The following is a 288,358-nucleotide window of genomic DNA, read 5'->3' on the forward strand; positions in this document are numbered from 1 at the left end:
AAATCTATTTATCCAGCCCTAACTTCTCTTCTGACCTCCAGGCTCATAACACCAACTGTCTAATGTAAGTCTCAAACTGAATGTCTTGTTGATGTCTTAAATTCAGCATGTCCAAAACCAAACTATCTTTCCTAAAAAAATGCTTCCCTCTTACTATCAAGGATATCACCATCTTTCTAGTTACCCAGCTTCTCAGTGTAGGTATCATCCTTGACTTCTTCCTCTCTCTCTCTCTCTCTCTCTCTCTCTCTCTCTCTCTCTCTCTCTCTCTCTCTCTCTCTCTCTCTCTCTCTTTCTCTCTCTTTCTCTCTCTCCCTCCCTCCCTCTCTCCCTCTCTCCCTCCTTCCTCCCTCCCTGCCTCCTTTCTTCTTCCTTTCCCTCTCCCCTATACTTTCCTTCTTCCATTTACCCTCCAATTACCAAGTCCTGTCGATTCGACCTTTACAACATCTCTTATATACTCCTTCTGCACTGCCACCACCATGTTCCAGGACCTCATCACCTCACGTCTATATTATTGCAATAGCCAGCTGCTGGTTCTCCCAGCCTCAAGTCTTTTCCCTATTCCAGGCAATGCTAAACTCAGCTGTCCAGTTGATCTTCCTCAAGCATGGTTCTGACCATGACACCCATGCTCCCATTCAATGAATTCAAACGACTCCCTACTAGTTCCAGGATCAAATATAAAATTCTCTTTGGGGCATTTAAAGCCCTTCATAATCCTTCCTTTTCTTCTTACACATGACTCTTCCCCCAGTCCTCTTTCCCATATTTTGTGATTCTGTGACTCTAGCCTCCTGGATGTTCTTCACATGAGACACTCCATCTCCTGACTCCATGTATTTTCATTGACTGTCCTCCATGCCTGGAATTTTCATCTCCACTTCCTGGCTTCCTTCAAGTACCAGTTAAAGTCTCCCTTAATACTGGTACCTTTCCTTCATTGACTATCCCCAGTTTATCTTGTATCTATCTTGTTTGCACGTAGTTGTTTACATATTTTCTCTCTCATTAGACCACAAGTGTCTTAAAGAACAGGGACTGGATTTTTTTGCCTTTCTTTGTATCCTTGTTGCTTAGAACTGTGTCTGGTACTTAGCAGACGTTTTACGAATAATTGACAGAAATGGAATACTGAATATAGGATTTATTGATATCACTTATTGGACTACAAGTTCTATGAAGGCAGAAATGGACTTTATCTAAATTTTACTCTCCGTAAAGAAGGTATTTATAAAAATAGATTAAAATTGAATTGCATCTCATCAACTTCATTAGTAATAAATGAAATTTAGAGAGGCCTGGAAAGACGTATATGATCTGATGCTGAGCGAAAGGAGCAGAACCAGGAGAACTTTGTACACAGTAACAATTACAATGTGCGAGGACTTTTTCTGGTAGACTTAGAACTTCATTGCCATTCAAGGACTTAAAAAATTCCCAATGGTCTTTTAAGGCAAAGTGCTTTCCACATCCAGAGAAAGAACTATGGAATTCAATCGCAGATTGTAGCAGATCATTTTCTTGTGTATTACATTTTGGTTTGTTATATGATTTCTTCCATTCTTTTTAATTCTTCTATATAACATGATTTTGGTGAAAATGTATTTAATAGGAAATGTGTAGAACCTATATAAAATTGTATGCCATCTCAGGAGGGGAAAGTGGGTGGGGAAGTGGGGGGAGGAAGGGAAAGAAAAAATCTAGGTTGTATGGTAGTGATAGTGGAAGACTGAAAATAAATAAATTTAAAAAATAAATAAGTAAATGAAATTTGTTGAAGATTATTTTATTGAAGACTATACTCTTTAAATATGACCCTAACCTGGGAGATTTCAAAATTATTCACGAAATTTGACATTCAGGATCTCACATTTGTTCAATTTAGTTTCTGTGGAGCTAATGGACAGGTATTCTCTGTCCAAATAATAGAGTCAAGGCAGAGTTCTCTGACAGATTATTTTATCAAACAGATTATTTTCACCAGTTTTTCATTTTACTAAAGCAAAGAAAAGAGAGGGACCTTTTTTCATGATGTCCCTATGAGGAGAAAGTGGAGGTCTTTGTAAACCACCCCTCCCTCAGGTCTGAGCAAACCTCTGTGGCCAAGTCAGGTCACAGAAAACCAGTTTGTTCAACTCTCCAAATCCCATCTTACTCTGACTTGAAGGAAAAATGAATGAGACCAATTGCCTGCTTCTTAATACAAGAAGTTTGAGCACAGGAGCCCAATGGCCAAAGGACTGCTCTATGATGGACTTTCTGCAGCTGCCTCGGCTACCATCGTGCCAACTTTGTTTCTTACATTCAATATAGGTCCTCATGGGAAGCAACTTAGCAGATACTTTCATTCTAAACCATCATTTCTTTATTTCTAAGTTTTCTTCTTCTATGTTTGTTTCTCAGTATTACCTTATGGGTCAAGGGCTTGGATGTTCCCAAGTAATGCCTCCATTATGCTCTTGACCACCAAGTTTTAATTAATCAGATAGATGGACCTCATTAAAGTTTTATCCAGCACTACTGGTGATATGTTGTTGTTTAGTTATGAGAACGCCCAAGGCAGTCTAACATTTGAAAAGAGTAGTTATGAAAATATTAATCATATTCTAATGGATCACAAAAAAAGGTAAGAATACCAGAACAAAAACTTTGTCTACACAAGACCAACCCAGCCAACCACAAGTGAGAAATGCAAGCAATTATCTTGTTCTTTAAGGTTGCGCAAGGCCAACCCCAGTGTGTCTGATTTCTTTAATCAAAATAAGCATCTGTTTAAGCTGACTTGGCCAAGGCTATGTCTACAAACACAATGAAAACTTTGACTTTCAGACAGTGAGTAGTAGTTTAATAATATTGTGTTTTCTCTGTAATTTTCATGTCAGTGAGATCCTGTGTGACAAATATTTGTGAGACTTACTCTGCTGTAGGCTGATGACAAAAGCAATCCTATATGAAACATGACTGGAATCAGTCCTGTGCCTTCACACCATGGCCTGAAGTAATCAAAATGATGTTTAATGTTATAGGGATACAGTCCAGTAGCCATGATCCTAACAAACCTAGCTGAAATCAGTCATTGCTCTATGAATCCAAAAGTCAGAATCTGAACTCTGTTCTCATCTGCCCTCAGTAGAAATAATAGTGTTTTCAGTCAAGACAGACAGCCTCTCTACATGTGCCCGGATGAAAGATCTGGTCACCATAAAGTGTCTTGTCTCATCAATACAACCCTGAGTGGGCAACGCCTCCCCACCGGCTCCTCCAGATGCCATAAAATCCACCACCTCTTGTCTAAATTCTACCTCCATACATATGTGAACACCTCAGCTGCACTGATGATTTTGAAAACTTGGTGTATTGTGAAGAATACGTTAATGGTGTTAAACCTCCTTCAGTAAAACAAAAATCAATAGCATGCCTTCATATTTGAGTGAATATCTCAGGGTAGGCTTAAAAAAATAAACCTCTTCCATGATAAAATATTTTGTTGATTTCTGTTTGATTTTTGTTGTTTTTAGAAATAATGGACAACAACTTACTATCTGGTGCTGATTGTGCTGTTTCCTTTGTGTGTCTCCAGGCAAATGGACACAGCTTCGTGCATATGGAACATGAGAAAGCGGTCTTACTCCTGAAGAGTTTCCAGAACACAGTAGACCTAGTTATTCAGCGTGAGCTTACTGTCTAAGTATTTTTTTATAAATAGTGAAGATTCGTCTAATCAGACCTAATGTTCAAAGATAAATTTATACATAGGAAAACATTTTTGCCAATTGCTGGACCAATGGCAAACATTAGTGCCAAATGTATAATACTGTATGTCAGTACTGATCCTCCTTAAAAATGTTCACTCTATAAATATGACGTTCACATGGTGATGTATTAGTTCTCATTGTCAGCCTCTGGCTGGGCATTGGTGCGGGGTTTATGTTTCATTTCATTTTTTTTTTTTTATCAAATTAGTTTCTTCTCAAAGTGGATTTCCTATAATTTCAGAGCACGGAAGCACACACAAGCTCTTTAAGAATTCCGCTCTCCATCAGAAACACTGCCTCAAAATTGTATATGCCTTTCTATAGAAAATACAGATATAAAGAATTGTAATTCCCATAAAATATTTCTAGCACAAGTTATATGTTGGCATATATTCAAAAAAGAATATAGATAAAATGATATTTTCATAAACTAAACACCTCGGATTGAGAAAGAAAATATATCTTAAAATAAGACTTTACTATGTTGAATCTTTTTCAATAAAATACATGATAATGCCTTATGAAAGTAACTGTACATATGGTATACAGTGTTTATATTTGGTTCCATATTCATTGCTAAATTCTCACCATACAGAGTGAAATGTTTCATAAATTAGCCTTTCATCTCTGGGACCTGAATATAAAGAGTCAGTACAAAATTAATTGAACTTGCTCAATGCCTTCCGCTGATTACAATACGTGCAAAGTTGGGAAATGGACAAAAGGCCATTGGCGGGAACCTTGATTCTCCACAAATATAAGCAGTGAGTGATGGGTGGCAGGAAAGTCGCTTTTTTTTTCAGGTTTCTCTAATTATAAACAGTAGCCCCTGTAATTCATTTGCTGTTGGTGTGAAATATCCTGGCGTGACGCATCAGCGGATTTGCTGCTTTTCAGTCATTTCCATGCGCTTTGGAGATTGATAAGCTTTACCCCTGAGAAGGATTGTTTAGCCAAAAGCCATTGGTGGGAGCTCTATTTGAACTCTAACACGAAATATAAGCTTCAAATATGTTATCCCAGAGCTGTGGTCTGCTGTAAGATTCATCTCAGAGCTTGTTTTTTGACCAGGACTAGAGACGATCCCAAATTTATCTCAACTGCTACTGGTCCAAATGTTTAAGCGTTTCATTTTCTTCCTCCAGAAGTAATGATACGGAACACTGGCATTCCTCTGCCACTGGACAGAGAGAAGGGCAGGCTGATCGGGGAGTTTGGGGATTTTTAAAGTATAGATGTTTGGTAGTACAAGTGATGGAAAAACGACTCATTTTGTAACCCTTTTAAATATTGCTTTGTGTTTTTACTCACCCACTTATTTAAGATGCCCCGTTGGAAATTCCAGGACAAGCCTACAGAGCTTGTCTTGTCCATATTCCTTCTTGTGTTAGCATGGCTCTTTAGGAGCAACCTGAGATCCCCGTTGACTTTCCAAGCTGCTGTTTCACGCAGCATGTGCATTCTCACAGGCGCATCGCATACTGTCACCACAGCTCTGAGGACGCTATTTGTAAATGAACTGTTTTCCTACGTCCAATGAGAATATGTATTTTTGTAGGGTCTATTAAAATAAGTTACTCTCCCAAGAGCTGAAATGGTATTTCTTGGCAAGAGAAGCTGTCACCTGGTCTAACTGTAAGGAGTCAGTACTAAAACAGTCCTCCTGCAGTGGTAAATGGGCATTCTGTCTCTGGCCAATGCCATCTGAGCTACAGTGTCACAGGGACGTGGCACACGGTGTATTTGGTTAGTAAGGACAACAAAATTAATATGGCAGCCTATTAGAGGAGTTTCCCATGAGGAACTAACTAGATCTGCATCACAATCAAGTGGTAGTTTCTGATATGCCCTCCAGAGTTTAATTTTCTTTGCTACCATGACCCCCCCTACAACCCAGAACCAAATGAAATGAACTGTCGCTATTTTGTAGAATTTCTACAATCATGTTATCAGTGACCCTTGTCGATCTCATAGAATCCTTTCTACCAAAAAAAAAAAAAAATGAACTCACAAATATGGCCTCATTGGCAGGCAACCTGAGTCTGAGAGAGAAAGGTAGAGTGGAGGAAAGGGTCAGAAAGGGACCTTATGGCCTTCTCACATGGCTCTCTGGAGCATCTTATTAATATCACTGACAGATACCACCACTGGTCCCAGGCCTGCAAGAGGGCCCCAAAAGGCCCCTGCTCAGTCCTCACCAGCACTGTGTCATTCCGGCCAACACCTCTACTATTGCTAGTATACCAACATTCAAGCCTTTGGCCAGTGCCTTGAGTTAATCTTCTGTGTTTGAGGTAGGAAGAAAGAGAAAAAGGAAGCATAAACCCAGCTGAAAATAATTTACCAAGTTCTTACAAAGTTCATTAAACAGCCTCTTAGTGAATGCTGCACACTGGAAAAGGCAACCAAGAAGAAAAGAGTGACAAGGTGGTTCAGCTGGGATTGGTGAAGGCAACTTATGCATTAAGAAAAATTAGATTGACTGCTTAGCTGAGCACTACCCATGGAGTTGTGTGTCAGTTTTTCAGGGAGTATCTGATAAGCAGCCATGAGAGTAAGCTCTGGAATATTCCAAGATCCAAAAATATAATAATCAAGGACGGCCTAGTTTAAAGCAGGACATGGGAATACTCAAGAATCCAGTAGATTCTACCTCTTTTGAATTGGTTTTCATTTGAATCCAGGCCTCTGAGGGGGTTCTGATAGTGTCTGTGGCTGACAGATTCTGCATTTTATTAGACTAGTAAATTCAGGAGGAATAGAGTGAGAACGGTATGGAGGAGGTGGGAAGGAGAAGGAAGGAGAAGAGACACCCTAGTGTATGGGGGTGGGGATTGTGTAGATTTAACAAGCCATTTTTGAAGCTGAGTACAAGGCGGCTTATAGAACACATTTTAATTTTTTTTTAATCACAGTAGAGTCCCTCCTTTTGCACACTAATCACTACACACTTTGTCATTTTAATCACCTGGACTAAGATATTAATGCACACCTACCTACATGAATCCATACACCTATAGGTGGGAGAGTTGGTCATAAACTATTCACTCTGTTGAGCATCGCTCTCATGTGTATTTTATTATGATTTTTTTAAGCATTTAATTCATTATTGCCTTGGAAAATTTGTGTCAGAGGATGTGGTTAAAGATCCCCAACATCTTCATTACTCAGAATTGATGTAATGACATCAATGAGGTGATCTCTGTATTCCAGATGGAAGCACCAGTCTTCCAGAAGGAATGGTCACTTCAGAAGGAGGCAGACAGAAGAACTAGAGCAGAATACAACACTTCATCATTCCCACCACTGCCCTAAAGAGTAGAGAACAGAAAAAAAAATTATTTCTAGGAAAGCGGGAAGAGAAAGCAATCCACTATGGACAGCACTTTGGGTGGCGACTTTAATGTACTTATCATGTCATAGTTAGAGAGGTTAGGGGGGGCCATGGTTCATAGAGTGCAGGGCCTAGAGTCAGGAAGACTCTTCTCCATGAGTTCAAATCCAGCCTCAGGTTCTTAGTAGCTGTGTGACCCTTGTCAAGTCACTTCACCCTGTTTGCCTCAGTTTCCTCATCTGTAAAATGAGCTGGGAAGGAAATGGCAAACCATTCCAGTATCTTTGCCAAGAAAACCCTAAATGGGGTCGCAAAGAGTCAGACATGACTAAAACATGACTCAACAACAGAGATAGCTGAATGCACTTTTGCCTGGATCCCTTCCCAGATGGTGAGATCCCTAAGGGTGAGGACCTGTTTTATTTTAGTTCTGTGTCACCTCCAGCAGTACTATAGGGCTCTCTATACATCATGGGAATTTAGTCAACAAGCATCTCATAGGCATGTCCTTTCTAAGCTCTGAGTCCTCAACCTTATGGAGTTCACATTCTGAAGGGAACACTGTGGAAACGACTGTGTGCATACGAGATACAGACAGAGGAGTTAGAAAGAACTCCAGAGGGAAGCCACTGGTGCAGATCAGGGAGGGACTGGGGAAGGCCTCTTGCCAAAGAAGCCAGGGTGACCACGAGAGAGAACACTCCAGAAATGGGGGACAGCTGGGGAAAATGAGGACTTGGGAGATGGGGTGTCTTGTGGGAAAACAGACAGGAGGCCAGTATACCTGGATCAGAGACAATGTGGGGAGAAGGGGCAAGATCTCCAAGGCTTTCAAAGCTAAATAGAGGCTTTTCTATTTAATCCTGGAAGTTTGCTCCAGTGAAGCCACTGAAATTAATTGTTAGAGGGGATGGAGGGGGGGGTGAAATGAATCATTAAATGAATGACATAAAGATGTCATTGACAGCTACCCTGTGGGTTCTCCTTATTGGCTAAAAATTTGCAAAGAATTTACCTTCAGAGGCTACAGACTCTGCTGAAGACTCCCAGTTCTCCTCTCCATTGCTGACCAAATTTCCCTCTTATATATTAAGAAGCAACCACGCTTTGTATACATTTCTTGAAATTCATGGGCAGAATTTCTTTGGTGTAGACCTAGGCTTTTGTCTAGGAAGCTGCTTGTACACAGTTGGTGCTTTAGTTCAGGAATTAATCCTGTCCAAAGCAGTAAATGCCTCTCCCTCTGGTCCTGTAGGAAAGAAGTAGGAATCCACTTTGGCTCACATAGACACTTTGTTCAACTTGTTCTAAGCATTCTCTAAGTGAGCTCCAACTTCCTGTTGGAGTCTAGTTTTCAGGGCAGGAGTGGGGGCAGGAATAAGAAAGCTAGAATAGTATGTTCTACCCATAGCCCCACATGGATTTCCTCCCAACTGTACCTCTAATGAGTGTGTCATATTACGATGGTGGATAACAGTTCCAAAATAAGGAAGAGGTTAGCCTCTAGGTTCACTTCCTTTTAAGCATGCTTGTTCCTGCCCCACTGGTGGGACTTTCCAAAGATTCCTAGCTGACTGCTAGGGTACTAGACTGAACTCATTTTACTAGTATTTCCTGTAACCACTTGCAATATTCAATAGTATTTTTGGAAACATTAGGACTATAGGTCTTCAAGCTGGAAAGAACCTTTAGGAAGGCTCAACCTGACTATATGGTGTGTACAAAGTTCACTCACAAACATTTTCAAAGATTTTAGGAAAGGAATAAATTTCAGAAAAAGGATAAATTTGGAGACTCCAGAGACTTCTGGAAAAAGTTTAGGCAAATATCTGAGCCTTGGGTCAACCTTATCTTGATTCCATTCCCCATCATTTGCACTGGGAGCAATTCTGCTGGAGGGATGCGAGCAAAGCTCTGGAGAGAGAAAGACATTGTCTGGGTCCAACTTTGAGGGGTTTTTGTACATTTCATACAGCCCAAGGAGTAGGACCCTCAGACCACACAAATCATGGTAGTTCCTTGAGAGCTGAACTGGGTCCTGGGCAGTTGAAAATATGGGTGTTATCTCTGAAGTGATGCATGTCTTCACAAGCCCCAATCTGCCTTGTGCTACAGACCATTTTTTGAGCTTGTTGCCTTATTCTGATAGTGACAGTAACTCAATAGTTATAGATGATGAAAGTAGCTTGTGGGTCATTCTTTTCATCAGCTAGGAGTTGTGGGTGGTATAAACCAGGTATGAACCAGGAAAAATGTCATCATCCCCACCCCACATAGATCAGAATTGTACAGATTTTTTTTAACTTGGTATTGTTTTTGACAGGGGCAGCATGGTGGGATGGATAGAATGCTGTGCTGAAAGTCAGGAAGTCCTGAGTTCAAATACTGCCTTCTGTGTTTGCAAACAAGTCACTGAAACTCTCAGGGCATCAGGCAATTCATCTGGCTCATCTCCAAGGTCACAGACTAGTTTTGTGGTAGGAACTGCCCAGGCTGACGAAATCACAGAATCCCCAGGCTGCTTCTCAGTGGACAAACTGAGTCAATCATGTTTGGGCAAAATGACCACCCCTCCCCCACCCATAAATACCTGGCAAGGGCATTTGCAGAAAAAAATCCATAAACATTTGTACTACAATAATAATAGTAACAATTACTGGCACTTCTATAGCACTTTAAGGTTTGCAAAGCACTTTACAAATATTGTCGAATTTGATCCTCAGAACCACCTTGGGAGATAAGAGAGACTATTACACCCATTTTACAGTTAAAGGAAACTGAGCCAAACCAAGTTGAAATGACTTTCCCAGAGTCACCTAGCTGCTAAATATTTAAGGTCAGATTTGAATTCAAGTCTACCTGGCTCCAGGTCCCACATTTTGCACCACCTAGCTACCACACACACACACACACACACACACACACACACACACACACACATTAACAGTTGTTTAATTAAGAACATGGTATTCATATGCATATGCCATGATTATTAATATTCCTCTGAAACTTGCCCCAGCCATATTCTCTTTTCAGGAGAACAACTGTCAACTCCAGTTCAATATAGTTTTTTCTTCCTTCCTTCCTTCTATCCTTTCTTCCTTCCTTCCTTTCCTTCACTTTCCTCCCTCCTTCTCTCCTTCCTTTATTCCTTCCTTCCTCCCTCTTTGTCCTTTCTTTACAAATATTTGTGTGCCTATTATGCTAGGTACTGTGAGAGACAAAAGTTTAACAAGACAGTCTTTGACTTTATAATCTACTAGCTTCCTATCAAATAGGGGATATAAGATATATGCATAATTCGAATACAGGGGAATATATAAGACAACCCTAAGCCCCTTTTCTTGATCAAAGTTCATGTCACTCTGCCAGAAACAGCATTTCTGAGGTGATTTTTTTTCCAGTCAGATCTCACTAGGTTTGGATATGGTCACCATAGAAATCCCTCAGTCTCAATGTCCTCTTGGAGACCAAGCTAATTCTGGCTATGCCCTGAGAGTTGAGCCATGGTTTAGTGAGGAGAATGGGTGATGACCTTAGTCCTAATGAAAAGAAATCTAAACTCCCTGAGAGCCCTGGGCTGATACTATATCCTGGAATCTCTGAAATATGGACCAAAATCTGTCCTGTTGATTCATTTCAAAGTGAAATGTAAAATGAAGAGGCACATTCTTCTCACAACAGCATAAGGTCTGATTGCCCCTTACCTGTCATGACAACAAAGATGGATCCTAGCACCTACAAGGACATATGAAGTTTGAAAGGAGATAGTTCCTACAGTTGAGTGTCCCAGAGAAGGTCCCCAGGATCACTAACTCCTAGAGGAGAAAGACCCTACTGTTGTCCAGTCACATTCATCCATCCTATTCTCCTTGCACCCCACTCAGGGATTTAATGAGTTAAACAGTCTTTTAAAGGGCTGCCTTTGGCAGGTTGGGGTGTGTCCCCTATGTGCTCCCTCTTCCTCACTTACTGTCATCATATGCTGTGTTGGTATCTTTCTTCTTCTTATGCTGTCTGTACCCCATTCAAATATCCTCATTTCTAAATGACATATAACTGTCATTTAGACAAGGCCTCACATGTACTGACCTAGCCATGAGAAACCAAATTACTTCTAATTCCCAAAATCAACCTTCACTTTCTATAATCGCACACTGTAGACCACATACCTTTTCAGATTTCGAGCCTCATCTCAAAGTAGGAACCTCCCTGCTGAGCTATCATCTAAATATTCACCAAACCCAAAAGAAAACCCATTCTCCCCTGTAATTTTATCTCCTTCTCCCTTCTGGATTGCTTCAGAGATCCTTGATTTCTCAGAACTGGAATTAGAGCAGATAATATAATTTGTATCTACTACAGCACAAACATCTGGATAAATTATATTGGCTGTTTCTCACTGGGGACCAAAGAACAAAAGGTCTTTTTTAATGACTTGAATTTAGTTCATCTGTTGTATTTAATTTTCTACACCTGGATTTTATGAAAAAAAAGCTGCTCGATCAAACCACATGGAAGGTGAGCCCCTTAAATCTCTACTTGGTATTTATTGCATCCATTCATTGGGCTCATTTAGATTTCACTTTATATCTGTAAAGTAGCTGATTCTCAGTTAACTAAAATAAACATTTATTAATTGCTTTCCAGGTACAGTCATTATAGACTTAAATTCAATCACTGAGTCTTTATTAAGCCCCTACTATGAGCCAGGCTCTGAGCTAACTACTAGAGATTGAGCTATACTGAATTACTTTTGACAAAGAAATTACCTTCCCCCCCTCTTTTAAAGACATAGAAGGACCAGGGACATTTAAAAGATAACTTTCCTTCAAGCCCATTTCAACATGTACTTTTATTCAAATGTGTTTCTTGGTGGCTAATTTTACCAAATATAAGAAAGATCTAATCTTCACAAAAATACATGTTTTTGGCTGTACTTGGGAATAGCCCCTGGGGCACAGTCCATTTGGAACTGACTTGGCTAACAAAGCTAGCAAATTCCACTCTATGTGTTCTTCTAGTCAAGACAGTCAATATGGCCAGCCCCTTGACGGACACAGAACCTCAGGGGGCAACAGATAGTCAGAACTGGTTTGTTTAGATCTTTCCTCCACATTCTCTCTGAGACTTTGAGTCAGGATGTGACTTGTTCATTTTCAAACATGAAGGGAATTTATCATCTACTAAGGAGTAAGCTTTCCCCTTAAACAAACACAACCCAACATCCATCACATACACGTCTTTCCCCGTGGTTGGAGAGCCAAATGATTCAGCACTCTGGACAGTGAAGGGCATCGGCTTGCTCACACACATCCCCTTAGAGAGAATTCTTGACTTCAGGTCTAAGGTGGACTTATGGGCCATGATCACCTTAACATACTTTCCTCTTCTCTGTCTCAATAAGAGTTCCCCTATTTTTCTAATTGGGTTTCCAAGCAAACTGTCCCCAGAATTGACTAAGATGTTTCCATAAATCAAATCTATTTGTTTTCCATAAAGTCAATTGTTCTGTTCTGGTTCTATCATTTCTTCCCTGGTCATGGAGGAGGGTTTGATCATTTCCAACCTTATGGACTGATTGCCAAAGCTTTCTCTGAAAGCTATTGTTGAATTAGAAACAATGAGACTTCTTCCTATTTTAAATGAAAAATTTGTTGTGACTTCCCCTCCTTTTCATTGGTGAGCATGATAGGTGATGGTTTGTCCTCTTGGAAGCCAAGGCTTTGTTGTGGTGGTGCTGGTAGCGGTTGAATGAAGTGATTACTCCCACAATTACTGAGATTTTTGTGAGATTATCATTTTTCACTAATTGTGGTAGACTTTAGACAGTCAAGGAGGGATGTTGTTAAGGGGAATATACACAGGAAATGTCCAGCATGTGAATACACATGTGGCAATTGTGAAGACTTCGTTGTTTCAGTCATAACAATCATTTATTAAACACTTTGTATATACCAGGTGCTTTGCTGACCCCTGGGATTAAATAAACAAAATTCTTTCTCTTAAGGATCCTACATTCTGTTGAGGGTAGAGAACAATTTATACGTAGAAAAGTAAATACAAAATAATCTCCAGGAGGAATAATTGAGGGATGGGGATGAGGATCAGGAAGGCTACCTGTAGGAGTTTGCATGTGAGTTGAGCTTTGATGAAAGCTGGGAATCCTAGAAATCAGAAGTGAGGAAGAAATAACATTCCAAACAATGAGGAACAACCCATGCGAAAACTCCATGATAGGAGATGGAATTTCATGTACGGTAAACAGGAAGCTAGTCAGTTTATCTAGAAAGCAAAGTGTGTGGGCAAGAGTAATGTTTAATGAGCCTTGAAAGGGCTGACCAGAGCCAGATTGTGAAGGTCAAAAGCCAAAACTTAAGAGTTTGTATTTTATCCTCATCTGTAACAGATGGATGATAATAATAGTGCCTATTTCATGGGACTACTGAGGATCAAATGGGATAGTATGTGTAGCATTTTGTTCCATGTGAGCGTTGACTAGAGTCAAGGGTAGGAGGGTGCTGTGGGAACTTGGGGAGTCCATGAGGGACAGGATCGGACTGAGGCTTTGGCAGGATCACTTTGGCAAATGAATGGAAATTAGATTGCAGTGGCGCAAGACAATGAAGAGATCCCATTTTGGAGGCTGTTCCAGTACTTCAGGCAAGCAGTGATGGGGTCTAAACCACTGTGGTGCCCACAAAAAAGGAGAGAAGGGGGCAGCCAAGAGAGTTAGGCAAGGGATGCTGAGAAGCCCAGCTCCTGGAGGATCTCATGCCAGGCTCCTAGAGTGTAGACGGGCATTTATTTCCTATCTCAATAGGAATAACCTGAGCACTGAATACAGTCTTCTCTCCTAGACCTTCAGTCTAGGCCACCCACCAATTCTTTACTCCAAATCAGTACACTCTTCTCAAAGGTCAAACAAACTCAAAACTCATTTTTCCCCTACACTTCGTACCCCTTCACTGGTTTTGTGCATTCCCTTGGGTTTCTCTGCCTGGCTGACTGACTGCCCTGCAGAAACATCCACATACCATACCCAAAAGGATGATTTGTGAAAATGTTCACTTTACTCCACTGATATTCAGATTCATATGGATAAAGAAAAGCAACCATTTGCAAAGGAGTTTGATTTTGATTTTTTTAAAAAAATAGAAAGAAGCTACTTGGTATAAATAGAACAAGAAGAGACATCATTAAGCTACAAAGACCCTCACAAGAAGCCTCACTATTGACTGCTGTACTCCGTACTTCAGTTCACAAACTGAGTGATGGACATGAGAACCATTAGAGAGAAAGCCTCACCAGACAGCTGATCTTCTGAGGATAAATAGCACCCTAACTTTTTACTTTTAAACATCTGGGGGCTTGGAGACCCGTCTTAACCCTCTAGGGCAGCTGAGTCTAGGGAATGGTCTAGTCCCTTTATTTCCACATAACATCAGGAAAACAATATGTTGCTTAGGCATGAAGCCGCCAGTATCTTCTCCCATCAAATTTGACCACCATCACAGGTCCAAGAAAGACCAAAGAGGTGAGGCAAGGCTAAGGTGAAGGTGGGGAGAAGGGACAGATGCAGAGTATAAAGGGGGAAAAAGTGAGATGAAAAGAAGAAAAAAGAGGAGAGAGGAAAAGGTAGAAGAGATTTTCCCCAACCAATTTATATGGGCCCTGGAAACCAGCAGCCTTGCTGAATGATCCTCTTATCTCCTGACCAATCTAGGAGTAGATTAGGAAAGCTTTAACAATCAGCTCTCTAAAAAAATATGGAACACACTTTTAAGTTTAATGTTCGTTGTTAACATTTTCTCTATTACTATCTTAGGTTTAGAATATCAACAAAATAATAAATTAAACCCTGATTTGTAGTTTGCTGATTCCCACCAAGGCATAAACTTTCATGCTGAAAATTTAACAATAGCCTCTTGGGAAGCACCCCCTTGTGTACAGACCACACATGAAATATCTGCAAACCTTCCTTTTCTTGTTTTTCCTTCAGCCAAATAAACGTTGCCTGCACACTGGCTGATTAGATCCTTTGATCTCATCGTCTTCTTTCTCTGAATTCCTAGTGACCTCTGGCTTCCTTCCTGATCTTCTGAAGGGAAACAGAATTTCCCATCCATAGTCAAATAGCTTCTTTCAGGAACTGGAATTTAATTTCGACCTAGAGTCAAGGTAGATGGCTGCTTGGGACAGGAAGATGACAGATGATACTGGCCTGGACGGATTAGCCAGCTCCTGAAATACTGGTCAATTTGTGAACAAATCAACTAAGAGGGAAAATCAGTATGTGCAGGGCCCTGATATAAAGAGTGCACACAGTGACTGAAGGATATCATTCTTTCTTTTTTTCAATTGTTTTCACACAGTATAAAGCTAACATAATTACAATAAAGCCTTTGGTGGTTGCTTTCATCCCTATAAGGTGTCAGCCCTCCAAGGCCCTACATCCATTTCACTAAGATAACCAATTGAGGTCAGAAAGTGTGTCCCACTACTTAAGAATCACCTCACTCACTTATGTGGGGATAATCATACCTTAATGCTTCAAAGATTTGCAATTTCATTAGGAATTAATTTAATCACACAAATCACAAAGCAGGGGCAATCTGGTGGAGGTGCCCTGCCGGAAAAGGAATCCACCAGCCTCTCAAATGATCAGGAACTGCCACAGACCATTCCCATGTGTGAACCTGCCTGTAATTTTCATCAGCACAGAGCAGGCAGAGTTACTTCCTCTGTCCTTTAGTCTTGGAGGGTTTCTTGGGTCCCTGGGAAGTTAAAGTGACGTTCTCAGAGTCATTCAGCCAGGATGGGTCAGAGATGCCCTGAGAACTCCACAGCTCCCTGATCCCAAGGTCAACCCTTTGGCTGCTGTGCTCCCAGTAGGGTGTGCACCTAAGGAATTTTACTTCTTTTTAAAGTTTTTTTTTATTCAGTCATGAAGGACTTAAAACAACTAGCCCTAATTTTTCTAAAGAAAAACTATTTTCCAAGTATTTATAACCTGTCCCTCCCACTACTCCCCTAATTGAGAAAAAGGAAAGAAAGAAAGCTCTCATTGCAAACCTGAATAGCCCAGAAAATGTGTGTGTCTCTTTGCATTTTAAGTTCATCCCCTCTCTGGCAGGGGTGAATAGAATATTTCATCTTCATTCATCTGGATTTGTGATAACCTTAATTTTAAAAAATCACAATAATGCTTTACTTTCAAAATACAAACTTTAAAAAAGGAAAAGTAAAATCCCAATTTTTGGAGACAGGAAAGTGTACCCAGCACACCGTGTAAGCACATTTAGAATTAAAGAGAGAAGAGAAAAGAATTTAAATGAAGACCAGACACGTGTTTACGTCAGGAAGATGCTAAAAGTATAAGAACAAGATAGCTAGCCGATAGTTTAAGAATATAGATATTTTAAGAATATAGATATTTTTCCATTTAAGATATGAGATATCTCACAATATCAAACCAAATACTGAAACTTTTATGAACTTCAAAATGAGCACCAGGATTGTGGAGCCAAAGATTAAAATGGTGCTTTAAAGGAGGAAACCCATTTCTGCCTGGCCCGGGACGATGGGGCCCGAGGCGGGCCTTCAGAGGTCGCTGAGTCCATCTGCCCACTTGCACTCTGGACCACTCTGGAGGCTATTTTTAAAACCTTCTCCAGCACACTCTGTCTTTTCCCTCAGTGACCCATTCTACAATGCCAGCAGATTCATTCTTACAGCTTCAGATGCAGCCTGGGTCCTTTCTTCTTGCTCTCCTATCAAAGCAGAGGGTAAACTGACTGGGCACCTAGTGTGAGTCTGGTCTGAGTGCATCTAACCGGGTGACAGAAAGCTATCTCTGCATCTTGGAGTTGATCTCATTTCAGAGATTCCCTTAAGAGTTTTTTTTTCCAGAGCTCTGGCACCCGTATTTGGGAGGCAGCACCACCAGCACCACAGGGGACCTGTCCGGTGGCTAACAGCTGCCGTCCAAACCTCTCTCCAGCAAGAAGGTGAACTGTGAAGCCCACCTGCTACTTTCATAGAAAATCAGCTGTTTGTCAGCATCATATTAGGACAAGAGGTGGTAGATCTGATCATTTCTGAAAAACCCTTCCGTCTAAAATTCTAAGATTCTACCAAACAGTAGCCATTATAGAAAGCAGCACGAAACAAGTGTTGCTCATAACTTGGCTTCAAACCAGCCTGATGCTGTCCTCACTTGGGTTCACACTGGCCTGCAGTCACTGGTTCAGTTCCAGGACTTCTGAGTGGGCCGCATTTTTGAAAAGTTCTTTGTGTTCCTGCCAACCCTCTCTAAGAGGAGAGTCTTTAATTAGGTGCTTACCCTGATGCCTGAGGCCATTTTTATCCAGCACCATCTTCTATTAATTAGGCCCAGCAGTGCCAACACCAAGCCTACTGCCATCTTGGAATCACAGACTCTCAGCTGGGAAGGACCTCTGAGATGACCTGGTCCTTCCTATAATGGGGAGAAAAAATCCCCATTGTAGCCTACATGACAGGAGGAAACTCTGCCTCCCCTTGAAGACTTGCCAAGGCAGCCAATTTCACCTGAGGTTCACTTTGAAAGTTAGGGAGCTTGTCTTAACATCAAGCCACTTTATGACTCCCACCACTCTTGCCCTTCCCAGTCTCTATCTCCTGACCTTTCCTTTTTCCTGGTCAGAGCTGGAAAAAAAAGGTGAAATGAGTCAGTCTCGACACATCTCTCCCATAGCTTGTGAAAGCCTGGTCCAACCCAATGGAATTTTCCTCCCCCTCTGAATCACAGATTATCTTTATTACCAGAGCCATTAGCTCCTGAGCTTTCAGCAGACTCCCTTCTCTCCCTCCCCTCGGTCCAGGAAATGCATTTACAACCCTTCCTGTACCTCAGGTCTTCGTGGGGACCAGCACATGGTAGAGCAGCAAATGTTGTAGCTTGATCTGGAAACAGGAGTCTGGGGTCAAAGCCTGATTCTGTCCCCTACTGTCTTCTGACCTTGGGTAAGCAGGGCTCAGTTTCCTTATCTGTAAAATGAGGGAGCAGTGACTTCAGACACCCCTTACAGCTCTAAATCTGTGAACCTGTTTCTTTTTTTGTTTTTAAAGGAGCTAAAATTACTTTTGGACAATTTAAAACTTCATCTTTATGCAATCTCACAGAAAAAGTTTTTAAAATATCCCCTTTTACAGCCACACATCACCTTGAAGAAATCCTTTCTATAAACTCATCCAGTTCTTCCTTGGTAGTAAGCCTGTTCACACCCATGTTTTGTCTCACCATTGCCTTTTAGGCCTCTTTAATTCTTCCCAGATTGCGGTATCCCATGGTTCATAGCTACATAGCATCCTTAGTAGAATATTAGTATGAACAAGAAAAACCTCTGTTTGAAGGAGAAATTTGGGGTCATTCAAAACATTCCACTATTTCTCCAGTACAAGTCAACCCACTGGTCTTTCTCTTTTTTTCAGTTCTGGTCTTAACTCATTGTCCATGTGCTGTCCTTGCCCAAGACTAATGGAGCAGTTCTATGGAACACCCACCCAACTATATGTCATATTTGGGAAGGGTGGGGTGATGAAGGAACTAGAGCTACCATTCATAGTAAGTAGCCAATTAAAGGCAATGTAATTTAGCATACCGTCAGATCCCCATGGTTGGATGGTTCTTGTCATGGTACCTCTTCCATCAGGAGAACAGCAAGCACTCAGAAACATCCAGTAGGACACAGTGGAAAGAACACTGGTCCTAAAGTCAGGAAGACTTGAATTCAAATCCAGCCTTATGAGCTATGTGGCCCTGAGAAAGTCACTTCACATCTGTTTGCCTCAGTTTCCTCAACTGTAAAGTGGTGATAATGACAGCACTGACCTCCCAAGGTTGTTGTGAGGATCAGATGAGATGATAATTGTAAAGTGCTTATCTCAATGCCTCTTCTCTCCCCCTTCCCAGAGCAGTGTCCTTTGTTGTGAGGTGTTGAGGCAGGTGGGTGGCTCATGCCAATTGGTTGGTGTTCCAATGGGGCATCTTGGGAGATGTCACTCAGTCCCTAATGAGAGTTTTAATCTGAGTCAATCATTACGGCATGGAGCCAATGAGATTTCCCCATGGGTCTCATTTTCTAACTGTTCTCATCCTTGTAATTCTTCTCTGACTGTGCTCCAAGTTTTTCACATGAATCTCTGCCACCCAGAACCAGACGTTAGAAGAGTTTAGCTCACAGAGGATGATGGGAGAAATTCCTCAATGTTTCTCCATGCCATCCTTCAATGTATAAAGTCCTCCTCTGTCATGGTCTTCTAGTGCCACCTAAGCCTCTGTCCGCTTTGGCCATTTGATCATCATTCTTTGCAGAGTTTGAATAATGCCATTTGCTCATCTGTCTTCATCAACTTTGACTGAAAATAAGGGAGATCAGTCCTGGCTATTTTGGTGGGAGGAGGGCAGGGGCAGGGAGTTCTTGAAGGGCTCAACAATCAATTAACAACCATTTAAGTATCTCCTATATGCTATACAGAGAAAAGGTGAAATAGCCCTGGCCTCATGCAGCTTCTATGCTACTGGGCACACTCATTCACAAATAAATAAGAATAAGAGATATGAAATAAATATCCCGTCAATGAAGGGGGTGGGACTAACAGCTAGGGGAATGAGGGAAGATGTGGATCCAGAGTTTGGGGTAAGGAAGAGGGTAGTTAAAGCAAAGGGCACAACATCCAAGAAGGGATGGAGGGAGAAAGAGAAGGTCCTTACAGGGAGCAGATGGGAATAATGTCTAGTCAGCCTAGGAAGAAAGCCTGGAACCACAATGAGAAAGGCTCTAGATGCCAAATAGAGGCTTCCGGAGCAGGCGAGTGACTTGGTTGAACCTGGGCATTAGGAAAGCAATGGGAGAAGGGAAGGGAAGAATGGCAACTCCTAGCTATTCTTTAAAACACCCAGGAGTCAGCCTGCAGCATCTCCAAACTTCATGGTGCATACCTTCCTCTCCCCTCCTCAGGCTTCTGTTTATTGACCATCAGCATTCACTAGGATCAAATATATGCAAGTAACAAAAAGTCTACTTTCCAACCACTACCACCCCACCACACCTCTGGTCCTAAGCACAGAAGCATAAATCTGACAGAGGGTCATACATTTAGTGTTGGAAGAGGCCTGGGGCTCATTGAAGCCAAAGCCTCATCATTTTACAGATGAACCTGAGTTTAGAAAAGGGCGACAGTAGGAAAAGTGGGATTCAGACTCAGGACCTTTGACTTCAAATCTAGGATTCATCCCTCCCCCGCTCCCATCCCACTGAGGACCTAAATTAAGGGATTAAAAATTATTCCTGTTTATTTTAAGCAGGCATTTTAAGCAGGCATTTTAATGCCTATTTAATGCCTATTAAGAAAAATGAAAGGTTGGGGGAAAGTGCCCAAAGTTTTGTTGTTTTTTTCCCCCTATCCCTAGCCTTGTCATTCTCTCTCTGTTCTGACTGATTTTCTGCTCATTTTCTGCTTTTTAAATTAGGCTGCTGTAAATAACGATCTGCATGCTAAGTGCCAGACATATGGGGCTTCCTCCTACTTCCTTCTTCCCACTTTCCAGTCTTCTTCCTTTATAGTTGCTGATTGCATAACATTTTATGGAGAGATGATAGATACATAGATGGATGGATGAATGATAGTGATAAATAGAGATGTTTTATTTTTAATAATATTTTATTTCCCCCAATTAAACAATGTAAAAACAATTTTTAACATTTTTGTTTGATTTTGAGTTCCAAATTCTATCCACCCCTCCTTCCCTACCACCTTCCCTGAGACAGTAAGCAATCCATATAGGTTTTACATATTAATTATCTAAAACATGTCCATATTAATCATTTCTGGAAGAAAACTCAAAAGTAAAGAAAGAAGGAGAAAGAAAAAGAGAGAGGGAAAAGGAAAAAAAAAGATGAAAGGAAGGAAGAAAGAAAGGAAGACAGTCTGCCTCAGTCTGTATTCAGACTCCACCAGTTCTTTCTCTGGAGGTGGACAGCCTTTCTCATCACGAGTCTTTTGGAATTGTCTTGGATCATTGTATCTCCAAGAATAGCTTGTTCATCATATGATATTACTGTTACTGTGTACAATACTCTTCTGTTCTGCTTGCTTTACTTTAAATCAGTTCATGTAAGTCTTTCCAAGTTCTTCAGAAATTGTCCTGCTCACAGTTCCTTATAGCCAAATAGTATTCCCTCACAATCACATACCACAAATTGTTCAGCAGTTCCCCAATTGATGGGCATCCCCTCTATTTCCAATTCTTTGCCACCGCAAAAAGAGCTGCTATAAATACTCTTGTACAAATAGGTCTTTTTCCCTTTTTAAAAAAATCTCTTTGAGATACAGACATAGAAGTGTTATTGCTGGCTCAAAGCATATGCACAGTTTTCCAGCCCCTTGGGAATAGTTTCAAATTGCTCTCTAGAATGGATGGATCAGTTCACAACTTCACCAATTTTCCCTTATCCACTCCCAACATTTTAGATACTTTAGTAAGTGCTCACTGAGTGCAAGCCATTGTGCTAAGCACTAGGGATACAAGAAAGACAGGTGTCCCTGTCCCCCAAAAGTTCACATTCTGGTGGGAGAAGATAACCCAAAGGGGAAGTGGAAGAGGGCGGGGTTAGGGGAGGGTACCCAGGCAGAGACAAGAGCGAATTTAGGATGAGAAGTCTGGAGAGTGAGCTGGGGCAAAAGTGAGGTGAAGTGGGGCTCAAATCCTGAAGCAAGAGTCACCAATCAGGAAAATAGGGCCTCACGGCTGAGGTTCTCCCCTAGACGCCCAACATACACACAACTGATAACCCCTACCCCCAGATGCTCCCACTCCCACACCCCCATACACACACAAACCACTTGGTCTATAGCTCTGCTCAATAAATATTGACTGTCTCGGTTGAAATTAGATTCCCTCAGCGTCAAAGACAATATATCAGGTCTACCTTCATGTTTGTAGGGCCATCTACCACAGAGCAGTAGAAATGTGGAAAGAATTCTGGATTTGGAGTCAGAAGACTTGGGTCCAAATCCTGGCTCACTTAGCTCCTCCTGGCTTCAGTGTCTGGTAATTTGTAAGATGGGATGCTTAGGTAGATATATGTGTGTGTATGTGTGTGTGTGTGTATATGTACATGTACACACATATGTATATATACATATGTGTGTATGGATATGCAGATATATATGGGGAAAGAGGAAAGGAGGGGAGAGAGAGAATCAGGAAGAGAAGAGAAAAGTAAGGCAGCTAATTAAACCTTTGGGATCATCTCCCTCTGCTCCAATAAAATGGTCATTTTTCTAGTACTCTTTGTTTTATCCTAATATGTGGAAGGCACATCTGTCCCTTCCTTCTGAGGCTCTAGCTGGGCATCTCAAAGGATTGCGACACACTTTAGTGGTTCCTGCCTAGCAGGGAATCCTTCCTCCTACCAGGCAGGGTGTCAGGTTTCACCAGTGGAAGGAAAGAACTCAAGCCTCCACCACCCAAGACCTTCCCTCAGAACTGCTCCCCTCAAGCTGGGCCACCCAAGAGCCTGACTTGGCACACAGTGGGCCAGCACCTCTCTGGGCTGGGGTACTGGAAGTGTTCCAGGCAGTCCTCAGACATCCCAATTCTAACCCACTTTTTCAGTTAGGGGGTGGGAGGCCCCTGAGATGGGGGATGACATAACTGGATGGTGTCTAACAGTTTAACTGAAATTCTCCCTCTAAGAAATGTGGGATTCAACAAGGACTGGGGTCAGAGTCCATGGTGGGGCTTGAGATGCATGAGAGTTATTTATGTACCTCATGTGTTACTCTGGGTCCTGATTGGTAATGGAGAACCGCAAAGGAATTGTTTGTGACACACATAGGAAGGGAACTGTCACTCTCTTCCAGCAGGAAGGGAAAATCACCCCACCCCCACCCCAGAACCAGAGCCTCAGGTCTGTGACAGCCAGAGAAGGGCCCCTGTCACAGCCTCCCTGCCTCAGCCTCTGCCGATGCTCTGGGCACCAGCCAAGCCTTTCCTGCTAGGCTTGGCGTCTTCACAGGCTCCACTAGTGAAAGCAAAAGTGGCTCCAGAAGTGGGTGACTAGCTGCCCTTTTGTCCATTAAAACAATGAGTTGAAATCAAGGCACTTAAGAGGCTCCATGGGATGTGATGTAGACAGTCACCCCCTAGGTTAGGGAGGTTTCCTGGTTAGGCTCAGGCCAAAATCAAGTCAAGAAGGTAAGCAGGATGTGGACAGAGGAGGGGGACCAGGCAAAGAAGAAGGGACTGGAGGCCAGCTGAAGGAACTGAGAATGTTTGACCTAGAGCAGAGAAGGCTTAGTGAAGGCAGGCTCTGGGAGTACAAATTGGGACCAGAGATTAGACCTGTTCTAAATAGCCACAGGAGGTAGAAGAGCAGTAATCAATCCATCAGTCCACAAGGATTCTTATTAAGTTAAATACTAAGGCTACAAAAACAGATGGGAACTGTCCCTGCCCTCAAGGAGCTTATATTCTACTGGGAGAAGTGATGAGTAACCCTGGAGGGGGAGTCGCCCACAGCTAGGAGGGACAGGAAAGCCCTCCAGTAGATGATGAGATTTGGGTTGAGTGTCCAAGGAAGCCCTGGTCTAAGGGCTGGAGGTGAGGAAGCTGGTCAGCCAGTGCAAAGTCTCAGAGGTGGGAGATGTGTTCAAGGAATATCAGTGTTGGTGTGGTGGGACCATAATGTAGGGAGTTTTAGATTGGTTGGGCCAAGGAAGGGCCAAGCAGCTGACAGTTTTAAATGTGAAAGGAGTTTCAACTCCATCTACCCAGAAAACAAAACAAAACAAGTGGGCTGTCCTCTACAGGATGGGATGTCTGGGGATCTTGCTCCTTTTCCCTGAAGGCATTTTTGAAGAGGCTACATGCCTGCTGACCCCGCCTGTTGTAGAGAGAATTCCTGAGGTGTGGAGGGAGGTGATTCCAACTTGGGCAGTCAGGGCATCAGCCACCATTTCCATCGTCTCCCGAGGACATGGATTAGGTCTGTGCTGGCAACAGTTCATTGCTTTTGTTTGTACAAAGTATTGACTCCAGCAGAGTCAACAGTGTGAGATACGACTATTCACACAGCTTTTTTTTTTTTTTTTTGGTGTGAAAAGTTACTTTTGTGCTACCTTCCTCCACCCATGAATGCCACTGATTCCTCTGCTGCCTGGAGCACAGAGAGGTTGGAGAGAAAGGGAGAGGAGAGGAGAGGAATGGAGGGAAATGAGGGGAGGAAGGGGGCAGTGTAAGGAAAAGAGGAGAGGGGAGGGGACAGCGGAGGAAAGTAGAATGGGAGCTGCCCAGGATGACACATCTAGTGTGTGTCAGAGGCAGGATGTGAACCCAGGCCTTCCTCACTGTCAGGTGGGTCCTCCATCCCTGGGCCCTACCACCTCTCTATTTGGATGCTTAAGTAATTGTTACCCAAGAGGACCATTGCTTATCATGACTTCCAGTGCATCTTTGTAAAATAGTAGAACATGGAAGGTATCATGTTTTTCATCTAAAAACAGGCTAAGAAAATAATAAGGCCAAACTAGCGATTACATTCATGAGCCAGTATTTCGTTCTCTCCAGACCTGGTAACAGCTTGAATGTTCTGCCGATAGAGGGATAAAATGAGAAAGACCTCCAGCACCCATCAGCCAGTTACTTCATCGTGGCAGTGCACTGGGACATGCCACCCGTACATGAGCCACAGCAGAAAGGCAATCAGATTTGGGAGAACCTGGGTGGGAGAATAGTAGCCTAGACGTCGAGGATGTTGGCGTGCGCGGCTTTGTCTATGGACCCGCAAGGATCTCATCTGTAAGAAAAAGGAAGAGATGACCTATCTCTAAGGTGCCTTTCAGCGTAAGTGTGCCATGCTGTGGCGGCGGACATTTGAAAGGATGAGGAAAAGGTTAAGAAAGGCTTTAAAGAACATCAGTGATGTTCTAAAGAAATAGGAGCAAACCGAGGGAGCTGAAACATCTCGTCGCAAGAGTTGGTCAGGCAGTCAGTCAGTAAGCATTTATTCAGCTACTACTATGTGCCAGACCCTGCGCAGATTTCCTTCTCTCCAGGAGCTCACACGCAGTGGAGACTACAAGCGAAGGTACAAACGAGCTGTTAGAAATAATCGATGGCGGGAAGGCACAAGATTGAAGAAAGGTGGGTTGGAGAAAGGCTCCCTGCAGAAGGTAGGATTTTAGCGGGGGCTTGAAGGAAGCGGCCAGGAGATGGGGCTCAGAAGGGGGCAGCCAGCTCTGCAGAGCCACTCAGTCCATGTGCAGTCCTTAATGGGAGCATCTGGGAAGGAGCAGCCACACTCTAGCTGAGCCTTCACCGGCCAACACTCTCCTCATGGATTTTAAGGGCTCTTGTAAAAAATGAAAAAGATGCCCATCACACGACCCTTTATGCAATCCTTGTGATATATAATTATTATAAAATATAATTATTTTAATGCTCCTGCTCCTCCTGAATCCGGTGAAAACCCCAACTTCCGAAACTAGCCAGGTGTTGCAGCCTCTGGAGCAGGTCCTAGTCAAATGGTCCATTTCCAAAGACAAGTTGACAGCATCCCCCAACTTCGGGTCCCTTGGTATCTAAGTTGGCTCTTCTCGAGCAGAACTCTGCCTCTGTGCCCGTGGGTGGACTAGTTGACGGTGTTTTTTGGAGATTCCTGTGCTGGTGAACTTTGTAACTATTAAAAAGAGCTTGTGCTAATTTAGTGTGAGTAGGGAAAGAAATCAGGATTTCTAGCAGAATTTCTGTCTCACCTATGTGAAAGTCTTCTGTTATTGGAGAATTGTGAACCTAGGGCTGCTTCCAGGCCAAATTTTGAGGTGGGGAAACGTAGCACCTCCAGTCTCAGCTTAATCTTTCCATTTTCCATCCCAATCACTGCTCATCAAAATTTGTTCTCAGGAAACCCAAGGTGATGAAGTCATTCTCATTAAAGCAAATAGCCCACGTGGCTGGATGTGGGTAAATTTACATTTTAATGAAGTCTTAAGTCAAAAGAATGAAGTTCTAATTGTGAAATTTCAGGCATCACCTCTCTCAGACGTAGACGGCATGTGCGATAACTTGCCGGTGCCCCTAAAAATCATAAGGTACAGGTGGCTATCTCCTATGTGTAGGCTTAACCCAGCCCTACCTAAGCCCCTGTGATCAGGCAGAACAAGACCCCTGGAAATCTGGTTTCTCCAGGCGTAAGTGAACCAGAGGGTATCTGGGAGTATTTGGGTCTTTCTCGCTGAGTAATTTACCCAGTTACATCGCAGGTTACTTTTGAATGCTGCAAGGGATATGAAAGATGTATATAAGCAATAATATGTCCCTAGGTGTGCATTAGTTGGGCTCAGCAGTGACTGTGGACTTGGAATGGAGGGGAGAGGGCAGGTTTGGCAGTCAGTCTGCCCCCAGCTCAGCAGTGCCTCCTTGGTAGGCATTTTGGCCTGTGCGGCTAATCTGATGGTTGAGTTAAGAGTTCTCTGTGCCAGGAGATGGGCTGAATCATTCAGAGCTCCTTCTCTGTTTGGCATTTACTCTTCTCCCCAGACAGCCCAGGCCACACCCTCCATGACCAGGGATACTGACAAGTCTCTCTGTCCACTCATTGACTGGGGGCCCTAACTGGATAATCCTGGCTTCTCAAAACTGGAAACACCCAAATCCCAAGGTAGAGAGTTGCCCTCATATTTAATTCCGTTTTCTGACATATTTTAGTATCTCTTGTGCCAGTTCCCATGGCAACATATCTGTTGGCAAAGGAAGTCGATCTTGTTTAACTTTCTGCGCAATGAAGACAGAGCCTTCGTGATCCAAATGCAAAAGCTGCAGGAAACTGGCAAGGAGAGACCAATAATGGTCCATTGGTTTAGTACCATCTTCCCCACACCAGCTATTTCTGCCCCTCCAGATTAGCTCAGAACATCCATGCATAGACACAGTCACAAAACATCTGCCACCAATCCTAGAGAGCTTCCTCTTATGTCCTACATACTGATGTGGCCACCGGCCATGGAATCTGGCTTTAGGACAGCCCCAAAGGTCAGACTTCCTCCTACAAGCAAACTCCTGACCTGACCTGGGAAAACAACTAGGAGTCTCACCCAGTGCTTGGCTGTGCCCTGGACCACCATGTGGGTTGTCATCTTAGATAACTCTCCATTGTAATTCATTCCAGCAGATACATAGGGACCACGTAACATATGCAAGGCAAAGTTGGCTTCTGGGGATCTAAAATAGAAATGAAAATTTGTCCCTGTCCCCAACAAGCTTATAATCTACTGGGCGTTGAAACGTTTGAATGTGTAAGTAAATGCCAGAGGATGAGAGGAGGGAAAGAATCGTGCTCCTGGTGCTAGAAAGGACTGATCATTGGAGGATTTGTGCTGCACAAAGATTGGAATATCTGAGTAGATCTTCTCCTGATGTATAATTAAGTGGTAAATCATCATGAGAGGAGGGCAGGGAGACATGTGAGTTCCCAGGATAGGAAGAGACAGAGGAGAAGATTTGAAGAAGGCAAGGGGTTTGGAGGCTGCTAGGTTTCAGAAGTGGCACTGGGGTGTGCAGCAGGCCCAGGGCTAGAAGAAAGAATGCTGTAGTGTTTTTTTTTGGCGGGGGGGGATGTTGGGGAGGGGGAACAAGGTGCTTCCTAAGATCTGAGGTGGAGGGGGGAAAGAACTAGAAAAATGTACCTGGGAGCTAAGGAAATGAGGATTCAAGGAAAAGGGAGACAAAATTTAGAGGAAAACTGTTTCTGCAGAAGACAAGCCTAGAAATGAGTGTGGTTTCTTCTACCCCTTCTTCTACCTAATGCTTCACACCAGGCTTTATCCTCTTCCATGATATTTATTTTTGGAAGAGTCTATGAATTCCCTTCCAAAGTTTTTCCCCTTGTGACTTGGTAGTGGTCAGTCGGCTTCACAACCTAACCTTGCAATTTGATCTCATCAGATTAAGGAAACACAGGAAATGCCCACCAGTTATAAGATAGAAATCTCATACTTGAATATGTTTTCTAAAACCTTAATGAATTCAGGGGAATGAAAACAGAATCAGCGCTAGCAATGAATTACAATTTTCTTGACTAGCTAGGAAAGTCATCATATGCAGATGCTCATTATTTTGCTGGTTCTTTATAGAATGTATAAGCTTATGAATATTCTTGTCTGAATTTTAAATGTTAGCTGCTTATATTGCACAAAGGTATTTTTGGCCCTTTAAAGCTTATTTTCATATATTAAATAGATTTTATTATGACTCAGGTTTGTATATATGTGTATATATACATACACACACATATATGGGTATTTTCTTTTACGTTGCTGCATTTATCTCGTGCAGTTAAGATCATGGGGATTAGTAATGGCCCTTGATGAACAGCCAGATAGGAACTAATGAATTTATGACAAAGGGACATGGAACTTTTACTTCCCATCCTTCGCAGCAAGCTCTGGGCTTCATTATCTCCCCCTTCCCACCAGCCAAGCTACTTGCTACTTAGACAGGAAAGCTGGAGCGGTTTTTGTTATTTAATGGAAGCCCTTAGGCTAACCAAGAAAACCCATCTGTCAAAGACTGTTGAAACTTTCCCATAGTGGGAACACAAAACCATTTATGATCATGTTTACTAGTGATGAATTTTATTTTCAATAACTGAACAATTTTGCCCTGCCGCTCATGGGCAAGCATCACAAGCAGTAAGACTGGGAAATGTGGCGTGCCCTTAGTGAGCCCTCAGAAGTCAGTCTGGGTTCCCTTAAGCTGACCTCTCTTCCCTTGTCTACTTTACGAACTCATAGGCATCTCCTCCTATTCCTAAGTCCCATTTCTGGTCTCTAGGAAGCCTAGCTTTACATCTAGTTTAGGTTTCCGAAAAGAGATCCGAAAATCCACATAGAACCCCACATTGTAGGTGTTAGAAGAAACCATTGATCCTTCATAGAGACAAGCTGGGGGACCAAAGGCAACATAGAATTCATTATCTTTTTTGTTTTTTAGTGTGACAGGGAACTTTTTTTAAAGTAGAAAACTGCATTGTGAATCTTTTGAGATTCTTTGTTTGGATCACAATAACCTACAAGAGTAAAGCTCCTAAGTTATTTCTTTTCTGCCCTTCTCATCTCCCAAGGGCAACCCCCCTGTATTAGTAAACCAGTGTTGAGCCCTGGGAGCTCCTCCTAGCCAGACCAAAATCACAAAACTAGAAGCAATTTTTGGTCCAACAACTACAGGCAAGAAGGAGGCTGTTTCCCCTTCTTCAGTACAGGGTAAGTTTCCAAATTCAGTGTTGGAAAAAGTTTCATGGAGATCATCCCTCTTCTCCTAGTTTATGTCCTGTGACCATCGTTGGCCTCCCCCGCATCCCATGGTCAACACTTCACGTTTCACCTCTGCTTTCCCATGGCCAGCGATCACATTTTGTAAATCGGGGACGAAGCATATGACTGATTGGGTAAAATACTTTGCTACATTCAGGGGTGAGACAAGGCTACCTTCAGACAGTGGTTTCTAGCTGGTGTTCTAGGCATGGGGCTCAGGGTCACAGCTGTGGCCTCTCAGCAGCCGGAGCCCCGCTGCTGCTGTTAGGGTGTCAAGGCAATGTGGGAGCAGAGGAATTGAGGAAGTTCAAGATCGGATTTTACGACTGCTTCCTTATTTAAGGCTTCTTTTTGTCATCTCTGTGAACATTTCTATGTGCACGATAGTCTCTAGAGACTTATTCTGACATCCTGTGTATTAGTGCATGTCATTTCACTTGCAGAGACTCCAGCCGGACACACCCCTTGTAAAGCTTTTACTGACCAGTTCCCCCAAAGCCCAAGAGGCCAGATCTTTATAAATCGGGGCCTTTTTGGTCTCTTGGCTTTACATGGGTGGCTTTATCCATCAATTCTGCGAGAAAAACAAAACTCAACAGTTTTCTACTTGGGAGTAAGTACTGTAGCCAATTCAAAACAAATAGCTTACTTTAATAAAAATTTTACCATTTTATAAAAAAAGTTATTTGAGGACATGTTTAACTATGATGGAAATGGCTGTATTGTAACTAATATTTTGAGATAATTGTGATTTTGAGCTTAAATTATATATAAATACCTGTCATTTTTGTATGTGTTACAGATTGCTATATTAAAACTAACTGTACTTTTCAGTTGAACTCCATCTTGTAAATAAAGCTGGATAAAGAACTATTTACTACTTTATTAACATAGATTGTGAATGTATTTAATGGTTTTTTTTTGCAGTTATACTGATCTTGAGAACTGCTTCATTTTATGTGCAAAAAGGTCCTTTAAAACTCAATTTTAAATAGACAGATTTGGTGATCTCACTGATCTTGTTAGTTAATTTGCACAGTGGAGTTGTATTATTCCAGTTTGACTTTCTGTAATGACACTAACTGGTGAGGGTGTACATTGTGACTATAATGCATTTTGAAGATGCTTTGTACATATACAAAATACAGGGACTCAGACGATGCTGTGCAGTGTACAGCAGAGCCTTTTTTTGGCTTTGGTGTACTCAACTTTTTCAGTATTTAAAAAAAGTGTTTTGAATAACATAAAGTCTCTTTATTGTACAAATAATAAAATTTCACCTTATTGTAAAGTGTCTTTTGTTTAATATAACAACAGACTTGTGAGCTGACGACAGGGGTGGTACGAACAGTCATGTTTCCCCTTGGTAAGAGAAAAATTCTAACTTGTATTTGAAAATTGCATTACCCATAAATAGCAAGTATTTTCATCTTCATTTTTCTCTCAAAAAAAGTTCTGAAATCTACAATGAGATCCTGTTTTAAATGTGTCAAGAGCTGAACAGACCGGGAATCTTCTTTTCAAATTTAACTTCCTTAAATCAAGCTCTTTTGCAAGAAGATATTCTGTATTAGTCCAATGTGGGTCTTAATTCTATCAACAAGTTGGATGCTATAATGACGTCTCTAAGACATGCAAAGCTGCATGCCAGACGTCACCAAGCACTCTCTCAGCTAGTTTCTGAGGGTGCATGTCGACGAAGGAAGACATTGTGTGTGCTGAGTTTTTATCTAAGTCCCAGGACATCTGGAAGTAACCAAAACTGAATGCTGGTACAAATGAGGGCACCCACAGATTAGAGGAAACAGTGAGCTGTTCAGATGTGACCAAAACTTTAATTTGCAGTGGGCATGATACAGACACTTTAGTAGTAAGAGGGCATAAAGAAGTACAAAAAAGCCAAGTTGGGTTCACTTAGAGCTCTTTCCCTATGGGATATACCATATGTTTCTTCTTCAGCAAACACTTCAATCAAAATGAGTTATACACAACAGGGAAATTTGGATTCTCAACATCAGAAAATAAATGTGAACAGAATTATTTTTAAAAACCACCCACTGAACACCAAAGTGAATCTTCTCCTGAAAGTTTGCTGTTGTACAGATCTCCACCTGCTGAGCCAGTGCTGATGCGTCACTTGTCTAGAACCTCCAGTCTTCAGAAAGCTGCCTGGGGCTCTGAGAAGCCAATTGACTTGCCTGGCGTTGGCATCAGAACCAGGGCTCTGCATGTCCTTGGAACTTTATATCACAAATTCTTAGTATTATCAACCAATGTTGTTATAACTTTTCCCACACAACACAAAGAAAGATGACAAAATACTCCCACATAAAAGTCCAAACAGCACACACCTAATAAAAACAAAAATGCTAAAACAAAACAAAACCCACCCCTCAGTTTTTACAAAAATTCTCTGTCATTATAAAAGAAATGAACTTTAAATAGGAATGATATTTGCTTTATAGAAACCACTATTACCTTTTTAAAATTTCAGAACTTTTAAGAATGAACGTATAAACGCACAAGAAAGCTGTAATAATCACCATAAAGTTGTTACAGATTATTTCAACGTAAAAATAATATTTAGTGGTAATAGGATTGTAAGAACATTTGCTTCCTGCCCCAGATAAATCGCAGCAATCATAACTGATACACCATTTGAAGAAGCCATCGGAGGAATGCCAGTGAATCAGGCCTCAGACAAGACTTTAACGCTCCCCGCCTCTGAAGCACGCAAATCCATCAGCTGGCCAAAGATGACCAAATTCCAATTAAGTAGGAATCCGATCTCTTAAATACTCCAGGAGAGCATCTGTTCCTTTAGCTAAAATGGCTGCTCGAGGAATTCGGAATGGATTCCCCTCCAGCAGAAGGGTCCTGGAGAAAGGGGAGAAAGCAGGGATTGTTTACTTTCAGTGAGATGGATTTCCCTCTCCAAAATCTAAATCAAACATTTTTAAAATAATATTTTTCTCTCCCCTGCCCCCCAGACCACATTTTGAAACTGGGCATCTGACCAAAATCTAACTAGACTAGAGGTCTACTGTCTGTGTCACAGGTGATCTATTGATGAGCACAAACTCAATTTGGCTCAATTTACCCAAAATCTGGAATGACTGAGGGCCTATTTCTCTCTAGCCACTTGTACATAGTATTAAATTGTCTTTAATTAAGATAATGTTTGTCTCCCCCTCCAACCTTCACTGTCTACATGCATCCCCACTAATTCATATACATACTGCTACCACCTGCTCCTTATATTGTTAAAGATGTGTTACACCTAATGAGAGCATATGGAAAACTTTTCTATATGAAGTTCCAGTTTTTCACTGATTCACTGATTTTCATAGTTCATTTTAGGTCAGATAGAGTGTTCAGAGGCCATCTAAAACCCTCATCCTGTTTTTGAGTGACATGCCGAAGGTCATACAGGTGGTAAAGCTGGGATCACCACTGCTACCATCTTCTGGCCTATTTCCTTGCTAACAGAGTTAAGGGGCTCATGGGCCTCTGGCGTTCCCCAAAACGAAAAGTGTACGTCCTGGTTCTGACCCATGTGTGTGCTTTGTGGAATACCATCAAATATCTGGTCCTAAGCAAAGGATCAACTAAAGGACTGAAGATACCCCAAACTGTCTATAATCATCTGGGAGTGTGGGGAGGGGACACAAGACTCATGAACTCCAAGTCACTACAGTCATGACACTAAGCAACAGCGCAGCCTCCAAGAAATGGATCTCCTCTACACACGAATCAATTCCACTGAGAACCAGGGCAGTGCCATTTCAGCTGATGCTCTGTGACGAGGTGGGAGAGGCAGGAGCAGCAGGAGGTGCCATGGGGAAGCTTGGGACCTGGCAGGACCGAGAACCTCCAAAGTCCCCTTCTCATAATATGAATTTATTATGTAGTATCAAGTAAACTCCTAGAAAGTTTAAACTCTCATCCTATTCAAATCGAAGCTCCGGATCATTCTCCTACACAGAGCTGCATCTGGAATCAGACAAACTGGATTCTAATCCTCGCTCTGACATCTGTGTAGCAGCAGGCACCCTGGCACACACAGGAGGGCCCGCTGCATGGGTCCTTAGATCTGCTTTTCTACTTTTGAGAGGTCAACAATCAGCTTTAATTACATTCAGCAACAGAGAAATAAAGACCAACAGACAGGGCTTCTAATTGTTTGGTCATAAGGAATACATACATCACAGATCCAACTGTCTGACTACTACATACGGACATGGTGACCAGAGAGAGAAGCACTGACATCTGGGTTTTCCAAGCTGGGGGGCTCCTTCAAGGCTACCCAGAGTCTAGTCTGGTACACGAACCTTCTTCTAAAGACTAAGGGCCAAAGCAAACCCTCCCCTCAGAGCATATGTACACTTTCCAGAGCCGGACCCAGGGCTTTCCTACAAAACAAGCCTCCCTTCATGGGCTTCAGGTGAGGCCTATTAATGGGAAGGGAAGATCTTTCATTCTAATTAACATCACAACTTGCTACTTGGGGATGAGGAAGGTGCTTAACACCTACTTCAGGACCTGATTTGGGCCTTTTCTTGAAGCACAGGTATGTTGCTTTTAGTATCAATTAGAAGAAAGTGTACATTTTTTATGACATGCAAGTCAGATTACTAAACTTGGGAAGGTGTCTTAACTACTCTCAGCTTCAGTTTCCTTAAATGTAAAATGAAGAGGCTGGACCAAATAGGCTCTCAAGGTCCCTTCCAGTTATAAAGACACAAACTTCTGATGCATGTGCTAAGTTGTAAATGTATGAGTACAATGAAGATGCAATGAGCAACAGTCTAAGCATGTATGAGCAGCTGAAAGCCATGTCTAGCTAATCTGGCGCCTGGTGAGAGGCGTAAGGAGTCCTGGAGGATACTTCATTGACCAATTTCAAAGCTGCTGCTTGGACAAGCATGCTGTTCAGGGGAAAGGGCTCCGGCCTCCTTGTGGATCCTTTGGAAATGACCCCACTCAGATCCCTCTGCGCTAAGTGATGGGAGATGTTCCCTGACTGACGGGCAGAGATGTGCCCTCTTCTTCACAGGCCGGAGCTAATGAGTGAGAGTGAGGCCAACCCAAGCATCTTGATCCCCTGAATCTATTTGTAAGACAGAGATGATACCTCATCAAGGCAACAACAGCAAAAATGAATTTGTTGCCACCAGAACACACCTGACCGGTCTCCTTTCCTTAAACTAGTAAGAAGAAATACACATCCACACAGTGGGGAAAGAGGAAAATGCTTCAAAATGCTCTGATTTTAAACTCCACCTGGAAAGTCAAAATGACAGTGTCTCTCCATCTTAAGAAATAGAAAACTACCCCACTGTTATTTCAAAAAATTTCTTTAGACCAAAACCCATCCCTAAGCCTTCCTCAAATAGGGCATCAAACCCAATAAACAGGAACCTCCAGAAAATACTGGTGTGTTACATAAGTTTCCAGGTTGTCATTTGTTTTCAGTCCAGAATCAAATGTTTAGAATCGCTCTTACTGTTGACAACAGTGGGGGGTTACAGCTCAATTCCAACTCAAAATTGGAGAGGAGGAAGAAAAATAAAGAGAATAAAAACAGCTCACATTTATCTGGTGCGCTGTGGGCCCAGCACAGTACTAAGCGCTTCCCAATGATTGCTTCCTTTGATCCTCACAATCACCCTGGGAGGGAGGTGCTGCTATCATCCCCATTTTACAGATGCAGAAACTGAGGCAAACAGGTGAAGCAACTTGCCCAGAATCAAGCAGCTACCTAGTGTCTGAACCTGATTTTGAACTCAGCAGCTCCGGACGGACCTGGTGTGCTGGGCCCTCAGCTGCCCTAGAGTTCAAGTAAAATGGGATAATTTGGACCAAAGAAAGACCCAGTAAGATTTAATTGGAAACTTGAGGCTTTTCTCTTGACTATGAAAAGATGAAGTAGGAAATAAGACAGTAAGCAGACACTGACTGAACAATGCTCTGGAGGGGCTGGCCCTTCTGCCAAGCTGACGAGGCTCTGAGGAGGCTCCACTGCTAGTCTTTCAAACCCACAGCTTCATTCTGAACTCTGGTTTCTAAAACCTTAATTAATGCCCTAATCCCTGAGGTTCGTTATGATGTTCTTTAACAAAAAAAAAAAAAAAAAAAAAAAAAAGGCCATGGTTAGCCTATAGGCCCAAGCTTCTGCCCAAACCCACTGGTAAAACTCTGGCCCAGAACGCTGCTCCCCAGGGATGCCCCTCCACTATCACCTCTCCTTTGACAGGAAATCTGCCCCAAAGAAGCATGCTTTTATTTCAATCAACAAGGTCATCCAATCACCTCCAGAAGTGGGCTGGTCTTACCTGAGACTCACGCAGTTGCCCAGTTCGGGTGGGATGTGGAGGAGGTCATTGTTCTGCAGATCCAGAGTGGCCAGCTTGCCCATCTGCTTCAGCTGCAGAGGGTCCACAGATCCAACCTGATTGTTACTGAGGAGGATCGTTTCAAGAGTCTGCAATCGATACAGAATACTGGGGAACGTTCTGAACCTGTGAAGAAACTCAACTTAGTCATTCCAGAGGCCAAAATAAATTCTCAAGATGGACAAATGAAAAGGTAAGACATTATCTTTAAACTTAAAAACCCTTTCTTTCAAAAGCTCTTTTATTTTTGTTTAACAAAACAAATAAGTATTACTTTTTCAGTATTATGCGTTAGGAACATTGAGAAGAGCCCCCCACCCTCAAGGAGTGTGTACTCTGGAGGAGACGTGGGTGTTTCACCCTCCTGTCCCTGCCCACTCTCCTCTGGCTCCTGGGCCCAGCTCCAGTCTATTCACTTCACAAAGCCATCCTAGAGCTCAGGAATTCCTCCCCCCATTGCAAGGCAGATCTCTCACTGCCTGTATGATTTCATACATGGGAACGGATCAAGAAGGCAGAGAATAGAGATGAGTGTCTGTTGAAAAGTGAGCATTCACTAAACAGAGTGGCAGGAGAGAAAGTCCCATGGGTCTTAAATGCCAGGCTAAATAGCTGGGCCTACGGCCAGAACTGGCTATTGATGGAAGACTTGGACACCGATCCCAGCAAATTCTGGCTGCGCGAACCATGGGCAAGTGCATAAGCTCTCCAGGCTTGAGGCAGGAGATAATCACTGGGCCACCTCCCTATCTGCATTGGTGCAGTTTCTGCACAGGGAGTTCCTTCCACTAATGAACCCTAAGTCTCAAAAAACAAAAAGATTGCTCTAAATCACTACTGATAAAGAGAAATGCAAATGAAAACATCTCTGAAGTATCACCTCATACTTGTCAGATTGGCTAATATGACCAAAAAGGAAAATGGCAAATGTAAGAGGAGATATGGGAAAACTGGAACACCAATACATTGCCGGTGAGTTGTGAACTGATCTAAGCATTATAAAGAGCAACTTGGAACTATGCTGAAAGGGCTATCAAACTGTGCTTACCCTTTGATCCAGTAATAAACATCACTACTAGGTTTGTATCCCAAAGAGATCATAAAAAGGGAAGTTTCAACCCACATGTACAAAAATATTTATAGCAGCTCTTTTTGTGGTGGCCAAGAACTGGCAATTGAGGGGATGGCCATCAGTTGGGGAATGGCTGAACAAGTTGTAGTATATGAATGTAATGGAATACTCTTGTGCTGTAAGAAATGCTGAGCAGACAGACTTCAGAAAAACCTGGGAAGACTCACATGAACTGACACTGAGCGAAATGGGCAGAGCCAGAACATCACATATAATAGCAGCAATGCTGTGTGACAACCGACTTAGCTTTTCTCAGCGATGCAATTATCCAAGACAATTACAAAAATTACAATTACAAAAGATTCATGATGGAAAATGCTATCCAGAGAAAGAACGACGGAGTCTGAATGCCGATCAAAGCAGACTATTTTCTCTTTTGTTTCTTTCTTGTGAGTTTTCCCTTTTGTTCTGATGATTCTTCCACAACATGACTAATGTGGAAATACTTTTTCTTTGTGTTTTGGTTTTTTTTATTTTTTGTCCTCTACTTTTTTTAATATATTTTTTTATTTTATTTTCAGCGTTCTACAATCACTACCATATAACTTAGATGTTTTTCTCCTTCCTTCTCCGAGATGGCATACAATTTTGTGTGGGGTCTACACATACATTCCTATTAACTACATTTTCACCATAGTTATGTTGCAAAGAAGAATTAAAATGAATGGGAGAAACCATAAAACAAACCAAAACGTAATACAAAAGAAAATGATCTGCTACATTCTGCAATCGAATTTCATAGTTCTTTCTCTGGATGTGGAAGGCATTCTGCCTTAAGAGACAATTGGGAATTTTTTAAGTCCTTGCATTGCAATGAAGTTCTAAGTCTACCAGCAAAAATCCTTACACACTGTGGTTGTTGCTGTGTATAAAGTTCTCCTGGTTCCGCTCCTTTCACTCGGCATCAGTTCATATAAGTCTTTCCAGGCCTCTCTGAAGTCTTCCTGTTCATCATTTCTTACAGCACAACAGTATTCCATTACATTCATATACAATTTATTCAGTCATTCCCCAATTGATGGGCATCCCCTTGATTTCCAGTTTTTGGCAACTACAAAGAATGCTGCCATAAATATTTTTGTACATATGGGACCCTTTCCCATTTTTATGATCTCTTGAGGATACAGTCCTAGAAGCAATATTGCTGGGTCAAAAGGTATGCACATTTTTATAGGCCCTTTGGGCATACTTCCAAATTGTTCTCCAGAATAGTTGGATCAGCTCACAGCTCCACCAACAATGAATTAGTGTTTCAACTCTCCCCACGTCTTTTCCGACATTTATCATCTTCCTGTTCTGTCATGTTAGCCAATCTGATAGGTGTGATGTGGTACCTCAGAGCTGTTTTGATTTGCATCTCTGTAATCAATAAAGATTTAGAGCATTTTTTCATATGACTACAGACAGCTTTAATTTCTTCCTCTGAAAACTGCCTGTTCATATCTTTTGACCATTTATCAACTGGGGAATGACTTGTATTCTTGTAAATTTGACTCAGTTCTCTATACATTCTAGAAATGAGGCCTTTATCACAGACACTAGTGCAAAAATTCTTTCCCAGTTTTCTGCTTCCCTCCTAATCCTGGTTGCAATGGGTTTGGTTGTGCAAAAACTTTTCAGTTTAATATAATCAATATTATCCATTTTGCATTTCGTGGAAATATTTTTAATATGATTATACATGTATAACCTATATCAGATTGCTTGCTTTATTGGGGAGGGAGGAAAGGAGGAGGGAGAAAAAGATTTGGAACTCAAAATCTTGTAAAACTGAATGCTGAAAACTATCTTTGCATGTAATTTGAAAAATAAAATAATATTAAGTGGGGAAAAAAATAAAAAACAAAAAAGACTATTGACAAGATTATATGAGGAACAGATTGGCATCAAAGAGAAACTGGTTACTCCATGCTCCAGATGATAATTATTGGGAACAAAAAAGTCAGAGACTGATGTGACTGCTGTTGTCCTTCCTTCCTTCTCAGAGGACCAGAATGACATCACTGTGCCAGCCGAATGGATCTGAGCGAGGCTGATCAGGACAGTAGGAGCTCACAAGGCTCCACCACAGGTCAGGCACAAACAGTCCATGTGAACATCGGGGTGGATTCTCTGAACGTGCACATCTCAAATTTCTTCTGAGCTACTTCAATTCTACTTTGCTCACAGAGCACAGCAACTCTGTAAATTACGTAATGAAGGAAAAATTGAGAAAATCTATTTACTGGATATACACAGGGATCCAGAATAAGAGACAACTAAAAAGAATTTTGGACCTGGGTGACTGGAAACATGCAATACCACTGCAAGAGGTGGGGCTGGTTTGGGAAAATAAAAATTATTCAACACAATATTCAAAATATGCAACTGCTCCAGATTATGTTTAGCTAAAAGAGAGGGGGAAAAATGGGGTCAAGATGGAAAGAGATCAGGAAAAAGGAAGAGAGGCCGGTAGGGGCAATCAGCATGAAAGACAGAAGGGAGGTGGAACAAAAACCCAAGCATGAAAGACCAGCCCCTTCAGTGCCTGACCCCAGCCTCTGCTGAGACAGCAACCTTCCCAACCACTTAGCACGGCAGCTGCCCACCTCTCATTCCTCCACCTGCCCTTCGTTTTTAAGCCTTTAGGAAGGAGCTGGGCCTTGAGAGCACCTCCATTGGGGGTGCAGCATTGGCCCTTGGCCCTATATCGACAGAGAGATGACAGACTGTGGTCAAAAATGATCAGCATTTTTTTAAAAAAGAGGTTATAAAGAATTTGGATCATGCTGAAATTTCTGGATCTCTCCTTTAAATCTGAAGGAATTTGTACTTTCTGAACAGGTAAGAACAAGAGAATGAAAGGAAAACCAAAGAAATGCACTTCTGATGCCTGCTCTCAAACAGCGCACTGGAACAGAAAAAGAAACACTATTTTTAACTAGTGTGAAAAGCACTTTAAAAAACCCTGCCAACTATCAGTTAAGAACACAGGATAAGTGAGGAAAAGGAAGAAGCATTTATAAAGTAACTACTGTGTGCCAGGCACTGTGCAAAGTACTTTTCTGATGTTACCTCATGTAAGTGGAAAAAAAAATAAAATATTAAGTGGGAGAAAAAAATTAAAAAACAGAGCACTTATGAGAATAAAACAGCAAGATATCGGCAACAAGAAGCTGGCTGCTCCATGCCCCCAATGATCAAAGTTACAGGCTGATGGAGCTGGTTGTTGTCCTTTGTCCTTGAAGAGGACCACAATGGGAACCCCTATTTTACAGCTGAGGAACCCAAGGTCACACAGTTAGTCCACATCTGAGGCTGGATTTGAAGTTAGGTCCTCCTAACTCCAGGCCCAATGCTCTGTACTTTGTAATATCCCACAGCTACTCCTAAAGAGATGGAAGAGATGGATTTGAAACCAACAAGACCAGGTTTCTAAGGGTGGCTCTGATCCTTCCTGGTTGTGTGCCTGTTTCTCCGTTCTGTCCTCTGCCAAATGGGCTGACGCATACTCTCCACACCCCACCATGTGGTTGTGAGGAACAGAGGGCTCTAAAGGGGGTAAGCTGTTGGGTAACCCCATAAGTCTTTCTAAGCTGCTCTGAGGTCACAGGGAGAACAGAATGGAGTCTGTCCATGGGGAGATAGAACCCACTTCTTTCTACTCGCTGGCACTACAGCCTGGAGACGGTCACCTGTCAGGAGACTCACCTATTAAAGGAAAGATTGATAGTCTGCAGTTTCATCAAGGATTCCATCTCTTCAGGCAAAGAAGTCAAAAGATTATTTCTGTGCATAGAAATAAGGAGGAGGGGGAAGGGGAGGAGAGAGAAGGGGAGGGGAAGGGGAGGAAAGAGAGGGGGAGGGACAGAGATTTACTTAGTTTTACAGCTTGAACTATTTCAACAGAAAAATAATGCAAATTGACTTGTCCATCCCCAAGTGTTCCAAGTGTCAGCTCGGCCAGTCACCAAACAGTAACACAAATGTGGCCCCAGCGTGAGATCCCTGGGGGGTGGGGGGCGGGGGGGGGAAGGGCGGCCCTCAGGTCTCCTTCAGAAAGGGGAGAGTCTAGAGTGGCTGTCTCACATACTTAGACTCTGCTTGATTCCTTCTGAGGTCACTCTTTCAGAGTTAATTAGAAGTTCACTTTTGTAGCAGTTTGTCAAGGTTCACTGGTCTAACCACCCAGGACTTTAGGGAAAATAAGAGGTTCTAGGTCAGCTGGGAATCATACCTCAAGGTGGCAGGGACCAGAAAACACTGCAGGAGCAGAGTGTGAGGGCTCTGGAAGAACTTACCTGGGACAGTGGGAAATGCTGACGGGTGAGAAAGTTCATCCAGTACACACAGTATCCCATTCACACAGGAATAATTCCCAGGAGTCTACTGGCATGGGGCCAGAGTCCAGCCCTATGGCTACTAGTGGGGATGGAGGAGAATTGTTCCCTACTCATCCATCTCCAGTCACCAGTAGAGAGGAGCTTTCCATTTTTGTTTCTGAAAACAGACTCAGAACCTAGGACAATCTCTCTAGCCCCTCGGCAGATACATCCTGCACTCTTTCATCTCAGCTGGGGTCGATAACGACAGGGCCCACTACGGATTAATGAAGGAAGGAATGCCTCTTCCATGGTCTATGGTCCCTCCTTAGCTTCCTCCTCCTGTCTCTTTAAAGCACCTTACCAAAGTGGGCTGCCCCATAGCACACAGCACGGAAGAATGACCCCAAAAGGAAGGGAGCCACTGTTTGCTCTGTGCCACGCCTCTGCCTTCCAAACTTCCCTGGGCACACACCAGCTGCCTTTACCAGAAACTTGGGCTCAAAGCTGCAGCTACAAGTAACAATGTGGGCCTTCACAGGACCAGAGCCTCTTTGGTCAAGGAAAGAATCCTTTGTTAATGTAACCCCAGCTCCTCCCAGGTATTTTTTGCCACAGACAGGTTTTCTCTAAGTGACATACATGGACCAACAGGAAATTAGCATGTGGCTGTCTCCACTTCCAAGGTTCTTTTAGCAAAAAGCTGAATGGTTTGTAAACTCAGCTCAGCTCTACTACTCCTAATGCATGTTCAATGAACAAAGCTCCCAACAAGAGCCTTTAAGGTCTAAAGCAGGGGTGGGGATCCAGCAGCCTCCAGGCCCTTTGACTGAATCCAAACTTAATCCCTTTAATAAAAGGATTTGTTCTGTAAAACTTGGACTCAGTCAAAAGGCTGTAGTCCAGGACCTAGAAGGCCACATATGGCCTAGAGGCCACTGATTCTCTACCCCTGTAAAGCTAGCCTACCCACAATTCAAAGATTAGCTTCAATATCTGAAAAATGTGAATATGAAAGGAACTGCAAAAACCTCCCAGGGCAATCAAACCCTAACAAGACAAACCTGATGTCCAGATGGGTCAGTTTTTGAAGCATGCACAATTCTACAGAAATACAGGAAAGCTTGTTAAAGCTGAGATTGACATCACACACAGCGGCCTTCAGCTCCACAACCCTGAAACAAAAGCACACACACCCATGTGGCAACCTCAGAACTTGAATGCTGTCTGTGTCTCTCTTAAGAGTCATTTCAGCTAAGTGACGTGCTTCTATGATTCTCCCCAAACATTTAAACAATTCACATTTTTTTAATTTTCCAAAAATACAACACATCATCCTGGACTCACAAGTGCCCGGTCAGCACGGAGAGCGCTGGGCTTGGGATGGAGTTAATGCAGGTTTGAATTCCTTAGTTACTTCATGTATGAAGTGACCACATTCCACAATGATCCCCAAATCTGAAATCCTCTCATCAACTTGGCTTTGAGGGAAAGTTCATTTAAAATTTTTTTTTTAGCATGCAAGGAATATTTTCATCTCCCAAGTTGGGAGAGATCTGAAACCGTCTGGAGTGAACCTGGAGTTTACCATACTTCCCATGACCATTGTGCCAGAAGAAGTTGCACCAGGGACAGTTCCAGGCCCTCCCAAGCCACCTGTAACTTTCCATATCCAATATGGTGCCAAGGCCTGTGGATTTTCAATCTGCATTGTGTGAATACCCCCTTCCTCTCCTTCTGCGCCAACACTGGCCCCTGCAGGGGACGGTTGGAGCCAGAGAGTGAGACTGTGACCTAGGACCCTACACTTAACGTAAACTACATTAAATGAAGGGAGATGGCAGAAGGAGCTTTAAGTATCCCATGGGAAAATCTGCACTAACCCTGGACTGCTCCTGGCACTTGGCTTTCTTTGGGGATCCACCATTCAGTCCTCATGCCACCGAGGACCAGTCTCAGAAATAAACTCCCCCAATAAATCTATACTTAATATACTTCTATCTTCTCAGTATTCTCTCAGAGGGTCTGCCACCCTATGATAGGGCCTCAGCACAGAAGAGATACTGCCCCCTTCCAACTGGCACAGCTGGCAGGATCCTCTACCCCCCTACACATCTTGTGTCCTTACATTCAGACCCTACTCACCTCACACCTGGGGGGAGGGCAGTCTGCCTACCTCGTCTCTCTGCCCTATCCTCCACCTTCCATTCAGCCACCAAAGTGGATTTTCCCGAAGCCCAGGTCCAACCATGTCACCCCCGCCTCAATAAACTCCAGTGACTCCCTCTTGCCTCCAGGAGCAAATAAAAAATGCTGTTTGGCATTCAAAGCCCTTCACAACCCAGCCCCCTCCTGCCTTTCCAGTCTTTTCATACCTTACTAGGCACTATCCATCCAGGGACATTGGTATCCTGGCCATTCCATGAACACTGCCTCCTTTTGTATCCACAGAGGCTAGCACAGAGCTGGGCATATAGTATGTGCTTAAATGTTTACTGATTGACTGATTGATAGTCTGGTCAAGGACACCGAACCCAACATGGCATCAGCCCAAATGTCCTCTGAAAATGGAAATGGGAAGTAACCTAAGATTTGCTCTAATTCTTCTCGGATCTCTATACTAAAGGAATCTGACTAACCTTTGCAATCAGATGTCATACGTGCCATTTTCCTGACACACAGCTGTCTGAACACTGAGTTACATGTATCATCATCAATGAAAGTTTACTGAGCACTACAAGAGAGTACAGAAAATCATATGATGTCTGGGAAATCTGGAAATGAAGATGAAGATTCTAGGCATAAAAACAATAACAAGGATCGATCTATCCCATGCTGTCAGCAGCTTCAGACAATCTCTCTAGGGTGGCAGTTCTCTGAAATTTTACAAACCCAATGGAAATAGGAACATTGCCCATGCATTAACATGGACTGATCACTGGTTAAGTCCTTGGACCTGTCTTATAACACTGTGTCTGAAAAAAGGACACGAAACACTTAGTTAATAATTGTAATAAGCATTTTCAAAGTAAAATGTGTGGAAAGTAAACAGCTTCTGTTGATGAAAAGCACTTGTTACCACTTCTCTAGGCGACACTTCATAAGAGAAAGCCAAATTCCACTTAAAACAGATGACAGCAAGGACGAAAACATGTCAGCCAGGTAACAAGAGTGTTATTCAGCCCTCCTTTTTGCCAGGCAACACACTATGCTCTGAGAATACCCAGCAAGGCAAAAAGTCAATTCAGTGGGAGAGAAGATGAAAAAGAATCATCCTGGTGCCCAGGTTCAGAAAGTGCGCATTCAGTTCTGTGCACAAACTCAACAGAAATGGTCTCTGGAGCCCAGTTCTTACCTTTTTGGTATTTCAGTTAGGTGATTCTTGCTGAAGTTTATGGAAGTGATAATGTTGCTTCCCACAGCGTCAAATAATTCATCAGGAATCACAGCTGTCTGTTTCTCACTAAAAAATAAAAAGCAAGATCATTTTAGTAAGTGAGACTTTGTCAGTTGCCAAGCGTCTCTTTGCCACTACTGTTCAACTGGGATGAATAAACATTTGAGGACTGAGTCCCTGCAGTAAACTGGGTCAGGTGCTCATCCAGGGCAGTGTCTGTCCTCCTGCAGCTTACCAAGGAGAGAGGGAAGAGCAAACATCTATATATAATGAATAAAAAAGACTAACATGCTGAGGGCAGCAGCAGAAGTGGGGAACACAAACAAATTCTACCTGAGATCACCTGCCGGGAGGTTCTAGGGTGGGCTTTCTGAGAGGGGGCCTTTGGGCTGGATTGTCCAGGGTGGGTCAGGATAGAAGAGTGGGTAAAAGGAGGGTCCAAGAAGAGGGACAAACTTGGGCTCATATTGTTCTGCTCCACCCTCTTCATCCTGATGTAGAATCCCCCAACTCCAGCTTCCTCCAAAGCACAGCTGGGAGACACCTTCCTCCCCACCTCCACCTATCTAAGAGGTCTTTCCCTCTCAAAGTTACTTTGCGACTCTGTATACTGCTTTAGCTTTACTCACTTCCAGACATGTTGCTCCCCCACACAAAATGTAAGCTCTTTGAAAACATGGTTCATTTTTGTCTTTGTAGAGGGTCTTTCACAAAGAAGTGCTTAAAGTTTGTTGTAGTAATAATTCCACATTTATCGAGTGTCTATTGTGTACAAAGAATGCTATTCTAAAAGAGATCCTAAGTGGGGGGATGGGACCATAGCCAGATCATCACAATACACAAGAATGCTGGAAAAGTGCAAAAAGGAAAAAAGGATGGGTGAAGTCAGAAGAAATTAGAAAAGCGCAGCTCTATGGAAAGATCCACTACTGACCACTGGGCTCTGACATGTTTTAACAGTCCTCCCCAGTTGGAAAAGCTAAAGCTCCCTGGAAGACTTTGTCTGCTGTCTAGGCTAAGTCTGGACACACTCATCACCAGCCTGGCTGCAGGCCGAACTCCTGGCCACAACTCTCAAAATCCAGTGTAGGGAGCTTGGGTTGTAATCTGTGGGTCAGAGAAAAAGCAGGGCATTGTTGGAGAAGTATGGAAATTAAGTACACAAATTTCTAATTGCTGATGCATATCCTTGGTTCAGCCCTCCTTTCTGGCATCTTTGTCATAAGAATAGTATTGAGGGAATTCTGAGGGTGCCTTTCTCTGATACCCAGGTCATAGCTCCTCTTGAGCTCACTATCCTGGAGGCTAAGTCACTAAGGAAGTCAAAAATGTTAGCTCAGAAGGGTTGTTCAGTGAGTACAGAATCAGAAAAAAATTCAAAGGCTTTTTTCTCAAGAGGCCTTGCCATCAAGCCTAGAGAGCACCCCATAACAGATCCAGAGCTAGAAAAAACCTCAAGGGACATCCAGAGCCACAGCCTTGTTTGACAGATGAGGAGACTGAGGCCCAGGGAGGTTGGGTGAACTGCCAAGGTTGTACAATTACAAGCTGTCAGGCATAAAATCTGAACCCAGCTCTTCTGGTTCTAAAAGCTAATTTTTTTCCACTGAACTGCTTGATATGGATTATTCTTTTCTAATATTCATGTCAGAAGACTTGGCAATAATTATCTGGAAGAAAATGGTCACAATGGCAAGGGCCTCAAGATCACACCATCTAAGAAATGGATGAAGAATGTTTGCCCCAAACAGACCAGACTTGAGTGAGGACGTAAGACCTGTCTGGAGAGCTCCTGACTGATGAAAACCATCCCCAAGGGAAGTCTGCTGCCTGGAGATGCTGCAGCCTCCCCCTCAGCGGACACTGTCAGCTACAAGATAGAGAAACCCCCTCTGCCATTCTTAAGTGAGTCTCCGTTGCATCCCTTCTACCTGTGAAAAGGTAGGATATATCAAAAAACAACTTTTAAATCAATACAGAACCTTCTATCTTTGTAATTACATTTCAGCTTAGGTGCTTCACAGTGACATCCCCAAAAAAGCACCTTAATATCACATTTATGATTTCCTCAAGTCATACTGTAGGATGAGTTATTCCTGAAAAGGATTCTTATAACCAGCAATCTGTATTCAAAGAATACAAAATCACAAGATCTGAGATTTACAAGTGGAAGAGATATCCAAAGGCATCCCTTCTAAACTTACAAAGGAAGAGACTGGCCTTAAGCACACCTCTTGGAAGGTAGATCTGAACTCAGCTCTGCTGACTCAGAGTCCAGGGGGTTTGCCACTCTGCCAACCTGGCTCTTCTTAACAGATTTTTTTTTCTATCATACAACAAATTAAGAAAAAATAAATTTGAGAATATTGGAACAGGGAGGGCAACCTTAAATCCCTGAATGTGTCTCTTTTCTGACTTGAATATTCTATCTCTGCCTCCATTATCTCTTGGAATCTATCCTAGAGGGCCCATAAGCTCAGTCCTTCACTCTGCATGACAATTGGAAGATCCCTTTCAATATTTGGAAGCAACAAAACCATGACCACTGCTTACCTGTAGTCTAAGAGCTTCAATGTTGTGATGGTGTGCGTGTTGACTCTGGCCTGACTTGGCAGGGTCATGGCTGTCTCAACAGGAGTACCATTTTGGTTTCCTGTGTCACCTGGGAAGAAAAAAGTTAGAGGCACATAAACAGAGGTTACTAAACTCAACAGCCTAAACATCTCACTCCTGAGATATAAAATTGGGCCACAATCTACTGCACCCCAGGAAGGACTTTTTATTTATGCACTTGTTCAGTGATGCCTCAGAAACCCCTGAGAACAGATTCTAATGCGCTACCAAGAGAGGGATGGTCAGGCAGCTATGAGAAACCTCGGCTGCAAAGTCTTACAATCAGTGTTATTTCAGAAGAACTGCCAAGACAAAGCTATAAGGAATAATGAGTCTCTTAGAAGAAATCGTGGTAACCAGCCCTCTCTCATAAACAAAATATTAGGGTACATTTTAAAGAAACTGCTGACGAAAGATACAACATTATTCCCAAAGGATGTCTATGGAACAGGCATTAAATCAGATCACAACGAATCTGGTTACTGCCATGAACACTGAATGTCTGACATCTTTGCATAACTTAATCTAGTGAGTTTTGTTACATGACATATGTGGAGGTTATTTCTTCTGACAACTGTAAGAATTTAGGGAAAGTGCTTCAAACACAGTACACAGGCCCTTTAACGCTGTCATCCTGTAGTACAAAGAATCACACAGGTTAAGGAGCGTAGGGCTTTTTTTTTTTAAGGCTTTATAAACATAGGTAAGTCAACCCTTGGTCTTCCAAAATACTTACTCCTTAGAGTGAAAGGCCCTCGTTTCTCTCATAAGAATACAAGTCCTACTGTATCCCAAAGAGGTCATAAAAATGTTCAAAAATATTTACAGCAGCTCTCTTTGTGGTGGCCAAAAACTGGAAATCAAGGGGATGCCCATCCATTGGGGAATGGCTGAACAAGTTGTGGTATATGAATGTAATCGAATACTATTGTGCTCTAAGAAATGATGAGCAGGAAGACTTCAGAGAGGCCTGGAAGGACTTGTATGAACTGATGCTGAGGGAAAGGAGCAGAACCAGGAGAGCTTTGTAAACAGCAACAACCCCAGTGTGCGAGGAATTTTTCTGGTAGACTTAGCCCTTCATAGCAATGCAAGGACCTAAAAAATACCCAATGAACTCTTGAGGCAAAACACCTTCCACATCCAGAGAAACAACTATGGAACTGGATCGCAGAATGAAGCAGATCATTTTCTCTTGTGTAATGTTTTGTTTTATGGTTTTTCCCATGCATTTTAATTCTTCTATGCAACATGACTAAGGTGAAAATGTATTTAATAAGAATGTATGTGTAGAACCCATATAAGATTGCATGTTGTCTCAGGGAGGGAGTAGAGAGGGAGGGAGGGGGGAAGGAAGGGGAAAAAATTAAAAATACAAAAATACAAGTCCTATACTAATGCCTTGCATGACATGAAGGTGAGCCGGGAGCGTCACAGACCAAGCCTGCCTCACAACACACTGGCTCTGCATGTCCTCTGGATGATGAATCTCTTTGGCAAATACAAAATCTGTTTACATAGTCATAGTGGCAGAGGGTGTTGATAACTTAGGCTAGCTATAAAAATAAGCTTAGCTGTTGGTATCAACTGTAAATGTATGTTATCTTTGTCCAGTGACTGAAAGACAGGCATACTACTGGGGGAAGTGAATCACAGTGATCTCAAAATTCTCACTATAAATAAAACTAGGCAACAAAAGTTGGAGCTCAGTTGAAGGATGGCTCCCAGACACTTTTTGGAGAGGGAAAACATGGGAGCTGGCAGAGCTGATTATGCAGTGTATACAAAGACAACCAAAAGCATTCCACAGAACATTTAGCTGGCGTGGCAGTGTTCAAAACAATCTTTCCAAAAACACCATCCCAAGGATCTGAGGTAGAGAAGACAGAGCTTGAAATGTTTTTAAGAGGCAAAGAAACCTCTGAAAAGTAACTGAACATATACCAAGATAGGAGGTGACAGAAGCGCAAGCGTGGGCGTAAGGGAGGGTAGGAAAAGGGTGGTGAAACGTATCAGTCATAAGAAAAGCAGGAATCTGCAGGCCTGAACGCAGACTGTCCATTGACACATTTCCTCTGAGAAAACGGGAAGGCAGGTGGGAACTTCTGGGACTTTTCCTATAAAAACTAACTTGTGAAGAAGGGACATTCTTCTTGTGGCTGCTATTTGTATTCAGTTAATTTTCTGTGGATTGGACTTACTGTCCAGTCTAGGGGATCTGAGCCTACTTCTTCCTCTGCCACTGCATCATCACAGACACTCCCTGCTAAGGGCAAGGGCAGAGTCCCTCCCACCCCCTCCCAAGACTTCTTGAGCTTGAAAGCAAGAAAAGAGGCAGAAAAAGTCACCTGGCCCTTCTCATGAAGGAGCCAAAACACCAGGTCAGTTTTTCACACGCAGAGGTTAGTTAGCAGAAATGCTAGCTGCCAGAGGGTCGGAGGCCGGAGGCCATAGTCAGGTCAAAAGCAAGAGGATGACAGCATGAGAGAAAAGATGAAAATATGTGTTCTGAATGAGGCTGAAGATAATGGACCTGGATGAAGTAGAGGAATCTAAATTCCAGGGTTACAAAAAAGGCCTCCTGGCCACTTGTGTGTTTGTATGTTAGGGGACAAAAAGTATGCTTCACCCTTCTTATGTCCACTTCAGCATCCAACCATTCCTCCCCCACAATCGCACCATCAGCATCCAGGAAATGGCTTGTCAAGCATCAGGAGACAGGGATACTTTTAAATGGTGTCATTGTAAACTAAGCATGAAGCAATCAATCAATCAGCAAACATTTACTGAGCACTCATTGTGTCCTGTACTGTGTTAAGAGTTAGAGGTATAAACAACAATAAAAAAAAGGAAAACAGCGCCTGTCTTTATGGAATCTGTATTCTAATGGAGGAGAAAACATGAACAAAGACAGACACCAGGATACATCCAAAGTGGATGGAAGGGAGAGAGTGAATGGCATCTTGATGGAATCGAGACTGTTAGAGGCAAAGTTTAGGACACAGAAGATTTCAGGAGTGGGGAGAACCAGGGCAAAGGCACTGAGATAAGAGATGAAGGGTGCGTGCATGTGTGCGTGCGTGCATGTGTGTGTGCGTGTAAGGAAGAGCAAGAAGGCCAGTATGACTGAACCATAAAACTTTGAAGAGGGCTGATCTGTAAGAATACTTGAATGGTAGGAAAAGACAGCTTGTGAGGAGCTTTAAATGCCATAAGGGAGTGGCTAGGTGGTGCAGTGGATGGCGTGCCAAGCCTGGAATCAAGAACACCCGACTTCAAATCCAGCCTCATAGACGAGCTGTGTCTGCCTCAGTTTTCCCATCTGTAAAATTGGGATCATAACAGCCCCTTCCTCCCAGGGTTGTTAGCACAATGCCATTCACACAGTAAGCACTACATAAGCGTTGTTGTTACTGTCATTACTATTCATATCATTACGTGGAGTACAGGGCTAATAGCGTCACACAGCCTTCTAGGCAAATCTCCCCGTTAGCTGGGCAGAGAACAGATTAATGTAAGGAGACATCTGAGAAAGGTAATTAGAAGTGATGAGAGACTGAGTGCATGGGATAGCTGGGTGAGTGGAGAAGAGGCATGTGATGATGGTACAGAGAAAGAAATGACAAGACTAACAAAATGACTGGATACGTGGGGTGAGTAAAGTCAGCAGTCAGATGACCTGGAAGCTACATGCCTGGGTGCCTGGGAACATGGGGGTGTTTTTGAGCAAAATGGGAGAGCTAAGAATAAACAAGGCTGGAGGAAAGGGAAAGACACTTAGGTCTGCTTCGGCATGAAGTTTGAGACATCCTTGGAATACTTATTTCAGGATGTCCAAAAGGCAGTTAGTGATGAGAGACTGGAGCTCAAGGGAGAGATGCGGGCAGGCTACAAAAGCCAGAATTACCAACATATAGATAACCACTGAATCCATGGGAGCTAGTGAGATCACCAAGTGAACACAGTGAGAGAAGGAAGAGGGCTCAGTTAAAAGTCCTGGAGAGCACATGACACAGATGGAGATGCAGCAAAGGAGAGGGGAGAGAATTGAGGAAAAGACGGGGGAACAACGAAGTCAAAGGCTGCACAAGGACCAGAAACGGTCACCATACCTGGCACTTAAGGGATTGCTGGTGACAGCGGAGAGTACAGTCAAGGCTTAGAAGAGTAGGAACACCTGGCACAGACAGCTGTTTCTGAGATATGTAATGCCAGTAAGTGGTAGCGAGACAGCAACATCCAATGAGAACACTACCTGGGGCTCTATTATTGACCATTAATCCCAAGCATTTGAGGGAGGAGGATATAGTGGAACAAGCTGAGTTTAGAGTCAGATGACCTGATTTCAAATCTAGGATATGTCCCTACTAGCTCCATGACTCTAGGCAAGGGATTTCATTTCTCCAGCAGTCCTCAGTTTCCTCAGCTATAAAATGAAGGGGCTGCAATACATGACCTCTGAAGTAAGGCCCTCTTAGGGCCCAGTCCCAGTAGATGAGTCAGTGTCTGAAAGACACTGATGAGACAGTCCCAGTCCTAGTCCTCAAGGAAACCAAACTCTTCCATCTTGGGCAGGAGCCCACTCCTGTTTAGAGTATAAACAGTCTGGGTGAGTTGTTGGAGGAAATGAGCCCAGTCCTAGGAACTCTCCACCAGAATTTAGGGTGGCCCAGCCCATGAGGGAGAAAACCACCCAGCAGTCTGGATGGAAATGGATTTCCCCACCTCCTAATCAAGTTCAGAGTTGAAGCCTCCTTAGCCCAGCTCTTCATTAAATGCTCACGAATGAGGGCTGATTTTCACTTGCCAGGGGCATTTTCTTTTGCAAAGGTAGTTTAAGCATTCATTATCTCCACTGGGGGATCTCTAGTTTTCCAAGAGAAACCACTGACCACCAATTTATTATTGGCTAACCTAATTAAAAAACTGATCCTCAGGAACTCTGTCTCTTGGATTTCTCATTTGTCATAGCAGGAATCCTAACTCTTATAAGGCGAGCTTCCAAACATACTGCTCTTGGTGAATTTAACTTGTCCTGATGGAGTACGGTGCTCTTGATTGTTACACAATCTTATTTCGGTGGGGAAGTTTCAGATTCATTAAACCAAGACGTCAAAATCACCCAGTAAGTCACAGTTAGGCACTGGAAGGGATCACTTTAGCTAAACATCTTGCTTCTATCAGTCTAAAGATAAGGATCCCAAGTCAATATAACAATATTGTTATCACAAGTCAATATAAGCTTAAATTATATAAATCAATCAGGAAATTTAAATTATATAAATCAATTAGGATTTAGCCAAGTCCTGCACAAAATTAAATGTTTCAAAACAATGTTGTAAGCAAGAAAAAATGAGCAATATCTTATAATCTCTAATACTTCTTTAGATTAGTCATGCTTATCTCTATAATACATATATGTACGCAATGACCTAAAGAATAGGTCTCCAAGTCTGGGAAACTCCCTTGGCCACAACTTCTTCCACTCCACTCCTTCCACTCTTCATTAGGTTAAATTAGTTTAATTTGGGGCCCTCCTGGCTCCAGAGTGATTATCAACAGTAACTGTTGCTCTTTCCCACCTCAGCTGGTTTTACTTATTTTTTCTTTTGCTCATTAAAGGGGCCATTCCCTGTTTACTTCTTAAAGAGGCCCATTCACTAAATGGGCATTACCTCACTCTAAGTGAGTACCTGAAAAGGCCAAGGTCTCCCAATGCATCCTGGGCCTTCTCCTGTCATCCTGATGAATATCTGGTCACTGGATCCACATGGCCCAGGAGGGGAAGTGAGGCTGGTGACCTGCACAGCCCTCCCTCACTCTAAGCAAAGTCAAGTGCAAGTCATGTCATCATTTCTCTGATGTCAGGGTCTTCTTTGAAAAACGAAGGACAAACACAGACAGACAGGTAAAATTAAGGAGAAGTGCTGGACAATGTGGACCTAAAATTTACGGAGCTTCTTGTAACTTCAACCTGCTTGTTCCACCTGTCTTCTCAAGCCACATAAAACATAAAAACCTTTTCCATGTGACTCTTCAAATATGTGAAAATCGCAATCTTGTCCTCCTAAATCTTTTCTTCTGCTCAACATACTCAGTGCCCTCACATGGCATGGTATTCAAACCCTTTAACTACCTGCCGGCCTTTTTCTCAAAGCAGTCCAGTCTGCCAACTCTCTGAAATGGGCCATGTAAAGCTGGCCACTGTTCTCCAGAACTGTCTAGTCTGGACAAAACGAAGGGCAAATACTCCCCAACTTCTTGTGAACGGGGTAGCTGCATTTATGAGCACGGTCACTGCTGACTGCCTCATGACACCATGTGCTCACACACACGTGGGGTTTCTATACATCCATCGTTGTCTCACTACATTCCCCCATCTTACACCTGGAAGCAACTGGTGCAGGACCTAACGTCTGTCTCTGTTCAAATTGACCTTAGTGGTTTCTCCTCATTATTCTAGACCGCGGAGACAGTACCAGGTCGTGACTCTGTAATCCAGTGTTTAGCTACTTCTACCAGGCTCCTAACACTTACAAATTTGGTGACCTTGTCAGCAACGTCTTCACTGAAGCGGATGATAAAAATACTGACCACAAGAGGGCCACCAAGAGCTGAGACGTGAGAAAAAGCCTCTGGCTAAACTACAGAGCACACAAAGGGGAGTTAAGGCAGAACGGAGGGGAAAGGTAGGCTGAGAAGCATGTTTCATGATGGGCTTTCCATGTCAAACAGAGGAGTTTATATCGGACTCTACAGGGTAAAAAGGTAACAATGTAGCTGAGTGATGTCAGGACTGTGTTTTAGGTCAACACTGGCAACTGCGGAAAGCGATTGGGGACAGTTAAATTTGAGTGAGAGATACCAATTAAGAGGGTATGACAATGCGACAGGTGGGAGAACGTGACGAGGACACGGAGAAGGTTACAAAACGAAGCGATGCTGTGAAGGCAGAATAGATGACACTTGAGGAGTGCCTGGCTATGCAGGATGCACAGCTCAAAGTGACTATGAGATCAGGAGCCTGGCTGATGGAAGGACGGCGGTACCCTCAATCGACACGTAGAAATTCACCAGATGCGGGAGTTGGGGGGGAGAGAATGAGCTGTTTCAGACATGTTGAGATTGAAATGGTTATGGGACACAAAAGCCAACTGGAAATTCATGATAAAGGACTAGTGTTTAGAAGAGCCCACATACGCAGGTGTAGGAGTCATCATTAAACCCCAGGGAGTTGATGCAGCCACAAAAAGGGAATGGAGATCTGAGCAGCCAGGACAGAGATGTGGGGGATGACACAGATGATGCTCCAAGAGCAGACTGACAGGTACAGAAAGAACCAAGAAGACAGAAGAATCACAAAAACTCAGAGAACAGAGGATGTTGGGGGGGCAGAGGGCAGGCCAACAGTGAAAAATGCTGCAGGCAGGCCAAGAAGGGTGACAACTGAGAAAAAGGCCACTGGACTTGGCATTTAAGAGATAACTGGTAACTGTGGAGAAGGCAGTTTCAGTTAAATGGTAAGACTGGAAGTCAGACTGCAAAGGGCTGAAGATGGGAGGAGAAGTAGAGTCACAAGAGTGGGCAGACTGCGTTTGGAGTCATTACTTATTTCCCAGGAGTCTTACAACAAGAGATGGAAGAACAAATATTCCCATTTTACAGATGGGAAACTGGGAGCTGGAGAAGCCAAGGGTCTTTCCCAAGACTGTAACATCAGTTACGTGGCCTCGTCAAGATCAGAACTCTTCCTGATCGACTCTCATTCTGGCACATGTCCTAGAACACATCTTAGCACACTGCCAGGCTGGGGTCTTACAGCAAACTCAGCTGTGTTGTGTTACTTCTGTATTTTAAACAAAGAACAAGGAATACTTGTATAGAAAGCATCGTGAATGAATGTCCAACGTAATTATTTTCACAATATACTTTGTAGGAGAAAATGGAAAACAACCAATTACTTTTAAAAACAAATTTCATCCCATGAATATAACTAAATAAAATTGTAATGAAAAATATTCAATATGATATAAAGGTTGTCTTTCTAGAAAATGAGTAGGAAAAAAATGTACCAAGGGGAAGGAAAAAATGTGACTCTTTCCTGTAAAAATATTATAAACTGATGTGATATGAAAAAGATTAATTTTAAAGAGCAGCAAACTGCAAAAAGGCCCATTTAAAAATATGCACCACCTAAAAGGGAGGCTACTTATTCATAATACCATAAGTAATAGTGGTGGTATGTAGCACCAGACATAATATCATGTACTTTTTATTTTTTAAAAAGGCTTTCTCCAGACATTCCAAAGGTCTTCAAAGCAAAACGGTGAGGAATATTTCTGCTAAAAAGAACATATTTGCTGCTTATTGTATTGCAAATAGCCTCGCAAATGAATCTAATTTCAAAAGGGCAAAACTAAAGGAAGTTTGCACTTGTCCAGCAGGACAGACCAATTCAGCCCTGCCCTTCATCAGTTTCTACAATATCACATTTCCTTTCCTCTACCTCCACAGAAATAGAGATGGCTATTAATAAGTATGCTGCTCAAATCTAAAATTGTTCTGGATGAAGTTTAACAGCATCCAGTCTGAGGTAACATATCCCAGCACTGCACTGCTGACCAGATCTTGCCTAAAGGGAAATAACTAGCCAAGTTCTAGTCTCTACTTGATAATTTTCAGAGAACTGGAGAGCTGGAAATGATCTTAGAAATCACCTAGGTCAGCCTCCTCCTGTCTGAAGCCACAGAGGAGGAGGTGTGGTCAGAGTAGGCAAAGGACCTGCTGGAGCTCCCCCAGACAGCAGGCATAAGAGTCCAGGAGAGCCTGGCATGGGGTGCCCAGCATGGGGAGCCTAGCACTTCAAAGGACAGAATGTTGCTGAAAAGGACAATACCTTGGTTGAATTCAATGGTTTTAATAAAATATTTTTGAAATAATTAGGCTTGGATATAAACACAAAGGACATTAAATGTCCTTTTCAGAGCATGTTTCAAATTATCTCATTCCTCAGTATCACAACATCCTGTCCCCAGTAGAGAGGTTCTCATTTTATCAGTATTATAAAGCCAGGTGGGACAGTGCCTAAAGGGCAGGGCCTGGAATCAGGAGGATCTGAGTTCAAATTCAGCCTCAGACACTTTCGAGTTGTGTGACCCTGAGCAAGTCACTTCACCCTTTTTGCCTCAGTTTCCTCATCTGTAAAATGAGACAGAGAAGAAATGGTAAATTACTCCTGTATCTTTGCCAAGAAAACTCCAAATGGGGTCATGCAGAATCAGACATGACTGAAACAACTGACTACCACCACCACCAACAACAAAAACATAAATGAAAGTCAGAGAGCTAAGAAAGTGTCAAGGTGCCTGCAGGGCTTGAATCAAAGTGTGCCACCCACCATAATTTTCTGAATTATGTTTGTCCAGTCTGGAAAAAATTTTGAACCCAAACTTAACTTGGGAAGTATCTGTACAACAGCAGAACAACTAGTCAATTCAAACAAAGGCACAAGTGAAAAAATTTGAAGAGACAATTATTCTAAGGACCCCCATTTAAATATAAGATTTGGGGGCAGGGGAGAGCTAAGATGGCAAAGTAAAAGCAGGAATTCCTGAGCTCTCCCCTAAAGACCTCCAAATACCTGTAAAAAATGACTAAACAAATTCTAGAGCTACAGAGCCCACAAAATGACAGAGTGAAACAAATCCCCAGCCCAAGACAGCCTGTAAAGTTGACAGAAGGGTCTTTGGCACCCAGCAGGGAGCGGAGCACAATTCAGTGTGGACTCCGCTGGCATAGATCAGCCGGAGCAGACCTCAGAGAACTGAATCATTGGCAGCTGTGGCAGTTTCCAGACTTCTCAAACCACTAATACCAAAAAGGTCAGTGGGAAAACTCTGCAAGGCGTGGATGAAAGGGGAGAGCAGACTCGGGCCTGTCCAGTCCGTCCCAGGGTGGTGGGGGTGATGGCAGTAGTAGCGGCTGCTTCTGGAACTCTGGGCCCACAGACGGTGAGTGATCTAGCATCTGAAGCCTGGGATAGTACACCCACCCCCACCCCCACACTCCCACCCCCATTCCTACCCCCACTGGAAGCAGAGGTCTACCCTGACAAACAGTTAGAAAGTCAAGTGTTTGGCTGAGAAGATGAGTAAACAGCGTAAAAGAACTCAGACAATCGAATCTTACTTTGGTGACAAAGAAGATCAAGACGTAAAACCAGAAAGAGACAACAAAGTCAAAGCTCCTACATCAAAAGCCTCCAAGAGGAATATGAATTGGTCTCAGGCTATGGAAGAGCTCAAAAAGGATTTTGAAACTCAGGTAAGAGAAGTAGACAAAAAATGGGCAAGAGAAATGATAGTGATGCAAGAAAATCATGAAAATCAAGTCAGCTGCTTGCTAAAGGAGACCCAAAAAATACTGAAGAAAATAACCTTAAAAAATAGACTAACCCAAATGGCAAAAGAAGTCCAAAAAACCAATGAGGAGAAGAATGCTTTAAAAAGCAGAATGCACCAATGGAAAAGGAGGTCCAAAAGCTCACTGAAGAAAACAATTCCTTCAAAATCAGAATGGAGCAAATGAAAGCTAATAACTTTATGAGAAATCAAGAAATTATAAAACAGAACCAAAAGAACGAAAAAATAGAAGACTAAGAAATATCTCATTGGATAAACCACTGACCTGGAAAAGAGATCCAGGAGAGAGAATTTAAAAATTATTGGACTAACTGAAAGCCATAATCAAAAAAAGAGCCAAGAAATTATCAAGGAAAACTTATCCTGATATTCTAGAACCAGAGGGTAAAACAGAAATGGAAAGAGACTTTAAAAGGAAAACTCGTAGTAACATTGTAGTAAAATTTAAGAGTTCCCAGATCAAGGAAAAAAAAATTTCAACAGAAAGAAACAATTCAAGTGCTGTGGAAATACAATCAGGATAACACAAGATCTGGCAGTTTCTACATTTGAGGACTTAGAATATAAAATTCCAGAGGTCAGAGGGGCTAGGATTAAAACCAAGAATCACCTACTCAGCAAAACCGAGTATAACCCCTCAGGGGGGAAAATGGACATTCAATGAAATAGAGAACTTTCAAGCATTCTTGAAGAAAAGACCAGACTTGAATAGAAAATGTGACCTTCAAATACAAAAATCAAGAAAAGCATGAAAAGGTAAACAAGAAGGAAAAATCATAAGAGACCTATTAAAACTGAACTGTTTACATTCCTACATGGAAAAATGATATTTGTAATTTATGATCCCTTTCTCAGTATTAGGGTAGTTGGAGGAAACAGACATATGGATAGATGGATAGATAGATAGACAGATAGAAAGACAGACAGACAGACAATCAGACAAAGGGCACAGGCTAAGTTGAATATGAAGAGATGATATCGAAAAAACAAAATTAAGGGGTGAGAGGGGAAAAAATTGGGAGGAGAAAGGGAGAGACAGAATAGGGTAAATTATCTCACATAAAAGAGGCAAGAACAAGGTCTTACAATGGAGGGGAAGAGGGGAGAGGTGAGAACGAATGAATGAACCTTACTCTCACTGGATCTGGCTTAAGGGGGGAATAATATATACACTCAACTGCATATCTTACCCTACGGACAAGTAGGGGAAGAAGGGGATAAGAGGGAGGATGACAGAAGAAAGGGCAGATTGGGGGAGGGGATAGTCAGAAGCAAACACTTTAGAAAAGGGAGAGAGTTAAAGGAGAAAATAGAAAACAGAATGATTGGGGGGCAGGACAGGATGGAGGGAAACACAGTCAGTCTTTCACAGCACAACTGCCATGGAGGTGTTCTGCATAACTACACATGTACAACCTATGTTGAATTGCTTATCTTCTCAATGGAGGTGGGTGAGGAGGGAAGAAGAGAGAGAAGTTGGAATTCAAAGTTTTAAAACCAAATGTTAAAAAATTGTTTTTACATGTAACTGGGAAATAAGATATACAGGCAATAGGGTATAGAAATCTAGCTTCCCCTTCAAGAAAGTAAAAGGGAAAACATAAGGGGGAAGATGATAAAAGGGAGGGCAGACTGGGGGAAGGGATCATCAGAATGTATGCCACCTTGGGTGGGAGGGAGGAGAAAAATGGGGAGAAAATTTGGAACTCAAAATATTGTGGAAATGAATGCTGAAAGTTAAAAAAGAAATAAATTTAAATCTAAAGAGATTAAAAATGTAAATTCCTAGAGTGAGTCTAACCATGGTCTGCAACACAGCTTCTTTGTCCTTCTTCTGTCGTGGAAACCAAGGGCAAGCTGGTGAAGAATGTTTTCAAATGTATAACATGAAATACATAAGATTAGGAAGGATAACGATCATATTAAAAAGCAGTTATGAAAGCATTAGAAAACAAAAAAGTTCACCAACCCAGGTTAAGGACCCCTGGCCTAAGATAACAGCATACTTCCTCTAGTGATTTAGGACTAGATTCTGGTTTTCCAGAGGTTTAATTCCAATTAATTATGATTACAAGTAGTACAATTAAGTTAATTTAATCTTAGAGCTTTGGCTGCTACTTCCTTTGCATGAAAATACAGAAGGAAAAAAGATGATACCTTTAATTTTGCTTCTTAGATACTTGAGGACTTCTTGGGTCCCTTTCTAAATGAAAAAAAACAAAACCATCATTGAGAGAGATCACTGCAATTTTATAAAAGATCTACATGAATGGCTAAAGGTAAAATAAATAAAACACAAATCTGAATTCAAAATACACTTACATTGAGGAGTTCTCGCCGAATAGTTCTCAAAGGGTTTCCTTCTAATGCCAAAAACTGCAAACGAGGAAGGTTTCCTAACGCATGGGGCAGACTACCAAAAACAAGATAAAACCCCTTAAATATACACATACATACATACACACACATGAATACATACATACATACACACACATATACATATATACACATAAAAAAGCCTGGCCTATTCTACTTTCTCATCAAATGAAAGTTTAACTTTAGAAAAGCAAACATCTGCTTAAGAGTTTTGAATGATAAAAAGAAAGAACTTTGAAAATTTTCAATACTGTTAATTAATATTTACTGAATTGCAAAAGTAAAATAAGCTTTTTTGAAAAGCCAGTTTTGAAGAATCTGTCACTCCTCTACGGTCCTATCTCCGGCTCATACCTCAGACACCAAAAAAGGTCCCACAGTCCCTCTATGTGAAAAAGCATTTGTAGCAGAAGGTACATTACAGATTAAACACAAAGACTTCTCTGACACCCCTCTCACTTCAATAAAAAGGATTTCTCTCAAAAACTGACAGTGTTAACAGGAATATTTACTAAGTACTTGCAGCCTCTTCACATGCTTTGGTTTCTATTCTCTGGGAACAACATTTGGAGAGGAGCCACGACACCTGAGGATGCACCACTGAGTCTGCCTAGGGGGTGGGCTTTCTTCATTGTTTTATATTTTTGTTTTAATTAAATAACTTTGACGTGTCTATGGAAGGGGGGGGAAGAGGGGCAGGGAGGGAGAAATGATCCACAGGAAACTTTGGAGCAGACCAGAAAACTATAAAGTCCATCCATTTTTACAAGCAAATAGCCAGCTGATCTTCAAGACAGTTTTGAGTAAGAGGTGGGAAAACGAGTTTCATTGCTATTCAACAAAGCCATACGCATATAGCAAGACTATAACACAGAACATGATTTTTCTTTTTAAGTCAATACATAATTGTATGAATTAAGTCCTTTTCTAGGAGTTTTGGAGGAAAGTAGACTATCTGCTAGTAGATTAGATAAAGTGGCTAATGCCCATTTCTTCTCCTCCCCTCATGCAGGGCTGGGCATTGAACCTGTCACTTCATTAGGCTAGGGAACTCCCTGCCAGGGCAGAGCGTCACTCCTCTGGGTACTGGAACACCCTGTGCTTGCGGGGTGGCCTAACCAGCTGAGAGGCAGACGGGCCTGCCGAGGGGTCCGGTGCCAGCGGGTGTCAGAGGCCAAACCTGAACCAAGCTTTCTGGGGTTGGAACCCAGTCCTTTACCCTCTAGCCTACCAGTGTCTCTGGTATGGACCTCAATCACAAAGATACTTTAAAAGACAATCTAGTTCTCACATCTCTCTAAAACACAAATAAACAGAATAAAGAAGTAGCATCACAAGTCACTTCAGAAGCTTAAGAATGATTTTAGATTTAACTATAATGCCCTATACAATTTAAATCACTGTGAAAAAATCTTTATTAGTGGATTTTGCACTGCTTTGGTTTTAAGTCTCTGAACAGCACAGACGCTGTTTTCTACGCTTAACATCCTGTATCACTTGAAGGTTTGGGCTCTTCTCAGCTCACCTACTGAGGTCATTGTTAGTTAGATCAAGTCTTTCCAAGGCCTGGAGCAGGGTGATTTCATTAGGAATAGATTTTAACTTGTTATCTCTTAGGTCCAGCACATGGAGAGACTGAAGATGCTTCAGATGTTCTGCCTCTAACATTTCGATCTGATTCTCACCAACATGCAACTCCTACAAGAAAAAATTAAAGCCATTCAGAGTTCTCTTATTCATCACCTACAGGATGAAATATCAAGTAGATGCAAACAAATTCAAATCATTCAAAGAATAAAATTCAAATTACTGATAAGAAACACAGCTTTTCTGCTGCCTTGTTTGAATTTTCAGCAACATGAAAACAAGCTCTTTTTTTCCCCACAACTGAACAAAAATCTCCAGAGGAAAACTTTTCAGAGATTTTGTTATTTTGAAACTATTACAAAGCTTCTACTAGGGGATTATTTCAAACCCTGAGGGATAAAACAAAACAATTTAGACAAGATATGTAAAATCGGAGGTGGCAGAGCAGCAGTTAATCCAACCAGCTAGATCCATAGATCTAGGGAGTGTTAGAAGGGAGACAAGAAAGGTGAAGGTTTTGCACAATATTTAAAAAACACAAACTCTAGTGGCAGAGCCTGGCCTCAAATCAGCACCTACAGCTTAGCAAGTGTTGACTCACTAGTCATTCTGAATGAAGAATGGGTAACTCTTGGGCATAATCTCCCCTAAACTGGAGCCTGAGGTTTCACCAACATGCCTGGGACCTTCCTCACGTTCTCCTGGCATCTTTAAGACATCCGTAGTGTAAATTAAACCATGAAGGCCACAAGAAAATGGGTTCTTTAATGAAAGAAGTATTTCATGATAGGATATCAAAACACAAGATGATTTTTTTAGTGACTAGGATTTGAGATTGCCAGTTTCCCTCTAAGTTCATTAACATTTAAATGATCTATGTTGTTCAGTGATTCTTGTCAGTGTTATTATTGACATTACAACCCACTTAAAGAAATTAGATTTCCTGTGACTTGGTTGCAGAGCACAGAGCTAGAAGCCAAAGAGAAGCAGACTTTAGATCCACACAGGACACGGTGAGTTCCTCACTGTTAACAGAGTTAAAGAAAACTTAGATTCCTACTTCTTTACAGTACTGTAGAAGGGGTACCCACTTAAGTCTGGGTTGGACAAAATTTCTCAAAGTCCTTTCAACTCTGAGCTTCCATGACTGGACATAATTAATATAACCTCATAATCAGAAAGCAAAATATTACAAATTATAAAGTGATTTTAACACTAGTTATTAAAAAATTACAATATTTCTTAAGAGACCTACTTATCAGTGGATGAATATGAGTAACGATGAGATCAAACAAGATAGTTCATTACTTTAAAAACTATTTTCTACTTAAAACTACTTACCAACACTAATATTTGTGACACTGATTTGAACAGCTCTTAGAAAAATCTCCTTCGAAAGGTCACTGTAAAGCTATACATATGCTATTATTTAAACAGTATTTTTAAAAGTAATATACTTTATATTAAACAGCGAATGGTACCTTCAATAAAATACAAGAAGGAAATTCCGGCAGAAAACGCAGTTTATTCCTCCGTAAATAGAGCAGCTCCAGTGACTCCATGCTAGCTAATTCAGAAGGTATAGTTTCCAAGCAGTTTGCAGTGCAATCCAAATGCTTTAATCCTACAGAAATGATTTGGTGAAAAACATTTATTTCTTCAAAGATCAAATCTTGCCAGATAACACACTCTTGTTAATAATGGATAACAAATTCACCATAAAGATAGTCTTATAATGAAGTACACCACCACTCTCCCAAAAACCAATGGACCTTTACAAATTTAGGTGGCCTATCAAAATAGTTTTTAACACATTATCTACTAAAACTTTCAAGTTAAATACCAAGTACAAAATGCTACACACATGTAAGGGATTCTTTTTGCTCACTATCCTTTACCTTTTGCTTAAATATACTGAAGGAAATAAACACGTGAATGGGGAAAAGAAAAGACCTTTCAACTTTTCCCCCAGTGGACAAGTGTGGTTAATAAAGGAAACATTATTTCTATGGTTCATGTTGCTCTAAATTCTTCATTCAGGAATTCTGAAGAGCCCCTAAAACTTTGTGCAGCTTGTAGAAGTATTAGTGTGGATAAGTAACATCTCTAGGGGAGTGACAGCATCTCCTCATTACATATAATGACAGCTGAGCCCGTAGGGAAATGAACCGACAACTTCGGCATCATTACTGGGCTCTAACCAACCCAGACTGTTATTATTTAAAAAGTCAGGGGAAAAAACCCTCAGAAAATGATTCCTTTTCTGGAAGATTTAGTATGCCCTGAATGTCTCATTACTTAGGAGTTGATTACCCAGCTTTTCTTACTTTCATTAGCATTCAAAGATTTTTGTGGAGGAGAAAGTTGAAACTACTGTCACCCTTTCAAGCAAATAGCTTTGGGAATCTGTTTCTAAGACCCAGTTCACAATCAAGTTGTACCCAAGTAAATTCCTGCATGTCATATATTTTATACAAGCTCCCAGCTACAGAGTAAATGAGAAAAGTAACTATGAAGAGCAAATTTTCAAAAAATACGAAAACGGAGAGGTAGACTAGCAGAGAAATCTGTAATTGGAGCTGATGGGAATGGGGTGAGGTAAAGAGGCAAACCGTCAAAATAATTTAAACAATTTTATTTTTCTCTTCTGCCTCATCCTTCCCTGAGTGATGAGTTCAAAAGTAGGCAAGGTAAAGCACAGCCTGTGGCAGAGTCAGTAGCCAAGAGATATACCAAATCACTGACATTCGAGGTCAAGTCAGGTGTAAAGTTAAGGACCACCCACTGGAAAGGCTTTTTATTCCAATTTTTAAATTCTGGGTGAAATTATAAAATATAAAGATTAGAGAAAAAGGTATCAAATTAAACTTGTTTGTCTTTAGAAACTGACTCTAAAATACAGTTTTAAAAATATTTCCCTCAAGGATCTGTGATTTAGCTGATGTAGAAACTCTACCAACACAGACTGGTTTGCAACCCTTCTTTGTCTTAGAAAATAGTTTCTGAGAGTTGCTGTGGCTAAAATAATTCAACCCCCAGTAGCCTTACTTGAAGTCCTTGATGACAGCAGAGCACATGCCCAGGCCTGGACTCAACTGCTAGCAGAGCTTTCAATAGCCCCATGGTGCCTACAACAATGTCAGCACAAGGCCATTTTCATGCTTATGCTGGCTGGGTATTTAACTATTTTATTAAAAAGCTATTGTTTATCTTTTGAAGTGTAAAAATTAGATTGTTTATCATTTTAGATGTAAACACTTTTAAGTGTGAAAATCTGGGCTCAAGCAGAAGGCCAACTTCTGGAATTCCAGCCAAAGACGCTTGTTCCTTGAGCCTTCTGCAGGGAAGGCTGCAGGGCAGCAGTGATGGTTCCCTGCCTCCCACCTCGAGAAGGTGGAGACATGAGGTCCTAGCAAACATCACAGAACTAATCGGCTGCTCGACTCTACACATGTACTAAGCCCATAATTTTAGTTTGCTTTTTTTAGTTTTGCAAAGCTGACTTCTTGACAGTTTTCCATTTTCTACCTCAAGCTACCAAATACCAAAGTGCATTATACTCATTATTATACCTGTCCATGTCCAACTGCAACAAAATATTTTATTTTAAACATATGCAATACATTAAATTTTAGATATCTGAACACTGAGTATGTTTACTTTTCATCCTAGTGATTTCTGCTGGCAAGTGTTTCATACGATTGCTGGCAAGGTTGAGTCGCATCAGGTTAGAGAGAGAAGAAAAGCTAGCAGGAACAGCAGTAAGGCAGTTGTTGGAAAGATCCTTTTGAAAAAGTAAAAACAAAATTAAGAAATGACACTTTCACATGCAGTTCTGAGATCCTTGTGGGCAGTGCAACGTGGTGAAGAACAATTTCACTCGGCAAGGGCTTTCTTCTCTGATTTCATCTCTCCAACTATCACCTCTCAGTTGGGATTATAAAAACGAATCATTCTCAGTTTTTACCAGGTGTTTATACAAATCCAGCCTTAACAATTAATTCTGCCTTTTGGGATCATCAAGGATTTCACCGTAATAGGAAATGGACTGAAATCCAGACATGCTGTATCACTTTACCCTGACAGTCTAGAGATTCCTTTTTGGAAATGTTAAATGCCTCCATTGTACTATAAGCTCTTAAATCTCGATGTACCCTAAAAGAACCCTTTTCGGCCGTACTGGGAGAGTTCCATGAATCGATTAAGTGTTTGGCTTTAGACTTTCACAATTGAAAGTGGGAAGGTGAAAGAATAGCCCATACACTGCATGAAGAAAAACTGCTCTTCCTTCTCCCCTTTTGGAAAAAATGGATCAGCCAACCCTTGGTAATTCTCTAGGGTCTGATTGACCAGTATGGCCAATTCTCACTTTCCATGGAGCCAAGACTGCCTAATTCATTTACATGTCCTTCCTCCTAGATGCCCACATCAGTTCAGGGCCAGGTGGTTAGCAATCTTGGGAGAGATGTTTTAATGCTTGTAAATTTTTAGGGCCCATGTGCTCGTCATTATTTTTACTACTTTTTCAATTCAGTCCTACATTAATAACCAAGTACTGAATGGTTGGTGGAACTGAAGGATGAGAACAAGGAGATTTAGCAGCACTTTCCTCACAAGTTTTCCTTAATTTCTTAATTCAAAGCTACATTTGGAAGAAGTAGAAGGGGCTGTCAGTGACAGATACTGGCTAAGTCTTGTCATTTCAAAAAATGGTTTGCAGCAAGAGAAATACCACAATTAACATGCCAAAACTATTCCTTACAAAGAGTTTTTCTCACCATTTCTCAATCCTTCCAACACAAAGAGTGACTCTTATCCTCAGGAAGCAAACACAATGATGGTTAAACTCAAAATGATGGTCTGAGATTTTACCTAATGCCTCAAGATAGTTCAAATGTCTACAAGATGGAGTTGCCCTTTTTATGTGCAATAAAAAGACCTGCCACCATAAAGGGAACTCTGATCAGCCAACTAATAGGATTGGAGCCTATCTGTTACTTATTTCAAGTTAGTACGATGTTTTTTAATTGGTGTACCTTTTTCCTTGCTTAAGTATTATTGATCATTTCAGATTTTTTTTCCCCAATATTGGGTCCTTAATAAGACTGATTCTCCAAGAATTAAACATCATTCCTTTGGGAATTATGGGACTGACAGTCCCCTTAGTGGCATGATTTCCAAATGCAATGCAGTGTAAATGCTAAGGATACCTACAAACCTAGGATCATGACCTGGGAGTTAGAAGGCCCTAGAATCTATGGAAGCATAATGGATGATGTCATGTGACATGGAAAGCAAGCATCTGAGACAGATCTGGACCCGGGTCTAGCCTTTGTTCTACTGCTAAGGACTCCTGCTCTCCTTGTGCCTCAGGTGCTACCTGCAGATGCTAAGAGAGAACCTCCACTGGATTTTGTGAGTCAGCTGTTTTCTTCTCTCCCAATCATTCCTCCTATATCTCACCTAACATCCAGAGGGCTCTTAACCCTGGTTCAGAACTTTAGTCTGAAACAAGGATCAAAGAGAACAGCTCTGCAGGACCCTCAAGGCTGAGCAACTTTTTAAATAAAAAGCCCAAAAGGATTAGAAAAGTCCAACTCACTAACTCCTCTAATTTGTGCAACTGGCCAAATTCTTCAGGGACACCAGTCAGTTCGTTGTACTGCAGAAACAGGCTCTTCAGGTTTTTTAGTTTTGTAAGTTCTTCAGGCAGTATTTTCAGTTTGTTATGACTATTGAGAAAGAAAAAAAAAAGCTAAACAATTCAAAGAAAAAACATTAGAAAATATAGTCAAGTTTTGTAGCCATTCTGTTAACAAAGTACATGGCCTCGTTAAAACTTTATTAGTTACTACTTTAAATGTAATTCTATTTTCTCTGACAACACCAGGCACTTAAAAAAAGATCATAAGTGACCTCTTAGACATTTCAAAGGAGAAAAAGAAATCCTTTCACAAAAGTAATTTGTGAACTATCTTTCAGTATCTTTTGTCATTAACTCTTAATACTATGGACTAGAGAAAAGGAGTTTTTATTTTTAAATGCAAATCATCTCAAATGTACGGCTGTCCAGCTTACAGAATGGCAAATGCTTGGCTTCTTTATGCCCCCTCATCCTCCCATCATTCCAGCTCAGTCCCCTGCAGCAGCCCCAGAGCCAAGTGACTGTTTACAGGGAAAAGCTGCAGCTTACTTTGGATGGTCCATTCACAGACAATCTATGATCTATAAAGGGAAGAAGAGAGGTGCAATACAAGCTCTAATGCCACGAAATGCATAGAAAATGCACAGCAGAGCAACCTAAAGGATCCAAGGTCAGGACAGTGAGTTTGGAATCTAGAGAAGAGTTAGTCTAACAAAGGCAGAGAGGCAATAGGACAACACCAAAGAAAAGGTTGGAGTCTAATTTCCTAAAAGCAGATGCATGAAGGGAAATAGTATGCAATACACTGGAACGTTGAATGAACAAAAGAATTTGGAGGGCTGAGAATCTTCAGTTAAGGAGTATGTTTTACATGGGGATGCTGGGGAGCCCCTTCAGGTCAGGGGCCGGCTGCATGGGGGACAGGCTGTGTGCACGAGGAGCTCTTCTGTGAAGGGCAGAGAGAGAAGCCAGATCAGCCTGAACCTGGACCTCCTTCTCCATCTTTCCAATGGACTCTTCTCTTTCCCTCACCAATCGTATCCAGTAAACGATCAACTCCTGGCAATTCCCCTGCTTAAAATCTCTCACATCAGTTCCTCTTCTGTACTGCTGCCAGTGAGGGAAGTTTGGAGAGAGGCAGAAGATCTGTGTTCAAATCCTGCCTAGGACCCTGGGCAAGTCACTTAACTTCTCTGAGCCTCAGTTTCCTCATCTGTAAGATGGGAATAATAGCACCTCCCTCCCAGGGTAATTGTGAGGACCAAATGAGATCAGACATGTAAAGTGCTTCACAAATCTTTAAGAGATGTACAAAACTAGCTGCTGTTATTATTGCAACTGTCTCCTTACGGGTCACCTTGTCCACTCTTTCCCCGCCACCTAGCCTTCAAACTTGGGTTAGAATAAGGTTTCTTAAGCAGAGAACTTGTGATAGTACCCTCTCCTCTGTTCAAAAATCCTAATCGCTCCCTGTTCTTTACAGCAAAGTTCAGGCTCTGCTGTGTCTAGCCTGTAAGGCATTTCACATTTGGCAACCCACTTATTTTTCCTGCTTTCATCCTACTGCTCCCTTCCATGAAGGGTATGCCAGAAAAGCCTCTGCTCAGACAGTTCCCTGTGGGAGGGGGCTGACCATCCCTGCCCCTCCCAACCTGCTGAATGCTCCCCTGCCTTTCAAAGGCCAACTCAAAGACCCCCTAGCCTCTCACTGGCAGAGAACACCTTCCTCCCCAGGATCTCCCTCAGTGTGTGGCATCCATCCTATAACGTTATAATTACCTGATCTGTTCTCCTGGTCACAGGTTGCTTGACAGACCTTGAGAAGATTCACAAAGCACAGCTGTCAGCCCACGACAGCTGGGCCCTCGATGTGGCATGGCAATCTTTTAAAACAGCCCTGCTCTGCAGTCCCACTCACCACAGCAGCTCTTCCTTCAAGATTCCAACAGCCACCCTTTCTCTGCCCCCTGAGCTGAGGCTCTTATCTCATTCTTCAATAAAGACACCGAGGGCATTCACTGAGAACTTCCCCTGTGCTGCCTGTGTGGCACAGGAAGAGGTGGGTTTTTCCTTCCTGTCTTCTTCACTCTCCATCTCTTATGCACTGGCTCCTTACTAAGGTGTGTTTTCTATTTTCACAACATCTCCTCTGTGTGTCTCCTCTGCTTTGACATGTCCTCCCTCCTGGTTCAGGCCCTGGCAACCTCACATGTGAACTACTGCAACAGCTGCTGGGGGTCTGGCTGCCTCAAATCTATCCTTTCTCCAGCTACCAAAGTGACTCGTCTAAAATTCAGGTCAGATCATGCCATACAGATCCCCTCTGATCAGCTCTAGTGTAGGCTCACTACTGCCAGCAGGACCAAAGAGAAAATGCTCTGTTTGCTATTCCAGCCCTTCACGGCCTCGCCCCGTGACCTGTCCATGTACTTGAGCATCCAGACACACTGGCCTGTGCGCTACTACCTACACACACACACAGACACACACAGACACACACAGACACACACACACACACTCTATCTCCCCACACTGTGCCTTAGCCCTGGCCATCCCTTCTACCTCCTGGCCTTTCTTTAACACTTTGCTCAGATTCCACCCTCCACAGAAACCTTTCCTACTTCCCTGTACAGCTAGTGCCTTGGGAGATTATCTTCCATTTATACTGTAGGTGTGTGTGTGTGTGTGTGTGTATGAGTGCATGTGTGTATCTTGTATGGACAGTGTTATTTTGTATAGGGTATCTACAATCAGAATGGGAAATCCTTGAGGGCAGTATCCTAAGCCCTTAGCATGATGCCAATCACACATAAACACTTAATAACAGATTTCTATTTTGTCATCTTATGAGACCATCTATTCCACAAGGGCAGGAATCTTCTATCTCCTTTGATACCCAGCAAAATAGACAAATAGCTGGTGTTTCTTGAATGAATTGCCCTGAGAAGAGTTACTAAAGATTTGAATAGAGGAAAAAGGACAGGGGGCTAGAAGGGAGGTTCCAGTGGGAAACAGAACAGAAAGGACAGACATAAAGAACATTGTGAAGGGAGAATTAACAGGACTTGAAAAGGAATTTCGATGTCTGAACAAAATCAAATCAAGCCAGAACAGAGTAGAGTGACTAAATTATGGTCAGCAATTTTAGTATTCAACCAAACAAAACAGTATCTAAATAAGATAATAGTTTAGCAACAATAAAATCACCTTCATGATGAGGCTAAATTTATAATCAGCCAAGAAAGAATTCAGGTAATTTGAATAGTGGGAAACAATTATTCTTGGATTTTCCAAACTGAAATTGTTCTACATTCACATAAATGTCATTAAACTATTATTGTTACTGCTTTCAGAGCATCCAGAAAAGAGCAGGCAGTGCTTAATAAACGTAAGTTTGTTGTTAATTAATAAATGATGAATTAAATGATGGGACTTCATAGGATCAAAGATTTCAAACTGGACACAGCCTCAGTTCAACACCTTAAACTTTAAAGACAGAAAAGAGACAGAAAAAATGTCTATGAACTGCCCCAAATCACAGAGGTTTTAAGTGGCAGCAGAGGCAGACACTCAATCCAGATGCCTTCTGTCTGTCTATATGCTTATATGTACGTGGATTATTTTGTTTTGCCAACCAGAAAATGGAGGGTTCGGTACCTTCCCCATGATCAGAGCAGGAACCCCAGGTTTCCTCAAGCTAACACCAGCCCTGTTTCCACGATACCACCCACTCTCCCATTCTCTATAAAAAAGCAATAAAAAGTAACAGCCTTCTGGCTTTACCTGACATTAAGCTTCTGAAGATTCTCCAGCTCGCCTATGGCACAAGGAAGGGATGTCAGCTGATTATCGTGCATCTAGAACAAGTCCACAGACTCAGTCTCAGACAAACAACATTTGTTCCTTCTTCCATCCCCCACAATGTCCCCCACCAATCCCTCTTCTCCCACTTTTCACCCTGAGTCCCTCAATCCCCTTGTCAACTTAGTAAATGAGGCTCTGTTGGTCAGAAATCATATGTGGAGGCTGAAGGCTCCTTGAAGTTGACCAAACCTCTGCAGCAAGGCCAGACAGGAGGAGGCTGCTGACCAAACCTCTGCAGCAAGGCCAGACAGGAGGAGGCTGCTGACCAAACCTCTGCAGCAAGGCCAGACAGGAGGAGGCTGCTGACCAAACCTCTGCAGCAAGGCCAGACAGGAGGAGGCTGCTGACCAAACCTCTGCAGCAAGGCCAGACAGGAGGAGGTCTGTTTCCAGCCTCAGTTCAGCTTCAAAGCAAAAGCGGAGATGAGAGGAGTGGACTTGCAATCTACAAACTTTCTCTTCTGGCAGAAGCAATGAGCTGATCAACTGCAAACATGGCAGAAAAGGAGAGGACACTCTTCTCTCAACTTCTCTTCTACTTTAACCACAGAATCACTGACTACCACAGTTTCTCATGCAAATCCCTACACATTTGTTCCAGATTTTCTTAAAATTTTCAGTGCTACAGAACAAATGTGCAAGGAAAAGAATGGGCTGATGATACTCTTACGGATTCAATGAGCTCAAAAATATGGTATCTCAAAATTTAAAACCTGATCTCAGAAAGAACAGTACAATTCAGTTAACTTTAATTTTAATTTAGGAGCAAAGCAAAAGTAAAAACATTCTTTTGTCACGTTGTAGAAATGGTCAGTTCTAAATGTCAAATGGATGTCGACGCCTAAAATATTATGCCGCATAAAAATAAATCCAGAACATACATATAGTAAGAAAAGCCATTACCTCTGAGGTTACTATATAATTAGAGTCTCTAAAAGGAAGTCTCTATCATGATGGCTGGATGCTCTAAAGAGGAGGAACAAGAACAAGTGTGACCAAGTAGAAGATGAGGCCAAGCTGCAGTTTGCATTCCTAAGGGAGTAGCCCTGTCCGTGAAGTTCCAGTGAGCTGGGAGGTTCAAGTCTGCTTAAAATACAGAACTTTAACCTCCCACTCCCTCCTTGCATTCTGCTGACAGGATATGGAGAACTCTTCCTTTCCAACTTCACTGTCAGGATCTAAGGAGCTCCACTTTCTCTCTACAGCATCAGATCATATTTCAATCAAGTACAGTCAATCAACTTACATCAAGTATCGTCAGTGCTGGAAGAAGCCTGAGGTCATCTGAAACTGACTGAAGTTTATTGTTGGATATGATGAGTTTAGTCAAATCTGTCTGCTCCCACCATCGTTCAGAAGAATTAAAGGAATGATTCTGGTTCGCTTCCTCCGGCAGATCCAAATTTATTCGCCACACTGTCTGAGGGACTATTTTCCCCCAAAACAAGAAGAAAAAAAAGTAACTACATTAATATATTCTCATTAATATTAAAGTTTATGAAAATGAAAATCACAGACTAATACAAAGTATCAACAAAAAAATTTTTCAAACCTGTGCTTATAACTAAATTTAAAAAAAAGGACTAGGAGTAAACAGGCAGTATTGTACAGTGGAGAAAACAACAGCGACAATGGATTTGAAGGCCCAGGGGCTGAGTTTTTAAATCCTCAGCACAGAGACTGGTTATTGTGCGAGCGTGAGCTCTGTCATCTCCCCTTTCTGGTAAGTACTGATTTACTACCACTGACATATAAACTGGGGAAGGTTGGCCTAGATGAGCTTGGGTCATCCTTTCTAGCTCTCCATGTGATTCTGTGCCTCTAAAAAAGAAACTAGCAAAAAACAATTGTTTCTCTTCTAGCAAAAATCAGTTTTATTTTAAACAGTCTTGTTGAACTCTATTATACATTCAAAGAACAATTAATTTCAGTACTACACAAATTGTTTACAATAAAATGAGAAGAAGGCACCCATCCATCTCTTTCTACAATACAAATATGGTTTTGCAACCTAAGCCAGGAAGAAACAAAACAGAAACAAATTGTGCCTAATGAAAAGAGAGGTGAATATCTTAAAGTAAAATACAAGTAAGCTACAACACATATGAGAAAGATTATATACCATGACCAGGATGGGTTCATGCCAGGAATATAGAATTAACTCAACAAGGAAGACTATAAATATATAATTCAGCAACTAATATAAATAATAAAAGCCATATGATTACATCAGTAGATGCTGAAAAAGTGTTTTGACAAAATCCAACACTCCTTCTGACATTAAACACTCCAGAAATCATAAGAAGTGGACCATTTCTTTAAAACAGCATTTCTCTAAATCCAAGAGTAAACATTATGAGTAATGGAGAAAAATTAGAGACTTTTTCAACAAGATGAAGGGTAAAACAAGGATTCCTTTATCACCAAAATTATTTGCCACAGTGGCCAAAATACTAGCTATATTGGTGATTGTCCTCCGTGCTCGTAGAGGACCAAAATGATAGTTCTGTGTCAGGGTCAAGGCACAGCTCTGACTGTGGCTGATAAAACAAAAAGGAGTTTGGGAAACTCTCCCACAGGTTGGGCACCAAAGTCCCTATGAATGTTGAGAGTGGAGATGCCTCTAAATTTGTGCATCTCAAGTTTCGTGGAGCACAGCGCCTTCTTTGAGGAGGGCATGCCATGCAGGACAGTCCTGTGCATGTCTCTCATGTGATGTAATCAATTCCAAAGTTCTTCAGAGATCTTGAGAGTGTCCTTGGGTCGCTTCTTCTGACCACCATGTGATCGCCTGCCCCATGTGAGTTCTCCATAAAATAGGCTTTTTCGCAAGCATATATTTTGCATTCGAACAACATGGACAGCCCGTTGGAGTTGCCCTCTCTGAAGTATATCTTGACTACTTGGCAGTTCAGCTCGAGCAAGGACATCAGTGTCCGGTATCTTATCCTGCCAAGTGATCTTCAGAAGCTTCCTAAGACATAATGGAAGCTATTCTGTTTCCTGGCATGGTGCTGGGAGGATGTCCAGGTTTCACAGGTACACAACAAGAAGATCAGCAGAACAGCTCTGAAGATCTTCAGTTTGGCAGATGGTCTAATACCTCTTCTTTCCCACACTTTCCTTCAGAGCCTCCCAAATACTGAGCTAGCTCTGGCAATGCATGCACCAGTCTCATCACTGATGTGGCCACCTCTGGAAAGTATACTGCCAAGTGAACTTATCCACGGTATTCAAAACTCTTCCAGTTGCTGTAACTGATGGTTCCACATATGGATGGTGTGGTGATGGCTGGTAAGGACCTGTGTTTTCTTGGTGTTAAATGTCAGGCCAAAATGAGCACAAGCAGCAGAGGACTAATTCATAATTTGTTGCATCTCGTACTCGGGCTGCACTGAGTGCACACCACACATGCAGACAAAATTTCATGCACCAATTCTCCCTCCACTTAGTCTTGGCTTGAGAAAACCAGTATACAGTGCTTTGAAAATCTTAAAGTGCTATACAAATTCTAGTACATTATTAATATATTTGATAACATTATTAACATGTAATCTAAGATATAAAACTTTCATATTGTTATTATCAAAATTATTATTGTTGACCTACAAACGGCACTAGGCATTTTGCCAACAGTCTCTTACTTAGGACTCAGGACTTAGAAATCTGTCCTGTCAAAAAGCAAGCACATACTGACTCTACACCAACCCCTACCATCCTGAGATAACACATAGAAACTGAAGCAGAATGAGTTCAGTTAGTCGCTAGTTACTTACCGATCTGAAAACTCAGGCTCAATCTCTTCTTTTTCCTGTTTGAGACAGAATTAACTGACCCTGCCTTCTGATCCTAAATGCCTCCGACTCCAACTCTTTGAGGTTGGAGCATATACCCAGTATGTTGCCAAACATGGTCATTTCTATCTTAACATTTCACATAGCCTTCAACCTGGGATGGGGCCCTCAACAACCTCACTAAAATCAACTGATCAGTAACCAATCAATAAGTGCCTACTATGAACCAGGCATCTTAGGATACAAAAAGAGGCAAAACACAATTCCTCCCCTCAGGGAGCTCACAATCTAATTGGGGAGACAACATGCAAGCAAATATAGACAAAGCAAGTGAAATATAAGATAAATGTGAAATAAGGAGAAGAGTCTGACAAGTACTCGAATTAAGAGGGCTTTAGGGAAGACTTCTGTAGGTGGTAGGATTGTAGCTGAGACTTAAGGGAAGCCAAAGAGGTCAATAGTCAGAGAAGAGGAAGGAGAACATACCAGGCTTGATGCCCAGAGCCAAAAGATGGAATTGTCTTCTTTATGGAACAGCCAGGTCGTGCCAACAGATCAAAGAGTATATGAAGAAGACAGAAGAAGATAGGAAAGATAGTAGGGGGCAGGTTAGGAAGGGTTCAGAATGCCAAGGAGCCACTGGAGTTTGAGTGGGGAATCACATTATTGGATCTGTGTTTTAGGAAAATCACTTTAGTGGTGGAGGATGGACTAGAGTGGAGAGAGTCTGAGGCAGGCAGACCCCACCCCCACTGTTACTGCAATAGTTCAGGAGTGAGATAATGAGGGCCTACACCAGGGTAGAGGCAATGTCAGAAGGGAGAAGGGGGCATACTAGAAAGGCAAAATTGGCAAGCCTGGCAACAGCTTGGATGTGGAGATGAGAGTGAAGGATCCAGGATGACTTTTAGGTTGCAAGCCTGAGGGACTGGGAGGACAATGCTACTCTCTACAGTAACAGAGAAGCAAAGAGTGGAAGAGGGCTTAGGGGGAAAGATAATGAGTTCTGGTTTGGACATGCTGAATATGTCTACCAAACAAGTTCATGTCCAAAAGAACAAGCCTAGAGGTCAGCAGAGAGAATGGAGCGGGAAATGTGGATAAGAGAAGCATCAGCATAGAGATGGTCACTAAACCCATAGCAGTTGATGCGATCACCAAATGAAACAGCATAGAGCAGGGCTTCTTAAACTTTTTCCATTCCGCAAGCCCTTTTCGAGTTTCTGCATTAGTTCACTGGCACTGCGGGGCCTGAGAGCATGCACAATGCAAAGAGTTTGCACATTGCGTTTAGATCCAAGGCTGCAGTGAAGCTGCACAATGCAACACGGGCAAGGGCTGCCAGAAACACCTCAGAGTCATTGCATATTTGATTTTGAATTTTCAGTCTTTATACACTCAAAAACCTTTTACTGCTGCCAAAATTTTTTTGACCCCATATGGGGTCTCAACTCACAGTTTAAGAAGTGCTGGGGGGAGAAGAGAAGAAGACCCAGGACAGAGCCCTAAGGGGCACCTACAGTTAGAGGGCATGATCTGGGAAGAGGAGACAGAAAGAGAAGGACCAGTCAGGTAGGAGGAAAACCCTGGGAGAGTAGCACCCCAAAAATCTAGAAGGGAAGAGTGATCAACAGTGTCATAGGCAGCAGAAAAATTGAGGAGAATGAGGACTGAAAAGGCCAATGGAGTTGGAGTAACTTTGGAGAGAGCAGTTTGGGTGGAACAGCAAGGTCAGAAGCCAGACTGCAAGGGGTCAAGAGGATGAAAGAAGAGAAAGTGGAGGCACCACTGTAGACAGCCTTTTGACGTTGAGCTACAGAAGGCAGAAGAGATATAGGATGACAATTAGCAGGGATGGAAGGAGAGAAGTGAGGGTTATTTCAGGATAGGGGAAACATGGGCATGTTTGTAGGCAGTGGGAAATGAGCCAGTACAGAGGGAAAGACTGAATATAAGTGAAAGAATGGGGGAGACAGAGAGGGAACAGTCTGTTGAAAAAGATGGATGCAACAGGCTCACTTGTGCAGGAAGAGGGGTTAGCCTTGGTAAGGAATAAGGCCATCTCATCAAGTGAGACAGGTGAAGGAGGAGACAGTGGCAGAAGGAATCCAGTGATAGGAGAGAAGGAAGCCAGAAGGAGAGGAAGGTCACAATGAACAGCCTTACTCTTTTTTCCATAAAATATGAGTCAAGTTTCTCAGCTGAGAGTGGGAAGTCTGAGGAGGGATCAGAATTGTATTAAAATTATATCTTATTCTGGTCTCCCTGACCACCCCTTCCCCTTCTAATTAGTACAGGAAGTTTTAGCAGGAAATTCAATTACAAAAGGGAACCTGGAAGTCACATAAAAACCATCCCAAAGACAGTTTACAGAGCATAATTTACAAATTGTATCCTATGTTAACCACAATTTACATCCTGATAATATGTGCCATCAGAGGAAAACACCTAAGGGCTACTTGTTAAAGTTCTGGTCCTAGGAGAGGTAGAAGTCCTAGGAGAGGAAGATCTTCACAGGTCCAGAACTGCAGAACACTCAAAAGAGGCTGATAACTTTGGGATGAAGACTTTGAAATTTTGCTATAACTTTGAGATGATTTGGATCTATTCATGAACTAATTCCCAGGTGACACAGATAGTCTGCTGTTTCCCCCCAAAAGACTATAAAAATGAGACCTCCTACCCTCTTCCACCTTCAACGGGTCCACACGGCTGCACACTCCCAACTCTAATGCATGGTTATGTGAGTGGCCCTCTCTGCCTCTCCCCCTCCCCATTCCATTCCCCTCCTTGCTTTCCTTCACCATGTTCAATTGTGGTCTTTCCTGGCGAGTATCAAAAGAACTGGGCATGCCTGCCCCGTTTCATAATTTCCTTATCAATACAAGGTTTGGAAAAGCCGCTGTGCAGAGTAGAAAAGTGAGTTGATGAGGTATGTATAATAGGATTGTCTCATTGAGGTAATGGAACACAAATCTGGAGTGGCCCCAGTCAGAGCAGTTGTGTGACTTTTTAGGAAGACAGGGTAGAGTTGAGTTGACTCACCAAGGAGTCAAGATGGGGAGGGGAGAATGGTTAGTGTTAGGGAGATGGCCTGGGAGAGAATTGAGGAGTCAAGGGATTAGAAGTCAGTGCAGAGTAAAAGCAAGGTTATGTGAGGGATGGCAGAGAGAAGTGAAAAAACAAAAGATGGTCAGATAAGGGAATTTCAGAATTCTTGACCATGGAGGTGGCATATATGTGGTCGACTGCAAGATCCCAGGTATGACCATCTTTGTGTGTGGCTGAGGTGGGGGAAGGGAGGAGGGTCTCAGAAGTTGAATGGTTAGGGTATCTGAGGGAGCAGCAAGGTGTATGCTGACCTCCCTTGATAGGAGTACAGGAGATGGGATAAGAGAGAACATTTTAAGTCAGGCATCAAGCTCACTGAAGAGGAGAGTGACCTGGGGGTCTGTAGATAACAGCTCCCCAAAGTCTCCCTAATTCCAATCACATCCAACACAGGATCCCTATTATCTCTAGGCCCACATGGCATTTCAATCTCTTCAGAACCTAACCCCTTCCCCTTTCAGAACGTCTCCAATATCATTCCTTTCCAATCGCTGGTTTATGGCAGCACCTACTACATGCCTGGCACTGCCAATCACCAAGGTAGAGAGAGGCAAGAATGCGGACTGTGGTGGGTGGGCCCGGGACGAGTGAGCGCCAGGCAGTGATGCCAGAGACCTGGGCCAACACCTGGAGGAGTGACTGGCACGAAGATCGATGGGGTTTTTAAATTCGTTGTTTTTAGGAGACTTCCAAATCAAGAAAAGAGGCATTTCACTGGCATTTACTGTGTGCTAACAAGGCAAAAGTGTGGTGGGGCTGGGGACAGGAGAGCACGGGGGCATGGAGGAGGCACGGGGGGCACAGAAGGGCACGGAGGGGGGTGGAGGAGGCAGGGGGGCACGGAGGAGCATGGAGAAAGCACGAGGGGCACGGAGGAGGCACGGGGGGCACGGAGGAGCATGGAGAAGGCACGAGGGGCACGGGGGGCACGGAGGAGCATGGAGGAGGCACGAGGGGGACGGGGGGGGCACAGAAGGGCACGGAGGGGGGTGGAGGAGGCAGGGGGGCACGGAGGAGCATGGAGAAGGCACGAGGGGGACGGGGACACAGAGGGGCAAGGAGGCACGGGGGGCACGGAGGAGGCACGGAGGAGCATGGAGGAGGCACGAGGGGCACGGGGGCACAGAAGGGCACGGAGGGGAGTGGAGGAGGCAGGGGGGCACGGAGGAGCATGGAGAAGGCACGAGGGGCACGGGGGGCACGGAGGGGCACGGAGGAGCATGGAGGAGGCACGAGGGGCACGGGGGCACAGAAGGGCACGGAGGGGAGTGGAGGAGGCAGGGGGGCACGGAGGAGCATGGAGAAGGCACGAGGGGCACGGGAGGCACGGGGGGCACGGAGGAGGCACGGGGGGCACCGAGGGCTGCCCAAGCTGGTTCTGAGGAGCCATGCGTACCAAGCCCTGCAGCCCGGTCCTGGAGACCGTTCTGCGAAGGAGGCGACACGCCCACTTTTCCCAGGACCCGGGAAAGCTCCTCCGGACACCCAGTGTCGCGGCCCCCCGCGCCTCCTCGCCGAGCAGCCCTCCGCCCTCAGGCCTCACACCTGCGCAGTCAGGCCGCGGGGCCCTCCCGGGTACACGCCCCACCGTAAGTCTCCGGGTCACCCCGCCCTTTCCGGCCGGACCGCCGCCCGAGGGCCTGGGCAGGCCCGCCCGCGGTGGTGGGGGGGAGACCCCAGCTCTCACCCTCGCTCAGCTCCCGGCCCGACAGGTTGAGCTGGCCGCTCTTCCGCGCCGCCTTCAGCAGGCCCTGCGGGACTGCGGCGCCGCCGTCGCCCCTCTCGTGGCGAAAGCCCGCCCGGAGGTCCCGGCCCTGGGCCGCTCCCGGCCTCTTGGGCCGCGACATGTCGGAGCTCCCGCCTTGCTCCCCGATCGCCCCGCCCCACTCCCCGATCGCCCCGCCCATCCAGCGACGCACAACGTCGCGCCGCCCCATCTGCGCAGTGACGTAAAAACGAAGTGCCGAGTCCCGCTCCGATCGCGCGCCACGGCCCCAAGCCACCGTCCCGCCAGTCTTGTGACGTAGGAAGCAGCGCGCCCCGCCCCGGCCAGCCGCGCTCGAGGGGAGGGGGAGTCACGTGGGGCCGACCCCGGTCGCGGTGTGCGCGGTGACGTGTAGGCCGGCGCGCCTATGACGTTGCTAGCGGCGTCTAGTGCCCGAGGGAGGGAGGCAGGAAGGAGGATCCTGGAGAGGCGCCGGGGCTGATTGCGTGTTCCTCAGAGCCAGCGTCCTCCTCAGGTAAGCGGGCGTCGAGGCCCGGACCAGGCCCCCTCAGCGCCTGCCGCGGGTCGGGGACCGGGGTTGTGGGCGGACGAGGGGTGTCCGGGCGCGCCGGGGGCCGGGGAAGGAGAGCAGACAGCTGGGGCGGCCCGTTGGCCGGGAAGGCCCCGCGAGAGCGCAGGCCGCAGGCCTCTCCGAGGGGCCGCCTGGGCCTGCACCGTGTGGGCCCCGGGGACGGACCGCCCGCTGCTGGGGGGCCCCCGGAACCCCAACGGGCTCGTGGGCGTCCGGAGCAAAGACCGGACTCGGGGCGGGAAGACCGAGGCCCGAAGGCCCGTGCGAATCGGGCGGGGCCCGGCCGGGAGCTCGCCTGGGAGCACCCCCCCGTCCTCCCCCGGCTCTGGCCGATGCCCCCGGGCCCCTGCGGCCCGCGCGGGCCGAGACTAAGGCGGGGCCGCTCGGGGCGGTTGGGCGCGCTCCCGAGGGGAGGCCCCGAGCTCCGGCCTGCTCCCTTGCCGACCGCTATGGGCCTCGTGGGGGGAGGAGGGTGGCCTCTGCCCACGCCCCGCCTTGGACCTGCCGCCTTGCCGCTGCACCCCCTCAGCCGTTGGCCGTCCGGCCCGCTTGTTAGGGGGCACCGTGATAGGTGTAGGCCCTCCTGGGGCTGACTTCCTGTTCTTCCTCATTTTAAATCAGTCCGTCCCTGCTGTCTGCCAGCCCCCTCTGCCCCCCCTGGGGGCACCAAAAGCCAAGTCCCGCCCCCCGGGAGCTTCGCTGGAGAAGGCCGGGGAGGTCAGGAAGGGGCTGAGAGGAGGGGGAGCTTGTAGAGACGGACAGACGGAGGCGGGTAGGAGGGGACTGACCTGGCTGGACATCTCCGGGTCTTCTGATCGCAATGTGCGCTTGTTTTCGCTACTTACCCAGGAACGTGATCGGAGCTGTAGCTTCCCGTTCCCTTTCAGAAAGAACTGCGAACACTCGCGTACAAACACAGCCAGAGCTCTCCCTCAGCTTGTCACCCGTTGAAATGTTAACTCCGAAAAAAAGGACCATTATTAGCCTCGTATGCTTTAACGTACCACATTTCCTTTACCTAATTCACTTCTAATTCTTAATGTACAAAAGGGGTTTGTGGCGGTTTCTAGATAGCATGAGGAGTTAACGTTTTCATTATTGATGTTAACTGACTGTAGTACTGAAAAAGCGGTCCGATTTGTAGAAAAAGAAAAAACATCAAGCAATAGTCTTTTTCAGAAGTATTAGAGTAATTATTTCTGCTCGTTCATTCATCTCTTCTCCCCCGTATTTCTCCCTCTAAAAATTATTGCATACTTAGATACACATGCATCACACTGTACTGCTTCAGTAGGTCTTGGTTAGCTTTTTGTCTGGAATCCCCTCCGAGTTCCTGCAAGGAGGCAGAAAAGTAGTGGCAGGGAGCATTGGCTGAGTCTGAGGGCCTGGGTTCAACTCCTGCCTCTGACTTTGGACAAATCACTTCTGAGTCTCGGTCTCATCCTGTGTACAAGTTGAACAAGATGGTCCCTGAGGTCCCTGCCAACTCTACATCTTTGCTCCTGCCACTGACACCCTGGCTGTGGGACCTCTGCATAAGGCGCTGAATGGCTCCCTACTCCAGGCAGCCTTCTCAGGCTCTTAAGTGGCAAAGGGATTCACCTACATTGTTAGAGAAGCAGTGAAGATTCTTGTCTGTACCAGTGAAATCCCTAAGCTTGGCACCTCCGCATGGTGCCTCACACCTTTGTAGGCATTTTTTAAAATGCTTGCTGATTGATGGCAGAAAATGGAAAATGTGGACTGATGGTTCTAAGTTTTTACTGGTTGTACTTTTTAAAGTAATGTTTTACCAGAATAATGGGTTGGGAATCAGGTATGCAGAGATCATTCGGCTAAATTAATAATAGAAAAACTACCACAATTTTTATGAGTTGATGGAAGTTTTTACAGCCAGTCAGCTTGCAGCTTTATTTAGTGAAACAGGTACACTGACAGCAGTTATCTCAGTGTCAGAGTGCTGTCAGTTTGCAGTCTTTTTTTAAATTATTATTCCAAATTTTGTTTAAAAGACTTCAACACAGTTGTAAATTTCATCATTATGTTCCTTCTGTGCCTTAACAGTTACTTGGCAAAATGATGATGATGATGATGATGATGATGATGATGATGATAATCATCTTGGTCTGACTTTTTTTTTTTTTAATGAAACTGAACTTAGGACAAAAAACTATCTCTGCCCAGCCTTATGTGAACTTTTTTTTCCAACTTTGCATACAATCTTCCTAGCACTGCGGTGTCAAACTCAAATAGGAAGGGGAGGGGGAGACAGGACAAAAGTTCTCCTGCTTTTTAAAATGTACTGTGCGTTTTGTTGTATTTATATTTCTTTTGTTAAATATTTCCCAAGTAACATCTTACTGTTTGGGGCTTCACTCTGGGAGTGTTGAAGCGGGACTGTGCGTTCGACACATTTCCTGGACCTCTCTTTTTTCTAACAACTAATAATGGAGGGAAGCACACGTGGATGTGGCATCTTGGTGCGTCATTAGTTGTTTAAAGGCATCTTTTCAATATAGACATTGTAGTTTCTGTTAACATTTAAAACCAAAACAGGTTTAAAATCCGTCATTAATAACAAAATTTCGAAACATTAATATTTGTGGGGAATAGAGACTTCACAGATTTCTTCAGCAATCACATTCGAATGTTTTGATTTTTGTGCTTTTGTTTTCTTTCTGCCAATAAATTAAAATTACTGTTCCATTTCACCATAGAAAAAATGTCAGAAGCATTCTAGATACAGCTCTTAACTGTAACACGTTAAAATGTAACTGTATTTGTCAGTAACCACATTTGGAGACATTTGTTAAAATAGTTTTACTGCTAACAACATTGTTAATATTTCCATTTAAAAAAAAGAAAAACCCTTTAATCCCCCTTGAACTAGTTTCCCACCCAAGCATATGCCATTGTTTCCAAAGTCTGGAGGACAAACTTGATTTGACTTGGAGGAGGAGGCAGTAAACACGAAAACTGGCATCATAACGTGAAATATTTCTTTACCTTTCTCAATTAACTTTTAAAAAGTAAATCATTTGGCACATTTTAACATTTTTTTGTAATAATGATCAGATATAATTCCCATCTTGATGAGGGTTGTTAATTTGTGTTTAATGATACATAATTATAATACATACGTATATAACATTAAAAGTTTTGTTTCACGTTCACATATACTTTTTAGGCTAAGGACTGGACTTGCTGTTTCCTTGGTATAGGAAGCTTCCAGATAAGGGCGTCTCTACCAAAGAAGACCCTCTCTTTCATTTTTCCATCATAACCAGTCTTGAGAGAGCTGCCTGGAGGATAGGTTAAATGATTTGCCTAGGGTCACCCAGTCTGTGGAAGCCAGGCCTTCCTCACTCCTGGGCTTTCTAATTGTGACATCCTGCCTCACTACTTAGTTTTAATTTTTGGCATGGTTTATAAATATTGTAGACAACCAACCCACCTAAACAAATTAAGATCATAAAGAGACCCTGATGAAAAAAAAAGTTTGAGAATCTTTGCTTTAAATGAACCCGAACTGAAAATGAAACCATGAAGAGAACAAATTTTTTTGTGTGTTTTCTTTTTCAAAAGTTATATTCGTAGCTGGGTCCCCAGTTTCTCATTTTACAAAAAAAGTTGTTCAGTAAAAATTCAGATTAAATCCCTCTTTTTTTTTTTGGTCTGTACAGATAATCTGCCTTTAAAAAAGCATCTGTTTAACTCCCTAAGTGTCTTATTTGTATCGTAGCAACAAGTATTGACACATTCTTACTTGCAGCCTCAAGGGGAGACTGTAGAGCTGCTACTTCTTCTATAGTTTTTCCCTGAAACACGCCCTTGCCAACAAAGCCAAATTCTTTTCTGTGGCCTTGTAAGAATACTAGTCCGCTTGTTGCATTTATACTTTTTCAGTTGATAAACAAGTCGGCTGCTCTGCAAGACTGTAGTTGTCCCTCAGACATTTCAGATGTTCTTCCAGGTCTGCTTAAGAGGCTCTATCCAAACTCTTTCCACCATAAAAAAGATGCGGTGGGGAAAAATCCCATCAGCCTTGGCATTTTCTGTTATCTGCTGCCCACTAATTCTTTTCCACTTGACTGAAGATGAAAAATAGAACTTAATAAAATGAAAATTATTTGAAGGTGAAAACAAGCTTTTGGTTAGAGAATCAAAAGTTTGTTGGGGTATTGTCCAGTTGAAAAAGAGTTGTTGGGGCAGCAAGGAAATTTAGTCTAGACATTTATTAAACACCCCATTACAACCATGGGGGCACTGTGCCAATGCAAAACCAAACTTACTTCGTGTTGAACACACGCAGGAACATATAACTAAGTACAAAGTGCACACAGGACATGAATATTTGGGCAATTTAATTGAAGGGATCAAGTTTTCAGGAACAGCGTCTTGGAGGAGATGGTCTTTTGAGAGTACCCAGAGATCTCTACCATTAGAATTTTGTGGGAGCATTTTAGGCAAGTGCCCTGAGGTGGGAGATAGAATGTCCTGCCTCAAGGAGAAAAAGTAGACTAGATTGGCCCCCCTGGGCAGCCCTGAAGGTGAAGGATGTGAGGTTGGGGCCACCTAGTGAAAAATTTATCTTTGAGGAAGCGGAGCCACACTCACCCCCCTACCCCCAGGAGTAATGGACCAGGCCTGGACTAAGGCAATTAGAATCAGCCCTGGCAGTCTGGCCAAGAGTTGATGAGGGCCTGGCCCTGGGTTGTGCCCTTGAGGGTGAGGAAGAGAAGGGAAGGATGGGAAGATTGTGGAGACAAAATGACTGACCTTGGCTTTGATTGACTGGCTACAAGGGATGAAAGAGAGGAGTGCACACCAGCCTGTGCATCAGGGCCTAAAAGGATAGTGGTTAGGATCCGCATGGGAGCCGGCATGGTAAATCCTGGGCCTGTGTAATTTGGGGGTTTTCATTACCCCCAAAAGATTTTATGATTAGGTTATTCACATAACCATATTTTTCATGGATGGTACTGTCTTAAAAAAATAAAAACTACTTCGTTTAGTCTTAAAAACTAGTCATTATGATATATTGCTGAAAATGTTTCCCCTTGAACTGTCCAACAGCCAATACTCATGTTTATATAGCGTTTTGTGGTCGTAATGCAGGTTTCTTATTTTCTAAGACTAAAAATGTAGTTCTCTTCAGAAAAGAGGTCTCACACAAATTTTAAAAATTTAAAGAGTTAAAAATTTAAATTTATTAAAAAATTAGACCACAAAACATGATTTGGGGATAGAGAAGTCACAGTACAGTTCCGCTGTTTTTTGGTCATGTTGATATCCACAAAACAAAATTAAGGGCAAAAATTTATAACACTGCCTCTAAACATAAAACTTTCTCTCTGGATTAAAAAGTTGTGGCATTATGCAGTATGACATAATATTAGCATTAGAATTTCTGTACTCTCTAATTTTACTTAGAAATTAATCTAAAGTGGTGGTGTCAAAGTCAGATAGAAACGGATCCCAGCAAGGTGAATATTGACTTAGAAAACCACAAATTAGCATTATTATCTATGTTGTATTGTAGTTTTTGTTATTTTGTTAAAACACGTCCCACTTACATTTTTTTATCTGGTTCTGGCTGCATTCCTGAGTTTGGCTGGCATGAGTTTGGCATCTGTGCTGTAAAGGATATCTGGATTTGGAGGGGGAATCCCTACAAGAGCTTTCTTTTATCCTGCAAATGATGAAAGTGATTTTTAAAAATTAAGCATTTTATTATTGGCCCTGGAGGAACATGCATAAAAACTAATTGACATCTGAATAAATTTTGGAATTCAAACCAAGTTGACGAGCTCAGGCTTTTCAAAAATGTATAGTTGACTTTTTCCTTAGCTGCCAGGGGCCTTTCTTTTTTGCTTTTAAGCACCCTCGTTTTCTTTTTCTTTATGTTGTTGTTGTTGTTCTTGTTGTTCTTGTTGTTGTTGTTCCCCACCCCCTCTGTTCCCTAGTTAGGACTTAGAGTAAACCTCTAATCAGAGTTAATTATTACTTGAAGCCAACCCTGAGCTACATTTCATGGGGACTAGAGGAGGTGAAAGCCCAAAGAAAACAAAGGGATATTAAGAGTTTCAAAATTCTCTGAAATGAGGATTTGCTTTGGTGGATAAAATTGTTATGTAAACTTTGGTTGTTTGGGCCTTGGACATTTTGAGAAATGCCCTTCTATTTTGATCATAAGGGCCAGTATTTTCTTTAGCAGTTAGTACTAGGTACTGAAGTAATAGATAGGCCCTAGTATTTTAACAGCTTCTTTGAATCAAGACCATGAAATATCCCCCTACTCTAAGCTAAATCACATTATACTTATTCTGAATGGTCACATGCACAAGTAGCATTCAGCGGAAGGTTTTGTTTTCATTAAACATGAAAATGAATATGTTGGTAGTAGTCTAAGCCTTTAAAGGTCAAAATGATAGCTAGTGAGAGCTTTTCATATTCTCAACATTTAACCTGATTGTATTCAAGCAATAATTCTTATCCTTGGTTCCATGAATTTGTTCTAAAAATATTGTAACTATGGTGCAATACAATTTGTTTTCCTTTGCGATCCTAATTATTTCATTTAGGTAACTAACATGCAGTTAACTAACCTTGAATTGTGAAGGGGTCCTTGAATAGCACTAAGGCTGCTTAAAAGGCCCATAACCAGAAGGGTTAAAGATTTTTCTGTTAGAGGCTTACTCAAAATACCATTCCATTCCATTTCCCATCAGTGAAAATTAATAAAATTATAAACCCCTCGTTACTTAGAGGAAATTGGCAGTATCTTAAGAGTCATATTAATTTGAAATGATTGGTTTTCATATTGACATTTAAAATAATTTGAGTGACTTAATTTTAAAACAAATTTGAGAAATTGTTAGGTTGCTTTATTCATTTTAGTATTGCAGTTCAAATGGTTTGAATATGTTCCTTTGGAATGCTCATTTGTATGAATGAGATGATAACTTGAAAAAATATTTTCTTTGGTAGTCAACCTTTCGAGCCTGCCATCTTAATGTTTACTCTTACATACATTTTAATTTTTTAATGGTAGGTTTAGACCAGAGTGCCCAATATGAAATGCCTATTCAGGCATATCGTTTTAGATTTTCAGACCATCATCTTGGAAACAAAAATGAAAAAAGCACATCATATTTTTCCGTCCAGGATTTCCATAAATCCTTTCAAGTCAGGCAGTACCTGAATATAAAACAGTAGGGAAGAGATTTCCTTACCTTTGCTTCTTTATAAGGGTAATTATTGCACATACATAGTAGATGTTTAATAGGTAATGGTTGAATGACTATTTGACTCTTCCTCCCCCCCCAAAAAAAAATTTATTCATAATAGAACAAAAAGCTAGCCCCCCAAGGTACCTGCTGTCTACTTTATGGTGCCACAATCACGTGGGATTGGCTTCGGAGCCCTTACCATCTCGGTGTTATATGTTTAAAAAAATTTCTTAAAATCATTTTCATCCTCCTAAAAGACATGAATTTTTTTAGAGAATAGAATAAAAGTTAAATGCATATAAGAATAGTATGGCATCTTTTTTTTTTTTTTACTCATAAAACTGTTTTCAGATGGTCCTGTTTAAACTCAGATTTCATCCAAGAAACATTTTAATTAGGGATATACATTTTTTTAAAGGTCACAGTATTAGTAAGGACTTGGGTCAAGGCTTCCTCCACTAACTTATTGTTACCCCTGGTACTCCATAGCCACAGATTGAAAACAAAATTGGAAGAGTTACATAGAAGATTAATTTCCAGAAAATTTTGGGTGTAATTCTACACGCTGGCTTAAAAATACCTTGGCAGTGAAAATAAGCCCATACTTATAGGGTGTGGGCAGAAATGACAACACCCAAATGAGTCCCATACTATTTTTTTACATTCTATGTTAGGTTCAAAATAAAGACCTCTTGCCCTTTGCACCTCATGTAGACACGTGGGGTAGAAGGGAGGAGGAAACCAAGAAGCAAAGGTTCGGCCATGTTGTTTTGGAACACAAACAAGTCCTGGTATTTGAAGAGGACTTCCGTAGCCATTGAGCTTTGGGTTCTGCTGGTGCTAAGTACCTCATTTAAATTTTGAGGGAATAAGGAAGGAAAACCTTAGCAGACTTCAAAATACAATTTTACGTCTGAGGAATCAAGAGAAATTTGTTTTATCGACAGGTCTGAAAAGAAGTGTTAGATACTTTCTCATTGCTCTGCATATTTCTACTAAAAACATGGCTAAAATGAAATACAGTCACTTCACAACACAGAACCCTCCATCTGCTTCTGTATCTCTGCTCTGGCTTCCCTACACCTGGAGTGCCTTTCAAACTTCCTTCACTCAGATTCTAGTTTGTGCAAGCCTTTCTTAGTCCAGTCTGCCTGGATTTGTAATTACGTTGCATTTACACTCCATATATCTTCTGTGTTGTGGTTTACCTGTCGTCTCCCTCATTAGAATGAGGGCTGCTTGAGATCCCAGGACTTTGTTTTCCCCCTGCCTAGTTCCTTATCACAGAACCTGATCTCTCCATAGTAAGTGCTTAATAAATGCTTGTTGATTGTTGCAATAACAGTGGACATCAAATAATAGACTTTCATCAGTTAAACATTATTAAAGGCTTACTGCTCATATAAAGCCTTCTTTCCGAGTACATCTTTGTGTGTAGACACCAGCCCAGAACTCTATATTCAGCTCCAGTTTCTTCCCCTGAATTCAGCCCCGCATAACCAATTGGTGATTGTATGTTTCAGACTGAGTATCCTGGAGTTAACCTTAAACTCAAATATCCCAAATGTGAAATCATTATGTTTCTCCCCCACAAAAACTCTCATTTCCAAACTTTTTGTCAAAGACACCACCAACCCTTCAGTCTCCCAGTTTCATAAGCTCACTCCCTCAACCCACACAATCAGTCTGTTGGCAGATCTTGTCAATGTTTCCTCCACATCTCTCCTGTCCAATCCAGCTCTCCTTTCCATCAATCATGTGGCTACTACCTTACTGCAGGCCTCAATCACCTCTCACCTAGATTATTGCATCAGCCTCCTCATTGGTCCCAGCTTCAGGCCTCTCACCAATACCACTCCAATCCATCCAGCTGCCAAAATACTTTTAGTTAAACATAGATCTGACCTTGTGACTCTTCTACTAGACTTAGCCCCAGTGGCTTCCTGTTGCCTCTAGGACAAAATATACATTCCTGTTTCCACTTTTAAAGTCCTACATAACCTGCCCCTGATCTTCTGCAGTCTTTTTGGATGAGGCTTTCTACCTGCCCTACTCCAAAATCTAATCTGCTTCTCCCTCAGGACACCAGTTCCCTCTTTTGTGCCTTTGCACTGACTGTGCCCACGTGTTTGGAACGTATTCCCTCTTTACTGCCACCTCCTAGATTCCTTCTCCTTTAACATGGCACTCAAAGAGCATCTTCTGCATGAAGACTTTCCCCATCCCCCCAGCTGGGAGTGTGCCCCCCCCTTTCCAATAACCTTGTATTTAACTGCTTCGCATATATTTGTATATTTCTATTTATGCCGTGTCTCCTTTTATGTGTTTGTTGTCTCTGCCGTTACATGTGATCTCTTTGTGCATAGGATTGTTTCATTCTTTGTACTTGTGTCCCTAGTGCTTAATTAGCACAGTGCCTGACAGGCAGCAGGTACTTACTAATGCCAACAATATATTATTCCATCACTAGTTGAAAGAGCAGGTACAACATGTAGATTTGCTTCAAATCCCTTTAGACAATTGTCTCCAATGTGGGTAAGCTGAAATCCATGACTGTCCTATCTGTGCCTGAATAGTTTGTATCTTTCATTTGTAGAGCACCCATATAAAGGCACAGGATTCTTCAAAAAAAACCCTGTATCTGATAGGAACTGCATATTAATTCCCTTGGATGAAAACTGTGTATTAGCAGGTGAGTTTGGCCTTTTTGTTTTTATAATGTCCAGATGCTGGCATTTTTTAGTATTTTCAAGTATCTGTCAAAATTCAGTGAATTTGTTATTAAATTTATCCTTCACTTGGCATTGTGCTAATAAATTCTAGGTAGAAATACAAAGACAAAAGCAAAACATTCCCACCTCTCCAGGTGTTTAGATTGCTTGTTAACTGGAGTTGTGTCCTTCAGTAATCCCAAAGAATATTTGTATGCCCCTGATGCTGTTGGATCACTAGGTAGTGTTCCAGGCTACTTGGTTATTTTAAGACAAATCTTGAAAGATTAATACTAAGTGGTTATAACGCAGATTCTGTTCTTTAAATTTACACGTTGAGGTTATTTAAGACAGATGTCAAATGGGCTTCCCAGTGGCCTGAACGAAATTAGAATGAGCTTGGGAACATGTCACCAAATAAACAAGCGCAGCAGAACCACGTGGCCCTGCAGGCCGAGGGGCCAAAGAACAAGGGAGCGCAGCCCGGCTGGGAAGGAGCGAGTCTTTGTGTAGCCGGGCTTGGGCCGCCTAATCGACAGCCCTGACCAGCAGCGAGGCCGGCGCTGGGGAGTGCAGGGCTCACCCGCCCCCTCCGAGCCCTCTGTGCTGACCAGCGCCCCAGAGAGGGGCCCCTGGGGTGGGCCGGGATCCGCGGACGGAGGGGAGCGGGCCCGGGAGGGGCGGCTGCTCCGTACTAGGGGTGATGGGCTGGAGGGTGGACGATGGCGGGGGGAGTCTCCTAGCCAGCGCCTCCGTCACTCCGGTCTGACGGATGGGGAAACCGAGGCAGGCCAGGTTTTCTGCCTGCGGGGCCCAGCGCCGCGAGAAGTGGCGCCCCCTGTCGGGTGGGGGAAGCCTCGGCCCTGCCCGGGCCCTGAGCCAGTTCTCCAGTGACGTCACTGCGATGACTCCGCCGGTGTAGCTGGGCGCGCATGCGCCGGCGCGGGGCATTGTGGGACGCCGCGGCCCAGCCCGAGCGAGGGGGGGCGGGGGCGGCCGTTTGTTCTGTGCGTGCCTGGGCCTGCGCGCGTTCCGCGGCCGGACCCCGCTCTCCGCGTCCGCCCTCGGCCCGCCGGCCCCTCGCTCTCCTCCTCCTCCTCGTTCCCCGGGCTCCCCTCCCCCTCCCCTCCCTCCTCTCACTGTTTGTTGTGTGTTTGATGTGTTAAAGCAGGAGCGAGCGAGGCCCGAGAGCGCCATGAGCACGCCCACCGTCGTCCCCAGCGCCGCGGGCCCGGGCCCGGGGCCCAGCGGCGGCGGAGGCCCGGGGGGCGGCGGCGGCGTCCCCGGGGGCGGCAGCGGCGGCGGCACCGAGGTCATCCAGGTGACGAACGTGTCTCCGAGCGCCAGCTCGGAGCAGATGCGGACCCTCTTCGGCTTCCTGGGCAAGATCGACGAGCTGCGCCTCTTCCCGCCCGAGTGAGTGGCCGTTGGGGGGGAGGGGGAGGGAAGAGGGGGCGGTGGCTCCGTCCCGGAAGTGGCCCGCGGTGGGGCGTCCGGCGGCGGAGCGGGGCCGGGGCGGGGGCGGCCTGCGGGGCCCGAGTGACGTGTACAATGGGCGTCCCTCCGTCGTTCTCCTGGGGGATCGCTGCGGAGGGAGCGGGGCGGGTTCTGGGGTGGCGGCGTTTGGTGACCGGGACTGAGAACAAAACCCTGGTGTCGGCTCGGCGTAGGGCCGCTCCTGGGCCGGGGCCTGTTAGAGCGGGGGGCAGGGGGGGGGTCTCGGGCCTGGTCCGTTTTCGGTCAGAGCCCCGTTACGCTATTGAAGAGTCACCGGGGGTCCCGGGGCCTCCTGCGCTAGAGCTAAGCTGGGAGAAGACCCCCAGCGGGTCAGTGACGGTTATAAAAAGTAGGACTTCCAGGCCAGGAGCAGCGAGAGAGCCTTTTTGACATGTTTAAACAAGTCTTGTGAAGCCTGCCGCGGTGGGGGGCGGCCCGGCTCGGCTGTGCTGACGGGGGTTCCGACCCCGGGAGATGAGGAGCCCGCCGCGGGGGAGGTCTGCAGAAGCCCCCCCGGACGCGGTGCTTGGAATGCGCCTGTCGCTGCGTGAGTGGCCGTGCTGTCCCACACCGGTCACTGCAGAGCACTGGCCTGTGCCGGTCTGAGACTTGACCGTTTCCCCAAGGACTGCAGTGACGCTGAAGGGCTGTCCCGGGGTTAAGCAGGGCATCCAGAAGCCTAGAGCTCTCTGAGCCGTCCTGAACGATTCGTTGGTGCCGGTACCGGACCCACAAGCAGAACAGGAGCCCAGCTCATTTGTCCGTCCGTAGATAAGATGCCAGCTCAGGGTCTCTGGGGCTCTCCGCCATGCACTGGTGAGAAACAGAAGTGGGGAGGGGTGGTTCTGACCCGAGGACCCCTGACCCCGGCCCGTCTGGAGACCCTGCGCTCCTAGCTGAGTTAGAGCAACGGGCTGCCTCGGGGTGGAGCTTCCCTTTATTTGACAAGATGATTACCGGCAGAGGCTGTACAACGATCGTCATTCTGCCTTTAAAAAAACAAGGTTTCTTGAGATGTTCAAGACACTTTCTTGGAACAGTTAAAATGTTAGTGGGATGAACAGTGAAATGAAGCACAAGCCACAGTCAGCATGAAAACGTTCCTCTGGAAAAGGCGAGAAGAGAACAGCTTGTCTCTCCTTCCCTTATAACGTCCCTGAAGAGTGAGGTTCTGTCTTGATGAACCATCTTTTCTTAAAAAATAGAAGCCGGGGCTTTGTCGCTGTTCACACCACTGCACGCCCCTTTTGTTCCAGCGGGATAGTATCCTAGAGAATTGTGCAGCTGGGAAATCCCATCAAAGTCTATACATCAGCGTTGGATTGGTTGGGAACACCATCCGTGGCGCTTTGTCCGTGGTGAACGCTAAGGAAATGTCTGGTGAATGATACTTCTTTATTCTGAAAACAAGTTCTGATGCTCTTTGACTACCAGATCGTTTTCCATTCCTTCCCCTCTTAACCAGCTGCTTTTTCCCTTTTTTTTCAGCTGTCATTAGGTGATGGTGGTTCAGTTGAGATTCTGAGAGAGTTCTTTTCCTAATTTAAAAATAAATATATGTTCCCATGACAACATCAAACACTATGATTGGACTCTCTACGTTTTAAGTTTTTGGATCTGACTCCTTGTTATCTTTATCTTTCCTGCCACTGCAAATAACACTGTATCTCTCGAGTTCTAGATGGAGGACTAATCAGATAAATGGGTGGAAATCTTACAACAATATAAAGTGATATGTAGCCCTTTACATTTTGCAAACCTCCTTACAGGAACTTGATTTGGGCCTTACACCAACTTTTGAAATGTAGGTATTAGGTACATGGTATTTTACCTTATTTTTACAGATGGAATAACTGAGGCCCAGAGTTCAAGTGACTTATCCATGGTCCCAATGATAGTAAAAGGGCCAGATACAGAATTTTTTGAACTCAGCTTTCCTGGTTCCCAAGTCCTGCACTCTTTACAAATACTTGGTTGTCTTAGTTTTGACTCTGGTGTCAATTTAAAAAAAAAAAATCCTCTTCCTCTAGATAGTCCTTAAAATATTCAAAGTATAACTCTTGACTGTCAGACGTGAGATCTCTCCCCTTATCTTCCTCCCTCCTCTGAGGCACAGTTTGTTTTCCTCTGTTCCCCAAGCTAAATACTCCTGTTCTGTCTAGTCATTTGATGGCATGGTGTCCGGGTCTTTTACAGCTGATTAGCATTCCATCATTTAGCTAAAAAGCAAGTGATTGAGATTGCATTTTTGAGAGAGGCTGAGTCTCCAACTCACCAGCTGTTTGAGTTCAGTAAATGCAGCAAAACTAAAAGCAGCCTCCTTGACCTGGTAAAGTTTTAAAGGTGGTGTTGTCATAAAGCGCATATGAGGGGGAAGGAGGAGGAGGACGCTCAGTTTCTCAGGTTGTATAAGTTTGTAATGGACTTCAGAATTCTCTCTTACAGCTTTGGAAATTATCATTCCTTCACTACACTAGAATAGGGGTGCAGTTGAAAATGCTCCCAAACTGGGATAAAACAAAAGAGTCTGAAGTGATCAGAGCAATGGACATTGGATATTTTAAATAGGAACGCGTGCAGATGGTATAGCCCTGTCCAGCAGATAGGTCCCCTGCTTTGAGCACTAATGGATAAGTACTTGATAAATTGTTCATCTCCAGATTTCCTTTTCCTGGTTGTACTTAACAGTGGTCATATTTTCTGTCATTTATGTTTGATAAAGGACATTTCTTTTGTAAAAATCATAAATGTGTTCTTGAAATTAGGAACATCCTATTGTATTTCTGTTCTGCATAGATCAGTCATGTCAAACTGTAATAGAATCATGGCCCCTAATTCATACGTAAGGATCCTTGCCAACCACATAACGACAGTGTAAAATGTAACATCTGTATTTTAATTTATTAAATATTCCCTAATTACATTTTAATACAGTTCAGACTGCTTGTTGTCACCTGCAGCAGCAGCACATTTTCTGATCATCTCTTAGGGTAGATTACATTTACAATTGATGTAAATATCACTTATTTTATATTGATTCTTAAGAGTTTTAATACCAGTTATTTTCATGTTGTCCCTAAATATGCTCTTAGGGATTTGTTTCCTTGTAATTATTAACTACAGGTGGAGGATTTGGGTAAAGTACTGGTGGTTTTTTATTATCTTGGATAGCATGAAGATAATTTTTAAAAATAGCTTTAGACTTTAGAATATTCATTTTATAGTTTGGGGTGGGGAACCTGCCACTATGATAGAGTGGAAAGAGCACTAGATTTAATATCACAGAACCTTGGCTCACATGCCAGCTATGTCAGTTTAGAATCTGAGTTATCTGGGGCAAATTCCTGTATCTCTGAAATGGATGATTTGGGTTTCATGATCTCCAGATCCTTTGGAGTTCCAAATCTGTTATCCTCGGAGGCATTTAGGGTCATGTGACTTCTTCACTCTCGTGGGCAATTTGAATCCAGTGCTTCTACATCCACCTGCCTTCTGGCTACACAGATTATCCTTAAAACAAGTTCTGTGGACCTTTATTAAGAGGAAGAGGGAATCTGAAGTGTATTCTAAGATGAAAACTATTAGCCGTCAGAATTATTTTAGGGGCTGTAGATCACTAACTTCATTGAAACATAAATATGAAAGTAATTTAGAGGGATTCTACTGAAGAAGTAGAGAACCCAGCCTGAAAACCTGGGTTTAAGTCCTACCATAATGTAACTCTGGGCAAGTGACCTCTTCCTGCCTCCAGGCAGCTCTCCCAACTTCTCTGAAGGTCCCAATAGAGGCACTTTCCTTCCCTGGGAGTTCCCTATACCAGTGCAATCTCAAGTCCAGTCCCTTCTCCTACCCAAGTTCTTTGACTTGTTATAACCTTTGAAGAGATTTACCGACTGCTGATTCACATCTTTCCCTTGTATATTCTGCTGTCCACCAAAAAAAGGATGAAAGCTTCTTCACACCACCACCTCCAGTCTGTTGACCCAGCATTTTTACAAATACATGAACATTCTTGCATCGCATTTAGATAGACTTATCACAGCAGCATTTATGTAGTTGATACCTACTGAATTACTTGCAAACTTAGTAGAAATTAAATAATTTTGACATTTTGGTTTATGATTAAATATGTACAATAAAGAGAGACAATGAAGAATGTCTAATGGCTTAGGGATCATGGCTTTCCCATTAATTCTAAAGTTTAGGATTTTTTTTTTTTTTAAAGTATCACAGAAAGAGCCAGCACAGCTGGAGTGGGAGTTTAGAAGAGACTCTTTTTTTATGTTACTCACATAACAGCTACACAATCATGTTTGAACATGGAGCACTCACCTACTGTCACCTTAAACTTGATAAAACCTCAGAGTTCTTGAGTATAAATGTGAATCACTTCAGGCTTTTTGCTCTGTTGGCTTGAAAGTCAAACGTAAAGCCTGTGGCTACCCTCCCTAAATTTTAAATAAGCTCCCTAGAGGAAAAGAAGCCACCCTTGCTGAAGTTTACCAAGATCAGCTTGATAAGCAGAGCTTTTCACTTTTCCTCCATCTCCAGCTCTCGCAGAAACCTCTATAACATTTGCTCTCAAGTTTATATTTAACTATAAATTTCTTTTGTTTTTTATCGTTGTGGTTTATACAGAAGATTGGGTAGGTATGTGAAGCCTAGAAGGTGCAGGCCAAGGGAATTAATTCAGTTCTCTTGTCAGGCAACCAGTTTTGTTGGAATGTTCATATCCTGCTGGAGCAAAACCATCCCAACTATTGGGAGCATGATCTTTGGTGCATTGAAAATGGAACGTTTCATTTGGAGCTTGTTTGTGTTGTCTGTCTTAATATTGGTTATTAATACTTATTAGACAGCTAAAGTTTCAACAAATACATAGTAAATTTTGGAAGATTGAATGACTTTTGGTTTGTTAAATCGTAAAGTAGAATCATGCTTGTTCTTTTGGAAATCCCTGTACGTGAATTTAGTGTTCTAGATTATGAACAGTATTTGGAAACTTTTGACTTGTAGCCCCCAATTGTGATTCCTTTGTAATAATGTAGTACTATGGTAGCTAATCTATTTTCTCTGTTGTGTCTCTCTCTCTTTCTTTTTTTTAGTGATTCACCTTTGCCAGTATCCTCACGTGTCTGTTTTGTTAAGTTCCATGATCCAGACTCAGCAGTTGTGGCCCAGCATCTGACAAACACTGTGTTCGTTGACAGAGCTTTGATAGTGGTTCCCTATGCAGAAGGTTTGTGCTTTGTTTCACTGCCTTGTGGCCATCCTCCCGATGACCGTCTACCTCAGTCTAGTTGTGTAGAGTGAGTAACGGTAGCATGTTCAAAACCGAAGCAATTAACATTTTGAGACCCTTGGTATACTGTGGTCCGTAGTTTTTGCTTACATTGTGGCCGATTTTTAGTCACTCTTCATTCTGAAAATTAGAATCAGCTCCAATTTTTCTAGGTTAGTTCTTTATTAGTAAAAATAAAATAACTGTCCTTAACTCCAGTTCCTAAAAGACATTTAGTAAGTGATTATCTTAATTGGTGTTGAGTTTAAATCCCTTTCCTCCCGCCCTTTAAAAAGGCCCTTAAACATCAGTAGTCTGATATGTGCACCTCATATAGATGCCTTTAAAACTGCATGACTTGGAATTTCACTTTCATAACACATGAGAACAGCAGTCATTTTCTGTCACTGATGTTTCAAGATTAAATTTACCAGATTGTAGATACCAGTATACCAAGGGTTGAATGATTGTGGTTTGTGTGAAAAGCCAAAAATTCCTTTAGGTTAGGTGCCAGAGGGGCACTGGGCATTTTATTTTATTCCAAGTTTTCTTGTTCAGCCTTGCTATACTTTATAGAATTTCACTAAATAATAAACTCTTCTCTCTGTTATTTGTGTGTGTGATTTTTGTAGTGGAGAAGGCAAATGCAAAGCCCTTCCAGATGACTGAAAAACAGTGGGTCCTCTGCCGCTACAGGGGATTCTAGACAATAACTAAAGGCCAGCAAGCCCTGCTCAAGCCCCCCAGGTGTTTTCCTGGTGTCACCAAATGTTAACCACATTTTCTCTCTTTTTACATTTTAGGCTGTTAAAGTAATTGGACAGGACAAAAGTGGGGTGGGTGGATCTTAACAGTGGGACAAGATAGCACTTTTACAGCCACTTTATGAAATTTAAGGCAGACTTTCGTTCAAATGTACCTTTACTGGATTTATTTCTCTATAAATGTAGCACATGGTTAAGAAAAATCAGTGAAATATAGGAGAATTACTGGGATTTAGGTAGATATGTATAATGGCTGCATTTATTGGCCGGGCATTTAAAATTCTGCCTTTGTTTCTTTCATGAACTCGTCAGGGCAAGTAGCTTCTTGATACTGCCTTTTCTAAAAGACAGATTCCATATAACTCTCAGTATCAGTCTGAAAATTTTCGCCATGTCTGATAATTGATTGGGTTTCAAGATATCTAGTCCAGAAAACCTGGAAAGGTTGATTTTGTTTTTCTGAAGAAATCCCTTTGGTTTTCTGCTCCTGGCACAGGCACGCTCTATCACTATAGCAGTTTCAAGTGCCAAAGAGGAAGAGCCTGGCCCTGAAGAAACTTCCCCGGGGTAGTGTGTGTTGGTTAAGCCATTTCCTTTTTGTCATTCTCCCTCTTAGAAAGGAAACATGGCACCCAAAGAAATCTGGAACATGAGCCTGACTGATGGATCTTGGTGCAGGCCTTTGGGGCAAATTGCCCGTAAAATAATTTGTAGGGAATTTGAGTGAGGCTTTTCTAGAAAAAGGAATCTTTTGTCGGATAAGCCTTCTATTCAAGTTTTTCCAGATGCTAAATAAAACAGCATACCATGGGATACCAGCAGTTTTTCATACGCAGTTTAGAAGGAAACATTGCTACTTTTTCAGATGAGTTTTTGAAAGTGAATTTTTTTTTAGTCTATTGGATTATGGATATTTTTCATTTCCGAAACCTGTTCTTGGTGTATTTCACTTAGGATGTGCAGTGTTAACGTTTCCTCACCCCAGGGGTCTCGCTGCACAGATGATCCTTCCCTCACACTTGCACTCCATTTTTAGCTCTTGCCCTTTGGTGTTGGCTCTTGCTCAGTGTGTTAGGGTTGTACACACGGAGTCCATGGGAAGGCATAGCCTTAAATTGGTAACATTGTGATAACAGTCAGATTTGGCAGAAACTCTTAATATTAATGGATTTGGGAATTATTTAGGTTTCTTGGTTAATGTTTGTTTCTTTTGTCTGTTTCTTTTTCTTTCATTTCTACACATTCATGCAGTATTTCATGGTTCTATCAAAGCAGCAGTAAAAAAAAAACTCTTGACGCATGAAAATTAACTGGTGAGGGGCCTCATTGCTATTTTCAAATTGTAGTTTTATTTTTAAATAGTTTTCTTTTTTTAATCAGAGGATCGGATGCATGATTTTTTTTAATGAATGCAGATCTTCTCTTAGGTGTCTCACAATAAGTTCAAGAGGATTTAGATTTAGATGTCCAGAAATGTTTCCGTTGCACTACTTTGAGATAGAGATGTTGCTATTTTATATATCCTCTTTCTGAGACATAATTTTGCATGCAAAATGATCCCTTAATCTCTGTAGGTATGTTAATATATTGATGCATTAATTAGTGCCCCATATCCAAATGATCTTCTCCCCCTTGTCCCTCCATAACTCTTGGTATCTAAATGGATGACAGCTCTGACACAAACAAGATAACAGTGCTGTGTATTATACATTTGTTTATATTATCGGCACTCTCAGTATAGGTGGAAGGAACCATTACCTTTATTTAACAGTGGTTTTTCTTTTTTGTTGTTGTGTTTTACAGTTCTTTTCCCTGGTTCAGCCTGAACTATATACCAGGCCCTGCTGAAAATACCACCCAACAGTTTTCTTCTGCAGCTTATCCAGTTTCTCTTAAGTGCCCTGTACATATTGTATGTTTTATGATGAGATGCAGTTTCTTAATATGTATTACAGAAATACTACTGGTATTTGCAAATATGTAGTTAAATTGTATTATTGAACTCTCATTTTGGGGGCTTGGGCACATTAACAGATTAATCCATCTATCTGTATAGGGCTTTTGCTGTTGGATAGGTTTAAAATTGTCTACTGAATATGTGTCTATAGGACTCATTAATGTTTATGCTGAATATGTAGACTGGGCATTTCAAATGGACATACTTGTCTTTTGGCTTCAAGAGTTTGGGCCAAAGTTTGCTTTTTAACTGGCAGTGTGTAGCAGCATTTTTGGTACAGTTAGCGTGGCACCTATGGGAGCATAAAGCATTTCACTGCGCAGGTAAGGAATGTGCCCAAGTCTGTGCCCTTCACACACCCAGTGAAGATGCAGAGATCCGCAGAGCCATTCAGATTCACTTTGAGTCAGCAAAAGCCCTACGCTTGATTCAACAGAAAATTTCCTTACATACCTTTCTTCTCTTTAATTTTGACAAGATTTGTATGGTAGGTGTAAAAAAAGATCATAGTGAACTGTGCCATATTATTAACCCCTAAATCACCCTTTTTTGTCTTGTGTATCTTGATTTTTCTGTGTGCTTTATAGTGAAGCAGCCGACACGAGTCGTGTTCATAAAACAGCTTTTGAAAGTTGAGAGCACACCCTGGACAGCCGACTGTGCTTGCTTACCTTTGGTTCATGACTTAAAAATCGAGTACAGGTGATGACATCTTGGCAGTGTTAACAAAAAAGTAGTGTGTATTGTGCTATTTTTTTTTACTCTAGAAACTTAACCATTTGTAGAGAAAAAGGAAGTCAATTTTTCACACATTGAAGTTTCATTCTGACATAAAATTAGTGATAAATATTAATAGAATTCAAGCTTTATATTTTAGCCAACATAAATACTTTCAACAAACTCAGGTGGTGTATCAGGGAGACATTTTCTGGGTGTTTTTGTGTGTTTTCTGTCTTGAAAAAGAATGTATTCTAATGCATGGCTATCTCTCTGCAGGAGTTATTCCTGATGAGACTAAGGCTTTGTCTCTGTTGGCACCAGCTAACGCAGTGGCAGGTCTTCTGCCTGGTGGTGGACTTCTGCCAACCCCCAACCCCCTTACCCAGGTACTGCTCCTCATTCTTTCTGAGAAAATGTCCATGACACTAGTGAAGGCTTTTTAACTGCACAGGCAGACAGTTAGGAGCCATCCATTCACTTACAGTGCTTCGTTACTGGCATCTGTGCTGTCTAGAAACGTTACTTCAAATCTTAATTACATCACGTACAACATTGCAAAAACAAAATTCCAGGTGCAGCTGTTTCCCAGCCCTGAAAAACGAGGCATTCACTGAAATTGGCTGGCTATCCCATGCCAGTTAGACCTGTAGGAACGAAACATCTGGCCATGCTTATTTCTACGAAAGTGGCTGCTGCCAGGTCTCATGCTTTCGTGAATTCAAAGTTAGGACCTTCCTCATTCTAATTGATTATGGGAATAATTTGATTGAATTTACAGTAAGGATCCTGGGGTCCATAATTCATAAGCATAAGGACTCTGAAGATTCTTAACTGTACTACACGCACAATACAATAATGTCAGTACTGTGCTGCATAGATTTAAAAGAAAATCTGTGTACCCATTTAAAAAGTCAAAATTTTCTTTTTCTCAAACCACTGTTTGACACGGTTCAAAGATAACAAAAAAGCAAAAAAATACATGCATTGTAAATTGTAAGAAGTCAGAATTACCCATTAATGGCTGGCATGATGGAATACTGACTGCAAAGAATCACTGAAGAAAATGAAGTTAACCACTTGGTAAAGTTAGCAGTCCAGGAGAATCACCAGCATTTCTGTGTCTAGAATGAACAAAAATTAAGAAACAATAAGAAATCATATTCTAGATAATTACAGAATGCTTGAACTATCTGAACGTTAACCTGCCAGGACATATGCATGGCTTCTATAACTACAACTCTGAAGCATTTTATAGGAAGAAAGGAGACTCTGATAACTGGAAAGGTGGATACATTGCTTATTGTGATAGCATTCACAAAGCTACCTGAATTTGCTTGTTGGTTTAGGGGTTTGTGATGGTTCACTGAGAACTTCTTTAGAACTCAACAAAATCCATTTGAAATCAAATATTAAGGGAAATGGGGAGATAAACAACTGAAAGAGTTGGGGCATTGCCATACTTTAAACAAGATTTTAAAACCGGAGGTGTTAGAATGGTTTGTTCTGGTTTTTTAAAATGTACAGTGATGGCACAGTGGATAAGCAAGAAACAGACTGATGTCTGCTAAGCCTGAGAATTGAAGGAAGTCCTTCTGTGGGGGAAAGAGTGGAGACAAAGACTGCTGGGAAAACTGGCAAGCAGCTTGGCAGAAATGAGGTTTCGACCGTCTTCTTAACTTTTACAGCATAATAGGTTCACAGTGGGGATGTGACATTAATGTACAATGTGATGTGAAAAATTGAGGAGAGAGAATCGAGTCCCTTTCCCACAACTGTTGGTTGACTAGTCATAGAATTCTTAACAAAGGATATGTCAAAAATGTTCAAGATGATTTTTACTTCCTAAAATTAGAGTTTTTGTTATTTTTAAAGTTAAAGACAGAACGTTTCCTTCAAATACCAGAATTAGAGTGGACTGCAAAGCCAAGAAGACTTGGTTACCTCCTGACACAGACTGACCTGAGCTAGTTACTTGAACTGTCTGCCTGCCCCAGGCAGCTCTCCTGAAGCCCTTTACATGTCAGAGAGCATGCTGGCTTCAGAAGTTTCTTCACCTGGAAGTTCCTAAACCAATAAAATTATACAGTTCCATTCCTCCTGCAAAATAATCAGCACAAAGCACAGAACAGCTCCATTCTTTAAAGAAGAATTCAAACTATCAGCAACGACCTGAGAAAATTCTACACATCGGTAGGAGAGAGAAATAAAACAATGAAGGCTTTACCATCAAACCATTCAGTATTTCAGAAGTGACAAAAAATGTTTCGGTACAGGGGAAATTGGAACCAAGAAGTGGTTTAGCATTTGCATCTAATTATGGTTGTCCTAGTGAACCCATGATGGATTCCAAGGAAGTCAGAAAAAAAGAAATGAACCCTGTACCTTTCATGGTCACGTTAAATTGAAGCAAAGTGAATTTCCATTGAATGAGGACATGGATGAACAAATTGGAAAGAAGGGTAATGAGTGGAATAGTGTTGGGCCGAAGGAAATCACAAAAAGGAGTTCAGAAAAGGGAAAGCAATCTGGGGTTTATATGGATGAATGTAGTGAAATAGAATCTGCAACTCCAGGTGAAGAGGGACTTGGTGCAAGATTGAAACACACACCCACCTATGACCACTGGGACAATTTGTTTTGTTTGTTCATAAGGTATTGTTTCTTTCTCAGTTGAGGTCAGGAAAGGATAGAGAGGAAGGAAGGAGAGGAAAGCAAATTTTGGGTTGATAAAAAAAAAATAAAATTGATTTTTAAAAAAATCACCCAGAAGGTGCTTGTAACTAAAGCGATGTAAATACAAAGATTACTGAAAGGCACTAGACTTCTGAGTAGCTACAAGGGTAAAGGACAGTGCTGTTCAGGGCAGAGATGGGGACTGTTAGAAGTGAGGTCATGTAAGAAAGGACATTAAAGTAACACAAGTTGTTTTTAAGTCCCAGAAAACATAAATGCGTGTGTTCTGAGAGGCAGGGGCAGTAAGACATTCTTCCGTATAGTTATTTGTTACGACTGGACTTGTGATTTCAGTAGTGTGGGAAATTCAAGGTGAGAAAATGCCCTCTACCAGGGGAGGTAGCTCTGCTTCAGAGTGGCCTGCCACCTGCCACCCTACAGTGGCCATCACATCATTTGTATCCTTTTCAGTGGATGGTGCTTCTACCCCTGGGTTCTTGGCAAATGTTAACCCAATGGTTCCTTTGCAGACTATCATTGGCCAAGATAGTATGAAGAAACTTAGTTGTTATGTCTGTGACCTCGGTTTTCCAGCCTTGTGTGTATCAGAAGCAGGACTTGAACCCAGGTCTTTAGGCCCCAAGGCCAGCTGTCTGTAATACTGTGTTTTCTGTCTGATGTTTTCAGCCAATTGATTTTCTTTTCTCAAGGGAGGGTGGAGCTTGAATGAATCACAAAAGGCATCAACATTTATTTGAGAATCTTTGGGTTATGCTGTGGCAAACCTCAGAAAACAACTGTGCTGTTGAAGTGTCCTTATAAAAAATAAGTTATAACAACCACCAGAAATTTTTGTTACAGTTTTTCACAATATTTTTGCCAGAAATCATATTTCCAGCCCATAGAAGGACCTCGATTAAAAAATACTCTTTTACAAATTAACAAGTAAAGAGAATTGAATTTCCTTTGGTTGTGGGGAAAGAACATAGCAAGCATTTTGACTTGTTGGTAGGTCTTGGGATATTCTTTCCCTTCAAATGATGTTCAGTAGTTACAGTAAGGATTCTTGGTAGGGCTCTTTGAGTTGAGGGAAGATCCAACTAAATCCACCATAAAGATGATGAAACACTTGATTGGCAGAAAGTCTGAAAATTTGGAGCTGGCTGGGGCCTGAGAAGTCAGTCTACTCAGAAGAGCTGAGGCCAAGAGAATGGACGCAACTTGGGAAAATCGGCCTGATTCCCTCTCAAGCGTGAATCCTCTTGATAACTGGACATAAACCACATGTATTTGGAGGAATGAAGTGACTTTTTGATCAGAATTTATCCTTATTTTCTGCTGCATAATCTCAGTTTTCTTTTTTAAACTTTACCACTGGGTACAGATATTCTCCAGCAGTGAATCTGAGACGAGTTGTTTTGGGCAAACGTTTGTACCCAGTTGTTCAGCTCACCGTAATTGACCAGCTGACACACTTGTGGTGCCACGGTTGGCTTGTGTATGTTGAAGTCTCTAGACTCCTTTTTCTCCTTCACAGATCGGTGCTGTTCCTCTGGCTGCTTTGGGGGCCCCTGCTCTGGACCCTGCCCTTGCTGCTCTCGGGCTTCCTGGAGCAAACTTGAACTCTCAGGTAGAGCTTCCTTTTTTACTTTCTCTTTGTCCTGAATAATATTCTTCATTTGTGAAGGCCACGTTTCTGTGCCTGTGATAATTGTTGTTTAAAGAATTATAATCATGTCTTTTTCTCTTGGTGTAGCTATAATTGTTTTCTTCATGTACATTTGATATGATGAGGCCCAAGTGGCATTTGGGGTTATTGGTGTTGCCCACTCAGTATTGCAATGTTTATAGCTGCCAGTTTTGTCTAAATTTGGATAAGTAGTCTATGTGTCAGCAATTTGGGCTAGTCACAGAAAGCATTCACATTTACCATTGTGAAGGATGGCTTATGTATCCTAAGAGTGTAAGTTAATTTGGGCATATTCTTTCCTCTTTCACATATTGTTTTCTAAGACTGGGATGGAGGGGATGCAGATCCATCAGTTATCTTATAGGACCATTACTATCATGGAACTCTTGCTTCTCATGTAACATTAGTTAATGAACTTTGGGCTTTTAAATATATAAAACCTGTCCTTTTGTTCCATCCCTACCAACCCTTAGAGGCCACGCCCAGGAAACACGAGAACTTTGTCAAGTCAGAATGGTGTGGGCAGTAGTGTGATGGCCACTTTACATCCACTGACCCCCCCCAGGGGATGGGTTGAGCCTACAGTTATTAAAGAGATAGTATGTTCTCTTTTTTAAATGTCCTTTTTTCTTTTTACAGTCTCTTGCAGCAGATCAGTTACTAAAGCTAATGAGTACGGTGGATCCAAAGTAAGTTTTCTTTAATACAAATCAAAGTGTTACAAATGAGGAATATGCATGTTTAGGACACAGCTCCTTTTTGAATAATTTATGTAGCAAGTTAATTGACTGTTACATGGATTTTTATTTGAACTTAGAACGTGTCCAAAGAGATTTCCTAATTTTACCTGTGTGAATTCTCACTTGTCAACTATCTGTGTGCCATATATGGTTTCACAAGTTAAATACAGTTATTTTTACCAGCCCTGTGGACTCCCAAAGCATTTTAGGGGTTGGGGTTATTCAATTTAGTTGGGTGGCTTGGCCTTCAAGAATGCAGATAAGGTTTTGTGGGTGTGTGGGTGAGGCAGTTGGGTCGGCATTTACTTTGATTTCTGAAAATACCTGAGTCCTAATATTTGAGCAGATGACTGAGACTTTTTTGGTTCTCTGAATCATATGCATCATTTTATGTACTTGTACTGTGGCCCATTTGTGAAATGGGTGCTGAGAGCTTATTTCCAAAGGGTTTTTTAAGCCTCAGAAACTTCTGTTTACTGTCTAATGCAATGTCCTATTTCCCACTAAGTATGTTAGCAGAGGGGCAGTGTGACCCTAGGAACATCACTAGCTAGTCTTGGAGTCAGGATCCAGAAGGTTGAGATACTCAAATCTTGTTTTCAGAATGTAACTGACATATCTGTACTCATAAGGAAATTTCTGCAGAGGGAATGAACATTGATCAAGGGGTCCCAAAAGTCAGTATCAGGCTGCACTAAGACTTTTGGGACACTTTGTGAGTCAGGTGTGGTCAAACTCCAAGGCATTATTCTTTAGTTTCCTTTTCAGTCTTTTGGATACCCTGATTCTCTCCCAGTGGTTTCAGGATGGCTATGGGTCCTGTCACCCACCATAAAAATATGGTAGCTTTCATCATTTCTTGGAACCTTAAATCATTTTAACACATTAATCAGTAAACATTAATTTATTAAATGCCTTTTATGTGCCTGGCAGCATACTAAAGCTCTGGGCTTACAAATGCAAAAAAGAAAGAAAGAAATGTCCCTGCTCTCTAATGGGGAAGCCAGCACACAAAAGGAAGCTTGAAGGTAGGAGAGCATCCTGATGGAGTCAGTCAGAAAAGTCGCCAGGGAGATAAGCCAGGTGAGAAAGGAGGAAGTGTCTAGTGAGGCCTGCTTAGCTGGTGCTGGGCACTGCTCTCAGGCTCCCCAGGGGTGTGGCATTTCTTTGAAGGCATTGGAGCCTTGCATGCTCCAGCTCTGTTCTTGAGTAGACTTTGTATCATTATAGATAATATAAAATATTATATAGACAAATAAATATTATTATGAATAATATAAAAGGAGGAGGATGGCTCTGATTTTTTAAAATACAAAGATCTGGTCTGAAATCCTATTTTTAAAGTGCACACTAGAACTGACCTCTTTGATTGATTTCAGGTTGAATCATGTAGCTGCAGGTCTCGTTTCACCAAGTCTAAAATCAGATACCTCTAGTAAAGAAATAGAGGAGGCAATGAAAAGAGTGAGAGAAGCGCAGTCACTAATTTCCGCTGCCATCGAGCCAGGTAAATCCTGATTTTTCATGTGTTCATGGTTATGTCTCCTCTTCTTAATCATTCTATCCGAGTGTCCAGTAGACTTAAATGCATTTGAAACAAGGAGTATTTGCGGTTTGGGGCAGCTTGGTGGCACCAAAGTGCACAGAGTTCTGTTCTGAGGTCTTTCTGAGTTCAAATCCAGTTTCAGACACTGGTGCTACTGGTTAAGCCAAAGCATCTAGCAGAGAACATTCTGAGTCTGCAAATTTGCAAATATTTTACTAATACGTGAAGAAATGAATAGTAGTAACCAGACATTTGGGTTTGTCCTTTCTGGCTTATGAGACATATATAACCCTGGCTTTAATCTGAGAAGGGAGTTAGGGATGTCCAGCATTACTGAGAAGCAATCATCTGGAATGTTCTTTGAGGCATCTTTTTTTTTGTAGACTATAATGCAGTGGAAAAACCAGTCTTTGCAGTATATTAACTTATTGAAAAGTGAAAAGATGAGTAAAAACTGAAGACTTGGCTGAGCCCATGGATGGAAAGGCCTTGGCAGGGCCATATAAGTTTGGAAGGATCCTTAGAGTTTTCTTGTGGGTACCTCTCATTTTAATGATAAAAATAGAACCTTAGAAAGGGGTGTGTTTCTAGAGTCCCAGGCCAAATCTTTGAGCTCCAACTTCAGGGCTCTCTCATGAAGAGGATTACCTTGAAAAAGGCCTCACACTTATTAGGTACCTCATAGCTATTTCTTGGATTGAACTAGAATTCTGCCATCATAGATGCTAAAGAGAAGGAGCCCACTGTAGCCATTTGGGATTAGACATGAGAAGGAGAAAGAGAGGCTTCTTTGAGCGTGAAAGTCTTTCTCAACCCCTTTGAGGGATCCCTTCCTGTAGGAAAGGATGTAAGAAGAAAAGATGATGGTTCTGAGATGGTGAACATTGTGAAGAGAAGACCTTGAAATCGGGGAGCTTGATGGGTAGTGGAATTTGTCCCTTGAACGGCCAGTCTCATAAAATGATACTTGTCCTGAGCTCAGGGGCTTATTACTAAAATTCTCTTTTATGAAGAGAAATCAATCCTGCTTCAGAAAACTGAATTCTAAGTGCCAGTAAGAGGGGAGATAGAGAAGTTACAATAAGAAAATGGCTGTTGTTAAAGATACTGTCTCCAAGGAGTTGATGTGTTATGATGCTGTCCAACATACTTGGAAACCCAGGCATTTTTTTTTCCCTTTTATTTTCAGATAAGAAAGAAGAAAAGCGGAGGCATTCAAGGTCACGGTCACGTTCCAGGAGGAGGAGGACTCCTTCGTCTTCCAGGCATAGGTTAGAGCACTATGTCCCATCTGTAACTGCCTTGTCCGAATGTTCTTTCGTGTGTCACACACTTTTTGGGTACCTTGCTGGGCATTGGTCAGTTTTGACCAGAAAAGTAATGCAGACTGGAGGCTGCTTATACAGACTGGAGGCAATGGTCTGTTTCACAAGAGTGAAAGCAGTATGAACATAACCTCACTGTCTCGTCTCTTGAGCCACCATAAGCATCTTAAACTTAGTAGGTTTGAAACTGAACTCACTGAGCACTAGTCCTTCCCATTTTGTTGGCTTCCCCCACTTACCATTTCATTGACATGTTTGCCTTTATGCATTTGTGTGCTATCTCCTCTTTTCTACTTGGAAGTCTTTAATCACCTTCATCATTGTTAAGCGTGGTGGACTCTTATTAGTGACCCTGTGCACCATATTGTCCATGGAGTTTTCTTGGCAGAGATACTGGAGTGGTTTGCCATCTTCTCCAGTGGGTTAAGGCAAACAGAGGTTAAGTGATTTGCCCCGAGTCACACAGCTACTAGGTGTCTGAGGCTGCATTTGAACTCCCGCTTTCCCTGATTCCAGACCCAGCAGTCTGTCCTCTGGGCTCCCTCCCCACTACATCCCACCTTCTGCACCGGTGGCAAAATGATTTTCCTAAACTTCACCCTTCTCAGTGGTCTCAAATGGCTCCCTGTCACAACTTCTCTCTTGGGTACTTTTCTAGTCCTGCCTTTTCTCTTTTAGTCTTGTTACCATTGACTCCCCACCATGGGCTTTATCTTCCCACCTCAATTGTGTGACCCATGATCCTCTGTTTTGATTTGTACCAGTTGTCCCTGGGCCGTTCTCATTCTGTCCTCCCCACCCAACCCCCCAGACAGACACCAAGCAGCCAACGCTGGAGCACATTGGCACTCGGCCTTCTTTTCAGAATCCCTGCAAGTGGACAGTGAACAGTTACTGACCACTCTTGTCTTTGTGTGGGATTCCCTTCATCTGCCATGAAACAAAGTCTAGTTTGCTTTTGCCTTTTATTGATGAGGTGCTGTTATTTATATAATTGCTTGCTTCCTTGGATATTTGAAAACTTTATTTAATAATAGATTCTAGAATTTTGCCAGGCTAACTCTAATCTTATGATGACTTTTTTCAAAGCTGAAAGAGTCCACCAACAAAGACTGAGCGGGAATGGCATGGTTAGACAAGAGTTGGATTTTAAAAACCAAGCCCAGTAAGATTTGAGCACACTTTGTACCTCAGTCAAATAGCTCTCTGGCTCCTTTACTAAGTGGCACAGTTCCTGACCTAGAATATTGAGCTCTGTTCTGGGAGGGACAGGGACAAGCTAGGGCTTGACTGGAGGCCATGCCCTCTCTGCTCCCTTTCCAGCTGCCTGCAGGCTTTGAAGTGCTGCAGACTCCGAGCTCTGGGCTGCGGAGAAGTGTATAGTTCAGGGAAGTTCCAAGGGATCACAGCTATCTGGAAGCAGAAGATAATTGCTTTCAGAGGGGAATTTTGTAAAGAAAGTTCCTGTTTTATAATGGGTGGGGCTAGGATGCCCCTGAACCTTTCTGTAAAGTCGCCTCTTGTTCAGTTACATTGATCTCCACATTCAGTATCTAGCCAGGTACTGAGCTGAATCCTTATCTGAGCACGTTGGAGTTGTCCTCATTTAAAAAAAGGTAGAATTCTCTGACCTAACCGCTCCTGTTTTAGCTAAGTACTGTATAAAATTTATATTTTTGTCATTATGTTGGCACTTAAATATAAACCCTGAGTGGGATTTCTTGAACTGATAGTAACTTTGTAGCTTCTTTCCTCTTAGACGATCGAGAAGCAGATCCAGAAGAAGATCACATTCTAAGTCAAGAAGTAGGCGACGATCCAAAAGTCCACGCCGGAGAAGATCTCATTCTAGAGAGCGAGGTCGAAGATCCAGGAGCACGTCAAAAACCAGGTATGGCACACACACCTCAAGGTCCCAGTGCCCAAGCTTTGTATCGCCTCATATGCTTCCCTGTGATAGAAGAAAAGACTGATAGCAAATCCACTTGTGCCTTGTTGGCATGGACTGGTGGAGATGAGATGGGAGGCATGGCCAGCAGCCTCCTGGGTAAAGGCACCTGTGGTTCTCTGCGTAAGAGGAAAGGCCATTTTCTTTATGTCTCTGAGGCCACCTCAGCGCTCTTGGCACCCTCTCCACTCTCATCCAGCCCTTCTGGGGTTAACAGGGCACGTTGAGGAATGAGCCAGCCCTCCCATTGGTAGCATAGAAGAAAGGGGGGCAGGCCCATAGACCACACAAGGATCAGTCCACTTCTGCCTGGTCCACTTGATTCCCCTCAGGTTTTTTGAAAGGGACCTGCATGATTGTGGTCTTTCATTGTTTTGAGATGATTTATAAATTCAGCGTAAATCGATAAAGAGCTGACTTGGAGCATCAGAGTGCCCCCCCCCCCCAGTGCTCGGCGCCTCATGGCTGCTTCATAAAGTTTGGAATGAGGGGGCAAAGCTTTGGCTTTGGGGTCCTGAGCGAAGAAGTCAGAGAAGCTTTAGCCTTTAGGTGCTCAAGTACCCAGCACACTGTGTTGGCTCTGAGTGTTCTCACAAACAGTTTTAGGTCATTGGGGGAGGGAAGCGATTTTGCTATGGAAACAAACATTCCCATCATCATGATAGAATACAATGAGAAGATGGATTTTTAAAGAAACCTCCCCTCCACCTGCAGGTGCTGTCGTCTCCTCACATGCCCCATAAAGAGAATGTTAGGGGGTTTTCTGTCTGATGTGCCTTAAGAGGCATGTGCACATTAGATTGATGGAAACTTTTAAAACGAATCTGTTTTATCCTCATTTTAGAGACAAAAAGAAAGAAGAAAAAGAAAAGAAGCGTTCTAAAACGCCCCCCAAAAGCTACAGTACGGCACGGCGGTCGCGGAGCACTAGCCGGTGAGTTGAACAGTGTTGGTGATCTCTCCCCAATCTGAGTAGCTCCTCACTGTGCGCAGTGCTGGCTAGACTAGTATCATGTAAGCAAGGCTGCATGGAAGTTGGATTCTTTTGGGTGAGTGTTGTTGCCTTGCCCTTGATTCCCTCCTTGGGCTCTTTGACCTCTGCAGTAGTAGGCCTGAATGCCTGCCCTTCGGCCCTTTACTCCTGGGCTTCCCTCCCCTGGCCCGGGACACTGTGTGTTCACTCCTCATCTTCCTCTGCTTCCATGGCCCAAGGATTAGGCAGGCTTTGTTATTTTGGGCCAGGCTCTTGACCTCACTGGGCCTTAGTTTTTTCATCTCTAACATGGCAGCATTGCAAATTCTGTGTGTCTAAAATAGAACTTATCCTCTTGACCTAGAACCTACCCCTCTGCTTTATATGAGGCTATTTGTTTCAAGGGTACATGGTCCTTCTCATCCCCTAGGTTCAAAGAAGCCTTTGCCAGCTTGGCCTCTCCCTAGGTCCTGCCCATTTTGGTTCCTAAGGATGCCCTTGGCACATGCGAATCCACTTGTCATTCTGCTGCCCAGAAGGCCTCTGTGGCTTCGGCCGAGTCCTGGCAGGCTGCCTGACTCTTTTTCTCACCTCCACTTCACAAGCCCCTGAGCCATGGCCTCAGGAATGCTTTTTTTCTCCCCAGTCCCCTCAGAAATGGTTGATTGTGGGCTGGCACTGTATTTGCCTTCATGGTTAGAAGCTCTTTTATGTCTCAGCACCTGCCAAGAGCCTGCGACTCAGTAGTTGCTGATGTGCTAGCTTCCCCTGCCATATCTTGGTAGACAGTTTGTTATAATACAAGGTTGGGGGAGGAGGGGTCTCAATGGGGGTGGCCCACTGATAGCCTCCTGGCCTGCCCTGTGTTGATGGACTTTCTTGGCTATTTTACGAACGTTGATCTGTCAGTTAGCTTTCCGCAAACTCCAAGACCCAATGTCTTTTGTGTAACCTGGACAACTCATCCAACCTCTCTGAGCCTCAGTTTCTTGATCTGTAAATTGTAATAATATCTGTAGTATCTTAATTTGGAGATGATCAAATGAAAATATCTGTGCTTTTCAAACCTTAAAGCATGGTATGTGGTGGAGTGTCGTATTGTTTTTTTTTATAATGAGATCATTTGATCTTATGGCATCAGTATATTGACCCTGCAGATAGTGGGCTTTTAGACTGGAGTAACTTGCCACTGCGGGCAGGAGTCACAGCAGGCAAACATTTGGGCTCCCTTCTTGGACGCACATGACAAGAATGGATGCTTGAAGTTGCCTTGCAAAAGTGGGTGGGTGGCAGCTCTGGGCAGACTGTGCTTGATGCTGGGATGTTGTCTTGAGTTCACCAGACAGCTGGGGGACAGGGAAGTAGGTGTCGTAATTGTCAGAGTGGTTCTGTACGAAGCGAGAAGTGTCATTAAAAATTAAAGCATTGAGGAGATCTAACTAGTCAAGGATGGACCTAGGACTGCAGAACCTGGGCACATGCCAGCTGGGCGTGTGTGCTCCATGGCAGATGAGAGCAGAGACCTGCATGCCTCATGCTTGGTTACATTTTGCAGACCTTTGGTGACCAAACATTTGGACAGTGACCAAAAAAAAAAAAAGTGTGGTCCCAGTCTGGCGCTGGGGAGAAGTGCTCCTGCCCTAGTTTTGTGACAGTGCTCAGGACCTGAATGCTGATTTAACTGAGGAAATGGTGCCCTGCCTCTTTGGTCCCAGCAGGTATATCTGGTGGCAACATGGCTCAGTAGCTTCTCTGTAATGGGACCAATCTGCCCCTGAATTGGAAATCTTTTGCCTTCAAGTCCCCCTGCCAGGTAATGGAGGATAAATTTATTCTACCACGACCTATGCCATTTTTTGATGATTTTTCTTGAGAGTATACATTCCTTAGGGCATCACTCTCTTCCCTACTTAAGTTCAGGTTTTGTATTGGGCACAAACATTTCAGGACTGAAGATGGATAGAAAGAGTATTAACAGGTGGAAGAATCCTGAAGGAGAGCGCACTTCTTGCAGCTGAGCCTTGAAACAATTGTATTCTAAGAGGTCATGGTCTTGAAGGCAAGAGATAAAATACGCATCCTTTGGAGACCAGCAGAGTTGGTATTTTATGCCAGTGTCAGAGTCATGCCTGGTTTTAGGAAGATCCCTATGTGGACAGTGGCTTAAAAGGTGAACAAGTGTAAAAATGAGGCCACAGATTTGCTCAACACTTGGACGTAGTTCAAGAACAGAAAGAAGTGATGGCTGAATTGGCACAGGGAACTACACATGGAGGGAAGGTGGAAGGGGATCTGAGGAAGAGACAAGTTCCATGTTGGATGTGTTGGTGTAAGATCCTGAAATGATGCACACTTGGTGGTGTCTGGCAGATAATGTGGGCCTAGAGTTCAAGAGAGAGCTGAGGAGTTAGGAACCTCCTGGGTAGAAGTGAACCCCAGGAGGTTGGTGAGGAGGAGTGGCCCACGGATGAGGACTCACCACAGGGAAGAAGACCTCTCAGTCAGGAGAGGTGTCGCCCTCTTCCACATGCTCATCTTTGGGGACACAGCTGTCGTGTGCCAGAGATCTTAGCTGATCGTTGAATCTCACCAGTGTCTTGGTTGCCTTGCTCTGAGTGTGTTCCCGATGGTCACTGTCTTCTCCAGATGTCCCCCTGTTGTCAGCACATCATCCCTACGTCACACTCCAGGATGCCATTGTTAACTCAGGGATCTTGCAAGCCACTGAAACCTACCACCCGCCATCCTGACTTAGGAAATGGAATGTTTCTCAAACCAAGCGTGAGATTTTGCCCTTATTGCCATTACTTAATAGAAATCAACCTGAAAACCAAATAAGTACTAATGACATTACACATTAGAGAAAAGGACTCATTTGAGAAATGATTTGTTCAGATATTGGCAAAATGGAATGGTTATTGAAGTTAATCAAAGGGCCCTAGCATTAGGGCATAAAGGGTCCCTTTAAAGGTCATCAAGTCCAACATTCCCATTTTACAGATGAGGAGACAAAGTCCCAGAGAGGTTGTGACTCACCCCAGATCACACAGGTAGTAAATAACACCTGGAGTCAAACCCCAGTTTTCTGTGGTTATCCTTTACCCCACCAGTTTTGTAAAGAGCTGTTGTGATCCACAACAAAAGCCAGAAGGGGGGGGGGGGAGTACATTGAGTTCAGTCCTCTTGGGTCCCATTGCATGAACTTAAGGGGAGGCCTTAGAGAAGCTGCTGGAACCACTTGAGGAACTCCTGCGGAGTGGGGAGGGGTTGGGTTCTGGCCTAGCCTGGCCTGGATGGGCGGGCAGGGAGCCACAAAGGGAGGCAGGCCCAGTAGCAGTTCTGGACCCTCCATCATTGGTCCTTGGGTCTGGCGAAGAGTTCAGAATGAATCCTGTCAGACTGGAAAAGTTGACTTTTTTTTTTCTGTCTTTAAAGGGAAATGATGCCCCCCTCACAGCTATGTCACATAATGACCCTTAATGACATGAAAGCTCCTTTAGATAGGTTGATATTTTTGAAGTGTTACTTTCACCTCTTTGGCCTAAGGTTCAAAGCTATTTCCAATTAAGCTCCATTTATGAATTCACATTCTGGCATTTTAATAGCTATCTGATCGCCTTCTGTTTGCCTCAGTTTCCTGTCTCCCAAGATGGTTGTGAGGATCAAATGAGAGAATTGCTGTAAAGGCATTTAGCCCAGATCCTGTAGAACTGTTACGAGAGGAGAGTTTCTCCTCGCCGTTAGTTCCTTGTGGTTTTCTTTAGACTGGCAGTGCCAGCGCTCAGTAACCATTTGGCTGTCGGTAGTAGTATTGATGTTGTGCTTCTAAATCTTTTCAGAATAAAGGATGATGAAGGATGTTTGGGGTCAAGAAGGAAAAGAGGGCAGTGGGCAGAGTGCCAAAAAGGAGACTTGGATAAGACACTGGAAACAGCTTTCATGTTTAGGAGACAAAGGAAAAAGAGAGGTTATCCTGGGTCAGTCGTGTGTCCTGGTGCCCAGGGTTTCCTAAAGGCCACCTATCCTTTTGTCCGTGCAGGGAGAGGCGGCGCAGGAGAAGCCGGAGTGCAACAAGGTCCCCCAAAAAGCCCCGCTCTCCGAAGAGGAAGCCGTCCAGGTCGCCCTCACCCAGAAGGTGAGAAAGTGCATATTGGGGGGGAGGGGAGGGTTACCCTGCCTGAGAGGCACAGCCTTAGAGCACATCCTTAGACGGGCATCAGCTGCTTTGTCATAACCCTTACTCTACCTGTCATTCTAGGCACAAAAAAGAGAAGAAGAAAGATAAGGACAAAGAGAGGCGAGATGAGCGAGAACGCTCAACCAGCAAGAAAAAGAAAAGCAAAGAGAAAGAGAAAGAACGGGAAAGAAAATCAGAGAGCGATAAAGACGTCAAAGTATGTCTAGGGTGTGGTTGGGGAGGGGGGCGGTGCACCCACACCTGGCGTGGGCAGGGCCTTCCTGTACAGAGTTTGACTTGGCTTGTCCTTCTCGGCAAAGCAGGTGACAAGAGATTACGATGAAGAAGAACAGGGCTACGACAGCGAGAAAGAGAAAAAGGAGGACAAGAGAGCCCCCGAAGCAGGCTCCCCCAGGGCCAAGGAGCCGCCTGTAGAGAAGGGCAGCGGGGATTCTCTGAGAGAGTCCAAGGTGAATGGGGATGACCACCATGAGGAAGACATGGACATGAGCGACTGAGGGGCTTTGGCGTCCTCCTCCCCTCCCCTGGCAAGCTCCTGATCCTCCTAGTTCACGGCCGCGGTGCCTCCGTGGGATTCGTAGCCGAGTGGCCTCACGGTGCGGGGCCGCCGGCGGCCACAAGAGTGACCAGCTGCATGCATCTCCAGCGGGCATGGATTGTGGGTGTTGTGTGATCTCCTCCTTTATTAAATAAGCTCACGTAGACGACTTGTAGAGTTTGATTCCTTACAGTCCTAGAGCCGTATAGGGAACGCACTGATTGCATGTTATTGTGGCAGGAATGTCCTCAACGTTTCTTCAAGTCTACATCATAGACTGGAGTCTGCTTAGGGCCTTCAGTGGGGGCGACATGACAAAATTAACATTCATCGGTAACATCGAGAATCTCCTAGGAGCCTTGTGGCTAATTTTTTTTTTTCCTGTGCGTTTGGTTTGGCTTTCAAAGGTTAAAGATGCACTAGACTTTTTTTTAATCATTAGGCTTTTTTTAAGTTTCTCCCTTTCATTCCCCTCTCTCCCCCAAAAAAATTAAAATGGAGTTCTACACTTTTCCATAACATCTACCTTGGGAGTTGAGATTTCTTGTAATATTAATTTATCAGTGCCCATCTTTGACACTTAGCTTGCACCGATTTCCATTCATAGCACTGTACAGTTTTTGTTTTTCTTCTGGTTCTTACGTTTTGAACTCGATGTTGTGGGGGGAAGGTAGTGCATTTTTAATTGACATTTGTATGCTTTTAAAACAATTATCCTTGATAATGTCCTTTTTCTTTGATCTCAAGTTGTATAAACTAATTTGTGTTAACTGTCCCTGCAGTAGTAAACTCACACACAGTGACTCCAGGTTATAATGCATAGTTAGGCAAGCTGTTTTCTTAGTTACCCAGTTCCAGAGCTTTTACTTTTGTGCAGATTAAAACAGAAGTAGGCGACATACAGTCTGTGCCATGTTGATGTACAGTTTCTGAAATTGTTTTACAAGACTTTGATAATAAAACCCTGAAACTTAAGCTCATGTTCCTGTAAAACTGTACTTGTATTTATTTACACTTTTGAATGTATGAAATTTTACCTCATCTACAGAATCTGCTTTTTCCCTCCATGTATTTAAGCAAGGTACCAACATGGCCATGTTTACGTCTATCAAGATTTAGAAGAAGGCATTGTAAAACTCAGTTCTTTTACATGAGGTTTTTCCTCCATTTTCTGGTCTTTTTTTTCCTGGTGGGAGGGGGTTGAAAGAATGGTGAGCTTTAATTGACTGTAGTCCATTAAGAAACAGCCCTATCCATGTGAGAACATTCTATATTTTCAACAAAATCTAAACATTTGCCTTTTCTGGAATGGTATTAACTGCTTAGTGTCCAGGGTGTGTATCTATTGAGTGGTTCCCTGCATTATTGTTTGTTCAGGTGGCTGGCAGGAGAATAGGAGAAAAGACTTGGTGCTTTTAGATTTTTAACCAAGTCAATCTCAAAATTGTTTTTAGCTGCCTTTTTATCACAGGCATTTTACAGTTTGCCATCTATAAAAGCAGTAGCATTTTTAGAGTTTACAGAATGTAACTTTTTAAAAAAATTTTGCCTATACAGTATAAAGTTAGTGAGTTGGTAAATGAAGGGGTCCTAAGTAATCACTGCTTTTAAAAACAGATAAAACTGTTAAATGGCTTTTTAAGGTGAAGATTTCAGTCTTATTAAATCCTTATTCCATATGGAAACAAGGTCCATCCAGAAACGTTGTTACAGCATCCAATGAAAGGAAGAAAAGGCTGTGACCAAGGAAGAACCTGCTTACAAACATGGCCAGCGGTTCTGACGTGTGCTGCAGCGACTGGCGGACTGGATAGTCACACAAGGGCAGGGCTGGGAGGGGCCTCCCTCCCTAGACACAGATTCAGATACCCAGGGGAAATCAAGTGAAACTGCCTCCACGCTGAGCTTTGTTCTGTATTTGGTAGTAAAAAGAAGAAATGATTTAATAATAAACTGGTTTTATTAGAAAAATGTTTGCGTTGTTACACGTTATTTAACCTTGCTGGTTAATGTGGCTGGAGCAACGGGGTCTGAAGTCAGCAAGACCCGAGTTCAAATCCAGCCCTAGACATACCACTGAACTGGCCTGCCTCAGTTTCCTCACTTATACAAAGGGATAAGAATAACAAGGACTCATTCCTGGGTTGTGAGATGAGTTTATAAACGAAGTAGTACAATGCCTGTCATACAACATGTTTAATCAAGTAATTTGATGATTAAGTAAAGCTGGCAGGGAGAACTGTCTGGAGTTCGGGTCAGCAAGATGCCTCAGTTTGCTTCCTCCCTGACTTCTTCTGGGCCTCTCTTACCCTCAATTTCAGTCCACATTAACAATGTTAAATCCAACACTAATATTTTTTACTCTCAATCATTGCATGGAGAGGATGGAGCTACTCCTTCAGGTTTTGTGATTATTTTTTTTTTAAATGCCAGTGAAGCTCTAATGGGTTCCACCAAGCTGGAAAGGCTTCAGATCCAGTCCAGTCTGGAGTTTAATTCTGGACACTTATGTTTGTGAGAAGAGCCGTGATTGATAAGAGATAGTTTACGGTGAGTCTACTAAGACTGCCTAGATCCTGGGTTGAAAACATCTTATGCTGTCCTTTGAGGGAAGCTGACCTAGGACTCTGAAATGGGCTTCTCTAGATAGGCCAATTATGAAGTTCAGACCATGTGACAACTTGAACTAGTACCTAATCCATATTGGTATGTATGCAGGGATCAATTTTTTTTAATGTGTTTGCTTTCAAAGTATTAATTATAGCTATCCCTACGTCTGCCTCTAGCTGACAATTAAGTATCTCTTTAGAAGAGCTGGTTTTCTTCCTTTGCTGCTCTGGCACCTATAATGGTTAGCATAGGCCTAGCTGAATATTCTGCTTATTCATCTGATGAGAGAGTAAAATAGAGAATATAAAAGAGCAAAATCTTCAGGATTCACAAGGGGAAAGGAACTGAAATCACTGGAAAATTTAGGATTTTATTTATAATAACCAAAAGAAATGTCCTTGTATAAATGCTGCAGAGGGAGAGTGAGACATGAGTCCTTTCCATAACATTTTTTCACTTTAAAAGAAACAAAAAGTGGCTGGGTCCCCCAGTGCACATTTTTCAAAATCACAGAATATTTGCATTTACAAAAAAACTGAAGATGACACCTTATTACCAGAACTAAATAGCTGCATTTCTTCATGCTGACAAGCTGAAAGGTAGGCTAGCACATGAGTAACATAAATGGTAAAAGGCCTTGAGGACTGCTAAGGATCTGGGGTCACTGGATGTTGGAAGCACAGGAAGAATATAAATCAGCATTAAAGGAAATTTAACAAACCTTAGGAACAAGGTAACAAGCTCTCTACATGAAGAGTGCAAACTTAAAGCAGGGAAAGCACTAGGGCTGGAAACGACACACCCGTGAGTCACAAATGACTTCAAAGCACTTCCCACCATGTGAAAAGTGCGCGAAGATGACCAACAGGAGGCTGGTTGAGAGCATTTTCTACTCTGGCTCCAAAGATTGCTTTCCCACATTTTATCGTCACTAATGTAGTTAGGGATGTACAATGGTGCGGCCAAAACCGATTACGCAAATTTGCTATAATGCTGGACAACGTATTGAAGTCTCAGCATATGTAAATGAATGAAGTCTGTTAGATTTCTACCTTGAAAACTGCAATGACATTTTCTAAAGAATTTTTTAAAAACTTTTAATAGTGACTTAGAATCTTAAAAATTTCATTTTACAAAAGATCATTTGTAGACTAGACTTGGCAGATTCCTAGTAGGTAGTTCTTCGGCAAAATCCTTTTATTGGGTTTTATTTTTATTATTGCCATGAAATCGGTGGGTGATGAAAAGATGTCCTAGCAGCCAAAGCCTCCCCACCTTTGCAAAGTTTGTGATCATCCTTAACAACAGCTTCAAAGGTCAAGGACGCTGGGGAGGGGGTGGGGAGAGGAGAGGTGGCCCAGGCTCAGGACAGGGAGACATTGAACAGGTGAGCTGATATGACAAGCACACACAGCAGGTGCGGACAGCTGCTTCTTTCCATCTCCCTCTCATGCAGACAAAGGATAGATATTTTCTTACCGTCCGTTTCTCCTCAGTTCATACCAAACCACAGCCACTGGCAAGAGAAAACTGAACTTGGCATTACCATGGGCGTAAAAGGCTACTACCCTGCCCAACAACTCATCACGTTAAGATCGTGCTGAGCAGTGTCCCATCTCCTGTCCTTTTTTTTTAAATCTGCAACATCACCGGATGCAAGACAGTGCGCTCCAGCAGAAGGCAATGAATCCACCGATTCGAACAGCGATCCCAGCGAGCTCTATCTATCTATCCTGACTGTCCTCGGGCTCTCTCTTCGCCTTCCCCAACGTCCTCCACCCAGACCGAATTTGTATGTAACCTACGTAGCTCAGAGGGAAAAGAAATAAGCTGGTATCTGTTATTCTTAATAACTGGTCTTGGAATCCTATCTCCAAGGGAAGATCCTAGCTGACCTCCCTGCTTTCTAGAAGGGTGCATCTCTGATGCCAGAAATGCTCCCTTGTACCAGTCCTGATGTGAGACTGCATTAAGGTCATGATTCCAGTGTAGGCTCGTTGCTGGTTAGTGTATCTGTGTATGCGTCACTAAGACTTCCACCCCCGATTCCTGTGGATACTGTCAGATGGAAGCACACCTTTAATACCTTGAAGAGGGTGACGATCAGTCAGCCCTTATTATTTCTACGAAATGCTGCACACAGTAGGGGCAGAATATTTTCTGGTAAAAAACAGCTTGTGAATATTCCCTTCCAGCATTATGTAAACAGCAAATCCTAGTTTTAAAATGCTCAGTAGCATTTTAAAAACAAACTGTCCTATGAGAAAAGAAATATAGTGTTTGGATAATTTCCCCTGAAACAATACTTATCTGATAAACTAATTTAAAAATCACATTCCTGAAAATCTGTGAAATACTGTGAAAAGTTTATTTGCATCAGAGTTGATTCCTAATAGTTGCCACTGGAAGAGGTATGGGGGCATCTGTTCGTCCTTTGTGACTGGGGAGATGACAACACAGTGGAGCAGAACATGTGTTTCTTAAAAAGTACAAATGTGTGCAAAAAAAAATTCTAAGTGCAAAAATATTCAGTAGTTTTTCTACCTCCAGTGCACCCCCATCAAATATTCCCAGCTTTCAGGAGACACTGACCAAGCCCACACTGTGATTGGATGACATGTGATTCCTCCCTCCCCCCAATAAATTATATGACTTACGTAAGACTCTACAAACTAAGCACGGGAAACTAAAATCGCCCACTTGCCTGCTCCCCCTCCCCGGTGGGGGACCTTGAAGAGACAAGATGATTCCCAGCACAAGTCAGTAAATGCTGAAAGGGAGACAAGCTGAGAAATCAGCTTTTCTTCCTTCAATAAAGCAGGACTACAATTAACGCCCATTCCCCAAGGTCTAAGAAGCCACGTACAACAATAATTATAATTTTAAAAATTTAACCATGAATACTTTTCTGCACTATAAAAATTATTTCCTTTCTTAATATTAAAACATGAACATATATGCAAAGTCATATACACTGATATGGAGAAAGCAGCCTTAGAGATCCTTTTAGAAACTTTCCTCGTAACAGTGTTGCTTCTGACTTCCTAATCAATGCCATAACCCTGCTCTGTAAACATCAGCTTCCTGTGGAACCCTGTGGATCGCTGCGGAAACAACAGAACACACTCAGCTTCTGCTTCGACACCTTCCACGCTAGCGGACTACGACACAGGCTCGCCAAGGCTGTGCAGCTGTTTTGGTCCAGTGTTTGGTTTTTGCAGAGATCCTCTTGGAATAAAAGGCTAACCTCAGGATAGTCTGAAATTAGCCAGTCTGATTTTGTAACAATCAGATGACTTGTTTTGGAAATCCTGACAAACGTATTTCATGATCCCAACGGTAGAGATGAACACCTTGGTAAAGGAACACATTCCAATTGATTCCAATTCATGTGGGCCTCCTGAAAGAGGCTGAAGGACATGTTTATATAAATCGCATCACTCACAGCTGCATCCTCTAATATATACTGCACACTGTATGACTGTCAGACAGAATTCTTACTAATTTATTCAACTTTGGACCTTCAAACCAACTTGGAATAATAAAACAGGAAAGATTTAAAATGCAAAACTGAGAATCCATGATTTGAACACCTGGAGACAAAATAAATAAATATGTTTTCCTTTCAGTGGCTTAAGAAGAAAAAAGAAGAACCTTAAGTGTACATTTCTAGAATTTAACAAATGAATCTTGTACATCGTATGAAACACTGATACCCTATATTCAAAGTGTCTGATATAAATATGGGGATATATTTTCAGAGTTTTAGGTTTGTGGGTTTTTTTCCTTTTTTAAGACTGCAGACACTTCTAAGTTTACCCTTCACCCATCCCAGCCACAAACAAGGCCACCAGACTGATGGGCACTGAATGGGGAGCCAATTTCAAAAAACTTGTGAATTCCTTTTTTTGAAAGTGCGAGAATTTGTCAGATGAACGTTTGTCAGCATGCTAACCAATACTTATCATGAACATAGATTAGAAAAGAAAATTAAAGACTCTATGGCAGAAAGATCAGTAAGAAACATTCTCCACTTGAGAACTCTGATAAAAACACGGATAGCACCACACGGGAGTCGCACTAAGGTGCTGAAAGGAGGTACCATGTTCCCTGCAGAGCGAATGCTAGTTCTGAAATGTATTGCAATGGGAAAATGCAACTGTCTAATGGTCACCGTTTGGGTCGTTCATCTACAGAAAACTGCATCCCTTCCAGTTCATCGTGTTCACTCAACTATATATAATGTGAAATACCTTACAATGGATGAAAACCAAGCTCGAAGGATATCTGCCATCTTGGACAGAAGGTGACAAGTTTAAAAGGACTTCGATCTCTATTAAGACATCTCATTTTTTAAAACGTTAATGGTCCAGGAGTGTTTCCTTTATATGCTAAATCCATTTATCACCAAGAAGTGTAAAAAGGTGTAAAAACAAACCACAGCCCCCACAGCTGTCTGACATCCCAACTCCTTAGAATCACCGAAGTGCCAAAACCACCAGGCTTACAATGTGTGTATTTAAAAAAAGGCGGACAGGAGCACACATCAGGTCACCCGGATACTGACTGATGTGCTGATTCAGCGTTTCCCTTTTTTCTGCTGAAGGAGTACATCCTTTCCATCTGGACAAACGTCACAGGTTCTGTGCATCCACCTGCTTTCTCACTGGTGAGCTGGGATTGTTTTTCCAGGCAAGTTAAAGATCAGGAAACCGGCTTGGATCTTCCTTGTAGTCATCAGGAATAGTGAAGATGCACTCATCAAATTCATCGTATCTAAACTCCTGAAAAGTCACAGTGGCTGTGATGGTGGGAAACACAGGTATATCTACAGGAGAGGAAATAAACAATGGCCAAAACATGAACAGCTCAACAAAAGCATTCCCAGCCCGAAAAGGAGAGCTCTGTGCTAAGCAAGCAGTGAAGGGGCTAAGGACTGAGCAAACACCACCTGAGAGATAGCAGGCAAACATCCGCAGCAAAAGCAACAGAACAATCAACCGTTACTTCTGTGTTAGGAAACATCTGGGCTTCAAACCCAGCCTCTTGTAACTGTGGGAAGGGAGCTCCCCTCGCCAGAGGAGGCCCCTGTTTCACAGACCCTGATGATGGAGAAGCAGCCTTGCTGAGATGGACTGGCCACCCTCCCCAGCACCCATCCCCAGGATGGGAAGCCTCTATAGGGCAAGGCCTCCTTTCTCCTCCTGTGCCCGGCCCTTAAGGAGCACTTGGTCCATGTTTTAATTCTTCATTTCATAGGTGAAAGGGCCCTAAAAAGGCAGCTTCATTGGACAAAGGAGTGTGGTGAGCATGGTCTCCCACGCCCAAGGACTTCCCATGGAAGTTCATTCCACATCTCTGTGGCTCACTGTCTGGAAGGTTTCCCTCCCAAGGAACAGGAATCATCATTCTGAGCCCCATAAGCACATTAAGACTCCTTCTTCTTTCATGAATACTCTTGGAAACAGCTATCGAGAGCTCTGCATTTTTCTCTTCTCCAGGTTGGCTGATTATCTGAGCACTCTGGCTTCATTAACCATGTCACTCATAAAAGAATGAACCAGACCTCAAAAGGCCAAGTGACTTAAACTGCATAAACTGACACTCAATCTTGAATTACATTAGCCATTCTTTCACTCTTTCTCTCTTGTGTACCCTACAATGCTCCTCAATATCCTCTCTAGGATTTCATCGCTCCGAAAGCCCTGGAGAAAACAGATCTCCACCCTTCCTCTTCTCTCCCCTCCCCAAACCTCACTGTGCCTCAGTAAATCCTCTTCTTCTGAGGTTTAGTCTATTTAATTTGATGACCCCATCTAACTCAGTTTCCATTTTCCCTTCAAAAGCGAGCTAAGAGTGTCTCCACTCCACTCCCAGATATCAAACTTGGGACCCCAACATATGTCAGTGTCCATTTGAACTCCTGGCTTCCTAAAAGGCACTGAATTCAAAGGTTCTGTCACACAAAAGGATAAATACAACTTTCAGCTGCTTCTCACCCATGACTGTTCCATCAGCACAATCCAGAAGTCAAAAATCCTTCTCTTCAACCAATACCTCTTAGCCTTCAAACTTTCTCCCTCACCCCTTACTATAGGACTTCTGATTCCTCATCCCTGAACTCCAGCCACACCTAACCTTTCTTTCCCATTCTGATGAGTTCCAACATATGCTGTCCATTAACCCTTGAATCTCTTTATCCTCTATTGCCTTATCAAACTAAACCTGGGTTCCTCCACCTTAGAAACTGACTTCACCACAAATCTGTGTTATCTCATCTCAGATCTGATCCTTTAGAACATTCTTCTTCTCCACCACTATTCCCAACCTTTTAGCCCAAGACCTCCTCTCCCTGACTGCCCCTCAAAGCTTTCTCCATCAGCCACTCCATCCACCTTGGTCTTGGAGGATGAGGTAGACTTTCCGGACAAGGATTTGGCTTTTCAGCTCTTTTCTCTTGCAAAGCCTTCCCCTTTAAAGATGCTATTTCTTGTTTTCAATCCCACTGCATTCCTTCCTTGCTGCTTACAAGGATGCCAAGGTCTCCTCAACCTGACACCCAGCCATTGCCTTAAGGTACAGGCCTGTCTTCTCTCCATCACAGTCCCCTCCCCCTCCCCCATCTCTATTTCCTTACCTTTCAATACCTTGAGATCTGACTTTCTAAGCCAGTGCCTGACTCAAACAGCTCTAGAAGGGGATCCTCAGCTTCCATCCTTCCTGAGCTCTCAGCGCTTTTGACCCTGCCATGTCAGCCACTCTCCACTTCTCTCTTGGTCCTTCTCTTGGGTGTCCTTCCTGCTCCTTGTCAATCTCCTGTCTCCTTGGACACTGCCCCTCACCCTCTTCTGACCCATCTGTCCTGTGTAGCATGATGCTTGATGATCTGACCGTTCCCGGGATTCCTTTGTAGGATCTTTATCACGTTGGATCTGCTCCCCCCACCATGGGTGTCTGGCCAGGCTCCATCTGGGGGCCACTTCTCTTCTCCCTCCCTGTTACTTCCCTGCCTTCTCTAGTTCAAAAAATGCCTTTGGATTTATTTACATGCACAAGTACTGTATCTCACACACCTTACCCCTGCCCCAACAATGGACAGGAAGTCTCTGAAGGCATCCCTTATCTTTGTAATCTTCAAAACAAGGAGCTTAATAAACACTGACTAAAGTAAACAGAAGGAACCACAAGGTGACCCACTGTGAGAAGACTTCCGCTGAGGAGCAAGGCACTCCCTAACTCACGTGTGCCATTTACTGATCCTCAGCTCTGAGTGTGAGCACACTTTCCCTTGGAATAAGTCAAAATCTACTTGTTAGAATTCAGAATGACACTTACAATTCTGGGACATGGTCAATGCAGAAATGTGTTTTGCATGACTATTTATACGTGTTTGAGATAGGATTTTCATTTTCTCTCCCAATCTCAATTGAGGTCAAGGTGGAAGGAGAAGAAGGTGGATTTTTTGCTGACAAAAAAAATTTATACATGATTTTTAAAAATCTACTTGCTATATAATTTCTGCCCTTTGATCCTAACTCCTATTCTCAAGTTTAACAGTAAATTTAACACTGATCCCACAGAGCATCTTTCCAAATCTTTGGATCTCACCATCTCCTCCAGATTCAATAATTATCTTGGTGCTGATGTGTCTCTGATCTATTTCTTGGCCCTGCCTTCTCTCCCCTGGCCAGCAGACATCTCATCCTCAACATGTCCTTTTATTTCCCCCTAAACCCTCCCCCTCTCCCAAGCTTCCCTATTCCTTCCTCATGACCCAGGTCCACACCTCCTCACACCCTCATCCCTGCTATCCCATGTGCTGCCACATCTCTTCTCTCTGGGCTGGTGCAGGCCTCCCTCCCTCCCTCCTTCCTCCCGCTTACCAGGCTCCCTCCCTTCACACTCTCTCCACTCTGATCTCTTCTCCAGTCAGTTAGCAGGGACCTTCCTAAAACCCAGGCCTGACCATGCTGCCCCTCCCCAAGTCAATCAACTCCAGTGGCTCCTTACCACCTGAGAAGTCCCTCATAACTGGCCTCTTCCCACTGGTCCACCTCCTTACACTGCTCCCTTCCCCCACCAGAAGGGTATAATTCAGTACCCACTCCTTGCTCCCTGTTTCCATGTCTAGAACACTCTCTTCACATCTGTCTCCTGGCTTCCTTCAAGTCTCAGATAAACCCCACCTTTGGCAAAAAGCTCTCCCCAGTCCTCCTTCACATCAGTGCCTTCCCAAGGCCCGGATCCTGTACACGCACCATCTGTAGATCCTCAGACTGAGAGCGCACCTGGAGGCAGGGGTTGCTTTTGCCTTTTGTTATGGGGAAAGGTGGCAAGCACAGCTCCTGGCAAAGAGTAAGCACCTAATAAATGCTTGTCAACTTCACTAAGGCCTCTCTATTTCTCTCAATGACACTCTTTTTATGCCCTCTCTAGAATCTACACATCCAGCCCTAACCTTTCCCCTATCACCTCCTGCTAGAGGTCACCACCTGGACCTCCAACATGGACCTGAGACACATATGGAACCGAAGTCATGATGCTTCCTCAACAAACACTAACTAAGCACTTACTAAGTGCACAGCCCCATGTGAAGGATGGGGCTCCTCTCTCTTCAAAGAGCATGTGGCTAAAGGGGGAAGACAGACCAATCTATACAAGCTCAGTCCTCCAGGTCCATGACCCAGGAACCATCCTAGATCCTTCTTCTCTCTTCCTTAAGGCCCACGTAGCTGACCCCAACCTCCATGATCTCTCTCACCCTAATCACTCAGAGTTGACCAAGTTCAAACTTTTGCCTTGGCTGGCCTGGACTACTCAAATAACCTTACTGGTCTCCTGGCTCAACTCTCAACCTTCCCTCCTCTTGGGCCTATCACCTCCAGGAGAAAATACTAACTGCTGGGGTCAAGATATAAAGCCCTTCCCAGCCTGGATCCAGAATCTTTCCAGAATAATATCAACTAATTCCTCTCCTATACAACCTGCTCCAACACAACAGACTTGCTACCTCTTCAACCTCTATCCCTTTGGAAGTGACCACCCAACTGGGGGATGATCTCATCTCCACTCCTCCAAAGGACGGCTGAGGGGACACTCCCACGTGAGGCCTTTCCTGGCTCCTGCAGGAGGCCCATTTTCTTTCTCTAGATGTTATTTAGGATTTATTTACAGGCACATCTACTGTATCCCAGCTGCCCCCAAGATGGGACATGAGCCCCTTGAAGGTGACAAACTAGACATGCTATATAATCTAATGTTCCTCTTAAATTTCTGCACCTACCCACACCTAAACCCAATTCTACCCACAAATGCAGGGTGATCCACAAAGTGGGATTGTCTTTAATGAAAACAGGCATGCTGACACACAGCTGAAGAATTAGCAGAAGTATTCAGAACATGTCTTCACTCAGAGAATCATTACAAAAGGAAACAGTTGTCTATAAAAACTTTCATTTCCCAGTTTGAAAATACAGATGGATATGTTTAATTTTTAATGAGGAAAACCTCTCACTGACAGTATAAAATAAGTTACATTTGAAATACAGAAATAAATATTGTTTATAGGACATCATTATATTTCTACTTGTTAGTAATTAATCTAACAATGTACCTCTCAAAAATACCCATTCATTCATTAAGGCAGTAAGGTTATGAGCTTGAGTGACCTCTTACCGAGCTTTACAGGAAAGCCGGGAGGAAGCTTCATCTGAACAAATTCTCTAAGCTTGTTAAAGTGCTTGAAGGGCGCAATGACTTCTAAAACATTCAATAATCTGCAAGAAAGGTCAGAAAAAAACCCTTTAAGCAGTTACTCCCATTGATATGTCTCTGCTTCAAGTCAAAATACCAAGTCTCTCATCTGTCTGCCAGCTCTTTGGAGGTCCGGCCACTGTTCAATGGTCTGATCTGTGCTTTATGTTTACTAAGAGAGAATTTTAAAGGCATAAAAAAGCCAAAACAAAGAATTCATTCTGGACATGATCTCTATAACTCTTAATAAACACATACAGTTGGGAATATCAACTTACAATTCAATTCCTAAGGGAAATTCCTGGCTCATGGCTATTGTGGCTTTAAAGGTTTTCTTACTTTCTTTGCAAACAAGCTCTCTACCCAGATGAGGAGCTCTACAATAGAAAGGAAATAAAACAATTAATTTTGTCAGTGAATTATTTTCACCTAACAGAAAGACTCCTATAATATTTTATTATGTTCACTGTGCTAATAGTGCATTTTAGAAATTTTTTTAAATGAAGTTTAAAAATGTGCTGAAACACTGAATTAAGAAAAATAAGAGAATTATCTAGAAACTGCCAGTTCAGTATATTCCATGGAGGTTTTCTAGTTCTCAATAACCCTACCTTTCCCCATAGATGAGGCCTCTATCTGAAGAGGATCACATGCCTCCTGGATATAACAGGAATCACACCTCTCTGCCACGTGTGTCTAATCCCTAACATTAATTTTCTATGTACATGATTAATGAACAACCAGAATAATTAACAACACCTGACTTTGCGGAGAATGACCTCAGTGAGGAAAATGTGGAACTTTTCCTGCTCACTTGGTAGTGATGAGGTTGTTTGAAATATAAGAAAGATGATGCCATTAACCACCATTAAATTTTTTCCTTGTTAATCATGTTAGCAAAATGCTAGTAAAAGAGAAACAATGAACTGAGGAATTAAAGCAGGAGAGTTTGATGGCCTAGGAATTTTAATATGTCAGCTTTCTCCAACTTAATGACAGTTTGCCTCTTATATACTGTATGACAAGTGCTGCACTGTCAGATCTCAATGAGCTCAGAAGCCAAGGCCTTGTCTGTCCACTCCACCCAACAGTGCCAAGTCCTGCATTTACTCTGAGGAAAGAAAACCATAAACCGAAAACAGGTCTCTGGGAGACAGAGGAAGCTGCCTGATTTTCTGAAAAGTTGCTTCATTTGTTTGTCTTTGACTCTAAAATGATGTTTTGTAGGAATACTCACTTCCCATTCTTCGCAGATATGTACTCTTCCCAGGTAATCGTGTTAGGTGGGGGTGGAGTCAAAGACTGTCTTCGGACAGGCTGTAATGGAAAATGGGGGTGTGGGGGTGAGAAGCTGCCACTCAAGCCATTGGTTGCAAATCAGAAAAGAGAATCCACAAGGGAGCCTTTGGCTTGTCTCTGCTTTCCCTGACAGGTCTACAAGCCTAGACCAACAGGTCTTCTGCTGTCCAGCCTAGGGCTCCCTGACACTGGGGGAGGGGAGGACACAGTAACGGTTCAGGTATTTTTGACACCAAAATGTTTTCTTGGAAGTTCGACCAGTATTATACATCATCAAGGTCATCCCTCCTGGGGGAAGAGGAGACCAACTATGGACAGGAGCTGGTTGAGGGGACAGAACCCTGTGCTGTCCAGAGCTGGCCCTGGGGGAGTGGGATCTAGGCTGGAGAAGGGAAAGGAGAGACACAGAGAAGACAGACAGAGGAATAACCTCTCCATCACAAAACCAACAGTCAGAGGAAGAACAAAGTGCTAGAAGGAGGCTCACATCCTTAATATGGACACCCAAGGCCAGGAGACTCTACTAAGGAATGAAGGCTGAGGAGAGGTCACTGAATTTGATTAGATCACGGAGGACTTCTTAGGGAAAAAGCAGAGAAGCTGGACTATGAAGGGCAGTGGGCGGAAATGGGGACAGGGAGCGTCAGCCTGGGGTGTAAGTCAACAATATCGTCATGGAGAGTAGAAAACTAACTGTGCAGGCCAAAACGCTAAATCATGAAAGCAGCTCAGAGGAAGATGTTTGCGAAGCAAGACTGTTCAGGACAGAAAGGATCCTTGCCACAGGATGGCCTCAGGTCTTGAATTCAATCAAAAAGCATTTAGTAAGTGCCTACTGTGTGCCAGGCACTGAGTTTGGGACTGAGAAAACCAAAAGAGGCCAAGATAGTCCCTGCCCTCAGGGAGCCCACATTCTGACAGAGGACAAGTCTATAGCAAATGAACTATACACAAGATCAATATAAATATAAAAGCATTACCAGGCTACAAAAATGTGCATACCCTTGACCCAGCAATAATGATTCTGGTACAGTACCCCAAAGAGATTATAGAAATGGGAAAGGGTCCCACATGTACAAAAGTATTTATAGCAGATCTCTTTGTGGTGGCCAAGAACTGGAAATCAAGGGAATGCCCATCAATTGGGGAATATCTGAACAAGTTGTGGTATATGAATGTCATGGAATACTATTGTGCTATAAGAAATGATGAGCAGGAGGACTTCAGAGAGGCCTGGAAGGACTTGTATGAACTGATGCTGAATGAAAGGAGCAGAACCAGGAGAACTTTGTGCACAGCAACAACCACAGTGTGCGAGGAATTTTTCTGGCAGACTTAGCCCTTCACAGCAATGCAAGGACCTAAAACATCCCCAAAGGACTCTTGAGGCAAAACACCTTCCAGATCCAAAGAAAGAACTATGGAATTCAATCACAGAATGAAGCAGATCATTTTCTCTTGTGTTATGTATTGTTTTATGGTCTCTCCCATTCATTTTAATTCTTCTATTCAACATGACTGAGGTGAAAATGTATTTAATAGGAATGTATGTGTAGAACCTATATAAGATTACATGCCGTGTCAGGGAGGGAGAGGGGAAGGAGGAGAAAGAAAAAAAAAAAGAAAGAAAAAAAAAAAAGAAAGAAAGAAAAAAGAATTACCAGAGGGAAGGTCTTGAAATTCAGAGGGGTTGGGGAAGGCTTCCTTCAGAAGATGGGACTTTAGCTGGGCCTTGACAGAAACCAGATAAACCAGAAGCTACTTATTATTCAGGTAAAAGCTATCCTATAACTAACCTTCTGTGTACAGACAACCACCCATTCAGACAAGAGAAAATGAATTTTAAACAACTGAGAAAAAGACAGAATATAATTGCAACTAAAACCTCAACTAAGTGAGAATGATAAATGGGAAGCGGTCCACAAAAACGATACCAATACTGATTGTAACCGAACGACAGCAACGTAAAGCTTCTGACCCATCAAGACCAAGAAAGCCCCCAAAATGTGTCAACCAACAACTAACTTACTTGTCAAGAGGTAACTACGGCCAAAAACAACACCAGTTTAAAATACGAGAAATGGTCATGACTGTGACACCACCACCTCAGAAAGCAGAGGCAGAGGAAGGCTAAACCACCTTCAAGAAACCTTGACAACAAGAATCCCAACTAACCAGCCACATCAAAAACATCTAAGGACAAGCATGGAAGAACAACAAACAGAAGAAGACTTATTACAAGCTGTGTCAACTTCAAAGACCATGGAGCCGTTAGACTGGGGATCTCTGGTGTCCTAGATTTCTCTGCAGAATGGTAAAAATGCCATCCTGGAGAGTAAAGGCACTGGACTGGAACATCGGGAGGTGTGTGGGGAAGTATACCAAGACAGCAGGAGAACCACGCACCTCATGGTCTACTTTCCTATCTCTGAAACTTCAGGAGACAAACAGGAGGAGGAAAGATGGCAAGCACTAGTCAACAACGGACCACATTTTTACCATTTCACAACTAAGGGAAAGAGTCAGAGAATAAATTATCTCCACCATGTTGACTGTCTGAGGATATAAATAAGCATTTATTTACATAAATAAATACAGCAGAGCAAATGCCCAACTTGAAGGCTCTCTTGAAATCAGGTGTCTCCCATTCATACATTAAAATCATTCAAGATTCCTTGAAAGGTAAAACCACAGAAATAACACTGTTCACAAACACCAAAAGACCCACAAAAAAGCCATGGCCACCAAGGCAAAGTTCAGGGACAGAAGGATTCCCTTCCTTCAGCTGTTGCCTTTGGTGGTTCCAAAACATTGCAGAACCTCCCCCAAGAAACCAGTCATCACTCCAAGCCATGGAGTCTGAGCCCCCACACAGAAGAAAACACATTGGTGAACAGTCTGTGCTCAGACACAACATGCAACTGGGGATGGACAACTAAGTGACTGAGCTCATCCAGGAACAGCAAGTGCAGACTGGCTACACAGAAAGCTAAGGTCTGCACTGCCTTCAAGAAGCTAGAAATGAAAGCACATCTCACCACAACATTCTCCTGGTGCTCCTGGACAAGACATGGAGTACAAAAGTCTCCAAAAAAGAAGGAAAAGAAATATCACCCAAAAGGTAATGAAATGCAAGTAGCCGAAGGAAATCTTCAAACGCTGGGAATACAGAAGTCAGCAAGGAAATGCCTGAAAGGAAAGAGAAAGCTGGGATGATCCAAGGTCAGAGGGGAGTATGACACAGAGTCACTGATCCCCTGGAGATTTCAAGAGGGAGCCAGGGAAACCTCTCCAACAAGGAGACTAAGGGACTCCTTTGACAACACAGACATTTGGAAGGACTTCCCAAATCAGTAAGGCCACAAATCCGTCTAAGTTTACTGCTCAAAGTCAGTGAGGAGAGGGGGAGAAAGAAACATGATGATGGGGGAGGACCTCACTCACCCTTCCAAAATCTAAGTGAACTAGTTCTCCTGAGCTGCCCTGACCTGCCTGCCTCGCTGCTGCAAAGACCCCTCCCCAATATCAATGGCCCAGAGACCTGCATAGGTCCATGGTCAATCCAAAAGCCAAGGATTTTCAAGCCTGACCTTAAGTGGAAACCACTTAAGAAACCACTGAAAGAAAGAGGAAACAAAGATCCCCCAAAACAACGCAGCTCTGCACCTCCCTTTCATTAATGATTTCAGAAAAAGAGACTGGCTCTTCCTCTCTGCTCAGGCTGGACATAGAGGCAGGCTCGCCCCAGAGGGGCTGGTCCTCCTCAACACCCCATACACCACAACACATGCTTTGAACAAAATAACTGCTGGATGAATAAGAGAATGGAGAATCATGGGTTGGGCAAGGCAGACACAGCTCTGTGGAGGCAGAACTGGAAAAAGTGTTTCATGAGAGTGTGACCAAAAGCAAGAAGGCAAGAATTTAACAGCGCTGCACACGTTTTAATAAATGGCAAAGCAATTTTTAAATAAAGGATCGATCGATAGCCAAAATTAGCTCAGAAGAACATTTGAAGACTAAATTCTTGATTTATGAGGCCTCATTCCCCCTTCTTAAGTGTCAACTACATAAAGGTTGAAGTTAAAAAGAAAGCAAACAAGATGTGAAAAGTAAAGCGCATTTAACAACTCACTATTATCAGAAAGACTGAAGATCTCACCTTACATCATTACAGAACAAAATCATTGTTGCTTACTGTACCTCAAAGTTCTGCTCCATCAAGTTTCCACCTTTACTTAAACTCTCCATGATGGCCTTATTTCGAAGAATATCTTCTTCACTAAGGTGTTCTCTCCTTTTTCTGGATTCCAAAACAAGTCCATTCACCAGGTAAAAGTAGGCCAAGAAGTTCCCCACTCTTTCCTGAAACAAAATCACCTACTTTAAAGAGGTAAGAATATCCACAGTAAAATCTTCAGCAGAAAGAGCCTCCGATTTCATCATTCATTGAAAAGTACGTGAGATCGATATGCCTTCATCACCACGGACAAGCTTCATCCCTTGGATCTTAATGAATAAGATGTATTAGAATTTATCAACCTCAAAGTTTAGATGAGACTAAAAAATCAACACCAAAGTTTCTAGACAAGCTACAGCCCCTTGGGGTGGCCTGAAGTTTGACAGCTACTTGGGGAATTAATAATATTGTTTTAAAAAGAAATAAAAAGAGCATGTGATATTGCTGGTTCATCATCTGAACCAGTCTGTCACTTGGTGATGTCATCAGCCCCTAGAGATGTCACTCCTACATGGAGGACTCCTGGAGCTGCCTCTCAGATCTCCTACCTCATTTGAGTTCAGCTGCTTAGCAGATACTTCAGACTCGGAACGCTGGTAGGTATCTCAAACCCAACATGTCTAATAATGAATCTGTCATTCACCGCCAAACTTCCTTATTGCTTCTGAAAGACCACCATCTCTCCAGTCTCTCAGAGTCACCCTGGGGGTCTCTCTCTCCCTTATCCCCCATATTCAGTTGTCAAATCTCTTCTCTCTCTTCAGTACAAACCCACAAATACCAAGTTGATGAGCAGCTGGAGAATACAGGAGATAGCAATGCTACCGAATAATTAACTAGGGGGCTTTGACGAGGTTTTTTTGGGGGGGAGTGGCAAACAAGACTTATCTTCGTAACTTCCAATCATACTAACCCAAAACTGAATCAAAAGTCTTATCCTTGTGGTTTCCAAAAGCAGTTGGAAGGATCAAGCTTTGCAAAATCAAAATCAGATAAGGACAGCCATGCCCTCAATCCATCATCAAGGAACACATACGTCCTTAGCCATGCAGCCTCCATATAACTATATAACTATGACTACAACATATAACTACATAACTATATCCATATAACTATGACTGTCCCGGTAGCAAAATTACCGGGCAAAAAGAGTGTGAATTTCTTAAAACTGGTTCTGTCAGCTACTTCCAACTTCATGACTGATAAAGACTTAGGTAGAATGAAAGATAAATGGTTTTATGAAAAATCAAAATGTTTGATTCACTCATACTGTTTTGTCTTCCCGGAAAAGCCATCCTGTTTGGGCACGTGTGAAAGTGATGGATTTGGTTGATAAAGTTGCGGAATAAATATCACTGCTCATTAAAATGTCAACTTCTTCCTCTGTTTCCATCTCTGATTCCTTAAAGAAAAGAAAAATAAGTCTTGTAAATTAGATTTCATAATATGCAGGTACTTAGAAAACACTACATATCATCACTATACAATATTTTTTAAATTTTCTGTTTGTTCTCCCAGGAAACAAAAGGGAAGAGAAGAAAGGAGATTCCCTGGGAAAATTCCTGTGGAAAATATTATAATCTTTTAATGACACATTATATCATTAAATAATTTTTAAAAATTTTTTTCCAGATTCTCTCCCTTCCTTCCTCCCTCCCCTGCCCCACTCCCTAAGGCGACAATTAATTAAATAGAGGTTAAACATGTGCAGTCCTGCTAAACATATTTCCAATTTAGTCATGTTGTAAAAGAAAGCCCAGATCCCAACACACACACACACACACACACACACACACACACACACACACACACACTCTGAAGTTAAAAAGAGTACGCTCTGATCTGCCTTCAAACTACCCGAGTTGTTTCTCTGCAAAGGGACAGCATTTTTCAGGAAAAGAACTTTGGAACTGTCTTGGATCTTTGTTTTCCTGAGGAAAGCTACGTCATTCACACTTCCTGCTGTTACTGTGTACAGTATTTTCCTGGTTCTCCTCACCTCACTTTGCATCATCAGTTCATCTAAGTCTTCCCAGGTTTTTCTGAGAGCATCCTGCTCATCATTTCTAACAGCACAATATCATTCCATCACAATCATATGCCACACCTTGTTCAATCATCCCCCAGTTAATGGGCATCCCCTTAACTGTCAATTGTTTGCCACCACAAAAAGAGCTGCTATAAATATCTGTGTACGTGCAGTCTTCCGGGGGCAGCTAGGTGATGCCAGGCCTGGGGTCAGGAAGATTCGTTCATCTTTGGGAGTTCAGACACTTAACAGCAGCGTAACTCTAGGCAAGTCACTTCACCCTGTTGGCATCAGTTTCTTCAACTGTAAAATGAGCTGGAAAAGAAACAGCAAACCACTCTAATATCTTTGCCAAGAAAACCCCAAATATGCTCGTGAAGATTCAGACACAACTGAAAAATAACTGAACAACAAAAGGTCCTTTTCCATTTTTTTAAATCTCTTTCATATACAGACCTAGCAGTGCTATCAATGGGTCAAAGGATATTGAACAGTTTTATATAGCCCTTTGGACATGGTTCTAAATGGCACTCCAGAAGCAATCTGGAACCATGCCCAAAGGGCTATAAAAATATGTATGCCCTTTGACCCAGCAATACCTCTTCTAGGGCTGTATCCCAAAGAGATCATAAACATGGGAAAAGAACCCACATGTACAAAAATATTTATGGCAGCTCTTTTTGTGGCAGCCGAAAACTGGAAATTGAGGGGATGCCCATCAACTGGGGACTGGCTGAACAAGTTGTGCTATATGAATGTAACAGAATACTCTTGTGCTATAAGAAATAATGAACAGGCAGACATCAGAAAAACCTGGAAAGACTTAGAGGATGCTGAGTGAAGTGAGCAGAACCAGGAGAACTTTGTACACAGCAACAACCACAGTGCGCAGGACCGATTTTGATAGACTTAGCCCTCACAGCAATGCAATGACCTAAAATAATCCCACAGGACTCATGATGGAAAATGACATCCACATCCAGAGAAAGAACTATGGAGTCAGGAATAAAAAGTGGAGCGGATTCTTTTCTTTTTTGTCTTGTTTTGTTTTTTTTTTCTTTCTCATGGCTTGTCCCATTCGTCATAATTCTTCTGTGTTAACATGATTAATGTGAAAATGTGTTTCACAGGAACATTATATGGAGAGCCCATATCAGACTGCGTGCCATCTTGGAGAGGGAGAGGCGAGGGAGGGGGAGAACATTTAAAACTTGAGGAAGCAAATGTTGAACACTATAAATAAATAGAATAATAAAAAAATAAAAATCAATCAATCAATCAATAAATTACTCTGCAGAATGGCTGAATCAGTTCACAACTCTACCAACAGTGCATTAAGGTCACAATTTTCCCACACCTCCTCCAACATTTGTCATTTTCCTTTTCTGTTGTATTAGCCAATCTGAAAGGTGTGAGTTGATAGCTCAGAGTTGTTTTAATTTGCACTTCTCTGATCACTAGTGATTTAGAACATTTTTTCATATAACTAAAGATAGCTTTGTTTTCTTCATCTAAGACTGTTTATATCCTTGAGCCATTTATCGACGGGGGAAGACTAGTATTTTCATAAATACGAATCAGTTCTTTAGGTATTTGAGAAATGAAGCCTTCCCAGAGAAGCTTGCTGTAAAAGTTTTTTCCCATGGGAAAATTCTAAAATTGATGCTCAAGGCTCACAATTACAAGATAATTATAAAAGTTTAACTTTCAAGTAGTTCAGTGTTATAAAAACTCTCAGTTTCAAAATAAAGACCACTGAACAAATCTTTCTTTCTTCTCCTAGCTAAAAGTGTAAAGCAGCGCTCATCAGCCTTTAAATCTCTGTATAACTGTATGTACCTAGTAAGACTCCTCAGTGATGATGCTGATGCTAGTCAGCTCTATCCAAGCTTGGAGTTTCATCAGCACAGGAAATGTCTAGTTAGTAAATTATTTCAACCAATGCACATAGCATTTATATATCACTTTAGGGCTTGCAAAACTTTACAAGGTCATAAAGTCCTGAACATAAGTACTATTTATGGGACATAAGAACTATTATCATTTCAATTTTACAGATGAGGAAACTGAGGCAGGACTGCTCAGTGTCTGAGGCCAGATCTGAACTCAGGTCTTCCTGACTCCAAGTCTTCATGGTCAATCTTAGAGCCTATCAGTTCTGCCTCACTTCATTCAAGACCACCTTCATCATTTCCTACAATGAATTAGCATCTTGAAAATGTCATCCATCAGGTGGACTCGATGCTCTCTGAGGTCTTTCACCTCATAACATGGCTAATGCTACTCTCTTGAACACCTCCCTACTGGCACAGGCATGAAGTCCAGATTTTTCTGTTGGTCTCAAGACCTTCTATAAGCTTACCCATTTAATTCACTCAGTGAGTTAATTCAGGGGACTTTATTAAGCTCCTCCTTTGTGCCAGGCGCTGTGCTCACTGGGTGTTGAAGATAAACACACCAGAGCCTGCCCTCACTTTCCCCGTTCTCCCCAGGAATGAAAGGGCGGCTCCAGTCAGCTTGTCTTCTTCCTCTTTTATAAACATTCTCCTATTCCCTGTCCCTGACTTTCCATCTGCTTCTGGCTCATCTTTATCTTCCACCTCTCCTTCAAAAAAACCTCCAAAACTTCTGTCGTCCATCTCTAAATTCTCGCCCTTCCTTCACCACAGTCAAACCAGACTTTCTCCATGATGTCCTCACCTAACTCAGCACACCCTCTCCTCTTCCTTCTCTGAATTCCCTCATCGCTGTTTCTGCTTCATGGATTGGGTTTACAGCACTTCAAATGGCTAAAATACTCTCCAAGTAATATCATCTACTTTTCCAAAGATGTAAAGGAGTAAGTAATTCAATACACACATACACAGACACACGTTATCTCACACATAGATTTTTCACTGGGACCTGGGATTCTACTGATTCAGGGAACCTCAAGAGAGGAACCATCATCTGTCAATGCAAACTGACCACTCTCCAAAGAAATGAACAGGTGACCTTGGAGTATACGGAGTCAATGAAGGAGGAAGGTCAGAGGCCAGGTTTACCACAGAGGACTAGTAACTCCCCAGTCGTGTTGCTGTGGCCCCAGACCTCACTGGGAGCGGCTCACAGCTCTCACCTCATGATGGATTCGCTGGTAGACTCTCTGTTCGTTATCTAACACTACAAACGACTCCGAGGGCGCTGCATCGCCACTGAAGATGAAGCTCAGGTCCCCTCGTTGGCACTTCATGTCAGTAAAGTCTATGAGAGTTGTGTCGAGCCTGTGGAAGACACACTGATAAAACATGCTGAAAGACATCACAGGCACGTAATTCCTGGTAAAGCAGTTGTATGAGAATCTAAAATTAGCATTTCACAATCAAATTCATCATGTCTTACTTAAAGGACTTAATCTTCCACATCACATAAATGGCTCCTAAGGTTTCCTCTGCTTCAATCCTTTCAGATTCATTGTCTGTGACATTACGAATGTTGCTATCAATGTTATTCATTTACTCAACATTTACTGAAAAGTTGTTACATGTAAAGCAATGTGCTGACGCTTTAGGGGATGTAAAAAGATCCGTACGATTCAGATTCCTGTCCTCAGGAACTTTGTCCAACTGATTTATTTCATCAACACTGACAAATAAAATATAAACTGGGTTATAATTAATTTATAATTTTCCTTCTTGTACCTTTCCTAGCTATATGATTTCCTTCCAGTTCAAAATATATTTTACTTCTATTTGACATAAAGTAGATTTTAAAATTCTCTCATGGAGCCATTTTATCAACAATTAAACTGTAAAGATTTCCCTTTACTCAAGTTCTTCCAAAAGCCCCTATCGCTCCATCATACCTTATCACTGCATAATATCTTTATTTAGGTCCATATTCTCCTCATTCCCTGCCCCAATGGGATGTAAGCCCTTAGAGAACAAGAATGGGGCCTTTTTGAAAATCTGAACCCCAGCACTGAGTCCGGTGCTTTGAAAACAGCTAGTTCTTGCTTTACATAAATTCATACACTGCAAATGCAACTTTACATAAGGAATTCTGAAAGGCCAGGGAAGAACAAATATAAAGAGAGGTTAGGAAGAACAAATATAAAGAGAGGTTAGGAAGAAAATATGCCCACAGTTTATTCCCATCTTTCATGGCTCTGACAAAGATAAAATGTTTGAAGAAAATGAGTAACAGGATCGTCAAATCAGCCCAAGAACCGGAGACAGAAGTGAGTGAGAATGATGCGGAGGAGCTGACTGCCCAACGAGAGGCTGATCAAGCTGCTTAGCTGCAAGGACCGACTGCAGCAGGGAAGCTTCGGGACCTGAGGTCAAATCAAAAAGATTTACAAGGAGAAACAGTTGGCAGAAGCATTTCATCATCTGAGTGGGTGGTTTTGGGGCTGAAAAAATGGATCCAAGTAAGTCAAGATTTTCAAAAGCTCAAAGACTAGTTGAGGATAATATTGCCTGCTATGGTCAGATATAAGAGGGAAGAAAGAGAGGCACTGTCCAAACACCTCTCCACAGCATCATAGAAAAACAAAACACTGAACCACCAATGCCCAGTGATAAAGGCCAGGGGCTTCATAATTCTGTTTATTATCATAGACCAGGGCTTAATATGCGTACACTTTATGGCTTGCATTAAGATTTTCTTTTATGTGTGTCTTAGTTATGTAAGCTAAATGAAGTGGATGGGTAGGGTAAATTTGCATTATGTAAAAATAGCTTTACACCGAGGTCTGAGGAGCTAAAGTAAAGCAAGAACTAAGATCCAATGTTTCTTGAATGAATATTGTTCCATGACAGCAAATAGCAGGCATTTACAGAGCACCGTAAGCTTCACAAAAAGGCTTACATAAATTACATCTCCTTCAATTACCCACAATACTCCTATGAGGTAAAGTGGTACGTATTATCCTCATTTGGTAGATAAGGAAATCAAGGTCCAGGGTCCTACAGTTAGGATGCGTCTGAGCCAAAAATGCCAATTCAAGTCTTCTGGACACCATGTCCAACAATCAATCCTGTGTACCCCATTCCATGAGCTGTGATACTGATGTTCTCTGTTCAAAGTTATTCAAAGTAACAAAGGTTTTTCAAAAGAAGATTCACTCCCTTAAGCTATCAAAAGTTACAACTGGATATAATTTCTTTTAAACATATTCAGGGATAAAGTCATTCTAAAATCACAAGAAATTAATCATCTATTACTTTTAAAAAGAATCCAAAAATGAAAAACATTATTTCCAGAGGATTCTTAAGCCACAATATAGTTCTAATTTATAAACTTTCTAAGAATGATTCCATGTTGTTAAACACTAAGGTGATTTTTTTAAAGCTTTCATACAATTTATAAAGAAGAGCGCTCCTACTTCAGCATTTTTGAGAGAAGAAAACAATCACTTTACCAATTCATTTTAAACTATGGTATTCTAAATGCTAAAATCTAAAAATGTTTTCGGTAAAGTAACTACTAGACTCTATAACATGTTCCCAGAAGTTACCTACAATGCCAATTCAGTTTTTTACAATTAAATCCTTATCGGAAAGACAACCAAAGTAAACTCTGGGTCAAGCAAAGCATTCACAAACATGATGAATTTTTCCACCCCTCGTGAATAAAAGCAAATCGCCTTACCTGATATTGATACCTTGTTTGTATATCTTACATGCATCAGAAGGCAGAATTCGGGAAAGTAAAGGCACTGTATTGGCAAAAGAAGAGATTAAACAATTGATGCATTGAGAGACCTACTAAACACTTCAGCAAGTTAAAAACAGCAATGCTAAAACTTCACACTAATTCTATGAAAGTGCTACAATTACTGTTAAAACGGATGTTTCAAGCTAATTTAAGATTAAAAACAGAACCCAAAAAAGCAACGTTCTCCAGCCATTTTAGGAAGCTGACATTTAATCTAGAACCTACCATGACAGGAAGTCTGAGTAACTCATGGGATGACGTTTCTCTAAGAAAATGAGCTTGGAGCTCCAACTGGAAACCACCATGCCTCAGGCCCACATCTAGGCCAGGCTTGTGAGGGAAGTGAGGAGGAGTGGAAGGAAAAGGGGAAAGAGAAAATTCCAAAGAAGGGAAGAAGGAAGAGGAAGGCGTTCCTGCAGTCAACAAGCACATCTGGATGTCTGTTCATGTGCAAGACAGGAGCTGCCTGTCATGTTCCTGCTGGGTCCAAGATCTAACACTTACACTTCCCCCAGCTAACTCACTCTTTTTGAACAGGCCTGCATAGAACACATGAGAGAATACAGCAAGTTCTATGGGTGTACTATCACATTCAGGCACAAGATTCAGGCCCCAATTATAAGCCTCGGGACAGGATGTCACGTAGGTCACAGGGACGCTTTGGGTAGTCCGGTAAAACCTCTGGACCTGTTCTCATAATGAGTGGTGTTGCCTACATTCATCATTGAAGGAAATGGTAAATTTCAATTACAGGTTAGTGAAAATAAAGACACATTTTTTCCCCCATCAACATTCAGAGACTCCCCCTAAAATCTATCCCCAGACTTCCTTAGACTCTTAAGGGTTAAGAACCCCTTTTACAGGCTAAAGTTATGTTCTGGTGAACATGATTTTAATTGTGACATATCTAAACTTAGACAAAGAATTGTTTATGATAGAATTCTACACAGAGAAACGGGAACAAAGAAAATGCTTACAGTTGTGATTAAATTTGTGTATCATATATACCACCTTTTACAGGTGTTTCATAAAGCTCTAATACGTGAAATTTAGTTAGGAAGAAACTATAAACCACCCCCAAATGTTTAGCTGGAAAAAATAATGCTGGTCAGTCTTCTGGGGAGATTTTGATTAAGGGGCTCCTGCACACTTGTAGACATTCTGCAGTGCTTGGCCACTGGGGTCAGTACTGACTGGGTCATTCTAGATAGCTCAAAATTAAACATTCCTAACATGAAAACAAGAGCTGCCCTCATGAAGAGATAAATTTCTCTTCTCCAAAAGCAGGGATTCAGAAAGATATTAAGTGTATGCCTCTCTGTCTATACAGTAGGTGGCAGCTTTCAAGTTTTTACGAACACCCGCTCTTTCTCCCTGTATTTGGTGCCACGTGAAGCAAAGGAAAACTCAGAAATGTTAGCATTAAATTCCATGATGGCTTCAAATGTACTAAATTTACTGACATAAGCAGAAAAACAATGATGCAAAATAAACTCTAACATCTGCCATGTGAAGCCCATCTGGCCACGCTCCAGTTCTCAACAAACAAACTCAACAATGTAATAGTTACAATTAAAAACAAACTTTGTAGAGAAGCTTAAGAAAAAATATCTGAATAACTATCAGTTTAATTTTCACCAAGAATTTGGCAGTAGATGGAAAAATACTGTATTTTCCAAATAGTGCATTTAAATAATTTGTGGGTTCATTTAAGTATACTCTTGTTACAACCTAGCGCAACTTCTGTTACACAGGCACTAAAAATCAATCTCTCTGGTAAAAAAAATCCCTTAGAGCAAGGGTGATCCTTGTGACGCTTTGGTTTATGGAGCTCAATCTGATCTTTACTTTAGGCGCTATTGCCCCAAGTACAACAGCCTCGAGACAGAGCCACTGGGCTCAATCCTGGTCCACCATTTGTTTAACAGGACACCTTGGATAAGTCACTTAGCTATCTCAGCGTGTTTCTTCATCTATAAAATGGGAATAATCATGTCTGACCTGCTCAGCTCCCAGATGTGAAAGCATTCTGAAAGCTGAGATGTGAGATACAAATGAAAGCACCGAGTACTGAAATGCAGTGCAGGAAGGAAAAAGGGCAAAGAGAGTCAGTAACGGTAATTAAAGATTCCAAAGCACAGGACTGTCAGGATCACAATGTGGTGATCTCCAAGAATTACACGTCTGGTGCCTTTTTTTGTTGAAAAAGGAATCTGAGTTAGGGCTGGGGAAAAGAGGCAAAGAAGAGTCAGGGAGATGACTCAAACAAGAAATCTAGCAGTGAAGGTCATCTTTTTAAACAGTCAAAGCACGATGCTCGGCAAGCTTACACGACTGAAATATCGCCATCAAACTTTAGACTACTGATAACTTGGCAAAGTGATCTCTATGGAGAGAGAGCTCACAATAGCCAAGCACAGCCCCTTACGGAAGCCCACATCTACGATGGAGTCAGGGCCAGTGATCTACAGAAAAACACAAAGGATGGTGGAGATGACATCTGCCTAGAAACAGACAAATGTCTTGATTTCGAAAAAGAGAAGAAGCTTGTTTCTTTCAACTGGAGGCCAGTGAAGTAGACTCTGAATCATTTGTTACCACTACAATGAAAGCATGCTCCACAGTCTAGTTTTATCAAACTAACCTCCTTTCCTTCTGTATAAGAGTTACTAAAATAACAGGAAAGGAGACTGCTGCACCCAGAGTCACTTAGACTCTAGCAACATGTTTAACAAAGCCCATCCCGGTATGTTTAGGGATAAAAATGAAGGAGAATCCATCAGCTCTAGCTGGGTCTTGTAACAAGTACTAACTGAGAGGGGAAGCTGATACTCATCTAGTAATACATATCTAGTTAGTCCAGTTAATTAATATGGCATAAACAGTATACATATTTAATACCTGTTTTTCACATATTATAACTAGGGATAATTAGAGAAGAACGATTCTTTCTTTTAACAGGCCTCAAACTTTAAACTACAAGCTGTAAGCTCACTGTTCAATGTTCGCTAACCTGCTATAAAGTCCACTAGGCTAACCAGAAGTACACTGACCAGAGGACAGCAACACTGCTCGGTGAGGAGGGCATGACCACCCAGTGTGGAGGGGTGTCTTGATGGGATATGGCAAGTCCCCAAACTTATTTCTGTATCTCTGGAGCAGCCTCTTGCCCACACACATCACTACTGGCCCTGGTCTATCAACAAAGACCTTGCGTTTTACTCTGATTCTTCTGAGTGTCTAGGGACCAAAAGCCCTGTATGACGCCCTGGGGAAAGGGGGCTTCTCCAGTCATGAAGAAGATCGGAGGTCCCATTCACTGAAAGGGTCAGCTCCCTCTAACAAGTGGCTATGGGCTCAGAGCTGTGCCTCAGTAGTTCTTCTTGCAGACTGGACAGTTTGGATCTAACCATACAATGTGTTTCTGTTCACTAGGAAATTCTATGATTCCTCATCTAACCCTAACCCTAAATGCACCCAAAATTGACATAAAAAATAAGTATTTTGATACATACATGATTTCACATTTAATACTGTACAGGGATCTCACTCACAGAACTCCTATTCACATCGTCTGGATCATTCTGGCATCCCAGGACAATGCTAGGAATGTCATGATAGCCAAAGATACTCGAGGCTGCTGTGAGATGACCCCACTGGACCTCTACCTAGAGTTCCACAGTTGACAATTTCCCTGCTTATCCCAACTGACCTCATCTTCAGAAACCATCTGCTTGACTCTGGTTAATACCAAATGGGTTTCTTCCCTAAAAATCTCTTTTAAAAAGAACATAGTTTTTTTTCAAGTTAACGAGATCACTTATCAAGACAAGTTAGTGAGTTTTATTATAGTTCTACTCACATATTACATGTGAAAAATGTTTCATGTTAAAAATAAGGTGGAGTACATACTATATGTGCCCTTTAACTGACTAAATTTGTTATACAATTACCACAGAGAAATACTCATTCCCATTTACTCTTTAGAATGATAAACTATAAATTATTGAAAAACTATACCAGATAGCAATTACCATCAATGAGATCAAATTACTTTGATGTAAAGGCTGAGTCTGAACTTGTTTCCTCATCTTTAAAATAAGGAGTGACTTCTCTTGGTACTGCAAAATTATCCATAGAGAACAACTTATAAATGTGAAGGTCTTTTAGAACTCGATTAGACAGTCTATTGATAAACTGAATGTGAGAAAGAAAGGAAATCAGTAATAAAAGAAGTGAGACATGAATGGTCAAAGGATGAAAAAATGCAGATACTGTCAAATCATATTAACCAAGTTCTTTTTCACATTCCAACAACTCAAACGTACTTTAAAATCTTTTAAGTAATATAATCCAAGAAATCCTTTATCATCTCTCCTGGCACTTCTAGAACTTTTGCCCAACACTGGTAACATTATTAGAATTTCTCTGTTCAGAGTTTTTGTCAAAGTCATTTGGAATACAGTAGAGGGCAACTCAATTTTCAAAGCATAACGCAACTGAGTGTTCAAGTTGGGTAATTACGTACAGTGGTGAAACTTTAAAACCATTCACATGCAAAATCTGTTATGATGGACATTACTCAGTAAAACTTCATGCAAGTGACATATTTACTATGCTGATACATTTGAAAATCACTTTTGCACTTGCAAGTCTGCATCAGTAATCACTTTAAAAGTAAAATATAGCACACTTCTTACCCCAGCTTTGAAAGTCCCAGTGAAGCTCTAGATAAAAGTCACCTAGCTGAGAAATGAAATATGAACAGTTACTAAAGACACATCATTTACCATTTCTTAAATCTGCTTAATATTATCCTTTTATAAACTAATTTTCAAGTGGAGAGGAATGGGTAGAAAAATCAGAATTAATCTCAAATATTTAGGGTTTAAAAAACAGTTTTAAAATTTACAACACAAGAGAACATTTTCTTTCATATATTCATACAATATTATCGAAACATTTTTAACTAAATACGAAAAAGAACTGAAACCGACAAAAGGAGCTTTCCTTATTGATGTAATTTTCCATCATTATTACTGGCTTACGATAAGGATGCAAACCAGAAACAAAAACTAAAAACTCTGAAATTTTCATGAATCTATGCGTGATTGTTAAAGGAAATCATATGCAAAATATTCCACATTAATAAGAAGGAGGAAAACCAAAATATTAAATCCTGATTCATAAAGGGCACTGACAATCTGAAGAGAGTTCCAAAGAAGTGACCAGAAAGACGGTGAGGGACCCTGGGGTGCTTAAGCTGGCTGGAGTCCTCACGCAAAAGCGGGCCCTAGTCAGAACACAATTAGGCAGCGGGGCGGTTGGACAGAGGCAGAAACAATTTGAACTCAGACTCAAGAGGCTGGCTGCCTCCTTAGATCTGGGGCCTCTCCGAGCAATGGCTGGGGTTATTGCGAATACTGGAGAAAGGCCTTATTTTGAACTATGATGGATCAGATGGCCTCTGAAGTCCCTCCTAAATATATGCCTGTGAGGTTAACTCAAATTAAAGTCTGATTTTTAAATTCTCTTCAGTGAAAATAAAGATGTGCTACTAATAACCTTCTGCTAAAATTTTCACTGAAAGAAGCTTTCACTTAATAGAAGGACAAGATTCATCCAAAGAATACCTACTAATGATCTAATGTCTATGGCCCATGTCAAATTCCTATCATCAAAAACCATACCCTTTGAATCACACATGATAAAGACCATTCACTGAAAGGGCATGGAACACGCTATCAGGAGAACCTTGGGTTCAGCTCCTGATCCAACACTTGTAGATAGGGAGCCAAGTTTCTGACCTCTTCAGGTTTTAAAGGGGGGCTGATACTTGAGAGGCAGGATCAGAGACAGAAAGAGCTCTTAATCTGGGGCCAGAACTCCTGGGGTCACTCCAGATCACTTACTACACGGGTGTCTTTGGTTGGCTCTCAGGGTCAGCATCTGTAATTGAACTAAGTGATTGGTAAAGGTGCTATCTACATCTAAATCCAACAAGAAAAAAAGAGCAGTGATGATTCATTACAATATCAAAGTCCGTAAGAGAGCGGTGTCTTTTTCCATGTTTGTACAAATCAATGTCATCTAAACTATCTTAAAATATAATTTCTCTTAAACAGAAAAAACCAGGGTTTATTGTACATAGAATTTTACCAAACATGTTACGGGTATACAATAAAATAAACAGTACTGTTTACAAAGCACAGTATTTAGGAAAGAATGAAAATAAAAATACAACTCTTACTCTCGTTTTTGAAACAACTTTTCTCCCCCTGAAAAAATATTGATGGTCAGGCACTCAATAAGCATTTGTTAAGTATCTATTTACTACGTGATAGATACTATGGACCAAATGGGATATGGAGGAAGAGACAGAAAAGAGGTCTTCTCTTCCCAGAGATCAATAATTCTGTGTGCAGGTTAAGCCTGAAATGTGAACACAATACTACACCTTAACAGGGGGCACATCATGTCTCTTAGGCAGGGGAGGGTCACCTGAGAAATTCCTCAAATTGGTCCATAACTGTAACAGTTAGCTAACATTAAGTAATTTATATAAACTCTGGAGTTCTTAGCCTTTTCTACGAGAAGACTATGTCTATTACTTTTTATTTGCATTGATGGGAAGCTAAGTGGTGCAGTGGATGGAGCGCTGGGCTTCTTCCCAAGTTCAAATCCAGCATCATACACTTCCTACCTGTGTGACCCTGGGCAAGTCACTTAACCCTGTTTGCCTCAGTTTCCTCATCTGTAAAATGACCTAGAGAAGGAAATGGCAAACCATCCAGTATCTTCGCCAGAAAATCCCAAATGGGACAGTCAGACACAACTGAAATGACTGAACAACCACCATCTGAACTGGTCACCTTCTCCATTCCTCCCACAGCACCTATTGTGAGGGCAGGAAAGTGCACAGCTTACATGAGGTTCCCATGGAAGGTTCGGAGAGGAGGGAAATGGCCACCTCTCCAGAGAAGACCTAGGCTCCCCAAGTCTTTCCTGAGAACCCGCAGGGGAATTTCATGCTCCTGAAGAGCAACATAAGGAGAGCTGGCCACTATTGCTATGAAGAGAGGGCTGGAAGTGAAGCCATCCTCCTTGAGCTGAGGACAAACCTTTCCACCACCAAGTCTTCCCAGCTTGACACCGGGAGCCACACTGCTGACAGTGGCAAATTCTCCCTACAACAGCCTCAGGGTGATTCACGTCCAGGGGCTTTCATCTCCCTTCTATTTTTATACTCCTATAAGGATAAGGATGATTCCATCCATCACCTTCAGCCCTGACTGCTGTCCTGTGACCTACACATGCTCACACTGCCAACTGCTTCATGAATTGTTCACAAAGCACATCCCACCAGCATCACAGACTCAACTCCAATTCCTCCCACCTCCCACCATTTTCCCAGTCATTCCATTCAGTCGGTCACCACATCCTGAGGTTCTCCCATCACAGCTTTGCTAAGACCTCAGCCCTTCCTTTCCATGACTATCCCCTTACTTCATGCTATCCCCTCAAGTCTGGAGTACTACAATAACCTTTTAACCTGCTTCCCCAGATCTAGCAGGTCCCATTCCAAAACCATCCTGGCAAACTGTCACCAAATTAATTTTGGCACCTCCTTAATCAAAACATCACAGAAGGTCCCAAACCCTTCCTAATGAGGTCCCCAATGAGCTTTCTTATCCCAGCCCTCCTCGCTGACCAGGTCTGCCTGTTACTTTCATATGATCTCCCACCTTCACTCATGCTGTTTCCTCTTCTTGGAACGTGAAAACTGACAGCTTTCAAACTGACAGCTCTCAAACCCCTCAAACCCTGCCACCTCCTTCATTACACTTACTCCACCCAGCCCCCTACAGAGTGACCTTTCCTATCTCTGATCTCAAACCGTACTTTCTTTGTACTTTTACCATTTAACTAACACAGAGGGCAGTACATGCCTGTGGTATCTGCCTCACAAAACCAAAAGTTCACTGAGGGCAGGGTCCAGGCCAACCAACCCTCCTGTATAGTACACAGGAACTGGTGAGTATTACACACAAGACGATGGCAAATGCGTTGCTTGGGAAAGCGATCATGTTCAAAGAGCTCAGAGGAAAGACGAGATCTCACAGACTAAGCACAGGACGGATAAGAGATGCTCAAAAATAAAGCTCTGAAGATAAAAAGGGAAATAAATCCACCAGAGAAGAAACACAGAATTTATCTGAAGAAACTGATAGCAATGCACCAGGAATTTAATCAACTTAGAGTTTAAAAAAAATGTACATAAAATGGAAGCAGGGTCAAGCAAGGCATGTCTCTAAGAACATCTCTAACATGATTTGTCCAGTAAAAATGGTGTCACGAATGCTGAAGCTCAGCATGGACTGGGGCTGGGGAAGGAAGCAAAGAACAATAAAAAGGGGCCTGTGTTTTTAAAAGACATGATGGGAGAAAAAGGAAGTGCAAAGACCTTGGGTTGGAGAGGGTAGAAATTGATGACTAGGGGAGCCCATTGGCCTCCACTTTCTTCTGTTATTTTCTCTGTCAAAGGTAAGATAAGGATACCAAGGCATCTTGGTGTTAAGGTAAGTGGTCAGGACCAGGTGACTTACATCCTTAGGTCTTCAAGGAACTGGCAGAGAACTGCTGGCCACAGTCTGAGCTATCTGAAAGGGCCCTGTTGAAAAACAAGTAAGAGAACAGAGCACAAACCACAGGCTGGTGATCATGACTTCAAGTCTTAGAAAAACATACAGCAAATAATTAAAGAGATGCCTGGCTAACACCTAGAAAGGAAGGCACTGGACAGCTCTTTCTAGAACAGGTCATGCTGGTCTAACCCCATTTCTAGAGGCAGGAAATGCTGCAGAGAAAATGGAGAGAATCCAATTAGATAACATAATCTAATGGATTCAAAGTTGTTTGGATGGGCAGATCCAAAGAAGAGTTGCTACTGGTTGCAGGAGGATTTCAATGGAATACTCCAGGATCTGCTCTTGGCCCAGGGGCACAAAAGGCTAACTCGTAAAATATGCAGATGACTCTAAGCTGGGAGATGCGAATAATACACTCAGATGACAGAATCTGTATCAGGAACAATATCCAAAGGCTAAGGAACTGGACAAAACCCAGTAATACAGCATACAAAGGAGATAAATATAAAGTGTTATATTTGGATACAAAAAAATCAGTGTCAAGGCTGTATAATCCAGGGAGATGTGTTTAGACAAGAGTTATCCTGAAAAAAGATCCAAGTGGTTCAGTGGCCTGCAAATGAGTTCCCAGCTGGGAATCAACAGTGTAATATAGCAGCCAAACAAATGCACCACGAGGCTCCAGGAAAGGAAGCGCAGCGTCGAGGAATGTGGAACTGACTGTTTCATTGAGCTCTGCGCTGCATGGCTGGAATCAGGGAGCCCTGAATTCAGCTCTAGGGTTCAAGGTTTAAAGAGAACATTGATAAGCTGGAGTGTTCAGGGATTTGCCAAACGAAGAAAAAAGCCTTGGGATCCACAGCAGAACAGGACAGACATTTAGCCAAGAGAGAAGAGCCGAAATCAAGAATCTGAAGGGCTGTTGTACAGAACAACGACCACACTTTTTTCAGATGACATGAGGAGTAATGGCCAGAAGTTACAAAGAGGAGAATTTAGACCTTCAAAAATGAGCTGTTCCAAAGGGGAATGGGCCCAGCCTCCAAGGAGGTCTTTAAAGTGAGGCAGGACCACCCCCTGCTCAGGTGTAGCAGAGTGAGAAGGCTTCTCCTGGACAGCTGGTCAAGGCAGTGTAGAGGCCCAGATCACTCTCAAGTCTGTGATGCCCTAAAGATCCCTTTCAGAAAGCACAGAAACATAGAGCCTGTCCATAGAAAGCAATGAAAATGGGCAACAAGAAGACAAGATTCAAGAAATTAAAATTTTACACATTAATAAAAACATTATGAATGCATATGAAAAAAATTTCTAGGTAAAATCTGTAAGGATATGAGCAGATAGTTGGCCCCCTGCTGGGAAGTGAGGGCTGGAAACTGGCTCTACCCATATATGCCTAATGCTGTAAGTCCTACAGAGGTGAGAGGTCCACCCATGAGCTATATAAATAACATTTATATCAAAGACTGATGGGAACCTCTATCATCCTAAATCCAAGCCCAGCATGCTGTCCACGATGCCTCGCTGCCCCATATACAAGTAATTACCTTAAAAATACAACCAGCTGTAAGGGGTTTCTTTAATGCCCCTTCCCAACTCACATGATTAACAGCTCCATAAATCAGAAAAACTCATTTTAATGTACTGCTAAAATCCCAGCAAAGATCAACACTCTAGAGCACAGCTGCCAGACACACTCTGCCCAGCAGCAGGCAACCTTCTCCAGGGAAAGTGGAATTGGGAAATGGTTATGAAAATAAATAAAAGTACAGCAGAACAGAGACAATAATGTTAATGTGGCCATAACTGGGATCCACAATTCAGGGGCTCTCTGGTTCCTTCAGTCTGACAGCACTGCTATAGAATCTCCAGCCCAGAGGGGCCTGATGATACCTCTTTTAGCCCGAGGGGTTCATACGGTACTTGGGACTCCTAAACAGAAAACTTTACAATTCTGTCCTATGATTTCACACAACAGAATCAACAACAACAAAAAAAAAAAGTAGAGAAATTGATATGAAAAGGTACTAAAAATCAAGAATTAAGAACACAAAATGTATTAATTGAATTGTTAAAAAGCCCAGCGGTAAACAGCAGCCAAAGCATAGCCTAGATGAATCATCACTGCCGCATCTTATCAATCTTACTAACGTAAGTAAACAGAGAAGTTTTAAAGATTCTTAATATCTGATAGGATGGTTTTATACGGCAGGTTATTAAGAAGTTCACTGAGTCACTGCTTGCATCTTCATTCTTTATAACTCAATATTGACTTTTAAAACTGTTTCTCTGTTTCCCATATTTCAGAAAACAAAAGTGAAACCAAAATCTCTAGAAGACCATTAAGTAGACTACATATGAAGTATGTCGTCACATCAGACCTAAGAAAAAGTAACTCAAAAAATTAAATTAATTTTTAATTATATAACTAATCAAGGAACCATTCTGATCTAATCTAAAAGTCTAAATAACCAAGTGCAGTAAACATAATAAAATAGCCGTAATTCAATCCTCATGACTTGAACAAGCCTACAAACACTCATTAAACATTACAAACACATCACCCACTGAGGTCATGATCTGATGCCTCACTGTGGCATCAAGTTTCCAGGGGAATGTGAATTCTAGGTCTTATCAAGCTGAAAAAGCATTAAGTACAAGCCTTATGGCGGACAGTATCCTGCTGTCTGTGGATCAGCCTTGCTAACTGTGGAGAGGCCCACAACGCGAAAACTCTCCAACAACATACATCAAACTGCAAAGGCAGATTCACAAGGGCAAGGCTGTACTTTCAGTAACAAAATTAGAGATCCTCAGAGCAGGCTACACAGGAGTCTTCCTTAGCATAATGTCTTCCCTGTTATCGTGTCCGCTGGGCCTCCAACACTACTTCCCAGAGATGAGAAAGGACCTGAGATCAAGCTCTTTGTTGTGATCAGCTGGTCTCCCTGCCTTTCCACCTGCACCCTGCTTCTTCTCAGACACAGAAAAGTCACATGAGCAGAAGGGAAGCCAGGAGAGCTTGCCACTGCCCCTCCACGGTGACCAACCCAGCTTCTCAGCTGTCCCCAGAGCTGGACGTAAGGGCTTCTGAGGTAGCTGTAAAAAAAGATAGTGGGGGGAATGACAGCAGCACCAGCAGCTGAGTGGCAGACCCCCCGCCAACTGGCCTCCGACAGTGGCACTGGCCAAAGGAGACATCTTTCCAGCTCTTCCACGGCGGCATCTTATCATCTCTCATCTTCGCCCTCCCCTGTCTCAGGGGACAGAGAGAATTAAGACTACTAACAATAAAATTTCTGAGTTTATGATTCAGACTCTTCATTAACTGACAGGAAGACCTTAAACCACTTGATAATCAATTAGTGATTCATTAACTGTGAAAAGAGTTCACTGTAACCCAATACTGACACAGTTGATATTTGGAAAGGAAAACAACCAAATGATAGCTCACCTCTTTCAGGGCTTTTAATAATCGAGGTCGCTTTTCTTCAACACTTTCCCTGGACTGCTGCTTAAGCTTCCTTAAAAGTGCTGTAACTAAATTTGAGGAGGGAAAAAAGTTAATTACAAAGTTCTTATGTATTTTCACTTGGCTTAAAAAATAAATGCTTCTAAAAGGAAATGCTGCCCACACGCTATCACCAACGTAAGCATGGCTGCAATTTCACTAACTCCAGAACACCCAGAAAGACTGTGCCAGAATTCATGATCCCCACCCCCAAGTCACTAAGCCCCTCCCTGCAGGCCTCTACCTCGCCCAACGATCTCCTGGTTAATTTGCTGACAGCTGGGGAACACCAAAGGCCTGCTGGAGAAGATGGGTAATCTGGGATCAACTCACTTCCTCAAATTTAAGCTAAGGAAGAGCTCTTCATCCTATTACAGAACATTCACGTTCAATAATATAAAAACAAAGAGGAAAAGAATCGGCAAGCCAAGCCCAAACTAGCGATGTCGCTAAAGCTACACAGAGAACGTAAAAAGGACCTTCTAAATCTCTCGAGGTAATCTTCTAAATCCCAGAGATGTCACTAACTTCCCCAAACCCTCCACAGCAGGCGTACGCTAGAGCAGAGGCCTAGAGAAGACCCAGATTGTCCAGGCCGGGCGTTAACGTCATTGGCCACTGTGGACATTGCTTGTTTCCACAAAGTCCTACTTCAGTCATGGCCCAGAGGTGCTGAGTTATTGAAAAATCTGCCAGTAAGGGGGCAAAGGTGCAAAGTCTAAAGAAGTTAACTACAATAAGATGGGCTCAGGGGAAAAGATGAGTTCTGTTTGAAACAGACTGAGCTTGAGTACTTGTGGCATGTCAAGGTGTCAGGCAGCGGCAGATAAACCAAAGAGTGGGACATGCAGAACTGGGGGTAAGAGCATAGAATGAAGAATCCATAGGAAGTGACAAGACCACCAAGAGGCATAAAGAGCGGTGAAGGGACAGAGCTCGAGGCACACTCTTGGTCAGGGGACACACCATGCACACCGAGGCTACCAAGGAGACTGAAAAGGACCCGCAGACAGGTAGAGAGGAAACCCCAGGAAACTCCAAGGAAGGTGAACCCCAAGGAAGGGGCAGCGGTGGCGTCAAACACCCCCAGGGCTCAAGGATGGCCAGACTTCCTCTAGCAAGGACTTGGCAAAGCACAACCAGCAAGAAGACAAAAGACTAAGGGAGATTCAACGCCAGGGAAGCATCTGGTTCCATGGGGTAACCACAGAACAGGGGCCCTGAGAAAAGGGCAGAGGCAGCTGCCTGAGAACAGACAGGAATAGAAGACAGGGACAGGATGTGACAGCAAAGCCAAAGAAAGATCTGGAGCCCAGCTGGAGAAGGGCTGAACCAACTGGACATGTGGAACGGTCCTCTACCAAAAAGGGGATAATGACGGATTCCAAGAAAACAGAGCAATCCCAGTGTGAAAGGATGCTGTGTAATGAGCAGGACCTGGAGAAGGGCTTAGGTGATGACCACAATAATAATGTGCAGGGAAACAAGTTGGAAAGAGCTCAGAGCTCGGACCAAACGAGTGACCAGTCACAACATGAAAAGCATCACGATGAAACACAGCTCCCCACCTTGGGCAGAGAAGTGATGGACTCACGTGAGAGACAGAGGGAGCGACAAGAGAAGACAGACTAAGGGGGGCACAGAGGAAGGGGAAAGGAAGGTGGAAGGCTGGCAGGCAGGCAAGAAACAAACACTTCTAAAGTGCCTGTTCTGTGCCAGGTCCTGCGCTAAGCACTTTGCAAATGTGACCTCATGTGATCCTCATAACAACCCTGACAAGTTGGTGTCATGTTTATCTTTACGTTACAGATGAGGAAACCGAGGCAGACAGTGACAACATGACTCACCCGGGGTCACCGAGCTACTAAGTGTCTGAGGCCAGATCTGAAGGCAGGTCTTCCTGACTCCTGACCAGACGGCGCTATTCACTGCGCTGCTCGGCTGCCTCTGAGAATGAAACAGGCATTTCCAGACCTGGCCAATGGGAACAGTTGTCATATCTATTAGAGAGGAGGGCTTCCACTGACAGAGAAGTGGGTTAGTAGGGAGTGACAGACATGAACAAAAGATCATCAATAAAACATTTTTTAAAATGCACAGAAGGGAAAAAAGTGCCAAAGAGGACATAAACAGAGGGACTCTGTTACCACCAGTTAGTTTTATTTCTTGTATAAAAAATTGATGTGAGAGAAGCTCACTTTGTCATACAATATTCTGTGTCTTGAGATGTCTGTTTTTGTGGGTGATTCCATGTCTACATTTAAAAAAAAATGGAATTAAAAAAAAAATCCATTGAGGAGAGTCGAGGGCAAAGTTAGACGTTAAAAAGCATCTGGTGAGGGTCAGAAGCTAATAAGCACCTAGCAGGGTGGGGCCCACACATGCCCAAGACACAGCCAAGGAGGCCACAGCCACATGTACAGTCAAGTCTCCAAAGATGAGAGTAGGGGTCAAAGTGGAGAGAAGGTCAAGACCCTGAACCTGAGCTCTTTAGAAAAGTAGAGAGGATGAGCAGGTGCCTGGCAGAGATTGAGACCAGGTGTCAAAGATGGAGCAAGGCTGGTGGCAAAGGAACAGTCCAAGCAGGAGGCAAGTATGGAGAGGAAGAAAGGAGAGGAGGATCCAGGACTGGGGCCACTCATCACATCACTGCACCTCCTGAGGAAAACCAGGTTTCTATTGTAGTAAGTTCAAAAGAGCAGCAAGTCAAGAATTCTAGGATGGAGGGAAGTCTGTTAACAATGGAGTATTTATCAATATGCAGTGGCATGCACGTAGAAGCAATTCTAAACACGATCCCACCCTGAAATAATGGCCAGACAAGAAACAATCGCGGCTTCTTACTCATCTGTCTGTCTCCATAGCTGATGGCTTCTGCCAGAGGGCTCCATCCCTGAGCGTTTTTCACCTTTACTGGAGCATTGTGGGCCAAAAGCAAATGGGCACATTCTGCAAAAGAGAAGGCATTTTAAACACACTGTTCCTGATTATTTTCACATCACTGAAAAGGAGAATCATTCAAGAAATCAAATAAATATAATCACCTGACTGTTGAAAATAGCTAATAAATGGCATGCTGTTTGGTGTCCATTATGACAAACAGTGAATCCCAGCCCTCAAAAGCTTGTCACTTAAACTGCCACAGAGCCACATTCGAGGAATTCAATCCATTATTGTCTATACACCCCAAAGGGGGAGGGGGCAGCAAACAAATATCTAGTTACAATGAAGTGAGAGGCTTCGCGACCCTAGGCTCCAGTTCCGCTTCAGACGCTGCCAGTGTGGCCCTAGAACCATCACAACCTCCATTTCCTCATCTGTAAAACAATGGGGCTGGAATCCCTTCCAGAGCTAAACCTACCAGAACAGATTCATCCTCTCCACAGATCTGTTTTAAGCAGAGTTGTCTTCAGATGAATCAGGGAAGAGCAAAGGCCAACAGACCAACAAGCTACTCATCATCCATTTACCCCAAGAAGGGGATGTAAGTTAGTCAGTGAAGTCCGTCCAGTAGAATGAATCACACTGGCATGTTTTTTAAGGGGTACAGAGCTAATTCTCCCCAACACCCAAAAAGGCTGCCATTTCTTCATTTTTATCCCATTAAGAAACTAAGGTTTTGGGAAGCTCAAGACAAGACCAGAAAAAACAAAGGAAAGGAAGTCAGCAGAGCAGCCTCCAGGCCAGAATCGCAAGGGGATTTAAGCCTGAGCAAAGTGCCGGCCTGCAGACTGGGAAGCCGCTTGTACTCCAAGGACATAGCCCTGGAGGGGGAAGACTGGCCTAACTTAAGCCATAAGAGAACGAAAGAGCGAGTCCAATAGAGGTTCCAAACCTGCTCGAGGGATATTCTCAACAGAACTGATTCTCAAGCTTCAACTGCCAAGCAATAATTAAACTCTAAGCCACATCCAACCACTGTGCTAGCAGGGAGACAAAGACAAAAATGAAATCGCCCCTGCCCTCAAGGAGCTTCTGTTCTATGAGGGGAGCTAGCACACAACTATATGGGGATTCTCAAAATCCAAAATAGAGACAAGGGAGGGAGGGCTCTGACAGGCAGGGAGAAGGTGTCAGGAAGGACTTCATACAGAAGTGAGATTCTGTGGGATGGAAGGGAGGATGTAGTACACTCCAAGCATGAAAAGTTATGGACACAGGAACGTAGTGCCCCGTGTGAGGAACAAGGGGGGCCCATAGAATGTGGGAGGTAAAGGAATACATAATAATCATAACGATAGCTGGCATTTATATAGAGCCTTAAAATCTGCAAAGCATTTTATAAATACCTTATTTTAATTATTACCACCCTTTAGGGTGGGATTATTATCCTCATTTTAAAGATGAGGAACCTGAGGCACAGAGAGGTGAAATGGCTTTCCCAGTCACAGTTAGTAAGAGTCAGTTCAGGTGAGTGATGAGATCAGAAGTCACACTGCAAAGGGTTGAAAGATCCCGTGTAATTAGGGGAAAGATCAGCGAAGGCTTCACTGAAGAGATGATATCAGATTCCCACAACTGCTCCTCGAGAGGATCCCACTGTCTCTGACGCTGATCCAAGCAAAAGGGAAGGCCTCCAGAGGTCTAGAAAAAGGGACGAAAAAGGAAGAGGAAAAGAGAAGGAGCAGGCAGCCTTTTCTGCAAGTTTGGCTCCGAAAGGAAGGAGCAACACAGAATGATAGTTTCAGGAGGTAGTAAAGTTGAGAGGAAATGTTTTTCCTTTTAAGGATGGAGATACTTAGGTCTGATGTCAGGCAAACAAAATGGGGAGAGCTGAAGAGCAGAGAGAAGGGTGGACGGACCAAGAGGCTCAGACGCTGAAGAAGCTGAAGGGAACACATACGGATTCTCAGAGGTTTTAGGTTCAGTGACAACTCTGATAACTCAAGAAAATGGGAAGTTATTTCTCTTATAATCACTTTAAGATACTCTCTAAAGAGTATCTTAAACTGGGCTGTTTGCACTCTAAGAAACAATGAATGATAAATTACTACGCATAATGTAAAGGAAAAATCCGCTAAAACGAAGGGAGAGCCTGAGGAGTTCTAAAAAGACCCAGGCTGGGGGATGAGGAACGAGCATTCTGCTCCTCAAACTCAGGGGACGCCTGGGAGGGTGCGCTGCTGGCCCTATGTTGGCTGGTTCTGCTCCTTCAGAGTATAAATGGGGAAATGACGAGTAAAAAAAGAAAACATCACTTTTTAAGGCAGGGAAGTGGAGTCACTTTAGAAAAAGCTCAAGTGCAGAAACCCAAACACTCACCTAAATAACTAAGTGACCTGGAAAACTGAGCTATACACTACTCATTCCTGAGATTCACAGACAGATGACACGCTAAAGTATCCAGGAATATAAAAACTGATTAAAGTACTTTGCTTTAGTGAACTTTTTAAAATACAGACTGGAAATGTAGGTCTGTCTAACTGCCTGTGGTTCTACAGAGTACCACTTCCTATACGTTCAAGCAAACCTCACCATATCCAACCTGTTGCCAAGTCTTGCCAATTTTAGCTTCACCATCTCTCTCCTACACACCACACCCCCTTCTCTATCAGCTGCCACCACGCAAGGATGGACCTTCAGCACCTCACAAGTGGACTTTGGCACGGGTCTACTGGTTAGTGCCCCCCCACCCCAAAGTCTTTGCCTGCTGCAATCCATCTCCCATTCCATAGTCAAATTAATCTTCCTAAAGCGGAGCTATGATCAGGTCATCCTCTGCCTAATAAATTCCAGGGGCTCCCAATGCCTTCAAGATCAAATTCCTGCCCCCTCCTGCCCTCGCTTACTCCCCCACCATGCTCTACCGACCCAGTGATGCAGGCCTCTCTGCTGTTCCCCACACAGGTGACTCCAGCTCCTGGTCCAGCATTTTCACAAGCCAGCCAGCATGCCTGCACAGCTCTCCCTCCTCACTCCTCTTGGCTGTCTCCTCAGCTTCAAGTCCCCACTAAAATCCCATCTCTTACAGGAAGTCTTTCAACAAGCCCTTAATTCCAGTGCTTTCCCTCAGGTGATTGTCTCAAATTTATCAGGTTATATGTGCACAATCATCTATCTGCCAGTTGTCTCTTCAGTTAGATCATGAGTTTCTGGAGAGGAAGGCCTGTCACCTGCCTTTCTTTGTATCCCCAGCATTCAGCACAATGCCAGGCACACAAGAGGTGCTTTACGAATGCCCACTGCATGACTTGGAGATGATACTGAGTTACTGAAGACTTCTCCAGGAAACTCTTAGCTCTGGCAAAGACTGATCAGAATACAAGCTTGGAGGAAGACTAGACTGTTGGTCAGCTGAGACAGACAATGAGAAAGGTTCATCCTCCCTTTTCTGCACAGAGATTTCTCTTTAAACCACAGCAATTCTCACATGCCACCTTCCTCGCTCCAGAAGGAGCGCCACCCGTGCCAATGAGGAGGAGCCACACCAATGAGATCACAAGTCACTGAAATGCCGATGCAATTCTGACCTCCTTCGATGTGGAAAGTGTTATTACCAAGACTCAGCTGGGCTGCCACATTGAGTTGTGCTGATCTATCTTAGACAAACATATACCACATCTACTGTGCACTGAAAAGAATCAAGTCTTATACAAAGGGTAAACCACAATATAATTATATTGGTATTCAAAGTGACATAATCCTTAATTCTTTAAACACAGAAAAAAAATAACTTTCCTATATTATGAATCTTTAATTAATAAAATTATTAGTAAAAACCCTTTCAAACGTTATTAAGAATTTCAATCTGATTTATTCTGTTCTGTGACAAGGATATGGTGGAAAAAGAAAAATTATCTTTCTATATTTAAGACATTGCCAACTCAAAGAGCAGTACTATATGTATATTCTAAACTTGATAGAGCTTGCCAAAGGAAAGGAGGGGAAAATCTTCCAGGTTTAGCAAATAATCAAAACTAGTGACAGTGCAAAAGATTTTAGCTTCACCCTATATGTTTTAAAAGACCAACTTTATTTTAAAATTTTAAGATTCTCCATGAACATGTTTTAAAAAGAAAAAAAAATTACAGTTACTAACCTTTATTTCCTAACATCACAGCAAGATGTAAAGGAGTGTTTCCTAAAACAAAATTAAAAAAAAAAAATTAGATGAAATAAAAGAACACAAGACAATTCATTCCAATGGGGTTCCTTACTCTGATAAATTGGATGTGAAATTAGGGATACCATCCTACAACCAAGGCAAACCTGCAAAATCAGAACATGGTGATTCTGACCTGAGAGAACAGCAATCTCACACGTTACAAACAAGCTGATCAACTTGGCATGGAAACCTTCTTTACTACTTGGCTAAGAAACAGCTAAAGCTCTATGTGAATGCATCTATTTTTACCATACATCGAAAAAAGATGAATTTAAGACAGACTTAATTTATCTCAAAAAAATTAATGCCTAATTATCTACTTTTTATTCACTATTCTCCTGATTTAAAAAAAAAGCAAGCTATTTCAGAAACCAATTCCTAGAGAACCAAGAAGAAACAGGAAGAACAGGCCTAAAGTAAAATAAAAAACAGGCAACTAATCATCCTCCACCCAATGGAAAAGAAAACGACCTCGGTCATCCAGAACCAGAGACAATTCAAGTCACTTTTATTTTACTTAAGGCCAAATCTTACTCTAACTTTCCAAGAGGGGCGGGGAGGGCTCCCAGCACTGAGGCTGAACGCCCCCAAAGCTGCCCACTTGCCCTGCTTGGCATCTGCTGGCCTCCACCCAACTCCTCCCATCACGGATTTACTCATTCACTCAAAGAAACATGTAAAGGTTCAAGGGCTTCCAAGCACTAAGAAAAACGCTGTTCCACTACAGGTCCGGCCCCAGAGAGCCAGAGTTAGTGCAGATAAGCAATGAGCCAGAAACAAGTCGTACCCCAAGTCTTGCAAAGAAACTGTACCATCAAATTAAACAAGCAAATTCAATGAGGTCAGAAGAGGCAGGTTGTTAGGAACTCAGGGATAAGAAGGTTAAGGAGATCTGGAAACAGAACTTAAGTTAGAAGCGACCACCTCCTAAATGTGAGGAAAAAACGTTCTAAGTGAATGTGTGTGGATGTGGATCTTTCACTCGATAGCTGGGATGGTAACAAACTCTCCCCAACCTTACACAGCACTGGGACGTTCAGCTCTCTCCTGCAACTCCTGCACAGAATGCTGTGGACTACGATGACCTCTATATGGATCCTTGCCAAACACCAAGCGCCTTGAGGGTAAGTAGGGACGCATCTTAGCTAAGTGTTTGATCTCTTCAGTCCTTTACCAAACATCCTGCAGACAGGAGCTACTTTTAAAATGTGTTTGCCATAAAAAAAAAAAAATACTATCCACTTCCAGGAAGAGAAGCAATAAACTGTGAATGCAGATTGAAGGACACTTGTTTTTTACTTTATTTTCCTTGGTTTGCGTGCATGTGCTTTCTTTTGCAATATGGGTAATAAAGAAATACGCCTCGCATGACTTCACATATATAATCGATATACTGCTTGCCTTCTTGAGGGATGGGGGAGAAGGAGAGAGAATTTGAAAAGTCAAAATTTTTTAAATGAATATTTAAAAAATATCACATGTAACTGAAAGATATTTAGCAAAATAATTTTTTTAATGAAAAAAATATATGAATAAGATCAATTAGCCAGCTAGGTGGCTCAGCGAATGGAGCACCGGACCTGCGATCAGGAAAGCCTGAATTCCAATCTGGCCTCAGGCACTTCTACCAGCAGGGACTCTGGACAAGTCATTTAGCCTCTGCTTGAGTTTCCTAAATAAGAGCCCCCACCCCCACTGTTGTGAGGATCAAATGAGATCATCGTCAAGCACTTAGCACAGGGCCGGGCATGTAGTTGGCACTTAAGAAACCTTAGCCACGATGATAAGGATGATGACAAAATTAATTATAAACAATGAAGATGCAATCCTACCAGGTACTCCATGTACGCTGTTGGTAGAGAAGGCAACATGGAGGCATAAAACAATAAGCACAAAAGCAACTCAGACCTTTGTCCCAAGGATGGCAAAGCCAGCAGGGAATCCTGAGGATGAGGCAGAAGCAGAGGAGGAAGGGGGAGGGAGAGGAGACTCATTTCTACAAAGATATTCATTAACAGCATTATTCTTAACAGGGAATATTCCTATTATTGTGTATAGTACTTGGAAACTGGCCCGATAAATACTGCTATATAAATGCAATGGCCTAAGAAATGACAAATATAAGGAATTAGGAGGAAGAGGGGAAGACACAGGATGTGCTCCATATATTGGAAAAAGTAGAGTCAGCATACATGAATACAGCTATGTAAGTAATGAAGATTGCTTCCAACTCCAGAAAAAAGCCCAGAATTAGACATTCACAAAGACAATGAGAAACAAAAAGGATGCTGGTAATGGTTTTAAGTGGTTAATTTTTGCTGCGTAGTCATTTCAGTCAGTCGTCCTCAAATCTCATGATCCCGTTTGGGAATTTCTTGGCGAAAATACCAAGGTGGCTTGCCATTTCTTTCTCCAGCTCATTTTCCAGATAAGGAATTGAGGCTGACCGGGTTACCTGACTTGCCCCAAGTCACACAGCTTCTAAGTGTTTAAGGCCAAATTGGAACTCAGTTCTTTCCACTTTACCATCCAACCAAGCAATATATAAACAATTCTGTAGGATCAATTTTTGTTCCGGTTTCTGTACCTGAAAATTACTAACTTCAGAAGTTTTTTAAAATTAAATGTTGTTGAATGAACAGAACTTTCTTAGGCACCAGGTAAAGGACTTGTCGACATCAAGTGTTCCCCTTAAATTCAAACAACATTCACATATTCCCCATGGGAAGGAGAGTTCAGAAAGGCAGTACAGTCACATGGCTAGAGAATGAGTCAGCAGACATGGGTTCAAATGTCACTGCAAACACAACAGCTACATAACTGTGGAAAGCTGCCCAAACGCGCATGAGTTTGGTGGCAAAATGAAGGAGCGCTGGGCCTGCATTCAGGAAGATCTGTGACCCTGGGCAGGGCACTTAACCTGTTTGCCTCAGTCTCCCCAAGTCAACATAACAAAAATGGCAATTCTACCTAAATTATTTATTCAGTGTCATACCAATCAAGCTACCAGATAATTTTATAGAGCTAGAAAAAAATAACAAAATTCATCTGAAAGAACAAAAGGTCAAGAACAGTAAGGGAATCAATGAAAACCATTTGAAGGGAAAAACCTATGAAAACTTACATGAACTGATGCAAAGTGAAGTGAGCAGGTTTTTCCTTCACTTGTATAACTGATCATATAGCTTGCCTTTCTCAAGGGTAGGGGAGATCAAGCAGGAAGAAAGGAGAGAATTTGGAACTCAAGATTTAAAAAAAAAATGAATGCTAAAAATAAATTTTAAATTTTAAAAAATACTTTATAACTTCCCTCCCCACAAAAACAAAACAAACAAAAAAAAACCAGCAGCTCCCAAAACACCACAGAGCATGAGGTCAGATTAGTGCAGACTACAATTGAAATGCTCACCCCCTGTTCTAAGGGACCACTTAACGTAGCCAAGTAATGTACTAGCTTTTTGGGCTGCTGTCTGATAATTCTAACTCCTACTTAGCACCCAGAGTCAACTAGAATCATCAGATCCTTTTCAAAACTGCTATCTAACCACGTCCCTGGGGCCTCCCACTCCCTCCATCAGTGCACCCTTGAACCATTCATGACTAAACTATTCTTGGACTCTGCGCATCCAAATCACAAAAAATACACTGGATTGTATTGTCTAATCAGTATCTTTCCACCTTCCTTCTCAATCAGAATAGCATGAGACATGTTAGCAAAAGCTTAGGAGAACACAGGTTAATTCCCCAGTTTAAGCCAGGACACATTCAACTAACAGGAGACGTTCAGTAACAAAGATTAGAGCCGGAACTTGAACACAGGTCATCTGACCACAAGCCTGGCATTTTATTCACTGTCATGCTAATAATACTGTAAGAGATTAAGGAAACCAAGCTTACAACAGGTTATTAATGCACACCTCATGTGTGACCTCAACTAGTTGTGAATAACTTTTTTCCTTTACCAAGTCAAAAGTCAGTCTTAGATGTAAATGGTCAATGACCCTTTAAAATTATCAAAGGTTCTAATAGCAAAATTTGCTATAACTACTTCTATCCCTGACTCCACAATAAAGAACCTCTCATCACTGCTGTATAATCTACATCAATCCCACTGAGTCACTTAAGAGTTAGTCTCAAAGACACACACACTATTATCTGGTTCGTCAGTGTGGTGTGATGGTAGCACGGCGGATAGAGTACCAAGCCTCAGGTCAGAAAGACTCATCTTCCCGAGTTCAAATTCTGCCTTAGAGAGGTCAAGGAAGCCAATGACAACGTGGAGGTTATGAGAGGTTCCAAGGACTATATGCACAGGGCAGCCGGCAGTCCAGAGGACAGAGCCCTGGGCCTGGAGCCAATCTCAGACATTTACTAGCTAGGTGACTTTCCACATGTCACTTAATTTCCTCATCTCTACGATGAGCTAGAGAAGAAAATGGCAAACCATTCTGTGTATCTCTGCCAAGAAAACCCCACACTGAGTCTTGAAGAGTTAGATGCAATGAAAATATCACTAGATCTGGAGTCAAGTTCTGGGTTCAAATTCTACCTCTGACAGTTATTAACTGTGTAAAAATAATACACAAATCACTATGCTACATCTGTAAAAATAACTACTTGTGCTATCTACTTAGCAGTTACTGTGAAGGAAATCTTTATTAAAGTGCCATGTAAATATGAATTGCCATCATCTCATCACTGAAGCACGGGTACATTTCTTCTAATAATTATTTCACTAACACCTCAAGCAGTTTGGATAGAGTTGGGCTTAAAATCTGACAAACCTAGGTTTAAATCTTACCCTGATATGGACCAGCTATCTGACCAAATCGTGTCCCTAGAGAAACTCCCTACACTTTAGTAGAGAAAAGTTGAGCTCCCTACACTGATTAAGTAACAAATCCTCCATGTATTTGCATAAAGCAAAATAAGTAATTATGAAATACTGATTCCCAAATTAGCTATTTTTCTAGCAATCCTTACTGGATATTTTTCTGCCAAAAAAAGAAGTTTTATCTCCAAAGACACACAATTTAGATCATGCAATCACTTAAGCACAGACAAAATCTTCAAATAGTAAGAGTCACAGTTGATACAATTTCTTCAAGAATTAAAGCAAAATTAAAAAAAAAAAAAGTTTTAGAAAAGTGTCCCAATAGCTGAACTCAAATATTTGGATCATAAACACAGACAAATCAAAAATTCTTCTCTAAGCACAAAATGGGTGGACATATTCTGAAACTAGAATTGATGACTGACCACAGTCTACAGCAATCAATGCACACTTATTTACCCATGCCAGGTCCATGAGCTAAGCAGACCTACCTTCAAGTAGAGGCAACATTCAGAGGAACGAGTCACACAAAAATCTGGGGAGAAAGGTCCTGCTGCTGGGATCAGGAAGGATTTCATGGAGAAAGAAGACAGCCTTTGAGCTGAGCCTTGGGGTGAAGATTGGTGCAAAATGAATCAGAGTAAACAGGAACAGCAGGGTAACCCTAGCCAAGGACCCACCGTGACTCCTGAACAAGGCTGCATGCTGCCCCACTCCGGAGAGTCAATGGACTCCCGAAGTTTGGGGTGTGGTCAACTCAAGACTTTGTTTTGCTTGATTATAGATATCTGTTAGAAAGATTTTGTGTTCCTCTTCTTAACAGGGGATAAGAGCAGGAAGAAAAAGAAATGTTTTGCTAGTTAAAAAAAAAACAAAACACCATATACCTATGACCACCCAAAAAAAGTTGATTAATAGTTCTACAAGAAGTCATTTCGGAAGCCACGTGCCTACTGATCATGTGTACAGAGTAAAGGTTCAAACTACATACTAAATTAGAATAAAGGATAAAAATGGGGGGAAATGAGTTCATTATAATAGTTCCAACATGAACTACTTGCTTAGACTGCTGACCTTCCCTTTGAACTTCCTGAAAAATCAAAAGTTGGCGGAGTAGGAAGACACACATACGCTAGCTCCGAACCCACAGCCCATAAATTACCTGTAAAGAAGAACTCCCAACAAATTCTGGAGCAGCAGAAGCTGCAGAACAATGGAGCAGAGGAGATTTATGTTCCAGAGAGCCTGAAAACCTCTCGCAAAAGGTCCTTCGCGCCCCAGACCGGGAGCAGAGCCGAGCCCAGCCCTGCCTCGGCCGCGCAGCACCCAGAGGAGCAGATCCGAGCAGGCTCCAGGGACAGAATCTCCAGCAGCCGCTGGTCCCTCCACCCATAGGCCCCAAAGGTTGGTGAGAGGGTCTTCTCGGCTTGCCGAGAGGGGAGTGGAGTGCCCCCATAACTCAGGCCCCCTCAGGAGGCAGCAGCGGAGGTGGGAGCAGACCTGGGCTCCCCAAGCAGGCAGGAGCTCAGATCCATTGTTGAAGGTCTCTGCATAAACCCCCTGAGGGAATCGAGCCAGTGAGGTGGCCCTGCCCCCACCTGAGCACCTGAACTTAATCTCACACTGAATAGCAGCCCCGCCCCCGCCCAAAGCCCTAAGGCTGGGAAGCAGTATTTGAGTCTCAGACCCCAAGCACTGGCTGGGAGGATCTGGAGGCCAAGTGGGTGTGAAGAGAATATTCAGAAGTCAAGTCACTGGCTGGGAAAATGCCCAGAAAAGGGGAAAAAAATAAGACTATAGAAGGTTACTTTCTTGGTGAACAGGTATTTCCTCCCTTCCTTTCTGATGAGGAAGAACAATGCTTACCATCAGGGAAAGACACAGAAGTCAAGCCTTCTGTATCCCAGCCCACTCAATGGGCTCAGGCCATGGAAGAGCTCAAAAGGATTTTGAAAATCAAGTTAGAGAGGTGGAGGAAAAACTGGGAAGAGCAATGAGAGACATGCAAGCAAAGCATGAAAAACAAGTAAACACCCTGCTAAAGGAGACCCAAAAAAATGCTGAAGAAAATAACACCCTGAAAAATAGGCTAACTCAACTGGCAAAAGAGGTTCAAAAAGCCAAAGAGGAGAAGAATGCTTTAAAAAGCAGAATTAGCCAAATGGAAAAGGAGGTTCAAAAGCTCACTGAAGAAAATAGTTCTTTCAAAATTAGAATGGAACAGATGGAGGCTAATGACTTTATAAGAAACCAAGAAATCACAAAACAAAACCAAAAGAATGAAAAAATGGAAGATAATGTGAAATATCTCATTGGAAAAACAACTGACCTGGAAAACAGATCCAGGAGAGACAATTTAAAAATTATGGGACTACCTGAAAGCCATGATCAAAAAAAGAGCCTAGACATCATCTTTCATGAAATTACCCAGGAAAACTGCCCTGAGATTCTAGAACCAGAGGGCAAAATAAATATTCAAGGAATCCACAGATCACCGCCTGAAAGAGATCCCAAAAGAGAAACTCCTACGAACATTGTGGCCAAATTCCAGAGTTCCCAGGTCAAGGAGAAAATATTGCAAGCAGCTAGAAAGAAACAATTCAAGTATTGTGGAAATACAATCAGGATAACACAAGATCTAGCAGCCTCTACGTTAAGGGATCAAAGGGCATGGAATAGGATATTCCAGAAATCAAAGGAACTAGGACTAAAACCAAGAATCACCTACCCAGCAAAACTGAGTATAATATTTCAGGGGAAAAAATGGTCTTTCAATGAAATAGAGGACTTTCAAGCATTCTTGATGAAAAGACCAGAGCTGAAAAGAAAATCTGACTTTCAAACACAAGAATGAAGAGAACCATGAAAAGGTGAACAGCAAAGAGAAGTCATAAGGGACTTACTGAAGTTGAACTGTTTACATTCCTACATGGAAAAATAATATTTGTAACTCTTGAAACTTGTCAGTATCTGGGTACTGGGTGGGATTACACACACACACACGCACACACACATAGAGACAGAGTGCACAGAGTGAACTGAACAGGATGGGATCATATCTTAAAAAAACGAAATCAAGCAGTAAGAGAGAAATATATTGGGAGGAGAAAGGGAGAAATGGAATGGGGCAAACTATCTCTCACAAAAGAAGCAAGCAAAAGACTTTAGTGGAGGGAAAAAGAGGGGAGGTGAGAGAAAAACATGAAGTTTACTCTCATCACATGCCACTAAAGGAAGGAATAAAATGCACACTCATTTTGGTAGGAAAACCTATCTTACAGTACAGGAAAGTGAGGGATAAGGAGATAAGCAGGGTGGGGGGGAGGATGGAAGGGAGGGCATGGGGAGGAGGGAGCAATTTGAGGTCAACGCTCATGGGGAGGGACAGGATTAAAAGAGAGAATAGAAGTAATGGGGGACAGGATAGGATGGAGGGAAATATAGTTAGTCTTATACAACACAACTACTATGGAAGTCATTTGCAAAACTACACAGATATGGCCTATACTGAATTGCTTGCCTTCCAAAGGGAAGGGGTGGGGAGGGAGGGAGGAAGAGAAGTTGGAACTCAAAGTTTTAGGAACAACTGTCGAGTACTGTTCTTGCTACTAGGAAACAAGAAATACAGGTAAAGGGGTACAGAAAGTTATTTGGTCCTACAGGACAAAAGAGAAGATGGAGACAAGGGCAGAGAGGGATGATAGAAGAGAGGGCAGATTGGTGATAGGGGCAATTAGAATGCTTGGTATTTTGGGGTGGGGGGAGGGGACAAAAGGGGAGAAAATTTGGAACCCAGAATTTTGTGAAAATGAATGTTAAAAGTTAAATAAAAAATAAATTTTTTAAAAAAAGCAAAAAAAACAATCAAAAGTTGGCAAAAATGACAATAACAAGCCCCATTTGGGGAGAAATTTAATCTGTAAAAACTGTCACCTCGACAAGGAAGCGTCTCAAACAACTTCACACAATTTCCCTTCAAGGCCAAAAGAAACCCTTGGGCATCTGCAAAACATCTCAAGGGATAACGGGAGAACAAGGGCCTCAGGAGAACTGGAGCCCAGGCCTTCCTCTAAAAGAAACACTGAGCCTAAGAAGGGGGAGGCACCGGCCTGCGCCTGCGCCTGCTGCTGCTTCCCTTCCACCCTCCCAAAAAGCTTACTCTGAAACCCAGGCAACCTTGCTAAGTCAACAGGAAGTCACACCTTCACCAAACTTAGCTGAAAAACTAGGGTTATTCCAAGAGGCATGAACACGCGTATGGAAATCAGAGCAGGAGGAGAGTTCACAGTTGTTGGAGAACTTTGCATATTCATGACAGCAGGACAAAGCGACGAGGGGACAGCAGGAAGGGACAAGACGTGGGAAGGGGAAAGGTGTAGTCAAGGTGGGAAAAGGACAAAACCTTTCCTGACTGAGAGGAGAAAGGTCGTGGCATTCTTTTCCCTTAGGACCTGCTAGACTCTGAAGAAAGCAGGGTCCGTTTATCTGCAAGGGACCCCAGCAGCACAAGCGTTCTCCCAGCTTGTCACGGACTGGCTTGTGCCTGTCCTGCCTCCCAAGGACACGAAGGAAATCGAATCCAGCTTGGGGTGCAATGGCATAGTATGTCAGCTCAAGCCAGGTTTCGTCCCTGGCACATTAAGAGCCTCCCGCATGCTTCTGGAAAGGTTAAATCGGATTCAGGGAAACAGGTATCATGGTTTCCCAATCTCTGCTGCTTCCAGCTAAGTGGACAGATTACTTTCTCAACTTCCTTAGACCTGTAGCACAATTCTCCCCACCCTCCTCTGTGCCAGCCCTGCCACTGGGAAGTCCATGAGGAGGGGAGTTGTTTCTTTACTGAGTTTGTATTCCAAGCACCTAAGAGTGCTTTACATCCAGTAATCACTTCGTAAAAATTTTCTTTCATTACCTAGTGACCAACCATCTTAAATTTTCTTAACTCCATCTTTTTGATCAACACAACCCCCTTTCCCATGCCCTTCAATCACACAGCACCATAGGTATCCCTCCCCTGGACTTCCCGGATTCCAAATGACCAAACTTCCAACTTCCCATTTCTCATCACGGCCCCATCTCCTTCCATTTCCCATCCTCTCTCACACACCACTCTTCATTCCCATCCAGTGAGCCTCTTCTCCCTACTTTCCAATACTCATCTACTTTGGTGCCTTTTGTCTCTATGCTAGCCTTAAAATAATGGCGTGTCACTTTAATGTATCTCTGTCTGGACCTAGAATTCCTTTCCAAATCAAAGAAGTTCAGGAGGGGTGTCTCAGTTGGGCTTCAAAGGACTGTGAAGAATTCTGCAAGTGAAGACATTCCAGAAATAAGGGACAGCAGAAACAAAGCAATGAAACATGACAAAAGTCACTTATGGCAGGTCGTCGGATGGCTCAGTGGGGAGAGTGCAGGTCTGAGAACACTGAAGCTTTTTAAGCAGATAAATACTATAATCAGAGCTACATACTAGTAAGATTAGTCTGGAAGTGGCACTAAAAGAATGACTTGAAAGGAGGGTGGAGCCTAGAGCACCTGTTAGGCCAGCGCAGTCCTATGGTGGCAGTGAGTAAAAGGAGAAGATGGAATAAATGTAAATTGATGCCAGATGAGAGACACTGTTGGAAGTCAATAGGCAAAGAGCAGCTGAAGCCAGGACAGGAGAAGAAAGGAAGACACATTAGAGGAACACCCTTGCATGAGTGAAATGACTGGAATCTGTGATTGGGGCTGAGAGTACAGAAGTTCAGTTGGTAAGTGGGTAAGGCTGAGAGATGACCTCTCTGATACATGGCTGAAATGCAGGGAAGGATTCTGAAATAAGGAAGCTGAAAGGGGCTATGGGTGAAGCTTATTACCATTCCACTCCCAGGGCTTTCTTGCTACACAGAAGGCCCCCAGATCTAATTTTCCAGCTATAATCCCTTCCCAAAACTCCAGCTCCCCACTTCTAACAGTCTGCTGAACACAAGAGGGCGGCGATAAAAATACGAATCTGGGAGTCAGCAGACCTAGGTTCCAATTCTCTGCCATAGAAATGCCCATTAATCTCTCTGGGTTTCCATTTCTTTTTCTGTAAAAGGAGGGGAGGAGCCAAGATGCTTGTAAGGTGGTTTTAATGCTTCTCAGTGCCGCCAGGACATCCCCCTCATATGCACTGACTTTTAACATGTCCAAAACAGAAATCACCTAACAAAACCTGCCCTACCACCACTTCCCAAATCACTAAAGCTTACCCATATATAAAATAGTACACATGCGCATGAGCAAAAACCTACATGCATACCCCTCCAAATCCTCTTATGCTCGTGGTAGAAGGGACTGGCCCATTACACTGTCTGATCAGGTTTCTAGTTTGGGTAATTTCAAGATACATGATTTCATGGTGATGAAACATAAATGATTTTCCTCCCCAAACAAAACATACCGTGTGAGATCATCATACTTCAGTCATGACCTCATCTGGCGTTTTTTTAGCAAAGATCCTGGAGTGGTTTGCCACTTCCTTCTCCAGTTCACTTCACAGATGAGGAAACTGAAGTAATCAGAGTTCTATAACTTGCGCCAGATTTGAATTCAGGTCTTCCTCACACACATTCTACTCAATGCTTTCATAATTGAAAACACAGCATTTTATGGCTAAGAATCACCAGGGGGACGGCTGTAACAGAACACTGTAAGAAACGACAAGCAGGATGATTTCAAAAAAGCCTGTAAAGACTCCCAGGAACGGATGCAGAGTGAAGTGAGCGGAGCTAGGAGAACACTGCGCAGGTAAAAGCTGTATTCCACTGTGAAGAGCCCTGAATGACTCAGCAATAAAATAATGCAAGAATCTCAAAGAACTCATGATAAAAAATGCTACCCACCTCCAGGGAAAGAAATGGCGCTGTCTCGGTACTGACGGAAACAAATTATTTTTCTTTCTTTCTTCCCCTTTTTTTTGTTTTTGAGTCTTCTTTCAAAAAATGACTAATATGGAAATGTTTTATGTGATTGTACATATATAACTCATATCATATTGTTTACCTTTTCAGGAAGGGGAGAGAGAGAGGCCATTCTCTGACTCTTATTAAGTCTTAATCACTGAATGGGCTTTGTCTCAGTTGAACTGAGACCTGTTGAAGACCTTGGTTTGAGCCATCTCCAGTTGTCCTGGTCTGTGTCTGGTCATTGGACCCAGCTGGCTCCAGAGGAGAAAGTGTGGCTGAACTTACACAGTCCTCTCTTACTTATGTCATGTCATCGTCTCTCTGATGCCATGATCCTCTTCGAGAAAGGACAAATAAGGAAAAGCTATAGGAGCAAAGCCAGTTAGTGGTAGGAGTGACGCAAAGCTGAGGCATGGCAGGGTTTAATCAGTTATATGAAAGGGCTCAAGAGGGCAGTATAGCATAAAGCTGAACTGGTTCACCAAGGGGTTGAAATGAAGAGAGGAGAGTGTAGTAGGGCTAAAGAGAGAATTGAGGGGTGGAGGGACTGAAGGTTACAGGAAGCACACAGAGCAGTGTTTCCAGCACTGGAAGGCATAGGGATAGGTACAATGTCAACAGATAATAATTAGATGTGGAATTTCAGAGTCCATGAACAAAGATATCGTCCATCTGTGGGTGATGGAATGATCAAGAGTATGACCATGGCCGTGTGTGGCTGAGGTACACCAAAGAAGTAGGTCATGGGAAATCAGTAAAGGAACTAGGAATTAGCATTTGAGAAAATAATCTGTCTGTCCATCCATCCATCCACGCATCTCTGCTGAAGCACCCTACTATGAAAGCAGGAGTTGGGGAGGAAAAGTTGTGATTCAGGTGTTGAACTCATTAAGGAAGGAAGGGGAAAATCAATAGACAACAGTAACCAGGATTTTGATTGGGTATGAGCATCACTAAGTGACAGTGGCAGGGGGAGAACCTGCTAGTGGTAATAAGGCATAAAGAGCATTCCAACTCCTCCACTTTGACCAATGAGTTAGAAATCAAAATGTAGCTGGAAAGGCATGGGAGGCTATGTCATCGGGTGGAATTCAGCTCTCAGTAAAAACCAGAAATGAGAAAGAAAAAGATTTAGGATGATGGGCTTGTTGTCTATGGTACAGGCATTTCAGAGGGCACAGTGGGAGGGGTGGGTGGCTTTGGGGTAGGGAGGGTTTGAAGGGAATAGGAATAAGAAATCTGGCAGTAAAGGATAAGATGAGGATTTGAATGACGACCTACACCATTCAGAATTACTGGGATGTAAAAGGTATAATCAGAGGAGAGTTGGTTAATTATTAAAGGAAAATTTTAGATGGACCAAAAAAACAAGAGGAAAAAAACTTCAAAGGGCTCACTGTAAAGTCTTAAATACAACTACATAAAAATAGAACAGATACCTGATGTGAAAGGTCATGGAAAAAATATAACAAGGAAACCTAACCCTAATCCTAAATTCATAGTAGCATTATCTGTAATCATAAAATTTAGGGAAATATATATCCAATGATTGGGGAAAAGCTAAACACACATGATTACAATGGAAAATTACTGCACTGTAGGGAATGACAAATATAAAGAATTCTATGAGACACGGGAAGGTTTATACAAAGCAACAGAAAAGAAAACAAAACCCAAAGATCAATAAACACACACAGACTTACAAGAATGAAGATGACACTAGAAAGGGACAAAGCTCAGAGTACAATTGGCAGTGTTGATCCTAAATGACTAAATAAAGCACATGTACTTTGTTATCAAAATAATAAAGTACAAGAACTGAAAGTTACATGGAGCAATCACGTAATGCGTCATTTTGCTTACCTTTTCAAAAGAAACTCTGGGAAGAGGGGAACTGGGAAGTCATACTGATGTGTAACCAAAAAAAAAACTTTCATTTGAAATGAAATTTTTCAAATATAAATTGCTGGGGCTTTTTAACTTAAAAAAAAAAACTAATACAATCAGAATGCATGAAGATAAGTATAGCATTCAGAACAAGATCAAAAGAACAATAGACTATTCTGTTCTGGTCATATCCGTATCCTGGTACACTTCAAAAGTGACTCAATAACAAGATGGTGAGGGGTGTCAAACCATATCGCATAAGAAAGAGCTGAAGGAACCAGAGATATAGATCTTGTTAAAGATTTAAGGAGTTCTATGATGTGTGAGAAGAAATATACTTTATGCAGCAGGTGTACAGGGCAGAATTAGGAAGACTAGAGAGGGAAGCAAAATTTAGCTCCCTATTATATAAGCCAGAATATTTTAAACTGTCCAATTATCACAGAGACTGCTTTTAAAAAGAGTGAGCTCCTAAGTCAGGCAGCTGGCATTTATTAAATGTCTATGAGGTGCTGAGCTCTGAGGATCCAAAGAAAAAATGTCTATCTGTGAAAAACATCACAGAAGGGATTCCCACACTGAATGGAACGCTGAATTAGCTAGTCTAAGGTCCCCGGTAACAGAGGCAAGACTCTAATTAACTACTTTGAATTTTGTTTGCATATGACATTAGACTGATTACATTAAGACCCAGACCATCACAGAACCTCCTAGAAGCTTGATGGGAAGGAAAAGATTTTGGCTTACTGAACAGGAAGTTGGTGAAGAATGTTTAATGCCCACATTCCAACATGGGTTTGGATGGATGCCCTTCAGGGCTTGTCCTACAAGTCAGGACAGACAGCCAAGATGTACACTGAGATCAGCACTAAGTTGATGAGGGAGGAGAGAGTGGGTCAGACAGCTTTTAAGAAATTGTCAAGTTCTTATTGGCCCTAAATTTCCCATGGAAGCAAATACCTACTGATCTTTTCCATATGAAGACCTTACTGTTTTGCTACATGACATAAGCATGTTTCTGAGGAACTGGAAATGAGCGTCGCCTAGAGAGCAATAGAGGGGCACATGGCAGGAGGGAGTGAGCAAGCTGCTGCAAAGCCTAACAAGAAAGCCCAAAAATGAACTATCAAGGGCATCATGGAACCTTGTGGGGGAAAAGCCAGCCTGATCAAAAGGCAAAGTTGTGCAGGTGGCACTCTCATAGTGGGGGAGAGTAAGGAGGGCCTTCAGTACATCAGGTGAATCCCATGGGACAAAACATTTGAGAGAACATGAACAAGAGAAAAGCAAGAGGCGGAGGGCGCGGAGAACCGGGATCTGCAGCCTATCAAGAAATGTACACAGCTCCTTAATTAGGAGGGCTCTCTAGGTAAATCAATATTTAAGGGCAAGAAGCACGTATTATTTATCTTTGTACCTCTCTTACAACAGAACAGTGCCTTGTATTTTTTAACACTTATCTACATCCTTATAGAAGGATAATATCTTCAAAATTTAAATAAATTATCAGGACTAGCAATAAGTGTTCTCCATCAATACCTTTCTACACCAGAGAAGTAAGAGATCACAAACCACTGAAGTGGAGCTATCCTCCCCTACAGTATGTTAGCAACGTAAGAAGAAAAAGAACCTAACAACATTTACATGTGCAAGCAATGGGTACGAAACTGCATTAATATTGAAACAGAAACAAGAGGCAAAGATACATTACACACAAGGCAAACAAACACATCTGTCATAAACAAAGAGGAACAATTAAAGGAAAACAGTTTAAAAGACGACCAGAGATTGAATCATTTCTATTTCAACAAAACTGTAGATAAATACTGGGACTAGATGCTGCAAAGAAAGTTTAACCCTTAAATCCTAGCACTTCTGTGGATCATAAAACAAAATCAGTCGCCATGACATCAGTCTGTAAGTCACTGTCATATCTAATCCTCTCCAGTGAAAATGCAATGTTTTATTGGATCATGTATGGGGAATTCTGGCTAGTCAAATCTAGTCTAAATTACTCTAGCTCTACATGTGGGAAGTCTTGCCTAAATATTATACCAAGAAGGCTCACGATAACATCAGCAGCAACGGTCAGACATCTACTATGTGCGCAGCCTTCCACTAAAATCATCCAATGCCTCGCTGTGCCCTGGGGATGACTGGCTCCTGAAGAATTTGGAGGGGGCCAAGTTACAGTAGATCATAAAGGTAGAGCATGGACCCTTTCTCTCTTTCTCTGCTCCACTGGAGGATAATTCTAACTAAATTTAAAAAGACTAGTCACCAAGTTGGTCAAAAGGTAAGAAACATTTTGGGCATAGCAGCTCTGGAAAAACATCTTCCAGGACCCATTACTGCATTTATCATACTGATAAAAGCATGGAAATGATGCAGTTTTGAGGGGTTCTTTGAACCTCTCAAGAACCGGGGTGCAGGACAGGGTCATCTGGAAAGAATTCACCAATTCAAGCATTCTTTAAGTCAAGTTAGGTTTACTTTTATGCTATTCTGGGGACAAAAGCTCCACCTTAGAGGGGTACAGTTCAAAGTTTATATAAGGTAAACTATAGTTAAAATACAATGCCAGATATACAAATTAGATGACTCTGGGCAAGCAGTTTAAGAAGTCAGTTCTTAAAGAAAGGCACTTTTCGTATCTATGTCATCGCAGGTTTACCCAGAGTTCACCAGGAAAAGCCCAAGGGGGGACTACAGGAAGGTGTGGGTTTTAGGTGTGCTACATCACCAAGCGATGGCACCAATCAAGGTCTTGTTTGACCAGATAGGGGAGTACACAACGTCTAAGGATACACATGATGGACTCCTGTTCAGCACGCATATGAGGAGGCATGGAGTTGGAAAGATGATCCAGTGGCTACAAAGTATCTTCATGAGCCACCGCAAAGCCAGTTCAAACTAGTGACTCCTGCAGGTGGGACAAAGAGAAGTGTGCTGCTGGGCCCACGCAGGAGTAACTGTGGCATCCTTGGGCTGGGGAGAAACTGACAGACAGCGTTTGGAGTCCGGGGAGACACATGGTCTTGGAACTGCGGTCCGGGCACATGGGAACCCTAACTTGCATGAGCTCAGAACGACACAAAGATCAAACGTAACAGCGGTCACGGTCCAAATGGGCTAAAAAAGGTCTTGGTTACAGACCAATGACTTCGGGACACAATCCCCCTCCCATAATAACCGTGTCCTACATACAGTTAGTAGGGGATTACATAATCACCACTACTAACAGGCAGCACTGGGCTTTTTATTCTAACAATCCAAATGAAGAAACAAGGAAATAAAATAGTCTACGAAAAGAAAAAGTGTCATTTAAGTAACATTTTTGTCTGGATATGACGAATGAGAACAGGTAGGTGTGAACGAAACTGAAAGGTCTAAAACGTTCCAAAGTCAGTAAGCCAAGCACGGTGCGTGAAAATCGGGGCGCCGTACAAACAACACCGTGGCTGACAATCTCCAGCGGCCGGTCGGAGTTGGGGGCCCTGATCTTAGAAGCCATGCTACAGACGATCTCCTCCATCCCCAGCTCCGGCTCCTTGACCCCCCAACCTGCGCTCCGACGCTCGTCTCTGACGGGTGACAGGGTCTCTCCGGGGCTTGCCTTCGGGGCCAGCCGCCCGCGGGGCAGAAGGCAGGGAGCCCGTCACGACCTGGAGCCCCGCAGACGACCCGGGCCCCCCCGAACCGACGGGGCCCCGCCGGGCCGCACACGGGGCAGCTTCGGGCTCGCCCACCGCGGCCAACACACGAGCTGAGGGTGGTTCCGGTGGAGACCCACCCCAAGCTTTCCAGGGCTCGGACCGACGCCGGGCCTAGGCCCGAGACAAGGGCGGGGACCCGCTACGGCCAAGCCGGGCCCGCAGCACGGACGGAGCCCCCGCCGCCTGCGCCCCGAGAAGCACCCGACATCCCGAGGGGGCGGCCCGAGGAAGGCTGCGGGGGGGTGAGGGGGGTGAGAACCCGGGCCGGGGAGGGAGATTCCTGGGGGGGCCGCGGCGCCCCCCACTCACCGTGAAGGTCCTTCTGGCCGATGTGGTGCGTCCGGATGAGGGACGAGAGCCGCCGGACGTCTCCCTTGAACACGCACTCGTGCACGGGGTAGAGCGAGGGGCCCCGGCCGGGCTCCGAGGCGGCGGCGCCCACGGCGGAGGACGGGCAGCAGCCGGGGCCGGCCGGGGCCTGCGGCGGCCTGAGCCGCGGGCGGGGCTGCGGGGCCGCGAGGGGCGCGGGGTGGCCGTGGCCGTCGCGGGGCCCCTGCCGGCCCGCCTTGCCCCCGGCGCCGGCCCCGCGCGCCGCCGTGAAGGGCCCGGGGGCGGCGGCCGCCTCGTCGTCGCACGGCTCCAGCAGGTCGCCGTCCTCCTTGCCGCAGGGCTTCGGGTCCCTCCGCAGGGAGCGGATCTTCTCGCCGGTCATCGCCGCCGCCGCCGCCGCCGCCTCGGCCTCGGGCTCCGCGGACTCCGGGGGGCGCTCAGAGCAGCCGGGGCGGCAGCGCGGCGCAGCATCCACTCCCGCGGCGGCCCCGGGCCCGGCCCGCACGCATGTCCCGCCGCCGCAGCCCGTCCTGGGCTCGCCGGGGGGAGCTCGAGCCTCGCCTCCCGCCGCTCGGCTCACAGGCCGCGGCGGCCCGCGGCCATCTTGCCCTGCCCCCCTGCTCTCGCGAGAGCTCGGCAGAGGCGGGGAAGGGAGCGGGTCAGGAAACACCGCGAGAGGAGCGCGGCCTCGCGCCCCATGCCCTGCCGGCGGCTCTCGCCGAGGCGCTCGGGGCGGCAGCGGACCAGGGGCACGTGCCGAGCGCGCCCCGCCCCGCGACGTCCCGCCGGCCCCGCCCGAGAGCCTCTAGCGCGCCGGCCCCGAGGCCGGGATCGTGTGGGGCGCCGCCCCACCCCCACCTCCCCTCCGCGGGGCCGGAGCCTGTGTTACATCTCCCGGCCACCCGCGGCTCGGAATGTGACGTAATCGGCCGGAAGTGACGTTACCCAGCGGCTCCGCGCGCGCGACTTCGGCTGCGCTCGCCTAACGTGACGCACAGCGCGTGGCGAACGTGACGTCAGGCTTGCGAGGTTCTGAATGCGGCGCACCGGGAGGCAGGCCTCCGTCCAGGACCGCGGCCTCGGCCTCTCTCGAGCGCCAGCCGCGGGGCGGTGCATCTCGTGATGGTGAAAGACATGCCCAGCCTAGTCCTTTCTGCAGGCCACCCGCTAGGTCTGGGGGGGAGGAGCCTACAGTGAAGGGGCGGGGCCTCGTGTGTGGGCGGGGCCTCCTGCCAAAGGCGTCTGGGCTGGGCAAGGCCTGCTCCCTGGGAGCCCCAGGCCGGCGGCGACCGCGTGCTCCTGGAGGCCCGAGGGTGGGAAGCCGGAGCCGCGGCGGGCCTGGGTTCGGTGGCGGGGTGGTCGGGGGGGCAGCCCCGGGCAGCGGGCATGGAGGCCAAGGGAAGGTTTCCTCTGGTGGGTCCCCGAGCCTGCGGGAGCCTGCCTCCTCGGGTGCGAGGAGGAGGAGGAACGCCCCGGTGCCCCTCAGCTGAGCTGGCACGGCCCGCCTGCAGCCCCCCTCGTGTGCGGGGCGAGGCGTGACCCCGCTGCTTTGGAAGGTCTGGAACCCGGTCGTGGGGGTCGGCGCGCCTGGGTCCGCTTCCAGCCGTGCCCCCCTCCCTGGCTGCCTTCTCACCATCCTCCTCGTGTGCGCTTCCTGCCCCGGCTCTATCCCTGTGCCCTTCCAGACCTGCGTGGGTTGTTGGGCTCTCCTTGTCAGAGGGCCCGTGACATCGCACGTGACGCCTTAACCCACGCGGGGCAGCCTTACCTGCCCTCCAGTCACTGAAAGGCAGCCTGCGCTGGCGGGGACACCTCGGGTGACCTTCCTGGCCCTCCTGCCACGCGTGGGGCAGACCCCTCCCGCCCTCGTGATGGGTTGGAGGCCCGTGGGGTGCCCTCGGCGTGGCTTAGCCCACCTGCCAAGGCGGACTCCCAGGGTGTGGCTTCTTGGAGCCACGGGCTTGAGCGCCGGGTAGACACCAGGGGTTCCGGGAGCCACCCCGTGCACCCCAGAACGCCTAAATGCCCCTTGGCTCCCGGCGCCCTGCCCTGTTGAGTTGTGCTCCTGATGCCCGTCTCCCGGCCCTTACGCCTAGTGCCCTCCCTCCTCCCCTCTCCCAGATCAGCATCCCCCACTTGATTGAAGACCCACCTAAGCGCTGTCTCCTAAGCAGTGCTCCATCCTCCGCCTGCCAGGTGTCCTCCCTCACTAGTTTCCATTCACTTTACCGTTGTCTGTTTGTATGTATTCGTATGTAAGTATGTATGTGGACACGTCCTTCACCATGGAAAGCTCCTAAATGCTTGTCTGTGGGTCAAATGAATGGATACATGCCTGAAAAGTCTTAGAGTGTGAGCGCCTCCCTTGTCTTTCTGTGCATCCCTAGGACTTGGCACAGGGCCTGGCACAGAGGGTTCCCTTAACATGAAGTCAGAGATTGGCAATGGGATCGGAACTTTTCTCACGAGGTCATAAGGAATCTAATGATCTTTGAGTGGAGGAGTGATACTCCCAGAACAATCTATAAAAAAAGTTCATAGGGTAGCATCAGGAAAGCATGATTTTATGGGGGCAAAGAAAAAAGGAAGGACCAGATAAGGGAGACTCACCTTACTCTGTGCAGGTGATAATGAATGAGTAAAGAGGGAAAATAGGAGTGCTGGTCCTCAAGCAGGGAAGTGGAGGGATGCCAGAGATATCACAGAGAGAATCCACAGCACTTTGGAATTGATGGTCTGGGGAAAGGGAAGGTGAGAAAAGAGTCGAAGTCAGACTAAGATTTAGAACGTGGGAGACTGTGAAGGGTGGTCCTGTTGGCAGAAATAGTGAAGGAAGAAGGACAGTCAAGTTTCCAGGAAAAAACAGGATGCTCAGCTCTGAACAAGTTAAGTTTGAGGTACCAGCAGGGCATCCTAGCAGAAATATCCTGTGGGAAGCATTTATTAAGTACTTACCATGTGCCAGGTACTTTTCTGAGTCAAAAAGACAGTCTCTACCTAATCTAGTGGGGGAGATATCACAAAGGAGGAGATGGAAAGGGGATGGGGTAAAGCACAGGGGCATAGTGCTGAAGGCCCCGCAGCAGGAAAGGGAAAGAAGGCCAGATATCCTGGACTCCTCCACAAAACGGAGGCTCCAGAAAAAATTCACCAGTGGGAGAAGGGGGATGGCGTAGCAGAGATATGCCAGGAAGAAGGGGCCACAGGATGACTGCTGATGAGATGCAATTCTGAAGTCCTGGATGTCACAAGCACAACAGCCATAATGATGGGGGATGGAGCTCTGAAAAGAGGTCAGGACCTGAAAATGAGTTCAGAGCCTGACATGCAGAGATGTGAGGGTGAGTGAAATTGCCTAGCAAAAGAATGAGGAGAGGTGAATTTGAGCATCAGGAAGATTAGAAGCCAGTGAAGAAGCCAAGAAGGAGTGTGTAGGGTGATATTTCTTTAAGCCTAAAATGGAGAGTAACCAAGAGAAGCTGGTTTCCAATTGTGCCAAAAATTCTACTGAGATTTCCTGAAGGATAAGGACTGAAAAAAAATTTAAATGTGGAAATGAGGTGGTCATTGGGACCTCTAAGAAGAGTGTCTGTGAGTTGGTAGGGCCAGAAGGAGGCCTAGAAGAAATTAAGGAGAAATTGGATCTGGAGGAAGTAGAGGCAATGGGTGTGGACAACTTTGACAAGACATTTGGCAAGAAGTGAAGAGAACATAAGTATCAACTGGTTGGAACAGTATATTCAAAGACTTTCAAGACTGGCTAGATAGGGGGGTGGGGGGGTTGTGAGGCTGGAGCCAACCTGAGTCAAGCTGATGACTGCGTTTTCAGTGTGAGTATTTACACCTTGGAAAGCTGCACACTACAACTCGGGGTCTGATTTGTTCTTTTGTAGATTGTTTAGACTAAAAAGTGTTAAAGGTGCAGATTGACTTTAAGAATGTGTCCTCTTCTGTACATGCCCCCCTCCCCAGCACAGGTGTTAAACATTTATCAGCACAACCCTGGGCAAGACCTAAACACTTTTTTGAGCAGATGGAAAGTAGAAAACTGAAGAAGCATGAGAGAAATGGGGAAAGGGAGCGTTGTTAATAACCTCTTAATTTTACTTGATAACTTCATCCAACGAAAGGTTAAAGAACTGACTAGGAAATTCTCATTTCAATCTGCTTCACACTCACTGGGAAGCCATTCCTTCACAGAGAAGCAGAGAAAAGATGATCAGTTTGAACTGTAGCCTAGATTTGAGGCCTTGTCGTCTTAGTTATAAAAGTAACTTTCCAATTGAATTTAAGAGATATTGGGTACATCAAATTGACAAGACATTTGAATATGAGAAAGCAGTTTGAGAAAAGACTCACAGTTAACTGAACCATGCTCCCCTGACCCAGCATTTTGCCATGAAGAGTTAGCAAATTTAAGGACTTAATTTAAGTACAGGGTTTTACAATTTACAGTTTTCATGTTTTTGGCTTCCTTCACCATCCTAACAAGAGCTACACAACCAAGTACTGTGAGCTGAGCCACAGAAAACAAAATGAGCCTGGAAATCCGGAAAGGGAAAAAATATCTAGCTGATATTTCTTGACATTTAGCTAGTTAGAAACGTAAACAAAAGAGGCATCACATTGGAGAAGTTAAAGAAGTGCCAGAGAGAGCCTGGAAGGGGGCTGTGGAGATGGGCCTCATACATGGGCTACCCAGTGCACCAGTCTTGGGGAGCGGGAGTGGCTGTCATCACTATGGGGTCCCCTTCTCCCCCTACCTCCAGGATGTTCGAGATCAAGGTGTGGTGAGTAAACCTGGCAACATCTTGCACGCCCCATTAGATGATTTCTCTTGCTGATTGAGTTTCACTCTAGAAGTGGGTTAACACATTTAACTGTTGGCCTACAGAAAAAGCAGACAGCATTCCCTCTGAGGAGTAGGAACTTAGTGTTCAACTTTATCTAGCAAGAATTTTGTCAAATATTTGTCGTTTTCATTTTTACAAAAGATTGTTGCTAAGAGATAACATGAGCAAGTAGACTAAGCATGGACATGGCAGTCGATATTTCTGAATTCTAAATGAAACTCCTATGTACTTAACATGTGGTCTTGTATCTCTATCTCTGTTTCACCTGATGAAAGAATTAATAATACCTGAGTGCTGTGTAAAATAAAATAACGACAGATTGATAGAGCATCTCCTCCTATTTAGTATTATACACAGATCAATGGGCTGTAATTGGTGGACATGAACAGGCCTCAACACATTCCAAATGAAGATCTGCAAACATGCCCCCTGAGGTGAATTTAGGAAGGGAGGTGTCTGGACAAGCTTTGCAAAGAGGCAGCAGAGGTTCGTCTGTGTAGGAGGTCAGTAGCTACAATTAATGGTGGAATTTATTAATCACACCCCAACTTTATGTTTAGTGTGTAAGGTAAACAATATCAGCTATGACTTCAAGGATTGTTTCCTCTCAAATATTTTCATTCTCTTTTATTTAAAAAATAATGAGAGAACATTTTCCTAGATTCCCTATTACGACAGCCGGGTCTCTGAGCATTCTAATTAGCTAGGTAACAACCTGTGGCCAATCAAGTTAAACTGTCTCAGGCAACCCTGAAAGCAGCTGTCAACCATCCTGGTTCAAATACAAAGGATAAACAGCCTCTTTCCCTGCAGAGGAAGTATCTGAACCTCTTGCCAGGCTTCAGTTATCAGCATCCATATCCCGTCCTGACAATTTGCCTCTATTATAGACCATCCGGGGAACTTCCCTTTGACCCAACTCATTTTGCTCAGCAGATCTAGCTGGGTCTCTGTTAACCAATCAAAACAAGCCTTTGATGGCCAGAGGAAAAGGTTGCCTGGGAGACTAGAAGCTTCCCAAGCTCATACTGGAAGAGATCTCTCTGAGCCAAAGCTTAAACACATTCTCTTTGTCTCTTTCTGTCTCTTTCTCCACTTCTTTCTCTTTTTTTCCACATGCACACAAAGAAAAGAAATGGGAAGAGCACCAAAATGAGAAAGGAGGAAAAATGATCCCAAAGAGAAAGCTTCCAGGTTGGTGAATGAGATACTGTGGTTGTTAGGGTGGGAGAGGATGGCTGAGTGAAAGAGAGGGGTGGTGGGTGTGAAGTTCAGAAGAGCATTCTTAGGGAAGCCTTCCCTGGAGGTCTAACTTCTTCTTGTATGTAAATGAACAATTTAGTTTGCCTGTCCAAGAGACGTATCTGTAGTTTCAGTTCTTAGTTGTGAACGTTGCTTTTCAGAACCAATATATGCATAGAGTTGAGGCACTGTTGAAAGTGTGTGCTTGTAGATCAGAAATCATTATCCAAGTCAGAATTTTCATCAGGGTCTCATTCCATACCACCTACATTTAAATTATCTTGGTGGTGGTGGTTGTTTTTAACTAGATCTGTGATCTCATTGACATAGGCAATGCCAATGAGGAAACTTCCTCTACCAGTGTAGAACTGTGCCTGCTCTGAAACCAACAGCCTTAGAGAGCTTCCTGAGACACGTGCCTTGGGTTTACATCCCCAGTGTATATCAAAGGACTGACTTGAACCCAGGCCCCTGTAACCATAAGGCCACGTTTCCAAGCACTATGTCTAGCTGCCTTTCTGTGAATTATATTTTTAAAGAAACACCATAATTTTTTTAAAATACATAAAGAGCCCCCATCCGTTAGAATATAGGTTACCATATCAAAAGGAGAAACAAGGAAACTAAAAGAACCATAGACAACAAACCAATATCAGTAATAAACTTAGATGCTCCAAATGTCTTAGCATCCAAATTCATAAAAGAGACATTAGCTGAATTACAAGAAGACATCAGCTGCAACACAGTACTGAGAGGAGACTTCAGTATCTCCTTTTGAATAAGTAACAAAGGGAGAAATGTGGAACTGAACAAATTGCTGGAGAAGCTAGAATTAAAAGACATGGCATCTTCTAAATGGGGCCGCAAAAGAATATGCATATTCCTCATTATAACAAGGAACTTTTTTCAAACACTGACCATGTATTAGGGCACAGAGGTATCGCAGACAAATGTAAAAAAGACAAATAGTAAACATCTTTTACAGACCATACATAACACAATAAAAGCAGTCATTGGTTCAGGGACCACAGACCCAGACCCAGAAGGAGAATTAACAATGAAATAAATAACGAGTGGGTCAGAGACCAAATCGTAGAAACAATAGTTATGTGGGGAAAAATAATGAAACAACATGCCAAAAATGTCTGGGATACAGTTAAAGCAGTCCTCAAGGGAAAACTGATAACCCTAAAAACATGCATTAACAAAACAGAAGATTAATGAACGGAATGTGCATTTTAAAAAACTGGAAAGCCAATAAATAAACCTAAAATAAGCACATAGGAAGAAACAATAAAAATTATAAGAGAAATGGAGAGTGGAGACAAAAAAGTAGAAATAAAGAAACTATAAGCTGTTCTTTGAAAAGACTAATAAGAATGATAAAATATAAAAAGGTAAACATGAATGAGAAATCCTAAGCTTAAACTGCTTGCTTACTTATGTGAGAGGATATATATAACCTTTCAGAACTTTATCATCACCAAGGGTCATAGAGGAAGTCTAATTAAGCAAAGGGCCTGGTTTTGATTCTGTCATATTTGAATGATCTCAAAATGAGTGGAAGAGTGGGGAGAAGGAATGCACTGGGAGAGAAGAGAAAGAAGAGGAAGACTTCTTATCTTACACAAGTGGGATATGCAAGAGAGCATGTATAAAACGGAGGAGCAGTATGGGGTGGGAGGTAATGGGGAACACTTAAAGCTTACTCTAATGTGAACAGGATAAAGGAGGGAAGAATACACCTACCCACATCGGAGTACCAGAAATGTATCTTAACCAACAGGGAATTAGGAAAAAAAAGGGCTTAAGGGTAAGGGTGGGGAAGGGTATGGAATAATAAAAGAGAAGGTAGATTAATAGAAGGAATAGTCAGAAAAGACAAATTCTGAAAGAGGGCATAAGTAAGGAAATGTATTAAAGAATAGGATAGAGGGTGATAGCACAGCAATCCTAACTGAATGGGAATGAGACAAACGCCCGTTAACAGAATGCATTAGAAACCAGAAACCAAGAGTACGTTGCTTATAAGAAACACACTTGAAACACAAATACACATTGAGTTTAAATAAGGGATTAGAGCAGAATTTATTATGCTTCAGAGGAAACTAAAAATGGTAATGATAGCCATCATGATCTCAGACATAAGTAAAAATTGACTTAAATAAAAGAGAGAAACAAGAAAAATATGTTTCACTAAAAGATACACTAGGCAGTGAATTAACACAAATGCTAAACGTGAATATGCCAAAGAACAGCAGCTAAACAATTAAAAGTAACATGAAATGAGTTAATAGGAGAAAAAGACCCCAAAAGTATAGCAGTGGGAGACCTCAATATAGCTCTCTTAGGCCTAGATAAATCTAATCATAAAATGATAAAGAAGTTATGTAGATGAACAAAACTTTTGGAATCAGATATGATTCACCTCCAGAGAAGACTGAATAAGGATGGAAAAGAGTATGCTTATTTCTTAGCAATATATGTCACCATGAGAAAGTGACGATGTGTTACTGCACAGGAACCTCGTAAACATGCAAAAAAATCAGAAATATTAAATGCACCTTTTTCTGATTAGAATGCATTGAAAATGACGTTCCATAAAGACCTTTGGTGTAAAGATTAACAATTAAATAACTGTCCTAAAGAATGAGTCAAAGAAGAGATTATGGAAACAATCAATATCATTAAGATAATGACAGTAATGAGACAACATACCACAACTGTGGGATACGGTCAGTGCAATGCTCAGGGTAATTTCACATCTCTAAATTTACTTATGATGGGGTATATGCACTGGGAACCTCCTTGAGCTCTCCTTGAATCTTCCCACTTAATCTGGCTTTTCATACCTGAATCTGTTACCCTTAACCTAGCCAGGCCCTCCATTGTCTGTAGCCTCCTATCCTAGGTTACTTCTTACCCAAACCCTCCATTATCTGATACCTCCCAATTGCCTCCAGTTGTTTCCCACCCTTGATTACATCACTAGTTACCCCAGTGCCATCAAGACTAGACCGCTCCCAGATCTCTCCCACAATCTTTCTGTAAATAAATTCCATCTGGCTTCCATGAAGGGGCTCAGATTCCATCCAGCTCTGATTCTGTCTAGCAGAGATTCCTGTCTGGTCCACTTGTCAATACAAATATCACAAATGGTTAGGCTTCTTAAGAATCAACCTAATATGGTGAATCTTTAATAAACTTTGTTTTACTTTGGCTGAAAGAAGGCTTGAGTCAAATTCATTTGGCAGGACCTGGTGTGTCCGTATTTTGGGGTCCCAAGTACCCCAAACCTCAACATATAGTTCCCTGACCTTATCATTATGGTTCCCTGATAGGGAAACACTGCTAATTTCAAATTCTTCTCCAGCCAGGACTGAAAAGTATGTAAGCCTACCCTTCTCCTTATCCCCTTCTCTCTTTCTACAAGTACCCTGGAGGTGTTTTTTGGGCCTGACCTCTCAGGAAGCCCGTCTTGTACAGGTTCTCAGTCCAGTAGGGTTATGTTGGAAGCCATGTACTTGGGCACACTTTCTGAAGCATGGAGGACAGGGACAGAGGTCCTGTTCAGAAGTGAATGCCCAATTCTTTCCATTCTCTCAGTGCTAGGATATTGGGAAAGCTTCAGGTACCTTTTTGTGGGGTTTTTTTTGTCTTGTTTTGTTCTGTTTGTTTTTCAAGGCTTACTTTTAGATCCTCCTTTGTGGAGGAAGGCACTTCCAGTCCCCACGCTTATAATGGGTCAGTCCTTTTCAGTTCCCAGAAGTTCTCCTTTGAGTTGTCCTTTACAAAATTGGGAGAAATTTAGTTACTCTAAAAAATTTAAAAATAAAAAGTTGTTCTTGTGCAAAACTATTTGGCCCCGGTAGGGTCACAAAGCATGGCCTATTCTGGGGACTTTAAAAACTAATACTCTTAGAATTATACTGCTGCCAAGAAGGAAAATGGATAGAAGTTTACTCCATAGTGGTCTTTATTGACCCCATTCTCAGCACCCCATTCTCAGGAAAGATTGTAAGATGGTTGTAGCTAGAGCCACCCCACAAAGGGGCAATGGGAGTCAACTGCACATTTTGGATGACTCCCTTCTTATGGCCCCCAGGGCTTTGGCCCCCTCCTCTCCCTGGCCTCCATTCCCACCATCTCCCCAGTTCCTATCCCCACCCCAATCTCCCCCAGCCATGGGTCTTGTAGAGGTGCCTCCCTCTGTGGCCCCTCCCCCGAGGCAATGCCCACTCAGGGCTGAGGCTCCACCCCCATGGCAGTCTCTGGGGTATCTCTCTTTCTCTGACCTCTACCCCTCCTCAGGTGCCAGTTGAATTTTCCTTTGCCAGCCCGATCCCCTGGCCTTGCAGCCTAATCCAGTTCAGCCAGCATTCCCCAACCCCTCCCTCACAAGTAGTTGAACTTCCTATCTCCCTCCCCGATCCCCTGTCCCCACAGTACCTTCAAGGTTTTTTCTGTTGAGGGAAATGCCTGCCTCACCTAGTAGGACAATTAGAGTGCATGTCCCATTATCCATCTCAGACCTCATTCAGGTTAAAGAAAAACTGGGGACATACTGGGAAGACCCCATTAAGTTTACTGAGGGTTTTAGGAATGTATCTCTACAACTCGAGCTTTCTTGGGGTGATTTGCATATCCTCTCTCTACCTGTTGTACCATTGAAGGAAGAAAAAATAAAATAATTTCATTTTCAAAAGGAAAGAAAACCATATGATCAGCCTTAGAAATGAAAGAGGTAAATTTGCAACCAATGAAGAAGAAATAAAAGCATTTATTAAAAGCTGTTCCATCCAACATATATCAACGAAACTGAGGATCTAAATAAAATGAATGTTTACAAAAATATAAATTCCTGAGATTAGTATAACAGGAAATAGAATTCTTAAATAAGCATAGATTGTGTGGGAAAACAGGAAGTAAGTTTTATTTCCATACTTTGATGGGGAGTTGTGACCTAGCATGGACAGGGTAGAGGTCAAAAACTAATGTGCAGGCCCATGGAGCTGTGTGAGGAAAGGCCTATCAGAGAGAACATGAAGTCCCATGGCCAGGGGACGGTATCTCGGGAAATCCAAAGTTCAGAATTCTGTGAGGGTCCTGCCTCATCCTGACCAGTGGCCATGCTGGAAGCTGCCCATTCCTTCAGGGGAAGAATGTAGGCCTTCCCTACTCTGAACTCCATTTTTAGTAAATTTTTCTTGATGCCTTTTTTGTCTATCACGTTGGTCTCTAACAAACATGGCGCCCAAGGTGGAGTTCCTCTAAACGAGGGGCACCAGACTCACTGCCTTGGAGGAAGTAGATTAAATTTATGGGATGAGCACTCCTGTAAGAAAGGGTTTTTTTTACGTCCCTGTAAGTTACATCTCCTCTGGTCCAAGCATGCGACCTAGGACCACGGGTAGAAGTTCAGAGGAAGAAAGGAAGGAAGGAAGGGAGAAAACTTTACTGGGGGACCACATAAGTCAGCATACTGAGTAAAGATCAGGTCACCTGGGAACTTCCACCCTGGATCAGTCTTTTACTGAGGAAGGGGAGTTCAGAGTGGCAAACTCTTTGTTGGCCCCTTTTTCCTCTCTGGAATTTTTTTTATTGGCACTAAGCAAATGAAGAAAATTTGGACAGAATACCGGAAATTTGAGCCATAGCGGGAAGGAGAGCCCCTGGAGATATTGGGAGGATTCCATCATCTCCCAGGTCAAAAGAACTATGGTGATCACTAGGGCTCAGGGACTAGTCCCAACAGCAACCAGCCTGCATTTCCCTAAACCATCTGGTATGGGGACCTCTAGGTGGTTGTCCCGGAAGGTGGAGTGAGCTTATTAGGGAAGAATTTAATCCTTAGAATCAGCTTGGAGTTAGAATAAATTGAGATGAATAGTTGAATTTTGACCAGTCTAATCTAAAATTAGTTTACTTCCTAAAAAGAGGAACTGTATTTGCTCTATCTATTCTATGTCTGTGCATTTGTGAAGTGTTTTCTTAAATTGTAAATGCAGATCAGAGGAGTGACTGTGGGCTGGAGAGAGAGAAAGAAAAAAAAATGCTTTACTGTTTGGCTTAATAATGGTGTTAATACAAAGTTTGAAAACTTTTAAGAAGTTGCTTAAAAAAAGTCTTTCTTTCTGCATTCTAGAACCCTGGCCAGGTTGTGAATGTGAAAAGAAAGATTTTGGCCCTTTGCAGAGTATTCAACTTAAAAAAAATGTAGCTCTATTAGTTAAAATGTTAAATTAAATTAAATTGTTAGGATTTTAACTGCTGATAATATTTAATATGAATTTTAGACTTTAATAAGGGCCAAAGTTTGAATTAAGAAGAGCCTGGACCTAATAGTCTCCTTTGTTTAACTTAGAGAATGCCTTTTGATGTCAAGCAAGCAAATGGGACTTCCTTACCAGATCCTTCTTCCGGCATCTTAGTGATAAGGCCTGGGTTGTAACTTAAGCTTTGTCAACTCTGTTAAGATACCACAATTTCAGGGGGTGGAGCCAAGATGGCGGCATAGAAGGACACACATATGCTAGCTCTGAACCCACAGCCCATAAAATATCTGTAAAACAGAACTGCCAGCAAATTCTGAAGCAGCAGAAGCCACAGAACAACGGAGCAGAGGAGATTTATGTTCCAGAGAGCCTGCAAACCTCTTGCAAAAGGTCCATCGTGCTGTAGACACGGAGTCGAGCACAGCCCTGCCTCAGCTGCGTGGCACCAAGAGGAGCAGATCTGAGCAGGCTTCAGGGATGGAATTTCCAGCAGCCACACAGGTCCCTCCACCCACAGGTGACAAGGGTTGGTGAGAGGGTCTCTTTGGTGGGTCAAGAGGGGAGTGGGGTGCCCCCATAACTCAGGCCCTCTCGGGAGGCAGCAGTGGAGGCGGGAGCAGGCCAGGGCTCCCCAAGCAGGCAGGAGCCCTGATCCATTGTTGAAGGTTTCTGCATGAACTCCCTGAGGGAACTGAGCCTCGTGAGGTGGCTCTGCCCCCACCTGAGCAACTGAACTTGATCTCACACTGAATAGCAGCCCTGCCCCCGCCCAAAGCCCTAAGGCTGGGAAGCAGTATTTGAGTCTCAGACCCCAAGCACTGGCTGGGAGGATCTGGAGGCCAAGTGGGTGTGAAGAGAATATTCAGAAGTCAAGTCACTGGCTGGGAAAATGCCCAGAAAAGGGGAAAAAAATAAGACTATAGAAGGTTACTTTCTTGGTGAACAGGTATTTCCTCCCTTCCTTTCTGATGAGGAAGAACAATGCTTACCATCAGGGAAAGACACAGAAGTCAAGCCTTCTGTATCCCAGCCCACTCAATGGGCTCAGGCCATGGAAGAGCTCAAAAGGATTTTGAAAATCAAGTTAGAGAGGTGGAGGAAAAACTGGGAAGAGCAATGAGAGACATGCAAGCAAAGCATGAAAAACAAGTAAACACCCTGCTAAAGGAGACCCAAAAAAATGCTGAAGAAAATAACACCCTGAAAAATAGGCTAACTCAACTGGCAAAAGAGGTTCAAAAAGCCAAAGAGGAGAAGAATGCTTTAAAAAGCAGAATTAGCCAAATGGAAAAGGAGGTTCAAAAGCTCACTGAAGAAAATAGTTCTTTCAAAATTAGAATGGAACAGATGGAGGCTAATGACTTTATAAGAAACCAAGAAATCACAAAACAAAACCAAAAGAATGAAAAAATGGAAGATAATGTGAAATATCTCATTGGAAAAACAACTGACCTGGAAAATAGATCCAGGAGAGACAATTTAAAAATTATGGGACTACCTGAAAGCCATGATCAAAAAAAGAGCCTAGACATCATCTTTCATGAAATTACCCAGGAAAACTGCCCTGAGATTCTAGAACCAGAGGGCAAAATAAGTATTCAAGGAATCCACAGATCACCGCCTGAAAGAGATCCCAAAAGAGAAACTCCTAGGAACATTGTGGCCAAATTCCAGAGTTCCCAGGTCAAGGAGAAAATATTGCAAGCAGCTAGAAAGAAACAATTCAAGTATTGTGGAAATACAATCAGGATAACACAAGATCTAGCAGCTTCTACATTAAGGGATCAAAGGGCATGGAATAGGATATTCCAGAAGTCAAAGGAATTAGGACTAAAACCAAGAATCACCTGCCCAGCAAAACTGAATATAATACTTCAGGGGAAAAATTGGTCTTTCAATGAAATAGAGGACTTTCAAGCATTCTTGATGAAAAGACCAGAGCTGAAAAGAAAATTTGACTTTCAAACACAAGAATGAAGAGAAGCATGAAAAGGTAAACAGCAAAGAGAAGTCATAAAGGACTTACTCAAGTTGAACTGTTTACATTCCTACATGGAAAGACAATATTTGTAAGTCTTGAAACTATTCAGTATCTGGGTACTGGGTGGGATTACACACACACACATGCACACACGCACAGACATAGAGACAGAATGCACAGAGTGAATTGAAGAGGATGGGATCATATCTTAAAAAAATGAAATCAGGCAGTGAGAGAGAAATATATGGGAGAAGAAAGGGAGAAATGGAATGGGGCAAATTGTCTCTCATAAAAGAGGCAAGCAAAAGACTTATTAGAGAAGGGAGAAAGAGGGGAGGTGAGAGAAAAACATGAAGTTTACTCTCATCACATTCCACTAAAGGAAGGAATAAAATGCACACTCATTTTGGTATGAAAACCTATCTTACAATACAGGAAAGTGAGGGATAAGGGGATAAGCAGGGTGGGGAGATGATGGAAGGGGAGGGCATGGGGAGGAGGGAGCAATTTGAGGTCAACACTCATGGGAAGGGACAGGATCAAAAGAGAGAATAGAAGTAATGGGGGACAGGATAGGATGGAGGGAAATATAGTTAGTCTTATACAACACAACTATTATGGAAGTCATTTGCAAAACTACACAGATATGGCCTATATTGAATTGCTTGCCTTCCAAAAGGAGGGGGTGGGTAGGGAGGGAGGAAAAGAAGTTGGAACTCAAAGTTTTAGGAACAACTATCGAGTACTACTCTTGTCAGTAGGAAATAAGAAATACAGGTAAAGGGGTATAGAAAGTTATTTGGCCTTACAGGACAGAGGAGAGGATGGAGATAAGGGCAGAGAGGGATGATAGAGGAGAGAGTAGATTGGTGATGGGGGCAATTGGAACGCTCAGTGTTTTGGGGTGGGGGGAGGGGACAAGGGGGGAGAAAATTTGGAACCCAAAATTTTGTGAAAATGAATGTTAAAAGTTAAATAAATAAATTAAAAAAAAAAAAAGATACCTCAACTTCAAAGGTCTGTTTAGGACAGGAAGCCTGGTGGGATTTTCTTATTGTATGTCACAAAGACATATGTTTACGTAGCCTGGAATCGCAAGGCCTAACAGACACTACTTTGTTAATTGTCTTGTCTTACTAAATTTATGATTTGTTCAACTAAGAGAGTTCTTTTCTCATGGCAAAATGTACATAAGCCAGAAGATTTCTGTACTGGGTAGCCAGAACATTTTTCTGGCTCCATAATGCATTATGTTACCATTTTCTTTAATAGGGAATTGATCAATTAATTAATTAAATGATAAAATGCATTAGCCTGTTGCCTTTTCTTTAACCAAGTTTTCAAGTCAACACTGCAAAGTTTCTTTTTAAGGAATAAAGAAGCTGGAGGAGGTGGTGAGTATTCGGTTCCTTTGAAATATAAAAGGAGGGGAGGAGTACGGGTGGGATGTGCTTGGACCTTGTACTCCCTACTCCCCCATCCCAATTCAGAAAAGGTTTAGCTTGATTGGGAAACCAATAAACAAAGTTATGGAATGTTACTGCATTTAAAAATTTTAAAGTTATTTACTGTGATTTGTAATTATTACTATTAGTTATTAAGCTCCCAAGTTTCATGCTTGGAAGTTGTCAGTATTATATTATTTAGGCCTTTTGCCTGGGCAAGGAGGCTCTTTAATTAATATGATTCAAAACTTTTTTTTTGAATCTGGGAAAGTCTTTCCTCCTAAGATATGGGAGTAGCAGGCCATTCCCAACCTTAACTAAAGGAGGATCACTTTTGTAATGGAAATTAGCAGAGTAAAAGACCAGGCAGTCTAGAGTGGAAAGTTGAGTTTTGATTTAATGAGACCTCAAAGCTAAAATCTGTATTTTATGGTTAAATCAAGTAAATATATCTGATACCAGAGTATGTGTGTAAAATTGCAAATTCACTTTAGAATTTCAGTGATTTCTCTTAGAAGAATTAACTCTGTCCAAGTGCTCAGACCAGGTGCACAAGGGGGAGGTTACCCCCTCCCAGTCTGAGTTAATTGGGAAAGCTCCTAGTCTGGGGGAGGGGAGCCAGAGGATGGTGTTTCAGCTCTTTATGGAAGTAGAGTAAAAGGGAGTAGGCTATTCAGAGCAGAAAATGGCTAGCCACGTGGTCCTTCTAGGGAAGTTTTCTTTTACTACAGGGAAAAAAAAAAAAGGAATACAAAGCAGCATCTGAGAATGCTCTTCCTATCAGGATTCAGCAGAAAAAAGATATTGTTATTTGGCATCGATGATTGTAAAGTGCTTAACGTAAGGATGGGTATGTGTTAGAGGCAACATTAATCTAATATAATTATTACACAATTTTTGAATTTGGAGTTTTTTACGTATACGTTGGGGTTTTAAAAAGGATGTGAAAGAAATCTGATAATTTGAAACTTATATTTGGTTATAAACAAGCAGTGAAAATGCTGATGTTTGCTATGTAATGGTAGAGTTACTGTGCAAGGGGAAGTGGAAATGCATTCAGCTGAATAGATAATGGCTTATTTTAAAGTTTTAAGTAAACTTAAATAGTTTTAGATTTCTAAGTAAATCTAAATGTTATATTAGGAATTGCACTGTTAAATTAATGATGAATTGTTCAAAAAAGCTGATGAATTAATGATGATTAATGATGAATTGTTTAAAAATGAATTCTATATAAGTTTCTGTTGTAGAATTCCTATTGAGAAAATGAGAATCCTTAAATATATATATGTGTGTATGTGTGTGTGTGTGTGTATATATGTATGTATATGTATATATGTATGTATGTATTTTATATATGGGTGTGATTTTCGAGCCTGTTCCATCTAAGGATGTATTAAGTATGTTAAAAGTTTATTTCTGCTGTTAAGAAGGAAGTTTTAAATAAAATTGTTTTTGCTATGAATTACGCATTTGCAAAAGTATTTTTGTAAAAGGAAGCATATGGGCAAATGTGAAAAGGCCTTGGTTTTAGGTCTTTTCTTCTAATTTTTGTCAATTAGGTTCAAGAGGGTTGTGATAAATTGTAAACTGTTCTTGAGAGAGGAAAAAATTTGTATTAAGAAATGATTTGTTGGTTTTTGGAAGGCCTACCCAATTTGTATTTGTAAGTTAATTTGTTATATAAAGGTTTTATGGTTTTATGGGGATTGTAAAATAAAAGACTGGAAGGTATGGAAGCCTCTCCCTTTCCTTTTCTCCTTCTCCCTCTCCAAGCACCTTGGAAGCGGTTTTTGGATCTGATCCCAGGTCCCAGTAGGTCAGGCAGCTAAAAGGCTGTCTTGCACTCAGGTTTTTGGTCCAATCGCTGTGTTCAAGGCCGTGGACCTGGGCACACACTCCAAGCATAGGCAAGGACAGATGCCCTATTGGGAAGTGTGTGCCCAACTCTCTGAATTTCCTTGGCGCAGGGGAATTAGGGAAATATTGGTTACCTCTTTTCTCTTGTATCTTTTTCCAAGGTTTACCTCCACATCCTCCTTTACAGAGAGAGGGGCTTCCAGCCCCACGCCTGTGTTCTCAGGAAAGATGGCGAGATGTTTGTAGCTAGAACTGCCCCTCAAAAGGAGCAGTGGGGGTCAACCGGACATCTTTGATGATCCCCCTTTTTTTGACCCTCTCCCTCTCTTCCCAGCCCCAGCAACAGATCTTGCCGAGGTGTGACCCCTCTGCAGCTCCTCTCCCTGAGGCAACTTAGCTTAAACCTCAGGCCCCACTCTCACCGCAGTCTCTGGGTATCTCCCCCCCCCCACCCCAACCCCTTCCTCTCCTCAGGTGTCAGCTGATCTTTCCCCTTGTCAGAGGGATCCCCTGACATTGCAGCCTAATCCAGTTCAGGCAGCATTCTCCAGCCCTTCCCTCACAAGAAGTGGGGCAATTAGAGCTCATGTTCCATCTCAGACCTCATTCAGGTTACAGAGAAACTGGGGAGATACTCAGAAGATCCCATCATGGAGGGAAGTTTTGCGGTGTGACAAGACCAAAAGTTTGGGAATCTTTTGGCTAGCGGTGATCCCACAATATCCCTCAGGAGCAGCTGCTGTTCCCACTAGTGACCCAGGATGGGATTACTCTATTGAAGCGGCACCAGCTACAGCCTGGAAGTATCTAGGTTCAACACACAGCCACAGCCATGGGTAGAGGGTGAAGGGGGATGGGTCAGGATGGGGAAGCCAGCCAGTGGCTGTCTGCACTTGGTAAGACAGCCCATCCTTCTGTCAATAATTTTTATATGACATGAAAATGCAATTGATGTCACCAGAAGTTTATTGTTTGTGTTCACAGCTAAAACAATTTGGTTATCACTTGTGAAAATTGTAAGTTTGCTGTTTATAGTTCTAATGCTAAAACCTAAAGCTGGTGTACTGCGTGTATGTGTGGAAAGGAGCAGTCTTCAGGCTAGTCAAATGGTACAGCCACAGCAGCTGAGGAGATTGTGTAAAGAACTGGCTTTGGTGAGAATTTGAAAATGTATAGAAATGATCTCCAGGGATTGGCTTTTAGGAAATGTTATGGGAATGATTAGATGAGGAAAAGGAAACCGAAGTATAAGTGTGATATTGTATCATTGTTCCATAGAACAACACTGGGATTTAAAGGTAACTGTAATTGTATCTTATCTACGGAGGGACAGAGGAAGGAGTCTCTTACTGAGGAAAGGTGGCCTCAGGTGGTCTGGGGGTTCCAATAATGGTCTTGATGGGAGGGGCCCGTAACCTGGAGATTTGGATTGATAGGATTAAGAGTGGGAAGTAGACAGAGATTTGGGCATAGTGGTAGAGTGGGCCTCAGGAGAGCCAGTTCACCTGGGGAAAACCAAGGGGTTTTCAAGGTGAGGTTTGTCCAGGGCCTTTTAGACAAATGGGACTAAACTCTTCTGGGGTAATGACAAAGGTCCCAACTTGGAATAAAGTCTTGAAGTGGACATTATATCCGCCGCCCCCCGCCTCCCCCGGAGCCCCTGGGTTGAGAAATGTCTGTTGAGTTTCTAGGCACGGTTGGGCCTAGTAGCCACTTTCTGTTGTGCCCCTTCGCCTAGCAGCCACTCTCTGTAGTACCCCTTTGCCTGGCAGCTGCTTGGCCCCCCCCTCTATTGTGCCCCCTTGCCTAGCAGCACCTAGGAATGCCTATCAAAACTGTTCTGTGAAAAATGTGTGCTATTGGAACCAAAAGGCTGTACCGGGAGGTGCTAAGATGCCTAAAAGGCACGCACATCTTTGTTTGGGGCCGCCTCCTTTGTGGACAGCCACCGGCTAATAAAGACACTCCCAAATTCTCACATGACTCTTGCCTGTGCTTGTCTCGGTCCGTCCATTTCAGTCTTTACATGTTACAAAATGATGTAAAAGCCATTGGTATTAAAACAATTGACTGAATTAATTCCTGGGACTAAATCAGAAACATCTTTAGTTTGGGGAAAAGAATTTCAGTCTAAGTTTCTTAGAGGCCGGTAAACTCTGGTAGTATTTTGCGTTTATGGAAAAGTTAAATGTTTCTGTCTTGATATGAATTCATTTCATGAATATAAGTTGAAGTTAGTGTTTGAACTTATATGTGTAGCTCATTCTTTTAGATTGAATGGGGTTAGAAAGATATAGGGAAGCTTGGGAAACAAATGTAAATCTATTAAAGCAATAACTTATGGTTTTAATGGTAAATTTGATTTTCTGATTGTTATTTAATCAGGAACTAGGACATGTTTAGAAAGGCATGTAAGCCACTTAAGACTTGCTTCAAAAGATGTTCTTTAGCTAATGCGAAATTATAATCATATATAAAACTGATTATTGGAGCTTGCTATTTTAAGATTTTATGGGACTATTAACTGACTGTTCTTCTGAGTGTAACTCCAGGTGTGGATAGTGAGAAGCAGTCTGAGCCACTGATCCATGATGCCAGTAAGCCTGTGAGATGCTGGTATGAACTGCAAAAAGGTGATCTCATGGGAAGGTCGGGAGAGCGGCTGTTCAGCCTGGGCTGAGGTAGGACTCTCCTGACTCAATTTCCCCACTGACACCTGGCAGACTTCAAGTCTGGCTGAATGCCACTTGGCAATCTACTCCTGCCTGGAATTGACATGAAGTGAGGGAGATGTTGTTTCCCTGAAATGTCCCTCCTCTTAATGGCAATTTCCTATAGTCAAAAGTTTTGTAAGCATAATACCAGATCTATTAAGTGTTGACCTGAAAACTTGTTGAAGAAAAGGCAATAGGCCAAATGCATACATTTTATGATTTAATTAATTAATCAATTCCCTATTAAAGACAACGGTAACATAATGCATTATGGAGCCAGAAATGTTCTGGCTACCCAGTGCAGAAATCTTCTGACTTATATACATTTTACTGTGAGAAAGAAACTCTCCTAATTAAGCAAACCATAAATTCAGTAAGACAGGACAATTAACAAAGCAATGTTGGTCAGGCCTTGGGATTCCAGGCTGGATAAACATATGTCTCGGTGATAAGGAAATCCCACCACTAGTGAGTGGCAGGCTTCCTGCCCTAAACAGATAACTGACATAGGAAAGGGTAAACAAAGTTCCATAGAAATTACGGCCTAAGATGTCTGTGCTTTCCTCACCATCAACACGCCACAACACAGCACATGTCCATAAATATCGAGATATGGAAAACGTCCCATTATTCAAGATAGTGTCCTAGGTTAAAGGTCTCTTAAGGAATGTAGAGTCAGCCTTAGCTGGCTTTGTTGACATAGGAGAGGCATTCTCTGAGTTTGCTTCAGAGAGAACAAAGAGATTATTCCAAAATTTTATATTAAACATTATCATAAGTAATAGATTGTTGGTAGGGGAACATCTGAGGTTAAATCTAAAATTAAGCTATTATGCTTAGAATTTTAGACCAACAACAATAAGTTAGGGTCCTTTAATTCTTAGTAATAGCATGGAAATCATTAGATGGAGGACCTATGAGGTTAGCATACATGGTTATTATTTTGTCTCAGTTGGTTAATGTTAAAAGAAAAATGGTTTGTGGTCTATATTGTAAATGCTTTAAAAGGAGCATCACATGACCAGAAATTGGAATTGTTTTATGATGTATTCAAATGATTATTTATTGTATTTATGTAAGTACTGGAGACTGTTATTGACTCTAGTGAAATCTTATCCTCCTGATGGGGGAAATGAATAGTGAATGAATGTAAAATATAAAAGCAGGGTTCTAATGTTAATTTCTTAATCATGACAATTGGCCAAAGTTCCAAATTTGACTTTGTAAGAGTGATAGGAATGGTAATCTAAAACTGTATTAAGGTCAGTTTTGTAGGAGAGTGGACATCCGGATTTCTACAAGACGATAAAGGGAAGAAGATGCTGAGAAGCTGTGCTAAAGACGGCTTGAAGGAGCATCCTGACCAGAAAACTACATCAGATGATGTACCTCCCCAGATCTGCTGTATGAAATGGAACCTCTAAATGAACAGTTCATTAATTTACCTTTTCCTTTGAATCTCTGTATCTGTGCTTATAACAAGGGGACTGCCCGCTTATAATTTGTCAATGTATCAGTCAACTTTGCTCCCTTCTCATATTCTTCTAAAGGGAGATAGATGAAGGGAAGAATTCATAGGGGAAAGAAAGTGAGGAGGTATTTGGATTTAGGTGTGGAAACAAAAATTTTAATGAAGAGAAAAGGAGGAAGTTAGTGGGAAAACAGGAAGTAAATTTTATTTCCACACTTTGATGGGGGCTTGTGACCTAGCATGGACAGGTTAGAGGTCAAAAACTAATGTGCAGGCCCATGGAGCTGTGTGAGGAAGGGCCTATCAGAGAGAACATGAAGTCCCATGGCCAGGGGATGGTATCTCAGGAAATCCAAAGTTCAGAATTCTATAAGGGTCCTGCCTCATCCTGACCTGGTCTTAGTCCTTCCAGTGGCCATGCTGGAAGCTATCCATTCCTTCAGGGGAAGAACATAGGCCTTCCCTACTCAGAACTCCATTTTTAGTAAATTTTTCTTGATATCTTTTTTGTGTGTCAAGATTGTCTCTAACAATTAGAAAAAGAAATTGAACTAGCCATAAATGAACTCTCAAAGGAAAAAAAAAAACCCTCCAGGATTAGATTTTTGAGTGAATTCTACCAAACACTTAAAGAACAATTAATTCCAATGTTACACAAACTATTTTTACAAAGTAGACAACAAAGGGGTCCTACCAAATTTATTATATGACATAGATAAGGTCTTGATATCCAAACCCTAGGCAGTCAAGAGAAAGAAAACCCCAGACCAATTTCCCTAATGAATATTAATGCATATTTTTAATTAAGATACTAGCAATGACTAACCACAATTCCAAAAGACTAATAATGAATCAAGAGTTGGGAACAAACTATGCACATGGAGGAGAGTCAGCCGAAGGACCCTGAAAGAACATCACACAGAGAGTTAAATACAGTGAAAGCAAGCTTCATGAGAATTGCGGAGGGAGAAAAAGGCTTCCATTCAACAAAGAACTGTGAGTTACCCCTCTGTCACAGGTGTTTTCTAAGCTTGAGCCCACTTTCCCAAGTGTATGCTCTTTTTATGAAGAACATATCCCAGATTTTCAGGGGTATATTTTTGCACCATGTCCTCTTACTATGCTACAAAAACAAACATGACTAGGAATGGCAAGTATTTATAGTAAGGCCTGTAAAATATGTAATTGTGCAAAGTGATATAGACACACCCATGGGGATTAGAATTTTCTAATCACATTTTTGGACTCCAGTTTCAACAGTAAGAATCAAGTTATGAGTAAGGTATTAAATGCATTTATAGAAGGCTTGCCAAACCAGGAAGCTCTCCTCTCACCAATCTGGAAATTTGATGAATAGCCTACCTCTCTTGCCAGAAGCAGGTGGGAGAGAGAAGGCAAGGAACAAAATTAAGTGAATTTATCCCTGCTTTCTTCCTAAAGCCCGATGAGATCTCCATTTGGAAAACAAATGTTTTAGTAGGGAGGAGCCCAGTTTGGCATTTTCTTCCCCTGCCCTTCCCTCTTCCTGGAGTTATTGGGACACTCCCTTCCAATTAAGGTAGTAAAGGACTTTTGGTCTTCTTAGGAATATGTGATATATCAGCTCGTAAGGAACTGATGACAGTCTATTAAGGAAAGTACCCTATTTCCCTGTCACCAGCCCCTGCAGCAAATGCCATGAGGACTCCCTGGAGAGAAAGATGTCCCTGAGACCTTATTGTTCCAGACCTGAGCCTAATTAACATTGTGCCTTAAGATCATATCTGCTCTTCTTACCCCCACAGACTCTTTAAATGCCCTTTGAAGGAAATCCTTTATAACTAAGATATAACCCCTGCTTCTAAATCTAACCCTATTTCTTACCCTTATTCCATTTTGAAACCTATCTGCAGCTATGTAATCCTAACCTACTTATTCCATCTATAGCTTGCATATTGTTTCCCGTGTTACACTGTGAGCTCCTTGAGGGTAGAGATTGACTTTCTTCCTGTTCCCAGAGCTTAACAGTGCCTGGCACATAGTACATAGTTAATAAATCCTTATTGACTGGCTGACTCTACTTGCTATGCCACTTGAATAAATGCCTTCCCTAAAGAATTGTCAGCTGGCTGATTTTTTAGGAGAAGCACTCTAGGGAGGGCTCTTGAGCTAGCTTTTGGAGGCAAGTCATCCACCATATTACCCACAAAACCCTGAACTAGTCACAGCCACTCTTTGGCAGCCCAAAAGGGAAGTTTGTCAAGTGAGCCCAAAGTGGGGAGGGAAGAAAAAAAGAGAAAAAAATACCTGTTCTCAAAGAGCTGACATTCTACAAAGGAAGAAGAATAGATAAAAAAATACAGTTTGAGGGAGGTTCATACATGTTATTTCACTGCAGTCAGAAACTCCTAAAGAAAATCCCTCTACCAGTGAAGATGGCACCTGCTCTGCACTTTAGTCTCAGAGAATTACCTCGGGCCCTAAGAAGTGGTGACTTATCCAAGATTACATTGTCAAGGACTGATTTGAAACCAGGACTCTCTGACTCAAGAGTGGCCCTCTTCTGGAGAGCAATTTAGAACCATGGCCAAAGGATTATAAAACTGTGCACATCTTTAGGTCTGTGTCTCAAAGAGATTGGAAAAATAAAGGTAAAGGACTTATATGTACAGAAATATTTATAGTATTCTTTTTTGTGGCCCCAAAGAATTGGAAATTGAGGGGAAGGTCCAAACGATAGGGGAATGACCGAACAAGTTGTGGTATGTGATTGTAGTGGAATAATATTGTGCTGTAAGAAATGACAAGCGGGATGATTTCAGAAAAACCTAGAAAGATTTGTTGACCTGAAAACTTGGTTAAAGAAAGGCAGCAGGCTAAATGCATACATTTTATGATTTAATTAATTAATTGATCAATTCCCCATAAAGAAAACAGTTACATAATGCATTATGGAGCCAGAAATGTTCTAGCTACCCAGTGCAGAAATCTTCTGGCCTACATACATTTTGCCGTGAGAAAAGAACTCTCCTAGTTGAACAAATCATAAATTCAGTAAGACAGAACAATTAACAAAGCAATGTTGGTCAGGCCTTGGGATTCCAGGCTGGATAAACATATGTCTCGGTGATAAGGAAATCCCACCAGTAGTGAGTGGCAGGCTTCCTGCCCTAAACAGATAACTGACATAGGAAAGGGTAAACAAAGTTCCATAGAAATTACGACCTAAGATGTCTATATTTTCTTTACCACTAATATGCCATAACAAACATAGTATATGTGTATAGATAATAAGATATAGTGTCTTAGGTTAAAGGTCTCCTAAGGAGTGTAGAGTCAGCCTTGGCTGGCTTTTGCTGACATAGGAAGAGGCATTCTCTGAGTTTGCTTCAGAGAGAACAAAGAGATTATTCCAAAATTTTATATTAAACATTATCAGATTTACATGAACTGATGCAAAGTCAAGCAGGTAAACCAGGACAATGTTGTACACAGTAACAGCAGTATTGTTTATTGAAGAATTGTAAATGACTTAGTTATTCTCAGCAAAACAATTATCCAAGACAATTTCAAAGGAGTCATGATGATAAGTGCTATCCACCTGCAGAAAAAGAATTGATGGAGTCTGAATGCAGGTCAAAGGATATTATTTTCCACTTTATTTCTGTCACTTTTTTCCACTCTGTGTTTTCTTTCGCAACGTCGTTAATATACAAACATGTTTCCCATGATTACACATGTATAACCTATATAAATTCTTTACTATCTCAGGAAGGGGGAAGGGGACGGAGAGAATTTGGGACTCTATTTTTTTAGATGAATGTTAAAAATTTGGTTTTACATGTAATTGGGGAAAAAATAAAATATTATTCAAATAATTTTTTAAAATAGACTGACCTTCTACTCACACTCTACTCTGTGAGTCATTTCACAAAGTAAAAACAGTCATTTCCAGTGAAAGGCCACTATTAACAAAGGCTGTACTTGGGTAAGAGTTAGCCTTTGAGCTGAGCCTTGAAGGAGCCTAAGCAAAGGATTTTCTAAGAGCAAAAGAGAGAAGGAAGGGCCCTGAGGGTATAGCCTGATAGACAAGAGGGCACCACTTGTTCTTAGTAGTTCTAATGGTTATCTCTATGCCCTCAGCATATTTACAAGCTCAAGGACAGTTCCTGATACTGAAAACTAGCTCATTGGTTCCATCATGCAACTATCTCATCTTGAGTGAAGGAATTAAGAGGAAATTCCTCATGTAAAGTTTCTGTTTCCTAAAAGCATTGCACTTCACAGACCCACACAAATGCCAGACAGAACAAGGCAAACAGAAGAGTCTCTGCCAGGACACACTGAGTCATATGTCACCTGTCCTTTAATGTTTAAGTAGTTTTGTCAGGAATGTGGAACCAGACTGCCCCTTCCTAGATAATTATGTATGGCCAAATCTTCCACCAAGATTTGTAAGTCACAAAGCAATCTTCGCCAATTACTTTGGTTCACATGGGAGATATCATTATCAAATGTAGCATCTTAACTCATTGTACTAGAACAGAAGTAAGAGTCCTTCTTCTGTGTAAAAGTATTGTCTTTTCCAGGAAGAATTGAACTTACAAAAATGATTGATGATGCTCCTGTTTGTCTCTTGGATTCCAGTCTCAGAAAGGCCTTCCTTTTGCCTTCTCTCTTTCTGTTTTCTCCCTTTTCATTTCTTCCTTCATTGAAAAAATTGTCTTGCCAAATGAGTTGTGAAAGGTAGTTTCAGAGAGCATAGGTGGTCTTTGAAAGTTTTCCAAATGGTCTTTGAGTCTTGTATGGGGAAGGGAGGGAAGGGAAGAAAATTTATTAAGTGCCTACTATGTTCCAGGTACTGTACAAAACGCTTTCACAAATATTATTTCATTTGTTTTCATAAAAGCCCTGTGAAGTGGAGTTATAATTATCCCCATTTTATTGTTGAAGAAACTGAGGCAGAGGTTAAGTGACTTTCCCAGGGTCACATGAGTAAGCATTTGAGGCCAGATCTGAACTCAGGTCTTCCTGACTCCAGGCTTAGTGCTCTACTCGCCGTGCCACTTAGGTCTCTATATGGAATAATAATAGCTAAAATAATGAATTCTTTAAGAATGATACTCCTTTACAATAAAGTCTGCTTTTTTCTATTTTAAAGGTTTATAAGTTACATGTAGGAGGAGGGTTCCAGTCTTCTACCTGAATAATTATAGAGGGCCCAGGCTTCTATTACAGCTCTTCATTTTCAATCTTTTCTATCTGAATCTGAAAGGAAAGGCTTTGGCTCTTGTTTCAGGAATTCAGCCTCGGTGAGTAGGTAAGTGAGGACAGACATCACAGACAGTGCATGATGGTAAGCTGTGGGCTCTCTCGATAGAGTTCCTTGGGTAGGAGTGAAATGGGCATCTACTTGTTGGGGATCAATGCATTTATCATCAATGCACTTATTATATCAACATGCATTTATTAAGTGCCTACTATGTGCCCAGTGCAATGTACCAGAAATACACTGACAAAAATGAAACAAGTCCTACCTTGAAGGAATATGCATCCTATCAGGGAAGAAAACATGTCCATACAAAGATGAAACAGCAATGAATCAATCTCTCAACAAGCATTTATTAAGTATATGGCAGACACTCTCCTAGGTGCCAGAAATGAGCTGACCCCTCCCCTCAAGGAGTTACATTTTATAGGGGGAGACTGTATGCACTCATATATTTATGCAAAATAAATACAAGGTAATTTTGGGGAAAATATCAGCAGCTCAGGGGATCCAGAAGGGTCTCATGGAGTAGGTGGCTCTTTAGCTGAGCTTTAAAGCCAAGGAGGGATGCTGAGAGGTAAAAGGGAAGAGTGATCATACTTCAAGAATTGGGACAACTTTTAAAAATACAGGGAATGGGAACTTCCAGCCCCAAGAGGGAGAAGTGAAGAAGGAACCTTCTGAAACCTTCCCAAATTCTGCTCCAAACATCTACAAAACCACCTCAGAATTGATCTAGGAATAGGGAAGCAGCTTAGGAGCTGAGCAAGAAAGATCTGCCTCACTGGGCGGCAAGAGATTGAAATGTAGAGCAGCAGCAGAAGCAGCCAGCCCTACAACAGGGGACCTTCAGCAAAGAAGACCAGCAGCCCCTTAGGCAAGTGAATATTCTGTGCAGTAAAGCAAAGCCCCACCCCAGCAACCCCATTGCTGATTGGCAGCAAAGCCCCTGCTGCTAGGTCTTACCAATAGAGAGACCATGTTTCCACTGCAATCTAGCAGCCTGGCCCCACCACTCCAGCAGACCAGCCATATGATCATTCCTCCAGGGCCAGCCACCAAAAAGACTGTTACTATGGCAACTCATAGCAAGGCCCTACTCTTGGGACAGGCCAGCAGCTAAACCCCACACCCAGGAGAGGCCAACAGGGAAGCCCACCCCTGAATACAATCTAGAAGGAAAGCCTACCTTCCAGAGAAGGCAAGCCACTGAGCTCTGAAGCCCAGTGAAAGCCAGCAATAAGACCCAGAGCCCCAACACAAAAAGCTTGGAACAGTGCAGGACCTGAGCCTAATACTCACATAAAAACACCAAATTGAAAAAAAAAGGCAAAAAAGTTACTATGGTGATAGAGAGGATCAAGGCATAAACTTAGAAGAGGACAATAGTGTCAAAATGGGTACATGTGACACCTCAAAGAAAAATGTAATTTGGCCTCAGGCCCAAAAAGAATTTTTGGAGGAGTTTAAAAATGATTTTAAAAAGCAAATTAGAGAAGTAGAAGAAACACTGGGAAAAGAAATGAGAGTAATGCAAGAGAATCATGAAAAAGAAGTCAATAGCATGGAAAAAGGTATACAAAAATTTACTGATGAAAATAATCCCCTCAAAATAGAATTGGCCAAATCAAAAAAGAAGTACAAGAGCTCAATGAAGAAAATAATTCGTTAAAAATTAGAATTGAACAAGCAGAAACTGATGACTCTATGAAACATCAAGATATGATGAAACAAAATCAAGAAAGTAAAAAAAAAAATAGGAAAATGTGAAATTTCTCATTGAACAAATAATTGATGTAGAAAATAGAGGTGGGAGAGATAATATAAGAATTATTGGACTACCTGAAAGTCACAATTAAAAAAAAACCTGGACAACCTTTTTAAAGAAATTAACAACAACACAAAACCCCTGCCCTGATGTATTAGAACCAGAGGGCAAAATAGAAATTGAAAGAATCTACTGATTATAGCCTGAAAAAGATCCTCAAATAAAAACTCTGAAGAATATCATAGCCAATTCCAAAGCTCACAGATCAAGGAAAAAGTACTGCAAGCAGCCAAAAAGAAATAATTCAAGTACTATGGAGCTACAGTCAGGATTATACAGGATTTGATAGCTTCCATATTGAAAAACTGGAGGGTTTAGAATATACCAGAAGGCAAAGAGTTAGGATTACAATCAAAAATCACCTACCCAGCAAAACTGAATATCTTTTATAACAGCAAAACCCCGGCATACACAAGAGTGCCTGCTGTATTGTTCTTAGATCTGCTTTTCTAAAAAGAAATCAACTTTTGAGGGGTTAACAATCTACTTTAATCAATCTCATAAATCATTCATTTAGTTCAGGGGAAGAAGGCAGCACCCTGAACTTAAGAGAAAATACAATCAGAAGTTACAAGCAGAAATTACAAACAGAAAGACCGACAGACAGGTCTTCCAAGTGCCTGACCATACATATACACATACATCATTACCAGAGAGAGAAGCACCCACATCTGAGTTTTCAAAGCCGGGAATTTCTTAAAATGGTTGCCCAGAGTCTTATCTGGCAGACAACTTTGTTCCAAAAAATAAGCCCCAGAGCAAAACTTCACCTCAGAGTATATAAACTCTTTTCAGGGCTGGAGGTCATGCAAGACCCTTGTGACCCAATGCCTCATTAGAAATTAACAAAAGGTGTCTTGAGACCTGTTACTGGGTGGGGAAGATCTTTAACTCTTTGCTCCACCTACCATTAGCCTTACACTAATTTACATCTTTCAGGGGAAAAAATGAATATTTAATGAAATAGAGGACTTTCAAGCATTTCTAATGAAAAGACTAGAGCTGAATAAAAAATCTGACCTCCAAATACAAGACTCAAGGGAATTGCTCAAAACTTTAAATAAAAATTGTTAATATAAACTCCTTAAGATCAAGGACTGTCATACTTTTGCCTTTTGATCCCTAGTGCCTTTTAGAGTTGTTGGCATGTAGTAGACCCTTAATAAATATTTGTTGATTGAAAAAAAAAGACATAGTCTCAGGAGGGAAGGAGAGAATTTGAAACTCAAAATTTTAAAAATGAATGATCAAAATTGTTTTTACATGTAACTAGACAAAAAATAAAATATTATTAAAAAATTAAAAAGTAGGAAAATGGGAGATGAAATGTCATGTATGAGGTATAGCAAGAAGGTGCCAGAGAGTTCATGAAGGGGGTTCATGCATGATAAGCCTGGAAAGATAGACTGGAATCAGGTTGTGAAAGATTTTAAATGTCTAAGAGAACAGTTTATAATAATAATAACAATAGGTTGCATTTATAGAGTGCTTTACAAATATTATTCCAGTTTATCTTCACCACAAATGCAGAACACAGATGCTATTATTACCCCAATTTTTCAGATGAGGAAACAGAGGTTAAGTGACTTGCCCAGAGCTATACCACTAGGAGGTTTCTGAGGCAGCATTTGAATTTCCTTTTGCTTCCAAGTCCAGCACTCCAAACATGGCACCATCCCCCTGCTTTATTTGGCTGTCAAGTATCTCAAGGATTTTCAGGGAGCCAATGGAGTTTATTGAACAGGGGAGTGATGTGGTGCAGAGGATTACTTTGTGGCCAAGAACCTAATCTAGTGCCATGAGTAGAGTTCGATATACCAGAAGGCAAAGAAATTAGAATTAGAAACAAGAATCACCTACCCAGCAAAACTGAATATAATCTTTTAGGGGAAAAAAATGCATATTTAATGAAATAAGGGTCTTTCAATTTAAATTTAATAGTGATAATGATATAATTCCCAAATTTGGGTGATTTCACCAATTCAGTCCATCAGTCCTTCATTAGTAATACTTAACTTGTGTATAATGCTCCCAAAGGTCCTAATCTGTGGAAAGTGATTGTTTCACTGGAACCTCACAACAATATTGTGAGAGAAGTACTCCCAGCATTCTCTCCATTAAACAGACAAGGAAAGGGAGCCTCTGAAAGGTGAAGGGATTTGTAATTCAATATTATTTCCTCTCAAACACCTGGTCTTCCTCCTAACTTTCTTTGCTCCACCATCCTCTCAGACAGCCAGAGTTCTCATATTTAGGGTTAGGGACCTGGATGTCTGAGAGGATGCCAGAGCAGAGGAAGTTAGGAGGAAAGCCAGGTGTTTGAGGAGAAACAGTGTTGAATTAAAAGTGCCTTTAGAATATCTGTGTGAACATGACTAGCAGAAAGCTAAGCTTCCAGGATCTGATTAGGGGTGGTTACATAAATTTGGGAGTCAAGCAAAGAGGCAGTATGATATGATAGGAAAAGGGTGCATGCTCTTCCATTTACTGTCTGTGATCTTGGATAAATCACTTGACTTTTCTGCACTTCAGGTCTTCATCTGCAAAATGGGTGAAGGGGTCCGATTTGGCCTCCAATATCCCTCCCAGCTCTATGTCTGTGATCCTGTGACATGCTGATTGCACTCATTAAAGCAGATGAGATCAAAGGAGGAAAAGGAAGAGAGAAGAGGTTTGGGAGAGACTGAATTTTGGGAAACATTCTCACTTGGAAATAGAAGGAAGGGAATGAAAAACAACTCAGAAGATCAAGGAGTGGTGTGAGGTGGGAATCAGGAAGGAAAGCCATCACAGAAGCCAATCAACCAATCAATCAACTAGCATTAACATTTTACTATTTGCTAGATGCTGGGAGTACAAAGCAAGAAAAAAAAACAATTCCTACCCTCAAAGAGCTTACGTTCTGGTAGGAAGACAGCACATAATTAGACACCTAAGAGATACATGAAGAGATGGAAGGTAAACATAGAAGGGAAGGTTCAAGTCATTTAGTGGACCAGGGAAAAAGGTGTCCTTTGATCCAAGTCTTGAAGCAAGCCAAGGATTCTAAGAGGGAGGAGATGAGGAAAGCCTTCTAGACATGAGGAAAAGCTAGTACAAAGGGAGTGAGGCAAGAGATGAAATTTTGTGCACAAGAATTAAGACAAATATGGTTAGACATTAAGTATATTGAGATGAATTTAACAAAAGGAGACTCCAAAAGAAGGAAGGGGTCAGGTTGTAAAGAGCTCCGAATGCCAAATGAAAAAGCTTGTATTTGCTCTTGAAAGCCATGGGAACCCTGGGAATTTATTGAGTAAGGGGGTGACATGGTCAAACCTCTTCTATCAGAAAATGACTGGCAGTGATGTGGAAGATGGATTGCAGTGGGTGGAGTAGCAGAGACCAACTGCAACAGCCCCAGAGAGGTGCTAGAGGTCTGAGCCTCTGCTCTGAGTGTGTGAGCAGAGAAGGGGCTGTGAAGGCAAAAATAACAAGGATAGACAACAGATGGAATATGAGGGGTGAGTGAGACTGAACAGCCCAAAATGGCACTCCATTTGAGAGGCTGGGAGGATGATGATGCCTTCCATGGTGATGGAAAAGTTCAGAGGAGGAGAACATTTTTGAGGAGTGGGGCTGAGGAATGGGGGTGGGCAGAGAGATGAGTTCTCTTTGGGACACGGAATTCGAGATGCTCACAGGACGTCCAGTTCAAAATGTGCAAGAGATAGTTGGTGAGTAAGCTTGATATGGATAAAGATTGAGCAAAGGCGGCGGGAGAGGAAGGGTCAGAAAGGTCGGGGTAGAAATCAGCAGCGAGCGGGATTCCGAAAGGCCAAAGCAGAACAGGTATACAGGAGGGAGGGGGTGGTCAACATCCCCAAACGCTAGAGGTCAAGGAGGAAGGGCCACGCGTGTTCCCCTGAGCACAGTCGGTTAATGAGAGTCAAGCCACCAGCCTGGCCTCTTCCATCACAGTTTTAGCAAATGTCCCGGGTCCCGCTGGGGCGCGGCCGCAGGGTCGATGGCATTCGTTCCTCAAGGCCGGCACCCATTCAGGGGCAAAGGGTAGGTGGGCGTTCCTCGGGGGGCAGGGTAGGGTAGGTAGGTGTGCCATTGCCATTGACCTCGGCTCCCTCCAGCGCGTGCCAGGCGCTCCCCACCCCCGACGAGACCCTCCTAATGAACCACAGTCTCGGGCGCTTCCAGGTCCGGCTCCACATTCGGGACCCCGGGAATTGAGTCAGGAGAGGGACTGACCTCAGGTTGGAGGCGGCTGCGGACGTCAAGGCAACGCCTCTTCCGCTTTCCAATGAGCCGCGGGGGCTCGTTCGGGGCGGCTCCTCATTGGACCGCGCTGTCTCCGCCCCGTTGGTGACCGCGGCTGGCCGGGGGTGGCCTTCATAAGGCACGATTGCCGGGCTGTGGGGCCGAGTGGCTGCGAGCGCCAGGGCTCCCTCCTTCCTCTGCTGCTGCTGCGCCCGGGAGCCCTCCCGCGGCCTCCCTTCTCTCAGCCTCCGGGGTCCCTTCCCGCGGCCTCCCTTCTCTCAGCCTCCGGGGTCCCTTCCCGCGGCCTCCCTTCTCTCAGCCTCCGGGGTCCCTTCCCGCGGCTTCCCTTCTCTCAGCCTCCGGGGTCCCTTCCCGCGGCCTCCCTTCTCTCAGCCTCCGGGGTCCCTTCCCGCGGCCTCCCTTCTCTCAGCCTCCGGGGTCCCTTCCCGCGGCCTCCCTTCTCTCTGCCTCCGGGGTCCCTTCCCGCGGCTTCCCTTCTCTCTGCCTCCGGGGTCCCTTCCCGCGGCTTCCCTTCTCTCTGCCTCCGGGGTCCCTTCCCGCGGCCTCCCTTCTCTCCGCCTCCCTCCAGAAGGCGAGCGCCTCGCCGTCCCCGCCGCAGAGGATGCAGGAGCCGGGAGCCTCCAACCACGGCTTCCAGCCGCACTTCCCGCACTTCGGCACCGACGCCATCCACGCGGGCCAGGAGCCCGAGCAGTGGACCAGCCGGGCCGTGGTGCCGCCCATCTCGCTGTCCACCACCTTCAAGCAGACGGCGCCGGGCCAGCACGCGGTGAGCTCCCCGGCGGGCTCTTCCGAGGAGGAGGGACTGGCCGGAGCAGCGGGGGAGGGGAGGCAGCGCGGGACTCCCAGCTCAGCTCAGCTCTCCCGGGAGGGCATGTCCCACGTGGTAGGAAGGCCAGGAGGCATTTCTGAGCAAGGCTCGCTGCCCATTGCATCAGGGCGAGCCGGAATGCCGAGCTTAGGCGTCACCTAGACCAGCCTCAGTCATTTTTACAGGCTGTAAAACGGGCCCGGAAAGGTGAAGCGACTCGCTTAAAATCGCTCGAGCAGTTAGCTAATAGCATGCTTTATAAAGCGCTTACCGCGTGCTAGGCGCTGTGACGAGCGGCGGGGTACAGAGGAGAAAGCAGTCTCCGCTGAAGGGGCTCCCATTCTAGCAGGGAGACATGGACAAACTCATGTCCTCTGACTTCAGATCCAGAGGTCTTCATCTAATCCTTTCTATTGACAAAAGAGGAAACTGAGGGAGAAGGGGAAGAGGAAGAGAAGCTAATGGGGGAGAGATGGGAAGGGGAAGAGGAGAGAGGCGGAAGAGAGGTAAAGGGACTTGCCAGACCAATTGAACAGAATTTGTGGAAGGGCTAGGATTAAAACTGAGACCTCTGGGCTCCCAGTCACAGTAACCCCAATCTTGGCTGCCTGAGCTGACCAATGGGTGTTTCAATATCTATTACCCTAGACAAAAATCCATGTTTTAAAATTTTACTGCAAAATCACGTCAAGGCATCCTTGAATGATCTCACTGCAGCACAATATATATGTAATGTAAATCAAAAATAGCTGACCTGAGAATAGGCTGTTCAGGTAGCTCAGGTATGGCTAGCTTGGGATAAGTCTTTCACAGGCTGTGGTGATGACAATGCTCCTAAAACAGCTAGTGAGTGCAGACTCCCTGCTCCTAAAGTAGCTTCTTCGGTCTGATCAACCTTTACCTGAAGTTCTGTGGTCATGGGAAGGTGTGTGTGTGTGTGTGTGTGTGTGTGTGGTGTAAGTTGTAAAGTTCATGTGAAACACAGACAAGATTTGTAGAGCCTGAAATGTGTGTGTGAAGTTTAAAGTACATATGAAACAGGTAGGATTTGTAGAGCCTGTAGTATGTGTGTATGGTGTGTAAGTTGTGAAGTTCATGTGAAACAAAGAGGTAGGATTTGTAGAGCCTGTAGTATGTGTGTATGGTGTGTAAGTTGTGAAGTTCATGTGAAACAAAGAGGTAGGATTTGTAGAGCCTGTAGTATGTGTGTATGGTGTGAAAGTTGTGAAGTTCATGTGAAACAAAGAGGTAGGATTTGTAGAGCCTGTAGTATGTGTGTATGGTGTGTAAGTTGTGAAGTTCATGTGAAACAAAGAGGTAGGATTTGTAGAGCCTGTAGTATGTGTGTATGGTGTGAAAGTTGTGAAGTTCATGTGAAACAAAGAGGTAGGATTTGTAGAGCCTGTAGTGTGTGTGTGTGTGTGTGTGTGTGTGTGTATGTATGTGTATGTGTAAGTTCAAGTTTCACTTGAAACTAAAAGGTAGGATTTGTAGAGCCTGTAACAACAAGTCCAAGAAGCCTCTTTGGTTTTGCTGGAAAGCCTTTGAGAGCTCCTAGACTGACTTCCTCAATGCCCTCCTGAGCTGCTTTTGAAAATTTTTTTGCTTTCTTTTTTTCATGGAAATACTGACACTGCTCTTTCAAATTTCTTAACTGACACCCTGCAAGTCTAGAGAGAGGAGCCACATTCCCAAGAACCAAGTAGAAGGTCACCAGTTAGGTGGGATTTTCTTCATTAAATATTTGCAGAAAACCAAGTTTTGTAAATGGTTAATGGCTTGGAGGGAAAACTGCTTTATCCAAGCTGTGCCTGCCTGTTTATATGCAACCTACTTTAACCAATGTATCCCTTCCTGCTCTCTTATAACAATAAAAGAGGGAGGAAAGTTCATCAAAACCAACACATCCCACGAGTCTGAATGAATAAGCTGTTATTTGGTCAGCCATGAGCATTCATTAAGTGCTCTCAAGGCACAAACAATCTAATGGGGGGGGGGGGTCAATGTGTAAAGCAGCAGTGAAGGAACAAATTATCTCTGGGATAAGTGGAACTGTTCAAGGTATACTGGGGAAAGTTTCTTGGAGAAGGTGGATGTCAGCTGGAACTTTAGGGAGACCATTCCAGGCAGGGGCACAACCAGTGAAAATACTTACGGTTAGGAGGTGGAGGTTCTTGTTTGAGAAAGGTGGAGGAGGCCAATGTCACTGGATCCCAGTCTGGAAGGGTATAAAGTACTAGGGCTCTGAGAACTGCTAATAGGCAGGGCAGCTAGGTGGTGCAGAGGATAGAGGGCTGGGTCTGGAGTCAGGAAGAGCTGAGTTTAAATCTAATCTCAAGACACTTAATAACTGTGTGACCCTAGCCATGTCACTTAACACTGTTTGCTGCAGTTCTCTAAAATAAGCTGGAGAAGGAAATGGCAAACCGCACCTCTACCAAGAAAATCCTAAATGGGGGTCACATAGAGTAGATAGTACTCACAACGGATCCAGAACTGGAAAGGGAGTTCAGGTGTAGGCACTGAGGGGCAAGGTAGCTGTTGAGCACATAGTGGGGATTAAAGAGCAGCATGGCTGGGGCTGCCTAGATGTAGTAGGTCCCCAGAGGCCCTCCCCAATCAGGATGGTGGGGGGAGGCTCCAAGTCAGGAAAAGTTCTGGGGCCTAAGAGTGTTCCACTCCATAGTTCCAGAGAGCTACTGGTCTAGTCCCCCAACTGTAAAGAAGGGGAAAGCGGCTTTGCCGTGATAGTTTCACAGCTGTGAATTTTCTTTTCACATTCAGTCTTATCACCATCATGTATGTAACTTTGTCTTGGTTCTGCTTCTTTTACTCTATTTTGGTCTATCCAGCTCTTCCCAGGTTTCTCTCTTCATCATTTCTTCTAGCAGAGTAATATTTCCTTATGTTCATGAGCTAAGCCTTGTTGATCCAGCCCCATTGATAGGCAGCTGCCTTGTCGCCACCTCTTTGCTGCCACAAAAAGTGCTGCTAAGAGTTTATTGGTATATGTAGGGACTTTGGATCAGGCTCCTTGGAGTATGGTTCCACTACTTTTTCACTTTCACAAGTAGCACATTTTATTCAGGAGACAAGGAATGGAGAATTTCTTACTACTAGGCTCCAAAACTTGCTGTTTCCCCTACAGAGCTAAGTATCTGTAAATGAATTCTTACAGAAACTTGGAAACAATTTTTAAAGAGACCTGTGGCATTGTAGGACAGGTTTTTTTCCAGGGAGGTGTTAACCCATGGATGGCATGGATTCTTTCATATAATCTATGGCTCCTGGAGCCTTTGAGATCATACCCATCTGTTTTGTGCTTGGCCTATATCTTTCCCAATGGGGTGAGATTAGTTCTCTCCATTTCTGGTCAGCCTCTGGAAGCCAACTTGGAAAGCAGGAGAAGAGGAGGAAGTCAACATTTCTACAGCATCTACTAGATGTCAGGCACTAGGCTAAGTGTTTTACAAGTATTAGTTCATGATTAAGCTTCACAACAACCTGGCAATACAGGTTTGATTATTTTCAATTTACAATTCGAGAAACTGAAGCTGAGAGGTTAAGTGACTCACCCAGGGTCACACACTAATAAATATCTGAGGCCAGATTTGAATTCAGATCTTCCTGAATCCAGGCCCATCTCTATCCACTCTACCAATGAGCTTCTTAGAGGATGAAGGGTTGAACATGGCGAGGGAAAATTGAGCGTGGTAGGCATCGAGAAGGTCTGTTTTCTTTAATATATGTATTACATATATAATTTACATCACCTAGATTTCTCCCTTCTTCCCAGAGAGCTATCATTTGTAATACTTTCTTTTATAAAGAAAAAAGATGAGGAAAAACCTGTAAGCCCATCAATATATCAAAAAAAATCAAAATATAAAAAAACCATAATATTCTAGGCCATGTTCCCTAGCCATTCCTCACCAGCCCCACCTCCACCTCTGCAGAAAATCTGGTGTCCACAGCTTGTTTTTGGAGTCATTTGTATGGTCTTCATCTGAATAACCATCAACCTTGACAGGATATGGCTCATAGCTTCCTGCTGCATCCTGAACAAAACTTCCTTGCTCACTGCTGATCCCACTGCTTAGGGACTGTGACACAGGCTGAAATTTATGTTAGGCTTTAGTCCTGAGGATATTGATTTTTCCATAAGTAGTATGGCTAACCAGAGTTTATAAGAAGTTCATGTGAATTTGGGTGAGAGCTAAGAATTTACATAGAAAAATGCTCTAATTGGTTTCTTGCCTTAGGCATTTTTGCTTCTAGTATTTCCTAAGACGCCAAGCCAACTGTAGTGTTAATGAGAGTTAAAGATCTTCCCCTGCCCATTAACCTTTTGTTAACTTCTAGTGAGGCACTGGTTCTCAAGGGTTATGATGCCCTCTGGCTCTGAAAAGTGTATGTGTGTGTATATATATACATATATATATATGTATACACACACACACACACACACACACACACACACACACACACACAGAGGTGAGGCTTCGTTTTGGGGCTTACTCATTGGAAATATTTGTTTGGCCAGACAGGTAGTCGCTAAGGAACCCCCCTCTCCCACTTTGAAAACCCAGGTGTTGATGCTTCTGTCTCTGACAACTATATGCATTGATCAGACAGTTTGGATCTGTCGATCTGTAATGTTTCTATTGCTTATGGTCAGACAGTTGGAAACCCTGTTTGCTGGTTGATCTTTGTTTCTCTGTTTGTATTTTCTCTGAAGTTAGGGTGCTGACTTTTTCCCCTGAATTAAGTGAATGATATATGTGCTTGATTAAAGTAATTGTTGATCCCTCAAAAGTTGCTTTCCTTTTAGAAAAGCAGGTTTAAGAATCTGTACAGCAGACCCTCCTGTATGTCAGGGTCCTTGCTGTTAACATCGACCTAAGTTCAGACCTTCTGTCTCTCACTTGAACAATTAAAATAGCTTTGCTGTTATTCTGAATCAGTCCCCTCACCCCCAAACTATCCTATGTGCTATGGACAGAATCATCTTAATGGAGAGCCCTTCAGATGTCATCCCCTGCTCAGAAATTGTCAATGGTTTTCCATTTCTTATGGAATTAAGAAAGAATCCTTGACCTGGTATTCAAGGCTAGCAGCAAACACAGGTCAAAGCACCAAGGTTTCCAAAAGACTGTACATACGTTATTTCCCATGTTCCTCACAATGACCTGAGATTAGTTCCAATTTAAGCTGAATACATCTTTTTTGTATCTAGTTGTTTGTGGTTTCATCCATTATACTGTGAATTCCATAAGAACAAGGATTGTGGTGGGGTTTTCCCCTTTTTCTTTGTATCTCTGGCAATTAGCACAATGCCTGGCACATAGTAGGTACTTCATAAATGCCAGTTGACTTGCCTTGTTGAGCCTGTAAAGTGGGTGCTATTATTGTTCCTGTCATGTAGATACAGAAAGTGAGACTCAGAAAAGATGTGACAGGATCACACTTAGGAAATATCTGAGGTTGAATTCAAACCCAGGTGTTCCTCATTCTTAGTGTAGAACTCTACTGTATCATTCTGCCTTTGTGTACTTCATAGCCTTATAGATTTAGAGCTAGATGGGATGGAACAGATTGACTGGACTATTTTAATAGCAATAAATTCTGGTTGCCACTTGGTTGGGGTAGTTCTCATTGCTGTAGTTCATGGGTGTCTTTCAGTTTGTTGTGCCTGTGTTGAGGTTCAGGGGTACTGGGAAACCCGAAATACTGACCTACTGGGTCCTGCTCAAATGAATTTGACTCAAGACTTCTTTAAACCAAAGAAAAACAAAGTTTGTTAAAGATTAGCCACCTTGGGTTGACTCAGAAGGAGCCTAACCTTTTGTAATGCTTGTATCGACAAGCAGGCCAGATAGAGTCTCAGCTAGACAGAATCTGTGCTGGGTTAAACCTGAGCACCTTCATGGAGGCAAGTTGGACCTTAAATACAGAAAAAGACTAAGGGAAAAATCCAGGTGCCACCAACTAGTCTGGGGCCCCAGGGATGGTCTTGATCAGGGCAGTAAGGGAATGACTTGTACCCTGGGGTAAATACAGATAGACTCTAGGGAGCATCTTGATGGGAGTGGTCAGCAGCCTGGGGAATGGGGTTTTGATAGAATCTAGGGTGGGGAGTGCAACAGAGACTTGGGCACTGAGATAACAAAAAGTCCATGGGTTTTTATTTTGGGAAGATTAGATTTGAGTAAGAAAGGCCAGATTAAGTGGAAAGATTCTAGGGGAGTTTAGGGAGCTTCTCAGAGTCTAAACCCCATCACCTGTACATATGTGACAGGAAAGTTAAAGGCCAACATTATTGCAGTTTGAGTCTTCATCTTCTTCAACCACTTTTTCTAAGATGAGAGCCAGCTTGGTGGCTTGGTGGAGTGGATGGAGGCAGAGGGCCTGGCTTCAAGCCCTCACCCTTCAGAATTCTCAGAGAGAGACTGAAGTTCAGAGAGGTCACCTAGAGGGTGAACTGAGGGTAGATCTAGAGGAGGAAGAGGAGACCCAAGAGACAAAGTGACTTATCTAGGGTCACACAGAGAGTGTAGGCCTGCTTTGAACTCAAAGCCTCTAACTCCAGAGCCAGCTAGTTCTCTTTGCTTTTGTATTGTTGAGGTCAGGGAATCATAATGTTGAGGTTTGGGGTGCTTGGGACCCCAAAATACGGACACACAGGCTCCTGCCAAATGAATTCAACTTAAGCCTTCTTTCAGCCAAAGTAAAACAAAGATTATTACAGATTCGCCATATTGATTTGACTCTTAAGAAGCCTAACCATTTGTGACATTTGCATTGACAGGTGGGCCAAATAGAATCTCAGCTAGACAGAATCAGAACTGGATGGAATCTGAGCCCCTTCATAGAGGCCAGATGAACTTATATACAGCAAGACTGTGGAAGAGATCTGGGGGTGGTCTAGTCTTGATGGCACTGGGGTAACTAGTGATGTAATCAAGGGTGGGAAACAGCTGGAGGCAATTGGGAGGTATCAGATGTTGACCTGAAAACTTGGTTATAGAAAAGGCAACATGGCTAAATGCATACATTTTATGATTTAATTAATTAATTGATCAATTCCCCATAAAGAAAACAGTTACATAGCGCTATGGAGTCAGAGGTGACTCTGACTACGTAGTACAGAAATTATCTGTCTTAAGTACATTTTGCCGTGAGAAAGAAACTCTCCTAATTAAGCAAATCATAAATTCAGTAAGACAGGACAATTAACAAAGCAATGTCAGTCATGTCTTGAGATTCCAAGCTGGGTAAACATATGTCTCGGAAATCCCACCACTAGTAAGTGGCAGGCTTCCTGCCCCAAACAGATAACTGATGCAGGAAAGGGCAAACAATGTTCAATAGAAACCCAGGATGCCTATTTTTCTTTACCATTAATATGCCATAACATAGTATGTGTCTATAGATAATAAGATACAAAGGAAAGTCCCATTATTCAAGATATGTCATAGGTTAAAGGTCTCCCAAGGAGTGCAGAGTCAGCTTTGGCTGGCTTTTGCTGACATAGGAAGAGGCATTCTCTGAGTTTGCTTCAGAGAGAACAAAGAGATTATTCCAAAATTTTATATTAAACATTATCACAGATAATGGAGGGTTTGGGTGGGAAGTAATCCAGGATGGGAGGCTACAGACAGTGGAGGTCCTAGCTAGGTTTAGGGTAACAGTTTTGGGTATGAAAAGCCAGATTAAGTGGGAAGATTCAAGGAGAGTTGAAGGAGGTTTCGGGAGTCTGTACTTCATTGGTATCACACAGCCTTCTTAAGAGGTGCTTCTCCATGGCACAGTGGATAGATCCTCAGGCCTGGAGTTAGGAATACCTGAGTTTGAATTGAGCCTCAGATACTTACTAGTTGTGGGACCTTGGGCAAGTCACTTAATCATGTTTGCCTCAGTTTCCTCATCTGTAAAATGAGGATAATTAGCACCTCCACCACAGGGCTGTTAAGTGGATCAAATGAGATATTTGAAAAGTACTTTACAAACTTTAAGAGTGCCATGTAAGTGCTAGCTATTATGATTATGTATTAACCCTTAAACCTTGGGCAAGTTGTTTCCCCACACTGAGTCTCAGTTTCCTTATCTGGTAAAGTGAAGGAGGTTGTAATGGAGGTACAGACTCTGGGAACCTCCTTGAACTCTCTTTGAATCTTCTCATTTAATCTGCCTTTTCATATGCAAATCTGTTACCCGGATCCTAGCCTGGCCCTCCATTGTCTGATATCTCCCTATAGTCTCCAGCTATTTTTCCACCCTTGATCAGTCACTCCAGTCCCATTAAGATCTTCCTTGGATTCCTCCAGACCTGCCTAAACCTCTCCCATCGCCCCAGACTACTAGATCACCCCCAGATTCCTCCCACAGTCTTTCTGTTTCTAAGTTCCATCTCACCTCCATGAAAGTGCTCAAATTCTATCTGGCCTGCTTGTTAATACAATCCTCACAAATAACAATGTTAGGCTTCTTAAGAGTCAACCCAATCTTTAAAAAGCTTTGTTTTACTTTGGCTGAAAGAAGGCTTAAGTTGAAATCATTCAAGCAGGACCTGGAATTCAAGCAATATTATTGGGTTCCGAGTACCCTGAACCTCAACAGTTGCCTTACATCAAGGCTTCTTAATGTGGGGTTTGGGAACTTGTTCTTTAAAAACAATTTTAATAACTATTTCAATCTAAATGGATTCCTTTGTTATCTTATGTATTTTATACATTTAAAAAGATTATTTTAAGGAGTCCGTGGACTCAAAGAGGTCCAGAACCCCTCTGTGAAGGGGAATGCCCTTTCCGTGTTCTAAGGTGGGACTTCTTGCCCCTTCAAACACTGTCTTCAAAACCTAGCTCATGAGGAGCAAGAAATAGTGTATTTATCAGATTTATGGAGAAGGGAAGAATTTTTTACTAAAGATGAGATAGAAAGCATTATGAAATGCAAGACGGATAATTTTGATTACATTAAACTGAAAAGTTTTTGCACAACCAAACCCAATGCAACCAAAATTCGGAGGGATGTAGTAAATTGGGAAAGAATTTTTATGGCTAAGCTCAGGGATAAAGGCCTCATTTCTAGAATATATAGAGAACTGACTCAAATGTATAACTATACAAGTCATTCCCCAATTGATAAATGGTCAAAGGATATGAACAGGCAATTTTCAGAGGAAGAAATTAAAGATATCTATAATCATATGAAAAAATGCTCTAAATCACCATTGATTAGAGAGATGCAAATCAAAACAACTCTGAGGTACCACATCACACCTATAAGATTGGCAAACATGACAGAACAAGAAAATGATAAATGCTGGAGAGGACGTGAGAGAGTTGGAACACTAATTCATTGTTGGTGGAGCTGTGAGCTCATCCAACCATTCTGGAGAGCAATTTGGAACTATGCCCAAAGGGCTATTGCTTTGACCCAGCAATATCGCTACTAGGACTGTATCCCCAAGAGATCATAAAAATGGGAAAGGGTCCCACATGTACAAAAATATTTATAGTAGCACTCTTTGTAGTTGCCAAAAACTGGAAGTCAAGGGGATGCCCATCAATTGGGGAATGGCTGAATAAATTATGGTATATGAATGTAATGGAGAACTATCGTGCCATAAGAAATGATGAACAAGAAGACTTCAGAGAGGCCTGGAAGGACTTATATGACCTGATGCTGAGTGAAAGGAGCAGAACCAGGAGAACTTTGTGCACAGAAATGACCACAGTGTGCGAGAGTGTTTTCTGGTAGACTTGGAATTTTGTAATAATGCAAGAACTTACTAAAAAAAAAATCCCAATGGTGGTTTTCTAAGGCAAAATGCCTTCCACACTCAGAGAAAGAAATATGGAAGTCATTCGCAGAATGTAGCAGATCATGTTTGTGTGTGTGTGTGTGTGTGTGTGTGTATTATGTTTTGATTTGTTATATGATTTCTTCCATTTATTTTAGTTCGACTACATAGCATGACTATAGTGAAAACGTACTCAATAGGAAAGTATACGTAGAACCTATACAGAATTGTATGCTGTCGTGGGGAGGGAGGGGGGTAGTGGGGGGGTAGGCATGGGAGGATAAAATCTTAATTTTATGGCAGTGATTGTAAAACATTAAAAAAAATAATAATAAAATTAAATTTAAAAAAAAAACCTAGCTCACAAATCTGCTTCTGTTGTATCTTGAAGAACCTAGTAGGTCACAGGGAAGGGAACATGCTTTTACTGAACACCTACTGTGTGCTGGGCACTGAACCTCGCTTTCCTCATTTACAGAACTGGGATGATAATACTCACAGTAAGTGCTTTAATGGGTTGTTGTGAGGCTAGTAGGAGTTAATGTGTTTAAAGTGCTTTGTAAATCTTAAAGTAGTATGTTAGCTGATCCCTCTGGAGAGAGAGGTGACTCCCTCGTATTTTAGAGAACTATGTATCTGTCCTGTATACTCATCATATTCTAATTTATATTGCACACATGTCCAATGGACCATACTTATCTCTCTTACCCAGTTACAAATCCCTTGAGGGCACAGGATATGTTTTTATTCATCTTTTCCAGCATAATACTTGGTGCATTTTTTTTGGTTGGGTGTTAAGACCTGTGATTTCATTGGTTTATGTGAAAACTCTTCAGGCAACTGGGAGAGTTGCCTGAAGCATTGAAAGGTTAAATGACTCATCCGTGGTAACCCAAACAGTAAGTATCTGAGGCAGAGGTTCAGCTCTGCTCTTCCTGGCTCCTAGGGTAGCTGCCTCTCCCTTTGCATACAGCTGACCATGGATATTGGGTGTTTAACTTGAATTCATGACTTGACTATCCATTTGTAAGACCAAAAGGGAGCAGAAGCCTGTTGGTTCCACTTAAGAAGATGGATGAGTGATTATTACAGATAATTTTATTATTGAATTGAAATGGCACCTGAAAGTTCCATACTTGTTTCCCAAATTGAATGAGTTTGAGACTATGCTTTAAAAAAAATACTTTGAGCTTCTGTGGTGTTGGTGGAACAGGTATTCTCTTTACCAACATAGCAAAAAATGTCTACATCTGCAACCCTTGTGAAGAATGCTGTTCTTGAGTCTTCAGTCCTAGAAAAATGGGAGTTATTAGCATTAAATCTTTTTTCCTTCTGATGACCAAATGTGATAGCACATGGCTTGCACTTTGCAAAATTTTGAGCACTGTATATATGCTAGCTAGTATCATGAGTTCAAGATTGCTATTGGGAGTCACTGCAAAAAGAATTAGGTGCAGAACCAGACTAAGGGTCGTTCTTCACAGATACAGGATCACAAATGTTAATGTGGAAGGGACCCGAGATACCAGCTAGTCCACCCTCACCAATTTATAGATTAAAAAGGTAAGGCTGTAGGAGCTAACATGATTCTCCCAAGGTCACAAAGGGAGTAAATATTGAAGGTGGAATTTGACTTTGACTTCAGAGCCAGAGCTCTTTTTACTGTCTTTCTAGAAGCTTCAATGATTAAAGGGCAAGAAGTCTTTGACAAGCCCTTCTGAGCTCTTGAGGCGGCTGCTGCTCAGGTACCACGTGTAGTCCATTTTGGGGTCCACCCTCAGCTTGATATTCAGTTTGAGTCAGATAAACAAACCTTTGAATATGTACTATATACAAGATGTTACACTAGGAACTGAGAACACAAAACCAAAAATGAAGCTGTTTCTGCCTCCTGGAGGCTTCCATTCTGCATTTGTATGCCCTTGAACCCAGGTCATCCTGACTCTCATCCCACCACCCCAGGGCCTTTGTTCAATTACATAGAGATAATACTGATATGAAAAGTGTATATTTCCTTCTGATAGAATCACTTGAAAAAAAAAGTATCTTGATAGAATGTCTAAGTATTTGCTACATTGTATCATTATCACGTAGCATTTCATCACCTCACTTCTATAGGGAAAAGTAGCCAAGAATGCCACCAATAGCCCCACCTTTCTCCTTTCCGCTCTTAGAAAACAAACCACTGTTTTGAATAGGTCAGGTCAAAGCCACTTCCCTGGCATCTTCTCATCCTCTCCTTCATTAGCAAGTTGACTGTGACCTTTGCTCTAAGAAGACAATAGACAGAAAGTGCACAGAAAACTTCTCATGTGGCTTCCATGTCAGAAGCAATTTGCGTTCTGCCACAATGTGGCCAATTTCAAAGGACCAAAGAGACACAGACAGGTAGATAGACACACTCAGAGAGAAAGAATCCCTCATCCTTAACTTCCACAGGCTTTGGAGTCCTAGGGGTGCCTCCTTGCTCTGATGAGATGTGGAATAAAAGCACTTAGCACTCAACATAATTTGTGACACTGCTAATCTCTTTCAGGATTACACACACACGCACACACACGCACGCACACGCATGCACACACATGCACACACACATTCTGGACAGAATTTTATTTGCCCCTTTCCAGAAGCAGCTGTAACATGCATATGGTTAATATAGGACTAAGATTATAAAATGTTAGAACTGGATGACATTAGAGTCAACTGGATGACATTTGGGTCAACTCCTTCATATGGTAAACCTTTGAAATGGCTTGAGCTGTCACAAGAACCCAGGTCTCCTGACTCCTGAGTCTACTTTTTTTTTCCTCCATGATGTCACCTCACCTTTCCATCTCCTCTTTCAGAACTATTTCTTGAAAGGTGACTTCTATAGAATGATGCAACATTCACAGGTCCTTCTGCATCACTCAGTTAATTAAGCATTTATAAGCCCCTCCCATGTTGAAGGCACTCGGGATACAAACAGTAAAATGTAACATTTTCTGCCCTCTGGAGTTACATTCCATCTGGGAAAGCATCATATCTACTTGTTAATAGATACAAAATATACAGAAAGTAAATACAAAGTAATTTTTTTGAGGAGAAAGCTCTTGCTGCTCTACCTTCTCAGTTGTGTGGTTTGGGAGTAAAAGAAGCTTCATTCTTTCAGCCTTGCTTTGCAGGCATAGCTGTAACATCCGCTGAACCTCTCACAGTCTTGGGATAGCCTTGTATTTTGTTTCCTTCCATGCAGATCCAGCCACACTGACTTTCTTGCTGTTCTTTGAACGTGACATACTTTCTTTTTACAGACATGTATAGTCAAGCAAGATAAAGTTCCACATTAGCCATGGACTTTCTAAAATATATATACATGTCTTGTCCTGAACTCTGAATCTGTCACTTATCTGACAAGAAGGTAGTATTATCATGAGTCCTCTGGAATGGGGCTGCTCATGACACCGAGGGGAGAGTTCCTGTCTCCTTCAGAGTTCTTTGTCTTGATGCTGTTGTTGTCATGGAATACATTATCCTCATATGGTTCTGCCCACTTCATTCTGCATCAGCTCACGCAAATCTTTCCGGATTTTCCTGAAACTGTCCCCTTCATGATTTCTAAGAGCACAATAATGTTCCATCACATTTATATCATCGCTTGTTCAACTGATGGGCATCCTCTCAGTTTCCAGTTCTTTGGCACTGCAAAAAAAAAAAAGGTGCTATTACTATTTTTGTCCATTCTTTGAGTTTATTTTGCTTGGTTTATTTTGACTAGTTACTCCCTTAATCTGCTCTGCTTACTCTTTTCTTGCCCTTCTCCCTTTCCCTTCCTATTTCACTGTTGAGTGAAATGAATATCTCTCTCTCTCTCTCTCTCTCTCCCCCCCCCCCCTTTCTTTAACCACTTCAGATAGGATTGAGGTTCAGGTGTCACCCACTGCCCCATAACTTCCTCTGTATAGACTTCTACTTGCTCACCCAAATTATGTGACGATTTCCCCCCTTCCATACTTTTAAAATCATTAAGAGGTAACAAAACACCCCCAGGATTTTGGTCTAATTAGACTCCATCTGTGAACCTAGATGGTAATAGAGTTCAGAAAGGAAATCTGTTTTTTCAGTTTATTAGAGGGTGAACAGTTTATCCTTGTTTAGTCCCTTTTCATTGTTTACTCCTGTTTACCTTTTAATATTGATTGTAATTCATGGATTCAAACTTCAAAGTTTCTGTGCAGCTCTGGTCTTTTTATCAGGAATGTTTGGGAGCCCTCTTTCATTAAAGGTATATTATTTTTCTTGCAGGGTTATACTCAGTTTTGGTGGGCAAGTTATTCTTGGTTGTGAGCCTAGATCCTTTTCCTTCTGGGCGAGTATATTTCAAACTCTTTGCTCCTTCATGGTGGTGGCAGCTAAATCCTGTCTGATCCTTACTGTGGTTTGGAATTAGGGCTCAGAGCAGAAATAGATTTAGGGTTAGAGATAGGGTTGATATTTGGATTCTTAATTCTGGCTGTTTGGAGTACTTTTCCTTTGATCTGGAAGCTGTAGATTTTGGCTATTATTTACCAGGGAGTTTTCATTTAAAGGTTTCTTTCAGAAGGTAAGGGGCAGATTTTTTTTTCTAGTTTGCACTGTGGTTTTAAGAGCACTGAACAATTTTATGATTTCTTAAAATATGATGATGATGTCTTGTTTCTTTTGGTCACAGCTTTCAAGTGGGCCCCTAATTCTTAAATTTCTCTCATTGATCTGTTTTCCAGGCTAGTTGTTTTTCCAAAAAGAGAACTCACATTTTCCTTATTTTTTTCAGTTTTCTGATTTGTTTAAGTATTTATTGTGGTCTCATGTGGTCTAGCCTCTTTTTGGTCCTCTCTAATTTTCAGAAAATTTGTTGTCTAGGCAAAGTTTTTTATTTGTTGTGCCAAGATGTTAATTCCTTTTCCAATTCTTTCTTCTATAACTCTCATTTCTTTTCCTATGTTTTTATTCTAGTTCTCTTAATTTATTAAATCATTTTAACTTAAAAGCCTCTTGCCTCACCTCTTTCAGGAATTCTAGTTGAACTTTTGCTATGTTTCTCTTTGTGGCTTTCCTAGTCCCTGTTTTGGAGTCATTCTCATCTTCTGGATTTGTGTCTGGAGTATCTTTGTCATCACAGTAGCTTTTAATACTGGGATTCTTTTCTTCCTTCTATCTTTCTTTCTCTTTCTTTTGATTTTTCTTTAATTCCTCTTCATAACTTTGGACTTTGGTAAGGCTGACTCTACCTACTTCTGGAGAGAAGGTCTGGGCTAGTCCTGCTGTTGCTTTCTTAGGTTATTGAGTTTGAATTAGAATATGTGGCCCTTTAATGGGGGGGGGGGGTGAAACGGACTATTTTTGCCCTTATATCTTCAGCAGACACATTGCCTGGCATATAGTAGGTGCTTACTAATGTTTGTTAACTGACTGATCCTGGAGGAATTAATTCAACAGATATTTTTTAAACATCTATTTTCCTCTAATTAGCATACTAGGCTTGGTGATACAAAGAAAAAAAATCTGTCTCTCTGTTTCTTCATGTGTAAAATGGTACCAGTATCATTGGTGCTACCTCCCTCACAGGTTTACAGGGTTGTTTGTTTGTCTGACTATTTGTATTTCATTCACCTCACAGACTAGAACCTCCCTTCTTGTTTCAGAAGAGCAGTATATCTGAAATTTGTAGAATTGGGAGAGCTTTTTGGGGCACTGAGAAGTTATGTATCACAGGTAGACCTTAAGCCCAGGATTTCCTGATTATCATGAGAATCAAATGAATTATTAAAGAGGTACTGGACTTGGAGTTGGGAAAATCAGGGTTCAAATCCCCCCTCAAGGACTTCCTAGTCATGTGACCTGATGATAGTTACTTAAAATCTTTGGACCTCAGTTTCTTTATGTGTAAAGTGATGGAGGTTGGACTTCATGATCTCCAAGACCTCTTCCAGCTCTAACTGATGGTTCCATCAGTTAGAGGGCATGACAAACCGTAAAATATTATACAGCTCTCAGCTCCTCCCTTCTCTTATAGGTTTCCTCAAAGCTCCATGCAAGTGCCACCTCCTACGTGAGGCCTTTCCATATCCCCCTAGCTGCTACTGCCTCCCCCTGAGTATTTATTATATTTATTTTATAAAATATATATATTGTCTCCTTTGATGGAAGATAATGTCCTTTGAGGGTATGGATCACTTTTGTCTTTTGATCCCCCCATTTGGCATAGTACCTGAAGTATTATGAATACTTTTGATTGGTTGATTGGTTGAGCTATTGCTATTCGAGTCTACCTGTAGACCTCTATTCTGTTGTGCTGCCATCTTATGGAGGTTGTGATATTAGACAGTAATGGATTTGGAAGGATGATGGTCAGGAGATGAACTAAGTGTGTTTATGTGTTTATCCTGGACCAGAGGACAACTAGGGCCAATGCATAGGACTGGGTAAGACTTGGTGTGCTTGGCAGTTAGCTAACTAGCTTCCATTTATCTCAGGCTCAGTCAAAGCCCACTTGATCAGGCTGCCTTTAGATTAACAACAAAAATGAATGACTAAATGAATGAATGACTGAAAAAAGCATTAAATATACATGTGCTGAGCACTGTGCTCCACATGGTGTAGAAATATAAAAGTAGAGGTAATTCCTTCCTTCAAGGACCTTTCATACTATTCTGAGAGACAGCATGTATAGGGGAGGGTATTTTGGTTCAGAAATTTACCAGGATGGTGAGTGGAGGCATACAGAAATAGACTGATACAACCTTCCAGGTGCAAAGGCATTAGTGATGTAATTAATCACTTGAGGGAAGGTGACAAAGAGTCAAGTGCAGCATGGTTGGGACCATCTAGATGTTATGGGCTAGGTGAGTCACTCACCATTCAGGAGGGGTTGGGGGAGAACAGTGACTCCAGGGCATAGCCACTGATCCAAGGGTGCAGTGATCACTTGGGTGACTGGGGAGAAGATGCCCATTGTTGTTTCCAGGCTGTCATTCCCCTAGAAGAGACTTCACTCTTGGGGTCTTGGGGACTCTTAGGGACTCTTGGGAACTTGATTTATTGCCTGAGAAAACAGTGTAGCAGCACCAGTTACATTAAGCTCCTCTTCCTTGTTGCCCAGAGAATGACTTTTTGTCCAGTGGCATCCCTTAAAGACCCAGACCTGCACAAGGCTAAGTGAGATGGCATGCCTGAGGGAATTGTGATGGTGTCTAATTGTCTACAGAAGACTTCAAGGAATCCCTCTCAGTAAAAGGAAATTAAACTTCACCTCTCTATTATTTTTTAGGGTTTTGAATACAGCCGCTCCGGAAATCCCACTCGGAATTGCTTGGAGAAGGTTGTGGCAGCTCTGGATGGTGCTAAATATTGTGAGCACTTTATGTTTTCAAAATGTTCTCCAATAACCACGTGGAGTCCAGGCTGATCTGTAGATGTGGAGAGCATTTGAGCAGAAGGCTCTTCCTTAGTGGTTGTTATCTAGTCTAGAGGTTCTTTGTTTGGGGTCTGTGAACCTTTTTTGTATGTTGATAACTATATTGCAATAAAACTGAAATTTCATTTTATGACTTTAAAAATTTTTGAGACACAATTTCTGTATAGCCTTCCCCAAACTGCCATAAAAATGGCTAAGAGCTCCTGGTCTAGTCTAGCCCCTTCCTTTTAAAGAGGAGAAGATGGGCTCAGAGAGGGGATGTAACTGGTCTGTGGGCAGACCAGCCATTAGTACATTTTAAATTGGAATTGGACCTTTCACAATGTTTGACTCCTCTTTGGAAAACTTAAAAAGACAAAAAGATCATCCAAATTTGCCCTATTTTTGAAATCTCCAGTGGATGGAGAGGCCTTATGGGAAAGTGCAGAGAATGTTAGACTCCTTCCAGCAGAGGCATCCAGGCGTGTGACTAGAAAGACTGAAAGTAAGCCTTAAAGGTTAGGGGTCAACACCATCAGCATTTTAACTTTCTGGGAAGCAGATTAGTCATTTTTCATTTCATTATTTTTGAAAAATTAAGATGGTAAATTAAGTTGGAAAAGTGAATAAGAAATGATATAGTTGTATCTCCCTCATTCATTTTCTCGGCCATCCCTTTGATTGAGTGGCACAGTGGATAGAGTGCTGGACTTTAAGTCAAGGAAGACCTATGTTCAAGTTCCTTCACTAGCTACGTGACTTTTGCCAAGTCACTTATATCTTCTGATTCTCATAGCATTTGATTGAGGAGGGAGCATTAGAGGTAAATTTGGCAGATATTTGACTCTAGCTGCCCAGAAAGGGCAGGTTTCCTGGCCTACAGGGGCAGCATGTTGTATGGGGGACTCTGCTCTTTATTGCTTGTGTGACTTGGCCAAGTCACTTAATGTGTCTGTGCTCCCTCTTTTGTAAAGTGAGGGCTATAGACTAGATGACTGGGAAGCTCCATTCCAGTTCTCACTCTCTAACTTGGGCTCCGGTGCTCAGTGCAGCTGATATTTTTGTCTGTTGGACTGTTTGTCTACTCTGACTTGTGTTCCGTTTTAGGTCTGGCCTTTGCTTCAGGTTTGGCAGCCACGCTGAACATCACACATCTCTTAAAGGCTGGAGACCATATCATTTGTACGGATGATGTGTATGGAGGTAAGAGGTGTGCCTGTGTCTTTGTGTGTCTATTTGTGCTTTGGATTTCTTTGTTGTATCCCAAGAGGTGCTGAAAGCTTTTCCCGTTCAGAAGGTTGTTGTCCGATGGAATATTGGTCCTCTTGGAACCTGTGCCTGCCATGCCACCTCAGACATGGCAGAAGTAGTGGCGTGTTGGACCTTTCTTCTGATGCCACACACTTAACCTGCTTGTGTTTCAGACAGGTCTCTAAGACTATAAGCCAGTTTGCTCTGGCAGAGGAAGTTCCTTATGCCATTAATCCCAGGTCCAGTCTTCCCATCCTGAGTACTCCATAAGAATGAAGGCTTTACAAACAAGTCTTTAAGGCGAGTAATACAAGACTAGCTTACCCAGATGAACTTTGCCCTGGAGAGGACAATGTCTGTTAGTTACCTTGTCACCTTGCCGGTTGGTATTGTTGTGGCAATGGTGACGATGACAGTGGCATTCCAGAGTCTTTTCTAGTTTTCCTCTGTAACAAAGCCAGTTCTAAGACAAGTATATCTGTTGTTGGAAGCACTGGGGAGGGAGAAAGATTTTGCCAAAGTAGCAATGTGCTGAATACCCCTCCTTTCAATGACTAGTTGTATGTATGACTTTAAGAATCATAGCATTATCAGCTAGTTTGCCTTGGTCAAGTTGCGGGGGGGCCTTAGTTTCTTCATCTATAAAATGGGGGTGGGGGTGGGGAGGGGGGAGGGTTGGACTAGAAGGCCTTTGAGGTCCCTGCTTGCTTTGAGAGCCATGATCCTCTAAGTGAAATCTTCCTATTCTATTAAACATTACACCATCCCCATCCCCAACCCAACAAGTTTGAAGTAATAACATTTGAAATGAAAACTTGCCATTTTTACATTTTTGTGCACAAGTGTAGACTTACCTTTGCTTGTATGTTTAAAATGGTTTTTTAAAAATTATTGGTCTTTTGCTATCACTTTCATTTTCATATATTTGCTTTAAAATTAAAAAAAAAAATGAGCCAACATCCCATTACAGCACTCGTGTTTTCCAGGTGCTTTCTTGGTGGATGGCTGTTTCCATGAATCTTGCAGGGTTGGGTAGGAGAGCAGACACAGCCCTGGGCTGGGAGATGCTCAGAACTCAGTGTTTTCCATGTTGAGCTGGATCTTTTTCTGCCACAGGGACAAACAGGTACTTCCGGCGTGTGGCTTCTGAGATGGGTTTGAAGATTTCTTTTGTTGACTGTTCCAAACTTGAGCTGCTGGATGCTGCAATCACCCCAGAAACCAAGGTACCGACTGGGATTGTGTGGTATCTGTCTTGCTCTCCCTGGCTCCTGTGTCTCTGTCTCTCTTTTCATTGTGAAGCACAATCATTCTAGAAGCTTTGATTTCAATCAAGAGAACAACTGCCGATGCTAACTAGAATTTTGTTTTTTTTATTGAAAAGCATCTCTTCCCATGGAAGAATTTTTTTTTTAAGATCTGACTGCCTTAGCTTCCTCAACCACTTTTTTAAGATGTAAAGAAAAAAATATCCCAAGTACCAGAATCTTTTAAGTCCCAAGCCTTCCAAGGGGCCTCAGCAGAGCCAGAACTAGCCATGGGCCAATCAGGTTTTGCCGCAGGCTGGATTCCTGCTCAAGGACAAGGCGTTCTGTGCAACTTGCTGTGAAATTGCTTCTGGGGTACAGGTTCATCTGCCCCTTATGACTCTGTAACAGGCTACCAGGCAACCAATAAAGGTACCACCTCCCAAGGAGAAAGAGAAAATCTCTCCCAGCTCTCACGTTGCTCATGTCCAAAAATGCATGTTTTCTTCTGCCTTCTATCAGGAGGTGTGGAGCAGGAGTCCTGGATGGTCCCTGCACTGATCAGAATGCTTCACTCATTAATAGTGCATGTTTAAAACCTCTTGGCTGTAGGATAGATTGTTCTCCTGATTCTGCGCTCTTCTTTCTGCAGCAGTTCAGACACCAGGTTTCTCTTTTCTTCTCATTCTCCTGTCCCCTTCTCTCTTCTTCTTTCTCCTCTCCCTCCCCTCCCCTCTTCCTTTCTTTTCTTATTTTTGGTCCCCCTGGTCCCATCCCCTCCTCTCCCCTCCTCTCTCTTTTCCCTCTGTCTCCTCTTTTTCCCCTCTATCCGTTTTCTGCCCCTCCCATTTTTTCTCATATCCCCTGGGTCAGTTTTCCTGGTGTCTCCCCACCCCTACGACAGGGGCAGCGGGAGGGAGGGAGGCTCACTATTTTAGTGCCAGACTTAGTATGGAAACCTGATCAGCCTTAGCTCTATTAGAGCTTAGATCTCCTGAATCAAGCACTCCACCAGCCTCAGCCTTCCTCAGATAACAACAATTACCGGCTTACCCTACCATGCCCAGCACCCTGAATCACTTTTTCCAGCACAATTCCATTATATACATGTACCATAATTTGTTCACTTGTTCCCAACTGTTGGGCATCCTATTGGTTTCCAGTTCTTTGTTATTGCCAAGACTGCTGCTCTAAATGTTTTTGTATATATGGGTCCTTGTTTTCTTTCTTTGGTCTTTTCTTTGATAATAGTGGTATTTCTGGATTAAAGGAGGTACGTGGTTTAGTGACTTTGGGAGCGTATTTCTAAATTTCTTTCCATAATGGCTGGACTAATTCACAGCTCCACCAATGCTGCATTAATGTTCCTCCTTTCCCACAGCCCCTCCAATAATTGTCCCCACTGCCCAGCACAATGTCATTCTCAGCCTGGCATTTGTGTTTTTGGAATGTGCCCTCCATGGAAAGGGAAGATCAAGACCATGTTAACATCCATGTCTATATTCATTGAATTATGTTTCAGCTTGTCTGGATTGAAACTCCCACAAACCCCATCATGAAGATCATTGACATTGAAGGCTGTGCTCAAGTGGTCCACAGATATGAAATTATTTTAGTGGTAGATAACACTTTCATGTCAGCGTATTTCCAAGTAAGTGAAAATTCATATGTTTACATGGCTGTTTATATAGTTCACAGTGTATACAAACTGTACGTGTATATATATAATATATGCATAAACTTTAAAGTACCACATAGGTGCTAGCTATTATACTCATGGTGCTTATTGTTATTATAACACTCATTAAGTCAATTAACGAATAGGATTTTGAAATACTATTACACAAATTTATGGGAGTTAACATCTCAGCTACCAGACCTCCTCTTCAAAAAAGGGACAATTTATAGCAATATTTTTAACCTCCTGCCTAAAACTTGGACAAGTCTTTCTGGATTATAAATACTGTTTGTTGGATAACTGTTCTGGTACAACTCACCAAAGAAAGGAGCATGAGCTGTTTTCCCCAGGTTGGGAGCAAGCCTGAAGCCAGTAGCAACCTGAAATTCTGAGAGAGGACTCATCGACTGTGCTTGGAAGGTAGATGATGAACCCTCTTTTAGAATGCTGGACAATAGCTGAGCTTGGTGTAAGAGAGAGAGGCTGGTGTAGTGAATAGCACGCTGGACTTTGAATTAGGGAGACCTGACTTCAGATTGGTGCCTCAGTTTCCTTATCTGTAAATGAGGAATTTACACCTGGTGTCTGCCAAGGTCCAAATCTAGAATCCTGTGAAATGTGCGGGATGATCTCTAGTGACCCAGCCCCCTTGGGCTCCTTGGTCTCAGCTCAGCATTAGAACGAATCTCAGTATTAGAACATTTAATGAGTGCTAGACTTATTGCCTGTTCTTCTTTATCATAAATCATCATTTTTCATTCATTAGGAAGTGTTATATATAGATGTAAGTTTTATGAAAAGGTGGAAAGCTTTCTGGAATCTGGAGTGAAAGCACAGCATAAATCTTGCATCTTTTTCTGATGCCAAGTCTTCATGAAACATTAGCAAGTGGTGAAACCCATACATTCTTCTCCTGGCCGTGGCTTTGCCTCCTCTGATGCTCTTAGCTAACTAGGCCACCAAAATAGGCATCATGTATTGGAAGGGAACATAGACTCTGGAATTAAAACAAACCTGTGTTTGAACTCTAGCACCACCATGTGACCTTGGACCTTCTTGTCATCCCTTTGAAACTGAGTATTCTCGTGTGGAAAATGGAAATGACCCTCTTTGTACACACGTGGTTTAGGGTAGTGGTGACTAACTGTCAGGCCCTTTAGAAGTGGGTGGTAGCATGCAGGCATTTATTCTGGAGAGGCAGTGGGGCATAGTGGGTCAAGGCTGGCCAAGAAGTCAAGAAGTGGACCTGGATTGGTCAAATATTAGCTGTGTGAACCTGGCCATGTCCTGCAACCTCTCAACACCCAAATGGCATCTCAGCTGAGAGCTTCCTACATGGCCAAGATCGCAGATCTGGTTTCCCCCCCACCCCCCACCCCCCCCAAAAAAGAGCCAGTTTACATCCATCCCATGGCAACAAAGGATGAGTTGGCTGCTTCCTGAATTGCCAAACTGCTCACAGTCCCATGCATTCTAGCACTGAACACTTTTTGGGGGCCTTTGCCACAAATGTAGAGTCTGTCGCCTGAGTTGTGGTTTTATGGTTTACTTCAGAGAAGGCAAAGCCTGATGGTGATTAATAACTAACTCTGTGAGTCAACGACTTTAATGGGAGTACGTTCCAGCAGGGTAGGACTCCAGGTGCCATAAAGAATTTTTGTAGTGATCCTGCCAACGCTGCAGGGCTGAATTCTCAGCGTCATCGAGCCTCTTCTCAAAGTTTTGCACTTAGAACCAGGGAAGATAGTTCGTAGACTCCTTCACTAATATACCCCAGGGACTAAGCCCACTGCTTGGGGAGTCAGCATGGAAGAAATCCAGGGAGAGCCTCTCTCAGTCCAGAAGGCCTAGATTCAAGTTGCCTGTGTGATGGTGGGCAATCAACTTGTCAAGTCTCACAGGCAACTCTAAGAGTAGAACTGCAGGCCAGGTGCTGAAAGTGTGAGTGGATGGACTTTCCTTCCCTGGAGTTCCCTATGCCAATGAGATGTAAAAGCCTGTCCCCAAACCTCCAAACAATAACATCTCTTTTCCTGTAGGGGTGAAGTCCAGGATGTCTGCTGGCTTTATTGTAAAATGTGCCCTTTCTCTGGTTACTGTGAACAAAGTCATTAGAAGACTAGAATGTTAACAAACAGAAAAAAAGTACGGTGGGAGAATGAGAAGGAAAGATCTATTTCTTAATAAACACCTTTCGAGAAAGCTGGCAGATGGAGTGTGGGCTTGATGGGATAAATATAATGAAAAAGTAATTAGAATAGTGAAACAAGCCTCATACCAAAGTGTGAATAACCTTGGACGATAATACAAGGCTGGAATGAGGAAAGCCTCTTCAGCCAGCTGGCTTTTACACTTGGCTTTGAGACTCTCTCAGAGTTAGTGACAATTGTTTGGTGCTTTTATTGTCCCTGACATTGTCTCAGAGGTGATTGTTAATCAAGACAGAAGGGAAATCAAGAATCTTATGTACTTAGGTCTTTAAGTGTCCTTTCAAAACCAATTATGTAGAAATTCTTGGAAATAAGCATAATACTATGGTCTTACATGTATATATCCAAGTGCATGTGTATAACGTGTACATATGTGCACACATACACATGCATACACTATATATATACGTATATGCATATATCTGCACTTAATTGTAGTCTTAGAGGAGGGGAGGAAGGGGAAAAAAATGAAGAGGGCACAGCAGAGAACAAAAAATGTCCAAAGGAAAGCTGGGCAGCTTTGCAAACAATGGGGAGCAGTTTTTACATGGTTTTCTTGAAGAGGAAATCATTGCTTTATATTGAATCCTCGCTTGTCTTCTGTGTATGGGACGATGGTTTTTTTTTCTTCTCTTATTTTCTGTTCAAGTTGAAAATAAACTAAAAAATAATAAAAAGAGGACATTCTTGCCTTCCTCCATAGCTCGGGGCAGGTACCACCTCATCTTTGAGACCTTCTTGGGTTGCTCCCAGTGCTCATGCTGTTGCCATGTTCAGGTGACATTGTGACATTTTCTGTTTGCATATCCTAGCTCCTTCACCCAAGAAGGTAACCTCTCTGAAGGAGAGGAAGTGCCTTTTTTCTCATCTTTGTACCCAGAGTACTTAGCTCTTAGTAGACACATAGGAAATGTTTAGTGACTAAGTTGACTGAATGAACTCTGCTGAAGAGGCCAGATTTGAGGGGAAAAGGGAAGAGAAGAAAATCTATATGGAAAGTAATTCAGCTTTAATATTGATGTATTACTAACCAGCTGCTTAAGACAACCTTTCTGAAAGCTGGTGGAACAACTTGGTCCGCTTTGACAATCCCTCCCCAGCTCCCTTGGGCCCCACTCTTCCAAACTGAGACAGTCACCTTCCGTTCCATTTCAGCGTCCTCTGGACCTGGGAGCTGACATTTGTATGTATTCAGCCACAAAGTATATGAACGGTAAGTATGAACATGCTCCCCAGTTGGTTCTTTTTCATTGAGCTAAAAATAGCCCAGAGTTTGACATTTCAATTCGTTTTTTTCCACGGTACTTTCAGTTTTCCCTTCTGACTCATCTTTAGTGAAAACAATAGTACTTCTTTGGTTGGAATTCTCCAATTATCCTTAGGTAGCCAGGGCTCAAGGTCCCTCCACCATCTTGCTTGCCCTCTCATCTGAATTCTGCACTTATTAATGTCCTTCCTAAAATGAACTGAACACAGAGCCCTCCAGATGTGAACCGACCCAGCTCATGACCTCATTTTACAGAAGAGGCCACTTGGCAAGCTCCAAATCATTGATTGAGCCCAGGCTAGAAGCCAAGGTCTCTGGAGTCCTGCCTACCACCCCCTTCCTCCCTCCTGGGCTGCCCAGCCCCCAGCTGCTCCTCATCTCTAGCAGGGGATGAACCCAGGCAGCATGGTTTGGTATTTTTATGGGTATGTTTTATGAGAAGAGATTGTTAACCTGGGGCTCAGTGGAGATGACTCACACCTACTCATTAAATACAGTTTGGTGGAAACAGGAAACTTAATTTTGAGTATTTAGATAAGAAAAAATATTTCCAAGATTCAAGGGAAAGATTTTCCAAAAAGACCATTTTTTTTTTTAAAGAAAGTTGATCTAAATGAAATCACCCGTCAGAAATGTGCTTCTTCCCAGCTACCTTTGATTTTCACGTCTTTGCCACTGTTCAATCATTTGCAATTGTTTTCTTTGGCTTATTCTTTATCTTCTCTGGAATACCACACTTACCAGGCTTAAAGCAAAGGAGACTTGACATTTCATCTGTGTTATTTTCTTTCTTTCCCATCAGGCCACAGCGATGCTGTTATGGGTTTGGTTTCAATGAATTCTGAAAACCTATATAAAAGACTCACCTTCTTGCAAAATGGTAAGTATCTCATTTTGAAATCTGGGGACTAGATTCCCCTGTGCCACAGCCTCATGTGGACTCCTGGAACCTACTTTTCTTTCAGTGTTATAAGAGAGGATACCTTGTCTCTTTCTGTTCATGCCTGTAATAAGTTTGGACCTGTGTTTTTGCATTCTTAAGAGACAAAAAACCACTAGCTTTTGTTTCTTAATTTTCAGAGGGTTCTCACACTCAGAATCTCTTAGGCTCATGAAATTCCAGATTCTTATTCCTTCCTTTTTAAAGGGAGCATAGGAGGTACCTGCTTTAGGATACCAAATACAGTGAGTGAGGCAATCATGATTTTTTCATTTTAAATGGTGGTGAAAGGAAAAGTTAATGTATTTCTGACCATTTTCTATTTCTTTTGTCCAGTTAATCTGGAGTAGGGAGAAGGTCTTTCCTTGCCCCTCCCTCCCATTTTTGGCTTCATTTTATTTACGTTGCTATAGTTCTGCCCATTGGACTTTCTTCAGTGGCATTGGGCATGTTGTTTCCTGGGTCAGATGGCCTCCAAAGCCATCTAGTTCAACCCACTCATTTTACAAAGAAACAAGGCTCAGGGTGACTAAATAGCTTGACCAAGGTCACCTAGATAGTAAGCACCAGAAGTGGAATTTAGAGTTCTCTGACCCCCCCAGAACCAGAACTCTGCCCACTGGCCCACACTGCCTCATACCTGCCTTCTGGGTTCTTCTTCACTGTTTCTCATGGTGCCATCTGATTCTGCTACAGTCACACCACAGTCTCTTTGGGCATTCCCCAACTGATGGGCACCCACTTTTTTCCCAGTTCTTTGGAAACAGTTTGCAGTGAAACTTTAGTTAATGAGCACCTTGTCCTATTCATATCACTGGGGTTCCCTTTCTTTCCTCAAAGACAGGAAGGAGGTAATGAAATCCTCTAGGAAAGGACACCTGAAAAAAATACCCCGAAATGCAATAACCCCCCCCCCCCCCCCCAGAACTCCTTGCATGGGTGACAACCACTACTTCGACTTTTCTTTATTTTGAAAGCTTTAGGAGAGAAGCCCATTGCCCTGGGGACAAGGGCAAGAGAAGGGGATTCTGACATTCCTGCTGCTTCACAAGCAATCTCACCTCAGTGGCCAATTAGAGTGGGAATAAGAGACCATTTAACACTGTAATTAAGGGGCAAACAGCCATTTTTCTCTATGTTGTGCTTTAGAATTTTGTAGATTACTGGATCAAAGATTTAGAGTCAACTAAGGAAAACTAATGACAAAGTGACCTCATCCTAAAGCAATGCAGCATTTAACATCTACAGCACCCATGACCTATCGAAACAATGAACAGCAATTTATTTTCACTCCCTCTCATCCTCCCACTTCATTAAAAAGGAAGAAAAACAAGTTTCTTTTAATATACAGTTAAACAAAAATCCCCTCGCTTTCTGTACACCAAGATGTCTCATTCTGTACCCTAAATCCATCACCTCCCTGACGAATGCTACGTATCGTCACTGATCCTTTGGGATCCCAGATGCTCCATATATTCTCTTTCTTACAGCTTTCTAAATCTGTTTTTCATGGGTTTGTTACTGTTTTTCCTCATTTCACTCAGTCTCATTTTCAATTTGTAAATTTCTTTTTCTCCCCATTCATTGAGTTGGAGTGAATAGAGAGCCAGGCTTGGGGTCAGGAGGAACTGAGTCCAAGGGCTGCTTCTAACACACAGTGCCTGGGTGACCTTGGGAGAGTTTAACCTCTCTGTGCCCTGGGCAACAGAGCTAATCTTCATTTGTGGAGGGAGTCTCCTCCCTGGAAGTTCCCTGTACTTAGGAAATCACGGGATGAACCAAAAAAAAAGATCCATCAATTTATATCTTTTGATAAAAGAGGTTGTGTAATGTTGGTCTTCCATGTTTTATCAAAATTCATGTTCCAACAAGTTCATGTGAAGGGCATGGCTCCCCTTCACTCCACCAGTGGTTTTTGTTTTCTCCCTGCCTGAATTTCTTTAACTTAGTCTAACTCTGTGAACAGGAGTCCAGGTGGGTTTGGTGTCTCCAGGATCTTGTCAACAAAGTCCTTGTGTCAGTCACCTTCTCTTCCTTTATGGCTCACCCTCACCCTCTTCATCCTCCAGCTCTTGGGGCTGTTCCGTCTCCTTTTGACTGTTATCTCTGCCTTCGTGGTCTGAAAACTTTGCACATCCGAATGAAGCAACATTTTGAAAGTGGAATAAAGGTGGCCAAGTTCCTGGAGGGGGATCCTCGGGTGGAAAAGGTCATTTATCCAGGTGAGTTGTTTGGAGCTCTGAACCAATATGGCTTGGAGCAGGGCCGTCACATTAGGACTCCAATCAATCAATCAACCAACCAACCAACCAATCAATCAATTCATCATGAGGAGGATCCTAAGTGGCTAACTTCTCCTTTTTTTTTTTTTCTGGACCTGACATTTTCCTTTCCTTTTATGTGCAGATGAAAGTAGTTAGCCTTAGTTTGTTTCTGAAACTGGCTCTTCTTTTAAGGTTTACATAGATTTGCATTAATTTCTCCTTACTTTAGCTTTGAACTCTGACCTTGTAAATATAAATGAATGAATGAATGAAAAATCATTTAAAAGTGTTTACTGTGTGCTCCAGACAGTGAATATCCATTCTCACTTTTGTCTTTATAGCCCTAATGCTTAGCGTAGGACATACTAAGAGAAAAGGAAGAAAGGACCTGTCCTCATTGAGATTTTAGTCTAATAGGAGAAAACATTACTTATAGGCATTTGGTGGCCAAAAAAAAGCTTGTAGGGCCAGTGAGTTGATTCACAGAGTGGTCCAATGACAGACCCTTTCCTAAAGGTAAGAGTGATATTGGTTTGACTACTGTGTCCAGTAATGAGAAGCTAGTTGTGGGACAGAGGGCAGAGTAAGTGGACCTTGATGGAGAAGATGGAAGATGACTGGGAGGTGAAGCATGGCCTAATTATCTAGGGCTGGGGACATACAGTGGGCTAGGGGTGTTGGCTCACTTACTCACTCACTCACTAACCAAAATGTCAGCTCCTGGCTGGGAGTTCCAAAGCTGAATCAAGTATTTCCCTTGGGCACAGGAGCCATGGTTTCTGGAGGTCCTCTGTAGAGAATGCTGGTGCTGGTAGGAACAGTCAGGCTGATGGCAGGGCAGGCAAGATCTCTGCCTTGGGACTGACTGGACAGGACATATCTAGTCTGGGACTGGTCAGATAAAGAGGGTTGAGTTCATTAGTATTTTCTCATTCATGAACTGAGATAGCTTAGTCCCAGGGTGTGAGAAAATGGCTACTGAGTTTATCCATTGGCCAGTGAATCTGGTCCCAGGACTGGTACCCTGCTGGAGCTGTCCAGGGTCGGTAGGTCCTTGATGTTCAAAGCAGCAGCAATACTACTTATTGTAATGATTAGTATTATTGGAGTCGTCGAGGCAGGGCACATTGCAAATAGAGAGATCCTGCCTTTGACCCAAACTGGCCAGGTGACCTTAGCAAGATGCTGTGCCCTCCGTTCTCTGGGTCCCTCAGTTACAGAGAACGGTCACCCTGCATGGAGATAAGCAGTTTCTTCACCAGGGTTTCCCCTGCATTTGTGTTGTCACAAATACAGATAAGCCCCGTTCCTATCCCTTTCAGTCCCTAAACATTTATTAAGCACCTACTATGTGCTGGGCACTGTATTAACTAGGCTCTGGAAATACAAAGAAAGACAGGTGACAGTTATTGCCCTCCAAGAGCTCACAGGCTAATGAGGGAGACATCACATAAACCATAGAGTATGAACAAGCTGGAAATAGAATAAACAGGAACTGATCAACAGAGGGAAGGCCTAGCATTAAGGGGGAATTTTAGTTGGGACTTGGAGGAGGGACAATATGAACAGGGAGGAGAGCATTCCAGGCATGGGGCACAGTCAAAGAACATGCCTGTCGATGGGACATGGGGAACACCCAGGGGGCCAGTGTCACTATCAGGGCCTTCCTTACATTTTCCATGATCTGATTTGACCCTCACAATAGCCCCATGCAGGAAGCCTCCCGTTTTTCACATGAGGACGGTATGGCTCAGAGGGTAAGTGACTTTGTTCACCGAAGGCTTTGAACCCAGTTGTCTCCCAACTCTAAGTAAGTGTGGTACTCTTTCCCAAAGAAGCATGATGCCATCTCCCAGGTCATACCTAACTGCCTGGCTTACTTCCTACCAACTCACTGACATGTCCTCCCCCAGCCTTCCTAGCTTGCAGCTGTCTGTTTTTCCTTCTGCCCTCACATGTTTCCCTTTGGCAGGGGAACCCCTCAAGGAAGCAGTCAGAGGTTTGTATCCATGGGCGGTAAGATTTTGATTAAAGTGTCAGCCTCACTTTTCTCATCAGTAAAATGGGGCTGATAATTCTTGTGGTATCACACGGTTCTTGGGAGGCTCAAATGAGATTATATGTGTAACATGCTTTGCAAATTTTAAGGCTCCATGTAAATGTCAAGTATTAGTTTAGAACCTGAGTTACATTTTTAATGCTTTTCAGTAAGACATTTCAACTTGACGATTTCAGGTCTGTCATCTCATCCTCAGTATGAGCTAATTCAGCGCCAGTGCACAGGTTGCCCAGGAATGATCACCTTTTATATCAAGGGTGAGCTTGCACATGCAGAAGCCTTCCTTAAGAGCCTGAAGGTAAGGATATATCAGCCAAGACTAACACGGGTGTGGGAGGGAAGTTATGGGCACATGTAAGTCTCCCTACAGGCAGTGTGGTGTAATGGGTAGAGAGATCTGGGGTCCAATCCTCCCTTTGGCACTTTGTGGCTATGTGACTAGTCATTTAACATCTTGGTGCCTCAGTTTCCTCATTTGTAAAGTGGTATTACCTACTTCGCATAGTTGTCTCCAATGAGATGGTGTATGTAAAATCCTTTGCAAACTTAAAAGCACTATACAAATTTAAGATATATAATGTGGATATATAAATATATGTAGCGTGTATATAAACATTACTGTTCTTGACTCTAAAAACAGCATAATGATGATAATGATAACTAATTGACAGTGTTGTCTCCATAACAATTCGATGGGGTAGGTCTTGGAACCATAGCTTCATAAGTTTAGAGCAGGAATCAGATGTTAGAGGCCAGTCTCCTTACAGATAAGGAAACTGAGGGAAGTTATATGACTTGCCCAAAGTCACGTAGAATATAAGCAGCAGAGGTGGAAGGTATTATACCCACTTTACAGGTGAAAAAACTGAGTCTGGGCAAAGTCAGTCTAGTTGGCCAACTTCCCACAAGAAACAGAAATGAGACTTGATCTGGGGTGTCCTGACCCCCAAGTCCCAATCCCCCTCTATCTTGAATAAGTACATTTTTAAGTTTACCCCCTAGTAGTTAATGTAAGGACATTGTAAGAATTTTTTTTTGACATCCCTGCAGCAGAACAGTGAGAAGCTCAAGCCATTAGAGCCCACAGATAGACTGTTACCATAGAATAACATAAAGAAAGAACAGAAAGTTCTCCTGTATTTATCTTCCTTTCTAAGAGCGTTTATACATAAAAAATATCTCCATTATCTAGGACAAACCTATTGTTGTGTTTCATTTGGTTCTGCATTTCAGAACTGCACTGTGCTCTTTTCTTGCCCCATGTGTTTTGAGGCAGTGGGGATGGGCATCATTAGCAGATAATTACCGGGCATGGGAATTCCATGTTAAGACTAGTTCTTCCTTTTCCTTTTCCTGGATTGGTTGTGGTTCTCCCAGCTCCAGACCACTGATTTTCCAGCTTTGTCGCGGTCTTGCAGTTCTAGTTTCCCAGCAGGTTTCATCTTTGTGTCCTTTGCTATAGATCTTCACGTTGGCTGAGAGCCTGGGAGGATACGAAAGCCTTGCTGAGCTTCCGTAAGTTACTTGCAATTGTTATTTATGTTGAAATCATTGTCCCCCTTTATCTACTCAGTACCTTGGACAGTGCTTGGGACGCAGTACATCCTTCACAAAGGCTTGTGGATTGCTGGCAGTTTGACCACAGGTAGTAAATAGTGTAAAACTTGAGTTTATAGTAGAATCTCAATAGGAGACAGATACTTGGGATCTTACGGAGCACTTTCCTCCCAACATTCCTATAGTGTAGGGACCATAGAAATTATCAACTCCATTTTGTAGATGAAGAACGAGCTAAACGAGTGGTCCAGGAACACAAACTTGGGCAAGCTTTGAATTCTGGCCGTTCTTCATTTCATAGGATCATAGATTTAGAGTTGGAAGGAACTTGAGAAGTCATTTAGTCAACCAACTCTTAGAATTGTATAGTTGAGTAAACTGAGGCCTGGAGTGACCTATAGCAATTTGCCCAAGTTCATTCAGGAAGAGCTCAGCCAGATTCAGAGCCAAATTCCTTAACTCCCAAGTCAAGCCTCTTTCTCTGTGCCATGCTGCTTCTCAGTTACCTAAAAGACCCATTCCTTTATTTTACTTTGCCAATTTTATTGATGATTTCTGTTACTGCATAACAATCATTTTCTGGATATAGAGGTCCCTCCTCCACCCCTCACCTTCCACCTCCTTTGGAACAGATGAGAAAGGTAAAGTTAAGTGAAGAAGCCTGGTAATGTATTCAACATTCTGCTAATGCAGACCACCACTTCCTTGCTGAGAAGAGGGAGTTGTGCACCATTATTTATTCTCCAGGATCACATTTGGCTTTTAGTGATCTTGTCATCACCATGTGTCACATTTTTTTGCTATCACATAACTTCTGCATCAATTCATAGGATCTTCAGTCTTCTCTTAAGTCTTCATATTTTCCATTTCTCCCTTTACAGTAACATACATGTGTTCAGATGATTAATGATAGTTTATTTAACATCTTTAAAGAAGATATACGAGTCCCCTGAAGGCATCTCACAGGCAGGAATCTGCCTATGTGGTGTTAAATCTATGAATAAGTGAGGTGACACAGTGGTTAGAATGCTGGGCCTGGAGTCAGGAGGATTTGAGTTCAAATCCAGCCTCAGACACTTACTAGCTGTGTAACCCTGGGCAAGGCACTTAACCCTGTTTACTTCAGTTCCTCATCTCTAAAATGAGCTGGAGGAGGAAATGGCAAACCACTCCAGGCTCTTTGCCAAGAAAAGTCCAATTTAGTCCCAGGGTGTGAGAAGACTTTGTTATGTTTACAGACCAAGAAAAGGAGTAAAATCCAAGGTTCATAGGTTCAGAGGCACTAGAAGATGCCTCAGAAGTCAATTAGTCCAGCTTCTTCCTTTTACAGAAGAGGAAACTGAAGCCTTAAGTGGCCATATTTGAACCCAGGTACCCTGACTTTTCTCTGTAGAATCCTGCCCCCCAAATTATTATGAATCATGCTGCAAGATCATTAAAAAAAAACCCACAACCTTTTTTAAAAATTAAGATCTATAGGTGGCTCAGAATCATTAGTCTTTGACTAGAAGAGTTCTTTTTTAATATAACCAGTTACTATTGCTAATAGAATGTTTTTTTAAAATAGATTTTTGCTGATAGTTTCTGTTTAAGAGAGAGAAAAGAAGAAATTCAGCAAAACTAATCAACACATTGGAAAAGTCTGACATATACAATGTCCCATCCCATGAATGCCAGCATCCCATCTCTGTACAGCACAGAACCAGGCCTATTGACCATCATTTCACAACATCCAATTTCAGTTACTTGGTGGTGGTTCTTTCCATTTACATTGGTGTGGTCATGTGAACATATGTTTTTCCTGGATTTCCTTACTTCACTTTGCATCAGTTCGTATAAGTCTTTGTGTGTTTCTTTGTATTTAGCTTATTTGTCGTTTCTTACAGCTTGGTGATAACCCATTACATTCATGTTCCCCTGCCAGTGTCACCTATAGCATGTTAAAAGCTAGAGGAAACCCTAGGGAAGCTTCAGTCCAAACCCTCCCCCCAACCCCCTCCTTGATAAGTGAGGCAGGTGGAAGCTAGGGTGGGGGTAGGGTGATTTGCCCACAGTCATATCTCCAAGTTAGTCCCAGAGACTAGATGAGAACCCAGATCTCCCCCAGTCCCTTTCGACTGTGCTTACACCGCCTATGGTCCTGTAGCAGATTGAAGATGGAAAATGTGATGTAAGAAGAAAAGTCGATTTTCCCCGGGGATCCTTGAGTTATTGGTGGTTTTAGGAAGAGGGAGGCCCTTCCTGCAAGAAAGGACGTTGCAAGGCTTTGTACCTGGCCTGCCTATCTGGCTTCTGGCTTTCAAGTGATCATAATGAATGCTATTGTCCAGTATTTGTGAATAATATTTGATGTGATAAGTGAAACTGCTTAATACCCAACATTTCCAAAGAATGCCTGCTAGTCAACCTGCGGACACAAGAGGGCACACTCAACATATAAAATAATTCTGCGTAAAATGTGGTTGGAAGGAGGCACCACCCATGTCTTCCCTTGGGAAGATTACAGATTCACTGATGTCTTGAAGTGTGTATACAAATATACCTATTTGGCAAATCCACGGGCGTGTGTGTGTGTGTGTGTGTACACACATGCATTTACATACATACGTATACACAACCACACATGTACACATACACATACACAGATACATGTGTGTATGTGTATGTTGCACAAATAGATCTGTAGGTGAAGAGTGGTTCAGTGTAAGGAACTGAGGGCTGGCCTTGGAGGCAGCAATATCTTCAAGGCCCATCTAAGACATGTTAGACTTAGGCCAGCACCCACTGATATTATCAGCAGAGGGTGTTTCTGGACCGGGAGTTCTTTGTAGAAGGGGCTGATATGAACCCCTGCCTCCTTGGTGTTATGGGGATCAAATGGAGTGTGTGTGTGCGTGTGTACGTGTGTGTGTGTGTGCTGGATAAATTTAGCTGTGATTACTACATAGATAAGTCCCAGATCTGGACTGTTACTGCATCTCTGCCTCCCTGTCTCCGTCTCCATCTCTGTCTCTCTTTCTCTCTCTCTTACACACTCATCCTCTCTCATCTCTCCATATATGTGTCTATGTACAACATGCACACACAGAAGCATGTTGGGGCCAGCTCAGACTGGCCGGTTCCCAAGAGTCGACTTCTAAATTTTCAGCGCAAGACATTACTGCTTAGCAACTGCCCTTTGTTGTTAGTGTAGTCTTAGAAAGTGGTGGAGAAAATGGCAGAGATACAGTTTAAAACTTAAAAGTACATTGGGTGTAGATTTTATTTTCTAGAGAGTCAATTCAATATTTCCCAGCATGTCCTTATGCATAAGCATGCATGTATACATGCATGTAGGTATGTGCACATTCATATACATGTGTGTAGATACAGATATAATCTGTATATGTTTGAAGGGACAGAGATGTCAGAGGCTGCTGCACAGTCTAATGCAGAGTGTTGGAGTCTGAACAACCTGTGTTCGAATCCTGTTCCTGACACTGACTGAGATCATGAAGATGAGGGTCACCTTGCTGTGCCTCAGTTCTTTCTTACATAGAATGAGTAGCCATCTATTTGTTATTTTGAGTCTCAGATGAGATGTGTAAAGGACTTTGCAAATCTTAAAAAATACTTCTACAAATAGCAGTTGAGAGTGTAAAGCATTTTTATAAATAGCACCTGGCATTGTGGATACAACTGACCTTGGAGTCAGAAAACCTGTGTTCAAGCCTTACCTCTGACTCATAAGGGGAATAAGCGTTTAGCTCTTTGGTAATCCCTACTGTGTGCCAGGCACTGTGCTAATGCTTTTTATAAATATTTATTTGATCCTCACAACAACCCTGTGATATAGGTGATATGAATATCCCCATTTTGCTCTTGGGAAAACTGAGGCAGATAGGCTAAGTGACTTGTCCAGATCCCCCAACTAGTCAGGATCTGTGGTTGAATTTGACCTCACAGTCCTCCTTGACTTGAGGTGCAGTGCTCCATCCATATCCCCCTAGTGCAGAGCTCCATCCTTGATGTCCCCCAGTCTCACATGACTATTTAGGGGTTCTTTCTAGCACTAATGTACACATGAGTTGATAATCTGCACTAGTAGATGGGATTTCCATGCTGAAAGTTCCCTACATTTAAGAATTTAGCCTGAGTTTTTAAAAAAAGCCAGTTTTAGAGCCCCTCTTTCTATGCTTTATGGAATTCTTTCAAGATTCTGTTCCTGAACATAAAGATTCACCTTGATTTTGTTTTTTTTTTTTTTGGCTGACTTGATGGAATATGGGTTTGGTGGAAGGTGGAGTTGACTTAGAGCTGTCAGGAAGGAAGTCCTCCAGCTTCAGTGACTCCTCCCTTTTTTTGGAGATACCCTGAAGGGCAGATTCAAGTCAAGGCCAGACCAAACTGGCCTCCACCCTTCAGCTCAGCTCTGGTCTGTCTCAGTGAAGCAGCATTAAGGAGAGAGAAGCCCTTCCCAGAGCTGACTGCCCAGGAGGATGCTGGGATGAAAAAACCCTCCTTGTGGATGGGGAAGGAGATTGTTTCTCAGAGCAGGAGCCTGCCCCCCTCCAGCCTTCTGAGAGTAGAGGAAGACAGAGCTGCCCTTTGGAAAGTGAAGGACAAGCACTTTGTCTTTATTCAGGTGCCATATTATTGTGGTATCAGCTCTCATTCTGATAATCAGGTGGCAGCATCAAGGTCTGTTGTGTGATGACTTGACTCTGGTCCAAGGTGATAACCTAGTCTGTCTTCAGGACACACATTCACGCCCTTCCAGCCCAGCCCAGAAATCAAGTCAGCAAGTATTTAAGCACCTACTATGTGTCAGGCACTGGAGGAAGTGCTGGGGATGCAAAGAAAAAGGAAACATTTTTTTCACCTTTGAAGGTTTATAACTCTCACTGTCTAGATTTTCCTAGATTTTTTAACTGTGTGCTTTAAAAAAAAAATGCCTATATCCACTCTTCCACTAGACATTCAACATGGTGTGGTAAAGAGAAGGCCGGCCTTGGAGTCAGAAAGACCTGGGTTCCAGTCCAGCCACAGATGCTGTCTAGCTGTGTGACCATGGGCATGTCACCACTGCCTACCTCAGTTTCCTCATTTACAAAATGGACTTAATAGAAAGCACCTACCTTGCAGGTTTGGCACTTAGCATAGTACCTGGCATGCAGTAGGCTCTCTATCAATGCTAGGATGAGGATGATGATGATATAATACCTAATTATTCCTTAACCTCTCAGTGCCCCGGGCCCATCTGCCTCTGTAGAAGAAGCACCCTTTCTACAGCTTTTATTTACCAGTAGAGCACAGTGGAAAGAGGGCTGAATGTCCGATAGGATGATCTATGCTGGAAACGAGGCTCCCTGCCCTTCTGCCATGGCAATAGTGACGATCATATTATTATTACTTCAACAAGTAGCTTTCATGTAGCACTTTAAGGTTTCCAGAGTGCTTTACAAAAGTTTACTCATTTGATCCTCACAACAACTAGGGGGATGTTGGTGCTATGATTATCCCCATTTTGAAGATGAGGAAACTGAGGTGGTGAGTGACTTGCCCAGGGTCATACCACTAGTAATTGTCTGAGGCTGGATTTCAATTCAGAGCTTCATCACTCCAGACCCAGCACTCTATCCACCCCTGATACCTAGTTTGCCTACAAGTGACCTTGGGCAAATCACTTAACCTTTCTGACCCCCAGGAGCCCGTTTCATGAAATGAGTGGTTGGGACTAGGTTAGGGCCCCTCTGCTCCCTCTCGTATCTAAACTGATTATCCCTATGGTTCTATGAAATCAGAGAACTGGATTAAAAAAAATAACCACTTTCTCTCTGATTAATTAAGGATAGATTCTTCACATTAGGGCCTCTGGTCTTGTAGGCTCACAGTCTGGAGTCTTTTTTTTTTTTTTTTTTTAGGGCAGATCAGAGCAGGACCTTTATCTTACCAAAGTCATCCAAAATCACATAGTTTTTGGGACTTCTGGGTCACCCTGTTGTGATGTGTTTATCTTCTGTTAATTCATGTTGAGTCTTCAACAAATCCAGAAACCCTAAGGTAATCATAAAAAAAGGAAATCTTAAAAACTGGAGGAGAAATAGATAAATTGGAAAACAAATAGACCGCAGAATCAATCAAGAAAAGGAAAACCCAGTTCTTCAAAAAGACAATCAATAAACTGCGAACTTTCCTAATTTACAAGGAAGGGCCAAATTTACATTAGAGTTTGCAGGCCACTCACCTCTGCTCCAGCCTGTGTCTTCTTCCTGTCTGCTCTTGCCTCCCCCAGCATGTACTGGAGCAATTGATTAGGCCAGGGCTTTGGGTCTCGTATTTGCCCAATAAATGTTTTGATTTGATGCAGGTAACAAGTCACAGTGATGCAGCCTCGATAACATAGGATTGTTGAGGTGTGGAGCTGGAAAGGGTTTTAGAGATGATCTAGTCCTGGCCTCCCTTTTTACAGATGACGAAACTGAGGCCCAGGAAGGTTAGAATGGAACAGTCAACCCTGCTTTTATTAAGACTATATTGTTTCATTGACTTTTGGAACCTCAGGGGAAGAGGTTGGAAGAAAATTGGTTTGCCTGTGGGGAGACATAAAGAAATTCTGTCCCATTCATTGTTATATTTCTTTTTCTTGCCAGGGCCATCATGACTCATGCCTCGGTGCCTAAGGAAGACAGGCAGGAGCTGGGAATCAGCGAAACTCTGATCCGGCTCTCTGTTGGCTTGGAGGATGTAGATGATCTCTTGGAGGACCTTGAACAGGCTTTGAAGGCTGCTGTGAGTTCATACTCTAGACTGGGTGCAGGAAGGCATTTTAGAAGAGAGATTTAGAGGAGCCCAGTTCTAGAGTGGGAAGGGGCTTCTCCCTTGTTTTACAAGTAAGGAAACTGAGGCCTAGGGAAAGTAAGCGACTTGGCTAAGGTAGTAAGCATAAGATCTGGGATTTGAACCCAAGGCCTGTGACTCAGGAGTAAGTGCTTATTCTATATATCACGCTTCTTCAAAATAGATGAGAATTGCTCTACATAAAGTATCAGCTATTTTAATAAACTAAATTAAAGATAATTTATTGATAAGAAGCAATGTAGTATGGTGGACACAGCATAGGCCTTGAAGTCAGGAAGACACAAGTTCATTGTCCTCCTTTGAGGCCCAGAGCTAATCTCTGGGTGATCTTTCTGTGCCTGGGGCAGTTTCCTAAGACTGGTGGAAGGAAGGAAGCAAATATTTGTAAAGTGCCTACTATGTGTAGGGTACTTTACAAATAGTATTTCACTTGGGCCTTACAACAACGCACAGAGGTGGGTGCTATTATTATCCCCTTTTTACAGATGAGAAAATTGAGTCAGACACCAGTTAAGTGATATTCCCATGGTCATACAGGTAGTAAGCCTCTGAGGTCACATTTGAACTCAGGTCTTCAAGGTAGGTTCATCTTTGCTGGTGGAAGAGAGTTCCCATACCAGGAGTTCCCACAATGACCAAATAACTGCCTATTCCCTGGTAGACTTTCAGCTTATCTAGACTTTTGAAGCCCCTTCAGGCTTGTTTGGGAAGGAGGTGTAGCAGTCAGAAGGGGGAGTAGTGGATAAAAGGGGGCTCTGGTTATACAAGCTTCTGCCACCAGAAGTCTAGCTGAGACTTCTCCATCTTTGCCTCTCTTATCCTTCCTGTCCAAAAGGGTTCTGTCCTCCTCTGATTTTCCCGGAGACTTCATCTTTACTTTTCTGTGCCTCATAAGCACCTGCCTGGTGTTGTACTTAACATGTATACTCTTTCCTTTTCCTTCCTTTCTTTTTTTGGGGGTGGGGGTGGGGGTGGAAGGGTGGAGAGTGTAGGACTTTGTTGTGAAATAGGCAGGGAGAGGAGTCCCATTCCTACAGCCTCATCACCTTTATCACTCTAGCAGAAAATGTTCTATGAACTCCAATGTCTGCACTTTGAATATTCAGCGACAGAAAACTTGGAAGCATATCTCCTTCTCCTGGGCAGTCTTACTGGAGGAGGTGAAATGGAATCAGAGAATTGGGAGTTGAAAGTAACCTTGGAAGTCACGAGTCCAGCTCTTAAGTGAATGCCGGCTCCATATGGAAGCACTCGCGTTTATGTCATTTGAGGCTCACAATAATAATCCTGGGAAGCAGAGGCTGTCACTGCCTCCATTTTACAGATGAGGAAATGGAAACCCCATGTGGTGTGTGACTCCGCCAGGGCCACACAGCTTACACATGCCTGGGGCAGGGTGGGAGCCCCGTTCTCAGCGTCCACTGTTTTGTCCAGTGTGTCACCCAGCTCTGACAAGTGCTCACCTGGCCTCTACTTGAACTCAGGCTTGGGGGTGGGAGGGTGAGGGAATGTTCAATTTTGGAATACCTCTAAGCAATCAGTTTTTGCTGTATCAAGCCAAAGTCTGTATCCGTGTAGCTTCCATCTCTGGTCTGGGTTTGCCCTCTGGGGCCAAGCAGAATGCTTCTTCACATCCTTGGCATGTGGGTATAATGTTTTTTTTTCTTTCATTAACACAGCACCCTTAACCTATACTCGCCATAACTAGAATTCCAGGACGTGCTACTGAGAGCGTGGATTCCTAGAATGATCGATAATCGCAGAGACAACTAAGGAGCCTCCAGTGATTTGCATTTGAAGATTTTCCGTGGCATCTTCCACATTAGGCACCTCATTACCTTCTATACTGTAAACTTTCAGCGACTAGACATCATGGTTCAAGATGCTGTTCTCTTCTCTCTCTCTGGTTGTGAAATTCCAGGCTAATTCCTGGTGATGCTTTGTTGTTTATATTTGTGCTTCTTCTCAAAGGAGGCTAAATTGTGGGCTGCCATTTTGCATCTTCCTTCCAGCCATAAAGTGTCTTTTTATTCTCTTTCCACTCTGATGGTGATTCATTATCTGGTGGTCTTCAGAATAATTGACGCTGCTGAATGAACTCTCCATGTTTAGCTTATGTGGACAGTACCTAGAGCTGGCCACTAACCTCTGCTCCAGCAAGGTTGGGGACCTTGCACAGCCCTCCCTCACTCAAATCAAAGTCAACTGCAAATCATGTCATCTTGATGTCATGGTGCTCTTTGAGAACGAAGGACAAACACACCACCAACAACTGAGATCCACTAAGCGGTTTACGGAATTATGGCTGTGGTACCAAAATCAGATACTTGAAACCATAATGTGAAATTCTACTGATTTTTGAAAGGTGTCTTCAAAATCTCCTTTCTGTTTTAGTAAATCTATATCGCAAATGTGCCTTGCTTTGTATTTATGTTTTGGCATTGGGTGCATCTAGTAATAATTTTGCCTCAGTAGGTGTTAATTCTTTTTGTTTCAGTCATCAGTTTGCACAGGCTTACATAGGTCTCAGTTTGAATGACTTTGTGACTCACATTCCTGTTTTTAAAGTTAAAGGATACTCAATGTCATAGCCACTTGAGTCTTCCTTTCCCCTCCCCCCCAATGGAGTTTTACATTTCCCCTTTTCTTGAAGGTGTGAAATGCTTCCAGAAGGAATTAACCTCTTTGGAATTAGGCATTGCCTTCTTTTCTACAGTGTTGGTAAAGGCGAGTAAGCCGCAAGCTCTTTCCAACTCACTCTAATTGGGTTTGAAGCTTCCTTTCAGAAAAAGTCTTTATTTTGTATATTTCCCACTTTTGAGACTCCTTCCAGCCAGGAATTCAAGCTTGCCTACTCGTCTTCGTCAATTATCAATGACTCATTTTAAGTCTCTAAAAAACCATAAGGGAGGATTTCAAACTCCCCCTATCCCCTACTCCCTCCTTCCTTCCTATTAAATTGAGGCTGAAACAAAAATCTCAGGATTAGGGGTGTTTGGGAAATGGGAATGAGATCCTTCAAAGAGAAACCAAGAGTTTATTTTCCAATGTGAGATGGTCTTTATTGATTTGGCTGCTTGTCAATTTCTTAGATGTCTTTCTTTGGATTGTACCTTGATGACTTCCTATGTTTCCTGTAGATAACTGGCCATGGTCCCTGTGCCTTACTGAGATTCTTGATAAATACACTAAACAAACAAATGGAGTTGATTGCCAAGGTTGGGGAAGAATGAACACGTAACAAGTGAACCACAGATTTCATTTGTATTTTCTGTAGCCCAACCAATACTTGTCAGGCTCATTACGACCTGATTTTACTGGCAAAACCATTCCCCTCTCCTGATGCAAACCAGTGTCTTCTCTAACAATTAACTCTTGGGAGAGTTTCCTTGGGCACTGAGGGGCTAGGTAACTTGCCTGAGGTCAGGTAGCCAGGAGGTATCAGAGGCACGACTGGAATCCCAAGTTTCTTGGATTCAAGACTGGTTCACTACCCACTGTACCACTCTGCCTAGTCATTTCAGTTGTGTCTCATTTTTAGGGTTTTCTTGGCAAAGATTTTGGAATGGTTTTCCATTTCCTTCTCCATCTTATTTTATAGATGAGGAAACTGAGGCAAACAGGGTAAAGTGACTTGCCTAGGGTCACCCAGTTAGTAAGTGTCTGAGGTCAGATTTGAACTCAGGAAGATGAGTCTTTTTGACTCCTGGCCCAGCACTTTATCCACTGTATCACCTTGATGATATGGTGTTGATAATACAAAGGTTAAACTATCTGCAGAGGAGACCACATACACATTATGCCAAATATCTCCTTTTGGTCTCATAGCTAGAAGTTAGAATTCCAACAAACATCTTTTTGGATGTTTGCTGGGCATATTGCCTCTTGGTGATAGACACTTAAGAGAAGGCAATTAAGAACAGTGTTCCAGAATACTGTCACACTTTTTTCCTCAGGATATTAAAAATGATTTAGAGCTGAAAGTGATCTCAAGGCCAGTCCCCTCATTTTACAGAATAGGAAACTGAGGTCAAGGAAGTAATGTGACTGTCAGGGACATAGTAAGCATTGAAGGGAGGTATCAGAACCCTAGTCTTCCTATCCTCAAGTCCTTTGCCCTTTCCACAAAACTGCTTCATTTGTCATCTACCATATTGCTTTGTGAAAAGAATTCATGTCCCCAGTGCTTAGCTTGGTGCTTGGCACACAGTAGGTGCTGGATAAATGGGGGTCTACTTTCTCCTCCTGGGGCTGTGATGGAGAAAGTACTTCATTTGTTTTTTTCAGTTAACAAATATTTTGTCTCCTTCCCACCTCTCTTCTCCCATTGAGGGGTAAAACCACAAAGCCATTGTAACAAATATGTATAGTCAAGAAAAACAGATTCTCATTGTCTCATTCTGTATCTTGTACCCATCACTCCTTTCTCTCAAGAGGTGGGTCTCTTGCTTCATCTGTCCATGGGTATCATGGAAACTCCTCACACTGATCTGAGTCCTTAAGTTTTTCACATTTTGGGTCTCTATAGTGTGGAATTTATTGTATTGTTTCCCTGGTTCTACCCACTTTACTCTGAATCAGTTCTGCTCATTTTTCTCTGAAGCCATCCCATTGTCATTTCTTATAGCACAATAACGTATCATTACGTTGTTCACATGCCATAACTTGTTCAACTATTGCCCAATTTACGGGCATCCCCTCATTTTGCAGTTCTTTGTCAAAAAAAGCTGTGTTTTTGTGCTTATAGGTCCTTGTCCTCAGGGACGGCCCTTGATAAACGTTTAGAGACATGAGTTATCCCTAAGGGTTTGCCCATGGGAGTCTGGTGAATCCCACCAAATGACCTGTTTCCTGAGGTCCAGCCTTATTAGGGTTGGGCAGGCTCAGCACCAGCCTGGCTGGCTGCAGAGGCACGAGCCTCCAGCTGCCCTAACTCAGGTGTCTCCTTGGTTTCATGAGGTCAAAGATCAGCTGAAAGGCATCTGGAGTTTATCCAGTCCAATGCCTCCCTTTACAAATGAAGTGACACAGTTCAGAATCTGGACTTTGGACCCAGGTCCTCTGACTCTAAATCTAAGTTTTCCATTAATTGCTCCCATTTCTTTAGGACATCAAGGCTTACAAAATGCGTCTCTTGTGAGGTAGGTCCTCCAAGACTTGGCTAGCCAACTGTACTTAAAGGATGTCTGCTTTGGCAGTATTAGGGGTGCCTCCCACTGTAGGAATTCCCTTGATCAATGTAGCCCCCTCCCCCATGCTCTTACCCTATCCTCCCACAAAGGTAGTAAGTACCAATGAGAGGATTTGAATCCAGGTATTCTTGAGGGAGGGTAGCTACTTGGCAAAGTGAGTAGAGCACTGTCCCTGAAGTCAGGAAGACCTGAATTCAAATGTGGCCTCAGACACTTGCTGTGTGACCCTAAGCAAATGACCTGGTTTGCTTCAGTTTCCTCATCTGTAAAATAAGCCAGAGAAGGAAATTGCAAACTACTCCAGTATCTTTGCCAAGAAAATCTCAGATGAGGTCCCAGAGACTGAAAAGATTCAACAACAAGCTTCTTGAAGTAACGAATTGCTGTTACTCCCATCTTGATGATGGGGAAACAGGCACAGAAGTTCAGCTTCTTGCCCAGGGTCATACAGCTAGTAAACCTCAAAGGCACTTGTTGAACCCAGGTCTCTGGGTCAGTAGAAGGGGTCATGCCAAGGGACCTCAGAAAGTCATCTAGTCCAATGCCCTCATTCTACACGAAATGTAGAAATTCTAGACGAAATGAAGACCCAGGGAGATGAAGGGATTTGTCCAATGTTACAGAGGTCATGTCAAAGGTAGGATTCGAACCCAGGTCCTCTGACCACAGAGGCTCTGCCTCTTTATCACCCAAACCAAAGAATCACAGATTCTTGAACTTCTGATGGATGAATCTGTTAGATTACAATGTATGACACAACCCATCTCCTTACCCTCTCGGGGGAAAAGCATTATTAGATGTAGCAAAAACAAAAAACATCTTGGAACCAAGAAAAATAAATACGAGTTTTCTCAAAGCTTCAGGAATTACTCAAAATCCACTTTTAGAAAGTTTTGAAAATGGAATAATTCAGACAACATCTCCCCGGCCACCCACAAAACAAAACCTCCCCATGTGCTAGATCGCACCACCAGAAAGTCATCTTTTAAAACAATAAAGAAAATGATGTGATTACTTCAGTGACTGAATTTGAAAGAGTTGAAGAAAAGGAGGGTTATCGTTCTTGATTTCAATAAAAGCATTTTTTTCTTCAATAAAAACATTAGATTCATTGTTGATGTTTTGTTCACCAAATCAGTTTCAGTTTCTTCCTTTGAGAATCACCTGGTCATCAAGTGTGAGCCTCAGAAACAGCCTGGCATCTACAAGGAATCTGGCTTCCCACTTGGTGGAATGGTAGAGTTGGGGCTGGATCATTACGGACTTTGAACTGGAAGCGACCTTAGAGGTCCTGCAGTCCAACACCTGTTTTGTAGAGTAGGAAACCAAACAGGAGACAGATGTGCCCAAAGTAGCAAACCTTATTAGTAATGGAGCCTCAGGGTACACATCTGTAAAATGCGGATAATAGAAGCATCTTCCTTATAGGGTTGTTATGAGACTCAAATGAGATCGCCTTTGTAGAGGACTTTGCAAACCTTTCAGGGCTGTATGAATGAGGACAATCTGGGGCAAAGTTCAGGCTGTCTCGAGGCTTGATAGGTCACTGTAATGGGAGAAATGTAAGGTTTGCAAAGCTGCTGACCCAGAGTGGGAGGCTGATCAGCCCATTTTACAGGAGGAAAGCAAGGCTGAGCTCCAGATCATCATACAATGGAAAGCCTGGCTGGATGTGCAGTCAGGGGATGCATCCTAGGCTGCTTGGTCACTACCTGAATGACTTTGACAAAGACTCTTCCCCTTGGGCAGCTTGGAGCTGGGCTTGGCAGCCTCTGAGGTTCCTCCACCCATGATCTGTGATGTCATGACACACCCATCATGGCCCAGAGAGTGAGAAGGGGGAGGATTTCAGTCCTCCACTCATTGCAAGTCTTGTACTCTGCTGCTCCATGAAGAGATGGTTGTAGGGCTGTTGTTGCCTCTCATGGCAGTCACTGGGGATGGAGGCTGCGCCAATGCATTCATTCACTTTCCCCCTCCAGGTGATTGACCTCAGAGTTACTTTGGATTAACTTTGTGCCGACTAATCTTAGGGTCACAGAGTTAGAGCTGGGAACGATCTTGTTTTACGGATGAGGAAACTGGGGCCCAAGAAAATAAATGAGTTGTCCATGATCATCCAGGTAGCAACAAGTGGCATGAGAAAAAGCACCAAGGTCCAACTTTTTGGGCATCTAGGGTGTGCCCCAGTGCATAGAGAACCTGGCCTGGAGTCAGGAAGACTGATCTTCCCGAGTTCAAATCTGACAGCCTGACAAGTCATTTCACCCTGCGTGCCTCAGTTTTCTCACCTGTAAAACAAGCTGGAGAGGGAAATGACAAACCATGCCAGCATCTTTGCCAAGGAAATTCCAGATGGTGAGTTGAGTGGGCCGGAAATGACAGAATCACAACAGCCAGTGCTTTCAGTCCAGCTTTCTGTCCTCTGGGAGACTGTGGTAGCTCTCCATTAGGATGAAAGCTCCTTGAGGTCAGGGCTTGTTTTGCCGTTGTCTTTGTATCCCCAGCACCTAGCCCAGTGCCTGACACAAAGTAGGTGCTTACTAAATATTTGTAGAATTAAATTCCAGCACTTTGTCTAGTACCTGGTGCATAAATGCTTAATCAATGAATGTTTTTTCATTGATTAATTGACTGATTGATAGACACATCCTCCCCACACACCCCCACCTCACACCCTCCAATCACAATCAAATAATAGTAAAAGGGGCTGTAGGCACAGTATCCTCTCCCAGGTCTCTCAGCACTGCCTTGTTTTACTGTCTACTGACACCTCTTTTAGGCATTTAGACTCTAAAGGAGACTTCCTGGTCCCCAGGTCACACACACACACACACACACACAACATACATACACACAGACCACACACACATACAGGAGCACACACATACATATACACACACTAAAAACACAACAAAACAACAACTTGTAACCAGCTCCACACAGAAAACAGGCAGCGGAGACAGAGGACCTGGGCTCTACAGCTGACTCCTTTATTTGCTGCCTGGGTGACCTTGGGCAATCCTCTTAACTCTCTCTGGCCCTGAGCTTCTCCACTTGTGCAATGAAAAAGGGAGGCTGACCGAGGCAGTGTCTGAGATTTCTTCCATGTTGAAGCCCCTCAGGTTGACCCCTGAGCCTTTGACCTGTCCATTGGTCTCTTCTTCCCTCTGGGCTTCCTGGCCAAGTCCCACTGAGCAGCTGTGGTCAGCTCCCATAGGCTCCCCTTGGCCTCTTCTCCTACACTATTTCTCTTGGGCATCTCAGCAGCTGCCGCACATTCCATGATCGTCTCTACTCAGACCATTCTTAGCTCCGTTTATCCCACCCCGACCTGTCTGCTGTCCTCCAGTCTTCCTTGCACATATCATTTGAAATGCCTTTAGACACCTTAAGCTTAGCCCAGCCAGAAGGGCATCATGACCCCCACACTCTCCCCTTCTCTGAACTTCCCTGTTACTTGCTCGTTACACCACTGCCACCTTCCCAAGCTCGCTCTTGGTAGCCAGTCAGTTCCACCTGTGTACTATGTCTTGTCCAGGACCCTTCTTTACTCGGACGTAGCTGCCACCTGGGCCAGGCCCTTGTTTCCTCATGCCTTGTCCAGCCTCCTGGGTCTCCCTGCCTCCAGTCTCTCCCCACTTGGAGGCCAAAGTGATCTTCTTAAGGCTGGACTATGAGAGTGTCTCCCTACACAATACACTCTGGTGGCTGCCTGTGACTTCCGGGATCCGATAGCAGACACTCTGACTTTTTCAGCCCTTCCTACCCTGGCCTCTTACCACTTTGTGAGTCTTCTTACCCCTTCCTCCCTCCATTCAGGGGTTCTGGCCTCTGGCTCTCCCATCTCCTCACATGCATTCTCCTCGGAGTGTCCCCCAAACCAAGGGCACTCCCCCTCCTCATTCTTCCCTCCCAGCTTCCGGCTTCTGTCCAGCTTCAGCCCTGGGTACACCGTGTAGGAGACTTCCACCCCTGGGCTTGTGTCTGTCCTGTCCTAACATGATTGTTCCTGTGTTGTCTCCTCCGTCAGGCCCTGAACTCCTGTGGTTTGGGCCTTTCTTTGTATCCCTGACACTTTGCACAGTGAGGGCTTAGTAAAGGCTGATCTGACTGATGGTCATCAACAATAAACATTTATTAAGCCTCGCTGTGTGCCAGATACTCTGCTAAGCACTGGGGAAACAAAGATGGACAAAAGCGTGGCCTCCACCTTCCAGGCGTTCCCATTCTAGTGGTGGGGGGGACAAGTGTGCAAACTGCATGCAAGAGAGATACAGTGTAAATGGGGACAGTCTCTAAGGGACTAAGCCTAGGCACCCCCAAAGAGAGCTCCTACGGATGCAGGGTCTGGGGGTGGCTTCATTACCCGGTTGTCTAGAAGTTTTACTATTCCATTCTGAAAATGATCCGTCCCATTTGCTGGTGAGAGATGCCCAAGAGCTGGCTGTTTGTTGCTGAGGGACTAACCAGACTCAGGTAGGGAAAGAGCCTTGTTTGGGCCCTGCCTGCACACCATGGGCAAGTGTCCAGAGCCCTTTGCCCAGCCCGGGGCTGACTTTCCTCCCTGAGAAATCTTGGAGGCAAGACCAGGACACTGGACTGGCCAGTAAGAACAGCAAATGAAACTGTTGGAGAAGCAGAGGAAAGCAAAGGGTGATAGGTGAAAAAGGCATAATGGATAAAACTGTCATCAGCCAATGGCAGCAGGGAGCGTGAGTGATGGGGGAGAGAGGCATGGCCACGGCTTTGGGGCTGGCTGCCCAGTGAGGTGGCTGTTCTCACTGCGTATGTTTCCCTCAACACTTAGTGCCGGCTTCTCTTCCTTTGGGGCAGCCTCTGCTTCCCTTTCCTCATTCATAAATAATGATGACCTCTGCCTCGCAGGACTGTGGTGAGGATCAAATTATTTCAATGGTACTATGTAAATTCTATTATTATTAGACAGAAAAAATTTCCGTGCCCAGGGAGTTTGTATCCTATGGAAGGGATATACCATGCAAACAAACACCAGCATATGGGAGAAGGGAGCCATTGGCAGGGAGGGATGTTCCAAGGAGCGGAGAGGGTACCAGAAACGCTTCCTGTACAAAGGACACAAGAACCAAGCCCTGTGTGAGCCCCAGGTCAAGAGTCAGTGTCAGAGTGGTGGGTATGACCCATGGGATAGCGCTAGAAAAACATCTGGAAAGAAAAAAAGGCTTTAAGTATGGAAAGGAAAGGAAAAGCTGCAAGGGAAGGACTGAGCTGAAGATATTTTTAATGAGTTCTTTGTTACCTACAATTATTTTTATTTCTGTTTATTTCAGCTTCACAGAAGTCTTTATTTTAATAACATGAATTTCAGAATGTAGCTCACCTTCTGAGGACCCAGTAGGTTCTTCTATGTAAAGATTAAAAAAGAAAGAAGGAAAAAAAAAAAGCTAGTCCACCAAAACCAACCTGCTAATAAAGACACCGACCCCCTGTGACAGCAACATTATCCACCCACAATCCATCCCCCACCACGCCCCTGCACCAAAGGAAAGGCATTTTCTCACACCTGCTCAGATCACTTCCCAGTTGGGCCGCAGAGCATCCTCATGCCTGAGCGGGTTGTGCTTCCCCTCCCTTTTTGGGTTGGCACCCCCATTAGATGGGAAGCTCCCTGAGGGCAGGCACAATCTTATCCCTTTCTTTGTTTCCTTAGTGCTTAGTGCAAGGCCTGGTATACAGTAGGTGCTTAATAAGTGTTTATTGACTCTGGCACTGACCACAAAGGGGTGCTGGTGCTTCCCTTCAGGCCTGGGCAATTGTAGGGTCTACCCCCCCAGCGCTATCTCTCTCTATTTGGGGGCGTCCTCATTAGCTACTCCTCTACTGCATAGTTATGCTCCCAAGGGCAGAATTACTACACCTTGGGCTTTGCAGCTGGCCCCGTCAGGCCATGAAGTTGATCTGTTGGCCACATGTAACACAACACATACAGGCTGAAAGGCAAGGAAAATTTGTAAAAATAAGGGGTATGTTAGACGGCAGATGGCGCTCACAAGCTGCGCAGCGCCCACTGAGAGATAGCTCTCTCACTGCTCTGTACAAGATTTCTACTTCACTTCCCCAGCAGTGCCCTACTGAAGAAAGTCTGTTTTAGGGGGCACAATCCCCGCATTGGCAGCAGGTAGCAGGAGTAGTTTTTAGGAAATTAGTATCAGAAGGTAGAGTCATGGAAACACTGTTGACTGCAAGGCCACAACATTGGAGCAATTCCCTTCTCTGGACCTCACTTTCTCCACTTCTAATAAGACAAGGCTGGATTCTCAATGACTGCTGACCTGGCTTGCAGCCGCGTGGTCTTCAGATTCTGGGTCAATGCCAAAGGCAGCGAGGTTGGAGTGAGGGATCCGGAGTCAGAGAGATTTGAGTTTGAATCCTGCCTCAGATTCTTATAAACTGTGTGACCCTAGGCAAATCACTTAATCCATTTGACTCAGTTTTCTTCTCTGTAAATTGGAGATATTAATATCTCCAATCTCAAAGTAGTTGAAAGAATCAAATGACATAATTTGTGTAAAATGTTTTGCAAACTTTAAAGAATTATGGGAATACTTTATTATTATTTATTAATCACTTATGCTATCTTGATCACTGAGTTGTTTTGAGGCTCTAAAGAGATAATATTAATAAAATCTTTATTAATGTTATTTATTGGAATGCTCTCTTCCTATTATGTGACCATCAACCATTCAATTAACAAACGTCTGTGCCAGGTGATATATGCCAGGTACTGAGGATACAAAAGACATAATGAAATAGTCTCTGCCCTCAATTTGCCCCTGAAAACACAGCTACTAAGCAGCAGAGCTTTATACTCAAGTTTAGGGACGTCGAGTTGAATGCTCTAACCAGTTTGTTCAAAGAGAGGGAGAAACAGGAAAAGGTGTCTTCAAGTCAGATTATTCAGGATCTTGAATGTTATTCAGGGCACTTGCCAGTGGAGGGCAAGCACTATCTTCTAGGATCCAAGCTTCTACCACGTAGCCCATGAACCCTCACTGTTGAGCTTCTCCTTAACAGTCAGCCAGTAGACACACTTAGGACCAAACAAAGGCATTTACTAAGATGACATAGTATAAACAAAGCTGTAAAACATTCCTCCTCAAAAACCTGACATATATTCTCCTATAAATGTATATACTGCTTGTGGAAAGCATAAGCAAAATATTGGTGTCCAGAGTTAATAAAGCTTGCATGTAGGGAACACGTGGTCACAGCAAATCATGACTCTAGTACCTTAAACATTGTTTTGGTCATTCAAAATCTCAACTTGAATATCTCTCAATTTTTATTCACCGTCGCTCAGGAAAAGTCTTTCATTTATTCAATTTATTTTACATGCATTTATTTACTTTAAAAAATTTTGGCAGATGTGTGCAAGAGCACATGCCTATATTATATATGTATATATGTATTATATATGTAAGGGCAAATATGTAGAAGGACAGCTCAGATGTCTGATATTGAAAGGATCTCGGGATCATAGATTTAGAGGGAGAAAGTACTTTGGAGGCTTAGTCCAACACTCTATAGATAAGGAAATTGAGGCCCAAGGATTTTAGTGTCTTATCTAATGTTATTTAGGGAGAAAGTGTCAAAATGAGGACATGAACCCAAGCTCTCTGATTCCATAACTGTTGTTTTTTCTGTTATGCTGAAGGGATCTTCAAGGTCAATAATGATTTTCTAAGTGTCTTTGGGCACTTGTCCCCTGTTTTGGCTGTTGTTTCCCTTGGGTGTTCTCACTGCTGCCTCTTCCCCTTAAGAAGAGTGGACTCTGCCATCTCTCTTTTGCTTTGAAGCCCTTAGTGGAAGCCTCAGCTCTTTGGATGAGGAAAGCAGACTCTTCATATATCCAGTCCTCAGACCTGAAGAGGAGGAGGGAACCACCCTCTTTTCTCTTTCTAAGGAGAGGCTATCAGATTCTCAGCCACTGGGCTGATGCTCTTTTGTAAAATGGAATACCCAGTCAGTTCATTATAGCCTCTGGGCATTTAATCTCCCTTTGAACCCTCAACAAGCATTTGTTGAGCAGCTACTGTGTACAATGCCCCAAGCTAGACCCTGGGGCTCGAAGATAAAGACAAATCCAAAGCTGATGTTCCATTTCCCTCTCCCAGCTGCTTCTTCCTCCCATGTAGTATTGTGCAAAGGCTGTCTCGGCTTCCTCTCTTCCTGAGTTGTCCCTGACTCACTCCCCACACTGCCAGGAGCCCCCTCACCACTCTTGGGACTCCCCTTTCTTTGGCAGCTCAGAAACAAAAGCAGGACTAATTTTTCCTTCTGGAGGACCCACAGGCATCTCCCCATATTGCCTAGATAACTCCTACGAAGTCTCAGACTACAGTCACTGACATAAGTATTGGGAAGGAAATTTGTTGGAAGTATATTATGCAAAACAAAAAGGAATTATTTATAAAACGGCAACGAATTTTGTGAGCTAGTGATTTTTTTACATCCAGTGCTCTTTTTAGTGAATGAATATCTTTGCTGCTGAATGACAGGTTTTCTGCCTCACCGGTGGCACAGCATCTCCTGAGGCTGATGAAGTCTCTTCAAGAAGTTGTAATCTAGTGTTCCTGACATTCATGTCTGAGGCAGTGTGGTACAGTGAGTAGAGGCTGGAAGTGGAGTCTGAAGCCCTGGGTTCAAATTCCACGTTAGACACTCACTAGATGTGAGACCTTGGGCAAATCACTTAGTCTTTTGGTTACTTAGCTTCCTCATCTATGAATCTGGGAGGCTGGCCTCAATGAATTCTAAGAGTCCTTCCAGCTCAAGCTGTTACCTGCCCCCCCCCCCTCCCCTTTCTAGGATAAAGACTGAATTTTATTATGGGAAACTTGCAGAAGAAGTGATGTAATTGGCAAGGGAAATGGGATGGGGCCATAAGCAATTCATTTATTACATTACAAAACATATTTGTATTTTCTTCACCCCCAAGCCTTTTCTTTTCTTTTCTTTAGCATCTCTGGAGGAATTGGATGAAAGGTAAGCAAAGCAGCATCTAAAGGAGAACCACCAGAATGGTGAGAGTCAGTCAGCAACCAAGCTGTCAGCCAAAGGGAAGAAGTCGGTCCAAGAGCATAGGACAAAATCTTTTGACCTCCACCCCACCTCATTTACAAAAGTATTTTGTGTTTCTCTAATTATATGTAAAAACAATTTTTAAACATTTGTTGTTTTATTTTTTTGTTCAAGTTCCAAATTCTATCCCTTCCTCCCTCCCCTCCCTGACAGGGTAAGCAATCTGATATAGTTTATACATGTGCAATCTTGTAAAATATTTTGTGGAAGAAAACTTGGAAGGAAGGAAAGAAAGAGAGAAAGAAAGGATGGAAGAAAAAGAATAAGGAAAGAAGAGAGAGAAAGAAAGAAAACTAGTATGCTTCAGTCTGAATTCAGATAATATCAGCTGCTTCAGTCTGAATTCAGATAATATCAGCTCTTTCTCCGGAGGCAGATAGCATGTTTCATCATAAGTTTATGGGATTGTCCTGGATCATTGTATTGCTGAGAAGCGCTAAGTCATTCACAGTTGTTCATTGTACAATGTTGCTTTTACTGTCTACAGTGTTGTCCTGGTTCTGCTCAGTTCACTCTGTATCAGTTCATGTAAGTCTTTCCACACCACCCCATTTCACTATAGACTCCTCACCTCATGATTAACAGAGCAGAACCAGTAATACAAAGTCAACTCACACTCCAAAGACTTCCATTTTCTGACATTACAACTCTCCTGAAAGCGAGATTTCTTCTACTTGGGGATTTGTCTCTGGTACTGTACAGATGTTCATGAAGATTGGGCTTGCTTGTCCCCTGTTACAGGGATACATGTAAAAGTCTTACATTTGGGTACAAAAATCAACTTCAAAAGTAAAAGATACAAGATGTCTGCTTAGGTAGTTCTGAAAAATTCATGGGCATCTCAATGGACCATGGGCTCAAGATGAGTCAAGAGGGTGGAGTAGCAATCAACCAAAAAAAAAAAAAAAGATTATTGTGGTCTCAGGCTCCATATAGGAGAGGCAAAGCCTGCCAGAGTTTGGAGATGATCATATATGTTCTGGTGTTTGGCAGACCCTGGCCACTGAGGAAGTGAAGAATAACCACAGGAGGACAATTAGAGGATGATGGGCCTTGAGTCCTTGACATCCAAGGATTCTTTTAGGGAAATAGGTGGGTTTGGCTTGCAGAAGGCTCAGAAGGGCTTGACTGCTTTTTTTAGGAATTGAAGAGATGTCCTGTGGAGGGATTAGGTTGATACAGCTTGGCCTGAGGGAAGAAGCAGGAGTAGCGGACAAAGGGTAGTAGAGGTCAGGAGATTAACAATCATGCATTATCCTTATTAAGCACCTACACACGCCAGGCACAGGGCTAAATGTTGAAGACACAAAGAGGCAAAAATAGCCCCTGTGAGATCACATCCCAATGACTATGTTCAACTTCCTAATTAGAGCTTGCCCGAAAGCAGGACAGGCAAGAGAGGGCATGGCTTCTCCGTCCTCTGAAGTCTTCAAGAAGAAAATGGACTCCTGCTTGTCTGATATGTCATTGTGGGAATTCCTTTGGTGCATGGTGTGGACTATACTAATGGGCAGCTGGGACCTCTTCTAACTCTCAAATTCTGTGATTCTGAGATCCTATTATTACAGGACTAATCTATGATCATTCACTCAACCAGAATGGGTTGGTTAAGTGATTCCTCTATTCTAGACCCTGTTAGGTTCTGGTATACTAAGGAAAAAAGTGAGAAAAACCTTCCTTCCAGAAGCATATTTTCTACTGGGGTTCAGGACAAGATATTTTGGGTTCTCATTCTAACTATGACTGTCCTACTAACTTTCTTCATGACTTTGTGCAAGGTACAGGACCCTACTGTACCTCAATTTTCCTAGCTATGAAATGGAAAAAATAATCTATCTCACTAGGATATTGTGTTGCTACAAGAAGATTAGAGTTGGAAAGTCCTTTGAAAAATGAAATATCCTGTTCTATTTATTTGTCAATTAAGTGATGTCATCAGCATATCTTAGTGAGGCTCTGGTTTATGAATTCAGTTTCATGTAATCTCAGCTGTGACATAACTGTTTGCATCTAACCTCATCAGTCCTGTCATATTCTGGTCTTTGAAAAAAGTAAGTAACCACCATGTGTTCTTTAGAAATCTTCCATGGACCCATGTTGTTGGGTTCTCCATTTTCAAAGAGGACCAATGATATCAAGGGGTGATGTCTTGACTTGTATATTAATTGGATTTAAGTAAGGCACAGTTGCACCAAATCATCCACCTCACTTTCTTTGCCAGAGTCATCAAAGTCAGGATGAGTGGTCATGGCCCCAGGATGAAGTGGATGACCTTCCACTTCAATGACTGACCAAGCTCTAAGAACCTGCTGCAGCCACCTTCGTGGCCACTGGAACAAATTGTTCTTATCTACCCATTCCACAGGAGAAGTCTTCACTTGCTTGGGGTAGATATCCTCCCTGACTCAAACCCATGAGTTACCCTCAACCTCTGCTGGGATGGTTTATTGGCATGTGGCCACTGTGCTGTATGTATGTGCATACCACAGGCTCCTGGAGCCACAGGTGGGAGGTGAGTGCCAGGTGGACACCAAAAGTAGATGAGCAGTCCTGAAAAGGACTCTGCAAGACTCACACCAGAGATGCCAGTCCTTGAACACCCATATATGCCATGGACCCATGCTGGAAATAACTAGACTATCAGATAGGAGAGACTCACTGAGTGTAAGAGTGGGAAGGCTATTTAGAGGGAATACAGTCTAACACTTACCTCTTAGAGAGGAGGAAACTACAGTACTGGTTTAAAGACCTTGTATAGACATTGAGGAATGTACTGCGTCAAACTTTTGTATGACTTGTTTCGCAGCTAGAGCTGGGTCTACAAAAAGTAACAGCCTCTATGTGCAATCAGTGAGGTCTCTGGACTTGATAATCTTGCAGGTCCCTTCCAGATGCAAAGTTCTGTGATTTGGAAGCGTCATTGTAAACGAGATTGAGGAAAGATGAAGGAATGAAAAAGCAACCCAATGAGTTGTCTTTCAAACAGCATCTGAGGATTGTGAGTTCAAGGTACATCCTAAGTGTGGAAGGACAATCAAGAAAGCTCATTCCAGTGGAGACTGAATGATCCCGAGCTCAGGTTGTATAGAAATTATTTTCTTTGAAAAACTTTCTCTTATAGTAGATTGGGAAGAATTGTAGGATCATCAATGGAATTAGAATGAACCTTAAATACCATATAGCTCCTCTCCATTCCTCCTTTTTATGTATGGGGCAACCGAGGCCCTGAGAAATGCCACAGTTTCACAGATAAGCATGGAAGTGACCACCTTAGAGGACTTTCATCCAACCCTTGCATTTTACAGATGAGGAAAGGGAGGCCCAGAGAGATGTTATAGTCAATTCTAGAAAGACCTTAGTAGTCTCTCATTAAACTTTCTCATTTTGTGGCTGAAGTCCAGGGATGTCATAAAGAAAAGAAAAGGAGGAGTCCATTGTCTTCTTTTATTGAAGAAAACATTGAGACCCAAGGAAGTGTCATACTGTCATGGAACTAGAATGGAAAGGAACCTAACATTTCATCTAGTCTTTACCCCTTGTGTAATAGGAGAGGAAACTGAGGCTTGGCAAAGTGTCAATGTCACACACTTGGGAATGGAGGTGACAGAGAAGGCCATTTGGTCCACACCTCCCTATCTTACAGATGGAGAAACTGAGGCCCAGAGAAAGAATTTGCCCAAGGTCACACAGGTAGTAAACACTTAACTAGGTAACTTAGTAAATGCTAGTAGATAGTAAATTCTAACCTGGGTTTTCTGACTCCAGAACTCTTTTCCAATTAACAAATTGTTCAATCAACATGAATTTGTTGAGTACCTACTCCAGGCCTGGAGGACAACTTCGGCAAAAGTTCAGAGGTGGGGGAAGGTTTGGCTTGTACAGTCAACCAGTTGGGCTGGGGAGCGCTTTTACCACTCCATATGTCTTCCTAAGGAACATTCCTCAAGACAAGAGCCATCTCTATGAACTTGGCACACTTGGAATCTATCTTCACCTCATTTTGCTTATTTGGCCTTGGAGGCCATGTAATTAACCCCTTCCTCTGAATCTTCCAAGGAAACAATCCTTCCACTGGACAGCTCCTTTTTCCAGTTTGATTCAAGTACTATCTTCTTCACCAGTGAGGCTCCAGCCCGGTAGCTATACTGGCATGAGAAGGGCTCCGTCCAGCCTCAAACATGGCAGCTAGAGACAAGTGGTCAGAAAAGCCCTCTGAGAAGGACCTTGGAAAAGCCACAAGAACAGGTGCCTTTTGTTATCCTATTCTGCTCCTCTAAGAGGGTGATTACATTTGGGGGTGATTATGACACACTTGGGAGTTCATCTGGCTCATACGTAAAAAGATATGGCCCTTTGCTCCCTGGAGACAGAGCAGTGTCTTGGTCCCTGGCGGCTGGATCCAGGGAAGCATTAAGAAAAGGCTGCTCTTATGAGTTTATAAAAGCTTTCCTATGACCTGTTAGAAGTAAGCACCATTCAAATGGATTTTTAAAAGCGAAAATAAGCATTAACATCTTGTTAACAGTAAATTGGATTTTGGCAGGTCTGGGGCAATTATTGGTGTTGGCACTGTGGTCACATCTAGTGATAGTGTTAACAGCTTACCCTTGCGTAGTGCTTTACCAGGCAGAGATTTAGAATTAGAAGTCTCCCTGGAGATCAGCAGCTCCAGCGCATTTTACAGATGAAGAAACTGAGGCCTGGAGAGCATTGTGGCCCAAGGTCATATAGTCAGGAAGTAGCAGCAAGTCTTCAAAGCCAGGTCCTTTGATTTGGAATTCAGGGTTCTTTCCCCAGCTTTTCCTACCACTTCCATTCTGACTAATTATTGGGAAAGATAAGAATTAACCATGGCGGGAGGCATCTACAGAAACCTGCACTAGAGATTTTGTTTAGCAGGTTTTCCCTAAACATTCAAAACACTGGGAAAAGCAGCTGATGGTATTCTTTCAGGGGTGGCCCCCCCCCCCCCAGAGGAAGTCACTTTGTGGGAATTAGTGATTTAGGAAAGTGCATGAATTCCTACATCTATAAGGAGCCATGTCTACATGGACATGAAATCCAGGTTCTCCTGGGGTGCATCCCCCATGAGCCTGCGCATGGGATACATAACATGGTGATACCTACTTAGTTCAATGGGCTTTTATTAAGCAGAAAATGGTGAGATTCAGGGTTTGGGGAATTAGGGGTTTGAAGGATGATGGAAAGGGAACTTGTCAGTCTATAGGTGGTGATGACATGGAGAGGCAAGGCAGTGTATCGTGCTATTGGAAAAACCGTCCCCCACAGCCAAGCATGTGGAACTGAGGATTTTCTTTTGTTGTCTGTGCCAAGGAACCCAGCACCCACAAGAGCTGTTGTGTGGCCACCTGTTATAGGTGACTAACAAATTACTCTCCCAGTGAGGTGGGGAGACTGGAAGGTTAATCGGCAGCTTTAGGGAAATGGGGGCCAAGAATGCTTGGTATTTAATGTGGCGTCTTTGATTTCCATTGTCATCCTGTTTTTATTAAATGTCTTCAGCCTCGAAGTTATGTGTTATTAAGGTTTGGTCTGGGGAGATGCCGTGGAAAAGCGGCTCATAAGCTGGGCTCAAGGAAATGAGATTTAGATAGAACAGTGACTCTTGGTGTCACTCAGAGGAGCCCTGGGTACCATGCAAGTATTACTGCATCTAAAGAATTAAACACATGTACATACATGGGTGTGTACATATATACTATATACGTGTGAATGTATGCATTTGTGTGTATGTATGTATTTGGGTTCTCTACGTATAAGGCTCTATAGACCTTACTTGAATGGTCTGGTTCCTGACAGGAAAAGATTGACTCAGATGTCACTAACTGTTGTCCCCTGGGCTTTTAAACTACTGAATTGGAGCGAATAGAGGGCTAAATTTGGAACCAGAAGACCTGGCTTTGAATCCTGGTTTTCCTACTTACTGACTATGATTTTGAACAACTCACTAACCCACTTTGGGACTCAGTTTCCTTATCTGTAATTAAATAAAAAACTATTGAGCAATTTCTATGTTCCTGGCATTACTCTAAACTCTGGGGAAAAGGTGAAAGCAGACTCTGTCCTTAAGACTCTGTCCTTTGTCTCTGCCCTTAAAGGGAAGACAAAATATAAATAACTAAGTGCATACAAGATACAGACCAAGTGGATGAGAGTTAACCTTAGAGGGGAAAGTATTAGCAGCTGGGAGGGCCAGCAAAGATCTCTTGCAGAAGGTGGGATTTTGATTCAAATTTAAGCAAAATCAGAAATTAAGCACCTAAGGTGAAAAGGGAGCATATTACTGGTTTGGGGGATAGCTGAGGCAAAGATAGGGAAGTGGGACATGGAGTCATCTATTTGAGGAACAAGTAGGATAGATCATGTAGTACACAAAAAGGAATAAAGTATTAAAATAGAGGTGTGAATAAGGGCATTGGACTGGATGACTTTTATGGTCTTTTCAACTCTGAACCTGCAATTCTATTATCCTATGAACAGTTTGCTTGTTAAGACGTCATCAATCTTTAGCCGCCAGGTGGTGGTGCTAACTCCCTTCCTAATCTTATTCAACAGGTTGGAGCTGGATCTAACTGTGCCCAATTCACCCTGGTGATGATAACGACACCATTGTTACCAGCTAACATTTATGTAAGGGTGTGTGCGGTGTATTTTACTCATGTGGGTTATGTATGTCTACATGGGTCTATCTAGGTGTGGTTCACAGAGAATCAAGAATAAATATCTCTAGAGTTTCCTCCCCTCCCCTCCTTTTCTCAGGGAGACTTTGATTCCGGCCAGGAGGGAATGAAGGAGGCTGATCAGAGCCTGAGTCGCCTCCTTAGAGTGAGATGATTCCAGGGCAGAATTATATGTATCTGTTCCCTTGAATATTGTTAGTCTAGGAGAATTAGTTTTTAAAGTCAAAACACACTCCTTATTGCTATTTCTTAATGGGGAAGGAGTGTCCTAAACTATATATCCAAGGTTTGACTTCTTTCCCGTCAAATTCCAGTTCCATAATGAACAACACATAGTGAATAACAAATAAACGTATTTATTTAAGTTGATTAAAAAAACAACACAGAAATCAGAGAAGACATACTTGTGAGTATATACCAGACAATACAGAATGAATGAGCTTTCCAACTGAGAGTGCGATAACAACTCAACCAAGAAAGAGATTCTCAGATCTCATCCAAGGGGAAATTCCCCAGAGTCTCTGGGGTGATAGACTGGGGATGGGGGAGGTGACATGTTCAGTGCTTTAGTTGCTTTAAATGTTGGCTTTTCCTAGTCTCTTCTCTTAGAGATGTGAAGAGTCTGAAACTGCAGGTTTTTTCTTTCAAAGCTGAAAGAAGAACATTAATTCTCATTTCTCAATCTCTGGCCAACTCCACCCCTGAAACTGAATAATCAATCTCCACCAATTAGAAGAGTCTTAGGTAATGGGCTTTGAGTTTTTGGGTTACATTCATATAACCCTTTAAGAGTCTGTAAAGCACCTTAAAATATCTCATTTTATCCTCATAGCAATCCTGGGAGGTAGATGTTATTATCCTCATTTTATGAATGAGGAAACTGAGGCCAAGAGAGGTTAGGTTGTTTGCTCAGGGTCACACAGCTGGTGAATTGTCCGAGGCTGGATTTGAACTCAGGTTTTTCTGACTTCAGAATAAGTGCTTTAACCATTGCACCGCCTAACTGACTTTCATGTGTATCCAATGAATATTACTTTCCCCTGAACCTTCCCACCAAAAAGTGCCCAGCTCTGTGGTTATGGTAGAGGAGGGAAAGAAAAAGATAGAATGAGAGGGGTGAGTAGAAGTCAAGGGCACTAATTTTGTCAGGATATTTGCTCTTATAAGCAACTCAAACCTGGAAAACAGTTTGATGGAGACCTGAATGAGACAGTGGGTAATGCCAAGCTTCACAATATCTAACTTTAGAGGCATCTGACTTTTTTGAGACTAAGAACTGATGCCTCAGTGTTTCTCACCCTTAATAACTCATCAGGCTATTAGAAAGCATAAGAGAAACATTAGGAGTACAATCTGAATTCCAGACTCTCCAAATCTCCAAGCTTTTACTACGTGTGAGAGTCAGCTGATTTTAGCGTGTTCCTGTTTTCTCAACCTGGGAAGCTCTGAGACCATTATGGCTACTCTTCCAAAATGTCTCCTTACCTTAAGGTCTCTTTCACTGGGGCTTGGGAGCCTCCCCGCATTCTCCTGTTGCTTATCCTTTCTTTTTTCCCCAGTAATCTGTGAGAGAGTATATTCCGTGTGCTAATGGGGAAAGCTTTCTTCTCATTTCTTTGTAATTCTATTGGAGTAAATCTATTTTGTTTGAACATGTCCTTTGGTGGCTGGCAAAAATTTATACATTAATGGGGGCTTCTGAGTCAAAGGATGAGTAAAACCTGGGTACCTTTTTTGGGGTTTTCTGTATCAGAGAGATTGCTTCTAGAGGCTACATAGAAATGACAATTACCTATCCATGGATGAAGTGTTCAGCAAGGGTCAGTAAGATTGTATTTGCCTGGAAATACAAAACTAATCAAAAGGAATTTTAATTAAAAAGGAAAAAGTGTGTGCATGGGGGCGAACTGCTTCCATACATTGAGTATGATACATAATGTAGTAATAATATCTCCCATTTACATGGTGCTTCTTATATGCCAGGTACAGTGCTAAGCACTTTACAATTATCTCATTTGATCCTCACAGCCATTCTGAGAGGGAGGTGCTATTACCACCTCCATTTTACAGATGAGGAAACTAAGGCAAAGAAGTTAAGTAATTTGCCCAAGGTCACATTTCTAGTATGTGTCTGAGGCTGGATTTCATCTCCAGGCCTGGTGAACTTCCCAGTGTTCCACCTAGCTGCCTTCATTCTAGGAAGAATAACAGTTGAAATTCCTAGAAGTTTACAGGAGACAAAATCTAAGAAAGGAGCCAGTAGTACTCTCCATTGGCTTTAAATATTGACATCCAAATGCACAAAGAGGAAGCACGCAAGATGAACTGGGCCTCCTAAACTAAAGAGGCAAATTTCACTTCAAAGGTATTACTGAGAATTGCTGGCCTGAGACCCATGACTAGAACATGTTTCTAGATTGGGGTTAACTGGTTAAAAATAAAGAAAAGAGATAAAGAAGGTGACAGGGCAGCATTATACATCAAGAAAGGATGCTGAGGATTACATCCTTAGCAAAGGAAGCAGACATCATGGGGGCCAGAACAGTTTTATCATGAGCAAGTCATGCCAAACCAACCTTATTTCTTTTTCTTTTTTTTGGGTATTACTAAATTGGTAGAATTGGTTGTTTGTTTGTTGTCTTTCATTCTCAAATTGCTAAAGTGATCAAAGTAATACGACTGATATATTTTACTTAGATTTTAGCAAAGTATTTGCTAAAATCTAATGCTGTTTGTAGCAACGTTTAGGGGATGGTGTTGTGATCAAGCTTGTTCAACCATTCCTATTTGCCCCTTCCCTGTAACTGTTTTGTTGTTCAGATGGGTTTCCTGGGAAACAGCATCAAAGGATCTGTGAATCTCTTTATCCTTTTGTTAGCTCCAAGCCTCCAGTCAGAGACAGCACTTCTGGTAAACACTCCAGACTTGGAGCTATCTGTCTTTTTTCCTCTCACTTGAGGAACACCTCCCAACCGCATTTTGTATAAATATAATCAACTAGTAGAGGTGATATGGATTGTTACCATTGTTTATAAAGACAAACATTTAAAATAAGTAAAATTACACAAATATAAAATTAGACAGATATAAATGGTATGACCCACGTACACAGTAACTAAGGCTTCAGGCTTCCAAGAAGGAAGGCTACATAAAGGATGCCTACCTGGGGTCCTGTAGTTTTGGTAGATTTTCTGACCATCCTTGTGACCAATCCAGTCAAGTAGCCTCCCTCCCAGAGTCCTGGCCCCTGTCTTGATGCTGCCTACCTCTGCCTCTCTTCCGTTCTCCCACATCTAACATAGGATCTATATGACTTATCAGGAGCTTGTTCCTCTCCAGTATCTTCTTGGGGTTAACGGATTGACTTTTAAGAGGTCCCCAGGAAGCATGGCCTATATTCTCTAGCCTCTTGGCACTGTTTCTTTTCTGATCCACCCAAGGGTTTAGTTTACACTTTATGATGTGCTCACGTTTTTACAGTTAGTTTAATATCTCACTATCTGGCCCCTTCTCTGTGGTTAGGTCATTGAAAGATTAACTCCCCTACTGATTCTTACAGGAAAACTAGAGAGGTGTGCCTGCATGACAGCACCTTAACTTGGAACCATTTCAATGGCAGGACCCAAAGAGTAGCTATTGATAGCTCTAAGTGAACTTGAAGGTGGTTTTCAGGAGAGTGCTTTAGGGATCTGTGCCCTTTAGCATTTTTTCTCAATGACTTGGATAAAGGCATGGGCATTATCCTCATAAAAGTGATGGACAATACAAAACTAGGGAGCACAGCTAAGACTTAAAGTTAGAATCTCAAAGATAACAGGATTTTAGAACATTGTTGTGAATTTAATAAACTGAAATTCCATAGAAATAGATGAAAAGTATTCTACTTGGGTTTAAGACTGTCTTTGCACATACAGGATGGATGAGTTATAGTTTGTTAGCAGTTTGCTTGAAATAGCTCTGCAGGTTGTAGTGGACAATCTTATGAACTTGGGCCATTAAAACATCTACCTCCTGGACCCAAGTCTAAAAATAACCAAGGGTTACAGTCAAATTAGGGAGATGAGTTAGGTGTCCTCTGGGCTCTAATAACCTGGTGCTTGTATGTATGTATTTGGAGGGAAGACACGGAAGAAGGAGCAGACTTCTGCTTGGTCATAGAGGGAAGAACTACGGAGAAAAGGTTGAAATCGAAAATATTGATAGTATGAAAAATTTCTTAATAGTAAGAAGAAATATTCAAAATGGAAGTGGGCTGCCTTTGGAATTTGTGGTTTCCCCCGTTCCTTGCTCTCTCATGCAAAGGCTGGGGCTGCTTGTCATGTTGTAGAAAACATTCTTCTTTTGGAGTATGGGGTCTGTCAGCGCTTCCTAACTGGTCTTGACTCTCTGTGGTTTGAGACCAGTTTAAGAAGCACTAAAGGAGTCACGAATGGAAAAAGTTGAAGAAGCCCTGGCCGTGGCCGTGGCTACGCCTTCCAGCATGGATAGTCTGTGATTTGCTAGCAAATGGTACCATTTAGTAGTCTACAACCAGATGTGGCAACAAAACCAAGGGGCACATAGAACATCAGGTGTGAATAAGTCATTTTTCTGCATTACAGAAACGGAGATCTCTACCATAGTAATAATATTACAGATGATAAACAATTGAACTCCAAAAGAACAGATGTTTTCTGGTCTTTCTCACTTCTCTCTTTGTTCCACATGGGATGACAGTTTTACTTTGGATGCTAAAATCGGTCAACTATTTTTTTAATGGAGTAAAATTCTTGTACTCTTGTGAAATCTGTAGTGTGCTAATTTAGAGTGAAATTGTTTTTTTTCTTTCTTCTTTTGCCACTGAGAGGCTATTGATCTTTTCCTCCATCTGTTTGGAAGCTGAAGTCATAGAGACAATAAAGCTTGAATCAAAGGATAATGATGATGATACACTAACTTTACAGCCAAAGCATGATGGTAACATTTTATGACCTCAGAATGCTTTCCAAACATTTATTAAAAAATGAAAATATTCTCCACCATTCGATACTCTTACAGGTGGTTACACTGAGTTCTGTTGAGATTAATTTATTTGCCTAGAAGCCAACTGAAAGGATGGCAACAGTATCAGGCTTCTAACCTAGAATTTCTGCCAGCATCTTCTGTGTCGATGACTCCTTTCTCCCCCATCCCATGCTCCACAATCACCTCTTTCTTTATAAATAATATTGTCTTTGAGGATGACACCATGTGGAATGCCCTGGATGGTGCGATTCACATTTAATCATGTAAACGCTCTTTGGCACATCTCACCAACTGCAAAATTCCCCAATTAGCTTTGTGTCTCATTTACAAAGGGGACATAAATGGAGAGAGCTCAAGACTTTAGTTTGTTTGCTTTTGGTTAGAACGTGTGATTCACTGGTGCAGAGTTTTCCATGCCTTCTACTGACCAGCATCAGCAATCTGGCTGTAACATGGAATCTCTATGGGTTGTCAGAGGCACTGAAGTGATAATGGTTTGGGGCTTGTTCGTATGGCTAATATGTATCAGTGGCTGGATTGGGACCCAATTCTTCACTCCAAGGCTGGCTCTCTCTTCACTCCAGTAACTGATATTTACGTCAATCAAGAAATCAACTATTATCTTTTAAATGCCTGCTAGCTGCCAGGCGCTGTGCTGGGTGCTGGAGATACAGAGCCCCCAAGAGAAACTCTCCCTGCTTTTAAGGAGTTTACAATCTGTCTTTAAAGTGATGCATTGAACTTTAAAGTCTGAAAAATACTGCATTACCTTGTAACGATCCCTTGAGATGGGCAGCATGGAAATGACTATTCCCTTTTAACAGATGAAGAAACAGACTCTGAGAAGCTCAGGAATTTCCCTGTGGCTGTACACCTCAGAACATTGCTGACTCTGTCGCCCCATGCTGCCTTGTGGACTTAGATATAATATACCAGCAGAATTCTAGTAGGACATTTCAAGCACTGTCAGTCAAATGGTGGTCAAGGGAATTATATGGCATGGGGGAGGAAGGACAGAGTTCTCCCGTCTTCTTCCCCTTGGTCCCCAACGACCAGAGGATGACTTCCTGAAATTTAAAATGGGGGAAGATTTGGCCTTTAGTAGCACCATCCCCGGAATATCTGATAGCATTGCCTGCATGTGGAGCTGAGAGGACAGTCAGCCTAGGTAACCTATAATGGCAATGACCCTCAGAGGCTAGCAGTGTCTGTCTAAGGGGAATTTCATGAAGAGACAAAGGGACATTCAGTAACCAAGAGCCATACATTTCTTTCTGGTCACATACATGTTGTCCAAGCATGAGCCCACTTTCCCCAGGGACTTTGTGAGTAATTGTGGAAGGGTGTGTCCTGGATTGGGGGAGGGGTATGTTCTTTCTGGTTTTACTCTGCCATCTTGGCAAATGTTTCTACAACCGTTTAATGGATAATCAAGTTTAATGGATATTGGCAATGATGTCAACAAGTGGTGTTAGCATGGGAAAATGAGGAGGACCTCTCTTGATCAGGCAGTGATGATGGGAGAGGAAGGGTCATTCTTACTGCAGGATGTCCAACTCACTGTTTCAAAGTTTAATTCTAACACTGCAGCATTACTGTGAGGATGATGGCAGAGCAGGAGATTGCTAATTGAATGTGTCCTTGTTTCAAAGGCTCCGGGCTGTTTTGACCTTGGAATGAGGCAGTGCTGATTGAGAGTTCCAGGGGAGGCTTAAATGAGGATCTCCAGGACTGGGTAGCAGGGCACCCTGGGATAAGACAGCTAGGTGTCAGCTTGGTGATACCTTGGAGAAGTGGATGAGGGCTGGGTTTTTTTTGACAGAGCACATATCCCAGAGAGGGGAAGAGGATAGCCCCTATTACCTCAGCTATGGGAGTGCTACGCAGGTACTGATTCTATTTCAGGCATTGGGAGACTAATTGACTAGTTTGATCTTGCAGGCTAAGCCTGGGAAGTGGGATATGGGTAAGTGTGGAGGGGGAACCAAGGCAAATCAGGAGAAATCATCTCAGAGGGGAAGGAGTAGGAATTCTCAACTTGGAGGGATGAAAGCTATCAAAAATCAGGAAAGAGAAGTTTGGGGATCACAGAGTACACAGTATCAATACACATTAAGCCCTTACTATGTGCTAGGGACTGTGCTAAACCCTGAAGATACAAGTAATTAAAAAAAAAAAAAGACAGTCTCTGACCTCAAGGAGTTTACAATGCAATGGGGGAGGGTGGGATGGGAGGTACCTGGAATGTGGGGTTCAAACCGAGCAGAGCAGCAGACGCAGAGCTGAGGGAGTCCAAAAGTCCAGTTTCTGCCCTCTATAAAGGAAGGCATTGGGATGTGTTTGGTACTCCGTACTCCAGGCAGAAGAAAGAGGTTGAAGAAACTCCCTATTATGCTCACCCTCTTGGGAGAGATTTTATTTTTTTCTGATATGGAGCTGTGACGAGGGTGGGACAACCAGAACTTTTCTCCAGAATACTCTCATTAAAAGAGACAGCTCCATGAACAGTGGATAGAGTGCCAGGCTTGGAGTCAGAAGACTCATCTTCCTGAGTTCATATCTGACCTTAAACACTTAGCACCTGTGTGACCCTGGGCAAATCACTTAACTTGTCTGCCTCAGCTTCTTCATCTAGGAAGTCTCCCAGGGTTGTTGTGAGGATGAAATGAGATAATATTTTTAAAGTACTAGCACAGCATCTGGCACAGACTTTCTTTCCTTCTTTCCCTCACATCTTAAGTGATCCAGAAAATATACTCTGAGAAAGTTTGAGTAGGCAGAGATCAGCATGGTACAATGGAAAAAGCATTGGTTTTGGAGAAAGAAATGGCAAACTATCCTTTCAGTATCTTTGCCAAGAAAACCCCAAATGGGATCACTTCACCCTCTGCCTCATCTGTAAAATGAGCTGAAGAAGGAAATAGAAAATTATCCCTTCAGTATCTTTGCCAAAAAAACCCCAAATGGGATCACAGAGTCAGAAATGAGTCCAACTAATCAACAGCAGGTGGGACCTGACTCACCAGGTGGTTCTGATTTTCTCTCTGGTTGAGGCACAGAAAGCGGTAAACATTCCTTAATTGTCAGAGGGATGTGATTGTCCTCGGGATGTGATTGTCCTCACCTGAAGGCCAACTCACCTTTTCAACTTAACCATCCACAACGCCCCCATTCCTACATTCCACTGAAGAGGGTTTTTCCCTTTTTGTTGGGGTCACTGATCTGACTGAGGGAGTCAGTCTGACCCACTTTATTAGCAGTTGTTAATAAAATGTTATCATGCTTGGAGAAAACATGCCTCAGGTGACTTCTGTGGATTTTACTTATCTGTGTGCCTGGAATAATAATGGTGCCTTCAACAGAAACAGGAAGTTCCGAGGCAGAGTAGATTGATGAGGGGAGGGGCAGGGAAAAGGATAACTTCTGTTTAGGAGCATTCAGTTTAGGATGCTTATGGGCCACTTAGGTCGTATCCACCAGATAACTGGCAAGGTGTGGTTAGAGTTTGGGAGAGAGATTATCTAGCTGTCTGGGAATCATCTGTGTAGAAAGATACCCATACCCTTTGGAACAGGTGAAATTCCCAAGGGAGAAGGATTTATGGAAATGAAAAGGGGACCATGTGCTTAGTAGAGGGAACCCTGGATTTGGAATCAGAGTACCTGGGTTTGAATTGGATTTCTGCTATTTACTACCTCTGTGACCTTGGGCAAGTAACTTTATTTTTGGATTATTTATATCATCTGTAATATGGGAAGGTTGAATTGGATGAAATGTTAGGTCTCTTCTATCTTGTAAAACAAGGGCTCATGATCTTAGGGTCCAGGGTGGAGCCTTGGAGGACATCCACAGGAGGAAGTTTCTTTTTTCTTCGGTCAGTTAATAAGCATTTATTAAATGCCTACCTTATGCTAGCCTGAGGATACAAAAGAAGGCAAAACAAAACAAATTCACAGGAGGAAGTTTGGTTTAGTGGAAACCCAAACTGGCTGGCTCTGAAGTCTGAGGATCTGAGTTTTAATTTCCCTGTGTGACTTTGAGTGAATCACTTCACCTGCCTGGGTCTTAGTTTCCTTATCTATAAAATGGGGACATTAGACAGGTGGCCTCTGAGAGCCCATCTCACTCTGGAGCTTTGATTCTGGAGGCAGATTATGGTGTCTAGCAAAGGAAACTGAGCCATGGTCAGGCAGAGATAGAGCCTGGAGACACCAGTCTCACAAAGATGACAGAAGGTGAGAATATCTGCAAAGAAGTGACATTATAGTCAATAATACTCTACTTCTTGGGCCTGATGCTACAACTTTGGGTAAGTGCCTGCAGGTCTCTGACTGTTGGTTTCTTCAACATTTACCCTGTTATGCCTCATGTGAGGCTGTCTTCCTGTCATCTGGATGGCTTGTTTACAGTGTGCCAGATGGAAACTGTCAGCACAGAAAAATCTTAACTCTTAAAAACAATGAAGAAAATGGGGGTAAGAAAAAAACCCTTGATAAAAGAGTTACAAACTGGAAAACAGCTAAATTGCATAGTTAATCTCTCCATTTTAAAAAACTGATTTTATTGTTTTAATTTCATTCATCCAATTACCAAATGCCTACTATGTACCAGATTCTGCTAGGCAGTGGGGGTACAGAGTCTCTGCTTTCAAGAAGGTGACATTCTCTTGGGGGAAACGACAGGCACAAATATGAATATAAGTACATAGATAGTAAGGACACAGCAATGGCGGTGGGTGAGGAGAGGGCCCTACCACTGGAAGGATCAGAAAAAGGCCTCTTCTTCATTAAGGAATTCTGACAGTCTTAGAGGAAGAGTTGAGGAAGGAAGGCATCATGCTCATAGGGCATACCCATGCCAAGGGGCAAGGCAGACGTAACGCTGGGAACAGAGACGAGCAAACATTCCGGTTTGGGTCATTTAAATTCTCTGCAAATTGACATGGGTTGTAGTTGCTGATGCTTCATCTAGGCTGACCCGACGACATCTGAGCTCTTGGGTCTGATCACCTCTTTATATTTGCATTTTTACCGAATATGTCACAAGTACTCCCTGATTCAAGATCTTTTAACCTTATTTTTATAGTTTTAAAATTTTATTTTTGAATTAAAATTTACTTTTTTCAGTGAACAAGTATTCATTTTCTTTCCCTCTCACCCTCACTGGGAAAAAAAAAAGAGTTGAAACAAGCCCCATGCACCCATTTCCACCTTGACTATGTCAAAAAATGTGTCTCATGCTACACGTGGCTTTTAGTGAAATAATAGAAGATAGAAACTAAGAAAAAAGTCATTGGTGACATTTCTGTTTCTTCCAAGCTCATTAGGAGTAAATTGCAACGCTGTCTTCAGGAAAACTTTACAAGGATGCTTGGCATTTTAAAATTAGACTTTGGGCGCTGGCATAAAGCTGGAGAACAGTTTAATGGCCTTGAACATGATGTACGCTATTACTGGTATATATCACATGGACAGCCATCCCTAGTGGAACGCCTTTATTATAGGTGGAGGCGGACTCCAGTTCAGCTCAGCAGAGGACAGAGGCAGCTGCTAACCCAGCGGTCTCAATTTAGCTATTAGGCTAGTGATGCTGAGGATGCTGAAGACAGTGAAAAAGGAGGATGAAAGATGGGCATCCAGGTGGTAAATGGATGCCCTCAAGAGACTAACAATAACCCTAAACATAACCAATGAATTTCCATGGCAGCATCCTCATAACCCTGACAGCTAGGGGTCCACAGCTTCTGACTCCTGGCACCTTTCCCTAAGGATCTCTAGTACTTAGTACACTGCCTGGCACATGATAAGTGGGTAATTAGTTAATGCTCGTTGACTTGGTTTATCGACTTGTGTATGTTCATCCTTCGTTGCAGAAGAAGACCATGCCATCAGAGAAATAATGACATGACTTGCACTTGACTTTGTTTTGAGTGAGGGAGGCTGTGCAGGTCACCAGCCTCACTTCTCCTCCAGAGCCATCTGAATCCAGTGACCAGATATTCATCAGGACAACTGGAGATGACCCAGAATGAGGCAATTGGGGTTAAGTGACTTGCCCAAGGTCACACAGCTAGTGAGTGTCAAATGTCTGAGGTGAGATTTGAACCCAGGTCCTCCTGACACCTGCACTGGTGCTCTATCCACTGCACCACCTAGCTGCCCCCTATTGACTTGAGAGAATAAGTAGGGTCCAGTAGAAAGTTGACTAGGATGTAGCTGTGGCTGATCTCTGACAAGAATGCTTTGGTGCATTCTATGCCTGAGTTCTCAGGCAGTTTACAAGCACAGCTCAATTCATCACTTTTCCCCAGGGAAAAAGGAAAACAAAGCCCAGTTGAAGGCAATTCTCCCTCAGGCAAGTCTTACTCGGTTCCCTAACTTTTTCTCTTCTATCAACACACTCCTTTCAGCAGGGGGATCTAAGCCCCACTTAGAGATCATGGGATCTCTTTCCAGAGGTGACAAGAGGGCAGAGGAGAAGCCATTAGCAAAAATTGGTGCCTTCTTGCTCTGACAGTCTGATAGCTCTGCTTCCTTGACCATTGTAACAGTGTGGTCTATGGGAGTGGGGCTGGAGGCTCATCCTGTGGAGGATTTTTGGGAAAATGAGAAGACCTAGAATGAAAAGATGGGGAGGAGTTGACATTTCAACCAGAGGAGTGGGTGAAAACCATACATCCTTCCAAGTATCCCAGACATATTTGCTATTTAGGAAACAGTCTTGGCATTACCTAATTATCAATAAGCTAAACTCAAACTGAGGGGAGGGATGGATCCTACAGGAAAGCACTGTCACAGGTAACAGATGAAGTTTACCCTAAACCATAAGATGAATGAATATTCTTCTCTTAAAGTTGGAAATGGTTGGTGAGTCATGTATATTTACAGAACACACACACACACACACACACACACACACACAAAATGCCCAGATCAACATAACAATAAAAAGAGAATTTAAATAACTCAAATCTCAGAAAAAGAAATTGAACGACATATAAATGAATCACCACAAAAACCTCTCTCTTAGAAGCATTGGAAGAAATTTTAAAAAAAGACCTCAACAACTTGTTGATGAAAGACAAGTTAAAAACTGAAAGCTCAAAACAACAGTTAAATTGGCTCATTCAATTCATTTGATTAGCTCCTTGATTTCAAAAATGCTAATTTCATTGTTTTTAATCTCATTCATTTAATAGGCATTTAGTCCATCCCTACTATGTTCCAGGTACCATGGTAGGCACTAGAAATACAAAAGGAAAAATGAAGCAGAAAAAGAAGCTTCAGTTCTGTGGGAAAAGTAACATGTACACTGATCAAGAAACCCACCATATTCAGAGTAAAGAGAAAGAATTTCAGGTTGGGAGGTGGGGAGCAGAACCTTAATAGCTGGAAACTCCAAGAAAGGTCTCCCATCCTAGATGACACTGGAGCTGAGCTCTGAAGGAATCTAAGGTTCTGTGTGTGAGCTGGACAGCCTTCCAAGAATGCAAGTGGAGGTGGAATGGGGTTATAAAGGGGTAATAATAAGTAATTTAGTCAATTAATCAATAAACATTTCTTAAGTACTTACTATGTGTGAGACAATGCTACACATTTGGGATACAAACAAAAGGAAAGGCACTCCCTGCTTTCAAGTGGCTCCCAGATCATTGGGGAATACAGAAAGACCCAGAAGGACCCTGAAAGCAAAGGGTGGGGGAGAGAGAGAGAAGGGACCGGTGCCAGGACCTGGTGGAGAAATCCTAAGGAGTCCAAAAAACATCTAGCTGGTGAGAAATACAGAGAAGACTGTGCTGGACCCCTCCACAAAAGGAAACCTGGAACTCGTGAGTTCCTCTAGTGAGAAGGTACAGTCAGAGAGATGGATGGTACTGAAGGGCTGTGAGTCCAAGGCAAGGCTGATTCAATCTGGAAGGATAATGAGATTTCCCCAAAATGAGTTTCCTGGGGCAGGAAGGCACAATGTCCAAGAGCCATGTAACTGGTGGGAAATGAGGAGAAGACGGCTCTGGACCCTTGCCTTAAATGGAAGCCTTTGAGCCCATGCTGCTGCCCTGGGCTGCCTCATCAAGCCAGCCTGGAATATAGATGACATCAGTGATGGGGAATAGGAGGCAGGGAACAACAGGGAGGGAATAAGCATTTATTAGGTACCGACTGTGTGCTGTGCCCTGTGCTAAGCACTTTATAAATACGTCATTTGGACAGAAGTGTTATGCAGTTGTGAGTTATTACTATTATTATCATCGCATGTTTTCTGAACTTGTGATTCCTTGGTGTAGAGAATCCCCACTATGGAATTTCCCTTTTCGAGGCAGTGTGGCACAGGGAAAGAGGACTCGACTTGTCATGGGAGAACCTGGGTTCCAATCCTGCCTCTAACACATACTCCTCTGTGGTCTTGGGCAAGTCACTTAACTTCCCTTGGCCTCAGTTTTCTCATCTGTAAAATAAGGGTGTTGGATTAGTAGCTATTTCCTACATTAGCTGTCCCTGCCAGGTCTCGATCAATGATCTTATGGTACAGATTAGCGATGGTCTGTAACTGATAAACTTAGAGCTTTGTTAACCTGCCCACAGAAGCAGATGCCAGACTGGTTCTTCTTGATGGAGGTCTGTCTTCCAGGTTCTCTGCCATGAGGCCTCTTGCTTCCATTACTATTACCTTTGCAACCAACTCTCAATCCCCTCAAGGATTATTATTTAGGACACAGCTCCTTGTTTCTGCCTAATGGAGTGTACTCAGGGCAAACGAATAAAAATCTGTATTGACATTTTTACCTCCTCTTTTCAGACCTGCAAGCCAGGAGAATTGGCTTCATATTTCAAACGATTTCTTTTACAGGTGCACCTAGCCTCCCTCACAAAACATCTGCAGGGCCAAGGCCAGAAGAATACGATGAAGGAACGTTTGACATAAATAGAAGTAGAGTCCTTCCTATTTACTCCCATCCTCTGGCTAGGAAGAAGTTCCTTCCCTTCTCAGCTCGGTTCTGGTTATTGTCTCTTGCTGCTGTCAAATTGCCTGAAGGCCAGAACCCTCAGTCCACAACTGGCCCCTGCTCTGAGTAGGGCTGAGGAGGGGGCCAGGCATCTGTTCTGGGTCAGTTTCACACATTTCAGCCAAGGAAATGCAGAGCTTTGTACCAGCCAAGAGAAACGACTGTTTATTATCTTCTTTTTGTATCACTTTAGACATCCTCGATCATTTTTCTCTGACATGAGCTAGTGAGTGTCTTCCATAGCATTTCCCTCCTTTCCTCTGCACATTAGATTAGTTTTGACACAGCTCATCCTTTGGGATGCATGAAATGCTATTTGTGATTCCCTGAAACATTTCTCCCATCCTCTGCTGAGGTGAAGAGCTTGTCTCCTTTAGCAAATCTATTTACATGGCTTCCTTAAAAACAAGAACATCCATAAAGTGAATGATGAATCCCTCCCAAGTTCAAAGGAAATGCATTCCTATTTTATCTTGCTCCAGTCAAAGATGCCTGTGGTGAAGAGAATTTATGTTCCTGACCTTTCTTTGCTCCTGCAGGTTAGAGGAAATGGACTAACTTTTCCATCTCACTTTCTGTGACTTAGGTATTTGCCATGTAGTCAAGGTACAGATAATGGGGATAGGCTGAGTCATTGCAGTGGGAACCTCAACTACCCCCAAACTTCAATGGATCTTTTATCTTACTGATGTGCTATTCCTGTAATGATTCAGATTGCAACCCATCTGTGCCTGCGCCTGCCCATTCAGCATCATCCTGGTCCCATGAGTTAACCTTGGCGTTGGGAGGAAGCAGTGTTCACATAGGACATACCTCTCTTTTTTGTGACCTTTAGAAGTCAATGGAGCACTTAGACTATCCATTGCCACATGAGTGAATGAAAAAGAATTCTTTAAATGCTTACTAGTGCTAAGCACTTGGAGATTCACAAAGAAGCAAGCCAGGCAATGTCTATTCTCAAGGAGCTTACATCCTACTGGGGAACATAATTCAAACAAAAAAGCAAAAAAAAAAAAAAAAAAAAAGCAAGAGATCTGGAATATGGCTTTGAAATGACTAGGAAATATAGCAGCATTCTGGTTTAGGGCAAGATCAGGCAGCAGCTCACCTCCCAGAACCCGGGTTCCCAGGGTGCAGTGGAAGAGGGCACAGAAGGATGGCCAGAATTTAAGTGGCATGACTTGGAAATGCCCAAGAAGATGACCATTCTGTCTACTTTTTCTGCTCGTAAATTTCTTTAATGATGGCTTTGATGTAGCTTCTTTTTTCCCCAAGATTGTTTTTTTGTGAATTTCTTGCAGCTTATTGTGCTGACCATGTGCCTCACTCCTTGTCTATGTCTGATCTTCAACTTGAAATTCTTTAGTAATATTTTGTGATTTCTCCCATAATGGAGATAGAACACCATCACTGTTAGTCCAGCACCATAATCAAAGAACATTATGACTAATTCCTTAAGCTGAATTTCTCAGGGAGGAAAATAAAGGGATCCTTCCACACATTATGAAGAAATAGGACATTGAACAATGCATAATTTATTGTTCACTGGTGAAAACCAGTTTGACTGGTACAGCCCCAGCCCGTCAGGATGCAAATATGTCAAATCTAATAAGAGAGTCCAGAGACTGGGCATTATTACTGGCTCCCCCTTCAGCCTCTTGCTGGAATTAGGAGTGAGTTCCCTACTTGCTTGCCTCTCATTCCTCCTTAGTAGGCAATTTAGAAATCCTGTCATTTTTTTTTTTGTCCTCTAGATAACTGAGAAGTCTTCCATTGGGCTCATACTAGCTCTGTCTAAAATTCTGTATAAATTTGAACTCTAAGGAGAGTATGGCTAATCTCTCCTGCTCCCTCCCCCATGGAGGCTGCACACCAAGAATCGCTCTCTTTTAGCAGCTATTCTCCTTTCCTCATGAATAGCAATAGTTTGTTAACCCCTTCTCTGTGAGGACTGCCCTTTTCATCTGAACTGTCTTGGCCTATGGTTACAAATGCCCTCCTAAAATTTCTAGAACAATCTAATTGCCCACCCACTTGAG

The 288,358-nt window shown here is 42.8% G+C and overlaps 5 protein-coding genes across 16 annotated transcripts in view; 3 read left to right on the top strand and 2 right to left on the bottom strand.

The window, feature by feature from the left end:
- Positions 1–4,279, top strand: part of LRRC7 (leucine rich repeat containing 7) — a 582,114-nt gene extending 577,835 nt beyond the window's left edge. For 3 of the 4 annotated variants that reach the window (XM_072649824.1, XM_072649821.1, XM_072649822.1), the window contains one exon: positions 3,584–4,279. In XM_072649824.1, coding sequence (XP_072505925.1) covers positions 3,584–3,691 — 108 coding nt within the window. In that variant the 3' untranslated portion in view covers positions 3,692–4,279. The remainder of the gene's footprint in view (positions 1–3,583) is intronic. The other variant, XM_072649823.1, reaches the window with a different exon arrangement.
- Positions 4,280–31,266: 26,987 nt separating this feature from the next.
- LRRC40 (leucine rich repeat containing 40) lies at positions 31,267–79,971 on the bottom strand. The gene is made up of 15 exons (XM_072649826.1): positions 79,773–79,971; positions 72,427–72,608; positions 71,101–71,174; positions 67,276–67,405; positions 65,334–65,457; positions 63,155–63,297; positions 61,612–61,784; positions 60,033–60,123; positions 59,868–59,913; positions 47,230–47,338; positions 44,635–44,742; positions 42,344–42,454; positions 40,669–40,746; positions 35,787–35,972; positions 31,267–32,328 (listed from the first exon to the last, which is right to left on the bottom strand). The coding sequence occupies exons 1-15, from the start codon at positions 79,930–79,932 to the stop codon at positions 32,223–32,225; spliced, it is 1,821 nt and encodes a 606-aa protein (XP_072505927.1). The 5' UTR covers positions 79,933–79,971; the 3' UTR covers positions 31,267–32,222.
- Positions 79,972–80,190: 219 nt separating this feature from the next.
- On the top strand, positions 80,191–117,155 carry SRSF11 (serine and arginine rich splicing factor 11). 7 transcript variants are annotated; one of them, XM_072649830.1, is made up of 14 exons: positions 80,191–80,325; positions 90,211–90,306; positions 91,494–91,741; positions 96,928–97,061; positions 100,821–100,930; positions 104,755–104,847; positions 105,547–105,596; positions 107,027–107,154; positions 108,383–108,464; positions 110,278–110,409; positions 111,311–111,400; positions 115,479–115,574; positions 115,698–115,833; positions 115,937–117,155. In XM_072649830.1, exons 3-14 carry the CDS (start codon positions 91,521–91,523, stop codon positions 116,132–116,134), a joined length of 1,470 nt encoding a protein of 489 aa, XP_072505931.1. In that variant the 5' UTR covers positions 80,191–80,325; positions 90,211–90,306; positions 91,494–91,520; the 3' UTR covers positions 116,135–117,155. The 7 variants fall into 7 exon arrangements, with proteins under 7 accessions (XP_072505931.1, XP_072505935.1, XP_072505932.1 ...); XM_072649834.1 differs by having other exon boundaries at positions 115,940–117,155; XM_072649831.1 differs by having other exon boundaries at positions 91,497–91,741.
- A 5,108-nt stretch (positions 117,156–122,263) lies between these two features.
- On the bottom strand, positions 122,264–179,544 carry ANKRD13C (ankyrin repeat domain 13C). Of its 3 annotated transcripts, none has more exons than XM_072649829.1 (13): positions 178,746–179,544; positions 161,002–161,043; positions 156,807–156,911; positions 153,906–153,991; positions 146,507–146,552; positions 141,741–141,807; positions 139,225–139,369; positions 135,348–135,479; positions 134,041–134,202; positions 129,776–129,855; positions 128,817–128,915; positions 128,461–128,561; positions 122,264–123,613 (listed from the first exon to the last, which is right to left on the bottom strand). In XM_072649829.1, exons 1-13 carry the CDS (start codon positions 179,146–179,148, stop codon positions 123,483–123,485), a joined length of 1,599 nt encoding a protein of 532 aa, XP_072505930.1. In that variant the 5' UTR covers positions 179,149–179,544; the 3' UTR covers positions 122,264–123,482. The 3 variants fall into 3 exon arrangements, with proteins under 3 accessions (XP_072505930.1, XP_072505928.1, XP_072505929.1); XM_072649828.1 differs by lacking the exon at positions 122,264–123,613 and adding an exon at positions 126,982–127,130 and having other exon boundaries at positions 178,746–179,273; XM_072649827.1 differs by lacking the exon at positions 161,002–161,043 and having other exon boundaries at positions 178,746–179,272.
- Positions 179,545–212,062: 32,518 nt separating this feature from the next.
- On the top strand, positions 212,063–253,709 carry CTH (cystathionine gamma-lyase). The gene is made up of 12 exons (XM_072649837.1): positions 212,063–212,724; positions 229,860–229,941; positions 231,093–231,188; positions 232,353–232,462; positions 234,006–234,134; positions 237,527–237,584; positions 238,441–238,518; positions 240,648–240,800; positions 243,078–243,199; positions 244,364–244,416; positions 251,091–251,229; positions 252,978–253,709. Exons 1-12 carry the CDS (start codon positions 212,557–212,559, stop codon positions 252,984–252,986), a joined length of 1,197 nt encoding a protein of 398 aa, XP_072505938.1. The 5' UTR covers positions 212,063–212,556; the 3' UTR covers positions 252,987–253,709.
- Positions 253,710–288,358: the final 34,649 nt, after the last annotated feature.

The sequence above is a fragment of the Notamacropus eugenii genome, chromosome 2 (assembly GCF_028372415.1).
Source record: "Notamacropus eugenii isolate mMacEug1 chromosome 2, mMacEug1.pri_v2, whole genome shotgun sequence".
NCBI lineage: Eukaryota > Metazoa > Chordata > Mammalia > Diprotodontia > Macropodidae > Notamacropus > Notamacropus eugenii.

Bases quoted from the DNA above. Each gene is read 5' to 3' on its own strand.
- LRRC40 (XM_072649826.1), bottom strand. From the start codon at position 79,932: ATGTCGCGGCCCAAGAGGCCGGGAGCGGCCCAGGGCCGGGACCTCCGG. The intron at 65,458-67,275 runs GTGAGTTGGACT...CTTTTTCAAAAG, and splicing joins TGCACAAATTAGAGGAGTTA to GATCTTTCCAACAACTGCCT. The intron at 40,747-42,343 runs GTTTGTCTTGTT...TTCTATGCACAG, and splicing joins CTGACCCATCTGGACATCAG to AAATAATCTTTTGACTTCTT.
- SRSF11 (XM_072649830.1), top strand. From the start codon at position 91,521: ATGAGCACGCCCACCGTCGTCCCCAGCGCCGCGGGCCCGGGCCCGGGG. The intron at 97,062-100,820 runs GTTTGTGCTTTG...ATCTCTCTGCAG, and splicing joins AGTGGTTCCCTATGCAGAAG to GAGTTATTCCTGATGAGACT. The intron at 105,597-107,026 runs GTAAGTTTTCTT...GATTGATTTCAG, and splicing joins ATGAGTACGGTGGATCCAAA to GTTGAATCATGTAGCTGCAG.
- ANKRD13C (XM_072649829.1), bottom strand. From the start codon at position 179,148: ATGACCGGCGAGAAGATCCGCTCCCTGCGGAGGGACCCGAAGCCCTGC. The intron at 146,553-153,905 runs GTGAGCTATCAT...TTCATTTCTCAG, and splicing joins TATTAAAAGCCCTGAAAGAG to CTAGGTGACTTTTATCTAGA. The intron at 129,856-134,040 runs GTACAGTAAGCA...TTTCCATTACAG, and splicing joins TGATGGAGCAGAACTTTGAG to CCTGTCCGAAGACAGTCTTT.
- CTH (XM_072649837.1), top strand. From the start codon at position 212,557: ATGCAGGAGCCGGGAGCCTCCAACCACGGCTTCCAGCCGCACTTCCCG. The intron at 212,725-229,859 runs GTGAGCTCCCCG...ATTATTTTTTAG, and splicing joins CGGCGCCGGGCCAGCACGCG to GGTTTTGAATACAGCCGCTC. The intron at 232,463-234,005 runs GTACCGACTGGG...ATTATGTTTCAG, and splicing joins CAATCACCCCAGAAACCAAG to CTTGTCTGGATTGAAACTCC.